Consider the following 288,358-nt stretch of genomic DNA (forward strand, 5'->3'; position numbering starts at 1 on the left):
ATGCTGCACTAAAAGCTTCCAGCCCTTGCAGGACTGTGTTCACCAACCTCTGAAAAGTGGCAGGTGCATTTTTCAATCCAAAAGGCATTACTGTGAATTGGTAATGTCCTCCAATGGTTGAAAATGCAGTTTTGGGTTTAGCATTTTCTGATAATTTGATCTGCCAATACCCTGCAGTCAAATCAAAAGTGCTTAGATACTTGGCAGATGCCAGTGTATCTATGAGCTCATCTGCCCTGGGTATAGGGTGAGCATCAGTTTTGGTTACCAGGTTGAGACCTCTGTAGTCTACACAAAACCGCATTTCCTTCTTTCCATCTTTGTAATGGGGTTTTGGTACAAGTACCACAGGAGAAGCCCATGGACTTTCAGAGTGCTCAACCACTCCCAGCTCTAACATTTTCTGCACCTCTTGCTTTATGCAGTCCCTGACATGGTCAGGCTGCCTATAGATCTTACTTTTGAAAGGTAAACTGTCTCCAGTATCTATAGTGTGCTCACACCAAGAAGTGGTACCTGGCACAGTAGAGAAGAGTTCAGAGAATTGATCTAGGAGGTTTATGCAATGGTCTTTCTGCTCAGCAGTAAGACAATCAGCCAAAACTACACCTTCCACAAGAGCATCTTGTTCTGTGGAAGAGAAGAGATCAGGTAGAGGATCACTGTCTTCTTCCTGTCCCTCATCAGTTGCCATGAGCAGGGTGAGATCCGCCCTGTCATAGGAGGGTTTTAGGCGGTTTACATGGAGTACCCTAAGGGGACTTCTTGCAGTGCCTAAGTCAACTAAATAGGTGATTTCACCCTTTTTCTCAACAATTGTGTGGGGTCCACTCCATTTATCTTGGAGTGCTCTTGGGGCCACAGGCTCCAAGACCCACACTTTCTGCCCTGGTTTGTACTGAACCAAAACAGCCTTCTGATCATGCCATTGCTTCTGGAGCTCTTGGCTGGCCTGAAGGTTTTTACTGGCCTTTTTCATATACTCAGCCATCCTTGATCTGAGGCCAAGTACATAATCCACAATATCTTGCTTAGGAGCTTTTAAAGGTTGTTCCCAACCCTTCTTTACAAGTGTGAGTGGACCCCTAACAGGGTGTCCAAAAAGAAGTTCAAAGGGGCTGAAGCCCACTCCTTTCTGGGGTACCTCCCTGTAGGCAAAAAGGAGGCATGGTAACAGGATATCCCATCTCCTGTGGAGTTTTTCAGGGAGACCCATAATCATGCCTTTGAGAGTTTTATTAAATCTCTCCACCAGTCCATTTGTTTGTGGATGATAGGGTGCAGTGAACTTGTAAGTCACACCACACTCCTTCCACATGGCCTTTAAGTATGCAGACATGAAATTGCTTCCCCTGTCTGATACTACTTCCTTTGGGAAGCCCACCCTAGAAAATATTCCCAGGAGGGCCTTTGCCACTGCAGGTGCTGTAGTGGTCCTTAAAGGAATTGCTTCAGGATATCTTGTGGCATGGTCCACTACCACCAAGATAAACCTATTGCCTGAAGCAGTAGGAGGGTCAAGGGGGCCAACTATGTCAACCCCTACCCTTTCAAAGGGAACCCCAACCACAGGCAGTGGAATAAGGGGTGCCTTTGGAGTGCCACCTGTCTTGCCACTGACTTGACAGGTTTCACAGGACTTGCAAAATTCTTTTGTGTCCTCAGACATTCTAGGCCAATGAAACAAGGGAACAAGCCTGTCCCATGTTTTCATTTGTCCTAGATGCCCAGCTAGGGGAATGTCGTGGGCTAGAGTTAGGAGGAACTTTCTGTACTCCTGAGGAATCACTAACCTCCTGGACGTTCCAGGTTTAGGATCCCTTGCTTCAGTGTACAAGAGGTTGTCCTCCCAGTAAACTCTGTGAGAGTCACTGACATCCCCATTAGCCTGTTTGACAGCTTGCTGTCTCAGACCCTCTAATGTGGGACAGGTTTGCTGTGCCACACTCAGCTCCTCCCTGGCAGGCCCCCCTTCACCCAAAAGCTCAGCAGTGTCTGCTTGAAGCTCCTCTGGTGTAGGTTCTGCACAGGGAGGGAATTCTTCTTCCTCAGAAGTAGAATCCACTGTAGAGGGAGGGATAGTAGGAAGTGGTTTGCTTCTACTAGCCCTAGCTTTAGGGAGCACTTGGTCCATTGTTCCAGGATCCAAGCTTCCCTGTCCTTTTTGCTTTTTGGCCTGAGCCCTTGTTAAAGCAAAAATATGCCCTGGGATGCCCAGCATTGCTGCATGGGCCTCCAACTCCACATCTGACCAAGCTGATGTCTCCAAATCACTCCCTAATAGACAGTCTACAGGTAAATCTGAAGCTACCACAACTTTCTTTGGACCAGTAACCCCCCCCCCAGTTGAGATTTACAACAGCCATGGGGTGGCTAAGTGTGTTGTTGTGAGCATCGGTTACTTGGTACTGGTGACCAAGTAGGTGTTGTTCAGGGTGGACCAGTTTCTCTATGACCATAGTCACACAGGCTCCAGTGTCCCTGTAGGCCTGAACCTCAACACCATTTATTAGGGGTAGCTGCTTGTACTTATCCATATTAAGGGGACAAGCAACCAAGGTGGCTAAATCAATAGCCCCCTCAGAGACTAATATAGCCTCTGTGGTCTCCCTAACAAGACCAACCCCAACTAAGTTACCAATAGTGAGCCCAGCTATTCCCTTGGATTGGCTATTAGTAGGTTTGCTCCCACCACCACTGCTATTAGTAGGGACACTAGGTGTAGCAGTAGGGGTTGTAGTGGTAGGAGGCTTGGTGCTTTTCTTTGGACAACTGGGATCTGTTGTCCAATGGCCTTTTATTTTACATAAATAGCACCATGGTTTCTTTTCCTTGTTTTGATTAGAAGAGGATTTGGGCCCACCACCCCCACCAGAGTGTTTTTGTGGGCCTGATGAAGACTCATTTTTAGATTTGTCCCCACCCTTGTCAGAAGACTTACCATCCTTCTTCTTGTTGCCATCTTTGTCACCCCCTGTATGAACTTTTCTGTTCACCCTTGTTCTGACCCATTTGTCTGCCTTCTTTCCCAATTCTTGGGGAGAGGTCAGATCAGAGTCCACCAAGTACTGGTGCAACAAATCAGACACACAATTATTAGGAATATGCTCTCTCAGGATCAAGTTATACAGGCTGTCATAATCAGTAACTTTACTGCCATGTAACCACCCCTCCAAGGCCTTCACTGAATGGTCAATGAAATCAACCCAGTCTTGTGAAGACTCCTTTTTGGTCTCTCTGAACTTTATCCTGTATTGTTCAGTGGTTAAGCCATAACCATCCAGGAGTGCATTCTTAAGAACTTTGTAATCATTAGCTTCATTTTCTTTTACAGTAAGGAGCCTATCCCTACCTTTTCCACTAAATGATAGCCATAGGATAGCAGCCCACTGCCTTTGAGGGACATCCTGTACAGCACAGGCCCTCTCAAGTGCAGCAAACCACTTGTTAATGTCATCCCCCTCCTTATAAGGGGGAACTATCTTATGCAGATTCCTGGAATCATGCTCTTTTGCAGGATGACTATGGGGAATACTGCTGCTGCCACCATGGGTTTCTAAACCCAGTTTCTGTCTCTCCTTCTCTACTTCTAAAGTCTGTCTATCCAAATCCAGCTGTTGCTTCTTGAGCTTCAGTCTGGTTTGTTCCACTCTCAATCTATTGAGTTCCCTTTCTAACAATCTGTCATCAGGGTGGGTGGGAGGGACATGCCTTGAAACAGAAGTATGGTGAGAATGGACAGAAGGAGACCTGTCCCTTACAGAGGGCACCCTAACAGCTTGGCTAACAGAAACATCCGTACCACTGTGGTGAGAATAAATGCTTTTGCTATGATGTGAGACAACACTATTTGTATGGTGTGGCTCTTCATCATTACCAACTATGCTAGACTGTCTAGTAATGGGCAGGCTAGGAAGTTTCTTTCCTGAATCTTTTCCTGGGGGAGTCCCTGGATCAGATTGGGAACCATTAGCTACTTTTTCTACAGATGGGGCACTTCTAGCCTTATCCTGTTCTCTAAGCATGTTAAGTAACAGTTCCAAGGAAGGATTCTTCCCTACACTCAAACCTCTCTCTATGCAGAGACTCCTTGCTCCTTTCCAGCTAAGGTGATCATATGCAAGTTTGGACAGATCAACATTTTGGCCTGTGCCAGACATTTTTAGAGAGAGTTAAAGTGATAGAAAAGAGAAAAAAGTTTGTCAGAGCTTTTAGAAAGACAGAGAAAAAAACTTTTAAAACTTTTTAGAACTTTTTAGAAAGTTTAGAAGTACTTTTCAGCACTTAGAAAAGAGTGAAAAGAGGAAATGCAAAACTTTTTGGCTATGTGTATATACACTGAACTTGTTTTGTATATTTTTCTCTCATGAAAAGTACAATGACAAGAGTGGTAAGTAGTCTCAAAGCACTTATCCCACCGCTGCACAACCAATGTAGGAGGCTGGACTGGCTTGTAGTGAGTACCTAGGGGTACTTGCACCTTGCACCAGGCACAGTTATCCCTTATTAGTGTATAGGGTGTCTAGCAGCATAGGCTGATAGATAATGGTAGCTTAGCAGAGCAGCTGAGGCTGAACTAGGAGACGAGTGAAGCTCCTACAGTACCACTTAGTGTCATATGCACAATATCATAAGAAAACACAATACACAGTTATACTAAAAATAAAGGTACTTTATTTTTATGACAATATGCCAAAGTATCTCAGAGAGTACCCTCAGTATGAGGATAGCAAATATACACAAGATATATATACACAATACCAGAAATATGCAGTATAGTCTTAGAAAACAGTGCAAACAATGTATAGTTACAATAGGATGCAATGGGGACACATAGGGATAGGGGCAACACAAACCATATACTCCAAAAGTGGAATGCGAACCACGGATGGACCCCAAACCTATGTGACCTTGTAGAGGGTCGCTGGGACTATTAGAAAATAGTGAGGGTTAGAAAAATAGCCCACCCCAAGACCCTGAAAAGTGAGTGCAAAGTGCACTAAAGTTCCCCAAAGGACAAAGGAGTCGTGATAGAGGAATAAGGCAGGAAAGACACACACCAACAATGCAACAATGCTGGATTTCCAATCTGGGGTACCTGTGGAACAAGGGGACCAAGTCCAAAAGTCACAAGCAAGTCGGAGATGGGCAGATGCCCAGGAAATGCCAGCTGCGGGTGCAAAGAAGCTTCTACTGGACAGAAGAAGCTGCGGTTTCTGCAGGAACGCAAAGGGCTAGAGACTTCCCCTTTGGAGAACGGATCCCTCTCGCCTTGTAGAGTCGTGCAGAAGTGTTTTCCCGCCGAAAGAACGCCAACAAGCCTTGCTAGCTGCAAATCGTGCGGTTAGCGTTTTTGGACGCTGCTGTGGCCCAGGAGGGACAAGGAGGTCGCAAATTGGACCAGGAGGTAGAGGGGACGTCGAGCAAGACAAGGAGTCCTCTTAGCAGCAGGTAGCATCCGGAGAAGTGCCAGAAACAGGCACTACGAGGATGCGTGAAACGGTGCTCACCCGAAGTTACACAAAGGAGTCCCACGTCGCCGGAGACCAACTTAGAAAGTCGTGCAATGCAGGTTAGAGTGCCGTGGCCCAGGCTTGGCTGTGCACAAAGGATATCCGCCGGAAGTGCACAGGGGCCGGAGTAGCTGCAAAAGTCGCGGTTCCCAGCAATGCAGTCTAGCGAGGTGAGGCAAGGACTTACCTCCACCAAACTTGGACTGAAGAGTCACTGGACTGTGGGAGTCACTTGGACAGTGTTGCTGGATTCGAGGGACCTCGCTCGTCATGCTGAGAGGAGACCCAAGGGACCGGTAATGCAGCTTTTTGGTGCCTGCGGTTGCAGGGGGACGATTCCGTCGACCCACGGGAGATTTCTTCGGAGCTTCTAGTGCAGAGAGGAGGCAGACTACCCCCACAGCATGCACCACCAGGAAAACAGTTGAGAAGGCGGCAGGATCAGCGTTACAGAGTTGCAGTTGTCGTCTTAGCTACTATGTTGCAGTTTTGCAGGCTTCCAGCGCGGTCAGCAGTCGATTCCTTGGCAGAAGGTGAAGAGAGAGATGCAGAGGAACTCGGATGAGCTCTTGCATTCGTTATCTAAGGAATCCCAAGAGACAGAGACCCTAAATAGCCAGAAAAGAGGGTTTGGCTACCTAGGAGAGAGGATAGGCTAGCAACACCTGAAGGAGCCTATCACAAGGAGTCTCTGACGTCACCTGGTGGCACTGGCCACTCAGAGCAGTCCAGTGTGCCAGCAGCACCTCTGTTTCCAAGATGGCAGAGGTCTGGAGCACACTGGAGGAGCTCTGGGCACCTCCCAGGGGAGGTACAGGTCAGGGGAGTGGTCACTCCCCTTTCCTTTGTCCAGTTTCGCGCCAGAGCAGGGCTAAGGGGTCCCTGAACCGGTGTAGACTGGCTTATGCAGAAATGGGCACCAAATGTGCCCATGAAAGCATTTCCAGAGGCTGGGGGAGGCTACTCCTCCCCTGCCTTCACACCATTTTCCAAAGGGAGAGGGTGTAACACCCTCTCTCAGAGGAAGTCCTTTGTTCTGCCATCCTGGGCCAGGCCTGGCTGGACCCCAGGAGGGCAGATGCCTGTCTGAGGGGTTGGCAGCAGCAGCAGCTGCAGTGAAACCCCGGGAAAGGCAGTTTGGCAGTACCAGGGTCTGTGCTACAGACCACTGGGATCATGGGATTGTGCCAACTATGCCAGGATGGCATAGAGGGGGCAATTCCATGATCATAGACATATTACATGGCCATATTCGGAGTTACCATTGTGAAGCTACATATAGGTAGTGACCTATATGTAGTGCACGCGTGTAATGGTGTCCCCACACTCACAAAGTCCGGGGAATTGGCCCTGAACAATGTGGGGGCACCTTGGCTACTGCCAGGGTGCCCTCACACTAAGTAACTTTGCACCTTACCTTTACCAGGTAAAGGTTAGACATATAGGTGACTTATAAGTTACTTAAGTGCAGTGTAAAATGGCTGTGAAATAACGTGGACGTTATTTCACTCAGGCTGCAGTGGCAGGCCTGTGTAAGAATTGTCAGAGCTCCCTATGGGTGGCAAAAGAAATGCTGCAGCCCATAGGGATCTCCTGGAACCCCAATACCCTGGGTACCTCAGTACCATATACTAGGGAATTATAAGGGTGTTCCAGTAAGCCAATGTAAATTGGTAAAATTGGTCACTAGCCTGTTAGTGACAATTTGAAAGAAATGAGAGAGCATAACCACTGAGGTTCTGATTAGCAGAGCCTCAGTGAGACAGTTAGTCACTACACAGGTAACACATTCAGGCACACTTATGAGCACTGGGGCCCTGGGTGACAGGGTCCCAGTGACACATACAACTAAAACAACATATATACAGTGAAAAATGGGGGTAACATGCCAGGCAAGATGGTACTTTCCTACACCTCTTCTACAGACATAGTTGAAAGAAAGAGTTTAGGGGAGAGAGAAAAAGTTTGGAAAACTTTTAAAGAAAAGAGAAAAACATTTTCAAACTTTTCTGAAACTTTTTAGAAAGTAAGTAAGACTGTTAAGGTTAACTGTGTATATTTCTAAGTATTTAGAATATGGTTTTCTTATTAAAAGCACCAATGACAAAGTGGTAAAGCAGTTACAAGTACTTAACCCACTGCTGCACCACCAGTGTAGGAGGCTGGCCTGGCTTATAGTGGGTACCAATGGTACTTACACCTTGTGCCAGGTCCACCTATCCCTTATTAGTAGATTAGTAGTGTTCTAGCAGCTTACACTGATAGAGGTAGCTATAGCAGAGCAGCTTAGGCTGAACTAGGAGACATGCAAAGCTCCTACTATACCACTTATATCATATAGGTCCTATATCATAAGAAAGACAATACTTAGAATTACTAAACTTAAAGGTACTTTATTTTAGTGACAATGTGCCAAAAATATCTCAGAGGATATACTCCCTTAGGAGGTAGGTAAAATACACAAAATATACACACAAACCAAAAGCAGGTAAGTAACACCGTCAGAAAGTAGTGCAAACACTGTACAATACAATAGGATGCAATAGGCCTAGGGGCAACACAAACCATATACTAAGAAAGTGGAATGCGAACCACAAATAGACCCCTAGGCTAGTGTAGTGTGTAGAGGGTTGCTGGGAGTGTATGAAAACACTAAGGGTGTCCAAGATACCCCACCCCAAGACCCTGGAAAGAAGGAGTAAAGTACTACTATTTCCCCAGAAACACACTAAAGTCGTGATAGAGGATTTTGCAAAGACCACAACAGACTGCTAAGCACTGAAGATGGATTCCTGGACCTGAGGACCTGCAAAGGAAGGGGACCAAGTCCAAGAGTCGCAAAAGTGTCCGGGGGGACAGGAGCCCTCTAAACCCTGGATGAAGGTGCAAAATGGCTGCCTCAGGATGGAAGAAGATGAAGATTCTGCAACAACAAAAGGTGCTAGGAACTTTTCCTTCATGTAGAAGATGTCCCACAGAGTGCTGGAGGATGCAGAGTTGTTTCCTTGGCAAAATACTGCAAACAAGCCTTGCTAGCTGCAAGAATTGCTGTACAAGAAAAAGGGTGCTGCCCAGGCCCAGGAAGGACCAGGATGTTGCCACTTGGGAAAGGAGACAGAGGGGGGCCCTCAGCAACTTAGAGAGCTCATGCACAAGAAGGTAGCACTGGCAGAAGACCTTGAACATTGGTTTAAGAAGTCTGAACATGGCAGTTGTCTCGACACTGCAAAAGAGGGTCCCACGACACCGGAGATTAACTCAGGGAGCTGAGCATCGCAGGACAGAGTGCTGGGGACCTAGGCTTGGCTGTGCATGCAGGATTTTGTGGAAATGTGCACAGAAGCCCTTGTAGCTGCAGTTCACGCAGTGCACAGTATTAATGTCTAGAAAGGGGAGGCAAGGACTTACCTCCTCCAAATTTGGACAGCTGGACCACTGGACAGTCGGGGTCACTTGGGTCCGCCACCTGTGTTCCAGGGGCCATGCTCGTCAGGATGAGAGGTGATGCTGAAGTTTGGTGCCTGCTGAAGCAGGGGGAAGATTCCGTCGACCCACAGGAGATTTCTTTGTGGCTTCCAGTGCAGGATGACGGCAGGCAGCCCCCAAAGCATGCACCACCAGGAAACAGTCGAGAAAGCCGGCAGGATTAGGTGCTACAATGTCGCTGGTAGTCTTCTTGCTACTTTGTTGCAGTTTTGCAGGTGTCCTGGAGCAGTCAGCGGTCGATCCTTGGCAGAAGTGGAAGAGAGAGGTGCAGAGAAACTCTGGTGAATTCTTGCAAGTCGTTATCTGAGGAAAAGCCCACAGGTGAGACCCTAAATAGCCCTCATAGGAGGATTGGCCACCTAGTCAGGTAAGCACCTATCAGGAGGGGTCTCTGACATCACCTGCTGGCATTGGCCACTCAGAGGCCTCCAGAGTGCCCTCACACCTCTGGATCCAAGATGGCAAAGGTCTGGGACACACTGGAGGAGCTCTGGGCACCACCCGTGGGGTAGTGATGGACAGGGGAGTGGTGACTCCCCTTTCCTTTGTCCAGTTTCGCGCCAGAGCAGGGACTGGGGGTATTCTAAACCGGTGTAGACTGGCTTAGGCAAGGAGGGCACCATCTGTGCCCTTCAAAGAATTTCCAGAGGCTGGGAGAGGCTACCCCTCCCCAGCCTTTAACAACTATTTCCAAAGGGAGAGGGTGTAACACCCTCTCTCTGAGGAAATTCTTTGTTCTGCCTTCCTTGGACTGGGCTGCCCAGACCCCAGGAGGGCAGAACCCAGTCTGTGGGGTGGCAGCAGTGGTAGCTCCAGAGAAAACCCCAGAGAGCTGGTTTGGCAGTACCCGGGGTCCATAGTGGAGCCCTGGGGATGCTTAGAATTGGCACCCCAATACCAGATTGGGGGGACAATTCGATGATCTTAGACATGTTACATGGCCATATTCGGAGTTACCATTGTGAAACTACATATAGGTATAACCTATATGTAGTGCACACCTGTAATGGTGTCCCCGCACTCACAAAGTCTGGGGAAATGGCCCTGAACTATGTGGGGGCACCTTTGCTAGTGCAAGGGTGCCCTCACACTTATTAACTTTGAACCTAACCTTCAGCAACTGAAGGTTGGACATATAGGTGACTTATAAGTTATTTAAGTGCAGTGAAAATGGCTGTGAAATAATGTGTGCGTTATTTCACTCAGGCCTCATGGCAGTCCTGTGTAAAGGTTTGTCTGAGCTCCCTATTGGTGGCAAAAGAAAAGCTGCAGCCCATAGGGATCCCTATACCCTGGGTACCTAGGTACCATATACTGGGGAATTATAAAGGTGTTCCAGTGTGCCAAATGAAATTGGTAAAAGTGCTCACTAGCCTATAGGGACAAATTTAAAGACAGAGAGACCAAAAGAATTGAGGTTCTGATTAGCAGAGCCTCAGTGACACAGTTAGTCACTACACAGGTATACACATTCAGGCCACAAACTATGAGCACTGGGGTCCGCGAGCAGGATCCCAGTGAGACAGGCAAAAACAAACTGACATACATGTAAAACTGGAGGTAACATGCCAGGCAAGATGGTACTTTCCTACACCTATACTTAGTGAGCATACACTCCACAGGTGAACAATGTAAATATCAGTATTTTAACTATCTGCGGCTGGGTCCACTGCTAGTGCCTACTTTATTCATTTAGAGCCTGCAGCTGTCATTTAATAGTACATTTGAGCCACAGATGGTCTTCTAGACTGACAACATGAGTTAATTCAATAAAACCAAATTACTCAGACGCTTTGAGTGCTGCATAAATTATGAAAAACAGAAAGCAACTCTGGGTAATAAGCATTTGAGGTCAAGTGCTTAGAAAGTAAAAAGACCAAGAAAACACCTTTTTTAGCCCACTAAAATGTCCATAATTTGAAGATGCCATTGACTCTTGATTAGGGGTACATCAACCTTCCCGGAACTGTGAAAGAGAAGCGAAATACACAATTAGCAAATAACACTGTTGGTTTGATATGTCTCAGTGGGTCTGATTTGCTTCTTAAAATGTGTTATTTTTGTTTCTTCTTGCTGTTTTCCAGTTTACCACTCTCAATAATCTCAGCAAGCAGAATAACTTGGTCACTCACTCGTCAACCTAAAGGCTGAAAGGGCAATGGAGCAGGTCTCAGAAGCCTTATGTTAGGGTGTAAGAGACACACTCATGCATCCCACTGGCTTCTCCAATGCAGTCTGCAAGGAGTGGGGGTGGGGAAGCTCATTGCTGCATAAGCAAGGTTACTAAAGGACTCCATGACAGCCAGGGCATCGAGTTCCAGTCCTGGCCTATCCTTTTCAGACCACTGGTTTCAGGTGTGTTAGTTCAATTGTTTTAGTTGTTGTGAAGCAAGACTACATCTCCCAGAAAATATTTTGAAAATTCTGCCTATTTTATCAAAATATAAATTTGAGAGTAGTGAAAATAAACACATTTTGTCTCTACTATACAGTCTCAATTCTGGTATAGATATATTAATTCAACCAAGCAAAAACTTCTAATTTAGTTCACTGGGCTGCACACAGGAGAGCTACTTACATGAAGTTGGAGAGCTACCAGTAGCTCACGAGCTACTACTTGGAGAAGCTTGACATAACATCAATTACTGCCTTTATTTAAAACTGTTTCTGGACTGTTTGTCTGGCATTTTGGAATAGGCTGTGGAATCAGGGTGGGCGCACTACCTATTGACAATAATGCAAACTAGGAATGGGAATTTTGTCCCATTGAACTGAACTGGACCCCAGCTCAATTTGTAAATGTCCCTGGCCGACAAACTTTGAAGTCGCTTCAGGAACCTGCGCTCATTCAAAATGCGCCTTCGTTTCCATCCAGGTGCCCACGGTGAGCTGAGCTAAGGGCTTGTCCTGTATTGTAGTGTATTGCGTTATTTACGAAGCGCTCCATGGCCCATTGTGGAAAGAGAAAGTGCATCATGGAACATCTTTAGCTGCCTTTATTTGTTTGAATTTTGTGTTATCGTATTAGCATGTGCACAACGCATGCCTGTTTTCGGAATTTTCGCCTGGAGTACAGGAAGGAGGCCCCGATTTGAATGAGCCCTATCTAGCTTCATTGTCCTTGATAAAAAGCGCTGATATGAGAATCAGTGCTCCTTCACACAAGTTTCTCGAACATGGATTATATGGGTAATAACAACAACTGCAATTCTCACGAAAAGCCACTGAGAGGCGACAGAGTACGCTACGTTCTCTACTCAACAGCTGCGCTGCACTCTTTACGGGTGCTTACTCTGTGTACCCACCGTAGCGGGCGCACACTGGCGTCGCGTCGCACTTGGGGGGCCCCAGTTCCCAGAGGCACAATCCATGCGACCCATGTAACCCGAATGTATCTGGTGCTTCCACTGCAAACCAACAGCGAAGTTGCACCCAGTGTGACAAAAAAGCTCCCACTGCACCGAGTGGCGTAAAGAACCCCCCCCCAACCCCCAAGTACATGGAGGGCCCCAAGTACATGGAGAACCCCCTCCCCGCCCAGTCAGGAGCTCTCCGTTCAGTTGCACGCAGCCCGTGCACAGGGTACTGTGCTGAGGGGGTGCCCTGGAGCGCGGGGGCTTCCCCGCACGGCGGGGACCTTTGTTACACCAGTGACTACACCAAGGATGACGCAGGACATGGCGTTCCTTGTGTCTCTAACTCAGAACCCCTGCTGCATTCACTGTAACCCAGAGATCATTCAGGCCTATGCTGCAAGCAGTGTGACAAAGAATCCTTGTTTAACCCACTGTAATTCAGAGGCGTAGCTTGGAGGTGGTGTTTGGAGATGTTACACCCCACCAATAAATATATTTCCAACAAGTGGTTGGGTACAAGTGCTTTCAGTCGGGTATGGTGAGGTGTCTGTCGGATTTCACCAGGAATATATACACACAGAGACAAAAAGCACACACACTCTCTCCCTCTGTCTGTTTTGAAGGTCTTCAAAACTTGGTTATTTTTCAAACCATTGTGTTTTCTCTCCCTTAATGCCCCTTCAGTCCACATTCCTTTCCCTTGCCACTGCCCCTCAAGTCCCTCTTGCGCGCTCTGCTTGTGTTATAATGTTTTTACGGGCGAGCGCAAAGCGCTCCGTCCGGTGTTGTAATCTCTCTTTGGGCTTCAAAACACGCCCATGTCACGTCAATGTCTTTCATTGGTTTGTGAGCTTGCCTTTTAAAATCTGCTTGCTTTTATTAGTGAAAGGCATGCATAAGTCTTGCCTTTTCTGGTGTTTAGCCCTCCTTGAGCGCAGCGACCAAGCACTGAAAACATATGAAGCTCCACTTTTTCCATCTAATTTCTGGACTACTTTTTCTCTTTTTTCGCAGCGCGATCTCGCTGGGCAGAAGTCAAGCGCTTTGCATGACATCAACCCTGTTACATAGTTAATTGCACTTTTGCCGGTTCCGTATACAATTTCCCTTTTCCGGTTACATGGATAATTGCACTTTTGCCGATAGGTTTCACTACGAGTAAACTTTTATTTCCCTTTGTGTGTGTGCTTTGCACTGATGGCGGCCATCAGCTCGCTTATGTGAAACTTTTACTTTTCAGTTTATATGACAAGAAAAGTCCAGTTAGTTATGTGACACTGTTTTATTTTCATTTTCAATTTATGTGGCAAGAAAAGTCCGGTTAGGAGTTTACAATGCTAATTGCTCTAGCTCAAGCAAATGCGAGACTGGTTGCATTGCAAATGCTTGTTTATATAGGCCAGCGTGATTGTTGGAAAATCTGAAGTGCATAGGCACACGGGTCCAAATTCTACATGTGCTCATGTAATAATCAGGGTTTGTGATGTGTGTTGTGAATTTTGAACACAGCAGCAGCTCGCTAATATTACTGCAAATAATCTCTGTAATGCCCTCCCATTCCTCATTTGTGAGGTCTTATTTTGATTTTAAAAAATCTGTATGTTGCATGAAACATAAGCCCACATTTCTCTGCAAAATATCTGTAATAGACTTTCATACATCACCCACATTAAAAAAGAAATTAAAGGAAAACTGTGTTTGAAACAATCTATTTAAGAATTAGTCAAGGACATCAGGGCAAGACTGCAGAACAGAGCTGGCTAGATCAGCGCCCCCCCCCTGCAAGGCTGGGACCCTGGGCGTGAGCCCACTTTGTCCATTTCTTAAAATGTCTCTGTGTACACCACCCTCAGTATGTGGTGCCCGAGGCACAAGCTTTAACTCACAGCATCATGTGCACACTGTGTAACCCATACGCATCTCCTAGTGCACCCAGCGTACACCAAAGTCAGTGTTTGGTGCACTTATTGTACACCACACTGAGCATGTGGTACACTCAGTGTAATCCACAGGGCGTGAGGCACCAGATTTTACTCACAGTACCACGTGCATACTGCAACACATACACAGCTTCTACTGCACCCAGAGCACCCCCAAAGTCAGTGTCTGGTGAACTTACTGCACACCTCACTAAGCATGTGATGCACTCAGTGCAACCCAAGCCACTCAGTGTAACGCGCAGCACCCTGTACACTCTCCATCAGCACTGTAACCCATATCATCCAAGGCATAAAGTGCAACTCATAGCAGCCTGTGGCTGGAGAGAAACTTGCAATCCCTGGTACACCCTGGATAATCTAGTCAAGTGCTTCTAACATGCCCTCGGACTACCGAGACTGACCTTTCATTTTCTGGGATGTATTTATTTATTATATTTGTCATCAATACCGTTTCCACCAAAAAGAACAATGGCCATATGTACATAAAGTAGAGTGGTTAACATACCCTTGTCAGTGATAATGCCACTTTACAGATACACAGAACAGAACTTATTTTGCATATATAATTGTTTAAGTTTGCGTGATTGTGCCAAATAAACACAATTGCAGAATAGAGTCTTATTAGGTAAAGTATCAAACGGCTTGCACCTTAGACATTTGGGGTGACAAATGCAAAAAGAACAGTTCATGGACGGAATGTAGACCAAATCAAACATTCACCCCCAGTCATAGATCTGGGTTTAATCCATCATTTGTTTTGTTCACCGTGCCATTCCAGTTTGGACCCAGCCATAAGCAAATCAGCCTTGACCTTGTTCCCCATGGGTAATTCATAGAACTTGGTTCACTCATTGCTTCCTTCCCCCTCCTCAGACTTCTCAGGCATTTCCACTTTTTGCTGAATCGACCATATAGTGTGACCATCCTCACCGGAACTGCACCTCGGTGCCCCTGGAGACCTTCTACATAAACCCCAGGGGGCTCGGAACGCAGCTGCCTACATATCAGTCCACAGAACCACATCCCACCTGACTAGCGAGAGCACCACGGCTACTGCTGGCCCAACAAACCCACTCAGGCATCTCGGGCATCACACATCCAGCTGTCTGAGGAATCAGCCCAGTGCTCCTACAGTGGAAGCAGAGAGCTGCACCCTAGATGTAGCTTTCGCTCGAAGACTCAGCTCTTGGTTTAGTGCCCTCAAGTCTACAAACCACGTTTGTGCATTACTTTGTTTCTGGGAGAAACAACTATATATTGGAACTTCCTGTTAAGCAATCACAAAATTCACACGGGTCCAGTGTTTAGAAATGTATTTCATCTGTAAATAAAAGCAGACAGGTGCAGCATGTACAGCATCTTCGCCCTGCTTCTCCTCAATTGTCAGTCTCCGCTATGACCTCTCTCTCCTGCATTCTAACTCATGCACACACCTCTCACACTCTAATATCTACCTTAATATGTATAATAACTAAACAATAAGTGTTCTACATAACACATCCCCTTTCCTTATTATTATATTTTTTTAAACAATAAATGTCATAACAATCAATTAAAACATCAAAACTCTATTTTACATATTATAAAGGAATATTTTCCGATATACAATCTTTCAACCATACAGGAGGTTTTTTCCTTTTTCTGGATTCTTTTACTTCATTTATATCCTTAGATTTTGCTTATTTATATCTTTAGAAACATCACATTCTTGTAAATTCATGTTATTAACTTCTACAGTATCTCTCATCTCCTCACAAACTGTTTGAGAATTACTTAGTGCATTAACCATGATCTCTCTGCTGGATTTAGTATTATCCAGAATACCATCCATTGTAAATTCCTTGTTAAGCATTTGCTTTCTCACAACAGAAGGAGCATGACATTATCAATTCTTTTAAATTCCACGCCATTCCTTCACTCAACTTTACTGCATTATTCATTATCTCAACAACCTCCAAAGATTCATAAAATTTGCTTTCTTCTTTGGGTACCTTGCCAGGTTTTCTTACCCCCACCCACTGTCCAATAGTAATATCACATTCCCTAGTAGCATGTTTATTATAATACAATTTTTTTCCTTTATGTTGCACAGATTCAAGTTTCTCTTTTACAGAACTCTCTGACCGTTCGACAATGCTGGATATGAACAACCAACCTGGTGTGTATTTCGTTCTAGGATTTCTACCTCTCATTAAAACAAAAGAAGAAAACCCAGTTGCCTCACAGGTTGTAACTCTATATGCCCAAACCATTTTTTCTAATTGCATTTCCCAATTCTCTTGGATACGAACTGCCCATTGTACAGTATTCTTTATGACATGGTTAAAGCGTTCAACCATGCCATTGCTATTTGGATTAGTAGTTCTATGTGTAACTCCTAACCTTTCAAAATATTCTTTGGGTTTTTGAGACGTTAATTGTACTTCATTGTCACTCAACAAACATGCAAGTATATATTTACACTGACACATCTGGTCTAAGAATAACAAAATCTCATTGGTGTTCAGCTTATCCACAATCTTAATAATAGGCCATCTTAAGAACATATCCATGAGCACTAAAATGTACTTATTTTCTCTCCCAGATGGTCCCATGATATCAATTGCTACTTTTTCACCTGGTGCTTCAGGTAACCTATACATACCCCTGGGTGGCTTTAAAGTTACCAGTGTTTTGTCAGCTGTTTTGCATATCTCACAGTCACAAACATAATTCTCAATTACCATGTCCAGGCCCTGCCACCAAAATGATGCTTTAACAGCTTGCTTAGTTCTGACTATTCCAAAATGTGCCTCATGGCACAATTCATTACAGATGTTTTCATTCTTTTAGGAGGAATTACTCTGTCGCACCTCCACACAAAATCCTCATGCACACTCAATTCATTTCTGACCTCCCAAAAATGGTCTGGCTATATTTCCCACTTCCACCTTTTTTCCCATTCTTTATCAAAATTATGTTTCACTACAGTTAGTTGCTTATCCTTCGAATACTCTCATTTCCAGGAATCTTTTGTAATACAATTTTTTCCCTTGGTCATGTAAATATGCAACTTTTTCTTCTGAATTCCACAATTCATCCTCACACTTTTCAATTGTTTTGACATTCTCGACAGAAAATCCACAATCACATTTTTTTCCTGGAATATACTCCACACTGTAATTATAATCTTGAAGTCTAACTGCTAATCTGGCTACACTACCTGAAGTATTTTTTGTTCTTTCTGCTGTTAACACTTTCAGCGAAGGTTTGTAACCACACCTCAAAGTAAAGTTTTTTCCCCACACAAATGCTTTAAAATGATTTGTTGCCCAAACACAAGCTAAAGTTTCTTTTTCTATTACAGAATATTTTTGTTCCGTAGGTGATAGGGAACGTGAAGCATATGCAATAACATTGTATTTTCCATTATTCTGTACTTGTGTTAGAACTGCTCCCAAACCCTTATTGCTGGGATCTGTTGTACTAACGCTGGGTGCCTCTGGGTCAAAACATTTCAAAGAAGCTACCCTGTTAATACATTCTTTAACATCCCGAAAATTCATTTCACATTCAGCTGACCTTTCAAGTTTGTTTTTACTTTTGAGTAATTGTCTTATATTGATTGTTCTGGTTGCAAAATTTGGAATTTATTTGGAACAAAACTCCGCCAAACCAATAAATGACCTAACTTCATCTTTACACGTTGGTGCAGGTGACATCTTAATAGCATCAATAAGTGTTTTCTTAGGTGTGATCCCATCACTGTTGATTACATAACCCAAATATGTAACCGATCTCTTTGCAAATGTACTTTTAGTGTGTTCTGTAGTCAACCCATGAGTACCTAAAATTCTTAACACTTCCTCTAAAGTTTTATCATGATGTTCTCTATTATCTCCGAAAATAAGTATGTCATCTTGAAAGAATTTTGTGCCATTGACTTTCCCAAATAACTGATGCATTAGTTGCTGAAAAACTGCAGCTGCTGATGCCAAAGCAAAAGGCATCCTTCTGAATTGATCGCAGCCTAGTGGTGTAATAAATGCAGTCTACTTCTTACTGTCACTTGGCAAAGGTATTTGGCGATATGCTGCAGATAAGTCAATTGTAGAAAAATACTTACCTCCCTTTAACATAGACATAATTTCATTTACCTTAGGTAATAGAAATTGATCCACAATAATATTGTTATTCACATGGCGTAAATCAATGCACAATCTTATCTTTCCATTACTCTTTCGCACAACTACCATGGGAGAAACCCATTCAGAGGCCTCTACCTGCTCAATTATTCCTGTAGCTATCAGTCTTTCTGATTCTGCTGTGACTTCATTTTTCAATGAATAGGTACATTTCTAGCTTTATGTATTTTTGAAATAGCCCCTACCTTGAGACTAATTTTGTGTTCAAAACCTTTCAACTTTCCAATTCCATTCTAAAATACATAAGGACATTTCTGTAACATCTCATCACCTAACTTTACTTCTTCGTCCATAACTAATACTTGCTCCTTACTATTTGGATCAAGTATAATATGTAGTTCCTTTTGGTCATTCCACCCAAGCACCGATGGACCTCAGGATTGTACAACTTTCCATAAGCACTACGGTTTTTAAACTCAAACATAAACCAACTGCACCCTATAATATAAAAAATTTCACCTCCATATCCTTCAGGATCAATATCAGGCATAAGCAATTTGGACCCCACTTTATTCACAAAACATGTATTCCATATATCTTCGTTGATAATGGTGTATGGTGGTCCAGGATCTGCAAACATTTTAATACTAACACCTCCAACTTTCATCCAACATTCAGCCTTGTTCTGCACAACCAAACACTTATCCTTATCCGGCTCCTAGACTTGCGCCTCCATTCCCTCCTTCACCTGCATGTTTTGGCAGCTCGTTGCCTCCGCCACCTGTTGTGGGGCCAGGAATGGTTGGATACAAGTCAATAGATGTTTCTGGGGTGAAACAACTAGGGGTGTTGCCCTATCTTTAACGTCCTCCCAAGGCATGCACATTAAAGGTGTCATTCTTTTCCCTGCCGGGCAGAGGGCCTATACACCCGCACAGGTCACAGCACCTGCGCGAGGTAGGAAGAAGAAAGAGACTGCTGTCAGCACGCGCCAGACAGTCCCACCAAACCAGTGCTTCAGCCCATCGACTCTGCCTTAAACCCCAAACACAGTAAGCGGGAGTCAGGACTTAGGATCCACTCCTTTGTTGAGCCTCTCGTTTACAAGCATTTAACTGGGCAACAGTAGTTAGCCAACCTATGAACAGCTTCAATTGCTTATTTTATTTAACACTCATCTGTAGTTCAGGAAGCTTTGGAAGTGTTTGGTTTACTTGTGTTTTTTAATGTTTAATGTTAAGTTGTCTGTGTGACCAAGGTGCTTTTGTTTTTGAAAGTAAGAACACTGTCTGTGCGTTGCTTTATTAAGTGTTTTTGTGTGGAGATTTTACAGGCATATTTATGAGAAAGTAATGCAGTGCAGCAAGTCGCCTTACTGCTCTGTGTGACAGGGAAAGGGCAGGAAAGTGCCTTATTTAAAAGAATCTGGCGCATTACTGCCTTTTGCCTGCGCTGGTGCTGTTTTGGCTGCCGTTTTGGCTGCCTGGCGCCAACGCAAGCACCCTTGGTTCAAGGGTGACTGCGTTGTAAGGAGGGTTGTTTTTGTGCAGGAACCCTGAGGCAGGTCCTCTGCAGAATCCAGCACACAGAGAAAGAGAAAAAAACGAGGAAAAATAAATATATTTCTCCTTTTTACGCCTCACCTGGGGAGACTTAGCATTTTGGCGTATTCCCAGGTCTCCCACTTTTAGTAAATCTGGAAATGCCTCAAAATCCAGGGGTGTTGTGTGGGAATGCCTCACTGGGGCAGAGTAATGCACCACAGTGATTTGCAGTCTGTTGCATCACTGTGGATTTATCAAGCCACTCAGGGCCACAGAAGGTGGCCTTGCGTGGCTTGATAAATCAAATTTTGGAGTTGCATTGCACATGCACTACATTGCAAGGTGCAAGAGCGATGCAACTCCCTCATAAATATGGCCCCAAGAGTCTAACCCACCAACTCCCTTAGGAATCCTTGCACTGCCCGGCCTTGCTACTCTGAGGGTCCAGTGTTAAAATGTGTACATGGTGCAGAATTTTGATCTAATCGTGAGATGGCACCAGGACACCTGTTGTAGAAGACTCCAGCTGTCACAACTGGAGCCCAGTAACCCATGATTGCGCTGGGACCCCTCCTCCCAAAGCCAGTTCTCACATTTCCACATGCACTGCAATAGAGATGAATTGTTATTGCCCCAGAGGAAACCAACCCAGCAATGCTCCATCTCCCTCAGCCTCCTATCACGTGGCACAAGTTTCAGCAGCTCCAATGCTGGTCTCTACTGGAAAAAACAGCAATAACTCATCCTACCGCTCATCACAGTAGGAGCAGGCTTGATACAATGTAAGATGATGCTCAGAGGATACCCTACAGGTAAGATAACTGCCACATTCAAATGTAATGACTTGGCAGCTTATAAAGTGGGCTGGTAGGCAGTGCATGTTGTAGTAAACAAGAGGCCGAGCTACTGTGGTGGCTTCCTGCATCTTCCACAGAGGTTATTGTGTTGTGCATCATTAAGAGAGCTGCTGGGCTTTCCTCACAGCTGCCGCACCTCTATCCCAGTGGGTGATGATAGTAGTAAGTAGGGTCAATGCTGTGTTATGCTTGTTTACCTTGTGCACCAGTATAATGCTTTGTGATGCATACGTGAGTGCATGCTCCTCTGTACATGTTCAGTAGAGGAATCCTGCTTAGCAGGGAACCAGATGCTCCCATCAACTTTATTGTACTGCACATGCACCCTGCTCACGAAGGGCACTTTGCAGCACATGCATACTTTGTGAGGAGCCATGAAGAGGGGGTGAAATGGTTTTGGTGTACTTGTCACTTGGACCGGTGTCAGTCAGGGTGAGGTGCTGTTAAAAGCTGCTATGGAGTTGCTCCTATGAGATTGGAGATAGAGTCCAGGACCACAGGCTTACTATCAGGGAGTCACCGGGAGAGGTGCTTGGTGACACCAGTAAACACAACCAGTAGTGCACAAGATGTGGTGTAAGTGATCATTCTGGGCAGGAGGGTTGGTCCGTGAAGATTGCCTGTCAGTATTACCTTGGCAAGGATACTCAACAGCAGATAAATGGACTGCACCTTTCATACCCCCCCCCCCCCCCCCCCACCCCATCTTTGGAAACAGAGAAAGAGGACTCCACTAAGATGATTACTGCAGCAGGACTTCAAGAGGCAAGGCTCATCTGTCACTGTATAAGTACATAGCATATCCGCAGCCATGACCTTAACGAAAATACAAGGGGAACTGTTAAAACCTTTATGGTGGAAAGAAAAAAAATACTAAATACTAACCGCATTCTCGCACTCCTCACAGACAAGCAATCCTACATTATTGGAAACATTTTACACTCATCAAATATTAGAAGGCCCACTCTAGCAACAGCATTCACACAACTATCAGCATCAGACTTGTAGTCACGCACAACCAGAAACTCTTTCACACCAATCACACACTGCTGATAGCACTCGCACTTCTCAAAGTAACAATCTGACTCTTCTGACAACACTTACCCCTCACAGACATGCCATGATACAATACCAGCAGCTCTCTCAGACCCATCTCAGGGTAGCTGCCTCACGCTACCTACACACCTTGCACACCCTTCAGAGACTAGCAGTTGCACACACCAGAAGCACTCCAACACCCAGCACAGACCAGTCGCAAAGCCAATAGTTCTGGCTGATAATTGAAAGTGCCTCTGCATGGATGAGTGAGTTTCTGTTGGTTTGTGGATCTGTGGCAACTGAGTGAATTTAAGAATGAATCAATAAGTGAATGAATAGATGTATGAGAGCAAGGATGAGTGACTAAGTGCATGGATGATAAGTGAATGAGTGCATGGGTGAAATAATTCATAACTGCATACAGGCAAACATCTAGGCACTTTTATTTTGAGGCTAAGCTAATCGTATTTGTTAATGCATCTTTGCCTATTCACCACAAAACAGCACCTTTGTACAATACATCAATCATCCTTTTTAGGTCTTGCCTACAAGACAGTACAAGAGTTATGATGGTGAAAAGGCCTATTATCAGCTTACAGTGGTCTCAGAGCCCACCCACGGCTTGCCATTGGTTTGCTTTAAAGTCGCTCTCATTTACTTACTTTTTTTTGTTGCCTTACGTGGGCTTTCATTCATCTTCTTGTGTTTGCCCCTCCCCTGGAGCTTGGCCTCATTACTCATGTCCTTCTCCTGTTTACTTTTGAATCACTACTTTTTTTCTTTTCATTTAAGAACACCATAAGAGTACATGTGTTTTCGACCTGTCATCCTAATGTACTTCTCTTGCCTCCTCCGAGGCTATGTGTTGCTCTCTCTCTCTCACTCCCATGTACCTCACCTTACCCCTTCCTCGATGCACTCACCCAAGTGCCAACCGCACTGCTTTCTCACCAGTTTGCTTCTGCCCTCCCCTCCATGTTGCTTTCTTGCCTTTGTGCTTCTTTTCTCCCTGCACTCCACGTTGCTTTCTCTTATGTTGTGTTGCTGCCCTCCACCCACGACATCCGTATTGCTTCTGTCACCTGCGGACCCTCCATGTTGCTTCCCCTCACTAGCAGCCTCCAAATGACTTCCGCCCCCTGCCGCCATCCCTGATGCTCCCACTGTCCTCCATGTTGCTTCTCCCATTCCCACTCACTTTCAAAATATGCTTTTTGTGCTATTTTTTCATATTTACAGTTTCAACTTGGATTCGTAAAGAAAAATAACAAAAAATTGTGTCATAGCCTCTTTTCTTCTTCATCCACGCGAAACGGCAATAACGATGCTGTCCAGCATGGTTAAAAAACATTGGCAAAAAAAGAGTTCCCGAGGGGGACATATATTGGCTTTGTCAATGTTTGTTGATTTATATCACCCATGCTTCCTGTCTTGCTGTGTTCCATTATTTTTATTTTGCTAATGTAAAATAAAATTTACAAAAGTTTATAAAAGTTTTCATAAATTAAAACTTTTGCTAATGTAAAATAAAATAAAAAATAAAATAAAAAAAAAGTTAATGTTGAGCATGCCCGCCCTTGAAAAAACCTATTAGAATGATAACTTGGAAACAGTTAGCCAGACTTTTGCCTGTGTAATTCATTTGGACTGTTCAGTTTGTTTTTTCTTTCTCAAGGAAATAACACCGACGAGACATTCTTATTTATTGCATACAGCAATAGCTGTGTAATATTCTGCATGATACCAGTCTTCAGCCATACGAATTCTTCTTTGATTGATCGAACACACAACCAGAGGCGAGACAAGCAAGGTACAGAGACTTTGTCTCACAGTGCTGGTATTTTAGGTGCTCTCTATTTCAAAGCAAAATCTTGAGATCTGATAGGGAGAATCTGACTGAGACATGCGACTGCAGATAATGACTCTGAGTCACATCTGCTCCTGGAAGAAATTTTGAAGCACACCGGCTCCGGAGAGTGACCCTGAGAGTCATTATCATGCGGTGCAGGGAGTGGGAGGGATTCTGGGGCTCACTTTCTCCTTATTCTTTGGTAGCAGAAGAAGGCTTTGCCTCGCTTCGCTCTGTTGCCATTAAGCACATCCCATGGACGCCAATTAGAGCTATGGGGGGCTTGAGTCCCTTGATGACGCTCAGAACACTCTTGAGGAACTTGTTGGGGATCAGGAACTGGGAGAGCCTCGCTGGAGCCAAGAGTTGTGAGTCTCTTGATGTGGCCAGAACCAGCCACAAGTCCCTCTATGGGAGGTGTGACATCTTTGATGATGTCTGGGCCAAACGTGAGACCTGTCATGGTGCCGTAACCAGGCTGGGGGCTTCACTAGAGACTGGAAACCAAGAAACCTTCAGTAAGCCCAGGGACTAGAAATACTCTTCATGTGGGTCAGGACCAGCATGAGACCTTTAATGACAGCCTAGCCAATAAACCATTGATGTGGGCTGGACCAGCCGGGAGAATCTCAGTGATGGCCAGAACCAGTCACAGGACCCTCAGTATGGCTTAGAAAGTGAGAGTCTGTGAATAAGGGCGCTGCCATTTGTGAGATCTCACCCCTAATGTCTGTGACCACAATGACACCTTCAGCGAGGGCAAGGACCAAAAGGTACTCAATCAAGGCCAGAATCCTCGACACCACAGATGAGGGGTTGATCTGATGAGATATATAATGAGTGCTGGCCCAATCATGAGACCATCAAGGATAGACAGCTCCATATAAGAGACTCATAGAAGCTGGTTCAGTCATAGGGTCCTTGATAGGTACTATACTAGCCATGCAGCCTTCACTGAGGGGAATCTGCTAGCTGATATGCCAAAGGGCCTAGTGGAATCAAGAAAAATAACTTACCAAGGTCTAGTGCAGGACAGTAAAAGACAGTCACAATTGGGGTGAAGTGGGCTACTCCCACCCTTGGTCTACAGTGACACTTCACCTGCTACACTAATGGCAGCTAGAACCATCATTGAGGGCCAGACCAGCCAAGAAATCTCTCTGAGGGCTGTAAGACCCAAAAGAGATAGGACTCTCAATGGACACTGGGCCAGCTGTAAGACCTTCATTGGCAATCAGGAGTCAGGAGACTATTGATGAAGATCAGGTCCTTCCCTTGATGGTGGTCAGACCTGCTGTGTGACAAAATCCTCTGTGTGAGCCAGTATGGTCATGACACCTTCGACGGGGCAGTGGGTTCTTGACACAGGCCAGACCTGCTGGGAGATCATCCAAGCGTGCCAGCCATGAGACCCTCAGTGATGGCAGGGTACATTGGAGAGACCTGGCACTGGTAGAACTAAGAGGGAGGGGTTACAGCCAATCCCCTAGGTCATTTGTTGTATCTTGTTCAACCCTGGGCCTACTTGGGGGGCTATGAACTGGGGCAACTTGATTCTTTATGGACACAGGTTATGCCAAGACAGGTGAGAAAACTAATGGGAACAGTAAACTCAGATCTATCCCTGATATCACATGTCAATGAGATGAAGTACCAAGAAGTAACTTCCACACAATGAACTGAGTTGCATGTTCCCATGCCATGGATAGCAAGAAAAACAAGTTATACTCAGGTGTGTGATCTCCAAGCTTGATTATATCACTTGCTTACACCCTATGTTTTAGCATAGAATGAATCCAAAATGCTGTGGCAGGTCTACTACTCAGCCTTCATCACGGAGACCACATGACACCAGTCATGAAAACACTCCATTGGCTACCTGTAGCTAGATGATCCATTGTCAATGCGCTTTGCATCATCCATAGAGCTCCCCATGGAAAGGTATCAATATACCTACACACTAAATTGAATTAATACAAAGAAAATAGGCCGCTTCTTCCCTGGCTAGCACCATGGATTATCACACAGCCTTAAAAAAAGAAAACCATAGGGGGTTTTGCATTGTTGGTACAAGTCACCAAGCTCTGGAATTAATTGTCAGCCAAGAGTTGAAGCATTCAAGAACAAGTGTCAGCTCAGTTGTGTGATGGCATCACACAAATCTATATCAGAATCTCAGCCAATCCTTACCCCATAGAGATTTAGGAAAAATGTTAGATAGTATAAAGGAGGAACCGTCCTGACCTGGGAGGCATATAGAGTCGATACACAGATGAGAAGTCCCAAAACATCTCTAGGCATCCTGTGTCCACAGGGAGCCAAACGTAAGACAGGTGCAGCATACTCAGGATGGGCAGCACGTAAACAGGCATATCACCTTTTATTGACTTTGAAATCATTCACACAATGGTGGTACAACACAAGTATTCATAATATGGCATCCATCACATACACTTGCAAAATGGCCTCGGGTGTTTTTGACTCTCAACCTTCTCATCCGCCCAATTGACTTTCTCAGGCTGCCCTCGAGACATAGTCTTTGTGTAAAGTGACTTCCTTACCTTGAAAAACAGATACTACACTCACACCCCTCAATCCTGTCATCCACTAAATTGCAGTGATCAACAAGACAGATCCTCATATCCCTGTTAAGCAAAAGGCCTCATGTAATTTCTAAAGGTAGCCCAGTCACTCCTCCATACTTCAGTGTCTCCCTCAGGTCACAAAAATGCACGCAATGCACTTCTACTGTCTAAGAAGCTATCCTCACCTGCATCCTTTGACCATGCTAAACCAGGAGCATCCAATGGATCTCACTTTTCTTTGATAATTAATATTGTGAGGTTAGCTTAAAGGGCAAACATCAGAAGACAACCACTCCAGCATTGGCAGAATCTCGTTTGTCAATGTTTGTGTTATTTAAGCTGTACATTCTTTCATGTTGCAATGGGCATGAGGTTACTGCTTCATTCAAGCATAGTCTAAAGCTTCTGGTATTTCCCTAAGAATGCATCTAGCCAATACTTTATGCTTTCAAACCCTGAGATCGTCAGTTGTCCTTGTTGAGGCAGTGTTCTAGCAGTATCCTAGTAGTGGGCAGACTGTCCACCTGATTCTAGGGCTTCAAAAGTATCTAATATAGCACTATACTACAAGGAGATGGATGATGAATGAATGAAAATATATTTGTAAAGAGCAGCTGATGCTTCAATAGAAGTGTCCTGGCACTGATGTTTCATTCCACATTTGTGCATCCTTAGAGTGCATGCTATCTTAAAAGTCTAATCTATGTTCCTAAAATCATACATGAAAATGTTCTGACCTTGACCTAAAATATCTGATTGCTGCCTCTCCCTGTTCTCCTTGCATGGCTCTCCCCTTGCCTTCTATCCTCTACATGCCACTTCGCTCTGTGTACACCTGCTCTAAGTGATGTGCATGTTTGCCTTAATATCTACTATTGTCTTTCTGAAAAATGCCCACATCTCATCTCAAAGATCACAACTTCTCCTTGTTTGACAGTCATGCCCTGCATCCAAGCAATACCTAACCTCCTTTAGCTCACTGACTAATTTCACCAACCATCTGCATGAACTTGCATACTTCCCACCCCACTAATGGCAATGAGACCATTCCATGCTTCATTTATTTGTAGTGAATTAGGTGTGATCACACCCAATTCACTACAAATAAATGAAGCATGGAATGGTCTCATTACCAGCAGAAGACTAATCACAATAAACAATAATAGCCACTGGATTAAACACCAACCAGCTCCTGGACAGTTTTCTGCCTGAACTTGCATACTTCCCACCCCACTAATGATCACACCTAATTCACTACAAATAAATGAAGCATGGAATGGTCTCATTGCCAGCACAAGTCTAATCACAATAAACAATAATAGCCACTGGATTAACCACCAACCAGCTCCTGGACAGTTTTCTGCCTGGTCTGAAGCACTTCAACAAACTCAGAATGATAATCCATATTATTAGTATAAGTACTGTCCAGACATATGGGACAATCCTGACAAGCAGAACACACCAAGAAGACAGACACAGACACCCTACTCAAACTGAGGATCTCTGCCCAATTTAGCCTCACAATTACCTTGATATCTGGATGGGACATAATAATGATAATATCCCAACCAAAAGATATGCCAATCTACTCAATATTAGAAGTATGCACTGCCATTCAACACCTTACGGCCCGCTTCCCATTGAAACGGAGGTCTCTAACCATAGTTCCTCCTCCACCCTCACTCATCACATAGACAGTAAACAAAGTATGCCTTCGTTTGCATTCATTGCAAGGGTACCATGGATCCCATGTGAGGAAAATAGGGCCCCACCCCCTGATTTGGTAGTAAATTCTGGTATAATTGAGGTACAGTTGCCTCCTACGACTCATGTGCCCTGGTGAAACTGTGTCTGCTGCACTAGTGATAGTTATGCCCCTGTGCGCCGTACCTCCTGCATCTTACCACAAAATGAAGGATGGAAATTCTCGTCTTTCTAACTGTCCTCCCAATTCATATCCCAACATAATATACAGATATATATTTATTACCTGATCTCTTGTCAACAGGACAGGAATATAAAATATGAAAGGCTTGTGGAGCCTTGATGACAACTGGAAGGCAGAGATACAGGCTATACCATCCCACTTAACAAACTAGACAGGCCTGTGAAGACTGTCTGCCACTTATTGTTGGTCACTGGAGGACTCAAACATAGCACATCCTGCAGGCCATGAATAGTCACATACATAGTGTTCCAACATTATTCAATGATGAAATAACATAGTTCATAGTTCATCTTAGAAAATCTGATTCCTTGATGTCTCAGAACGGCGGACATATAAAGGAGGACTGTAATGCAGTCCATCTGTGCAATGTGTGATATCCATCACTTTTTCTCTGTAATTGTTACCTCCCCTGGATACGTAAGATCTCAGAGTGGGCAACTTTCTTCCTACCACAATCATCATGAGAAACCAGATTAATCGATTGGAAACATTAAAGAGAAAAAAAGCACAATAAAGGGACCTGCAAAGGTGCGAACTGCAGAGTTGATTAGTGCTGCCAGCATTACACAGGCTACATATATAGCCCTCTCTGGTTACATTGCCACAGGGAAAGAAGTTAATTGATTTGCAGATCTTTAAAAGACTCCTGTGTTGGTCCGTCTAAGTCATACAACAGGATAAACAAGCATTTGCAATGCAATAGGTGTCGAATTTCCTTGAGTCAGAACTATTGGCATTGTAAATTCATAACTGAACGTTTCTTGCTACATAAATTGGTCAACACTGCCTCATAATTTCGTCTTTTCCTGCCATATAATTCCAGTGGCCCGGCATAAAGCACTCCCATTTGCCTTCTTCCCCTATCCACAGCAAAAAATGAAAATGTTGGCATCTAGCATCCTAATTTAAATTTGCCATGCTAATTCCAATATAATACCACTTTCACCACCCCAACATCAGAGTTTCTGGAGGGCTAACGCAATTCTTAAAAAATGGCACAAGACAACCACACAGGAGAAATAAACTAGAAGGGTCACCCAGACATGTCAAGAGTGTTCAACCAGTCATTGTGTAATAAGGATGTAAAGTTGGGTTGAATCATGGTCATAGTTGTAACAAGGAGAGAATATTAAAACATATAAAATTATCATATAAACTTTTATCACAAATAAACTTTTGGTATTAGACTGTAATGCTCAAAACAGCCCCTAGAGGTCACCATAACAAAATTATCAGTGGTAAGAAACATGGTAATGTAACCATGCTGTTAGCCCCTTGAGGACATAACCTCATGAAAAAAAATCAGGACAAAGTAATGCAGTGTAACCATGTACTTAGCCCCTAGAATGTGTTTTTGGGTCTAGCAGGCCTACTACAATAATATTACAAACAAGGCCTTTAAAATAAAATGTCTCCCTGCTGTAAAACAACATTTCTCGCCATGGGAATGTCTAAAAGATATTATATGGTGGGAGGGGTTATTATTTTGGTGTCCCCACTACCCTCGTGTGGGGACCCAAAGATGATGTAGACAGAAAGAGCATTTTAAAGGTGGTCCCACTGTCTTAGGACCACCACAGGCTGTTACGAGCAAAAAATTAGTTATGAGCAAAAATGTTGCCCTGCAAAGCATTATAGAGCGAGTTTTTGTGCTGCAAATATAATAGTATGTTGATTGCAATGCTCAGAACAGCACTTAGAAGACACCACAATAAAAATAGCATTTGGAAGAAACATGGTCATGTAACCAGACAGTCAGCCCTTAGAGAGCATGACCACATGAAAAAAGAATGGGAGAAAATAATGCAGTGTAACCATATATGTAGCCCCTAGACAGCATAGTGCATTACATGTTCTCAAGGCTAGCAGGCCTATTACAATGATATTACAAACAAGGCCCATAAAATATAACTTCTCCCAACTATAAAACGAAAGATCCAGCCATGAAAAAACTTAAAAAGATAACAAAAGTTGGTAGGGGTTATTATTTTGGAGTCCCCACTAACATAGCGTGGAGACCCAGAGATGATATAGACAGAAAGGGCACATTGTGGTAAATTTTTTGAAGGTGATCCCATTGTCATAGGACCCCCACAGGCTGAGTTATGAGCAAAAATGTTTTGTAAAAGTAACACCCTACAAAGTATTATGATGCAAGTTTCCGTGCCACAAATATTTTAGTAGGTTCATGTGACCGCAATGCTTAGAACAGTCCATAGAGAACACCACAATGAAAATAGCATTTGTAAGAAACATGGTCATGTAACTATACAGTGAGCCCCTAGACAGCATACCCACCAAAAAAGAAAATAACAGAAAATAATGCACTGTAACTATATATTTAGACCGTACAGGGGGTAGTGCATTACACACTTTCAGGGCAGGCAGACCTACTGCAACAATATTACAAAGAAAGCCCTTAAAACATTAACCACTCTTACCTGTAAAACAAAAGTTCCAGCCATGACTGGTTGGGGAGGGGTTATTATTTTGGGGTCCCCACTAACCTAGTGTGGGGACCCAGGGATGACCTGAACAGAAAGAGTGTGTCATGTTGTATGTTTTGGTGGTGGCCCCATTGTCCTAGGACCTCCCGAGGGTTATGAGCAAAAATGTTTTGTAAAAGTAATGCCCTGCAAATCATTATGGGGCGATTTTTCCAGGTGCAGTGAACATTGTAGTATTGGCTCTCCCACTGTGCCATAAGAGCCTCTCTCGCTTTGAGGATTTCTGTTTTACATAAAACATTTACCAGTTTCAAGTGTTTTAAGGGGAGAGCCACAGGAAAGTACTCTGATTAGGTAACTGTGAACAATGTGACCAGCGCTCCAATACCACCGATCGAGTTCACGCCATTGTGCCTGTTCGTGCTGTGAGCGCCATGGCTGCCATTCAGCATGAAGGGGAGAGACACAAGAAAAAAAATAGTTTGCCCACGCTGAAGTATATCGGCAATCGTGCAACAATCCATGTAACAGGGCCAGTTTGCATGGCGTGAGAAAAACAGCCTCAAGGCGGGACAAATGTAAATAATTTACCAATGACATCAAGTGATTTTTGAAAGGCAAGCCCAGGAACAAATAAAAGTGATGGACGTGGTTGAAAGCCCACAATACTTACAGAAAGCCAAAGTGCTTCCATGCTCGACCTAAAAATTCCTGAGCACTGGTTCATGTTTCAGCATCAGTGCAATTTATGTGATCTGGACCAAGGTGTTTAATATTACATTTATGAGACTTGATGGGCAAATTAGGCGCTATCCCCATGGATGCACAATATGGCGTGGGCGCTTTCTGGGCAGAACAGTGGGGAATGTAGGAAAGGAACTACATACCCCAGTTACAGAGAGTTGCGGAGCCTTCGATATAGGGGCTGGGGCACCATTATGGTCTTTACTTATGTCATCATGACATGTGTCATAAGACACCACCATAAGTGATTACAGGAGGAAACCAGCATTGAATGACCTCCAAAATGGCCTTCATATTAAGGGAGGGAGCCCTCAAATCACAAAGAGTCATTTTGTCTAGGGTACTGAAAACCCATGTACTGGAGCAGGCAGCACACCACTGTGCCCTTGTATGCAGGGCCTACTCCCACCAGTCAATACCGGGCACTACAAGAGAAGAGGGAAAGATAGAATCACTTGAAAAATTTTGCCATCTAATCTAAGCGGGGTGGATTCCAAACAGCACTGACAAAGCCAGTAGTTTTCCCTTTTGTATGGTGAGCACATACATGTGCACAGAGCGAGACCATTTCATGTTTAGATATATGCACACTCAGACAACAGACATATAGGTGTGCGTGGACTCAAACAGTACACATAGAGCCACCCAGGTGTTCATATATCATGGAAGCACCCATGCACTCACACAACACGCATACGGGCACGCACCCATGCACTCAGACCACATAAGGTGCACATGCAATCAAGCATTATTCATAGAGACACCCTTGCATCCAGACAACACACAGCCAGGCATTCATACACTCAGACAATACGCACACATATATCTATCCATGCACTCATATAGCACAGAATCACCCAGGTCCTCAGAAAACAAACAAACAAGCACTCAAGCAACACACAGGCGGGAAACGAAGCACTAACCCAAGACACTTACAGGCATTCCAGCACTCAGAAAACACACATTCCGGCACCGATGCTCTCAGACAACAAAGGGTCACACGTGCAATGTGGAAACATACATACATGTATCCCTGCACTTAGACATCACACATGCAAGTATCAGTACGGCCAGACAAAACCCATGAAGACACAAAAGCAACTGAGCATACACCGATGCACACAAGTATAAACATCCAAGCATCTACCTACAAACAACACACAGTGGCATACCGTGCTTCGCTCTTCTTGGTTTTCGTAAGGCTGATCATATGAATCATGGTAGTTTCAGTGTTCTGTTCTAGGAAAGCTCACGTACCCAACTGCACATCTTTCAAGTGGCACCATGTCATGGGGCACACCCTCAGCCAGTCACCTCTGTTCTGGGCTGGTGCTATTCCGCATTGTAAGATTTTAAGTGCATTCTTAAAATGGTAAAATCAAACAAAAACTACAAGATCCAGAATGGAAAACAATTCTATGTAAAAATCCAGAACAGGTTGCACAGCTATTTCCATTGCCATCCGAAGATTTAAAGATTTTGCGCTGGCTTAGACGATTCTTCTATTTCTCAACTACCAGCCACCAATGATAATCGAGACACACACTCAGCATGATTGAATACACAACACGTTTTACTGCACAACAAACTACAATCAACACAGTAAGGGTGAACTGTACACTAAAAAATGCTGAAGCTCTTCCGTTTGTAAATGGCTGTTTTTAATTCTGTGTGCCGCTGTTTATCGCTCACCACTAAATAATCAATTCGCACCACCATTCACAGCCTAAGACTCCACCAAGGCACAAGCCTATCAATCACTACACCTAGCCCCTGAGCTAACCTTTACTCTAACACCATACATGTAACCTTAGCTCTAACCCTAGCCCTAACACAACCTCCAGAGCCACTCTGTTATATCGAACCCTAACCCTACAATTGACCTTTATACTGACCAGAGACTCAAACCAATAACTACCTTAACTCTAACCCTAAACAGAATAGTACACTCTTAACTATTACCAGATATGAGGGAAACGTGCGACCAAAATGTGAAACGTGCAAAACCCACCAGTGAAGACGTTTTGCATATTTAAAGGAATTGTTTAATTTTTTGCGAAGTTGTTCTGTCTAGCAAAATTCTACAGAATTTCATGGCTTAATTGTTTCGGGCTCTTTTGTGACTGTTTCAGAGTTTCATGATAGTTTGCACGATTCACAAACCACCAAACAACAATAACACCTTCAAGAAATAGCTCTTTTGTAGGGACCACCTCTTGTCCTAAATCTGTAGATCGCACACCTCGGGTTTCGATGCTGAGAAGCAAAAAAGTTGTGATCTGCAGATTTAGGGCAACAGGTGGTTCCTGCACAGGACTATCCCGATAGAACAACTGTTCACATATAAGGAGCGATCGAATTCCCTCTGTCAGCGCTGTGGCCACCATGCGTGAAAGGGCAAAAAAGAGACAAAAAGAGACAAAAAACAAAGTAGTTCGCTCACAGCAAAGATTATCAATAATCGTGCAATTATCCATGTAACAGGGTCAGTGTGCAAGGTGGTAACAAAACCGCCCCAAAGTGGGACAAACGTAAAGCATTTACGATGACATAATGTCAAGCTCACTAACGAATGAAAGTGATGGGTGTGAGGTAGGCATGGTTAAAAGACCACAATTCTTAAATTTCTTGCACGCTCAACCTAAAAAGGGGAAAATAGGAACCTTGGCTGATGTCAAAGTTCCTTCCCTTTAGCTCCATCACAGCATGTGTGAAAAGGAGAGGGGTTATTTACTGAAAACACTTGTTTGCACTCTTTTGTTTGAAATATAGAAGGGAAGTTCACATAACTTTAATGCTAGGTCATGTATCAAAAACAGGCGCTGTATGTTTTCTTTTTTGATCTACATGGTAGGCAAGGCAAACATTTTTATTATGCATCCCTGTGTATCTCTACACCATGTTCCCTTCTATCTTGAGCTGTCTATTTACCCTTATTGAGCCCTGTTTTTATAACTGGCTTTCTGGCACTTTCAGTTCTGTTTTACCTTTATAAATACACAACTACAAGTCTCAGGATGCAAAGAAAACTAGACAGCTACTCATGTGGCAATATGAGTTCTTCATAACGTCTTTTTTGGCTTTCTGAAATGGAGCAAAGGGAACAATTTCTGAATGGCTGGTCTTGCCTTTCTAACAAATAGTCTGTCTCATACAGGGGCGTAGGAGACACAAAATTTCTGGGGGGGACAGGGACAACCTTGAGGTGGGCCTCCTGCACAAAGCTTGCACCCAGAAGGGTTGCCGGGGGGGTGGGGGGACGGGAGGGGGGGGGGGCGGTCGCTTCCAGTCGAGTCCTGTGAGACCGGCAATTCCCTGTCTGCTGGGCCCTTGGCTGCCTATTAGGCAGCGACAAGCTCTGTGCTGCAGTTCGCCTGTGTAAAGTCCTAAGAGGCCTGTACTGCCTGCTGGGCGCAGTGCTTCCTGCCGATTCCTGTGCTGCCTGCCATGCACTGTGCTGCCTGTTGGGAGCTTTCTTTCTATTCAGGCTGTGTCAGTCTCTGCCCCCCACCCGCCTGCCTGTGAAGGCCAGTAAGGCCTATGATTGCTGCTAGGTCCTTGTCTGACTGTCAAGTGGCAGTCTCTGTGCTGCCCCCTTCCTGTGAACTGCTGTGGTGCCTGACAGGGCCGGCCTTAGTGCTGGTGGCGCCCCCTAGTGACCACCTCTGCCACAGATTCCCTCACTACTATCCATCACCACTCTCTCTCAGATGCATTTCATTAGTTTTATACCACCACTCATACTGGGAAATATCCCTTACAACGCAATCAATGCAATGCAATGCATTGACCATGCTGCCATTACCACAAATATGGGGCTAGCATGGATGCCTTTACCACACATGTCTTTACCACGCATATGCGTGGTTATAGCATAGAGAGCGGTCTAGCTGTCCGGGTGGAACAGGAAGAAGCAGAGGAGAGAGAGGTAAGTAGGGCTGTGGCCGGGTTTAGGGTGGGAGGTCGGGTTCATTTTTAGGACAGGGTAGGGTCGGGTAGTTTTTAGGACATGGTGGGGTAGGTTTTAGGGTTACTTGGGGCAGGGGCATCAAGGTAGTTTTTAGCGCAGTTCAGGGTAGGTTTTAGGGTTCAGAGTGGGGGCGGGTAGTTTTTAGGACAGGGCAGGGTTACTTTTAGGGCTCAGGGCGGGGGGGGTTAGGGTTCAGGGCAGGGGCAGTTTTAACTGATTGGGCAGGGTGGAGTATGGTATCAGGTGTAAGGGGGCAGGGCGGGGAGAATTTACCACACATGTTTCTTTACCATTCTTTTACAGCGAAATTCTTTGTAAAGGCATGAGTAGTAAAGACACGGTCGTTGTTGAGACCGCGATGTTAAGGCATGCATGATATACGCATGTGTTGTTCCATCATTCAGCCCTCACACCAGTCTAGGGTGTCAAAGCACTTTACATCACACAGATATTACGCAGAGACAATCATCATATATGTGTAAATCAGTGTATATGAAATGTTACATAAGACAGAGGACGACAAGGTGTAGGTGTCATAGGTCATCCATACTGGTAGCAGGTATAGTTTAAGAGTGGTTTATCTGGAGAAGCGCAAACTCAGAATTTAAAACATAACACCATGGTTGGGGGCTTTCTTTAATAATAAGAATTGATTTGCGCTCCAATTAACTTGTTTTGCAACATTAAGTTAATGAAAAAGTGGGGGGAAATCATAACGCTCTAATCTATACCTTGATGTTTGCATGCAGCTCTTTGATAAGTTCATTGCTCACTGTTCTATATTCAGTTTTAATTTATAAATTGCAGGGGACAAAAAAGGAGCTCTCTGATGTAGGAAGCTGGCCTGGTATGTGGTGAGTACCTATGGTATTCTCACCTTATACCAGGTCCAGGTATCCCCTTATTAGTGAGGTGTAGGCAGTGTCTAGAAGCCAGGGCTCTCTAGAGGTAGCTGCGGATGAGCAGCCAAGACTTACCTAGGAGACATGCAAACCTCATGCAATACCACTGTAGTCACACAGCACTTACACACACGAAAGAAACACGTGTTATGAAAATAAAGGTTCCTTATTACAGTAACACAAACATGAAAACACTAGATAGGCAATACTCCCAATAGGATGTAAGCAGCACACTATCATATGTACAGCAGCAACCAGAAGTTGGCATAAAAAGCAATAGAAAATAGTGAAAAGCAATAGGCAATACTGAAGGCCTAGGGGGGACCAGACCATATACTAAAAAAGTGGAATGCGAAAGCTGGGTCCCCACGCAAGGAAGTGGAATCTGTAGAGGGGAGCTGCAGGAACTAGGAAACCCCAAAGGTAAGTACCAGAGTGCCCTCCAGTGACCAGGAGAAAAGAGGTAAGTTACTGGTTTTTCCCCAACCCACCAAAAGGACTTCAGAGAAGGATATTGCAAAACGCAGGCAAGACTGCAAGAAGCTAGAGGTGGATCCTGGAAGAGGAAGACTTTGAAAAGAAGGGGACCAAGTCCAGTTTACGTAGGAGTGTCCGGTTGTGGCAGGAGCCACTACCCACCCATCTGTGGATGCAGGAGTTGCTCGGCCGGGAGATGAAGACGGTCAGCAGTGCAGCACTGGAGCAGATGAAGCGTTCCTAGGTGATGCAGTCGACGTCCCATGCGGGATGAAGAATTGCAGTCAGTCTGTGGTGTGGAAAACCAACCAGCAAGCCTTGGCAAAGGCAAATGTTGCAGTAGGACAAAAGTGGAGCTGCCGGGGACCAGCAAGGTCCAGGGGGACTTAACCCATGGAGGGGAGTCCCAGGTGACCCTCAGCAAGGCAGAGAGTCTGGAGAAGGAGAGGCAGCCCCCACAGAAGACCTACAGGCAAGGAGCCCAGGAGCTGCAGAGAGGCCCACGCAGCACACCTGAAGAGAGGTCCCATGTCGCAGGCGAAGCACGTTGAGGGCTGTGCTTCACAGAGAAGAGTGCTGGGGACTGGGGCTACATGGAGCCTGAAGATCCCTTGGAGGAGATAACAACAGGCCTTGGTAGCTGCAAGAGACACAGTGCATGGGGGTACTGTCCTGCATGGGAAGGCAAGGACCTACCTACTCCAAAGTTGGACAGCTGGTAGAGAGGACCAAGGAGACCACTCCAGACTATCACCCCCTGATGCAGGATCCACGCAGCTCAGGAGCAGAGGAGATCCACGCAGCCGGTCGTTGTTGCAGTTGGTGCCTGCAGATGCAGGTAAGTGACTCCTTCACTCCAAGGAATTTTCCTTCTTTCTTCTCATGCAGACTGAAGACTTGCTGCCCTCAGAGGAAGCACAGCCAGGCTAATGTTGCAGTTGCTGGAAGGAGCCAGAGAAACAATGCTGCAGGGTGAAGTCGCTGCTGGAGCTGCAGATTGTAGGTTCCTGTGAAGTCCAGCTGCGGTTCCAGTGGCCAGAAGTCAAAGTAAACGTTGCAGAGGAGTCCTGCTGGAATCTTGCACATTGAATCTGAGGACCTACCCAAGAGCCAAACCCTAAATAGCCAAGAAAGGGGGATTGATCACCTAGCAGGGTGACCACCTAGGAGGGGGCTGTGATGTCACCTGCCTGACCTGGCCACTCAGATGCTCACAGAGGCCTCTGCCCACCTTGGATTCAAGATGGCAGAATCAAGTGGCCACCTGGAGGAGCTCCAGGCACCACCCCTGGGATGGTGATGGACAGGGGAGTGGTTACACCCATTTCCATTGTCCAGTTTCGCACCAGAGTAGGGGCTGAGGTCCCTGAACTGGTACAGACTGGTTTATGCAAGGAGGGCCCTTCAGAGCATACCATTAGCTTGGCGAGGGTACCCCTCCCAACCCTTGTAACACCTATTTCCAAATGGAGAGGGCGTTGCCTCCCTCTTCCAAAGGAAATCCTTTGTTCTGCCTTCCTGGGCATGAGCTGCTCAAGCAGCAGAAGGAGGGCAGAAATCTGTCTGAGGGGTGGCAGCAGCATGGGCTGCCCGGAAAACCCTAGAAAGCTGATAGGAGCAATGCCGGGGATCCTCTAAGGAGCCCCCAAAGTGCATGGAATCATACAAACAATACTGACAATAGGATTGGGGTATGATTCTGACATGTTTGTTACCAAACATGCCCAGGTTCTGAGTTGCCATTATGTAGCTGGACAGAGGGAGTGACCTATGTCCAGTACACTCGTAAAATGGCGTCCCCGCACTCACGAGGCCCTGGAAAATGTAGCTGGAGTTCGTGGGGCACCTCTGCTTCTCCAGAGGTGCCCTCACACACAGGTACTTGCACCCTGCCCTCTGGCTAGGAGGGCCTGCCATAGAGGTGACTTAGAGTGACCTGGTGCAGTGACCTGAAGTGAAAGGGTGCATGCACCTTTTTACGCAGGCTGCAATGGCAGGCCTCCAGACATGGTTTACATGGGCTCCTATGGGTGGCATAATACATGCTGCAGCCCATGGGGAACCCCTGATCCCCCAATGCCCTGGGTACCATATACTAGGGACTTATAAGGGGCACCAGTACGCCAAATGTGGGGTGTGTGTGGTCCAAACAACCAAATTTAATGGGAAAGAGCACTGGGGTCCTGGTTAGCAGGATCCCAGTGAACACAGTCAAAAGTGGGGTAACCATGCCAAAAAGAGGGTACTTTCCTGCATCTGACAAAAGCAGTAACCCACTGACCTATTCACATTATATAGACTTTGTGATCTGCATGTAGATGTTCTTTGTAGCAGGCATAGTAACCCTGTACGTTATGATGAGTCAAAACTCCGACTAGACAAAACTTCAATCTCTCTTCAGGAAGACCATTAATCACCGGAATTATCTTGAGATTTTTATTGTTGCCTGAAAACTGTTGATGGCAAGGAACACCCAGCAGGTGCTTTTAAAGTCAGAATATACTTGCACTCACAGCAGCCCCATCCTAAGTCAGCACCCGGTGCAGCGGCACCGGTTGCATCGCCCTAGGGCCGCCCCTGCTGCCTTACCTGGCCCTGTCCATCTCTCAGGCCATCTGGTTCTTCCTGTGACCCGTGCTGTGTGCTGGTCTCTCCGCCGTCTATCCAGCAGTGTCAGGCTCTGTTCCACCGCGGCCTGTGAAGTCCTGTAAAGCCTGTGAGCTGCCCCAGTGCTGGCTTCGCATCCACAGGCCATTGGCAGGAAATGAGATCTACAGACAGCCCTTGTCCTTCAGAGCGGGCTGTCACAAATACCAGGAAGGCTGAGGGAGAGACAGGGGACCGAAATGTTGGGGAGGCAGGATGTCAACTTAGGGGACAATAATTAGCTCTGGGGCAGGCAAGCTGGAGACAGAGGAGAGAAGAGAGTGAGAGAGAGGTGACAGAAACGGGGGCCCTAACAACTATTGTCGCACAGGGTGCCACTAGCGCGCTAAAGCCTGCCCGGCTTATATCTCACAGTAACTCAACAACACTGTTTTTAGAAAGGGAGATGCTCTGCAACACAGCACTGGATTTAAAAAGAAAGGGAGTTACTTGGCAATACTTTATTTAATTACCCAAACCTCTTTACCTTCTCAAATCTTGCTGCTGTCTTCAGGGTTCGATTTTCAAGGGAAGGGTAGGGCTCAGGAGGGGCGGGATGCAAAGAGCAATCAACAAAGGGCCTCTCTTCTCCCTTTGTTCTCAGAAGTGCAGACTGCTGTGGCAGCAAGGTGAGAAGGAATCCCTTGTGTGCTGCAGCACAACAAAAGGGCAGAGGGCAAGTGTCCTGGAGGCAGGTCACAGGTCAAGTGCAGGGCCAGTATAGGTAGCGCTTCACAAGGCGCTAATGGCCCTGCGAATTACAGAACAGAAGGGAAAATTCGTCTGTCCCCTCGTCCCCCCCACCCTTGTCCCCCGTGTCCCCCCCACTCCAAAATCTGGGGGGGACATATCCCCCGCGTCCCCCACACTTCCTACGCCCATGGTCTCATACGTTTTGGGTTGCACCAGTTTAGTCCTTCTATTGATTTAAATGCAGACATTATAATTAGGGTAACCAGCCATCCCTGATTTACTGGGACGGTCCTGTTTTTCACCATCTATTAGCACATTTCAGTAAAGTTACAATGTTTCCTTGTTTTCACATAGAGTAAATTGAGGCATCTTTTTATAGCCACCCTTATCAGAAAGCAGTCTGTTAACACAAATAATGCTGAGAGTAAAAGTTGCATTCAATTCCCCTCTGTGCCTCATTGTCTGTCTTTCTCTCTTGGCCTGTACTATTAATTAAGTCATTCGGTGCTGCTTGGTAGATGGAACACTGTAGTCCTACTTTTATGTTTGTGGAATGGCATAGTCTTTGATTTTCAAAAGCCGGTCATCCTTCCTCGGTGGACATCAAACACAACATGGAAATAGCTCCCACATAGCAACAATAAAACACTTTATCACCACTGACCCACACATTGTGCCATGTTGTTGGTGTGGGTAAGTGTTTTAGTGCCCCATGTAAAGGTACTAAGAGTTATACAATGTAACAAGGGCACAGGTCCTAAAAAAAGAAGTAGAGGGACTAACCAAGTTAAGCAGTATGTAAGTGACATCACAGCGCGTGACATCGCACATGGCATTAGAGGAAGTGACATCACAGGAAGTGGCATCACAACTCATGACCTTACAGCAGTGTTCCCCAACCTCCGGGCCGCGGACCGGTGCCGGTCCGTGGATCAATCGGCACCGGGCCGCCCGAGGAACTTCAACTTCATTTCACTGTGGCGGGCGGCCGAGGTGCAGAGCATTGCGCCCTCCCAAGCGGGCCACGGAAAAATTATCCAACATTTACCGGTCCGCGGCGATAAAAAGGTTGGACAACACTGCCTTACAGGAACTGACATCATAAGAAGTGACATCAGATCTTAAAATCTCACACATATGTTTAGCATGTCTATAATGAGTAAATTTGAGCGCATTATGAGTATATGTACAAATGCTCGATTTAGACCGGAGACTCACGTTTTTGTAAGCAACACATAAATTAATGTTGCCTTTTGTCAGAGTATGGTTCCTTTACCCCAAGGACTGAACAAACTATCTCCATCAGGCATAACAGTCCATATGAGGCACATTTACGTGTAGATTACATTTCTTCAGCTGCCTGCGCATGTAACGCCTACCTGACGGAAGATAACGCAACGCATGGCAATGTGTTGTCTTGCGTTCGTGTTTTTTTCTTTAATAATCAAAGCAACTGAGATTTGTGTGGCACTATAAATCCCAAAATAGATAATGCATCAGAGTTGTGCCAGAAAAAGTGACACAACCTGTACACAAAACCAGTCCCTCAACTTATACATTTGTTTTTAAAAACTCTGTCACAAAGAAATTGGCAACAAGGTGAATCGGGACAGTAAATCTGTTCTGCTTAATTCGTTGCAGTCTGAATTTTAAAATATCTTATGAGGGTTAAGGCACCTTCTGCAGCAATCTTTGGGTTCCCAGTAAATATGAGAGAATAATAACAATAATAATGGGAAGATAACTTAGGTGGTTAACACATTTACTGGAAAGATCTATATTTTTTCTCAAAGTAGCACGGAGGGTTACTGTGTCTCCTGCAAGCACATCATGTAGCATGCAGAGAACAGATTTTTATTTTATGTAGAGAGGTAAGTGGGTTACTGCTTTTAACAGAGAGATACATTTGCTACTTGCAGTTCATAAATTGTAGTCCTAATGTAGGGCAGTGACCTACGAAGAATGATGTGTGACTTCTATATCTTGTTGCTCTCACTGTCTTATGTAACATATCCTGAACAATGATATACAAACGTGTATGATTTATTGTCAATGTAATGAGTATGTGTGATTTAAAGCACTGTGACACCCTGAGTTTCGATGAGCAGCACTATATCTGAAATGAAATAAAAACTAGTGGTATTTAAACTGTTATTTTGTGTAAACACTGGGGAAAACCAACACATCTGATATTTTTACCATGCATGCATATCTCATATAAAAGGACTGAACAAAGTCAAAAGTGTCCCTCTCTTAAGTACTTGTGAAGTGCCAACAAGCTGGCAGCCTCTGTTTCCCCTCCTCTGCATTTACATCTATCTAGAGGTTAGGCTCCCGATAGGTCCAAGGCAGGCTACACCAACAAAACGAGGTCTGAGGGCCCTTCCATTAGGCCTTTGTTATGCCCCCAGCTGGAGCTTGAATTATGAAAGTCCCATGCCTCCTGCACCTTGCTGCTCAGATAGAAAACAGGCAATGTGCGTCCGGTGTCTGAAAATTACACTAGGACACGTTCAGCTTTTTACAGTAGGGCCCAGCTTCTTCTTGGGAGAGTGGATGGCGTCCACCCTGTGCAAAAAGGGGGCGGACGCCGTCCATCTGCTTGTAACCCCGACTTGTGCCATGAATGCTACACTAAAATATGAGCACGTGCTAAGTAACTGTGTTCAAACAGAAGCTTCCCTCGAGGGCTACAATTGTTTATAGCTATCCGGGAGCAGGTTGTGAGTGGTCAGAAGGTTAATCATCTCAAGCTGCTGGAATCACTTTAAGTAAATAATACAGCTGACAGGTTTAAATGTGCTAAAGTGTGAAGAGAAAACCTATAGAATCAAAGGGAATCGTATAGAACGAAAGGAAATACACGAGAAGGTCCTCACCTGCTGCAGGAGTGTCACAACATCAGTGTGCAGAGAGACGTTACACTACGTACACTTTGCGAAGGGACAGCTCATAAAGAAGGGAGACGAATGTCGCCCGACTGGGAACCGACACCAGTTTCCTAAATAAAAGTCATACCTGTAACCTGAACAACAAGAAAATAAACACAATTTCACCGAGGGCGCAAAAAACGTTTGCAGAGGTGCACACTTGGAACTGGGTGGATGACGTGACAATTTCTACGTTGTGAGAAAAAAGAACATGTATATAATGCTATCTTACGTAGGACGCTCAAACTGTGGCTGACTAGCTCATCCAGGCCATGTATTTCTTTGCATTCTGGGATCTGTAGTCCAACGCGTACAATGGGACCAACAGGACTAGAAGCACCAGAGGAAGAACCTGGACTGGGCAAACAACTCGTGTACGGCAAGGGGACACTTGAGAGCTCTGCTAAAGCCCGCCGGCCATTGGTGTGTACTCTTGCACTGTGCCTCGTGGTGAAGGGGCTAATGAGGGGTAATGAGTCATGAAAGGGCTGCCGTGGCGTCTGCCTTAAGGAGCTCTCAGTCACCACACCGATGGCGCTGCGGGCAGTAACCACGTGCTGACTACATCTGATATGCTGTAAGGGTAGAGAACCCTGTTTCTCTAGTCACCACATCAATTTCATGTAATGGTACGCATGGAATTAATATGCTTGTTATTGCTTTATTTATACCGCTTGCTGTATGTTTTACTGCCTCGAGGCAATGTTGAGATGTATTAAACTAAGATAAATTAACCGAATCTGAATCAGTAGAAACTCAGCAGCAGAGCTTCATTTATCTTAGCGTTTTACCCACTATCCCACGGTTTTGAAAGTCTTTTCTGAAAGGGTATTCGACATGTGACTGACTGACTCCGACCCAGCCCTACCATCCGTTCAAAGATACAAGTCTGTTGTAAAAACATACTATACAGAGAACATCCACCACCATACTATGTATCTGCTAATTAAACGTCTGCCCTTCCTAGAACCGAAAGCAGCTTATACTAATGGGACAAAACCTTGAGACTCTCCATATGGACTGGGACCAGTCATAAGACCATCAGTAGACACAGGGGCCAAACATGTGGCCCTTAATAGCCTTCCAGGCCAACAAGACATTCATGGGTGTGGGAGTAAATGTTAGATCCTCAATGGAGACAGGAACTAACCGTGAGATCCTCAATTGGCTGCCAGGATCAGCCATGAGACCGTCACAAGGCGCCAGGACTAGCGATAAGACCTTCATGGGGCAGCCTGGAGACAGTCACGTGATCTTCAATGAGGGCCAGCACCAGGCTGAGACCATTAATCAGGTATGCTCTGTGTTGTGAGATTGCTGATGTGCATCATGCCTAGCCTTCAGTTTGGAATGGAACCATCCATGATACCCTCATGGGGATTAAGACAAGAGGACTTGGGACCAAACCACTATGAGACGTTCAATAGGTACTAGGACCCTCCATGAGTCCCTCAATAGGGGCTAGGACCAGCCATGAGTCCTCTAATGTGTGCTATAACCAGCCATGACTCTCTCAATAGGTACTAGGACCCTCCATGAGTCCCTCAATAGGGGCTAGGACCAGCCATGAGTCCCTCAACAGGGACTAGGAACAGTCATGAGTCCTCTAAAGGGAGCTAGGACCAGCCATGACTCCCTCAGTGGGGACTAGGGCCATCCGTGAGTCTCTCAATGGGGTCTAGGATCAGCCATGAGTCCTTCAATGGGGGCTAGGACCATCCATGAGACCCTCAGGGGTGGCTAGGATCAGCTCTAAGACAGTCAGTGGGAATCAGTATGAATCAAGGATCCGCCAGGAAACCCATGATGTTTGAGGGGGTAAAAACCATTGATGAGGAGGTAAAAAAACATGAGACCCCTAATGAGGGCTATGAGATGGGGGGCCTGTTTTGTTTCAACCGGCATTCAGTATTTCTATAACTCAAAAAGAAAGATCCTTGATGCCTCGAGCAGGCATGAGACCCCCCAGTTAAGCACAGATCAGCTATGAGACCCTTGTTGGCCAAACGTCATGAAGTTTTAAATGGGGCAAAAGCAGCCGTTAGCCCCTTGATGGAGGATGGGCAGCCACAAATCCCCCACAGATCAACTACGATGCCCTTAGGATCTCGCACAATAAAACCTACTGCCCTTGTGAAACGCTTTTTATTCTTCGCCATGAAATCTGCAGAGTCCTAAGGACGGAGCTGGGCTCAGCCAGCAGCCAGTCGCTGAGATTGGATGTCTCCACGGCAACAGAGGCAGGAGCGAGAGAAGATGCTTAGCCTGCAAGGGACGTTCAGGTGGACCAATCCGTTCTCAGCGATTGTTATGCAGTGTCAACCAGTCTCCGTCAGGCACCCCTGCAACACCTAAGACACAGAGCAGCATCACATCTGCTTTACTACAGCACAGGGAAAAGATCGCACCATCTCGGCTATATTACCACAGACACACAACTGTATCACATGCGCTATATTACAGCAGATACACAACTCTATCGCCTCATATGAAATATTACAAAATTCAGCCACGATTGCATCTCTTATGCTATATTACAGCACAAGGGAAAATAGTAGCATTACTTCTGTTATATTGTAGCACAGACTTACGACCGCACATTCCCTGCTGTAACACATCACAGACACTACTCGTCTGCTATATATTAAAGCAGAGAGACATGAAGGCACGACTTCTGCTACTTTGCAGGTCTGGGAAAAACTGCATTTCCGTTGCTGTACTCATGCACCGATATGACTCAACAACCGTTGCTATATATTACAGCTCAGAGACAAGATTACATTTCCCCTGATGTACTACACAAACAACATGATAGCACGGCCTCTGCTATATTACAGCACAGAGAAAAGAATGCAAAATTGCATCACCTTTGGTGTAGTACAGCGCAGACCTATGGCTGCATCGCCTCTGCAAGATTATAGAACATAGTCTGGCATATAGCTCACACACACACACATCTCTGCAGTACGACCACACAGACACCTCTGTTATACTACAACACAGATATTGTTGTATTATGGTTCAGTCATTCCTGCTGTATCAAAGCACGGCGGCAGAAGTGACTTGCCCATCTGGTAACATGGAAGGGTGAAGACAATTTGGGTCCAATGCAAAGAGATGACATGTGACCTATCACAACTTACTCAAGACTTTATAGGAGTAAATCACAACTACCCATAAAAACCAAGTATTTGCAAAGCCAATAGGTCTCAGGAGACTGACATGGAGTGTTGTAAGGTGGAGAAGAGTGGAGTAATATGGAGTGGCGTGGAGTAGTGTAGAGTTGAGTGGGGTGGAGTTGAGGGAAGTGGAGAGTCAAGGAGTGGCGTGGACTGCCCTGGAGGAAGTAGAGTGTCATATAGTGGAAGGGCATAGAGTGGAATAGAGTTGAGTGGCACAAAGTGTCAGAGTAGACTATTGTGTAGTGGCATAGAGGGTGGTGGAGTGGTGTAGAGCAGAGTGGAGTGGCTTAGAGAGTATTTTATAGAGTGCAATAGAGTGTTGTGGAGTACAGTGGTGAATAGCAGAGCACATTGTCGTAGTGTAGAAGAGTGGAATGGAACAGAGTGGAGTGGAGTGTTGTAGAGTCGAGTGTTGTAGACTTGAGTTGAGTGGCATAGAGTGGAGTAGAGTGGAGTAGAGTGGAGTAATGTGTCATAGAACAGTGTAGAGTAAAGTGGCATGGAGTGGCATAGAGGGAGTTGCATAGAACGCCATAGAGTGGAATATGGTTGTAGAGTGGCATAGAGTGAAGTACAGTGTTGTAGACATGAGTAAAGGGTCAGAGTGGAGAAGAGTTTAATGGATTAGAGCATCATAGAGTGGAGTGTCGTAGAGTGGCCTAGAGTGAAGTGGCGTAAAGTACAGTGGTGCAGAGTATATTGGCGTAGAGTGCAGAGGTGTAGGATGCATTGCTTTTGAGTAAAGTGGTATAGAGTAGAGTGGAATGGAGTGCAGTAGCATAGAGTACAGAGGTCAGAGTAGAGTGTAGTGCAAAGAGCAGTGGCTTAGAGTGCAGTGGCGTAAAGTAGATTGTTTCAGAGTAAAGTGAAGTTGCGTAGAGTGGAGTGGTTCAGGGTAGAGTGGAGTGGTGCAGGGTAGAGTGCAAAGATGTGGAGTAGAATGGTGTTGAGTTTAGTGGCATGGAGTACAGTGGTGCAGAATAGATTAGAGTGATGTAGTGATGCAAATGGTAGTGGAGTAGAGGGCAGTAGTGTGCCGTAGATTTGCGTGGTGAAGAGTAGTGTGCCCTTGGTGTAGAGTGCAGTGGCACAGAGTAGACCGGTACAGACTAGAGTGGTGCAGAGTAGAGTGGTGCAGAGAGCAGTGGCATAGAATACAGTGATGCAGTGTAGAATAGAGTGGCACAGTGTGCAGTGACGTAGAGTGTAATGGTGCAGAGTGGCATAGCATGCAGAGGCATGGAGTGCAGTCCTGCAGAATAGAGTGGTATTAAGTTCAGTGGTGGAGAGTGCAATCTTGCAGAGTAGAGTCAGGCAGAGAGCAACAGGGCAGAGAGCAGTGGCACAGAGTAGAACAGAGTGGAGTAGAGTGCAGTGGCATACAATGTTGCAGAGTATAGTTGCGTAGAGTGCAGTGAGGCAGAGTGGTTGGCGTAGAGGAAATTGGTTTTGAGTAAAGTGGTGTTGAGTGCACTGGCATACAATGGAATGCTTTAGAGTAGAATGGCATTGAGGATAGTAGTGCAGAGTAGAGTGGCGCAGAGTGGAGTGGAGTGGAGTGGTGTGAAATAGAGTGCAGTGGCATACAGACCAGTGGTGTAGAGTACATTGTTTCAGAGTAGAGTGAAGTGGCGTAGAGTGAAGTGGTGCAGGGTAGAGTGAAGTGGTGCAGGTAGAATGTAGTAGCATACAGTAGTGGCATGGAGTGCAGTGGTGTAAAGAGGAGTGGTATAGAGTGGAATACAGTGGCGTAGAATGCATTAGCATACAGTGCTTTGGCATAGAGTGCAGTGTTGCAGAGTAGAGTGGCATAGAGTGGAGTGGCATAGACTGGACTAGTGCATTGTGCAGTAGCGAAGAGTGCAGTGGTACATAGCAGAGTGGGGTAGAGTGCACTAGCATAGAGTAGAGTGGTGCAGAATAGAATAGAGAGACTTTTGAGAGAAGTGGCATAAAGTGTCATACCAGATGCCTTCAGAGCTAAAGCAGGCCCTGGTGATAGGCCATTGTTGTTTCAGTGGAACAAGCTCACCTATTTCATTGTTGACAAGACATGTATCCACCAAATATTATAAAAACTATGGCCCTCATTGCGTCCCTGGCGGTGAGTGATAAAGTGGCGGTAATGCCGCCTACAGGCTGACGGTAACGTCTGCCAAATTATGACCATGGCAGTGATAACTCCCATAGACAGCCAATGTACCACACCAACCGCCAAGGCGGAAACACTCACCACAGCGGTAGCCGCCAACAGCCAGGCGGGAGACAAAGTACCGCCCACCATATTATGACACTGCAAACCGCCACCATTTTCGGGGCGGTACCAATGCCATGAAAAGCCTGGCGGGAACACATCACGGAAGAGAACTGAGTCACCATCTGAGACACAGGGAAGAAGAACACCGCCATGGAACCCGAACTGCAAGTTTTCCTGATGATCTTCTACGTAATGCTCCACCTGGAACACTAACACCGACGAAGACAGTGAGTACAGCTGCCTAGCACACAAGCGAGAGAGGGAGGAAAACGAGAGTGACACACAGATGCACAACTCCCCCGACACACACACACCATGCACACGAAAAACAATTTCCACCCGATACACAGCAGAAAAATGCAAGGACAACAGGAATGCACAAAAGTGAATGTATTCATATCAACAGCTAATAAATTATTGAATAGTCAATGAAACAGATATATACAGATATACACGAAGGGAACTTCCCAGTCCAATGTTCAAAGGGCCCACTTGGCCACAGGGCACAGTCTAAGGCCCAACTCTCCTCCTGAATTCATCCGGATATAACTCTGCAGGGGCATCAGTTTGCAAGTGGGCAGGCACCTCGGGGGGAGAGGGTGGGGCACCTCACCCAGATTCAGGAACACGCCCACTGGTTCTGGAGGGGATTCCATGCCCATTGCTCTGTCCTGGGGATTGCAAGGCCACAGTTGCATAGGGGGGATGACTTTCCCACTGGATCTGGATGGGGCTCCATGCCCATTGCTTTGTCCTGGGGAGTGTAAGGCCACAGTCTCTCAGGTGGGTGACTTTCCCATTGGTTCTGGATGGGGCCCCTCGTACAGCAGCCCCTGGAGGGTGGCCTACATGGCGTCCAGTGGTGGTGATGGCTGCAGTGTGGTGGCGGATGGAGGGAACTCCTGGGCAGCCTCTGGAATTGGTGATGGCTGCAGTGTGGTGGCGGATGGAGGTGCCCCCTGGGCAGCCTCTGCGGGTGGTGATGGCTGCAGTGTGGTGGCATATGGAGGTGCCTCCTGGGCAGCCTCTGCAGGTGGTGATGCCTGCACTTCCTCAGCTGGTGGTGGGGGCCTGTGACCGCTTGTGGTGGTGGAGGTGTCACCCTGACAGCCTCCGCTGGACTAGAGGGCTTCTTCCCTCCATGACATGGGGGTGTGGATTCCTTACCCTTCAGGGCAGGGGTTGATGGCTTCTTCCCCTTCTTAGATGGAGGTGCAGGCTCCTCCCCCTTCCTGGGTGGAGGTGCAGGCTCCTTCCCCTTCGTGCCTGGAGGTGCACGCTCCTTCCCCTTCTTGCCTGGAGGTGTATCCTTACCACCATGAGTAGGTGGTGCCACCACTGTCCCAGTGGACTGTTTGGCTGAGGTGCTGGGCTGGGTCTTTGGTACCCTGCTCATATGGGCAGGACGGGGAGGAGGAGGAGGGAAGAGGTCAAGTTGGGCAAGGAAAAGCTTTTTAGGGAGGGTGGGCAGGAGGAGGGAGGAGTGATGGTAGTGGAGGTAGAGGGAATGGTTGTAGGAGGGGTATGTCTGCTGGATTTGGGTGCAGGTGCATGGGCTGTATGCTGTTGTGAGGTGATAGCTGTTGGGTGTGTGAGTGCTTGCGTTTGTGTCCTTTAGGGGGGGACAGACAGGGTGGGAGAGCACAGAGGGGACGCGTGCATGGATGTTGTGGAGGTGTCTGCTAGTGAGGTGTGTGTGCTGCTTGATGTGGTGATGCTGGTGGTGGATGTTGATGTAGTGCATGCAGGTGTGAGTGTGGATGTGAGTGGGAGGGAGGTGGAGGAGGAGGGGGGAGACAGTGGAGGCAGTGGATGTTGTCGTGTCTGCAACTGTATGGTGTTTGCGTGAGTGCTTGTGGGATGAAGTGTGGTGCTTGTGTTTGCCTGTGCCACTCTTGGGTGTTGTCTTGTGTGCAGGCTCATCTGTATGTGTGCCTGGGATGGGTTAGGGTTGAGGAGAATTTGACTGAGAAGTGGTAGTTGGAGGGGGAACCGGTACAAACAGGGACAATGGCTGCCATCAGAGAAAAGGCCAGAGCCTGAATCGATATCTGTGGGCCGCTAATCCACCGTGAATGCCCTCCAGGAATGCATTGCATTGCTGCATCTGGGATGCCAGCCCCTGGATGCATTCACAATGGTTGACTGCCCTACAGAGATGGATCTCAGGAGGTCAATAGCCTCCTCACTCGGGGCAGCAGGGCCCACTGGGGCAGGGCCTGAGGTGTCTGGGGCAAAGGAGATGCCCACCCTCTTGGGTGAGAAGGCACGGGCAACTCACTGAGGGGCTACTGGGAAGGCGGTGCTGGTACGGGGGTGGGCGCTGTACCTGCAGCTGGGGTGGTCACAGGGGTGTCCGCCACACCAGGGAGCTTCCAGTGGAGGAGGTATCTTAGTATGTCTTGTCACCTCCTGTCTCTGCCGTGGTGCTCCCCTCACCCTCCGTCCCACTGGTTCCCTCGGCGTCGGTGGAGTTTGCCTCCTGGGTCCTGTGGGATGCAGCTCCCTCTGTCACTGTTGTCCCCGCTCCTCCGCCAGATGGTGCTAATGCACACAAGGACAGGATGACAGAACAAAAAAAGGGGGGGGAGACAAAGGAAACACTGGGTCAGTGACTGCACCAACACCACAGTTGGCATACACTGCACCGTCACACACAGGGAATAGGCTTAAGCACTATGCATCGCACTACCAGTGACATGACTAGATGCTAAGGCAAGATGAGGGCCATACACCACCAACTGCAGCACTCCTGGGACCCATGATACCTGAAATGGACTGCTAACAAGCTAGGTTACCTGTATTTGCCATACACCCATTACCCTAGAGATGTCCCACGCTGCAATGTCTGGCCTGGCCATAAGGGCACCCACTAACACACATCCACCACCCGGATCCCACCCCAGCTGCCAAAATATGTAATGATACCCACTGTAATCACCCCTTGTGGCTGCTGTGATTCCCTCAAGCGCCTATCAAGCTCAGGGTAGGCCATCGCCAGTATGCAGGCCATCAGGGGGGTCAGGTTCCGACGGGCACCCCTTCCTTGTTGGGAGGCCATCCCCAGCTGGGCCTCCGCAGACTTCTGTGCCCAGCGTCTCAGGTCCTCCCACCGTTTCAGACAGTGGGTGCTCTGCCTGCCATAGACCCCCAGGGTCTGCACGTCCTTGGCGATGGCACACCATATTCCCTTCTTTTGATGGCCTCTGACCTGTAGAGGCAATAGAGACAGGAACACACCATTAAACAAACAGTCCAGCCTGTCACATAAATGGCCCACCATACCCGTTTCCATCACCATTGACAGACATGTCACCCAGCGCACACCATGTACACCGCCCCAAGACATTCCCCCAACCCCCTCTTACACGATGCTTGCAAACACATCTCCATGCATTCTTCCCACATGCATCATGCCCAACGTTTACTCACCTGTTGGTCTGGAGGCCCATACATCAGTCCGTACTGGGAAGGACCCCATCCACCAGTTGCTCCAACTCCTCCGAAGTGAAGGCAGGGACCCTTTCCCTATCACACGGGCCATGGTAGATTCCAGACACAGGTCACAGCAGTACACGCAGTGTAGGTGTTCTCCGTTTGAAGGTCATTAAACAAGTGAGGAATCAGATAGAAAATGGCGGTCACGTCCACGGCGGTGTACAACGTCACCGCAAATCCTCATTGGCCACTGTACTCCATAGAGCACCATATTATCCAATGAGAAATTGCACGGCGGTGCAAGACCGCCTTCCGCCACGACACAGAACGTCAGCAGAATGACTTCACTTCCACCTTCCCCTATATACAGGACAGGCAGTTGCCATTTTGGGGGGGGTGGGGACAGTCATATCGACATTAACTGAGTCACAGATTAGACTGGCACATACCTCGCCATTAACACTGTCCCATTACATAAGTGCACCATGTAGACTGCAGTTGTGGTTCCATTGTTCAAATTGTGACAGCCTGCTCACCCTTGTGTCCCTTAGATACCTACCGCTGCGGATGAATAGAAGGTGGAGACACCCCCGTGTACAGACCCCTGGCGGACTTAGCTACACTGGAGGACAGGCACATTATCCTCACCTATAGACTGGACAGGGCCACAATCACAGAGCTGTGTGCCCACTTGGAGCCAGACTTGATCTCATCTATCCGTCATCCAACTGGGATCCCCCTTCTTGTGCAAGGGCTATCAGTGCTCCATGTCTTGGCAACTGGTTCCATCCAAGTGACAGTGGGCTTGGCAGCAGGAATGTCAATGTTCTCAATAGTGCTGGCAAGAGTGTTGTCTGCCCTGTAAAACACATGTCCAGCTACATTTCTTTACCCCAGGTGGAAGAATTGGCCACTGTGAAGGCAGAATTCTATGGATTGGGACTTATCCCCAATAGTATTAGGACGACTGACAGTACACATATTGCATTTGTCATCCCCCCCAGAAAGAACAGGTGTTCAGGAATCGTAAGAGTTTCCATTCACTGAATGTGCAGATGGTGTGCCTGGCGTATCAGTACATCTCCCACGTCAATGGTAAGTATCCTGGGTCGGTGCATGATGCCTTTCTTCTGAGGAATAGCAGCATCTCAAATGTGATGGCCCAATTACAAAGGCACAGGGTGTGGCTAATAAGTGAGCTTGGCCCCCATCCATTGCATGTTAGTGTAGGCCTTCTGGTGTTAACCCCATAGGATTGTGTGAGGCTAAATGTGCTCCCTCAATACTTGCAGGTGACTCAGGCTACCCAAACCTATTGTGGCTTCTAACCCGTGAGGAGGGGCTGAGGAATGTTATAATGAGGCACATGGGCACACCAGACGGATCATCGAGAGGACATTCGGGCTCCTGAAGGCCAGGTTCAGGGGCCTCCATCTGACATGTGGATCCCTGTGCTACTCACCGAGAAGGTCTGCCAGACAGTAGTGGGCTGCTGCATGTTGCACAACCTGGCCCTCAGACGCCATGTACCTTTTCTGCAGGAGGAAGAGACTGGAGATGCCCCTGTGGCAGCAGTTGACCCTGAGGACGGTGAGGATGAAGAGGCTGAGGATAAGGACAATAGAACTTCAGTTATCCGTCAGTACTTCCAATGAGACACATTTCTGTGACTATTAGTGTATTCTGTGAGGCTGTAGCATGATGGCATTAACATCCTTTTTATCTCAACTTACTGTCACCTATGGTTTGTCATTTTACAGATGTTGGTGATATAACAACTGTGTACTGATGTGCTGACTACAGACAGCTACAGGTCAATATTTCTATGCTCTCACGGTGTACAGTTCATTTGCAATGGATGTGACTGTTTCCATAAATAAACATTTTCAATACATAAAATACTAGTAGTCAAGTTGTGTTCAAGGATGTTTATTGTAGTGCTAAGAAATTGAGGGGAAAGTGCAATGGAATGGGGTGATGATGGATGAAAGTCCAGGGTATTGTTCCAGTCTGTTTGTAGCACAGGTGCAGTTTCCAAGGGGACATAGGAAGGGGAGCAACAGCAGTTCAAAGTGGACAAGGTGACTGAGTGGGACACAAGGGGGACAATCAGGAGAGTCTCATTTCCTGGCGGGGGTCTTGGCAAGTGTCTCTGGCTTCTGTCTGGGTCGCAGGGAACGTTTGCGGGCTGGTTCACCTTCTGCAGGGGGAGAGGTGCTGGGGGCATGTGGGTCCAGTGGCAGGGCCTCCTGCCCACTGGCTGCAGCGGAAGTGGAGGGCTGGTCAATGGACTGGCTAGTGGAAGGGGCCCGCTGGTGTGCTGGTACCTCCCTCATGATGTTGGCCATGTCTTCCAGCACCCCTGCTATGGAGATCAGGGGAGTGTTAATGGCCTGCAAGTCCTCCCTGATCCCCTGATACTGTCCCTCCTGCAGCCGCCTGTTCTCCTGCACATTGTCAAGGATCTGGCCCATCATGTCCTGGGAATGTTGGGAGACTCCCAGGATCTCGGAAAGTGCCTCCTGGACATTCGGTTCCCTGATCCTGTCCTCCCCCTGGCGCACAGCAGTCCTCCCAGTGTCCCTTATGGCCTGTGCATCTGTCCCCTGAACGGTGTGCCCACTGCCACTGACCCCAGGTCCCTGATTGTCTTGGGTATGAGGTCAGGCCTGGGGTCCCTGTACAGGTGGGCACACTGCTGATTATGTGTCCTGGGGACAGAGGTGTGGATACGCAGACGTGGGCTGGTTCACCTTCTGCAGGGGGAGAGGTGCTGGTGGCCTGTGGGTCCTGTGGTAGGGCCTCCTGCCCACTGGCTGCAGCAGAAGTGGAGGGTTGGTCAATGGACTGGCTAGTGAAAGGGGCCCACTGGTGTGCTGTTGCCTCCCTCATGATGTTGGCCATGTCTTCCAGCACCCCTGCTATGGAGATCAGGGGAGTGTTAATGGCCTGCAAGTCCTCCCTGATACTGTCCCTCCTGCAGCCGCCTGTTCTCCTGCACATTGTCAAGGATCTGGCCCATCGTGTCCTGGGGGGAGGCTCCCAGGATCTCGGAAAGTGCCTCCTGGACATTCGGTTCCCTGGTCCTGTCCTCCCCCCTGGCGCACAGCAGTCCTCCCAGTGTCCCTTATGGCCTGTGCATCTGTCCCCTGAACGGTGTGCCCACTGCCACTGACCCCAGGTCCCTGATTGTCTTGGGTATGAGGTCAGGCCTGGGGTCCCTGTACAGGTGGGCACACTGTTGATTGACGTGTCCTGGGGACAGAGGTGTGGGTACGCAGGGTGGGTGCTGTGGTGTTGGATACTGATGGGGGAGACTCTGTGGTGGTCTGTGAGTGGGCTTGGGTGACCGGCTGTCCAGTGGTCCCTGATGGGCCAGGTAGGTCATTCAGATCCAGAAGTTCAGAGTTACTGTCATCACTGGGGGCATCTTCTGTTTGGGGACTGGATAGTCGCAACACCTCCTCTCCACTGACATTGGCTGGGGTACCTGTGAGGATGTAAGTGATGTAATATGCTTCATTTGTGTGACATAATGTACATCCCTGGTTTCCTCTCTATCGTTGGTGTTGCCCTGCCATCTTTTGCTTGTGTACGGTGATGTATTGTGGGATTGTTAGTTCCCCTATGCTGTGCATGCTTTGGTGATGGGTGTCCATGCAGGTCTGGGAGGGCTGTCCATGCATTGGTATAGCATGCAGGGCTTGGCATTGGGGTTAGTCATCTGCGTTGGTGCAGTATGTGGGATGGAGTGGAGTGATGGGAGTGAGGGTGAGGGTGTCAGATGACATGCAGGTATGGGAGGTGATAAGTGGTAAATTTTCACTTACCAGTGTCCAGTCCTCCGCCTACGCTAGTGAGTCCCTCAGGATGCAGTAATGCCAAGACTTGCTCCTCCCATGCTGTGAGCTGTGGGGGAGGAGGTGAGGGTCCACCGCCAGTCCTCTGTATGGCAAGCTGGGGTCTTGCTGCTATGGAACATACCTTCCCCCGTAGGTCATTCTACCTCTTCCTGATGTCGTCTTTTGTTCTTGGGTGCTGTCCCACGGCGTTCACCCTGTCCACGATTCTCCACCATAGCTCCATCTTCCTTGCAATGGATATCTGCTCTACCTGTGCTCCAAACAGCTGTGGCTCGACCCTGACAATTTCTTCCACCATGACCCTTAACTCCTCATCAGTGAACTGGGGTGCCCTTGTGGAGACATGGGTGTTGTGTGGTGTGTGTTGGGGAGAGTGTGTTGAGTAATGTGGTGGGGTGTGTGATGGGTGCGTGAGGGATGTATAGGTGTAAGTGGTGTGTGTCTAGTTGTCGCAGTGGTCTTGGTGTCAGTCTAGTGGCAATGATTTGTATTCGTAAAGGGTTGTGGGTATATTTTATAGTGGTGTGGTGTGGTGTGGTGTGTGTATGAATGTCAGGTGTTTTTCGTATTGGCCAATGTAGTGTTGTTTTGTATGTGGGTGTCCATTCTAGGCGCGGCGGTATGTACTGCCAATGGTTTACCACCGTTGAATGTCCACTGTGGTGACTCGTGGGTCATAATGTGATGGGCGTTGTTTTGTTGGTGTAACGGTATGGGTGTTGGGACTGCCACTTTTGCACTGACCTTTGGGCTTGAGGATTTGTGTATGTGGCTGTATTCTGTTGGATTGGTGTGTGTGTGTCATAATATGGCGAATGGATATTCGCCACCGCGGCGGTATGTTGGCGGCCGTCACCGTGGCGGTAAGCAGCATTTACTGCCAATGTCATAATGAGGGCCTATGTTTTGACATAGGCAGAATGTTTAAGGCTGTAGTGTAAATAATATGGGTTTCTTGGTTCCTGTTTGTAGTTTTCAGGAAAGGAGTAATCTGTGTTGTTGAGATTTTCACGGCACAGTGCTACTGCATGTGTTGAACGTACTGAGGCTACTGCTCATCAAGTGTAGTTTTTGAGGCTACACCTTTTGGCTTGCCAACATGTGCTATTAATAGAAGGTTTTGGTACTTAGACTTGCTGACTATAAACAGAAAGATTATTAGATAGACATTCACTAGGGGATCACATTAGGCAAAAGCCAACAGTGCTTTAATAGAAAAATCGACATGAATATTTGCTGCCACAGAGAGGGTGTGCACCTCGTCTCTGCAGGCCTGTTTTAGAGATTACGTTATAGCCTCATAAACTGGAGCATAGGAGGGGCATGAGCTGGCTTCATGGGGAGAGTAATCTGCATCCCTCTTGCTTTCCCATAAACTTTCTCACTTTGAAGTCACAGAAAGAAAAGTCATCACCAAGCTCTCTCAGCCTGACGTTTGACTTTTGTATTTAAATGCACAGGAAATGTGACAAGATAAGAACAATATTTAAAGGGCTGTTTACAGAAAGTGAGATCTTGAAGGACACAGTTAACAAGGTTTGCGCAAGGGAAGGGACAAACGCAGGCTGGGCAGCCTAAAACCAATGGAGCCAGCAAATAGAAAGCAAGGAAATGTGAGTTACAAAGCCAATGGTAAGCAATGGGCAGAATGCATTCTCAGGGAAGATTTCTGAATGGCCCCAAGATGTCATTTGCTTTTGACATAATGTTTCATAATAAACAGAACAGACCACTGGAATCAGACATACCTTTATTGAACCAACAGCCTTTATCATTGTCTCATCTTCATAATTTCCTGTATTTAGTTTATGGTTTCCCACAAGGAAGCATCAGCCATACAGTCATAAAATTATAAATGTATACATAATTACAGTTGGCAAAGCAGAATGCTATCTCTCCATAGTAAGGATTATCCCAATGCACATATTCTATCCCCACAGTTTATCAGAGGAGGGTAACCAACACCCGAAACTTTTGCCTGCAATGGTAATGTAGGAGATTCCATGTAACAAAATATCTCTTTGCGGGCTTTATTACAAAGTGACAATGATCGACCTTTGAGACCATGCCCTATTAAATTTTATTCAACACCTTGCTGTCAAAGGCATGACTTTCACTTGTCTTGCTTCTTCTCTAAAAGATCATGTTCAAGTGGTTTCCACAACGTCTTCTGTTTCACAGTTCAAGGGAGTAGTTTGTGGAGTACCCCAAAGTTTAGCTTTGAGCCCTGTCTGATTTAATATCGATATGGCTCTCCTGGCAGCGCTGATCCACTCTCTTGGTTTTTATTTCTTCTTGTATGCTGATTACATTCATCCCATAGCATGCCTGAACTGTTTATCTTTCAATCGATGTGACAGATTGAAAAGATGACTACTAATTTTCTGTGCCGGAGCTCAGATAAAACAGAATTTGTATTTGCCGCAGGTCATCTATATGGTTGAAGGGGCCAAGCCCCCTCACCTTTTTCCAGAGAAGACGAGTGTCTGTCAGGCTGAGCAAAGGTCAACCTGATCAGCACTCTTCTTGTTCATGTCAGGCAGCCAGGTGCTAGGCATGTGCTAAATGTGCAGGCTCCTGGCTGCCTGTGCTGAACTTTGCAAGACTGTGGATTTCACAGCCCTGTGGGCGTGACCTCCTCAGTCAGGCAAAAGTGCCTCAAGGCCCTCCTCCTCACGATGAGGGGAAGCCTCACTAAATGCCTCAGACCTGAGGGCTTCAGTTTTAAGCCCTGATGTGTCCAGGGACGAGAGTCAATCAGTAACACCTTGTCACAGAGTCGGTGGGGTCAATAAGTCTCAGTGAAACCATCCCACTCTGGGACTGCTGCCCAAAGGTCAGCAAATTAGGGAAGGCAGCAGTCCCACTCCTTCCTGGGACCTCGGAGACTTTCCTCTTCTGGTGCTGCTGGACAAGTACGTTTTACGTATTTGAAAGTTTGGTGCATGCTTGCATGTCTGTATAATCGTATGAAATTGTTGTGAGTGAGTGTTGTGAATGGGTGTGTGTGCACGTTTGTGAATGTATGAGTGTGAGTGAGTGTATATGTGTGCATGTGTGGCCCACCCATCCCTGTCTGTGCCAAAATTACCAGGCAGCACTGGTTTGTATTATTTCATTGGTCAAATGACTGGTGGCTGAATGCATTAGGCCTTGTCCCTTCTGACTCTGCCAAGAACCTGGGAATCATATTCTATTTCATGTTATCCTTCAAACCACAGAGTATGAAACTCTGAGCGAACTGCTTTTCAGGGTCAAGCGCGCAAGCGCTCTGGCCCCTGTTGTAATCTCTGCGTGGGCTTTTAACCACATCTGTGTCATGCCCATCACTTTCATTGGTTTGTGGGCTTGCCTTTTAAAATTTGCTTGATTTTATTAGTAAAAGGCATGCATACGTCATGCCTTTTCCAGTGTTTAGCCCTCCTCGAGAGCACCGGCCAACTACTGAAAACATACAAAGCTCCATGTTTTCCCTATGGTTTCTGGACTACTTTTTCTTTTTATTTCGTAGGCAGCGCGATTTCGCTGGGCAATAATAAAGTGCTTTTCATGACTACCAGTTAAATTCTATTGTTTATACCAGCGCTCCTTTGCAAATTCAAGGTTTTACACAGTGCAATTGTGCTCATTTTTTTTTTATTACTATACAAAGGAGAAACCGACTGGTCTTTTTGTTCTGATTAGTCTCCTTCACAATCATGCATGGCGCTTTAAATCGGTTCCGTTATGTGAAATTGTATTACTTTCCATTTTCAGTTTATGTAGCAAGAAAAGTCCAGTTAGGAGTTTACAATGCTAATAGCTCTAACTCGAGCAAATGCGAGACCCACTGCATTGCAAATGCTTATTTACTTTGCAGACACTGATCAAGATAATGTATCTATAACCTCTAAATCACATGAAAACAGCAATTCAAGCTTTAATAATCTCCCAAATGGACTACTTGCAACTTCCTAACGCTCTTCTGTTGAAACTGCAATGCATTCAGAATGTGGCTGCACGGTGCTTACTTGGACTGTCTAAAAAACACACAATTTAAACTTTGCAGGTCTTTGGAATGGCTGCCAATAAGGAAAAGATGACTTTTCGAGTCTAATGTTCTTTCATAAAGCCCTCTACCATTCACCTTCTCAAACACACTACATGAAATACTAAAGCTCTTGGATCCCAAACTGCCAACCATTGAAGAATCCCAGGCTTTCCTAAAGCATGCTGTGGCACTCGCGCTTTGTCTACCATTGCTGCAAAAAGCTGGGATCTGAAACCACAAGAGCTCAGATCAATTTTCTATCTTTTGCAGTTTAGAAAATGTATGAAAATCTGTATCCTTAGTAGCCCTCAATTCTATCTCATATCTGTTGGTTGACAAGATCAGTGCCGGGATGTCAGCTGGTTAATTGGTATGCTCTACAAAATCATAAACAAATAAACGTTGACTTTAACATATGCTTTACACTATAAATATGTCAGGCCTTCTGTCTTTATCATAACATTTCATGGCAAAAAGATCGGAAAAGACAGAGTAAAAGATAGAAAGATCCTTGGCATTACTGCACTGCCCACCCAACAGGGCATAATCCTGAAAATACCTTCAGAAATGTTTGCAAAGCCTATGAAATAGGACTCCCCCTGAAAGTGATGAGGAAACCCAAGCACAAGAAGATTACATCAGCCAGTAAAGAAACAGGAGAACACGGTAACTCAATATTTATAAAAAGAAAACAAGCAAAAACACAAAACCCACTGAGAAACGGACGGAAAGAATAATATAATAAGTGGTTTACACTACGAAGCAGAAATTCTTTATAAGAATTCTAAACACAGCTAAAGACCCTGACAAAGAGGGGTGGAGGCAAGTCTGGAAAGCAGAACAAGGCCGAATATGTAAACAATTCAACCTCAGCGAAACAAAATGCATATCACCGCAAGAAAACCAGGAACTACTAATGGTGATTTCTCCCACAAAATGATTAGCTCCCTGAAGCCTAAGCATGACCTGAAGAAACACTCCCGCCCCAGTGAAAAACATCAGCGAGCGCAGATAATTCAGCAAAACACTAGTTTAACAGAAACACCATCTGAGATCCAGAGGCTCAAAAGTAAAAACCGTAATGCAGGGCCCTGCGACGCCTTTGCAACACTATTACATCAATAGGTCAAACCAAGCCTTCAACTGTACCGAGAGTGACAGGGAGAGACAGAAAGAGAGGGCGATGGGAACACACAAAGAGAAAATTAGTGAGAGAGAGGGCGGGGGTGAAGAGAGAGAGAGAAGTGAAAGGTGGAGTGGGAGTGAGCGAGTGTGAATGGGGAGGGAGTAAGGAGAGAGAAGAACGGGCGGCAGAGATGCAGAGAGACTGCACACGTGAAAGACGGAGCGCGTGTGTGAGAGAGAGAAAGAGGAAAGGCGCGCGGACAGAGAGAGCGTGAGAGACCTCGTCAGAGAGATGGGAAGAGATAGAGGGAGGACGAAAAGGGGACAGGAGAAGCGTGGGAAAGATAGGCGCTAGAAAAGGGACAGCGGGAAATAGAGACTGTTACGCTAAAAGAGAGAAATGAAATCAGCAATCCCGTGCACGTGTATGAGAGGGAGAGAAAGGCACCAAGAGCAAGAGACAGGAATGTGAGTATGCATGAGAGATAGGAGAAGGGGAAATGGATGAGGGGGATATGGGAAAGAAAAATAGAGAGAGAGAGACAGGGCTAGCAAGAAAAAGACAGTCCTAGAGAGAGCAAGCGAGTCAGAGAGAAGAGGAGGAGGAAAGAAGCAGCAGTACACTGCCCCTGGGGGATTAATGGTGTGCATCTTACTCCGCAGGCTTCACGCCACCTGCGAAAGATGCCACACTGTGAGCAACCTGGCAAACCAACATTCCTTCATCGGGTAACACACTACACTACACTGTTGCTGAGCTGATGTGTGTGACGCCAGTGGTTCCCGACAGACAGCATCACTGGGGCACCTCACAAGCAACCTCTGGTGCTGAAGCTAAGAAATAGTCACTGGGCCTTTGCAAAGGGGGAAAAGAGCTGAAGAACAAGACCCACTCACAGGCATGTGAAACAATATTATAGAAAACACACCCAGGGCACAGGGAGTCTGCTCTACAAGGAGTTTAGAGATGCTGCGGAGAAGAACCAGAGGAAACAGCCAGAGGGTGACTCGGAAGGCATCCTACACGGGCGCGGCTTGGTCAGCAAGACTGCTTGGGCGGAGGATCTTCAGATTCACTACAAAGGCGCTGGCATATGATGTTAAAATACTTGTACGACAAGCAGGGCGCACGAGAGCGGCTCCAGTGGCAGGGGAAACGTAGAGGAATGTGGATTGGTGGGGGTACTATGCAGAGAAAACTCAATACTTTGTGAAATGACAAACATTTTTGAAGACATTCATAACAGAGAGAGAGAGAGAGGATGTGTTTTTTGTCTGTGCATATGTAAAACGCCCTGGTGAAATCCGACGGACATCCCGTTATACCCGACTGAAATCACTTGTACCCAACTATTTAACAGAACATACGTTTGTTAGGGGGGTGTAATACTCCAAACAGCCCCCTGAAGCTACGCTTCTGACATCCTAGAAAATCAAGGTATTTGAAACATCGGTCTGGGTAGAAAAATTAGAGAAGGCATTGGAATGGGGCACAGCCAACTTAGAGCTAAGAATTCTGATTATGTAATATTTTATTTCTAAAGCATTCATATGCTGTAGATTCATAACACTGAGGAGGCAACCCAACCCACAAAGTAGCACAATCCCATTACAGTTTATAAAGCCAGGTTTTCGCAGAATCCTTCGGAACTGAAGAGAATCGGATCCTTAGCATTGCAAGAGTGGCAGGGAGCTCCAACATTAGAAAGCATGAACGAAAAGACTTTGCATCTGCCGAGATACTCTCATCCATGGGACGATGAGCCGATTTTGCTGGATCGACCTGAATAAATGGGGCGGATGTAGCACTTGAATTTATCTACTAAGAGATAGGACCTGTTGTGATCGGACCCTTCCTATCTCCTAATCCATCCACGCTAGTACATTGGCTGCAAAGCAAGCCCACAACCCAGAACGTCCAAAACTGAAGAAACAGCAGGGGTAAGTCAGCAGGTGTGAGGACAAAGCATGCAGGCCACAGAGCGAGCAAGTCAACATGTTTTGGGAACTTGTGCCTCCTACGAATCACAGCAACAACGGCGCAGTGTCCAGTCTCTCAGGATCCGAGCCTTCTGGCTCCGCACCCCTTGGATTCTGCGAGCATCCCGAAGAAGACTCACAGTGCGCTTCTTAAGGTTGATCCAAAGATTATAAGATTCTGTTCTGTTCGTACAGCCTTGACAAAAGGAGTCTCTTTGCAAAATGGGTCTCTTTAGCAATTTTTAAAGCAAATGAGTAATACTGGACGTGAAACGAGGTTCCATTCCTGTAAGAGAAGCACCAAGGCTTGATGTCTCTAACAGGACTCACACTTAAAAATGCAAACTCACTGTCTATGTCAATGTAGTTCATCTCCTTACACACTTAGGTCACAACTACATTTTTACAAAGCAAAGAAAGGACTCTGGTATGTTCCTATTTTGGGTGGAGGACATTCAAAAGACAATGCATAAATGGCTAGGCCCTTAGGTAATTTCTATCACTAAACCATAATCGTGTGTACATCCCGATTACTGGGAGCCTAATTTCCTGTTTTCCTTATACCTAAGCAAACGGAATGGGCCTCTTTCGTTGGGGAGATGGTTTGAGCAGAAATGTTGCAAGGGAACTGTAAATTTGGATGTATGCTGTGTGCTCTCTACTAGCAACATTCACAGTTTGGCTTACAGGACTTGGATAGGCACGAGGGACTGGTGTGAAAGATTCTTATTACTCTAAACAGATTTCACCATGAAAAGCTACATGGCAGTTCATTATTCTTATGCAGGTGACCACCCTAGCGTAGCACGCGTAAACCTCCAAAGCTCTGGCACAACTTCATTCAACCAAATAAATAACCCACCAGCGTCCGTCTCAATGCCCTGCTCAGAAGTTAGGTTTTAAACAAAGCTTTGGAAATATTGATTAGTAATCGACTATCTGTACCAAACATCAAAGTGACTACTATTCCAGGTAAGCTCTTTTTTTAGCATATGGACTGTACCATACCACCCATGTCTACATGGAACACAGGAACTCCTGGAGCATGTTAGTGTAGCCATAGGCTGCCTGGCACAGCTCTGAACAGGTGAGAGGTTGATCCCTGGCACTTTGATTTAACCACAGTATTTTCAAACCTCTCCTGGGAGCTCCCTGCTCACCCGTGCCACCTCCCAGCAGGATGCAAAGACAGCTATCCTACAACAGATTGTACTGGATACCCTATATCAACCTCCACTACTGGTATCTTGTCAGCATCAGGGGTGCTTTGATGTGGAAGCTGGGGCTGCAGGGAAAACCCTAGCTAAAGGTAAAAGCAGAGGGAAATGGCTACTGGAGGCCTAGGGAGGTAGGGCCAAGTCAAAGATCAGGAGTAGGAGCTAGAGGAAGCAGAGGAAGGAGGTGGGGCTGGAGGCACAGGAGGCGGGAGGTGGCGTCATGAGTTGGGAGCTGGAGGGAAGAGTGCCATGGAGGTGGCAACCTGAGTGAGTAGTAGAGGGAGATTGGAGCTGGGTCACAGAGATGGGAGGTGGTGTCAGTAGGGTCAGGATGTGGGATAACGGAGAGTACTACTAAGAAGGTGGTAGCCAGAGTACATGGGATGGTACTGGAAGCTGGAAAGGCAGAGGGCTCGGGAGTAGTCAGAAGGGTCAGGTGAAAGAGGATAAGGGAAACAACGCCTTCGAAGCTTGGCCTACAAAAATAGCTATATCAGGCTTTGCATAAAAAAGCCTCCTTGAAGCAGGCGCTAACATGGAGAAATATTTTAATTTCTTCACGGTACAACGCATTTGCAATGTGTGGGATGGTTATGAATTTCTATAAACATAGGATTTTGTACTGGAAGAGTATGCTTCCAACACAAACCCTAAGTTAAACAGTATACACACACACACACCTCTGCACCATGGTGCAAATATTATGTGGTGCTCTAGGCAGTCTCTTTGTGCGCTATCATTGGGGTAGTGAGCTGCAGCGGACCATTTTTTTTAAATAAATATGGCTCTGCACTGCTTTCTTCATTTTGATTGCTGCACTGCGTTGAGCTAAAAAATAATAAATATATCCCTTAGTGTGCATTCATAGCCGGTCCAGAGTTGGCCCTCACATTCTCAGGTAGTTGGTGGCAATCAAATTGAAGAATAAACTTTATGTATCAGTTCTCTCTTCTTACTTCACATCACCTCTTCTACCTTAACATTTTCTCTTAAACTCTTTCCCTATCTCTGTTTCTTAGTGTACCATCATCCTGTAGCTCAGCCCTCACCATCTCACCTTTGTCTAGCTCACCTCTCTCTAAATACACCCAGTATACCTTTCTCTCAAGACTTTATCCCTGTCTATATTACTCGCTGTGCTTAAATCTACACATATCACTCTTGGTCCCCTCTCTGTATTTCAGCTTTCTAACACATCCCTTTCTCAGTTCCTTATTGCTCTTTTTCCATTTAACCTCCCAGTATTTCACCTATACCGAGAAGTGTCACAATGGGCAGTGGCGGAGGAAGTTTGGATGAAGCATATGAGGAGGGATGAGAAATTAGAGGACGGTTTGGCCGCATGGGTGCTGATATTGCCTGAGTTATGCGACTCGGTGGATACAGCCATGGGAGCCAAGGGAGTGAGGAAGGTTGCAATGCTTTAGAAGGTGGTGGTAGATCAGTGGGCGGTTGGAGAGGGAGAATGAATGTACTGGAACCCAACACACCCTTGAACAGACCAGAGACATGAAAGGGAATTGACACAGGAGATGTGCTCATCTTACATGATAGGTGGGTAGATTTTGAGATTTAGGCCCTCATTACAACGCTGGCGGTAAAGTCCGCTGACAGCCGTGCTGATGGCCGCCAACATACCGTGTCCACGGCAGAAATCCGCTATGGGTATTATGACCCACACTTAGAAATCCTCCACAATACAGACACCCACACAAGTCTGCCACACTTAAGGTCAGTGATAAATTGGCGGTACCAAAACCCACACCGTCACACCAACAGGAATACGCCCACACTATCACAACCCACGAATCAACGTGGCTGTCATTCAACCGCAGTAAACCATTGGCGGTACACACCGCCGCGCTCAAAATACACACACATTTGCAAAACACAACCACATTGGACAATTCAAACTACACACACCTGATACACATACACACACCACACCCACACACCCAATCCAATATAAAACACACGCCCACATGACCCACAACCCCTTACAACAAAATCTTTGGAAGAAGCAGAGAGACAGAAAAGCAAAGACAACACCAGCATCCAGAGGCACACAACACCATCACTCATACACCATCCACGCACAAAACACCACACCCCAACAAATCACATCAACCATCATCTCACACATCACTCACACCACATCATGGCACCTCAAAGACACCCCAGGCGTTTCTGAGGAGGAGCTCAGGGTCATGGTGGAGGATATCATCCGGGTAGAGCCACAGCTATTTGGATCACAGGTGCAGCAGACGTCGATTGCTAGGAAGATGGAGCTATGGCGGAGAATTGTCAACAGGGTCAACGCAGTGGGACAGCATCCAAGAACACGGGATGACATCAGAAAGAGGTGGAACGACCTACGGGGAAAGGTACATTCCGTGGTATCCAGACACCAGGTATTCGTACAGAGGACTGGCGGTGGACCCCCACCTCCTCCCCCACAACTAACATGGGAGGAGCAAGTCTTGGCAATCATGCATCCTGAGGGCCTCGCAGGAGTAGCAGGAGGACTGGACTCTGGTAAGTCAACTCTATACTATTATATCCCTCCCATGCCATCACAAACCCAAACCCCTACCCTCACACCCATCACTCCACCATTTCACATATACCCCACTATCACAACCCACACATCCCAATACCAAGCCCTGCATGTTACACTAATGCATGGACACGCATCACAGAACTGCATAAACACCCATCACCAAAGCATGTTCAAGAGAGAGACTCACCCAGGGCACACAATCACCACTCACACAAGGGCCAAGGCGATATTGCAAGCACAGTAGTAGAGGGAAACACACCCATTGCACAAGATGGCACACACAGATACAATAACAATGCATTTACACCCCAAGAGGACTCGTACACAACGTCACGGACAGGAGGTGCCAGCCATATCCAGTCCCCCTCCAGAAGAGGCCCAGAGTGATGACAGCAGCTTTGCAGGCCTGGATCAAGATCACCAGCCTGGCCCATCAGGGACCTCTGGACAGTCAGTTCCCCCTGCCACAGTCCCAAACCACCACAGAACCTCCCTCCTTAGGAAACACTACCACAGCACCCACCCACCAGGCCATTGCCACTGTCCCCAGGACACGTCAATCAGCAGTGTGTCCACCACTACAGAGACCCCAGGCAACCACACAAACCCAGGACAATCAGGGACCTGGGGTCAGTGGCAGCGGGCACACGGTTCAGGGGACAGAGGCACAGGATAACAGGGAAGCTGGGAGGACTGCTGTGCGACAGGGGGGAGGACAGGCCCAGGGAACCAACCCTCCACGAGGCACTATCAAACATCATGGGAGCATACCACCATTCCCAGGAGACCATGGGCACGGTACTGGCCAAGTTTCAGGAGACCCAGTGGCTGCAGGAGGGACAATACCTGGGGATCAGGGAGGACTTGAAGTCCATTAACACCCTGTTCACCTTGAACTACCATTGCTCCACTTCCTATGCCCCCTTCGACAATGCACCTGTGATACCAAGAGACTGGACTCTACCCTGGACATTCCTCCACCATCACCCCAGCCCCTTCCACATACCCCTATACACATTAGCCCATAAGTAAACACCCTTGAATCACAAAACAATCTGGAGTCAGTCTGTACTTTCACAAATGTATAATTACAACTTCTTCGACAAATATCAATGTTAATGTTCATTTGCACATACCAATGTATGACAGTTGTTGGGCAGCAGTAAACATAGCAGAAGGCAGAATGAGGTACCCAGATCTGTGAAATGGAAAGCCAAAGTGAACTGTCAGGGTCCATACACAGAGGTGAAGAGGCTGACTTATACAATGTCCTACAGAAGTCAGATATGAGATGAGCAGTGCCAGTCTCTTACCTGTGTCTCACTGGAAGTACTGCATGATGATATTGTTTCGGTTGTCAATATCTTCTTCCTCTGCCTCCTCTTCCTCACTGTTCACAGGCTCCACAGCTGCCACAATACCATCATCAGGCCCATCCTCATGCAGAAAAGACACCTGGCGTCGCAAAGCCAGGTTGTGCAACATGCAGCATGCCACAATTATCTGGCACACCTTCTTGGGTGAGTAATATAGGGAGCCACCTGTTAGATGGAGGGACCGGAATCTGGCCTTCAGGAGGCCAAAAGTCCACTCAATAATACGCCTAGTTCGCCCATGTGCCTCATTGTAGCGTTCCTCTGCCCTTGTCCTGGCATTCCTCCCTGGGGTGAGTAGCCATGAGAGGCTGGGGTAACCAGAGTCACCTGCAAATGTCGAGGGAAATCTGTTAGACACACACTAAACTTTAGGGACTACCCCATACCCAGACACCTATTCATACTGTATGGGGACCTTGGGCTCACCTATTAGCCACACACGGTGCCGCTGGAGTTGGACCATCACATAAGGGATGCTGCTATTCCTCAAAATGTAAGCGTCATGCACTGAGCCAGGATACCTGGCATTCACATGAGAGATGTACTGGTCTGCCAAACACACCATCTGCACATTCATAGAACGGTAGCTTTTTCGATTTCTGTACACCTGTTCATTTCTGCAGGAGGGACAAATGCCACATGTGTACTATCAATGGCACCAATTATGTTGGGGATATGTCCCAGGGCATAGAAGTCAGCTTTCACTGTGGGCAAATCCTCCACCTGGGGGAAAACAATGTAGCTGCGCATGTGTTTCAGCAGGGCTGACAACACTCTGGTCAACGCGTTAGAAAACATTGGCTGAGACATCCCTGATGCCATAGCCACTGTTGTTTGGAAGGGACCACTTGCCAGGAAATGGAGCACTGACAGGACCTGCACTAGAGGGGGGATACCTGTGTGATGGTGGATAGCTGACATCAGGTCAGGCTCCATCTGGGCACACAGTTCTTGGATTGTGGCAAGATCAAGTCTGTAGGTGATAATGATGTGTCAGGCTTCCATTGTCGACAGGTCCACCAGGGGTCTGTACACCGGAGGATGATGCCATCTCATCATCTGCCCCAGCAGATGTGCCCTATGGAGAATGGTGAGCAGAGGGTCATGTACCACATAAGTTGCACAAGTGTTTTTGCAGTAATGTGAGTAAATCCGTGTGTGGCGTTGTCTGTCCGTATTTCTGCCCAAATGTGCTGTGACGCAGTAAGGTGCCATGCCATGTGCCACCCTGAAATGGTGGCTGCCTGACCTGTAAGGAGGGACAAGGGGAAATGAGGTAACTGCGCTGGCATTGTGCAGCGTCGCGGTAGGCGGTCGAAGGCAGTTCAGCATTGGTTATCATTGGGCCCTATGGGTTCCAGGAGCTAATGATGATGTACGCTGGCAGTGACGGTACGCACCCCTGCAGACGTGACCGCCATTTTCTATCTGTTCACTCACTTGATACCTGACCTTCAACAGGAGAGGACCTACACTGCAAGCGCTGCTGTGACCTGTGTCTGGAAGCGACAATGGCTCAAGTGTCTGGGGAAAGGGCCCCTGCCTTCACTTCGGAGGAGTTGGAGAGACTAGTGGATGGGGTCCTCCCCCAGTACACGCTACTCTACAGTGCTCCAGACAAACAGGTGAGTCCACTGGGAGCATGATGCGTGGGCCATGAATGTATGGAGTGGTGTGGATGGAAGATACACGTGGGGTTGGGGGCTGAGGCCTGCATGTGAGGATGGTGAGTGTATGTGTGTCAGGGCATGGGTGGGAACTGGTGGGCAATGAGTATGACGAACCGGACGAGGGTGTAATTTCCTTTCATCCTATACCTTTCCTCTAGGTCACCCTAGAAGAAGGGTATTTGGCGTGCCATCGCCAAGGACGTGCGGACCCTGGAGGTCTATCATAGACAGAGCACCCACTGCCGCAAGAGATGGGAGGACCTGCGCCGCTGGAGCAAGAAGACGGCGGAGGCCCAGCTGGGGCTGGCCTCCCAGTGTGGAAGGGGTGCCCGTCGCACCATGACCCCCCTGATGTTCCGGATCCTGGAGCTGGCATATCCGGAGTTGGATGGGCGCTTGAGGGCATCACAGCAGCCACAAGGGGGTGAGTACAGTCTCATTCAGCTGACTCTGCGTTCTTTACGAGGTGACTGGGTGGGGGATGTGGGCTGTGGGTCTCCCTAGGCCAGGGTGAACTTGGTAGGGTAGGTCCCTTGTTAGGCAGGCTCTGTGGCACTCCAACACCAATAGTGTTAGTGGGTATCTACAACTAGTCAGCCTCCTGTGGGGTCCAGGTGTGCAGCAAATGGGGTTAGGCATAGTCCCCCATGGGCAGGTGATTTTCCTACTAAATGCTAGTGCATGGCCTAGTGCATAGGGCGTCCCTGTGTGTTGTGTCCGCCAACGGTAGTGGTGTTGCTGGCATTGACCATGTGTCTCCTCTGTCTTTCCCCCCCATCTTGTCTTGTCACCCTGTCCTTGTGTGCATTAGCATCATCTGGCGGAGGAGCAGAGGCACCGGAGACGGAGGGAGCTGCATCCCACAGAGCCCATGAGGGTGAATCTACGGAGTCTGAAAGCACCAGTGGGAAGGAGGGCGAGGGGAGCTCCACGACGGGGACAGGAGGGGACACCAACGACAGCGACTCCTCCTCTGATAGGAGCTCCCTTGCGGTGGCGGGCACCTCTGTGCCCACCGCAACAACAGGTACAGCTGCCACCCCCCCTACCAGCACCGCCCTCCCAGCAGCCTCTCAGCGTGTTTCCCGTGCCTGCTCACCCAGGAGGGTGGGCATCTCCTTCACCCCAGGCACCTCAGGCCCTGCCCCAGTCAGCCCTGCTGCCCTCAGTGAGGAGGCTATTGACCTCCTGAGATCCCTCACTGTGGGGCAGTCAACCATTCTGAATGCCATCCAGGGTGTCGAGAGGCATTTGCAGCAAACACATGCATACCTGGAGGGCATTAATTCTGGCGTGGCGGCCCAATAGAGAGCATTTCAGGCTCTGGCCTCAGCACTGATGGCGGCCATTGTCCCTGTGTCCAGCCTCCCCCCTCCAACTTCCTCTACCCAGACCCAATCCCCTCTACCTCAGCCTATCCCAAGCACACCATTAGACCAGGATGCACACACATCAAAACACAAAAGTGGCTCAGGCAAACATAAGCACCACACACCCCACAGGCACTCACACAAGCACCATACCCATGCAGACACACCAACATCCACTTCCTCCACTGTGTCCCCCTCCTCCACATCCTCCACCTCCCTCCCTGTCTTGTCTCCACTCACACCTGCATGCGCTACATCCTCAGCCACTACCTCCATCACCAGCACGCCCATCACTACACACCGCTCACATGCAATCACCACCCCCACTACCATTCACACGTCCCCTGTGTCCTCTCCCAGTGTGTCTGTGAGCCCTCCTCCCAAAGTACACAAAAGCCGGCACACACCCACTCAACAGCCATTCACCTCACAACAGCCTCCATCCCATGCACCTTCACCCAAACTCAGAAGACGTACACCTCCTACGACCACTACCTATTCCTCCACTCCCAAACACCCTCCATCTTCCCGTCCCAGTGTGTCAAAAAACTATTTACCTAGCTAACCTGGAGGTCTTCCCTACACCCCCCTTCCCGTCCTTCTCCTAGGGCCAGGATGTCTAGATCCCAGCCCAGCACCTCAGCCACCAAATCTGCATCCGCTATGGTCCCTGCTACTCCAGTACGGTCAAAGGGGGTACCCGTCAGAGCTCCCAGTGTGCCACCGACGGAAAAGAAGGACCACCCTATTCCTCCACCTGCAAAGCTCAAAAAGGGACCGGCTTTAAGCTGGGGACAGTTACACCACCCACCCAGCAAAGCCTCGCACAAACACAGAGTGGACAGTGCCACGGTCCCTGCAGCGACTGTCAAGATGGGGAAGGGCCACAAGCCAAAGGGCACATCACCTCTGGGCACGATGCCACCTGGTGAGGGGAAGGTGACCACCAACTCATCAGGGATGGCAGCCACATGCACCCCAGTCACCACCGCCGCTCCAACCGCCACCTGCACTGCCGCTGCCACAACATCAGTCTGCAGCATCCTCCCCAAGGATCAGCCATCCGAGGCTGCCAGAGACGGTATGGTGTCTCCATCCACTGAGACAGTCACTTGCACCACAGCCAGCACTGGCAGCATCACCGCCACAGCCACCGCCGCCTGCACCACTATCAGCACCGCCACGTGCACAGCTGATGCCACTCTGTCGGACATCATCCCCATCCCCAGTGTGCAGCCGTCAGATTCTGCAGGTGACGTCCTGGACCCTGCACACGCCACTTGAGACACCACCTCCAGCACTGACAAGAACCAGCAATTGGCAGCCTAAGTCGCCGCAGGATGGAGTGTGGGTCTGCCTCCATGGAGTATCATGCTACCTGTTCCGGGTACATCGCGTGGCTGTGACACACAGGTGAGACAAAGCCAACATGCCACACCCCAGGAGCAGCATCACTGGGCACAAAGCCCCCTCCAGAAACAGTGGAGAAAAGCATCCACTAACCCAGTCCATGGCAGGATGAAACACTCTGGGCACAAAGCCCCCTCCAGAACCAGTAGAGAAAAGCATCCACTAACCTAATCCTTGGCAGGATGAAGCACTCTCCAGAACCAGTGGAACATGTCACCGACTTGAGAGACTGTGGCTTTGCACTCCCCAGGACCAAGCAGTGGGTAGTGGACCCACTTGAGAGACTTGAGAGACTGTGGCTTTGCACTCCCCAGGACCAAGCAGTGGGCAGTGGACCCACTTGAGAGACTTGAGAGACTGTGGCTTTGCACTCCCCAGGACCAGGCAGTGGGCATGGAGCCCCCTCGAGGAGCAGTGTCGTCGTCCCATCAACCCGGCTGAGGTGCCCCCCCTCCCCTTCCCCCTGAGGTGCCTGTTTTTTTTTTCGACCTGATGCCCCTGCAGTGTTCTCTTCATTTTGAGGCAGGTGTCATGTGTGGGCTTCGCCCATGCTTTTTGGGACCACTGGTCCACGAACATTTCATGGGACAGTGTACGGACATGTGTACTTGCTGTAAATATTTGTGTATACTGATAATTTACTATTCTCTTGGGCTATCTGATTGTTCGAATATTACACTAGTTAAACTCATTTCATTTGGTCCTTGCGTTCTTCCAGGGGGTGACATGGTGTATCTGTGATGTGATTGGATATGTGTGTGTGTGTTGTTGTGGGTGGGGGGATTGCGTTTTGCGTGTGTGTGTCACTCTCTTTTCCCTCCTCCCCTCCCCTGTGTGCCGGGTGCAGTACTCACTGTGGTTGTCGCCGCCGCCGTTCGTACTCCTGGTAGATGAGAAGATACACCAACATTGGTAACACCTGTAGTTCGGGCTCCATGGCGTCCTGATTCTTCGTTGAGTGTCGAGAGGTGAGTGGTTTCCCTTCCAAATACTGTTTCCCCTGTGCTTTTGATGGCGTTGGTACTGCCCTGGAAAAGCTGGCGGATTGGTGCCTTGTAATAGTGTGGGCGGTACATTGTCTTCCGCCTGCCTGTTGGCGGTTACCGCTGCGGTGTTTGTTGCTACCGCCGTGGCGATCAGAGTGTTAAAGTGGCTGTCTGTGCTGGCGGTTTCCGACATGGTCGTAATTTAATTTTTTTGACCGGCGGCCTGTTAGTGGTATTACCGCTGCTTTATCACCGACCGCCAGGGTTGTAATGAGGGCCTTAGTATGGATGTAAGGGATGAGACAGGTGCCAGGACCAATTGCTCCTAGGTAGGAAGACAGTGCTCAATTGAGATGTATGTACACAAGAATATAAGCAGCACAGGCTGGGTGGAGTTGGGGATTTGTTACTAAGCAATGTATTACTGCAATGATGTATAAATATTGCATCACTGGAAGCATATGACAGTCTTTCACTTTTGCATAAATCAATAAAGTATTCTTTTAAAAAACTCGCAATTTCTCTTCTCCAACTACTCTCCATCTATGTTTACCTCATCTTTTTGTATTTCTCTGCAACCTTGTCCCTCTCTACCTCTCTCTCTCAGTCATTTTTCTACAACACTAATCCTCACCTTTCTCTCATTTCTCTCCCTCACTGCCTCACCTCTCTAATGACCACTGCTCTCATTCACTACCTAACGCCTCAATTTACCTTCCCATTTTGTCACCTCACCGCTCCACCTCCTGTTTATCTGTTTCAATCTCTGTTGCCTTTCCTTCATCTCGCTAAATATCTTACTTCTTGTAGGTTACCTCTGTTTCTCTAACATCAACTCCTCATTCTCTCACACACAACTGCATATTTCTTTCTGGACCCCCTTTTTAATTTCAACTCACCTCATCCACCTCAGTTAGTACTGTGAACCTCTTTCTCTATAGATTACATCACCATCTCTTGCTCTCACAACTCTCCATTTAAGGTTTAACTTTCATCTGCCACTTTTTGGTCTACCTCACATTTTTCTCTCTACCTCTCACGCTTTCTCTATTTTATCTCTCCCCCACTACTCACTTTACCTGACCCATTTTTCTATATATCTCATTTTGCTCTCCCTCTACCTAGCATCTCTTTGTTTTTCGTCAAGTCTCTTTATTTACCTCTACATCTTGATGCATTTACCTCAGTCTATTTCACCTGTTGTTCTACATTACCGCTGTCTACTCCATTCCTTAGACTACTGTACTCCTCTGCTTCTCTCTACATTACCCTCTCCCCATCCCCATCCCTCTCTACCACTCTTTAAACCTTTACTGATTTCTCTACCTCTCTTTCTCTACTTACACCTTCCTCTTTCTACTTATATTTAGCTTTCCTTTTCTGTACCACACCTTTTTCTATTTACTTTACAACTCTACCTCCCATATCTCTTCTACATCATCTCTATCTCTACCCCTTCGGCCTCTACTTCACATTTTTAACTATACTGTTCTCCTTACGTCTCTGCCCTCTAGTCCATTTCTTTAGGGATACTGTTCTTGCTATGTCTCTATCCATCTCCTATATGCTGCCCCATCACATTTCTCTTACTTGGCAGGGTCACAGGTTATTAGAGTTAATAACTAATGGAATGGTGAAAATCCTCAGCGCAGCACTTTGATTTTCACTATTGCAGCAAGAACGCTAGTAGTGATGGGAGATGTATTTGTGATTGTGAACATTGAAAACTAAAGCTACAATTCCAAGTACTATTTACATATGTCTTATCTTAATACTATGCATTTTTCCACTATATATCTAGCAAGCCACCGGTAGCATGTTTTTCTACAGTGGGAGAAACAGGCAGATTTTACACTGAATTCCAAATAAAATGTGTAAAAAATATAGATTGAACCAAAAAAAAACAGAATCTGCTTTAGCAATACTAGTCCAAGCTTTCTTTTTGTACTATTTGACTTGTGGACACCAGCCATCTTGAGTTCTGATCAACTGTCCCTATTTCTGAAAGTTTAACATATATTTTAATGTTACATGCCATCACAAGAGTTTGAATGAGTAGAACAGGGGTAATAAATTCAAAGTTGTTCCAAACTGGGGGGCCCAAAATATACTTTGCCCAGGCCCAATAAATCCTTATAATGCCACTGGGAATAGAAAGGAGCACTGCTAATGAAGTAGTAGCCAGAGAGCGAAGGGGAGGGAGCTGGTGGGTCACGAGGTGGTGGTCAGAAGGGTCAAGAGTTGAGAATTAGAGGGAGCTGTGTCAAGGAAGAGGGAACAAGAGCGAGCCTGGGAGGGAGGTGGGAGCTCGAGGGTAAGAGAGACTCAAGGTGGAGTCAGAAGGGTCTGGATGTGGGAGAAGAGGGGGCACTGCTAAGGAGGTGGCAGCCAGAGGAGATGGGATGGCAGTGGGAGGTGGAGGGGCGGAGGACTAGGAAGTAGTCAGTTGGGTCAGGAGAAAATAGTTGAAGAAGCAGTGAGGTGTTGGCAAGAGGGAGCAGTGGAGGGATGTCGGAGCTGGAGGTGAAGTCTGAGGGGGCAGGAGTTGGGAACTGGAGTAATCAAGGGAGGGAGGTGGTGCTTAAGGTAGCAGTGCTGGAAAGGTGATAGCCGGAGGGGGCAGGGAGGGAGGTGGAAGCTGGAGGGAGCAGGATAAAGATGTGGCAGTAGCTAAGAGGCATACCTCTCAACCCATCCTGTTTTAGAAGGGTTGCTCTCCTGGGACTCAACTTAGTCCAAGAGAAACAAGCAAAATGTACCTCTTAGACGTAAATGGGATCACCCATCATAAACATCTTCCTCATCCTCCATAAGTTTTTCATCCTCGTTGATTTAAACGGGATAAACCTGCAAAACCACTCAATTGTACCCTCCCTGAAGATTCAAAGGTTTGAGAGGTATAAAAGGATGGAGGTTGGGGGAGCTGGTAAAGCTGAGTTAGGGAGTCTAGATGTGAAAGGGCCAGTGTACAGAGCCGGATAGAGCAGAGTAAGAACACACAGGCCACTGGGGCGTGGAGGTTGGCAATGGAGCGAGCAGGACAGAGATGTTGGGCAATGTAGCAGGGATTTCTGAGTTGGGGTGAGAACCTCAGGGGGGACCGGGGCACAGATACAGGAGCTTTGTGGGGCTTGTTAAATATTTGAAGCCCCCAGGAGCGTGGAGATGAGGAATCAGGACACAGGCGTAGCAGGAATGCAGGCAGCTGAGTGGGTGGAACAGGAATGTGGAAGCAAGAGAGAGCAGAGTTCTGGAAGCCAGAAGGAGCAAGGACTGGAAAGTGGCAGAAAGAGTTAGTGGGGTGGAGGGTAGGGCACTTCAGAAGTTATTACAGGACTGTGGTACCCAGAGAGGTGGAGGCAGAGTTACAGGCCTTCTGAGGTACCCAATGCACCTCTTGGTTGTAACTTTAGCATTGTGACTGTAGACTACAGCAGATGAAGACAAGAATGTAAAGGATGCTGTGAGTAGGTGCAGCCGCTCCAAAGAACAAGTGTGATCCAGTTTTGCAGGGTCTCTGACTTTCACTGATTTGCAGCGAGGAGTGCAAAGTTCATCATCTCACAGTTGGTACAAAGTGACCCTCAGGCACCTCAGCCTTGGCTTACTGTCACCAGAGACAAAGCAGGGGGCCCTAGCTTCATCTGAGGCACTGGGAGCACAGAGAGAAACTAAACTCTACCAGAGCTGCAGTGTGGTAAAGTATCACAAGGAAAGCACTAATTAAACAGTTGCCCAGGCCGAGTTATTACGTTTAAAATAAATAAATGCCCCTAATTTACTTTATTAAGGTCAGACGTAGACTGGTAACAATGTCAGATAGGGGAACATGAAAAAGCAGAGCCCGCACATATCAAAAGTCTGTTTTCTACTTCAGAACTTTGCACTTTCGCTAAGGCGCCCAGACTTGTCCAAGGGGAAGAACAAAGCAAAATATGCTCAGGGCCCAAGGTTTTTTAGAAGCCTGCTGCCAACACTGCTGCGTTCCTGGGTCGAGGAATGACAAGTCTGCCTAGTTCTGATTCCACCCCATGGCTCTCTCTGCTACCACTCTACACTTCCCGCCTCTTTATCGTACACTTGTAGTTTCTTTTTCAGCGTGTTTTTTTCCCTGTGTCGTCGCTGTTTTCCTGTCTTTTATTTCCTCCTCCTTTCTCCCTTTTCTGCCTTTTTCTCTCTTTACCTTGGTCAAATTCTGATGATTAAAAATAAGTTCAGGTCCTCACAAGTGAGTGCTGGTGTCCCTGGAGATAAGGACTCACCTGGCGGCCTTAGTTGTACAGAAGATTGAACATGATTGCTAACACAAGGGGTCTTCTAGGTGCCTGGTATGAGAACAGCACTCAGTCAGGACAATCCAAGTTCAGAGGCGTGAAGGTGGCCTTCTCAGCGCTATTCCAAGTTGGCTGGTGCTTTCCAAGAGCCACAGTAGTTGCACTCACTCCCGCAAGGAGGATTAATCTGGTTCAGGATGCAGTGGGCCTCAGTGGTGTACATCCTTTGACACCCGTCACACATCAGTAATTGCCCTTGAGACTAGTCCAGAGAGGTGTTTGCACGTTCTGAGGGAGAACTCTATGGAGAATCAGCAGCTTAGTCTGCTATGTTGGGGAGTTGGCATTAGCTGTCCAACTCATGAAAGCACAAAAACTTCTGCCCAGAATACAGCTTCAGATGGGGCTTTTCATGATGGTCAGGTGCCGATTTGCAGTTCCCGCCCATCATGTTTTATAGGCAGCAGTGGTAATGTAATACATTGGGTTCACTGATTTCAACATTCAAACACAAGTTGCTGATTGGCTAGCTGGGAGCAGCGTCGTCTATGGCTCCGATCTAGCAGTCCAATTATGTTCCACATCCTGTGATACTGCCCACCGTGCAAGATTCTGGGATGCAACAGTCTACTGAGGGGTACCCAGCAAAGTGGACTGGTGAGCAGCACCTCTCGGGTAATTCTTAAGGGCATTATTGACAACTGCTTAAAGACTGGGTGGATGACACTTCTGGGATCAAATGTAGGTACACATAGGTGGAGCCATTCTCTCAATAGCAGTGATATTTACTTTACACCTCACTCGGCCTGGCCTGCACATCACCCAGCCAGCATTAGAAGCAATATCAGCTTACGTCTGGGAAATACAGCTGTAGCTAGAAAACACTTTTAGTTTTAGAGTAAAAAGGTGCCATTTTACTTATGCAATATTTTAGCCATTGTTGCGTGCTGTACTCAAAATGATCTATACTAGTAAACACGCAGCCACTGACTGAAGACATTCAGACCTAACTCAAGAAGCTTGTTTGTCAAAAGGAGATGCCATTTAATTTATAAACCACAGCCCAGACAGGTTAAAGTAGCTTACTGGGGCTTATACATCATTTTTTAGACCAGGGAAGAGTAAGCATCGCCTTACACAGCAATAAATTAGTAATTTCTCGATTACCAATTTAGGAGGGAACAAGAGGGATCCGGGGGGGAAAAAAATCTATGTAACTGCTTCATCTTGGTAACCCTAAATGCCGTGTTTGCCTGTTTGCCGGAGACAAGGATTTTTTAAAATCTGCTTGTTCAGAAGATACTTACTTGAGGTTCGCAGTATTTAAAAAAAAAAAAAATGAATACATTTTCAGACTCGTCTGAATCCTTAAGCCCAAGTTTTCTTCCACACGAAAATAGAAAGCTTTTTTGAAAAACAGGATCGTTTCATTATTTCCGTGTGGGGCACATGCAAATTTATTGCCTGACGCTTGACAACAAAACTGTAATAAAATAAACAACGTTATTAGGGTGAACTCTGATGATACTCTGATAAAGGAGCTAAATAACTGTTAAAAGTTTCTCTCGGTTAATCTGCACACCTGTATAGATTTTCAAGAAATAACCTGAATAGTTAGTTGCATGAATATGTCACAGCTAACATGGTCAATTACATCTGTTCCAGTCACATGTATTTCGTGAAAGATCTAGTAACCTGCAAACATTTTCATTTAATAATTGGATCACAATCATACATTTTCGGTGATTAATCTGGAACCACTGGCCCGAATCTTACCTGAAAGGCTAGCAGCAAAACTGTCTTATCTTCAATTGGGTCAAGTTCCATATAATGAGAGTTTGGGTGTCTCTGCCACTTTCCATCTGCAGAAAGAATGTGTGTATGCTACATGTGAACAGTGGGCACCTGTTACTGCATAAAGTTATTTTGCCCATTGTCTTAGAACATACAAATGCATTCCTTAAGATTTATGTGAAGTGGACACTATGCCCCCTGAATATAGTAGCTAGAATATGGAGGCATGCAAGTATAGAGGACAAAATATTAAAACCAAACTTTTGAAAGGCTCTGCTGGGGGAATTTTTCTGAAACATTTTGCTTTTTTCTCCCAGTCTTTGCTGATTCTCTGTCTGTGACCTTAGGACTCTGGGCACTTCCTCACTGTCTGGCAGTGGGAAAGTGGGAGTGCCCGACCTACTTACGATAGAAGGGGAGAATAAGGACATGGTTGAGGTACTGTACCCAGGAGGGCCCTGTGAGACAGGTATACCACATACCGGGGCTACAAGAGGGGATGTGCACTGGGTGTGCCATCCCCTAGGAGACACTGTTAACCATGTCCTATGCCTATGGAAGAGGCCTGCAGGGGTGCTAGCGTGCCTGCGCTCATGATGGCAGTCCCGATGCCGGGGCCAACTCTGGGCTGCTTTATGCCTTCACCGGACGGAAAGCAGGATAGGTATACAAAGAGGGTACCCCATATGGGTGTCCCCTACCTAAAGGTGGATTCGGCCGCGTCCAAAAGGGTGAGCTGGTCCTCTACTAGTGGCATGGACCATGGGCACTGTCCCACTGTATGGGTAGGGTGGAAGTGCGCGAGCATGCCCTCCCCTGGAGGGGAGGTAGCGCTGATCAATGCGTATGGGTCCTGCCAGGACAAGGCCCAGGGTGTGCTGCAGAACCATGGGGCAGTCCTGATGTGAGGGCCAACTCTGAGCTGCCTTATGCCTTCCCCAGAGGGCCCCAAGGGCTGGGCTGGTGGTAGACGGAGGGCAGAACGGGTTTTGAAAGGGGTGCCCCATATGGGTGTCCCCTAATAAAGGTGGGTTCTGCTGCATCCATAAGGGTGGGCCAGTCCTCTACTAGTGGCCATACCAGGCCAGGGGGTGCATACTTACACAATAGGGGGTTTCATGTATGTTGCGCCTGGCACAGCTTGCTGATAAGGGCACCAGATCATATAGTGAACCAGATCCCAGGGGTTGGGGGCTCTCCGTGCCCATGTGGGAGGTCAGATATATGGGGAGCTTGGCATAACTGGCCTCGAGGTGCCTACTTGCCAGAGGGCGTCATATGCGTAAATGAGACCGGCAGAACTTGCCTATGTGTGCATACTTGCACACAGGTTTTGCCATGTGTGAGGGGCAACAAGTATCACTCACCTGGGTGTGTAACTTGCATCCTGAGGATTTTCCTATACAGGTATGAGAGCTGGCATCACTCTCCAGGGTGTACACATTTGCGCACGAGTACCTTAATATCGGAACTGAGCCTGATAAGGCAGGCCAGTATTGGCGCACATGCACCTTTGTGGAGGCTTTAATGAAAGGGCCCCACATGCCCCAGCGGGCATGGGTGTGCACCAGGGCATATGTGCTCAGGGAGTGCCTACGGAGTGCCGAACACTCATGCATGTTTGCGCTACGTATGAGTGCTGCTCTACCCAAAAGGTAACATGGGAGAATGAGTCTTAGTAAGTCTAGCTTCAATAGTGGATTTTGTTTAGTATTGTTGGACTCAGGATGACAATCCTCTTCTAATGGTAAAGGTGGTTTTGTCATCAATGCCCTAGAAATGCTACTTGGGGGAAGTGGACACTTCTAGGTTCTGAAGTGGTTCTGGTATTTAAATTTGGCTTCATTCTATGGGTCATGGGTGTAGCGCACATCTGTGCATCCCCCAGGGGACCGTTAGGAAACCTGGGCATCCAGAACGATAGATCCCTGTCATTTGGGGCCTGGATAGGCAGTGCGTTGGGTGCGGGGGAGGTTTTTGACCCTTGGCCTCGGAGCCAGAGCATGGCCCCACTAAAGATAAAGGGGGTCATTCAGACCGGCGGTGCCCCGCAGGGCATTCTGACCGCGGCGGTTCGGCCGCGGTAAGATGCGGGAAACCGGCGGTCTCCCGCCGGTTTCCCGCTGCCCTGCAGAATCCTTCATGGCGGCGGAGCGCGCTCCGCCGCCATGGGGATTCTGACACCCCCTACCGCCATCCTGTTCCTGGCGGGTCTCCCGCCAGGAACAGGATGGCGGTAGGGGGTGCCGCGGGGCCCCCGTAAGAGGGCCCCACAAAGTATTTCAGTGTCTGCTTTGCAGACACTGAAATACGCGACGGGTGCCACTGCACCCGTCGCACCTTCCCACTACGCCGGCTCAATTCTGAGCCGGCGTCCTCGTGGGAAGGTTGATTTGCCCTGGGCTGGCGGGCGGCCTTTTGGCGGCCGCCCGCCAGCCCAGGGCAAATCCCAAAATACCCTCAGCGGTCTTTCGACCGCGGAGAGGTATTTTGGTGGGGGAAGTCTGGCGGGCGGCCTCCGCCGCCCGCCGGACTTAGAATCACCCCCAAAGCTCTGCAGTTCAGAGCCATAGGGCAAACTGAGGAAATTTAAGGGAGACATCTGTGGTTCAAAGGAGAAATCTTTGAACCACCCCCAACTTCTAAGGAACCATCTAGTATAACTAGGGGTACTTAACATCTGCAAGGAAGAGTAATGGCGATGCGAAAGTCAGTGTTGCTGGAGATGTGGGGCACACTGCCAGAGGAATTTGTTGCGCTCAAGAGGATAACTGTCCAAGGAGGGGATCCGGGCTCCCCTTCCTGCTTAGAGATTGGCCTGGGTCAGATTGCCTGCTGCTGTGTAGCATCCCGAAGGGTAACTTTCAAAGCACAGGTTGGCTTGCCCCCTGTTCTCTGGGGGTGTCTCAGGGACATCAAAGACCTCCTGAGTGGGACTTACATCAATGACCGGGGAAGAACTAACTTTGACCAGAGGGACTACATATCCCAGACTGCTTTGTGGCCCCAGGAGGCAGCCATTTTCTGCATCACGTGCTCCCACTTGCCATTCCAACCAGCACTATAAAGTGCAAGGAGCCACATAGCAGCGCAAGACGCGCTAACTTTGATCAGAGGGACTACATATCTCAGACTGCTTTGTGGCCCCAGGAGGCGGCCATTTTCTGCATCACCTGCTCCCACTTGCCATTCCAACGAGCGCTATAAACCGTGAGGGGGCACACCGCAGTGTGGGAAGCGCTAACTTTGACCAGAGGGACTACATATCCCAGACTGCTTTGTGGCCCCATGAGGCGGCCATTTTCTGCATCACCTGCTCCCACTTGCCATTCCAATGAGCGCTATAAAGCGCGAGGAGGCACACTGCAGCGTGAGACGTGCGTGGGTGCCCCCAGGATGCGCCAGGGGAAAGCCCAGGCCAAGGGCAAGCCGGTCCACGCCTGAAGGAGGCTTGGCTGGGCTACCTCACTAACATCTATTATCAAGTAGCCTTTGTTGGTGCGTCTGTATTATTGCAGCCTATGTAGGCAGCTCCATTGATTTATCTCACCTTTAAGGGACCATCTGTTTGTCAAACCATTTGTAATGGGCAACAGGAAAGCGACCGAGGGTGGGGCTGGGGTGGCACACAGGAAAAATACACAAAAGGCAGAAGCATGCAGGAAGCAACTGTGTAATGGATAGGATTGACAATCACCTGGTTGATTGTGAGGACATCCTAACTTCCTCCCCGGACAGAGCCTCTAAAGGTATCAGGAGCGAGCGCTCCCCAATTAGACAAAGGGAAGGCATAAGAAAATCCAAGACACGTTCAAAAAAAGGTGGGACACAGGTTCTAGTTCCTACAGGATAGGGAGAAGCGAGAAGCGCTATTATTCACATTTCATCAGCATCAGCGAATGACCTACCACCTGCTGATAGTGATGCTCTTCAATGCACCAATCGCTTCAGCCCTCTAAACGATTTATCAGACCTACACGATGATCCTGACCTAAGTGCACTGATGGGTGGGATAGTAGACACACTACCTAATGCTCAATACATCTCTTGCATACACGATCTAAAGAATGAGGTGTCTGAGCTTAAATCCATGGTAAATTCTTTAATTGCAATGGTTAAACAATTAACATCAGTAGAGGTGACGTCCATTACGGACCGCAACTGTAGTTCCACACCTAATCTCCCAGGTCCCCCAATACGATTGCCCAAACTGCCTTTGAACTCTGGTAATAGGAACTCTAATTGCGCCCTTTCCCCTGTTACTGCCAGTCTGGTGCCCTGTGCTGGCTACCTTCCAGTATGCGGTAGGACTGAGAACCCTTGTCAGGCTCCCACACATATTAGTCTAAACCTGGTGAAAAACCAAGACCTCATCACCAACTTTCTAGACCAACGAAAGACAATGCCCCAAATCGTGTTGGACACTTTGTTTTCAACCGGCCCTACTCGAAAAACACTGTCTTAATGGTCAACATCCCTCAAGTACATCTATCGATCCAAAGGGAAGGGAGAGACTCTGGGGGTGATTCTAACCTTGGCGGGCGGCTACCGCCGCCCACCAGGCGTGAACCGCCAAGCGGCCGCAATAACGCAGACCCTATTCCAACATTCCCGCTGGGCCGGCGGGCGCTACCCATGTTAGCGCCCGCCGGCCCAGCGGGAATGAGGCCGCAACACAGGAGCCGGCTCCTAATGGAGCCGGCGGTGTTGCGGCCGTGCGACGGGTGCTGTTGCACCCGTCGCGCTTTTCACTGTCTGCCATGCTGACAGTGAAAAGCAGGCCGGGGCCCTGTTAGGGGGCCCCTGCACTGCCCATGCCACTGGCATGGGCAGTGCAGGGGCCCCAGGACACCCCTTACCACCAGCCTCTTCCTGGCGGTGTAAACCGCCAGAAACAGGCTGGCGGTAAGGGGGTCATAATCCCCAGGGCAGCGCTGCTTGCAGCGCTGCCCTGGCGGATTATCACCGCTGGGGGAAAATCGGCGGGACACCGCCGGCCCCGGCGGTGCGACCGCGGCTTTACCGCCGCGGTCGGAATAGGGAATGAAGCACCGCCAGCCTGTTGGCGGTGCTTCCGTCATTCTTGCCCTGGCGGTCCAAGACCGCCAGGGTCACAATGACCCCCTCTGTTAGAAACAAGGCGATCCATTGGATCTGCCACATGAGGGGCTGTTATTCCATAATACGCAAGGACATAATCAGACACATGCTATGATACAATCGAGCTGACACTTAGAGCTAGGAGCTTGGTCGATAATCTGGTGGCCCTAGATGGAAGAACAAGCGCCCCAGGGTACACCCACATTCAGTTTAAGTATCCCAGGCTTTCCCTGTGTCATGGGGCCGGGTTTACCAACTATCCAGGAGCCAACCTCTCTGTCTTAAATGAGAATGACTGACTCGGAGTGCGACCTGAAACCCCTGTTGATCTACCACACCACCCAAACAATATAACTAACCTGGGTTTGGGTGTTTCTTTTACTTCTAACCCTAAAAATACCCTCTTGCCCCCTCTGGGGCAGACTCCACCAAACCACTCAGGACCAACTGGCCAATTGTGAAAATACTGTTCCTGAGGGAAGATAAGGATAGCATTTTGGAACGTGGAAGGCCTACTGTCTAAAGTGGTAATAGCATACTGGTGTAACTTTGTGAATAGCTCTACTATAGTCTGTATTCAAGAAACATGGGTAGTAAACCCAATCAACCTAAATGGCTTCAGAACCTATCATACTCCATTGGTACCATCTAACTCGGGGAGATCAAAGGGGGGAATCTGTACCTATGTATCTAATACCCTGAGGGCATCTAGAATAACTATGCTGGCTCCACAACCCTACATCAGATTGTCGTTTTTGAAATCTCAGCCACATTCGCGCTGGCACTAATCAACTTTTATAACAACATTCCCAATGCTGAGGTGAAAATAGCCTTGACCTTATTAAAAAGGGATGTCGAGGCTCTCAGGAATAGGAAATTCCAGGATTTGGTATTCCTATGGGGGGGAGACTTCAATACTGAACTATGTACCAGAGGTTCAGAGAAGATCTGTGGTCTAACTGAAAGGGGGAATGCTGGGCACTCACACTTTACACACTCCATCTCTTGAGAGCAATTGAATGAGCTTATACGTAGTACTAACCTTGCATTCTGCAGTGAGATCTGCTGTTCACCTATCTCATTTGCAACCACATACAATGGTCAAGGAAAAAACTCAGTGATAGACTACATACTGATCACAAACAGACATGCCGCAAGGGTTGGAAACTTTATCATCCACACAATTGCATGAAGTGACCACTACTCACTGATTATAGATTTTAACGTGGCATTAAGAGATTCCTTACCCCAAATGCCACTTCCCAAATACTGCACAGTGGGTGACATGGACATTAATAGGCTTAATGGGTCTACCTTGCGTTGGTCAAACATTGATCCCCAAAAGTTTCTAAAAAGGCTGATCTGTGGATGTAGGCAGACTTTTGAAAATTATCTAGTCTGGGGTACTAATCCTGAGGATATCATTGAGAGTTTTCAAAAGACTGCTGGGGACATTAAGGAGGGACTGGTGATGATGACAGGTAGGGGCACTGGCGATAACAGGATGATGGGATGATTTGATTAATCTTGTACAAAGGCCCATAGCTTGCTGAAACTAGCCCTACAGAAACGTCCACACTGTGTAAATGAAGTCAGGGTTGACAGGAAAAACTATAAGTTTCTGGTGGGTAATTAATTCGCCCTACCTCCAGTCAGACACCGGACCATGCCTTGAAATGGCCATTAGCGAGGGAGACTGGATCTCACACTTCTCAACCATTAATTCTAAACCAACTGATAGGTTAAGCTGGTCACAAGATGAGACACCTGACAGCGACTTTCTTTCTCCCATTAACTTCCCAATCAAGCTTGCATTTACTCTGGATGAGGTCATTAAAGCCCTAAACGCAAGTAAAGCCTGCAAGGCGCCGGATACAGATTTCATCCTTGTAGATCTGTTTAAAGCCAACACGACCCTCTGGGGGCCACTGCTTACTCAAGTCCTGAATGCATGTTGTCAAGTTGGCCTATTGAGCACTTGGAGGGAATCAATTATTGTGCCAATGTTTAAAAAGGGAGACAGCTATAGCCCTAACTGTTACGGTCATATCTCTCTCCTAGATTCAATGCTGAAAGTGTCAGGCCCTGTTATCTTGAACAGATTGCAAGAATGGGCTCAGGAGAAGAACGTGTTATCAGACTTACAGTATGGGTTCTGGGAGGGAGTAGGGACCATGGAGCAGGGCCTGAACATAAGCATGTTGATAGAGAAATATTCCACTGTTAAACAAGGGAGGCTGTACTTAGACTTTGTTGATTTACCTGCTGCATTTGATTGTATAATCCATAGTAAATTGTGTAATGTTATGGGGAGCATGGGGGTAGATCCACCATTGTACAATTTCTCAGGCAAACATATTTTGAGTGCAGGGCCAGAGTGTGACATGGTTTAATGGGCAAATTTACCCAATCGTTTAGCATAGAGAGGGGTATAAGGCAGGCTTGTGTTCTGGCACCCTTCCTTTTCTCCTTATACATTAATAGCTTGGGCAACGTACTATCTGCTGACTGTAACAACCTGCCCCAAATAGGGTCCCGGCCCATTCCTGCCCTACTGCATGCTGAAGACGCTGTTCTTATGGCATGAACTCCCCTCGCACTACAACAGTTACTAATACGCTTTGTGTCCTTTATGGAGGAACTGGGCTTATTAGTTAACAAAAGTAAGACATTTGCCATGAGATGTGGGAAAGTGATATCGAAAACACCTAGCCTCATGATAAAAGACACTAGAATTGACTACGTCACATCCTTCTCCTACCTGGGGATCATGTTCGATTCAAAAGGGACATGGTGGCTGGCTACTAGAACTAGAAGGCTACCCTTTCAGAAAACTGATACTGCCCTGCGCAATTTCACGTGCAAGGTTGGAAAGAAACCCCCTAGCGAGATACTAACAGTATATAAGGCCAAATGTATGTCAACAGCCCTGTATGGGGCAGGCCTTTGGGGGCACGTAAACCAAGCTGAACCAATAGATTATAAGGGACTGTCTTAGGTCCTCCCATGCAGGATGAATATAATGGTTAGGATATGTAAAAACGTTTATGAGTGATCTGGGGCATCAAGATTATTATTATTATAAACCAGGAACTCTACGAGTTGTTACAAGAAAAACCCTGAAAAAAGAGCGTCAGTCATACTTAGAAGAACTAAGCTGATCTGCTAAACTGCTTAAGCCAAGTGTTAAAAATCAGTTGATCCTAACATCACTCGGTATGCAACTATATCTAAAGGAGGTGAGCAAACAACAGCATAGATTTGTTTTAACCAGGTTTAGGCTAGACCTCTTTCCCCATTTGGTGAGCTTTCCAACTACAAATTATTGGCCGAGGCCTATGGCGAAATGCCAGTGTGACAAGGTTACTGAGCAAAGTACTTTTCATACGGTTTTATTCTGTAACATAACTTTCCAAGAAAGACATTTTTGCTGCCATTGTTGAGATCTATGGACTTGGTGCAATGTCGACCCGCTTATGTGTTTTTACAGTCTCTGCCAACCATATATATCTGTAACATTCACGTCTAAATTTATATGGGCTATTTTTATACAAAGGAAGTCAATACATTTTATCAATTACTAAGAGGTAGATTTTATACTTTAGCAGTATGAGACCTGTTGTTTTCTTTTTAAATACTTTGTTATTGTCTTTTATGTGTGCTTTTATGATTTCAAAAAAATCGAATAAAGCTAATTTGAATTTGACCGGTAATATCTGGAAAGCGGTGCCCTTTGCTGCATCTACATGATATGCTAGAGTTCACCAGGCAGCAGCAGCAGCAGCTTTAGTGTGGCCTAAGCATTGTGTCTGGAGACCGAAATTGCCTGGTGCAGAGCTTCGCAAGGGCTGCCCGCACTTCAGGTGAGTGGGCGTTCATCGTGGGGACCACTGCACACCAAAAGTCCTGTTGGTGTGAATAAGATCACCCGGTACAGGACCCTGCAGAGCCTGCTATTGTCGAGTCTGTCGCATTCCTCTTGTGTGAGCTTCAGCTGCATGCTCATTGTGTGCGGTGCCCTATTTGTTGGCTGCAACCCTTGAAGTGGGGGTGCATCCTGAGTTGTGCTGTACTTGGCCTCATATGGCATGACTAAACTTGCGTCAAGGTGTGTGACCGAGGAGTCTGGTGCAACTACAAGTCATTGTGTACTAGACAGTGTGCCTCATTCCAGAAAGGTATGCAAACCAAGTTCTGAGTGTGACGGATGGTCTAGTGCGACTCAAGTCATTGTGTGCTACACATTGTGCCTCCCAGAGGGTTGCAGTATTTAAATCATTTGTGGGAGAGTCCGGGAGGATATGGTGCAGTCCAAGTCATCACGCACCAGACGGGTGCCTCTGTCCGAGGAGTTACCATCTTCGGAACTGGCTTGTGAATGATCCTACGGTCAGGGCGACTCAGATCAGTGGACCCATGACATTGTACCTTGTTTTTGTGGAGGTACAGCACTCAGCACTTTTCACATGAAATCGTAACCGCCTCGGGTCACTCAAGTCTTCGTGCCACAGACGCCGCATCTTCTAGTACAGGAGGTGTGGGCCTAGTAACTTGTTGTATGCAACTGGGAGTGTCGACGGCGACTCACGTCAACAAACCCCGATGGCACCTCTCTGTTCCCGAGGTGTTGAAATTGGTAACTACTTGGAAACATTGAACTTTCTGGCTGGGTTGCATGCCTCAGTGTCTAATGGTGGCCCCAGTGACCCTCCACCTGTGTTTTGCAGACCTCTGTGTGAACCTCCTGTGAGGAGCCCAAACGTGTCCTCCGTAATTGTTTACCCGCCTTAGTCATTCCTTTCCCCTACCTTGACCCCGGAATCCTGAGACTTGTGACTTAGCCGCAAGTGGCCCAGTAACCAGGTAAAGGTTGATGCAATCTTTGGACTGCGGAGGGGCGGGATAGCTGAAGCTGGGAGGCGGGTGAGGGGCGGTTTGGGACCCAGGGTGCTTGCAAATATAGTGGTATTCGCTAACTGAATTTCAGGACACCGCATTTGAGTGCCGGGAGTGAGAGCGTACAAGAGTGTGCGTGCAAGCACTGGCTGATACCCATGGCGGTGCAGAGTGGATGTGCGGGAGTGAGTGTGGTTAATGCGAAGGCAGTACCTTGAGGCTGCTGGTCATGTTTATCCTGTCAGGAAGTTCTTGCAGTTAGCATTAGGTCTTACTAGTGCGGCATCAACCGCAGTGCTACGCAATAGTGTAGTAAACCTTGTATGTGCATTTTGCTGCTAACATTGGGAACCGAGGTGCACCCTGAATTTATGTGTTACAATGATTGTAGGGAATACTAGGGTGTGTCTTGTGCTGACAACGTTTGGCACCTTATGTGGGCGACGGGAGGAAATGTACCCTTTTCCTCATGTGTACATACAGTACTAGTATTTAACATAGCTGGGCCTCATATTGTGACTTCCATTGCAAATTATGGCATAGGCACAGAGTTGCATTCTACCCGAACTGTGTTGACAAGGTGTGTGCTGAATACAATAGTTTTATGCATACACTGGATGTGAAGTCTATTTTGTGCCATGCAGCATGGTTGTGGCGGGAAAGTGCTGCGTTTTTGCTTTACACATTACCTCTGTGATGAGCCTGATACTCTGTGCAAGTTACCAAAGGGTGAGCACAGGCTATACAGTATGTGTAATCACCCACCCTTGACAGGAGTGGCAGGTTCTGCCTGGCGAGGGTCTTGCCTCAGCCAACCAGAATGTGACGCCTCCAACGGTAACTATAGATTTTCTAGACCTAACTCCACATGAACAGTAAATCTACACTTTCTCTGTATGCACTTACCAGTCGATATATTGTTCTTTGATATTTTGTCCACAATGTACTTGTATCCCAATATTCTTAGCCTTGATATTTGTCAGTACTATCCTTGGATGCCTGGTAAAATTATATTTGTTCGCCAGTAGGTTACATAAAGAAAATAAGAGCTATTCTAGTGTAAACTAGTCAAATTTTTTGTACAGGGTTGTGTTTGATGATTGCCTGTTCTGTTGGCACAATAGAGGGTCATGGTTGCTGTTTTACACTTCAAGTGGTCGGTTTCACTTTGAACTACGTGCTTAAAGAAGCAAAGGTATGAGAAGCCATGAATAAAAGATGTGCATTTAAACTGCCAAATGTAATATAACTACTATGGTAATCACTTATCTAGTTTAAACCAAAGCATGTGTTCAGTATAAAATCCATAATGTAAAATAAATTTGGGTGCAAACCATCAAACCATCCTAAATAACACAGTGTAAGTATGCATTCTTGCCTTAAACAGCTACCTCTGTCTGAGGGCGTGGTCTGGCCGTCCTGCAAGATGTCCGCCACTCTGTGAGGCTCTACAAGGCAGGGACATAAATCCTTTTACAATCCTGGAGGATCGACTGGCCGAGGCGCTTAATTCAATGCACGCCGTGTGCTGAACTGCTGCAGAGACGAGGGCTGGCAGAGCGGGGCCAGCTTGGTGGCGGCCGACGCGAGCTGACCTGACTGCCTTGCTGACGGAGAGGCCTGGCAGCGGGGCCTCTCCTTCGTGGACCGCCAGGGAACGAGCTGGCTGGGCGGAGGCCCGTGGTGGACCGGCAGAGGAGAAGAACAGCGTTGGGGGGTTTTGGTTGCCCCTTTCCCCCCGGATGATGGGCGCTGGTGCTCAGGAGCCTCGGCGCCCCTGATATCCCCATGCAAGATGGGTGGAGAGCTCATGCGGGGCAGGAACGGCGGCTAGGGCTCGGCCCCGGCCTTGCAGGTGTGAGTGCTGGTACGGCGGGCCCCAGATTGGGCTGGTGATGGGCGCTACCTGACTCCGACACCCTGGTGGCTGTCGGGGGCCCTGTGGAGTAGTCCTGGCCGCGTGCTGGACCCTCTGGAGGCACCGGCACATCTTAGATGTGTGCCACGCTGCGTGCCCTTCCTGGCTGGCTCCCGTGGTGCGCTGCCCTGCCCGTGGCTGCTGAGGGGAAGTGCAATAAACGAGAAGCAGATGCTCACCCCCCTCTGCGGGCACGGGGTGAAGAGCTGCCCGCATGGGCGGACAAGGATTTGGGAACCTCAGACCCAGGTGAAGGATCGGGGGCTGCGACGTCGTGACTCGACTGAGTGCAGGAAGGAGGAGCGGGTGACTGGTCGGCACTCTGTTGGTGGCCTCTGGTGCTGGTGCAGCGTGCCTCTTGATTGCATCGCCTGGGGGCGCATAGGAGTGTCTGGTGCTGGTCTGGACACCTGCGGCGTCGACCTCAGACTGTGTGGCCCCCCGGGGGTAAAACTCTGTTGCAATAGGCAAGGCTGACCACAAACAAGCTAAGCTAACATTTGAGGGCAAAAAAAGTGCAGCCAAGCGGGCAAATCAACGGACGAACTGCCTCAGAAGGAAGACTCTCAGTCGACCTCAGTGAAAGGTATGTTTCTGGACCTTAAACACAGCCTGGCGGGTATAGATGCTAAGCTAGATCACCTGTCGGACCAAATGGCCTTAAAAGGTAGGATGGATGACCATGAAACTCATCTTGAACGGGTGAAATCTTGCACTTCAGACCTGGAGGACGGTCGGCGCGGGGAGCGCGAGCGGCTTCTCCAAATAGAGTTGGTACTTGAAGTAATCCGGAATAAAAATGAAGACCTTGAAGCCTGCTCGAGACATAACAATATCCGCATCTTAGGTCTCCCGGAATCGACAGCCATGGGACGCATGGAGGACTATGTGGAGGCTATGCTGTCTGCGCTTTTCCCAGGTGAGCTCTTCCCGGTGCTGGTAGTGGAGCAGGCGCACAGGTCGCTTGGTCCGTGGCCGCCACCAGGGGCGCCGGCACAACCTGTTGTTGCGCACCTGCTCCGCCTTGTACTCCGCCTTGCCCGTGAACGTCGCCCCATTGTCTACAACAATAATGAGCTTAGCATCTTCCAAGACTACACCCCTGGCGTGCAGGCGGCTCGCCGGGCATTCCTCCCAGTTAAGCGCACTCTGAGCCATATGGACGTTAAATACTCCCTTATTTACCCGGGTAAGTTACGTGTTCAGCACAAAGGTAAACTACATGTTTTCATTGACCCAAAACAGGCTGCAAAATTTGAGAAAACCATTCCCAAAAACGTGGTTCCCGACTGTCCGCAGTACAACAAAGGGGAAGGGCATAACCTTAGTGATAATGACTGAGAATGGCCGTCTTTGATGGACGTTTGTGGACCGGGACTATGCCCTATGGCCTGCTGGGGCCTGTGTATGACCTGCGCTTAGATGACAGCCGGCTCATTGGACCCCTGGTGATGCAGCGGTTCCTGCCCACCCATAGAGGGTGAAAAGTCTGATGGCCACACCAGCGCCACGTTGGATGAGTCCAATAAGATGTTCGCTGTTTTGGGGTGGGGTATGTCTTTGGGCAGGGTGGGATGAGTGGTCTGGCTCAATTGGGGGGCAGGAGTGCGTGGGGGGTGGCAGTTGTTTTGTTGGTTGCAATGTTGGATGTTTTCCCTCTGTTTCTCTTTACCTGTACCTATCTATCCTCGCAGCTGATTCGATGTGCGGAAGGGGTGGGGGTGGCTGAAGCGCGGTTGCGATATGTTACAGGATGCCACCCAAAGATGTGACGCCTGTGAGATACTTGACCTTGAATGTTCGGGGCTGAATGATGGTCACAAGATGAGACTAGTATCGGCTCATATGCAGCGCCATGCGATAAACATATGCATGCTTCAAGAAACCCACCTGACTAATGCTGTGAAACACAGGGTGAGGGCTGGATGGATTGGAGAAAGTCATGTGTCAGCGTACTTGAGCTATGTGAGGGGGGTGGCCATCCTGCTTAGAAAGGGGCTACAATGGCGAACTGAGAAAGTGCTTACAGACCCGCTTGAGTGCTATGTTATGCTGCAGGGTACATTACAAGGCAGGCCGTTTCGACTGGTCTCGATATATGGTCCCAACGTGGACGACCCAGAGTTCTTTGAAGAGGTGTGGCGCTTGGTGGGCTCCTTGGGCTCGGGGTCCCTGCTATGAGGAGGTGATTTCAATGTTGTGCTGGACTCAGAGGCAGATCGAGAGACCCGGGCGCGGCCTCAACATGTGGCAGCTGCTAAGGCATTATCCTTGATTATGGCCGAGGGTGCTGTAACAGATTTATGGAGGGTGAAGCATGGCGCTGAGAGAGAGGGAACATGCCTTAATGCAGTAAACAACAGCTGGTCACGCATTGAAAGATGGCTCGTAACCAGGGACGTTGAGCTATGAACGGAATCTGTTGAACATTTGCCTCACACTCTGTCAGACCACTCTCCAGTACTATTAAAGTTGAGGATTCCGGGTGGCCCGCACCGCGAATTAATGTGGCGGCTACCCCAAGGCGCGCTTAGAGATCAAGCCTTTAGGGAGGAGGTTTGAGCCTCTACAGTGAAATACTTTACTGTCAATCAGGGCTCGGTATCATCGGCGGGCACCTTATGGGACGCATTTAAGGTGGTGATCCAGGGGGTATGTCTGGCCAATCAGCACAGTGTGCTAAAAGTAATTTGTCATGAATTGGCAGACCTGGAGGCCCAGCTGGCCATACTGCAGACATGTCTAGTGCCCTCTTGGCTGAGGAAAGAGAGAAATTATCATAGTATGAGGAGATGGCACTCCGTAAGGTCCGTTTTCTGTGAAAGGAAGCCAAGGTGAGATGGTACAGGAAGGGCGAGAGGGCCGGTAAGACGCGGGCAGCAATGTTACGATGGCTGTGGGCCGGGAATTATATTGTGGATCTGCTGGACTTGGCAGGTGTACGCCATGCTGGCTCTGAGGGGGTCAAGCAGGTGCTAACTGGCTTCTATGCTTCTCTTTAATCTGAATCGGCGATGCCGTACCCGGAGACGTACACAGAATATTTTGATGACATTGGCCTGCTCTGGCTTGATAACATTCACAGGCAGTATTTAGACTCACTGTTCACGGTTGAGGACATCACACAAGTTATCCATGATTTGCAGGGAGATAAGGCCCCTGACTTGGATGGGCTCCCAGAGGCCTTCTATAAGGAATATGCTGGTCTATTAGCGCCGCACCTACTGGATGTATATGCAGAGGCACTTGAAAATGGGATTCTCCCGCTTTCACTGTGCAAAGCCCTCATTGTTAGTATATTGAAGTCAGGCAAGGACCTGTGCCTGTGCGACTCATATAGGCCATTATCGCTCATAAACATACACAATAAGATACTAGCAAAGCTAACTGCGACTCGACTACAGCCCCTGCTCCTGCCTCTGGTGCTACTGGACCAATCTGGTTTTGTGCCTGGCCGCTCAACCTTATATAACCTCCATACTTTCTTTGCGGTAACCTGAATGGTGAACCCTGATGATCGCGCTGCGGCTGTGTTCCTGCACGCCACAAAGGCGTTCGACTCCCTCGAGTGGCCATATATGTTCGGCCTATTGACAAGGGTGGGACTGAGCCCTAGCTTCATCCAATTAATTATTGTATTCAGCTCCAGTGGCAAGATTGAGAATCAACGGGATGATATCATAACCTTTCCCGGTGTCTAGAGGAACTCAACAAGGCTGCCCCCTCTCGCTACTGCTATTCGCTGTGGGGTTGGAGTCACTGGCCGCGCGCTTGAGACAACATCATAACCACAGGGGATTGGCATTCAGACAGCGCCCGATACTAGTCTCGATGTATGCCGACGATGTTGCACTATACATGAGGGATCCACAGCTTTATCTTGACATACTGGTAGACAAGATTGTACGCTTTGGTCGGCTCTCTGGGATTACAATAAACTGGTCCAAGTCAGTGGTTATGCCCCTGTAGGAGGCTGGACTGGCTTGTAGTGAGTACCAAGGGGTACTTACACCTTGCAACAGGCCCAGTTATCCCTTATTAGTGTATAGGGTGTCTAGCAGCTTAGGCTGATAGATAATGGTAGCTTAGCAGAGCAGCTTAGGCTGAACTAGGAGACGAGTGAAGCTCCTACAGTACCAATAGTGTCATATGCACAATATCATAAGAAAACACAATACACAGATATACTAAAAATAAAGGTACTTTATTTTTATGACAATATGCCAAAGTATCTCAGAGTGTATCCTCAGTATGAGGATAGCAAATATACACAAGATATATGTACACAATACCAAAATATGCAGTAATAGTATTAGAAAACAGTGCAAACAATGTATAGTTACAATAGGATGCAATGGGGACACATAGGGATAGGGGCAACACAAACCATATACTCCAAAAGTGGAATGCGAACCACGAATGGACCCCAAACCTATGTGACCTTGTAGAGGGTCGCTGGGACTATTAAAAACTAGTAAGGGTTAGAAAAATAGCCCACCCCAAGACCCTGAAAAGGGAGTGCAAAGTGCACTAAAGTTCCCCAAAGGACATAGAAGACGTGATAGGGGAATTCTGCAGGAAAGACACAAACCAGCAATGCGACAACGATGGATTTCCAGTCGAGGGTACCTGTGGAACAAGGGGACCAAGTCCAAAAGTCACAAGCAAGTCGGAGATGGGCAGATGCCCAGGAAATGCCAGCTGTGGGTGCAAAGAAGCTGCTACTGGACAGTAGAAGCTGAAGGTTCTGCAGGAACGACAAGGGCTAGAGACTTCCCCTTTGGAGGATGGATCCCCCACGCCGTGGAGAGTCGTGCAGAAGTGTTTTCCTGAAGAAAGACCGCCAACAAGCCTTGCTAGCTGCAAATCGTGCGGTTAGGGTTTTTGGATGCTGCTGTGGCCCAGGAGGGACCAGGATGTCGCCAATTTACGTCTGGGGACAGAGGGGGCGTCGAGCAAGACAAGGAGCCCTCTCAGCAGCAGGCAGCACCCGGAGAAGTGCCAGAAACAGGCACTACGAGGATGCGTGAAACGGTGCTCACCCGAAGTCGCACAAAGGAGTCCCACGTCGCCGGAGGACAACTTAGGAGGTCGTGCAATGCAGGTTAGAGTGCCGTGTACCCAGGCTGGACTGTGCACAAAGGATTTCCGCCGGAACTGCACGGAGGCCGGAGTAGCTGCAAAAGTCGCGGTTCCCAGCAATGCAGTCTGGCGTGGGGAGGCAAGGACTTACCTCCACCAAACTTGGACTGAAGAGTCACTGGACTGTGGGAGTCACTTGGACAGAGTTGCTGGATTCCAGGGACCTCGCTCGTCGTCCTGAGAGGAGACCCAGGGGACCGGTGATGCAGTTCTTTGGTGCCTGCGGTTGCAGGGGGACGATTCCGTCGACCTACTGGAGATTTCTTCAGAGCTTCTGGTGCAGAGAGGAGGCAGACTACCCCCACAGCATGCACCACCAGGAAAACAGTCGAGAAGGCGGCAGGATCAGCGTTACAAGGTCGCAGTAGTCATCTTTGCTACTTTGTTGCAGTTTTGCAGGCTTCCAGCGCGGTTAGCAGTTGATTCCTTGGCAGAAGGTGAAGAGAGGGATGGAGAGGAACTCGGATGAGCTCTTGCATTCGTTATCTAAGGAATCCCAAGAGACAGAGACCCTAAATAGCCAGAAAAGAGGGTTTGGCTACCTAGGAGAGAGGATAGGCTAGCAACACCTGAAGGAGCCTATCAGAAGGAGTCTCTGACGTCACCTGATGGCACTGGCCACTCAGAGCAGTCCAGTGTGCCAGCAGCACCTCTGTTTCCAAGATGGCAGAGGTCTGGAGCACACTGGAGGAGCTCTGGACACCTCCCAGGGGAGGTGCAGGGGAGTGGTCACTCCCCTTTCCTTTGTCCAGTTTCGCGCCAGAGCAGGGCTAAGGGGTCCCTGAACCGGTGTAGACTGGCTTATGCAGAAATGGGCACCATGTGTGCCCATGAAAGCATTTCCAGAGGCTGGGGGAGGCTACTCCTCCCCTGCCTTCACACCATTTTCCAAAGGGAGAGGGTGTAACACCCTCTCTCAGAGGAAGTCCTTTGTTCTGCCATCCTGGGGCAGGCCTGGCTGGACCCCAGGAGGGCAGAAGCCTGACTGAGGGGTTGGCAGCAGCAGCAGCTGCAGTGAAACCCCGGGAAAGGCAGTTTGGCAGTACCAGGGTCTGTGTTACAGACCACTAGGATCATGGGATTGTGCCAACTATGCCAGGATGGCATAGAGGGGGCAATTCCATGATCATAGGCATATTACATGGCCATATTCGGAGTTACCATTGTGAAGCTACATATAGGTAGTGACCTATATGTAGTGCACACGTGTAATGGTGTCCCCGCACTCACAAAGTCCGGGGAATTGGCCCTGAACAATGTGGGGGCACCTTGGCTAGTGCCAGGGTGCCCACACACTAAGTAACTTAGCACCCAACCTTTACCAGGTAAAGGTTAGACATATAGGTGACTTATAAGTTACTTAAGTGCAGTGTAAAATGGCTGTGAAATAACGTGGACGTTATTTCACCCAGGCTGCAGTGGCAGGCCTGTGTAAGAATTGTCAGAGCTCCCTATGGGTGGCAAAAGAAATGCTGCAGCCCATAGGGATCTCCTGGAACCCCAATACCCTGGGTACCTCAGTACCATATACTAGGGAATTATAAGGGTGTTCCAGTAAGCCAATATAAATTGGTAAAATTGGTCACTAGCCTGTTAGTGACAATTTGAAAGAAATGAGAGAGCATAACCACTGAGGTTCTGATTAGCAGAGCCTCAGTGAGACAGTTAGTCATAACACAGGTAACACATTCAGGCACACTTATGAGCACTGGGGCCCTAGCTGGCAGGGTCCCAGTGACACATACAACTAAAACAACATATATACAGTGAAAAATGAGGTAACATGCCAGGCAAGATGGTACTTTCCTACACAACCCCCCCCCCCCCAAACGAAGGACAATAAGACTAGCCATGACCTGATGAGTCTTCATTGTCTAAGTGGAAATATCTGGAGAGTCCATCTGCATTGGAGTGGCTACTCCCAGGTCTATGTTCCACTGTATAGTCCATTCCCTGTAGGGATATGGACCACCTCAACAATTTAGGATTTTCACCTTTCATTTGTTTTAGCCAAAGTAGAGGTTTGTGGTCTGTCTGAACAATGAAGTGAGTGCCAAACAGGTATGGCCTCAACTTCTTCAGTGCCCAGACCACAGCAAAGGCCTCCCTCTCAATGGCAGACCAACGCTTTTCTCTAGGGGTCAACCTTCTACTAATAAAAGCAACAGGTTGATCCTGGCCCTCAGAATTAAGTTGTGATAGGACTGCCCCTACTCCTAATTCAGATGCATCAGTTTGGACATAGAATTTTTTAGAGTAACAAGGGCTTTTCAGGACAGGTGCAGAGCACATGGCCTGCTTCAGCTCCTCAAAAGCTTTCTGACAGTTTGCTGTCCATAATACCTTTTTAGGCATCTTTTTGGATGTGAGGTCATTAAGAGGGGCTGCAATGGAGCCATAGTTCTTAATGAACCTCCTGTAATACCCAGTGAGGCCTAGGAAGGCTCTCACCTGAGTCTGAGTAGTAGGGGAAACCCAATCTATAATAGTTTGGATTTTCCGCTGAAGTGGTGCAATCTGTTCCCCACCAACAAGGTGTCCCAGATAAACCACCTTCCCCTGCCCTATCTGGCACTTTGAAGCCTTGATAGTGAGGCCTGCCTTTTGCAGGGCCTCCAAAACTTTCCATAGGTGGACCAGGTGATCATCCCAGCTGGAGCTAAAGACAGCTATATCGTCCAAATATGCTGCACTAAAAGCTTCCAGCCCTTGCAGGACTGTGTTCACCAACCTCTGAAAAGTGGCATGTGCATTTTTCAATCCAAAAGGCATTACTGTGAATTGGTAATGGCCTCCAATGGTTGAAAATGCAGTTTTAGGTTTAGCATCTTCTGATAATTTGATCTGCCAATACCCTGCAGTCAAATCAAAAGTGCTTAGATACTTGGCAAATGCCAGTGTATCTATGAGCTCATCTGCCCTGGGTATAGGGTGAGCATCAGTTTTGGTTACCTGGTTGAGACCTCTGTAGTCTACACAAAACCGCATTTCCTTCTTTCCATCCTTGGAATGGGGTTTTGGTACAAGTACCACAGGAGAAGCCCATGGACTTTCAGAGTGCTCAACCACTCCCAGTTCTAACATTTTCTGCACCTCTTGCTTTATGCAGTCCCTGACATGGTCAGACTGCCTATAGATTTTACTTTTGACAGGCAAGCTGTCTCCAGTATCTATAGTGTGCTCACACCAAGAAGTGGTACCTGGCACAGTAGAGAAGAGTTCAGAAAACTGACCCAGGAGATTTATGCAATGGTCTTTCTGCTCAGCAGTAAGACAATCAGCCAAAACTACACCTTCCACTAGAGCATCTTGTTCTGTGGAAGAGAAGAAATCAGGTAGAGGATCACTGTCTTCTTCCTGTCCCTCATCAGTTGCCATGAGCAGGGTGAGATCAGCCCTGTCATAGTAGGGTTTCAGGCGATTGACATGGAGCACCCTAAGGGGACTCCTGGCAGTGCCTAAGTCAACTAAGTAGGTGACTTCACCCTTTTTCTCAACAATTGTGTGGGGTCCACTCCATTTATCTTGGAGTGCTCTTGGGGCCACAGGCTCCAAGATTCACACTTTCTGCCCTGGTTTGTACTGAACCAAAACAGCCTTCTGGTCATGCCATTGCTTTTGGAGCTCTTGGCTGGCCTGAAGGTTTTTACTGGCCTTTTTCATGTACTCAGCCATCCTTGATCTGAGTCCAAGTACATAATCCACAATATCTTGCTTTGGAGCTTTTAAAGGTTGTTCCCAACCCTCCTTGACAAGTGTTAGTGGACCCCTAACAGGGTGTCCAAAGAGGAGTTCAAAGGGGCTGAAGCCCACTCCTTTCTGGGGTACTTCCCTCTAGGCAAAAAGGAGGCATGGTAAAAGGATATCCCATCTCCTGCGGAGTTTTTCAGGGAGTCCCATAATCATGCCTTTGAGAGTTTTGTTAAATCTCTCCACCAGTCCATTTGTTTGTGGATGATAGGGTGTAGTGAACTTGTAAGTCACACCACACTCCTTCCACATGGCCTTTAAGTAAGCAGACATGAAATTGCTTCCTCTGTCTGATACTACTTCCTTTGGGAAGCCCACCCTAGAAAATATTCCCAGGAGGGCCTTTGCCACTGCAGGTGCTGTAGTGGTCCTTAAAGGAATTGCTTCAGGATATCTTGTGGCATGGTCCACTACCACCAAGATAAACCTATTGCCTGAAGCAGTAGGAGGGTCAAGGGGGCCAACTATGTCAACCCCTACCCTTTCAAAGGGAACCCCAACCACAGGCAGTGGAATAAGGGGTGCTTTTGGAGTGCCACCTGTCTTGCCACTGGCTTGACAGGTTTCACAGGACTTACAAAATTATTTTGTGTCCTCAGACATTCTAGGCCAATGAAACAAGGGAACAAGCCTGTCCCACGTTTTCATTTGTCCCAGATGTCCAGCTAGGGGAATGTCGTGGGCTAGAGTTAGGAGGAACTTTCTGTACTCCTGAGGAATCACTAACCTCCTGGCAGTTCCAGGTTTAGGATCCCTTGCCTCAATGTACAAGAGGTTGTCCTCCCAGTAAACTCTGTGAGAGTCACTGACATCCCCATTAGCTTGTTTGACAGCTTGCTGTCTTAGACCCTCTAGTGTGGGACAGGTTTGCTGTGCCACACTCAGGTCCTCCCTGGCAGGCCCCCCTTCACCCAAAAGCTCAGCAGTGTCTGCTTCCAGCTCCTCTGGTGTAGGTTCTGCACAGGGTGGAAATTCTTCTTCCTCAGAAGTAGAATCCACTGTAGAGGGAGGGATAGTAGGAAGTGCTTTACTTCTACTAGCCCTAGCTTTAGGGAGCACTTGGTCCATTGTTCCAGGATCCAAGTTTCCCTGTCCTTTTTGCTTTTTGGCCTGAGCCCTGGTTAAAGCAAAAATATGCCCTGTGATGCCCAGCATTGCTGCATGGGCCTCCAACTCCACATCTGACCAAGCTGATGTCTCCAAATAATTTCCTAGTAGACAGTCTACAGGTAAATCTGTGGCTACCACAACTTTCTTTGGACCAGTAACCCCCCCCAGTTGAGATTTACAACAGCCATGGGGTGGGTAAGTGTGTTGTTGTGAGCATCGGTTACTTGGTACTGGTGACCAAGTAGGTGTTGTTCAGGGTGGACCAGTTTCTCTATCACCATTGTGACACTGGCACCTGTGTCCCTGTAGGCCTGAACCTCAACACCATTTATTAGGGGTAGTTGCTTGTACTTATCCATGTTAAGGGGACAAGCAACCAAGGTGGCTAAATCAATAGCCCCCTCAGAGACTAACACAGCCTCTGTGGTCTCCCTAATCAGACCAACCCCGACTAAGTTACCAAAAGTGAGCCCAGCTACTCCCTTGGATTGGCTATTAGTAGGTTTGCTCCCACCACCACTGCTATTAGTAGGGACACTAGATGTAGCAGTAGGGGTTGTAGTGGTAGGAGGCTTGGTGCTTTTCTTTGGACAACTGGGATCTGTTGTCCAATGGCCTTTTATTTTACATAAATAGCACCATGGTTTCTTTTCCTTGTTTTGATTAGAAGAGGATTTGGGCCCACCACCCCCACCAGAGTGTTTTTGTGGGCCTGATGAAGACTCATTTTTAGATTTGTCCCCACCCTTGTCAGAAGACTTACCATCCTTCTTCTTGTTGCCATCTTTGTCACCCCCTGTATGAACTTTTCTGTTCACCCTTGTTCTGACCCATTTGTCTGCCTTCTTTCCCAATTCTTGGGGAGAGGTCAGATCAGAGTCCACCAGGTACTGGTGCAACAAATCAGACACACAATTATTATGAATATGCTCTCTCAGGATTAAGTTATACAGGCTGTCATAATCAGTAACTTTACTGCCATGTAACCACCCCTCCAAGGCCTTCACTGAATGGTCAATTAAATCAACCCAGTCTTGTGAAGACTCCTTTTTGGTCTCTCTGAAATGTATCCTGTATTGTTCAGTGGTTAAGCCATAACCATCCAGGAGTGCATTCTTAAGAACTTTGTAATCATTGGCTTCACTTTCTTTCACAGTAAGGAGCCTATCCCTACCTTTTCCACTAAATGATAGCCATAGGATAGCAGCCCACTGCCTTTGAGGGACATCCTGTACAGCACAGGCCCTCTCAAGTGCAGCAAACCACTTGTTAATGTCATCCCCCTCCTTATAAGGGGGAACTATCTTGTGCAGATTCCTGGAATCATGCTCTTTTGCAGGATGACTATGGGGAATACTGCTGCTGCCACCATGGGGTTCTAAACCCAACTTCTGTCTTTCCTTCTCTACTTCTAAGGTCTGTCTATCCAAATCCAGCTGTTGCTTCTTGAGCTTCAGTCTGGTTTGTTCCACTCTCAATCTATTGAGCTCCCTTTCTAACAATCTGTCATCAGGGTGGGTGGGAGGGACATGCCTTGAAACAGAAGTATGATGAGAATGGACAGAAGGAGACCTGTCCCTTACAGAAGGCACCCTAACAGCTTGGTTAACAGAAACATCACTTCTACTGTGGTGGTCTTGCTATGATGTGAGACAACACTATCTGTATGGTGTGACTCAACCTCAGTACCAACTATGCTAGACTGTCTAGTAATGGGCAGGCTATGAAGTTTCTTTCCTGAATCTTTTCCTAGGGGGGTCCCTGGATCAGATTGGGAACCATTAGCTACTTTTTCAACAGATGGGGCCCTTTTGGCCTTATCTTGTTCTCTAAGCATGTTAAGCAATAATTCCAAGGAAGGATTCTTCCCTACACTCAAACCTCTCTCTATGCAGAGACTCCTTGCTCCTTTCCAGCTAAGGTTATCATATGCAAGTTTGGGCAGATCAACATTTTGGCCTGTGCCAGACATTTTTAGAGAGAGTTAAAGTGATAGAAAAAGAGAAAAAAGTTTTCAGAACTTTTAGAAAGTTTAGAGGTACTTTCAGCACTTTAGAAAAGAGGTGAGAAAAGAAATGCAAAACTTTTTGGTTAGGTGTACATACACTGAACTTGTTTTGTATATTTTTCTCCTATGAAAAGTACAATGACAAAAGTGGTAAGTAGTCTCAAAGCACTTATCCCACCGCTGCACAACCAATGTAGGAGGCTGGACTGGCTTGTAGTGAGTACCAAGGGGTACTTACACCTTGCACCAGGCCCAGTTATCCCTTATTAGTGTATAGGGTGTCTAGCAGCTTAGGCTGATAGATAATGGTAGCTTAGCAGAGCAGCTTAGGCTGAACTAGGAGACGAGTGAAGCTCCTACAGTACCACTAGTGTCATATGCACAATATCATAAGAAAACACAATACACAGATATACTAAAAATAAAGGTACTTTATTTTTATGACAATATGCCAAAGTATCTCAGAGTGTATCCTCAGTATGAGGATAGCAAATATACACAAGATATATGTACACAATACCAAAATATGCAGTAATAGTATTAGAAAACAGTGCAAACAATGTATAGTTACAATAGGATGCAATGGGGACACACAGGGATAGGGGCAACACAAACCATATACTCCAAAAGTGGAATGCGAACCACGAATGGACCCCAAACCTATGTGACCTTGTAGAGGGTCGCTGGGACTATTAGAAAATAGTAAGGGTTAGAAAAATAGCCCACCCCAAGACCCTGAAAAGTGAGTGCAAAGTGCACTAAAGTTCCCCAAAGGACATAGAAGTCGTGATAGGGGAATTCTGCAGGAAAGACACAAACCAGCAATGCAACAACAATGGATTTCCAGTCGAGGGTACCTCTGGAACAAGGGGACCAAGTCCAAAAGTCACAAGCAAGTCGGAGATGGGCAGATGCCCAGGAAATGCCAGCTGTGGGTGCAAAGAAGCTGCTACTGGACAGTAGAAGCTGAAGGTTCTGCAGGAACGACAAGGGCTAGAGACTTCCCCTTTGGAGGATGGATCCCACACGCCGTGGAGAGTTGTGCAGAAGTGTTTTCCTGAAGAAAGACCGCCAACAAGCCTTGCTAACTGCAAATCGTGCGGTTAGGGTTTTTGGATGCTGCTGTGGCCCAGGAGGGACCAGGATGTCGCCAATTGCGTCTGGGGACAGAGGGGGCATCGAGCAAGACAAGGAGCCCTCAGCAGCAGGCAGCACCCGGAGAAGTGCCAGAAACAGGCACTACGAGGATGCGTGAAACGGTGCTCACCCAAAGTCGCACAAAGGAGTCCCAGGTCGCCGGAGGACAACTTAGGAGGTCGTGCAATGCAGGTTAGAGTGCCGTGGACCCAGGCTGGACTGTGCACAAAGGATTTCCGCCGGAAGTGCACGGAGGCCGGAGTAGCTGCAAAAGTCACGGTTCCCAGCAATGCAGTCTGGCGTGGGGAGGCAAGGACTTACCTCCACCAAACTTGGACTGAAGAGTCACTGGACTGTGGGAGTCACTTGGACAGAGTTGCTGGATTCAAGGGACCTCGCTCGTCGTGCTGAGAGGAGACCCAGGGGACCGGTGATGCAGTTCTTTGGTGCCTGCGGTTGCAGGGGGACGATTCCGTCGACCCACGGGAGATTTCTTCGGAGCTTCTGGTGCAGAGAGGAGGCAGACTACCCCCACAGCATGCACCACCAGGAAAACAGTCGAGAAGGCAGCAGGATCAGCGTTACAAGGTCGCAGTAGTCGTCTTTGCTACTTTGTTGCAGTTTTGCAGGCTTCCAGCGCGGTCAGCAGTCGATTCCTTGGCAGAAGGTGAAGAGAGAGATGCAGAGGAACTCGGATGAGCTCTTGCATTCGTTATCTAAGGAATCCCAAGAGACAGAGACCCTAAATAGCCAGAAAAGAGGGTTTGGCTACCTAGGAGAGAGGATAGGCTAGCAACACCTGAAGGAGCCTATCAGAAGGAGTCCCTGACGTCACCTGATGGCACTGGCCACTCAGAGCAGTCCAGTGTGCCAGCAGCACCTCTGTTTCCAAGATGGCAGAGGTCTGGAGCACACTGGAGGAGCTCTGGACACCTCCCAGGGGAGGTGTAGGTCAGGGGAGTGGTCACTCCCCTTTCCTTTGTCCAGTTTCACGCCAGAGCAGGGCTAAGGGGTCCCTGAACCGGTGTAGACTGGCTTATGCAGAAATGGGCACCATGTGTGCCCATGAAAGCATTTCCAGAGGCTGGGGGAGGCTACTCCTCCCCTGCCTTCACACCATTTTCCAAAGGGAGAGGGTGTAACACCCTCTCTCAGAGGAAGTCCTTTGTTCTGCCATCCTGGGCCAGGCCTGGCTGGACCCCAGGAGGGCAGAAGCCTGTCTGAGGGGTTGGCAGCAGCAGCAGCTGCAGTGAAACCCCGGGAAAGGCAGTTTGGCAGTACCAGGGTCTGTGCTACAGACCACTGGGATCATGGGATTGTGCCAACTATGCCAGGATGGCATAGAGGGGGCAATTCCATGATCATAGGCATATTACATGGCCATATTCGGAGTTACCATTGTGAAGCTACATATAGGTAGTGACCTACATGTAGTGCACGCGTGTAATGGTGTCCCCGCACTCACAAAGTCCGGGGAATTGGCCCTGAACAATGTGGGGGCACCTTGGCTAGTGCCAGGGTGCCCACACACTAAGGGCCTGATTCTAACTTTGGAGGACGGTGTTAAACCGTCCCAAAAGTGGCGGATATACCACCTACCGTATTACGAGTCCATTATATCCTATGGAACTCGTAATACGGTAGGTGGTATATCCGCCACTTTTGGGACGGTTTAACACCGTCCTCCAAAGTTAGAATCAGGCCCTAAGTAACTTAGCACCCAACCTTTACCAGGTAAAGGTTAGACATATAGGTGACTTATAAGTTACTTAAGTGCAGTGTAAAATGGCTGTGAAATAACGTGGACGTTATTTCACTCAGGCTGCAGTGGCAGGCCTGTGTAAGAACTGTCAGAGCTCCCTATGGGTGACAAAAGAAATGCTGCAGCCCATAGGGATCTCCTGGAACCCCAATACCCTGGGTACCTCAGTACCATATACTAGGGAATTATAAGGGTGTTCCAGTAAGCCAATATAAATTGGTAAAATTGGTCACTAGCCTGTTAGTGACAATTTGAAAGAAATGAGAGAGCGTAACCACTGAGGTTCTGATTAGCAGAGCCTCAGTGAGACAGTTAGTCATAACACAGGTAACACATTCAGGCACACTTATGAGCACTGGGGCCCTGGCTGGCAGGGTCCCAGTGACACATACAACTAAAACAACATATATACAGTGAAAAATGGGGGTAACATGCCAGGCAAGATGGTACTTTCCTACAGCACCTGTCGGCCGCTACGACACGGTATAGCTCAAAATACCCCATGAGTTGGGCTGAGGGCCCGGTGCATACCGGGGCATTTGGCTCAGCAGGGAGGTGGATGAGTTGTGGTCGGCCAACTATGGCAAGGCCAATATGTGGCTGGAGGACAACTTGGCAGCCTGGCTCCCTCCCGCTCTCGCTGACTGGCCGTATGGCCATAGCGAAGATGGTAATCCTGCCTAAGTTTCTCTACTTGTTTACCAATATTCCCCTCTCTCTCACGTCCAGTTTCCTAAGGCAGCTTCGTTCTTCACTTATAACTCTGGTCTGGGTGGGTAAACAGCCCAGAACTGCATGGGAAAAACTAACGCAGCCGTTTGAATTGGGCAGTCTGTCTGCTCCGGATCTGGAACTTTGTTATAACTGCACACAGGCACATTTTCCGCATTCGTGGATACACCCTATAAAATATTTACCTCATCTGGCTCCGGTACACACTTCTGTTTGGCCCAACAGGCTCTCTGAAGTGATTTACGGGCCACCTGGACATAGGGTGCGGAGCGTTGATACGGTTGTCTGCATGGCGCAGGTTTGGCGGGTGCTCCTGAGGCGCACTGGTGCTGAAAAGCCATTTGCGCCCTCAACACCGGTGCAGGACATTGTAAACTCGCAGACATTGGAGGGCGGGTGGATTTGCAAGCGTTTGCACGACATGAGTATGGCTACCCTGGGGTCTTGGTATCCGGAGGGCTCGTTCATCTCTCTGGAGTCTGCGCTCTGCGAGCTGCATGATACTGCGCTATATCGCTTAACTTACCTACGAATCAGAGCACTTTTGCGGACTAGATATCCTGGCTTCCCTGGGGCGCCCTTGGTGTGCCATGCCCTGGAGCTGGTGTACAGGTCCCCGTCCCCTCGCAGACTTATCACAGGCCTGTATGTATGCATGCAGATGACTGCGCCCTCGACAACGCCCAAGGCCAAAGCGCAGTTGGAGGTGGACTTAGGCGAGACCCTCCCAGATGATGTGTGACGTTATTGTACGCATATGAGAGAACTTTCCCCCAATTACAGACTGCGCCTAATACATTTTAAATTCCTGCAACGCTTGTACTATACTCCGAGGCACCTTAAGAGGATGGGAATCTGGCTAGATGCTGGATGTGATAGATGTTCCGTGTCAGAGGCGGATTTCCTGCATCTGGCATGGAGCTGTGGGGCGTTGCAGGGATACTGGATGAATGTGCTGGAAGCGGATGGGAAGATGGTCGGGCTCGAGCTGTCGCGGTCTTCCAAGTTTGCTCTCCTGCGGTATGTAAGAGAGATTCCCCCCAAACACAGGAGATTAGTGGGGCTGTTGTTGGTGCTGGCGAAGCGCAGAGTGGTGATGTGTTAGGGTAAGGGACAGACACCCTGCTGTCTAGATTGGCTACGGGATGCTGCGTACTGTCAGGAACAACTAATGGCCTACGGTGAATTGATGCCGTCTAGCTGCCGGCCACGAGATATATGGAATCCTCTGTGGTCCTACCTTGAGTCCCAGCCGTAATGATGTGAGACTGCAGTAGTCACATAGGACTAGATGATACTGCGGTGGCCCCCGATGTTATGAACCAACGCTATACCCCTTTAAGTAGAACGATATAGCTGCGAGGAATCCTCCACTCCATTTCCCTTTCCCTCTTCCTTCCTTCCTCCCTCTGCTCCTTCTTCCCTTCTATTGTTTCCTGGTGCAGACGGTGACATGTATGGTTGAGCTATATGACTCTTTTCTGCTTATGTTTTGACTACACTACCTTATGCTACATGGTTAGTCATCGGTAATGGAACAAGGGTGGCTATAAGACCACAAGTTGATTGGACGATATGAACATGAGACGTGCTTACCATAATTTGCTCGCCATGCGTTTTGACCGATGTGCTGGGACTGTCTTTTTGTGTTCTACCTCACTTTATTAAAAGGAAAAAAAAAATGACCTGCTATCTCTGTCTGGCATCTCAGTGCATTGAGGACCTTGTAATTATGCTCTATATATTTTTATAGGAAATACTTTAGTTTGATGTTGAAATGTATCGGACAATATAAAGAATATTTTTGTAAATGTACATGACAGATCTAAATAAAGACATTCCACAAATTAAGTATACTTTCTATAATTGGCCAGGACAACTGCATATATTTGTACTTGTGAGAACTGTCCCTGGAACAATGATTAGGGATTCAGTATCATCTGTGCAGAGATGATACCCATTTCTACTTTATAGTCTCTGCCAGTTCTGATCACTCAATTTATCTTCCTGCCTAATCAACTAAGAGGCAAATAAGGATGTGGCTAAAATGGTGACACCTGAAAATAAATGAATTAAAAACAGAATTTATTTTCCTCTCACTAAAATGTGACTTCTATATGAATGGAAATTGGATACATTCAAATCCATCTCCAGGATTTCAGTCTCAAATTGTCAAATATGCCAATTGTTAGGTGTTATATTAAATACGCTAAATCTTTAGGTGTAATATTAAGGAGAAATAATAACCCATATGAAAAATGTGCACAAGTTAGTTTTCTTCCAATTCAACCCCTCTGAAACTATCAATCTTGTATTACCTTACACAGCACTATATCCTAATCACCCAAACATCTATAGCAGAAACTTTCCTCATAGAGTACTTCTACAGGATTAGAAGCAAAATATACTACTCATTACAGAGTAATGTCACGGTTTCGGGCGGGTCTGATCAGGACTCTGGTTGGGACACCCCTTGAGGTCACCGAATATCCTAAAGAGGTAGTATACTGGGGAAGAAGAGCTGCTAAAGGCATACACGGAAAGGACAGCTATGAACAGGCACAGGAAAGTAAAAGCAGAGCAACCCTTGTGTGAACAAACAGGAAACAGATTACTAATGGACAAACACGCTGGGGTTGTAAACAGAGTAAGGCGCAGAACCTCCCACAGTGACAGGGAATGTCAATGCCTCTGTGCAGTTTGCTCTTACAGATAGTCACCCTGCCAGCCCCATAGAAAGGAGGCAGCAGAAGTGATTCTGTCTCTGGCCCCTAGAGCACAGACAAGGAAAGTACTTACATACACAAGACACTCTCTTGTGGGTCCAGCTGGAAACACAGTGGCGATTCCTGAGAAAACAGCAATATTACACTGTCACTGTTAGGCACCAAAGACGACGTATAACACTGGACAAGGATGGAGGCTGGAATTGCCTCCTGGAAACCAGGAGCCAACCCCAGAACAAAGGAGGACACTTATACACTGGTGAAGACTGATAGAACACTTACCAGACACAAATAACCAAGAAGAAACAGAAACAGAAGGGAACAAACTAAGAGGCAAAGGCAAGAACTAGGAACAGGCTCAGGCTGAAGCAAATACGGGACTAGGACTTGAAAACAGGGCGCAAACTTCTGGCTGGGACAAACAGAGACAGGACTGGGAAACTGAGAGCAGGCTTTGGCTGGAACAGGCAAGGACAGGGCTGGAATACAGGGAGTAGGAAATGAGCAGTAAACAGGACTAGGAAACAGAGAGAAGGTTCAGGCTGAAACAAGGCAGGAGCAGGGCAGAGAAACAGGGAGCAGGCTCTGGAAGAAACAAACAGGTACAAGGCTAAGAGATAGGGCGCAGACTCTGGCTGGAACAATCAGGAGCAGGGCAGAGAAACAGGAAACAGGATCAAGCTGGAACAGAACAGGAACAAAACTGGAACACCATCCGACAAAGGGTCTGTAACACAAAGGAATCGAAGTCCAATGCACGACAAGGATCTTGAGGAAATGGCTGCTTATAAGCAGTTCCAAGCTGGGCTGCAAAGGAGAGGTCTCAGGTGTGTGTAGTTTCAGACACTTGCAAGTCCTGGAGGAGAGGATCCGGTGAAATGGAGCAACTGGACTTCTCCCATAGAAAACAATGGGAAACAGAATCCGGGCTTTCCTGACTACCAGGCTGTGCATTATGGGATTTGCAGTCCCAAGAAGCAAATGTAGTACTACACAAGTGTACCATGGTGAAAAGAGAAACAAACAGGAGTCAGCAAGGGACTCTAGATAAGTGTTTAAGGTGATTCCCAGGCTTCCGACAGTCCCCGTACAGCGCCACCTAGAGATGGGACGACCGAGTCGTAACCATAAAACATTTTAGGAAAGGATTCCCCACTGTACAGAAATTCTCAGGGGATGCGCCTGATATGTTGACAGCTCAACTCTTTCAACGCATTTCAGTGCTCCCGAAAAGGTGCCCACCCTCGCTAACAAAGATCCCGAGCACCTATGACTCTGGCATCTACTTAGGGACACAGCGCTGGTTAGGCTCAGGTGCAGTCACCCAATCAATCCCCAAGGCATATATGGTTCCGTTTGCTTTTTCCTTTGTGTGAAATTCGGATGGAAAAACAAGAAGTTTGTTATTCCTCACCAAATGCTCTGAAATGTGTGACTTAGGGCCTGATTTAGAGTTTGGAGGACAGGTTACTCCGTCACAATCGAGACGGCTATCCCTTCTGCCGTATTACGATCTCCACAGACTATGGGCCTAAATTAGAACTTGGCAGATGGGTTACTCCGTCACAAGGGTGACGTATTCCTGTCAGCCGAAATCTAAATCCTGTAGAATTTAATGGGATTTAGATTTCAGTGGATGGGACATCTATCACGTTTGTGACGGAGTAACATCCTCGGCCAAACTCTAAACCAGGCCTTTAGTGATACAGCAAGCTGACAGTGGATCGCACACATTAATTCGCTCAGTAACTATGTGTGGTACTGTTTTCATAGGTCTACACTGTATATTCTATATTTTATACTGTATAAATGTTAGACCCTTAAGGGCTTTGTTCACACTGATATTACACTTCCAAAATAAAATACCGACCTTTTAAGTGCATCCTAATTGTTTCAGCAAGTAAGGGCTTTGTCACGAACAACAAAGTGTATTCTGTGCCTTGTAGTTTCATATGTCCCTTTGGATCCCTGCAGGCCTTTACTAGTTGAACTGCAAGGACATGCTGAAGGGGTCATAACTGGCGTAGTGCCCCTTGATAGCAACCCCACTCTTAGCAAATAAACTGCCCGTCGGGCCTTGCTCATCAACTAGGATACAGGGAAGTTACCAGGGGATTAGCACCTGAATGTACCAAAAGGTTATACAAGGATTTCTGGTGCTTTAAATGTAATTAGGGTGAAAGCTTACTGGTGGGGGTGACAGATTATTGCCTGCTCAGGTCGCAGCTGACCTCAGTCATTATTTGCAGACTTCAGACAGGGGCTCTTTAAGTCTGCCTGCCCACTTCTTGCTATCTGCCCAAAAAGATCTGGGGAACGCAAAGACTGCAAGGGCACCGGTGGTACCATACGGATGAGCACAACTAGCATTTGTAGAGGCACACCTGACACACTGAGCAGCATCCTACTACAGAGAAAGCAGCTCCAACACACACACACCCCTGAGGAGCACTTTATCAAATGAAGCAGCATCCTGATCTTATTGGCAGTACCATGGCATGCCTGACTGTACATGGGCACACTGAGGAGCATCAGGCAAACTGAGTGGAGCTGTTGCACACGGAGCAACATCGAGCAACAAGCATTTGCAATGCAATATGTCTTGCATATTTCGAACAAGTTAATTGTCATCTCTTGACAACAGCACCCATGAGCAAAAACAAAAGGAAACATGAGAAGAAAATTAGAAAAATCGACTTGGCAAAACAGAATAAAGTTAGCTTTAAAAAATAAAACTTTGCAGTGTTGTTTGTCCTGCTGGGCATGTTTTGCCAGTCACAAGACTTCTGTTTGCGGGGCACTAGAAGTTAAAAGAGCAAACAGTACCTCTAGTGCTTGATCCCTGCTCCACACAGAGAAACGGAAGTGATGCCAGGCTTCCCTTCACGAATTACAAGGCTGTAAAGAAGAGCGCCACACAAACCAACAAATGGTGAGCGACAGACGGGCTCCAAGCCCTTTAATGAACACAACAGTGTCTCGCAAGCGAGACGCATGCGCTAGCACATGCACTTGCAGGCTCGACCCTAAAAATGGCAAAATGAGCATCAGCCTGGCTCATTGAGGAGTTCCTTAGTAAGTAGAGCAGGGTGGTGATTGCATTTGTCGCCCTAAGTGGGAAGGGTATGCCCAGACGTGGGTCCCGTGCTTCCCATGCCACTGGATTCAAGCTAGCCTGGCTGATGAGGGGTGAAACCCCGAAACCGGTCCCAGGATGCTTGTTTCCAGTCCAGGGAAGACCTGGCCTAGCAGTTCGGGCTGGACTGTTCCCATGGGGAACAGGGTCAAGACTGATTTACATATGGCTGGGTCTAAACTGGAATGGCATGGGCAGCAAAAAAACGATGGATTAAACCCAGATCTGTGACTGGGGGTGAATGTTTGACAATGTTCAGCATTCCGTCCATCACTTGTTGTTTTTGCATTTGTCGCCCTAAGTGGGAAGGGTATGCCCAGACGTGGGTCCCGTGCTTCCCATGCCACTGGATACAAGCTAGCCTGGCTGATGAGGGGTGAAACCCCGAAACCGGTCCCAGGATGCTTGTTTCCAGTCCAGGGAAGACCTGGCCTAGCAGTTCAGGCTGGACTGTTCCCATGGGGAACAGGGTCAAGACTGATTTGCATATGGCTGGGTCTAAACTGGAATGGCATGGGCAGCAAAAAAACGATGGATTAAACCCAGATCTGTGACTGGGGGTGAATGTTTGACAATGTTCAGCATTCCGTCCATCACTTGTTGTTTTTGCATTTGTCGCCCTAAGTGGGAAGGGTATGCCCAGACGTGGGTCCCATGCTTCCCATGCCACTGGATTCAAGCTAGCCTGGCTGATGAGGGGTGAAACCCCGAAACCGGTCCCAGGATGCTTGTTTCCAGTCCAGGGAAGACCTGGCCTAGCAGTTCGGGCTGGACTGTTCCCATGGGGAACAGGGTCAAGACTGATTTGCATATGGCTGGGTCTAAACTGGAATGGCATGGGCAGCAAAAAAACGATGGATTAAACCCAGATCTGTGACTGGGGGTGAATGTTTGACAATGTTCAGCATTCCGTCCATCACTTGTTGTTTTTGCATTTGTCGCCCTAAGTGGGAAGGGTATGCCCAGACGTGGGTCCCGTGCTTCCCATGCCACTGGATTCAAGCTAGCCTGGCTGATGAGGGGTGAAACCCCGAAACCGGTCCCAGGATGCTTGTTTCCAGTCCAGGGAAGACCTGGCCTAGCAGTTCGGGCTGGACTGTTCCCTTGGGGAACAGGGTCAAGACTGATTTGCATATGGCTGGGTCTAAACTGGAATGGCATGGGCAGCAAAAAAACGATGGATTAAACCCAGATCTGTGACTGGGGGTGAATGTTTGACAATGTTCAGCATTCCGTCCATCACTTGTTGTTTTTGCATTTGTCGCCCTAAGTGGGAAGGGTATGCCCAGACGTGGGTCCCGTGCTACCCATGCCACTGGATTCAAGCTAGCCTGGCTGATGAGGGGTGAAGTCCCAGGATGCTTGTTTCCAGTCCAGGGAAGACCTGGCCTAGCAGTTCGGGCTGGACTGTTCCCATGGGGAACAGGGTCAAGACTGATTTGCATATGGCTGGGTCTGAACTGGAATGGCATGGGCAGCAAAAAAACGATGGATTAAACCCAGATCTGTGACTGGGGGTGAATGTTTGACAATGTTCAGCATTCCGTCCATCACTTGTTGTTTTGATAAGCTGAGCACACCATGGGATGCCCCAGTGTTCTGCTGCACACTGAACAGGACCCTGACACACTGAGCGGGCACGCTGACACATTGAGAGGTGCCTTATTACACAGAACAGGGAGGTGCTAAGCTAAGCTGCACCATGGGATGTGTCAACATCAGGACATTGCGCGCTCTACGGGCGACAAAAATGCAAAATTCCAGCCCTTATGCAAAAGCATAATTCATGCATTGTGTTTATATGCAGTATGTTAACCTTTTGCATTGCAGACTTTAACCTTGAAAAGCACTATTAATGATGTTTGCAATAACTGTTCATTTGGCATTGCTGCAGACTGACTGAGTGAGTGTGTTAGGGTGTGGTTCCTTCTAGGACCTTCTAGAAGCTTTCTCTGCAGCATGACTGGGTGTGGTTTGTGGGCTGGGCCAGACTCTATATAAGGGAGCCAGCCCAGCTCCACTTGCTCACTATTCAGAGGTCCCGGTGCAGAGCAGCAGCAATTTCCTGAGCTCCTGTTCCGGAGGCCTACCTTGAGGTTCCAGGCCTACCCCGCATTATCTTGGTGATCCTTGAGCAGGGTGGTAAGGCGGATGTCGGGCTGGGCCCCGACCCCATTCTAAAAAAACTCTGGAGTTTTTGGCCTACTCGTGAAACTTTCAGAGTACGCGAATCATTGCTCTGATGTAAATCTTGATGTTCGAATCGGCAAAGGCTTGCACGATCATTTCATGGCATTTGCATATTCTTGTTAGAATCGGCAGTGTGCGTGATTCATTTACCCCATATAAGTCTTGGTGTTCAGATCGGCAAAGGCTTGCGTGAACATTCAATGGCATTTGCATATTCTTGTCAGAATCGGCAGTGTGCGCGATTCATTTACCGCATGTAAATCTTGGTGTTCAGATCGGCAAAGGCTTGTGCGATCATTTCATGGCATTTGCATATTCTTGTTAGAATCGGCAGTGTGCACGATTCATTTACCGCATATAAGTCTTGGTGTTCAGATCAGCAAAAGCTTGGGCAATCATTTCACGGCATTTGCATATTCTTATTCGAATCGGCAGTGTGCGCCATTCATTTCCTGCATGTAAAACTTGGTGTTCAGATCGGCAAAGGCTTGCGCAATCATTTCATGGCATTTAAATGTTCTTGTTAGAATCGATAGTGTGCGTGATTCTTTTCCAGCATGTAAACTTGGTGTTCAGATCGGCAAAGGTGTGTGCGATCATTTTGTGGCAACTAAAACTTTGATATGTAATGTTTGTTGAAGTGCACACATTTATCCTGAGTTTATGGTTTTCCTGTGAAGATGCTAAATTCAAAATGTGACGTTCTTTGTGCATATTAAGTCCCTGGTACAATTCCAATTGTTTTCCAGGAACTATTTCAGATTGACTTTTGGTCCCCATGTTAAAAAAAGCAGTGTTTATTCTGAAAACAGTATTTTAGAAGGTTCATGTATTTCTAAACATTATGTGACATTTTATGAAAGCTCATATGAAACACTGCATTAATCATTCTTGATTTGTTCCAGGTACCCAGAGTTCTTGAGGTCTAGTTTAAGTCACTTCTTAGATTATCCATGGTTACATTAAGACAATGCTTAGAACCATATTCTAGTGAAAGTCAATGTGATTACTTTCTGATATTGTGTTGTTTAACCTTTTGCTTCCTACAGGTCTCCTTCCCAGCTGTTCCCTACCTAATCCCCTTTTCCCCACTTGGACTCTCTTAGACTCTGTGATATTCCTATCGGAGTTTTGGAGCTGTCTTGTGGTGGACATGTTGGGAACGTGCGCAGACCCTGAGGATCTGGTCTCCCTGACAGGATGCCATGTCCTTCGCACTGAGCAGCGCCCTGACACACTGAGCAGCACCATGACACACTGAGCAGCACACTAACACACTGAGCAGCACCTTGGTACATGGGGCAGAGCAGTGGTAAACAGAGCACCACCCTGGGATGCTCCAGTGTTATGCTGCACACTGAGCAGCACTCGGCATATTGGGGCAGCATGTTGTTATCTGTACCACAGCGCAGCTGTCATATGCCAGTGGGTTACCAATAATTCCAGTGTAATTTTGACAACGTCCGGGTACTATTTAACATTTCCACGTGCTCCCAGAAATATCAGATTGCTTTTCCGAAAGTTCTGGAGCTGCTGATAATGCCTGGCCGTGCCACAATATCGAAAATATCAGACTGCTGCTCAGTATGCCATAGTTCTGCCAGTCAGATTAGGGTAAGGCTTGTTTCTCCTCCGTGGTCCATGCTGCTCAGTATGCCATAGTTCTGCCAGTCAGATTAGGGTAAGGCTTGTTTCTCCTCCGTGGTCCTCCTAACAGAAGTATATAAATATATATATATATATATATATATATATATATATATATATATAAGGCAGCGTTCCTCTGGATTCATTTGTAATAAACTGATGACAGAACAATGCTAAAGTGCTTACACGTGAATCCAATGAGTGCTAATGGGCTAAGTACAATTCTTAAACATAGCCTTGACTATTTACAAAAACGTAGGGCAGGAGCAAGGCCCTGTTTTAATGAAAGAATGGTCTTATCATCACTTGCAGTTCACTGTGGTACAGGCCAAACTAAATAAGTCGACGTTTCAATGTAAGTATGTAATAAACATCTTGGCCCTTCATCAGAACAGGGACTGAGAGTGGAAGTCCGTCGTGTAGCACACCCCTGTTACGCCACAGGCAGGATAGTTTTAGAGTTAGTCAGGAAAATACGTAGAAACCGTAGAAGGTAATCAAGCCTTCTTTGTGTAGGTCACTGAACGCCACTGTATTGATGCTCGCTCTCAAATATATCTGTTAACAGACATGAACTGAAAAACCTGTTTTTCCATCTGTTAATCCTTACCAAGCCTCTCAGACGAGTGTGTTGATTTGCAAGCTTCTGTGTGCGTAAATGTAAAAGGACCACTGTCCTATATATTGTAATTAACCGGGTTCCCACCAAGTACCAGGCAGTCCAGCTTCGAAGTGCCGGTAATAAGAGGGAATATCAATACGTAATGTGACGACGGGTTGCTGCCTGTAACACCAGGGCACAGGTCTGCGTTCCAAGGTGCTGCTGGTCTCACCAGGCCACACCTCGGTGTGCCAGGGCGCTATGCAATATCGACAGCTGTTTATCCGAGTGCTACCAATAACAGCAGGGTCCTGCTATGGGATCTAGAGCGGTGAGGATATCATCAGCCTGGTGCTTGATATGTCAGGGTGCTCTCAAGGGTGTTATAGTGCTGCTCGCTGGGGTAGCTACTGCACTGATGCCAGGGTCCAGATCAGTATGCCAGGTTGTTGCCTCTATTGTGCCAGGTTGATGCTTAGTATGCCAGAATGCTGCATATGATAGGACAAGGAGCTGTTCATAATATGTCGGGGTGCTCCGCACTGTGCCAGGATGTTGTCTATGATACATCGGGGTGCGGCGTATAATAATCGAGCGAGTTCTTTGAAATATGTCAGAGTAATGTCCATAATATGTCAGGGCGCTGTCTATAATTTACCAGGCTGCTACCAATAATATGCCAGGCTGCTGCCTATACTATTCAATAATATGCCACGCTGCTGCCTTTAATATGCCGAGTGGTGTCAATAATATGCCAGGAAACTGTCTAATTATGCCAAGGTGCTGTCTATAATATGCCAGGGAACTGTCTAATTATGCCAGGGTGCTGTCTATAATATGCCAGCCTGCTGTCTATAATATACCAAGAGGCTGTCTATAGTATGCAAGGGTGGTGTCTATAGTATACGAGTATTTTGTCCATATTACGCTAGGGTGTTCTCTATGATATGCCAGTGTAAAGTCTATATTATGGCAAAGTAGTGTCTATAGTATGACAGGGTGGCCTCTATAATATGGCAGGGTGAGGTCTACAATATTGGAGGTTGCTGCCCATAGTATGCCAGGGTGGTATCTATAATATACGAGGATCCTGCCTCTATTATGCTAGGGAGTTATCTATAATTTGCCAGTGTAGTGTCTATAATATACCAGGGTGTCTCTATAACATATCACAGTGATATTTATATTATGCCAGGGAGCTTTCTATAATATGCCTAGGTGCTGCTATATACGTGTGCTGTCAGATAAACCACAGTGCGCTCCCTTATGCCAAGTCTGCTGCCCCATGCCAGCTACTGATATGCTTTACAGAGTTGCCCACATCATAGAACTCTAGTTTACAGAGATGAGAGAGGTGGACCAGTCAGGTAATGGGCCCATTCCCCCCTCAAATTTAGGGAGATTATCAATGAGAAAAGATACAAATCAGAACATCTAGCATTTTGTAAAAAAAATATTAGTTACTCCGAAAACAACGGATGCATTTGTGGCACTTGGATTCTGCCCTCGGCCCCATGAATAAGCACAATGTATTTGTCAGGAAGAGACCCCCTTCCCCCCCCCCCCCTCTTAAGGACTGCACCTAGTGTTGGGTAAAATAAAGTTACTCTGACATAAACTAAGTACCCCACCCCACTCATCCCTCCTACACCCACCCACCATCACCATCCTGGGGCTGACGGCAGTCCAACAAACCCCACAAACCGGTGCGGAGAACCAGCATGCAGGGGGTTAATCGTCCCTGAGACGTCAGAGATGGTCGGGGGGTGGGGACGGGGGGTCTTTGTGGTGCATTTTATACGGATCGCAGCAGCTGCACTGGAACTGCCTACAAGAGAGTGATGGGGGAGAGGGAGGCAAGAGGAAGAGAGGCGTAGGGAGGGCGAGCGAAAGAGGGGATCGAGGAGGGGGAGACAGACAGAGGAAGGAGAGAGACGGGGTGTTAGGTGGAAAGGGCGGGAGTGAGAGGCGGAAGAAAGAGAAGCGCGTAACGAGCACCTCAATGGCTCAGTGATAAGAGGCAGAGAAGGAGGAGGACGGAGAGAACGAGCGAGGGAAAGGGAGGGAGAGGTAAAGAGAGGGCGGGGGGAGGAAAGAGGGCGACAGACAGAGAGAAAGGAGGCGAGAGTGCCGCTCAGTGGGGCATTGCAACGCCTCGTATCCTCAGACGCTCCCTATAGGTCTTGTCGAATGCTTCTATAGGAGCGGTGAAGCAAGGCTTCCCCTATAGAACCGGTCCAAGGGCGGTTCGAGAAGAAGGGATTTCTAGGGGACGTGCTGCAGAGACATTCTGCACAGGATCAGTCGCACAGCGTTTCCATAGGACCCTATATCACCTGCAGGAGAAGGGCTACAGGACATGCTGCAGGGCAGTTCTTCATAGGACCTGTCGAAAAGCTTTTCTTTAGGATCCTGCCAGAGGACCCTATAGCACCCGCAGAAGGGCTCTCTACGACCTGCAAAAGATAATCTCTCTGCGACGAGCTGAAGATATAACCTCTATACGACCCGCTGAAGAAAAGCTCCATAGGACCACAGCCTGCTCTATATGAGCTGCCAACGAGCTATTCTGTAAGAATTCATGAAGGACGACTCCATAGGAGATGCTGGTTCATAGCACTGGGTGGACACCCACTCTATAAGACCTGTCAATGAACGACACGAGCAGGTCTGTCGACTGACCGCTCTGTGAGATCCACTGATGAGCGATTCCCTATAGGGCCTGTCGAAGAACGAGTCTACAGTCCCCTCTGGAGGAAAAATCATTATAGGGCACATCAAAGAATGATTCTCTATAGGATCTGTGAAAGAGCAACTCCCTACTGGACGAGTCAAAGAGCTTCTCTATAGAAAACAGCGAAGAACACATTCCTATAGGACCTGCAGATGAGCGCCTCCATAGGAGCTGTCGTAGATCGACTCTCTATAGGACCTGCTCAAGTACAACTCCCTGTACACATTGACTGAGACCGACTCTACAGGACTTGCAAAAGAACGACTTCGAAGAACAGCTGTCCGTAGGACTGTTGAAAGGAGATTGCCTATAGGTCCTGCCAAAATACGACTCACTCTGCAGAGGCTCGCCACCTCCGAATGACATCCGTGAGTACTGGGGAACGGGAGGTACCAGTACTGGGCTGGGGAGGGTGATTATGAACAAGAGAGTGGGGCAATGCATACTGGACCACACCAAATATGGTCTGATTACTGGGCTAGACTGGGCAGTGAGAGTACTTTGAGTATGACCTTGGGGAGACCAGGAGCTCCGGGAAGAACTATGGGGGAGCCTGAGCATCAGATTGATCAGGGGGAGGGGGTGAGGCCATGAGAACTAGGTCACCCTGGGAAGACGGGGACTACTGGGCTTGGTCTGGGCTCTGGAATCATGTATTTGGTTATACAACAGGTTGGGCCGGGGTTAGAGGTGGAATTATCAGGATACGCCTGATGAGTGACAGCAATTACTGGGCTGGGAATAGTGTGAGACCATATTGACTGGCCTGGTCTTTGGTTGCAAATGGCATTACAATGCTGTGACCAGCTGGTGAAACATGGGGCGAGTCCATGATCACAGGGAGAGACCTGGTGTGTAGATCACCTAAACCAGTAGTTCAGGGTTACATCTCGGTAGGAGCAATGAGTACTATACTCATGTGGGGGGGGGGGGGGAGACTATGGGTATTCTACTGGGCCAGACATCACGAAAATCCAGGCATACTGGGCCAGAGTGAGGAGCGATCATAAGTAGTGGTACTGACCTAGGGTGAGACCTTGAGTCCTTGGCCAGGTCCAGCTCGAGAATGTGAGCAATGAACCCGATCTAGAGAGAACCTGAGTAATAGATCAGAGCTGAGGTGAAACCATAAGTACAGGATTAGACCTAGGGGACCTTTGTGTATTTGGACAGGTCTAAGGAAGATCTTTAATATTTGACCAGACATTTGGGAGGATTCTGTGAGTATAAAGCCAAGCCAAGAATTTTGAGCTGCCCTGGGAGGAGGCCACGTGTAGTGCTGCCAACCTAGGGGCATGGGCAGTAAGAAGTAGGTCATACATGCGTGAGATCACGCATACTTAGATGTGTATAATCCGCTCTGGGTCAAGTCTTGTGGCATCCAATGTAGTAGGGTAGGGGGGTTAGCTGGCAGAATGCTGCACGCCAGGGAAGACGCTCATACACAAGGGGCAGTATGAACAGTGCTTCAGTGAAATGTGGAAGTTGTAACTGCTCTCATCCGTTAATAATAGGATGCTCCCTGCATGGATCAGATGACGAGTTGTTCGTGCCCAGATCAGACAATGGTGGAATGTCCTGTAGACACGGAGATGACAACCCTCCACCCCCACCACTCCCACCACCCTGAAATCAGATGATGTTAGGCTGTTAAGTTTTTCCTTCTCAGATCAGATAATGCTGGGGTGCTCTTGCTTATACTATATAGTGCTGCACTGCTTCTTCTTAGACTGGAAGATGTTGGGGTGCTCCAGCCCAGACTGTACAAATATTCTGAGCTCATGGCTAGGTTGTATAATGGTGGGTGCTCTTTCACAGACCAGGCAATGGTGGGGTGTATCCTTCCAGGATGGAGCATATTGGGTGTCCTTTTGCAGATCATATAATGTTTGGTTGACCAGATCTGAAAATGTGCAGTGATTCTTCATAGATCACATGAGTTGGGAGGTTCCATACAGATCACTGGAAATTGGACAGATCCTTCCTAGAACAGACAAAGTTGTGGTGCTCTCTGCAGGCTATGTGACGTGTTGCTCATTTTACAGCTCAGACAATGCCGGCCCACTTTTTTCACGACTAAATAATGTTTGAGGTACTCATGCCAACTCTATCCATCTACTCCCTATTTCCTTCACATGTCATGGGCACCCACCAGTGTAGGCATTTACATCTCCCGGTAATATTCACTTTATTTTCCTCCCCTTAGCCACAACATAACATGTCTGAGCACTACTGCCCATCTGCACCACAGCCCTGGCAGCAAGTGTTTAGACTATTAGTGCCCAACTATGGTGCATTCCAATGCCTCTTCCCCAGAGCCTGGACCACGAATTGGACTCACCTACAGTTTAGCCCAATACCCTTCTTATAGGGCCTCCCTGAAGCTAATGAGTGAACGGCCCTGGTGGAGGGTGCGGGTGCTTTGCATGTCTGGGGAGTCTGTGCCCACCCAGAGGGGATCCCTGGAGTCGATGTGAAAAGGGGGCCCAACCACACTCAAATCTGAACCTACTGCCCAATCATATTGCACCCATCAAGCTGAAGTTCTTCTGTATTGTATCTACACAAAGCGTGAACATAGGGGAGGCGAGCAGTCTTTCAGTATATCCGTAAAGCAGGTAGGCGTTAATAACGTGACTCTAATTACAATGTCCATCTGAAGGCCATCCATGGTATGTCCAAGAAATTCCTTACATATCCATTGCTCTTTACTGGAGTAAGTTCCCATCTATAGCATGTTCCTATAAATGTTACCCACACATTGTGCTTTATCGAAGCTCGTGTGCTTCCACAGTGTGTCGTAGCTGATTCCCATCAGTTGTCCATCCATGAAACCGACTGCCACCCACAGAAGTCCCTTAGTGAATCTCGGTAATCAGTGCCAACCCCAGTGCATTCCTGGAGTGTATGCCTACACACAGTATGTGTCTAGAGTCACTGTCCCTCCAGAGTATGTCTGGGTCTTCTGCCCAGTCACAACACATCCATGCAGCCAGTGTCTATTAGCAGAGCATTTCTCAAGCTTGTGCCCACCCACATTGCGCTTCTGTGGTGTCGGCCCATAGTTCTTGGTGCTGTAACCATCCACCGTGGGTACATGGATCCGGAGTGTATCAAGAAATGCGCTGTTCCTGGAATGCGCCACCAATCATACTGTGTTCCTGGATACAGTACCAATTCAAAGCCCATATGTGGAACAGAAGCACCTCCCTGGATCTTGAACCCACTCAAAGCAAGTCTTTTAAAATTATGTACCCTTGTACGATCACAAAGCAGGTGCCCACACACGTTGTCTCAAGGATCCCACTTCACACCTCCTCTGTGAATCTGGTGCCCATCTGCAGACTTCCTAGAGTCTACTTACATCATACCCATGAATTTGTCACCTATCAACAGCATGGTAGTCACCGATGCTAACATACATTATGTCCCTAAAGACAAAGCCTGCTTATAGTGTTTTCTTGGAGCTGACACCTAATCCACAGGGCGTTCTTGTAGGTTCACAGTAGATTGTTGGAGCCTGTGTTCATATATACAGTGCATTCCCCAAGCCATATGCTGAGATGCTGAGCAAATACCTGGAGTCTGTACTCACTTTGTATTATGTCCATGAAGCTGGTGGGGTGGCCCTGGTGCCAGTTCTGTCCATAACGTGCTGGTGTCAATCTGTAGCAGATCCCTGTAGCTGGTGCGTGCTCATAATATACCTCTGAGTGTTTTACCATAGTACCGAAGGTTAAATATTGACAAATAATTATATAGACTCCTCATTGTCGACCACCAACTTATCACGAAGGTAAGTAGAAATGGAGTTATGACGCCTTTATGTTTATCTTAACAATATGCTGGTAGTCGATATCCTGAAGTCAATATGTGTGCAGATCGATTATCTTGACCTTGATTTTATGACATACAACCTTGAGTCATGTCTATCTTTAGGCCATGTCTGGAGCTGGTGCTCATCTTAAACTCATCGCAGATCTGGTACCCATCCTCTATACATCCCTGGAGCTAATCTCTGATCATAGGCATTTGCTCGAGCAGATTCTCAATAACAGAGCGCTTGCTTTTGTTGCTCACACATACTGTGTACCAACAGCTGATGCACATCCAGTGCATCTACATTCACAGAAGTGATTCCCACCCAGGGTCTTTTTCTTGGACATGTTACAAAGCCCGTCCACTAGCCACGTGTAGCATGTCCTGGAGGCCAATACCCAGTATGTTATGCATATCTGAGGCCATTGCTCTTCTGTTTTGCATCTCAAAGCTTCTGTACAATTCTTACTCACCCCTGGAACTGGTGAACATGCAGAGCACTTCCACGGGGCTCAAGCTTATGATTCAGGAATACACATGGCCCCGGTGCTGTTGTCTGTCCATAATGTGGAGTGGTTGCCTACCCATACCATATGCCTTCGCACAGCATGTGTATGGATCTGGTGGCCACGCTAACCACAGCCCAGTAGATGTTGCACATTCTTAGTACTTCCCTGGAGATGATGTCAATGCATGAGCACCCCTGTATCCCATCCACTACGCATCACTGGATCCAGTGCCTACCTTAAGCTCATCTCCCTGACCATTGCTCAGTAAAAGCAGTCACTGCCCACGATGTTCTTGGAGCTGATGCTCACCCATAGTGCATCCCTAGAGCTTGGTACGAAGCCCATTCCTGGAGACACTGATAATGTACAGCACATCACCAGTGCGAGGGCATCCCTGAAGTCAGCGCCCATCGCAGAGCATCCTTAGACCCACTGCTCACCAAAACTGCGTCCTAGAGTCTGTGCCTATTTTTTAGTGTAAAGCTTTAGCTGCCACCCAAATGCACACTGCATCCCTGGGTGCAAGCTGTGAACTGGTCCACGGTGCCAAATCCGCTGAACAGTGTACCGTTGAAACTGGTACTAGAACTGGTTTTTCATACACACGTACAGCACACCAGTGAAGTTATGTGCTGTGTGCATTACTGGAGCAGGTGCCCATTCACATCATGTCTCTGAATCTGTTGTTCCACTACAGCATGTCATTCAATATGATCCGTGACATAGGTGTATTGCCCATCAATCAAGTCATTATATCTGGGTGCTGAGCATTTCCCTCGAGGTGGTACTCTTTCACAGTATCCCCATTCGTTGTGATCAACTGCAGATGGTATAAGTACATAGCTCTTCAATGGAGTCTGCTGCCCAGGCACTGAATGGGTGCCCACTCATAGCTTTCATACTGCACACTCTTAGAGCACTATGCTAAGCATGTTCCTGTTGCCAGTGTGCAAACCTATTGTATAAATGGAGTTGATTTTCATCAACAGCACATTCACGGAGTGGTCCTGAATGTGCTCCTGAAGCAGGGTGCACAACTCTGCGGTGTCTTTTTGGTATTTTGGTATATAGCGATTGTTCATGATTTACAAGGGCAACTGGTGGTGATATCTTCTTAAAGTGAATTGTGTAGCAATGGTATCTACTTAATGAATTCAAATTTCAGGTGGTGGTAACCATTTCATAAAAAAGGAATGGTCATTGTGGTGCCTTTATGAAGAACAGTGATTAACAGTGGAAATAGCCTCCTCTTTATGAAAATAGGTTTGTGGTAGTGGTATCGATGTGAGGAAGATAAGTTGAAGGTAGTGGTATTCCCCAGATAAAGACTGCTTGATGTTGGAGATATCCTCTTGAGGAAGAAGAAATATTTGTAGTGATGTGTTTTTGATCTGAAAGAGTGAACTGTAGTGGAATCTTCCTGGTGTAGAGGTGTTGTTGCTGGCAGATCCTGCTTCCTGTGGACTGTTTGTTGTTTGCTTCCAGACAACAAGAGGCTGGAAATGGGTATTAATTCTTTGACGGGGATTAGACAACAATATATGTTTGGTTGGACAGGTGGTGGTATCTTTTTATATGGGAGGATTTTTTTAGTGACGTCTTGATGTGTATGGGTTCTTGGTAAAGGTATATGTTTCAGTGGTTTGCTGATGGTGGTATCTTCAAAATGTTGGGAGATTTTTGATTTGATTGGATGGGTTGCAGTGCCTTCAAGATGTGGAGATTTCCTCTTGGTTGTACCTTCCTGATTTGGGGGGTTCATGATGGCGGCATCGTAGAGTTGTAGGTAAGTCGTCATGGGTTGTTGCTGATGGAATCCTTTTGAAATGGATGAGTTGTATTTTCCACTATGTGGAACAGTTGCTGGTGGTTTCGTTTTGATACTGATGAGGTGTTGGCGATAGCACCTTCTTGAATTGCACAATTGATTTCTTTGTGGTGCTAATGTCTATATTCTGAGGAGCTGTTGGTGGTCTTATGGAGAGGGTTAGAATCTGTGCTATCTGTAGGATGCAAATGGGTTGCTCCTGGCAATATTTTCTTCATTGCCAGGGGCTAGTGTTGTCTTGGTTTAAACTGAATTCATGTCATTTGTTCTTAAAGTGGGCAGACTACTGTAGGTAATTTGAAGATATGGAGGTATTTGTAATTAGGTAACCTTTTTGTTCTGTTGCCACCTTAAAGAGAATGGTTGCTTTTGGAAGTATCTTCCTGATGGCAAGGGACTACTATTAGTGACATTTTCTCGATGTAGTGAAATAGAAGTGAGTAGAGGCATCTTTTTATTTGAAAGAGAGGATATTGGTGGTAGCTTCTTGATGTCTGGTGTAATGGTGGTGGTATTTTTACAATGTTTAAAAGTCAATTGTAACTTCCTAAATTGATATTGTAGTTAGTAGGGGCATCTTCCTGACTTAACGGCATGCTGTGTTTGGCAGCTTTACAATGCGTAGGGATAGGAGGAATTTTCCTGATTTTGAAGGGCAGGTATCTGTTTGAGGTGGGGCATGTTGGTCCTAGTATCCAATGGTTTTCAGTTGTAGGCAGGAAGATCCAACTCCATCTGTGGGCCTTACTGGATGCTCCCTTAGCCCAGCTCTTTGAATCTAGGGAAAAGCATTATCTAGCTGCATGGCTTCCATCATCTTGGTAGTGGGGATCTTCGGCATGATGTTCACTTTTACTTATCTGTGTTTGCTACGCCCTTCAACGTTACTTCAACGTTTTCCTGCTCTTAGTAGTTTGTCAAAATTGTGTTCATTTTAGTTTACAACATATAGGCTTACTTGCCAAACTGGATAAATTAGTAGCACTATTACTGTATGTAGGCTGTGTGGCCTTGACAATGATCGTTTTACCATAGTATATGCCTGCTTTAGTTGGCATAAAGTTTGCTTTACTAGTTTGAAGTACGAACAGTGAGTGATGCTCTGAAGATGTGTCTGGAAGGTGAAACAATCGAAATGGGCAAATGAAATACGTTTTTTGAACATGTCTTGTTTTCAATTAGCGTACTAATTATTACAATTGTAAATTATTTTAGTAATATAACATCATTCAAATATTGCAACGCTCTGCTATCAGGATGAATAACGTCATTTTAGATTTTGTATTTGGAAGCCCTATATCTGTTTTTGAGGTTTTAATATTTTATGCCAGACCTATTGTTTTGTAAAATTGTGTTTATACCATACCATACCATCCATACCATCCATACCATACCATGCCATACCATGCCAATCCATTTAATGTTTTCTGGTTGTGCCAGATGATACCGTGCAGATATTTCTTGGGGAGTCATCATATTGACTTTACAGCCTTGAACTGTTAAATGCAGTCGCTTTCTGCTGATACAGCTACACATTGACACAGCCAGAAGTAGCAGGAAGGAGACTGCAGCCCACCGCACAGGCCTCCATCACCTGCAGGAAGACACAAGCACAATGCACAATTATTTCCCGAGTGTTCTGAGTCCAAGTGGAGAACGGCCCACAACAACCCTTATAAATACAAATTGATCTCCACAACACCATTGCATTAATGCTGCTAGATTACAGCACAGACAAAATTGTATCACATCTGCTATGTTACAGCACAGAAACACAACTTCACACCACTGCTGCATTATAGCACCAGGGCATGATTGCACCCCCTTACAATAGTATACGGCATCTATTTAATAGTATCGCCTCTGTTAATAACTCTGACATATAACTGCACACATTTGCTCATTTATGGCACTGCTGTATGACAGCATGGGGAACAAGCATTTGCAATGCAATGGGTCTTGCGTTTGCTCAAGTTAGAGCTATTAACGTTGTAAATCCCTAACTTTACTTTTCTTGCCACATAAACTGAAAATTAAAAGTAAAAGAGTTGAAATGACTGAGCAGTTTAAAAGCGCCACGGTTGCCATTAGCATGAAGGAGAGACACAAAAGGAAAAAGAAGTTCACTCTCAGTCAAACGTATCGACAAATGTGCAATTATCCATGTATCAGGGTCGATGGCCAACGCGGTAACAAACCTGCCCCTAGGAGGGACAAACATAACGCATTTACCAATGATAACAAAGGATTTTTGAAAGGCAAGCCGGCTAATGAGTGATAGTGATGGGTTCGGTTAAAAGCACACATAGATACTACTACATCAGAAAAACAGCGTTTGCGTGCTGCTATGCTCGACCTAAAAACAACCACATAAGCTCTTTAATTGTAGACATGAGACTCACTTGCATCACTTTTGTCATGGTACAGCAGAGAAAAAACACAGTATCACCAGTGGAATGTTACAGCAGATAGATATCACACTATCACCTGTGGCATATTACATCACAGGTATACTACAGCATCACCTCTGCCAGGTTGCAGCACAGAGAACAGAGCATCACATGTACTATGTTACAGCAGAGAGATACCACAGCATCACCTCTGACATGTTACAGCACAGAGATACCATAGCATCACCTGTGCTATGTTACAGCAGAAATGTACCAGAGATCAGAACTGATAAGTTACAGCATAGAGATACTACAGCATCACATCTGCCATTTTGCACCACAGAGATACCACAGCATCACCTCTCCCATGTTATAGCACAGAGATACTACAGCATCATCTTTGCCATGTTACAGCACAGAGATACCACAGCATCACCTGTGCTATGTTACAGCAGAAATATACCAGAGATCAGAACTGATAAGTTACAGCATAGAGATACCACAGCATCACATCTGGCATTTTGCACCACAGAGATACCACAGCATCACCTCTCCCATGTTATAGCACAGAGATACTACAGCATCACCTTTGCCATGTTACAGCACAGAGATACCATAGGATCACCTCAACCGTGTTAAAACACAGAGATATCACAGCATCACATCTGCCATTTTGCACCACAGAGATACCACAGCATCCCTTCTGCCATGTTACATCACAGAGATACTACAGCATCACCTCTGCCATGTTACAGCACAGAGATACCATATCTTCATCTCTACCATGTTAAAACACAGAGATACCACAACATCACCTCTGCCATGTTGCAGCACAGAGATACCACAGCATCACCTCTGCCATGTTACAGCACAGAGATACCACAGCATCACATCTGCCATGTTACAGCACAGAGATACCATGGCATCACATCTACTATGTTACAACACAGAGATACCACAGCATCACATATGACATGTTACAGCACAGAGATACCACAGCATCACCTGTGCTGTGTTACAGCAGAGATATATCAAAGGTCCGAACTGATAAGTTACAGCATAGATACCACAGCATCACACCTGCCATTTTGCACCACAGAGATACCACAGCATCACCTCTGCTATGTTACAGCACAGAGATACTACAGCATCACCTCTGCCATGTTACAGAACAGAGATACCATAGCATCATCTCTACTGTGTAAAAACACAGAGATACCACAGCATCACATCTGCCATTTTGCACCAGAGATACCACAGCATCACCTCTGCCATGTTACAGCACAGACATACTACAGCATCACCTCTGCCATGTTACAGCACAGAGATACCATAGCATCACCTCTACTGTGTTAAAACACAGAGATACCACATCATCACATCTGCCATTTTGCACCAGAGATACCACAGCATCACCTCTGCCATGTTACAGCACAGACATACTACAGCATCACCTCTGCCATGTTACAGCACAGAGATACCATGGCATCACGTCTACTATGTTACAACACAGAGATACCACAGCATCACATCTGCCATGTTACAGCTTAGAGATACCACAGCATCACATCTGCATGTTACAGCACAGAGATACTACAGCATCACATCTGCCATGTTACAGCACAGAGATACCATAGTATCACAGCTGCCATGTTACAGCACAGAGATACCACAGCATCACATCTGCCATGTTACAGCACAGATATACCACAGCATCACATCTGCCATGTTACAGCATAGAGATCCTACAGCATCACGTGTGCTGCGTTACAGCAGAGATACACCGCAGACCGCCTCTGCTAAGTTACAGCAGTTTTCCTTACCCATGTCTCGTTACAGCACAAGAGCCACACTCTGGTTTTCCCTTCTTTACATATGGGGAACAGACCGAACGCGCATATTTTAGGAAGGCAGTTACCTTGACGTCCTGTCTTATGGGAAAAACCTTGGATCTTAGTTTTTTATCTGTGTAACATGATTGGTCTCCTGTGCGTCCTATGCAGAAAATTAATTCGTAACTGTTTAAATCTCGCTTAAACTGCACACTCTCTCCCACTTGCAGCCATCTACCACCATCCTCATATTCATGGTAGGACCCCACGCTTCTCAGGGATTCTGTTCACATGCTGACTTCTCTGACAGTATTGCTTGGCACAGGGCAGCGCAAGTTTACCTGTAGACCCAAGAAGATCTGAAACACTGAACCTGTCTGAGGTTGCGGTGCGGTCACTTCCCGCGTATACCCAATCATGGACACCAGTTAGACAGAAAGCTCCTTAGACTTCATGTTAAACTCTTGAAATATTACTAACTTGTTTGTTTTCATATAGATCCCCCACCCTGGTAACCCCTCCTCTAAACGTCCTATTATAAAATAAGTCACAGAGGGTCCCCCAGCCACACTGAGCTACTGGCACAAAGGGGTACCCCAGCTTTAGATTATTCTCCACCTTTATCTACAGTGAATGCTTTATGTTCACTACTATGATTGATGACTTATACCTTCCAAGTTCTGCCCAGAAAACATCTGATAGTTTCATGGCAGGAATCCCCCAACAGCAGCTGGTTGACCACCACAACACTGTTCGCACCACAAGTCACTGCATATCGCATCAACAGCAGCATGAAAATACTACTCTTAAACTAGGAGACCAGGCCCTCTTTTTTGCTCTGGAAGCCATTCTCAGGCCCACGCTGCCCCATGGAAGTTCTGTGCTTTGCCTGTCAAGTGCCTATTGAAGCGAGGATCTAATTACTAGGGGACTATTGGCACCATCATCTGAAAGTCTTGGGAGGACATCCATCTTGTACACACTGTTACAGAAAACAGAGCTGACTTTTTTGATTTGTCCTAAAGACAGATACAACCTTATGTTCCTTCATAGTATCTAGTAAACCGGGTATATGAGTCTGTAGGGCCACCAATTAAAGGGCATCGGGCTCTGCATACAGCAAAATCATATAGGATCTTCAAGCATACTCAAAACTAGTCCCTCCATACCTTTCCCTAACCATACTAGCTGGGGGCTCAGAGACTAGTGTAAAGTGCCCTGATGAGAGCGGGCAGCCCTGTTTGGTTCCCCTACGGATGTCAACTTTTGGGGATCAGACTCTGGTTTCAACCCCCTTTCATGGCATGTTCTACAACAATGTCATCCAATTCAATGTTTGTGTCCTGTCCCATCATACCAAATGCCTTGTCTGCACACGCCATAGATCAGTCTTTAATTTAATTGATGATGTGATGCTGTCTCTAAAACTGCGGGAAGTACTTCTACCAAACTTGAAGTCAGATTGGTTTAACTGTGTTATCCTCACGACCACTTTCTGTAACCTATAGCAATGAATTTGTTCAAAGTGTTACCATTTATATTTAGCATGGACAGTGAACCATAGGGGGAACAGAGCATATTAACTAGCTGTCAGGGAGACCAGATCCTCGGGGTCTGCTCACGTTCCCAACATGTCCACCACTAGACAGCTCCAAAACTCTGATAGAAAAATCACAGAGCCTGAGAGAGTCCAAGCGGGGGAAAAGGGGATTAGGATGGGAACAGCTGGGAAGGGGACCTGTAGGAAGCAAAAGGTTAAACCACACAATATCAAGATTTTATCACATTGATTTTCACTAGACTATGATTCTAGGCATTGTCATACTGTAACCATGGATAACTTAAGAAAGGACTATAACTAGGCCTCAAGACGTCTGGGTACCTGGGAAGGAATCAAGAATGGTTAATACAACTTTTCATATAAACTTTTCATGAAATGTCACATATTGTCTAGGAATATAAGAACCTTCTAAAATTATGTTTTCAGAATAAACATTGTCTTTTTACATGAGGACAAAAAGTAATCTGAACATTCCCAGGAAAACAATAGGAATTGTACTAAGGACTGAATATGCACATGTAATGTAACATCTTGAATTTTAACACCTTTGCAGAAAATTCAAAAGCCCTTGATAGTTGTGTGCACTTCAGGAAACACTGCACATCAAAGTTTTAATTGCCATGAAATGATCGCGCACACTGTAAGCAATCTGAACACCTAGGTTTAAATGCGGGAAATGAATTGCGCACACTGTCGATTCCAATAAGTATATGCAAATGCCATGAAATGATCGGGCACTCTGTAAGCGATCTGAACATCAAGATTTGAATGCGGGAATGAATCGCGCGTCTTGCCGATTCCAACAAGAATATGCAAATGCCATGAAATGATCGCGCACTCTGTAAGCGATCTGAACATCAAGGTTTAAATGCGGGAATGGATCGCGAACACTGCCGATTCCAACAGGTATATGCAAATGCCATGAAATGATCGCGCACTCTGTAAGCAATCTGAAACATCAAGATTTAAATGCGGGAATGAATCGTGCGTCTTGCCGATTCGAATGCCACTATGCAAATCCCAAGAAATGATCGCGCAGAATGATTATCAAGGGTTAAATGCAAGGAATGAATCACCCGTCTTGCCGATTCGAATGCCACCATGCAAATGCCAAGAAACGGTATCGCACAATGAGTATCAAGAGTTAAATGCAAGGAATGAATCGTGCGTCTTGCCGATTCGAATGCCACCATGCAAATGCCAAGAAATGGTCACGCACAATGATTATCGAGAGTTAAATGCAAGGAATGAATCGCGCGTCTTGCCGATTCGAAAGTCAATATGCAAATGTCAAGAAATGGTCGCGCACACTGTTGCCGACCCGAATCTCAAAAGTCAAATGCCAAGAATGAATTGCGCGTCTTGTCGATTCGAATATCAACATGTAAATGCCATAAACCACAAGCACATTCACACGCACAAGGAAAAATCTTTCAACATGAAAACTAGGCCCAAAAACCCGAATGCCTTTGAAAACGAAGCGGGGGCACAGCCCGACCTCCGTTTTACCGCCCTGTTCAAGGATCACCAATACAATGACGGGCAAGGCCTGGAAAGGTCAAAGTAGGCCTCCGGAACAGGAGCTCAGGAAGTTGCTGCTGCTCTGCACCGGGACCTCTGAATAGTGAGCACGTGGAGCTGGGCTGGCTCCCTTATATAGAGTCTGGCCCAGCCCACAAACCACACCCAGTCATGCTGCAGGGAAAGTTTCTAGAAGGTCCTGGAAAGGGACCACACCCTAACACACTCAGTAAGCCTGCAGCAATACATTGCAAATGAACAATTATTGCAAACATCATTAATAGTGTTTTTTCAAGGTTAAAGTCTGCAATGCAACAGGTTAACATACTGCATATAAATACAATGCATGAATTAGGTCCTTGCATAAAGGTTGGGTTTTTCCATTTTAGTCGCCCGTAGAGCGCGCACTGCCCTGATGTTGACACTAGCCTTTTAAATTATTAATTGTAGTCATGCTTCCTGATTCCTGTACTATTGTCTCATATTACGTCTGCAGCAGAATCAACCACGTCACAAACTATGGTTGTGAAAGCCAACACAATTCAAGAGCTCTAATCTTAGAGCTACTCTTCAGTGCAACCTTCTGTAAGGTGAAAACACATCACTGAAACACAAGAAACCCATAATATTTATGACACCAAAAACCAGTCTCCAGACTTCTCAGGGATGGATCATCCACCACATTTCCATCCTTCTTAAAGTAATTATCAGGCGCCTTTTGTTGCTGCCTACAAAAAAAGGGACCTCCTCCTCACTCCATGAGAGTATAGTTGGGATCGTGGCCCTATGCATCTTCCAGGAATATGCACAAATGAAAGGCGCACGATCTGAAATTGTTACCCAAGTATTAATGCTCCCCAAATCAAAGGCAATCCCAGTTCTAGTATGGATGCTGTGTCTGTGGAAAAATCATGAATATTTTAAGATATACCTTGTGCATGTGGAAGTAGCATCAATTATTCAAGTATGGATCTTGTTCATGCAGATGTAGTATGAATATTTTTATTATGGATCTTGTTTGTATGGAAGTAGTATGACTATTTTTTAGTATGGGCCATGGGTGCATGGAAGTAGCATGCCTATTGTAGTGTGGGTCTTGCACATGTAGAAGCAGTATCAATATTTTTAGTATGGACATCGTGCATACAGAAGCTACATGGATGTTTTAGTCTGGGTCTTGTGCATATTTCTAGTATGAATCTTCTGCATGTGGAAGTTGTATGAATATTTTTAGTATGAATCTTCTGCAGGTGTAAGTAGTATTAATGTTTTAGTATGGGTCTTCAGTATGTGGAAGTAGCATCAATTATTCAAGTATGGATCTTGTTCATGCAGATGTAGTATGAATATATTTATTATGGATCTTGTTTGTGTGGAAGTAGTATGACTATTTTTTAGTATGGGCCATGGGTGCATGGAAGTAGCATGCCTATTGTAGTGTGGGTCTTGCGCATGTAGAAGTAGTATCAATATTTTTAGTATGGACCTCGTGCATACAGAAGCTATATGGATACTTTAGTCTGGGTCTTGTGCATATTTCTAGTATGAATCTTCTGCATGTGGAAGTTGTATGGATATTTTTAGTATGAATCTTCTGCAGGTGTAAGTAGTATTAATGTTTTAGTATGGGTCTTCAGTATGTGGAAGTAGTACGAATAAGTTGGTATGAGTCCTCAGTATGTGGAAGTAGTATGAATGTAGTATGAATATTTTAGTATGGGTCATCAGTATGTGGAAATAATGTGAATGTTTTAGTATGGGCCATCAGTATTTGGAAGTAGAATGAATATTTTAGTATCTGTCTTCCATATGTGGAAGAAGAATGACTAAATCAGTATGTGTGTTCCCTATGTGGAAGTAGAATGAATATTTTAGTATCAATCTTCATTATATGGAAGTAATACGAATATTTTGGTATAAGTCTTCAGTATGTGGAAGTAATATGAATGCAGTATGAATATTTTAGTATGGGTCATCAGTATGTGGATGTAGTATGAATATTTTAGTATGGGTTGTCAGTATGTGGAATTAGTATGAATATTTTCATACGTGGATTAGTATGAATATTTTCAGCACGTGGAAGTTGTGTGAATGCTTTAGTATGAGTCATCATTATGTGGAAGTAATATGAATATTTTAGTACGAGTCTTCAGTACATGTAAGTAGAATACATATTTTACTAAGTGTCTTTTATATGTGGAAGAAGAATTAATATTTCAGTATGGGTCTTCAGTATGTGGAAGTAGTATGAATGTTTTAGTATCAGTCTTCAGTATGTTGAAGTATTATAAGTATTTTAGTATGGGTCTTCAGTATGTGGAAGTAGTACGAATATTTTAGTATGGGATGTGTACTGGTAAATGTAGTATGAATTAATTTAGTATGAGTCTTACTCACATGGAAGTAGTGTGAATTGTTTTAGTATGGGTCTTGTGCTGTGGAAGCAGCATAAGCCTGTGCTGTGAAATTAATATCAAGTATTTAAGAAGTAGTATGAATTGTTTAGTGTGAGCCTGGTGCACGTGGAAGTATTATTTGAAAATTGGAATGTTGGGAGCTCCATTGAAAACAATGGAGCGCTCTGGGCTTCTAATGGCTGGTAGAAGCCTGGAGCTCCAACATTCCAATGTTTTCATTCACTGCTGTTGCTGTGAACAACGGCCTCACGGAGTCCAAGGGGATTTCAATCCCCTCGGGCTCCATGAAGCCTTTGTTTTATTCATTAGAATATTCTGTCCTTTGGTGGCAGAATGTTCTAATAGCCTTACAGCCCTCGTACCTGGGCTATACCGACATTAACGTCCTGCTCCTTTGTTAAACGCTGGAGCGAGCCTTTAATGGTCGGTATAGCCCGCTACGGCGGGCTATAAGGCTATATCAATATTTTAGTATGGGTCTGGTGCTGTGGAAGTCATATGAATTATTTTAGAACTAGTATGGATATTTTTGTAAGAGTCTTGTGCACGCAAAAGTATTATGAATATTTCAGAATGGGTCTAGGGCACATAAAAGTAGTATGAATTATTTTAGTATTGGTATTCTGTACCTGGAAGTAGTATGAATTATTTAGTATGGGTCTTGTGCTGTGGAAGTGGTATGAATTATTTTAGGATTTGGACTTGTATACGTGGAAGTAGTATAAATATTTTTAATATGGATCTTATGCATGTGGTAGTAAGAATATTTTCAGTATGGGTCTTGTGCATGTGAAAGTAGTATGAATTTTGTGCACGTGGAAGTAATATGAATATTTCAGTGTGCATCTTGTGAACGTGGAAGCAGTATGAATATTTTCTCTGGGACAAGTGTTGTGCCCTTCAACAATCCATCAAAATTGCATCAGTGACTCAGATGAAGCCCTGTCAGGATGGAATTCTCTAGCTCAAAATGTATGGTAAAGAAGAAATCCTCTCCCAATTTCTCAGCATCCTGCCTATATTGACAGCACCAGTCATTTGGTAAATTGTCTGAGTGAGATATTCACCAGATGCCCTTTCCTACCACCCTGCTCCTCGGCTATCACTTCTCGTCCCCTGTGGCACCCTCTTTAGGCGCCTGGATCACTTCCCCCACCATGACATAGCTCTAATATACCAGGTCGCACAATGTACACCTCAATTTCCTAACCACGTTTGGGATTCATTTCTCCGTGTATTACTTAGAAGTCTGCATTTTTTTTTTGTAAGTCACATATGAACTTACCCCCTAACTCTTATGACAATTACCCAAATCTTTAACTTTTCCACAATACACTTTTAACCCAACTAATCTGATCAGAGCTTTCTCTTTACTTTCAATCTGTACCTGACGCTGCAACTTTCTAGTACCCACCTTCTAATAATTAACATGTTGATTTCAGTTTTCTCCTTCAACTCAACTTTATTCCTGCTAATGCGTGGTTCATAAATGCAACTTCAGGGTTGTTTAATTGCTTGTGCAGTCCCCGCTCCAGAAACAAAATCTCATTCCTATCAACTATTAGAATTTCTCTAACCATTGCCCTAAACAATGCACCAGTGTAGTCTGTGAGGGATCTCAATAGGTAACATCTCACTTTCAGGTTAGATACACTGCCTACGAGATCACTAGACTGAAAGTTTTAATTTTTAAACTTTCCAGTGTCCCGAACTAGTAAGTGTGAATGCACCATGTTCCCCTTACAGATCAACAAACCTGTAAAGATACTCCAATTAACGCCCAGCATGTAGATGTATGTCATTAGTTATTTATTTTGAGGTTTTACCTGGTTACCTTCAGAGAATGACAATGGAGAATAAATAACTGTGGACATTTAAAGACTAACCATTGACATGTCTAGTAGATTCTTACGGCAAATGCATGAGCATCTTTCCAAAATGCACTATTTAGGTTCATCAGATGCAAAGCTTGAACTGTAACACAACACAGAGATGCGGGGGACTTAGGTGTTGGAAAGCAGCAGCGTGAGGATTGGGGGAGATCATAAAGACTATCGATATGGTAGAATTGGCAAAGAATTCAATATTACTGCTTCACTTCTTTTGTTCAATACCATGGTCTAAGCAAATGCAAATTCTTTTGGTCAAGATGATGGTTTCAGTGCAGAAATCCAAGCCACAGCTGAAAGTGTAGTCTTTGCTTTGTTGAGATGTCCAAATTTACTAGCCTAAGAAGGGGCAATTAAAGAATATCTGGGATAGGTTTGTAGCTCACATACTTTCTGTGGTGTGGGTTGGACATAAATCCAGGATGCCTACGCTCTGAGCATGTGATTTTAGGCGAGGTTTCCACTCCTAAAGAGAACTGTGTATTGTGTGTCCTTCTACACTCTTACCCTAGAATTATATCCTTCAGCACAGTGATACTGTTCATTTCTGGAATTATTTTGTATCCTTTTTCTGTACATGATGACAATGGACACATAACCTTGATCCCTTCTTGGGATAAATATAAAAAAGTCTGATTGTAACATTGAAAAGCAAAGCTGGGAGAATTGCTCATCTCTTTGAATACCAACTAGTTTCAGGTTCTGCTAACAGTTATAATTGTCCCAGGCCCAATCTTCTCTTATTGCTCCGTGCTTCAGTGATGGGTCCTGTAGGGCCACCCTACCTTACTAAAACGCTGGGTTCTGACTTGCCAAGTGCACTGGTTACAGGAGGAACTTCACACTCAGCGAATATTTCCTTCTTCTCAGGCTGCTCCTATCCACTTTGCCTGTGTCCAGACATTCGGACCATTCTGCAGCTCCTTGAAAGCTGTCAAAGAATACAACGTTTGGAAACATGTATAACATTTAGGCCCTCGTTATAACATTGGCGGTATTGACCGCCTGCCTCCGCGGCGACAGCCGCCAAAACACCGTTGCCGCGGCTACCTACCGTCCGCTATATTATGACCGTAGCTGGAATTCCGCCAGAAGGATGACGGAATTCCGGCTGCGGTCATGGCGGCAGACAGCGGTAAGGTGGCACTGTTGCCAGTAGACCGCCGCAGCCGCAGACCGTATCATGACACATGATATGGCCTGGCAGTGTTCTGCAGGCGGACGCTGCTGCTGGCAGCAGCGCCCCATCCCGTCTCCTGCCGTAGGACCCCCTGCAATCAGGTAAGTCGGGTGCTGCGACAGGGGAGAGGGTGGGGTGTTGTGTGTGTGTGTGGGAGGGCGGGTGTATGTTTGTGTATGCGTGCATGCGGCTGTGTGGTGTGGAATGCATGTGTGCATGCATGGTTGTGAGTGTGCGTGTATGTTGTGCTGTGTGAATGCGTGGGTGTGTGTAAATGTAAGTGTGTGTGGATGTGTGCGTGAATGGATGTATGCATGTAAGGGTGAATGTGAGTATGAGTGTGTGTATGCATGTGTATGATGATGCGTGAATGTGCGTGTATGTCGTGTGGGGGTCTGGAGTGGGAGGGGAGGTGGGGGAAGACTCTGGTGAGGGGGCTAGGTAGACCCCTATCAGTGACAGGGAATGGATTCCATGGCGCTGAAAGTGCCTACGCCATGGTTTTCGTAATTAAGGAAGCCACGAAAACCATGGCGGTAGGTGGGGTCATAATCCCCCAGGTGAGACAGTGACGGCCGCCTGGCTGGAGACTGATGTCTCCATCCTGGCGGCTGTTACCGCCCTGGCGGACAGAGTGGTTCATTGGCGGTTTGGCTCAAGCCAAATGTCATATTTTGGCGAAGAGTACCGCCAGCCTGTTGGCAGTACTGTTCTCCAAAATACCGCCGTCCGCCAGGGTCATAATGAGGGCCTTAGTTTGACAGATAGCAAAACGTATCGCTGTTGTGGGATCCTTTAATTCTCTAACAAAATTGATGTTTCTTCTGTACTTATAACCTGTAATTTGGGAAAATTCAGTACCTTATGCTATTCCAGGAGTAGCAGCTAGTCAAACCTTGAAGGCTACTAGGACTTATCTAGGAATCATGGTGTCCCATTTCCCCTCAATCGCTCAGTCAGGCCCACATCTCTTAAATCGCAAAGACGCTCTCATCCCTCTGCATCCTCCAATTGTTTCTCCAGTACCTGGCTCTTCCCAGGGGTGATACACGACATTTTAGCGACATAACTGACTTTTCAACTTTGGAAATGTTGTCCTTCATCAATGGAACCTCTTCCATCTCACTGTGTTAATTGTGCTGTAAGAGAGAGACACCCATCCTCATCGCCTCAATCTTCGTTTCAAAGACTCCCTGGATTCCTGCACTGACTTATATTTTCAGCAGTATTACACTCATTCTCTCCTGGTGCTGGGGGAGCATTGGAGCCTGTATCCATTTCAGCAATGTGTATGGTTTCCCACACAACTTTAACCACTTTAATTTGCCTATTTCAAAATTGTGTCCTTGAGACTTTTGCTGACTGGGTTACAGTGTTTGAAACATGATTAAAGCACCCTCCATGCTCCATCAGGAGCTCCGGTGCTAAAACCAGCTGCTCTTTATGTTCCTACAATGTCTGCTGACCAGCTGATCCCAATGCAGCCCTTCTTAGTGATTACAGCGCGTAACACAAATTCCAGTATATCCGAGTGGTCTGTGACTTGCTAGGATGGAGATTGCACAGACTCAACCACTCATATTTTCCACAAATTCATGTTCCGATTGGCTCCCCAGATTTCAAATGATCCACAGTCCATGGGAGACTGCTATACCAGACACTTCTGAACGCCTCCACAGACAGCCCAAAAGCCACCCAGCAGACCTTGTCCTACAAGACCAGTGCAGTGATCTCCGTCATTCGACCTACTCTTTCTTTGCTGCAGAGCACTACGACATTGTGAGACCTCCAGGCCACAGCAGGAAAAGGCTGGAAGACACTATGAGAATTCGCCCCTATCTTGCTGGACATGTTGGGCTGTAACAGGATAACAGCTTCCGGTTGTGCACTATCTGTGTGCTCTTCCTGGCTCAGAAGCAAATCTTTGGCAGCGGTCTCCCAATAACACCAACGTGAGGATTCGCAGGAGGACCTTTTCAAATAAAGTTTTTACACCAGGATGCAAAGACAAGACACACTTCTGTGACATCCTAATAAGAACAAGCACTTGTTGTTAAGTTGTATGTCATTTTTGGGTTCCTCTCAACTATAATCTAGCTCGGCAGGATAAATACAGGATATTTTGTATATCTCGGCTCGAGCTGCCATAATATATATGTTCTTTTAAGTAAGCAGGTCGTAACCCCAGGAGAATTTGTTGATCAACAGCAATGAAGAACAAATCAAATAATAGCAAATCAAAAGTTTTCAGGCCCCAAAGACTGTCTACACCAGCCCCAAGGGTGAGGCGGACTAAGATCGAGAGTATGATCTGTTCTGTCCTTCGTACAGGGTGTACAGCATTTCTGCAAAGTGTTGAGGGCAGTGTTTCTGTTAACAATTTGTTGATGTTTCCAAGTTGTCACACACTTTAAAGAAGTAGTCTATAAGTAATTGAGAAATGAAGCAGAGCTCCACCCCGACAGGGGTCGAAAAGATTATATGAGAGTGGAATCAACACCTCCAGTGGTCAAGGTATTAGTCTAGGAGTTAGAATAGCAGCTGGAAGCCGAGAGGGAGTCAGAATGTTCTTCCATGACTTCGCCAAAGGAAGAAAGGCTAACTATATAGAACAATAGGTAAACAGCAAGAATGCAGTGGAAAAGTAGCTAGAAGCTGCAGAGTTTGGTGAAATACAACAGTGAATGCTCGAAGGCTTGGGAGAAAAAAGGTGCAAAGTATTTGCAAAGCTTAGCTTATGGCACAGTGTGAAAAGAGTGCAACTGGAGAATTTAACATGTAAATTGTGGGTGAAGACTGATTTAGTCATATTAGGTCTGAAATTTTTTTTTGTGCTATAACCTTTTTTCTCCTTTGACCATTTACACTTTATGCAGGTTTAGTCGAGAATGTTGGACTATGAAGTGGAAGAGCACAAAGGTTGATGCCATTTGCATTATAGCATTTGTTTAAAGCTCTGATTTCGGTAAATCTAAGGGTTAATCATTCTAGGCGTGGCTACAGACAGTTTTAAAAGTCTAAAAGACCTCATGTCATCAATTCCTCAAGAAAAGTACAATGAGGAGTATATAGAGAGGGTGGACTTTGGTTCAGGAATCTTCATTGGTTTGTATGTGATTTTGGTAGTTTGCTGTTGCTTAGATAGCATGTCAATCATGGCCTATGACCTTTCATGGAAGGTTACATTGTTATGTTTGTTTTCTCATTAGATTTTGGTGATGGGGCATCAAATAGTTCTGTTAGGTTGTCTTTAAGATGCAATTAAACTACTGGCACTTTTCCAATAGTATCTACTAAGCAACATTATTCTTTGTATTTCTTTTAGGTTTGCCACTTACAACACAAACTTCATTTTCAGTCTCTTTTCATAACGCTCTTTTTTTAGTGTCTACTAATACAATTTCTTCAGCAAATAGCTCTACTCCCAGCATCTATATTGTTGTAGCACAAGATGTTGCTTCTTAATGGTATTTTCTTTCAAGAGCTTGCCTCCCAAACTCTCCCAAATTAACAAGTCACTTACCGCCGGGAGCACTTCTTCTGGTAAAGACATTATCTAACCACAGATTCCAAACCTTAGAATATTTCACAGGCATCAGACGGGATCTGAAAATCTTCAGTGGTACCTCTGCACACCCGTCACCTACATTGCTCAGGTCTGCATCATCTGCATCAGAAGTGATGTCATGGTGCCTATATAGGCGCCACCAGAGCATGCTGACATCAGTTTCTTTTGTGACGAGTTCCAGGCCAAAAATGCCGACCCACGTTAAAAACAGTTACAGTGTGACTAGCACCTGCCTAAACTGATCCCTGTACTTGTCAGGAGTGAGACCATACCGAGTGAGAAGGGCCTCCTTCATGTCAGCGTAGGTGAGGTTGTACCCCTTACCCAAAGCTAGCAAAGTGTACCTCCCCTCCTCTGTGAAGTGGTTCCACAATCCTGCTCCCCAATTCTTCTCAGGGACCCCATTCATGTGGATGGACGCCTCATATCCCTGAAACTACCTCTGTATGTCATCTCCCTTCTTGTACTCTCTCCCTACCTTTTTAGGAATGTGCACAATTCTGTCTGACTGCACTGAGGAATTGCTGCCACCATCCTGGCTGGACCTGCTCCTCACATCCAGTTCTTTCACTTTAAGCTCATGGTCCAAAAGCATCTTTCTTTCCTCCATGGCTCGCTGCTCCCTCTGAACCTCCATTTTTAATCTCTCCAACTCAATCTGGTGCCTCCTGGCTTCTCTCCTGTCCTCCAGCTCCTCTGGAGTCAGTCCTTTTGATCCACCACTGCTGCTTGGCACAGGGGGTAACTCCCCCCCCGGCAGTTCCTGCACCCTCAGTGCATCTTCCCTATAATTTGTGTCAGTAGACTCTCCATTTGGATCCTCAGACTGCCCACTGGCAGTTCTGGCTGCTACCCAGGCCCTCAGCGCCTTCTGTAGCTCCTCCTTTTTGGTGAGGCCTCTGATCTGAACTTTTAGGTTTTTACAAACTGCCTTCAGTTCCTTCATGGAATAGGTTTCCAACCTATCCTCCTCAAAAACCAAATCCTGGGATGCAACTGAAGATGCTCTTGATTGAGACATGATGTTGGGGTTCACTTGAACTCAAGATCAAAAATAGGTCAAAGAGAAGGAACTCAAAACCAAAATAAATTGTATGTGGCGCGTAATGGTCTGCGATATGGTAGTAGTGTACACCAATCACTTAGGTCAGGTGCAAATGCAAGTCCTATCCCACCGCTGCCACCAATGTTAGAAATGGGGTCTCCAGTTGGCAGTCGGTTTGCACCCTGTCCAAGTAGGGACCCTCACTCTAGTCAGGAAAAGGGAGATAACCCCTGCTCACCCCCTTGGTAGCTTGGCACGAGCAGTCAGGCTTATCTCAGAAGCAATGTGTAAAGCATTTGCACATAACGCACAGTAATAAGTGAAAACACTACAAAAGGACACCACACCAGTTTTAGAAAAATAGCCAATATTTATCTATATAAAACAAGACCAAATACGATAAAAAATCCAACATACAGTAATAAAAATATGAATGCTGCAAGATGTACTTAACAATACAGTTCCTTGAAGTCGATAACTCCACCTGGGGCTATCACGGCGTCATGAACAACAAAACCAAAAGTTCAGGCTGGCCTCAGCGTCGCGGGCCAGCTGCGGTGTCGGGAAGACCCACAACCAGTACCTTGGATTCGCAGGGTGTCGTGACACTCGCGGTGAGCTCCGGAGGGCGGCGTCGCCGGCGTCGGTTCTGGAGTCGGTGCAGGAGTCGTCGGGCCCTTGAAGTCACGCACCTCGGGGATCGAACTCCAGGCTGATGAATCAGGTGCGCTGGCGGGGATGGCGTAGGGGCTGCGGTGCGAATCGGGACAATGCGACGTGCGGTGCCTACAGGTCACGGTGCAGGCAACGGCTCGGTGACGGCATCCAGCGGCATCGGTGAGACCAGGGCTGCGGTGTGAAGCGGGCGGTGCAATGTTCGGTGTCCACAGGTCACGGTGCAGGCAGCGGCGCCGTTGCGGAAGCGCTGTCGTCAGTAGGCCCAAGCCAGCGGTGCGGGATGGGACGGTGCTTCGTGACCCTCACGAGCGGTGTCCACAGGCCACGGTGCAGGCAAGGATGCCTGGTGACGACACTGGAGCCGATGGTGCTGGCGTCGGTGGACCGGGGCTGCGGTGCGGGACGGGACGGTGCTTCGTGCTCCTCATGAGCGGTGTCCACAGGCCACGGTGCAGGCAGCGGCGCCGGTGTCAGCAGGAGCGACGTCGTCGGGGATGCCCAGGCTGCGGTGTGAGCAGGTGACGCCGGAGTGCGGGGCCCTCAGGTCGCGGTGCGAGCAGCGGCTCGGTGAAGTCGTCCGATGACGACGTCGGTGAGACCAGGGTCGCGGTGCGAAGCAAGGCAATGCGACTCCGTGCGGCGTCGGCAGGTCACGGTGCAGGCCAGTGGCGTCGTTGGTAGCATTGCAGTGGTTTCTCCTCTTGAACAGCACAAAACACACAGTTCCCAGTGCTGCAGGTCGAGGAAACTGAAGTCTTTGGTGTCCCTGAGACTTCCAACAGGAGGCAAGCTCTACTCCAAGCCCTTGGAGAATTTTCTCAAGCAGGACACACAGCAAAGTTCACCCTTTGCACTCTTTTCAGGGCAGAAGCAGCAACTTCAGGCCAGTCCAGCAAAGCAGCACAGCAAAGGGACAGTACTCCTCCTTCAGCTCTTCTCCTGGGCAGAGGTTCCTTTTGATTCCAGAAAGATTCTAAAAGTCTGGGGTTTTGGGTCTGCTTCTTATACCCAGTTCTGCCTTTGAAGTTTGCAAACTTCAAAGCAAAGTCTCAAGTGTTTGCAAGATCCTTCCTTGTCCAGGCCAGGCCCCAGACACTCACCAGGGGGTCAGAGACGGCATTGTGTGAGGGCAGGCACAGTCCTTTCAGGTGTGAGTGACCACTCCTCCCCTCCCCTCCAGCACAGATGGCTAATCAAGATATGCAGGCTACACCCCATCCGCCTTTGTGTCACTGTCTAGAGGAGAGGTGTGAACAGCCCAACTGTCAAACTGACCCAGACAGGGAATCCACAAACAGGCAGAGTCACAGAATGGATTAAGCAAGAAAATGCCTACTTTCTAAAAGTGGCATTTTCAAACGCACAATCTTAAAATCAACTTTACTAAAAGATGTATTTTTAAATTGTGAGCTCAGAGACCCCAAACTCCAAATGTCCATCCGCTCCCAAAGGGAATCTACACTTTAATCAGATTTAAAGGTAACCCCCATGTTAACCTATGAGAGGGACAGGCCTTGCAACAGTGAAAAACGAATTTAGCAATATTTCACTGTCAGGACATATAAAACACATCACTATGGGCCTGATTACAACTTTGGAGGACGGTGTTAAACCGTCCCAAAAGTGACGGATATACCACCTACCGTATTACGAGTTCCATAGGAAATAATGGACTCGTAATACGGTAGGTGGTATATCCGCCACTTTTGGGACGGTTTAACACCGTCCTCCAAAGTTGTAATCAGGCCCTATATGTCCTACCTTAACCATACACTGCACCCTGCCCTGGGGGCTAACTAGGGCCTACCTTAGGGGTGTCTTACATGTAAGAAAAGGGAAGGTTTAGGCCTGGCAAGTGGGTACACTTGCCAAGTCGAAGTTACAGTCAAAACTGCACACACAGACACTGCAGTGGCAGGTCTGAGACATGATTATAGAGCTACTTATGTGGGTGGCACAACCAGTGCTGCAGGCCCACTAGTAGCATTTGATTTATTGGCCCTGGGCACCTCTAGTGCACTTTACTAGGGACTTACTAGTAAATCAAATATGCCAATTATGGATAAACTAGTCCACAGGACAATTTATATGGGGAGCACTTGCACTTTAGCACTGATTAGCAGTGGTGAAGTGCGCAGAGACAGTAAACCAGCAAAAAAAGAGTCCAAAACCAGAAGGTCAGAAGGCAAAAAGACAGGGGAGACACGCCAAAAAGCTGCCAGGTCTAACAGGATCTTTTTCAGTTAAAAAGCCTAGTACGCAGAGCAGGGAGGATAAAAGGGTTGGTGAGGAATCTGCAGTTAAATGGAGTCTCTACCAGAAAAAGTGTTACAGAAGGTAATGTGTTATTCTGATAGAGAATTTTAGAATAAATACCCAGGCAATACTTTGCCAAGAGGTGAGTTTGCAAACTGGCTTAGACCAAAAAGTCCTGGAGGACCGAATGGGCTAAATGTCAATCACAACTGAATTGACTGTCCAATCAGTAGTGCTTTGTGAATGTGTCGAAGGACATCCATGTGGCAGCTTGGCTGATGTCCACAACGTGTACACTGCACGCTAATGCAGTAGTGGTGGCTTTGGCTTGGGTGAGCCCGCAAGTCCTCATGGAGCTGCCTCTTTGCCAGTACATAATAGATTTTTATGAGTACTATCCATTTGGAGATGGCTCGGTTCATCAAGGCATTGCCCTTCACTTCGATGAACTCAATGATGAGCTGACTGTCCATCCAAAGATCTTTGATGTGATCAATATAGAATGACAGAGCTCTTTTAGGATCCAAACGATGGAGTCTCTTCTCCTCTTTTGACGGATGAGGTGGAGCATAGAATACAGGCAGAGTAATGCTCTGGCCAATTAAAAAAGGGATGGCCAGGAAAGAGGCACGCATTTGAAGCACCCGTTTATCAGGGAATAAGCTGTTGTATGTAAGCTGGTCTGACAAACCCTGAGGCTCAATGACCCTCCAGGAAGACGTAATGGCCACTATGAACACTAACTTCAGAGTCAAGAGCTACACAGGACAGCTATGCAGGGGCTCAAAAGGAGAACACATAAGAAAAGTAAGGACCAAATTAAGTTCCCATTAAGGCAGCACAAAAGTACACAGGAACAAATGTAAATGTTTAAAATACCAAGGCCCTGATTTATACTTTTTTTGCGCAGCATTACCATCATTTATTGACGCAAAAGCGGCGCAAACTTGCAAAATACAGATGTATTTTGTAAGTTTCCACCACTTTTGCGTCAAAGAATGACAGTAATACAGAGCAAAGAAAAGTATAAATCAGGGCCCAAGTCCCAAAGCACGACATAAATAGGGACGGTTCATTCAGCAGCAGCAAGGAAGCCAAAATGGCTGAAAAATAACCTTTAATGGTGCCCTGAGCAAAGCCTTACCAGGCTAAAGAAAGATAAAATAATGAAACTTTTGCAAGATGTGCAGAAAGGGGGTCCACATGGCATGAGAAACACCAAGCCACAAACTTATTTCAAGAGCAGGCATAGACAGTTTTAGTGAAAGGACACCTGGCTGTCAAGATGACATCACAAACTTTGGGAGATAGAATAGCGACAGTTGAGTGTTTTTGATCGATCTCCGTACATGAAACTGGAGCATAAGCAGGTTTTGAGAGAGGACCTTGCCCTGATTCTCTGACAGGAGATTCTCCTGAAGGGGCAGCTGACCAGAGGACAGATGCTCATGTTCAAGGGTTCTAGATACCATACTCTCTGAGCCACTAGGATGACTTGGATCCAACCAGTCCTAATCTTCTTGAAAACTCTGGGCAAAGCGGTATCAACGGAAAGGCATACAGGAGTCCTGAGTTCCTCTCTAGGTGGAATGTGTCTCAGAGTGAGAGCCGCTTTGAAAACTCCAGTGCACAGTAGTGAATAGATGAAGCCATGGTTCTTCCAAGTCTTGTTAAAGACACTGCACCACCTCTGGATGCAGATGCCATTACTGATTTGCAAGGCAGCGACATCCGAGTTTGTCTGCCCTGGCATTCAGAGATCCCACTAAGTGTTGTATGGCCAGGAATATGTTCTGACATTTCAGCCATGTGCATAGACACAGGGGCCCTCATTCTGACCTTGGCGGGCGGCGGAGGCCGCCCGCCAAAGTCCCGCCGTCAGGTTACCGTTCCGCGGTCGAAAGACCGCGGCGGTAATTCTGACTTTCCCGCTGGGCTGGCGGGCGGTCGCCTTCAGACCGCCAGCCAGCCCAGCGGGAAAGAGGCTTCCACGATGAAGCCGGCTCGGAATCGAGCCGGCGGAGTGGAAGCTGTGCGACGGGTGCAGTTGCACCCGTCGCGTATTTCACTGTCTGCGCAGCAGACAGTGAAATACATGTAGGGGCCCTCTTACGGGGGCCCCTGCAATGCCCATGCCAGTGGCATGGGCACTGCAGGGGCCCCCAGGGGCCCCGCGACCCCCCCTACCGCCATCCGGATCTCGGCGGTCCGACCGCCGGGATCTGGATGGCGGTAGGGGGGGTCGGAATCCCCGCGGCGGTGCAGCAAGCTGCGCCGCCGCGGAGGATTCAATGGGGCCGCGGTACACTGGCGGGACCCCGCCAGTGGTGCCGGTCCGACCGCGGCTTTACCGCCGCGGTCGGAATCCCCATTGGAGCACCGCCGGCCTGTCGGCGGTGCTCCCGCGGTCCTCCGCCCTGGCGGTCAAAGACCGCCAGGGTCAGAATGACCACCAGAGTGTTCTGACACAGGGTCCACAACCCCACCCTGTCCTGTTTGTTTCAGTACTACATGACGGTGGTATTATCTATGAACACCTGAACAGCCTTCCTTTTATGGATGGAAGGAAGGCTTTAAATGCCAAGCGAATAATGCTCAACTCAAAAAAGATGATATGGAGCTTAGATGTTGCCATAGACCAGACTCCTCTGGCCACAACCTCTCCAAGATGGGTGTCCCAAACCAGGAGTGACACATCTGTCGCCACTGTATACTCTGGGTGGGGAAGGGAGCGGGGTCTGCCACTGCAGCCACCGCTGCATATCTTTCGCAGTTCCCTCTGATACCTGGACCAGGTCAGAAAGATTCCCCTGGTGATGTGCCCATTGGGAATTCAGGTCCACTGCAGAGCCCACATATTCCATCAGGCATGTTGTACCAGCAGGATGCAGGAGGTCAGGAAGCCAAGCAACATCAGAGTCAGTGTCACCGATAGCAAGGATACAGGCCAAAGCATCAGAATCGTAGCTTGAATATCCTGGACTCACCACCCTGGAGGATAGGTGCATAACTGTGTCCAGCATGACTTCAATGAAAGGGAACATCTGAGAGGAAGTCAGGTGTGACTTCAGCATGTTGATAGTGAACCCCAGAGAATACAGGAGGTTCACCGTACTCTGGAGGTTGACGACGGCTGCCTCAAGCAAGTCAGCCTTCAGTGGCCAGTCATCAAGGTAGAGGAAGACTGGAACCCCTCCTGTCCATAGGTAAGCTGCAACCACCAGCAACACCGAGGGGCACTGGTGAGGCCAAAGGGGAGCACAGTGAACTGGAAATGCTTGTGGCCCACACTGAACCACAGGTAATACCTGTGGGTTGGTAGGACAGGGATGTGGAAATACGTGTCCTGCAGATCCAGCTGTACCATTCAGTCTCCAATCTCTTTTTTCAGGAAGGCGTTGAGAGGTCACAGTTCTAGCGTAGCGTGGAGGCCTCCATCCTTCTTCAGCACCAGAAAATAGAAGGAATAACAACCATGCCCTACGTCTGGTACCGGCTCTTTTGGCCAAAACAGCACACACTTCCTGATGAAGCAAGGAAGGATGGTCCGCCGTCAATGGTTTTTGGGATGGTGGGAAGAGAGGAGGTGTTTCCAAAAATGGTAGGGTGTACCCCTTGGGGCAGGTGGTGTCTGATTCTGCCGCCAACAGGATAGCTGTGCTGGATGGTGGGCAAGGTAAAGATGTTTGAAAGCTGTGGCAGCTGGAGCAGCAGGAGCTGGGTAGCATGTTGGGACTGGCTTCTGAGTCCTTTGGGCTCCATGGCCCCAACTTCAAAAGGACTGGGCAGGCTGCTGAACTGGATATGGCTGGTTCTGTGGGTCCTTCCAAGTCCAAGGGTGGGGCGAAAAGACTGCTGATGTGGCTGGGTGGAGAGGGAAAGGCCAAGGGATCTGGGAGTGACCCTGCTCTTGCAAAAGCCCTTGAGCGCCGCATCGGCCTGGTCACCAAATAGGCAGGAGCCATCGAAGGGCATGCTTATCAGTGAAGACTGGACATCCCCTGGGAGCCCAGTGGGACTGTAACCAGGTGTGGCAAAGCAGCACCATGAAAGAAGCCACATCTCTACCGAGGGAGTCTTTGGTATCCAGTCTGCATGGCATGGTGAGTTTCACTACATCCCTGCTGTCCACCAGAACTTGGTTGAGGATGGTGCGGCCTTCCTCAGCCAACTTGAAAAGCAGCTGCGCACCTGAATCCTACACTTCATGGGAATATCGGCCCAAGAGAAATGCCATATTCACTGACCACAGGGTAAGACTGATGGAAGAAAAAATGCACTTTCTAAAAGTGTCCAGCCTTTTAGATTCCCTATCCGGTGGTGTGGTAGGGAATGCGCTTGGTTGACCTTCGCTGTTGAGGCCTGCACCAACAGGTTCTCAGCGGAGGGGTGCTGGGAGAGGCAGGCTGGGTCTCCCAGGGTGGAATGGTGCCAGCAGGCAATCATTTGGTGCAGAGGAGCCCCAGTGCAATGTTTCACCAAGGTCCCCAGAACCTTGTCTGTGATGTCTTTGTTAAGCGGGAGCATGAGTTCAGGCGAGCCCGCCCCCGGTTGAGGCACGTCTGTCAACACACTGTGTTGACCTCAATGACCGGCTGCTCGGGATCAAGAACCTCTGCCACCCTATACATCACAGTAGCAAAAGATGCACCTTCTTCTGAAACCTGGCCTGGAGAACAAGTCACGCCGAAGAGGTATACAGGCCACTGGCATCATCCCACTTCTCATACCAGCTGTCATCATCTGGGCCCTCTAGGGACCATACACCTCTTCCTCATCTCCTCCTTCAGAAAGGTAGGTCCTGTTTGGGGTTGGAAAATCCAGGGGAGGGTAAGGCATGAACGGCGCAGGCATTGACAATGAATGGTGCCATGGCGGTCCGGAGTCAGCATCAGGGGTGATAATCTGCTTGTTCACGAGCAGTGCCAGCAGTGCAAGGGATGGCGCAGGAAAGGATGGAACTTGGGTGGATGGAGGCACCTGTGGCAGCATTGGTCCAGATCCAATGGTGGATCCAGAGGGCCCAGTTGGCATTAACTGTGAACCCACCAACTGTATCCCAGCAGGGGCACCTCTTGTCTTCGCGGGTCCTGAAGGAGTTCCAGAGGCAGTCGATGGCCCAAAGATGGAGTGCATGGCATCATAAAATTATTTGAGTTGGGTGGGTTTCACTCTAGCGCAGGGAAACTCCTGATAGCGCAAAGCAGGCCCTGATGCCGGTTCCACAAGTGGAATGTAGGAGTGGGGCCTGGAAGCACGATGTCAGATGGTGAAACTGAAGAGTGCTATGACTTTTTCTACTTATGTTTTTGGACTTACCCGACTTTGACGTGGAGGTCTTGGAGTGGGAAGACGATCATCTGTGGGAACAGCTCCAGGAAAGGCCTCGAGATCTTCCACAGGAACAAGAACAAGAGCAGTGTGGAGCCTTCAGAAGCGTCATTGTCCATTTGTCAATCGCCTTCATGTGCACTGACTTGCACTCAGACCAGGCCTTAGGGTTGTGTCCTGACCTCAGACACATGAGACAAACCAAGTGGGGGTTGGACACAGACATCTGCCTCTGGCAATTCCTGCAAGACTTGAACCCTGACGTTTTGCAGGTGACATGATGTCTAGGCACACTGGGAGCAAAGCTAAAAAATGTCAGTAAAAAGTGGAAAAAGGTGGGTCAACAAATAACCAAGGTAACTCAATAAATGGCCATAGTAGCTCTAGTGATCTGTGCTGTTGGCGCAGTACAAAAGGAACCTATGTCGGCGCACCGGGACAGCACCTTCATAGGCAACACTTTGTCGCCTCCGATGCAGATAGTGCCTGTGTGGAGCCGGTACAATGCCACCACTGCGCACGGAGGTACTGCCCAAGATTTCTAGGTCACATTTGCGGTTAGAAGTCTCTACCAGAAATGATCAAACACTTTACTTAACAAATTATCAGACATATTGGCTCTGTCCTTGTTTAATTAGAGGATTTTTGGGGTTTACTGGAAAATGGTCAAGGCAGTTCTACTCTGTCCCGACAGCTGACTATATGAATTAACATTGACAGGAAATTTTATGGATCTGGCATAACATGATAGGTCGACTAAGGGGATTTTAGGGACCCTTTCCAGTAAGCCCACCCTGGTTTATATCTACTTCCTACACAGCTTAACTAAATGCATGTTGTCATTATTATAAGGGGTAGAAATTATGACAGGAAGTCTTTCCAGAGGTCCTTGATGGTGTTGCCTAAATTCTAGACCCTAGCTTTATAAAATTCTTATTTTCTTTGTTAGTTATATTGACTAGAGATTAGTTATTGCTTTTTTATTGAATTCACGTTGTTGACTTGTTATTTGTGTACTTCGGCTCATCATCGCCTGAGAGAAGGTTTGTTTGTGAACTGCTGCTACAGACAGAGAGGAAGGAGGCAGGCTTCGGCAACAGCGCTTCCTCTCTCTGGCAGAAACTCACTCAGACCAATTTGATGGCTGATTCCGTATGGAGACTTAGGGCCTCATTACGAATTTGGCAGAGGGGATTACTCCGTCACACACGTGATGGAAATCCCGTCCGCCGTATTACAGGTTCCATAGGATATAATGGAACTTGTAGTACGACGGACGGGATATCCGTTACATCTGTGACGGGGTAATCCCTTCCGCCGAACTCATAATGAGGCCCTAAATCGCCCATCACGTTCCCCAAATGGCACACACAGACCCTCATTATGACTCTGGCGGTCTTTTTGAAAGACCGTCAAAGCTGCAGGTGCCAGAATTACGCCCACCATATTACAAGTACTGCAGGATTTCCACCACATTTTGGGTGGAAATCCTGCAGTAGTCATGCTGGCGGACGAAGGCGCATGGGCGGTTTCACCACCAGCCCGCCCCACCGGAAGGACTCCACCAGCCGTATTATGACATGTAATACGGCCTGGCGGTGTCCTGATGGCAGAGCGCTGCCAGTGGTGGAAGCACCCATTCCCTGCTGGATGACCTCCTTGCCAGATAAGGTAAGCCGGGCGTCCGACAAGGGAGGGGGGACGGTGGAGGGTCAAGGTTGTTGTGTGTGAGTGGGTGTATGTCTGCGTGTGTGAATGTAATTGTGTATGCGTGTGTATAGGCGTGCGTATATGTGTGTGAGTATGGGTGTGTGCATGCATGGTTGAATGCGTTTATGAATGTTGAAGGGAATACGTGTATGGATGCATGTGAGTGAAGGCGTGTAGGTCAGTGTTGGTGAATGGGTGTATGCTGGGTGCATGTGGGTGTCTGTGTGCGTGTGCATGTATGCGGGATGGGAGGGTCAGGGCGCTCTACCACAAGGCAGGATGGGGGGTTCTGGTGTGGAGGGGAGGCAGGTGTATTTTGCTTTCTGGGGTGGGGAGGAGTCGTCTGTCGGTGACAGGGAAGAAATTCCCTGTCACCTGTGGCCTCTCCACCAGGGTTTTCGTGGAGGTGCTAATGCTGCAGAAATCCTGGTGGAAAGCCAGCTCATAACACCGCCGGGGGTCTTCATTGAACCGCTGAGTCGGATATGCTCATCTCCGGCCCGGCGGGTCCAACCGCCCTGGCAGTCTGAGAGGGGGGGTGGCGGGTTGGCAGAGGCCAACCCGCCACACTCATAATGTGGCGGTCTTCACCGCCAGCCCGTCAGTAGACTGCCAGGGTCATAATGAGGGCCACAATCTTCACAGATGTTACTGAGGGAGGCTCTGTAAAAAACACACACATCTTAAGTGCACTATCTATATAACAGAGCAGCAGAGTGTGTCAAGACTCTCCAGGGACTTTCTACAGGGACAGCTTTGTGTGTACACTACCCAGGAGCTCTGCAAAAAACAATCATGTGTCTACATAACAATGAACTCTACATAATGAGGAAGCTGTGTCTACGCACGCTGGGAGCTCTAAAAAGAGGAAGCATTTTGTAGACACAACCGAGGAGCTCTGTTTAGAAGCCCCCATGTGTCTACACACTCTATGGCCTCTACATAGAAGCACCCTTGAATCTACACACCCGGGGAGCTCTACACTTGGCAGCGATGTGACCAAACACCGTTAAAGCTGTGGTACACTAGGCACTCTGCAATTGCCAGCTGTGCGTGTACACACCGTAGGAACTTTATAAAGAGGCAGCCATGTCTCTACACACTATGCAAGCATCACAGTAGGGCAGTCCTTTGCCTACACACCAAAGGACCCTATAATGGGCAGTCGTTTATTTATTCACCACAGGAGATCTATATTAGGGACTCCAGGGCACGGTAAAGCGGTAAGGGGTTTAAATGAACCCCAGGGGCGCTTTACAGTAGCAGTTTTATTTTTATATAGTCTAGTTCCTTTGTTTCCATACAAAGGCGAGTTTCTATAAAGAGGCATGCTTGTATATGCGCCCTCCCCACCCCCAAGGGGGCCCTATAAAGAGACAGGCTCGTTTGTATATAGTCCAATTGTTAAGTTTATGTACACCGCAGGAGCTCTATAAAAGGTTAGGTTAGGTTAGGTTATGTGCATCCCATGGACTCTAGAACGGGTAGGTATCTTTACATATTTAATGCGGGAACTCTAGAAAGTGGGAGGTGTATTTACGTACATCCTGGGGATTTGTGAAGGGAAGCCGTGTTTCCATAATTTCCAGAGGTAAAAGGAAATAGTAAATGTTTCTATGTGCATAAAACGGACATTATAAAGGGAGATTTTTTTAGATTTATCAGAGAACTCCATAAAAGGACCAGCCTTTTTCTATAAAGTCCACAGGTTCTATGAAGAGACGGGCTTGTTTGCATGCAGTCTACTGGTTCTGTAAAGTGACAGTACAGCACCTGGGCTCTATAACGGGACCGGGTTTTCACATACATCCAATGAACTCACCCTTCAATATATGCCAGAGGTTCTGTAAGGAGGTGGGCTTGTATTAGTACACCCCATGAGCGCTATAGAGAGGCCGATTTGCTCATGTACGTGATGTGTGCTCTAGCACATCCCAGTGTTGCGTTCATTTAATCCAGAAGCTCGACAAAGGCAGGGTTTGCTTAAGTACACTGCAGGGGTGCTATACAAGGGGCGGTGGGCTGTGTCAGACCTGAGAAGAATTGCAAAGGTGTGGAGTTTTATACACACACTTTTATATACACACCTTGTGGCTGGTACTATACATGACCTCCTGGTTTACGCATTCAGTGGAGGTACCCAATCTGCGTCACGGAAGCGGAAGGTGATCCGTTCTCTGTGCTCCTTGCCAGCCCAGCCCTAGCGCGTCTCTCACTGCAGGCAGGGCGAGGGATTCAGCCTCGCCTCGGTCAGCGAGTTTAAGGTGAACGGCGTGGCTCGACACCCACTCCACTCTTTCCTCTTCCCGCAGCTTCGTTGAGCTGATGAAGTGATTTCAGAGCACTGGTGGTGCCTGCTCCTGCTGCAGAGGTCATAGAAACTTCAGAGAACAAGGTAACTATATCCGCATCTGGTTCTTAAAGCTGGTGTCAGGTGTGAGTCTGGAGCCTGAAGAGTGAGGCTTTGAGAGCGCCTTCTGCTGACCCCGGGCACACCACTCAAAATGGCATCGTGTGTGTGTGTGTATGTTGGGGGGGGGGGGGGGGGGGGGGGTGCGGGGGCTGATGGACAGACAACAGGGAACGATGTGGGGGTGATGGGTTTGCGAGGACCTAGTACTTACCGAGGTGCAGAAATGTGGAAGGTGGTAGTTTTGAGAGAGTGCAAGTGTTTACACTGGGGCAGGCGAAAGGGGAAGATCGGAGGATGTGAGCAGCAGTGCGCGAGCACGTGCAATTATCCTGGGAGAGACCAACGCGAATGATGGGGGTTGTTGACTGAGACACAGCACAGTGCAAACACTGGCACCGCCCATTATGACTACAGCACGGGTGCTTGCCTTTAAAGCGCCTGCACCTCGTGCCTAGCCCGGGAAAGGCCACACGCAACGGTGCAAGGATCGTAGTTGTGCGACAGTCCCCATTATAACTGGTGGAAAGGACGTGGTCCATGAAAGGGGGTGTCTGCTGTTGGCAGCTCCTACTGCTAACCTCGAGACAGAGAATAACATACACCCTGCTGGGAGCTAACCCTGGGACAAAACCCAGGGGTTCCTGAGGGTGCTAGCTGAGAGGTTGCTACCGGTAAGTGCGCTTAGAACTGACTCTAGGGTAGACGGAAGGGAATGCCTTGGGGCCAGATGTAGCAAAGGGTTTTACCCATTCTGTGTCTAATGGGAAAAAGTTGTTTGTACATATGGCCCTTGGTGCCTAATCAGCCCTGCGAGTGGCGCAAATGTATGTCTGTGCCCTGGATGATCTGAAGTAAATATGATTCTCCGTGTCATGAACCCAGAGCTACCTATGACAGGAGCATTGGGAGTGGACATCAATTGCTGGGTACCTCGGAATGAAGGCGGGATTAGCAGCCTTGTTCTCGTGGCACTGATGACAGTGGGTTGACATTACTCCTTCAATACCCAGCAAATGATTGCATGTTTTGGATTTATCTCTCTGCGCCGGGGAGCCAGAACTCGCATGAATCATTCGACACCCAGTGGAAGATGATTTTGGATTTTGGCATGGATTGCTCTCAGTGCCAGGAGGAAGGTGGGCTAGCATGGATCATTTAACCCTTGCAGGATAATGGTATGGATTACTTTAATTGCCAGAGAAAGCTGAGATCGCCGTGCCTTGCTTTTGAGCCCCAGCTGAGCGTGGAGTTAGCACATCTTACTCATGGTGCCCAGGTGAGGGTGCATATTCCTTCTGTGGTGGCACCGGGCAAGGTGGAGTTGACATATTTTACTCTTGGTGTTCTGAGACCCTGGGTTTCCCACACCTTAGCGCCCAGATGAAGGTGGGGTTGGCATCACTTGCTCTTAGTGTCTGGGGGAGGATTACCCTAGCAGGCTATGCTGTTCGTGCCTAGGAGAAGATTGAGTTGCACACCTTGCAGTTAGTTCTTGCTGGGACGTGGAGTTAGCATAAAATGCTCTGGGTGCCAAAGTTAGTGTGCTGTGCTCTTGGTGCCATGAGGAAGTTGGAGTTCCGAGGTTTGTAATCTCTGATACACAGTACGTCAGTTGCAGAGGAAACACCACAGAGATGCAGTGGAGAAGCTCAGAACGAGGCAGAGCAGAACAGAGAGAACCTTTTGGGAAATCGTTGAGGAAGTTGTGAGAGAGCGGCAAAGTCGGGGGTAGGAACACAGCTCGCCTCGCAGAGGAAGTCCACAGCAGAGCCTCACACTTCCCTTTGGGCCTAAAATAAGAAAAAAAAGAAAAAACAGAAGTGGTGAAGAGCAAAAGCAGCATTTTCGTACCACGACGGGCTTAGCTAGGTTCAAGTTGAGAATTAAGTGTTCAAAGACTCAATGCGCTCTGACCGACTTGAGAGACAGCAAGAGGCGGCCAAGCAAGAAACACGGCCTGGAGACAGGCTTGCAGGAGGCAAGCAGTCCGGGGACAGGCCACAAATATACTTGTACTGGAGACAAGCGGGCAAGCCTGAAACTAGAGACAGATAATGGCTGACAAGTGACAGCTGGAGACGCACGGAAGCCACTGAAAGACCCAACGCAGGGGACACAGAGGACGACAAGAATCAGACACAGCAGAGAGAGGATCTACCTTAGTAAAGATACCCGGGGGTCGGTTTTAGCAAAGAAAACAAAGCCCGAAAACAGAGAGGCTACAACTGACAGCTAGCAACGGACAGAGACCAACAGGACTGCCCAGAAACTGACTCAAAGCAAAGGAGAGGCCTAAGCAATCAGACAAAAACATAACCACGGTGCAAATCCAGAGCCCAGGTAAACTGGTCCGGACCCCTTCACTCTGAGTTTTTGGAGGCTGAAAGGGTGAGGGGCATCTGTTTGAATTTACTGCTGGGAGAGTGGGGTGGCCTTGATAAGCCCTATGTAGTAGTGTGGCTTTGATATGACTGTACTCAAGTGAGTCAGATTGATTAGAGTTTTTGTGGTGGAAAGGAAGCCATTAGCTGCTTTGTGAGACTGCAAGAGGGTGGGCATGTTGCAACTAAACACAAGGTGTGGCAATGTTGGTCAGCAGTAGTTCAGGCAGATTGGGCATTGTATGAGGCTTATGATTGTGCATGTGCTCTGTTCAGGGGGTATCATCAGACTGTACAGGAGTTGATTGGAGAATTCTCACCATTGAAGATATCATGACTAAGGTTTGTGATGCTGCCATGGACACGTTCCACTCTCTTCTGTTTTTCCCGCTCAGGTCTGCTGGCCATGGGCAACCTGATAAAGGTATTGGGCAAAGATTTAGAAAACTGTCCGCATTTTTTCCTGGATTTTGAAAGTAAGTCAAATGTTTCATAGTACCAAAGGGTTAGGAGGGTGAGCCGGAGATCTCTGTTTGGGAGGAGCAGGATGTTGGCCATGCAAAGAGCTTTGTGGGTGGGTGAAATGAAAGTCTGCCTTTTAAAGAGCACTTTAGCAAGCGAGAGCAGTATATCAGCCACGCATATAAGGTCAACCACGTGCAACACTCTTTGGGTGGGATAAGAAGGATCTCTGCAGACCTCTTTGGGGTGAAGGAGCAGAAACCCAACCATATGCAGAGGTCCTTGGGTTGGAGGAGCAGGTTAGCTGCATTTGAGCTCTCTGGGTGGGAAGAGTGGGACCCCATTCATGAAGTGACTATTCTCGGTGGCAAGGGCAAGACGCTGGCCATGTGCCACACAAACGTTTGGTAGGTGTCTAGCCATGTGCCACACACTGAACCTCGGGCAGGAGTTTAGCCATGTGCCCTGTAATGAATCTTGGGTGGAAGGTCATGCTTTTGCTGAAGACCAGCCACATGCTTAGCATCGGTGAAACTAATTTAAGTTAACAGGTTGCTTACTCTGTATCAGCACTACCGAACTTTCAAAGTTGTCCACTTGCTGGGAGTTCTATACATTTTCTTCAGTTCTCTTCTGAACTTAAACTCCTAGCTTTTTGTTAATTCTGTGGTAAGGCCACCCATGGACAGTGAAGGTGTGCTGCAAATGCCTTTTCACCCTGGGCATTAAAAACCCACCCATGCATTGAGTGTGTGTGAGCACCAAGATTGGAAATACTTTTTTGTTAGTCGCTCCCCTTGTTCCCAGCACCCCCAATCAGAGAACAATGGCTCAGACTCTCTTCTCACCCAATGTTTGCCACTCATTGCTCGTTTCCAACCAACGCTTATTGTTGTTAGGGGAGGTGTGGCCTGAAGATGTCAGATAGCACAGGGCAAAAGAGCTCAGAGGTCTTCTCATCCCCAGTAGACAAAGCACAAGGTCATGGACTACTCAAAATACCCTGGAAGCAACTGGTGGGTAATGGCCTTTACTCACATGGGAACTCCAAATCTGATAATATTGAAACTATAAAACAGTGAAAATAATTATTTATTTTTTAAACTATACAAAATAATAAAAATAAACACTCAGAATACCTTGGCCAAAACTTTCTATAATCGAACTTACTTGCATGGTTACTTGGAAAGTGTAGATCAGATCTGTTAAATGGGGCCAAAGTTACAACCAACCCCAAAAAATGATATTTTAGGAGAAAGTTCACCAAAGCTACAGAATCGCTATCTTTAATGTTTAAATACATTTGTCCTAAACTTCCTGCTGTCAATGCTGCTGCTGCTGATAATCATGTTTTATGGTCAAATTCTACAGAATTGTGATTTGTACAGAGAATTCTTGGACCAGCTGAGCGGGCATCCTTCCTCTCAGGGTCTTAGGGCTTCTGTGGAAGGCACATTTGTATTTCTTGTTCAAATGTGTCATATGCCAGTGATTTAATCAGTGGGAAGAAAAAAGAATCCTCACATTTTACAAAGTAGCATCTTAATCCGCGTTTGCTCAGATAAAGTGCAACATCTTACATTTTCCCTGAGAAATATTAGAACTTCAATCTACTGCATCATTTAAAATCAAAATCATGTGTGCAGTTACATTTCACAATGCACAGAGTTTTAATAGAGAATTAAGTGGGAAAAGTTATTTTTAAAAATGCAAACCATTTGGTTAAAAAAACCTTAACAGTTGAGTTTCAAATAGTTTTTTTCCCCAGTGCAACAAATTACTTGTGAAAACGCACCTAAATACTTTTAAAGGGCACAACTTCTAATAAAAGGTGAAAACAAATATTTAATATTAGCGCACAGATATTTTTTTTAATCAACAAAACTCTTGGAATTTACAACCTCTCCCTACAGAATAAATGGGTCATTATTTGTTCAAGAAATGCTCACAAGTGATGTATGAGTTGTGCAGACGACCTTAAAAAGGAGACAACTTCTTTAAAAAAAAAAGCGCACAATCCTCTGCTGACGTGCCTAGTTCGTCTCAGGTCTAGGCCATGTGTAAATATGCTAATCGTTCCATGTAACTGTACAAAAAGTGAAGCCATTTCTTCAAAAAGGTGAAATACAGGTGATTCAAAATATACTTTGAATTATTAAGGAGCATAGAAACATTCAAGCTTTCTACAAAATAATTTTAACAAAGTATGCGTCATTTTAAGAACCAGTGTAAAAATGCATAGAATGTTTTTTAAAACTTATCAGGAATTATTTTTTTTCTTCATAAATGTTTATGACATTATCAAGAAGCATGTAAGTTATTGTTAAAAGCATTCAAAGAATGGTTTTTAAACCTAGGTACAATTCTTTTAAAATAATAAGCAGATTTCTGTCTTTAAAAGTGTGGGCAGAAGTACCTAAAAAAGAACATAGACTATATGTTAAATAAATAGATTTAAAAAGTATTTAATCATAGAAGCATGGAACTATCCAAAAAAGCGGGAAAATATGTTTCATTACAGATAGGTATTTTTAAATACATTTTCAAAAATATACAGAATTATATCTTTACAAAAATGCATAAATTATCTACAAGGTGTGCGTAATTCTTCTGGAAGATTATACAGATTTAACCCCCTCTGACATTAAGGCACACAAGGTGCTGGTTATTCATAAGAAGTGACAGGTAGATACCCATCCAGTTTGAAAGTGCAGGGGAATTTACTGTGCACTCCAGGTGGTCCCAGAGACCTTGGTATTGAAAGTTTACCCTGCACATGTTGCAGATGCTGTTTAGCATGGGACCTGAATTTGGCGCCAGAAGCCACTCTTGCCTTGATGTACCTCTGTATCTCGAAGCTCAGTGTGAACTGGTCTCCTCAACCCGCACCCTGCCTCCCTACCCCACCACATCACTACCCATCATGCATTTGCCCTTTTTTCTTTTCTCTTGCAGGAGTCACATGGGGAACCTTCTTAAAGTGTTGAATTATACCGACCTAGAACAAGGCCCCAATTTTTTCCTTGACTTTGAACGTGAGATCACAAGTTTTATTTTCATTTATTTGCATTTGCTCATTCAGTTTATGTTGGCTGTTATTGTTTTGTTGCATCATATCGTCTCCTCGGGGAGGAGGGTGGTGTGGTTTGTGCATTGACTGTGCTACCAGCTTCTTGGTAGGAAGTTGTGAAAGAGGCTGCAGCTTTTAATTCATGCTAATTCTCACATTATTTCTACTACACTGTCTTTTCGTGGTATTCCCAGCTAAAAGAGCCCAAAACACGATTGAAAAAGCACGTCACCCCCCCCAATCCCTCTGCCCCAGTGCAGAAAATGGTAGCAGTGGCTCGAAAAAGCATTCTTAATATAGGGATTTTGGATTCCTAAATGTGAGGGTCATTTGGGGTTTGGGAAGTTCTCCCCGCCTCTAAATCATGAAGAATATTGGTCATTGTGTCAATTCAAGGTAGGACTCATTATTTTTTTAGGGAGCAGTCACATTGTATATGGAACTAAAAATGCTAGATGCCAAAGGTCAGGTATCAGCAATCCACTGTAGCTATGTCTATTGAGATTCGTTTGCTTTAGCAACACAGTTTTATCCACAAAGCTTGGTCTTCATTCCCTGTATGTCGTTCCCTACTCTCTGCTCTCTTAGAGCCTCTCTTCTAACCCTCCCAACACCAACAGCATTTGGAGGCTGCCAAAGAGTGGTGTAAATGCTATACAAATCATTAACCTATCTTAACTTAGCTTCTCTAACATAACTTTATCTAACCTAATGTAACATATTCTAACCTAACCAAAGGATGAAATCCAATGATACTTGGACACTGCAGGAGCTTCAACGCCTGCACAGGTCCTTTCTTTGTTGGCAAACTTTTTGTATTTGAGGAAGCGGTATCTAGGCATTTCAAAATTGATTAATTAACAGTTCTACTCAACAACGACAGGAAATGTCTTGCATCAGCAAGTGTTCAATAATTCTGAAGGTGGGACACACAGTGGCCTGAGTCCCATGCTTTGCTTAAGAAGGCACAAGCTGCCTTATTTGGCCATTCCATCTGCTCGCTTGAGTGAGACCTTGAAATAGTTGCCATAGGCCCTGAAAACCTAAGAAAGGTTTCTGGGTCATTGCCTGAAACTCCTCTGCTACAGGTCTTGTATCTGTAAATTTAACAATAGTGGAAAACAGAAAGAGAACAAATCTAAATGGAAGTAAGGAGATTTCCAGAAGGACTTGCCCCTATAATTTGATATGATAGGAGCAGGGCCTATGACCATATGAAGCAAACTCTCTACCACTCCAGAAGCACTATCCCTTTTGATCCTTATTGACCAGTGACCGAAAAGGGAATTTTGGATTACATCCCCCAAAGTCACTACAGGTAGGCCTCCTGCTATGCACACATCACATCCTTTATTGTGCAATGAGGCACACCCATAATGGTGACTCTGTCTGGATCCACGCAGATGCTCAGCCCACAGAAGCCGAGACGGCCGTGTGGAACCAGGTCAACGCGGTTCTGGAAGAAGCACAGACCATTCTAGCTGAACTTCAGTCCTACACAGGAGCCGGACAAGAGATTAGAGAGGTAAGGGTACCAAACCTAGAACCAACACAGTGAAAGTCTGGTAAGAATGAATCCGAATCCACTAATGTATGTGTATGTATGGCCAGAGTTGCTGACTTTGAAATTGGGGAACCAGGTTTGAGCCTCGGCGTCGGCTCAACATCTTATGATTTTAGGCAAATCACTTACTCTCCCCGTGCCTAACAAAAAAAAATCTGACATTTTGTAATGTAAGTGGTGCTCATTCAAAGCCCTTCAGTATCTTGGGGATGAGTTCCCTCTATATAAAACTACAAAAAAATGATATAAAATACTGTGAATTAATGACATTATCCTCCAGTCTGACACCCCTGACTTGTGCTGATCCCTTCCAGGCAATTCAGAATCCAGGAGACCTCCAGCTGCAAGAGAAGGCCTGGAATGCGGTTTGCCCTCTAGTGGCAAAGCTGAAGCGCTTCTATGAATTCTCTCTTCGATTAGGTAAGCAGAAAACACATCCGGGTCACAAGTTAAAGGAAAAAAGTAGGGGCACAGCTCAGATATTGCATTGAGGCCCAGGGGTGAGAGTGTAAATCAGATTTCCCGATTAACAAAGTGGTGGGTGGCAGGGGTGAAATGACCGAAGGTACAGCACCTGTTATGAGAGGTTGGAAACCTCTGAAAGACCTCACATATTTAGATGAGCGCACACACACACACACACACGCTCGTATATATATGTATATATGTTTCTTCAATCCTTAAAAACCCTTACCTTCCTTCACTTCTACAGATCCCTAAAACCGAAAAAAAAACTTACCTCCCTTTACCTCTACCCACCCATGAGCCCCAAAAACCCTCACCCCCCTCTTACCTCTACCCAATCGAAAACCCTTCAAAACTCCTTCCTGCCCTTTACCTGCCCCCACACCCGAACAGATAAACCCTTACCTCCGTTTACCACTACCCACCCAGGAACCCTAAAAAGCTTTACCTCTACCCGTGTTTGACCCCTAATACCTCATCCCTCAACACCTTCTTTTTTAAGTGACATAAAAATTGTGTCATACAAAAAAAAATACATGCGCTGTAAAGGTCTGCATAGTAAAACACTTAAAAAAGGCCCTTGGTTTACTTATCTGCGTTATAAAGGTTTGCCTTCCAATGTCCATCGTCATAAACACCATGTTGTAAGTGTTACATATCAATTTTCACTTACACAAGCACTACTTCTATGGGTGCAGATTTACTACCTTTTTCGGCAAAGCACTCCCTATGGCCCTCATTACTAGTGACTCTGTAATTCGAGTGACATTTATTGCACCTGATAAAATGCAACTCTGCCAAGTCGGAATTTATCATGTGCAGTACATACCACCCAATCAGAAGTTTTTGGGAAATAACATGCATATTCTGGTGCTTACGGCGCCAAAATCTGCATGTTCAGGAAAATTAATGGGCATTTCCCCTGTCAAATGTCTGCAAATTTGACCTGCTCGCAATTACGATAAGTGCGGTAACAGCAGTCAATGCGAGTGTGCGTAAGTGAAAAGCAAGTTATCTGAGGGAGGAAACGGAAAGCTAGAGAAGCGCGAGATCAGGTCACAGTGTATAAGGGAGTGCTGAGATTGGCAAAGGCTGGGGTCAAGAGTTAGATGAGAGCAAAGAGGATGGAATTTAGCAGTGACCCAGTGGTGAGACTAGAGACAAGTTGAGCAGGAAAGAAGTACGACAATTAAGGGATGACGACAGAAAAGAACATGAATCAGAATATGGCGGTGGGTGGCTGTGTGTTTACACGACTTTCAAATTAAATTACATTATTAATGGGAGTTACTTGATACCGATTACAGTAGACAATTATAATGGAAAAGCTAGATAAAAGGGTACCATCGGTTACATATATTTTTTTTTTTATTGTGACACAGCATTTGTCTTAAGTTAACGTCATATGTTTCACGTCGCAATCCAAATAATTCTCTTTTTGTCTACAAAAGACATTTCTTAGTAATCAGTATTTGCGATCTATAATTTCTGAAATCAGTGGCCAGGTGCAGCACCACCTTCCTAAAAGTGATCACTAGATCTACAGCAACACCAGACTGCAAAACAAGGAATGTACGTGTTTGTAACAAAAAGGGACTAATGCCTTTCTCTTGGACACTGGGCTTGGGGGTGAGCGTAAAGGGAATAAGTTACTTACCTTCAGTACCACTCTTTCTGGTAGATACTCTATTTAACTTCAGATTCCTCACCTTTAGAATATCCACAGGTGGCAGATAGTCCTGGGTGAAATTTTAGTTATGCCAGAATAATCAGTATAATTTCTGTATTTTTGCGTTACACTTGCGCTGCAAAATTACACGTTTGTGTCTGCTGGTGTAAATCAGAGAGTAATTTGGGGTTAAAATGCCTACTGGAAGAGGACAGTAACAGTGCGCCAATGGGTGCCTCTGTTCGTGTTCTGTTACATTTAGCGTTATTTTCATATTGCAAAAATGCATCCTCTAGTCCATTTTGGACTTGAAAGTACATTTTTACTAAGGAAATAGCGTTAAACGCTAGGTTGCACTCCTTGCATAATTCTGTGTAATATAGTGTGATTTATCTGTCATTTCATGTAATTACGCGGCAGCAAACTATGGATTACACTCAACCCTAGTGCCAGACTTGGTCCAGAGAACTTCAACAGTTGTGCTCCTGCACACCAGCAGGGGGCATTGTGTGGCTCCGCATTAGCTCCGTATTGCCCCAGAAGTGACGGAATAGAACTACATATATAAGTCAACGCTGTGCTGACAGTTTCTTGTCTGTTTTCACACCCTCAGACACAGACGCTAAAACAATTATTTTTGACAGTGTGCTGATGTCTAAAGTGGGATCTTTTTAGGGGTTAAAGAGACCACTCCTCAGAATAGTGAGATGGGAGTGATGAACCTGCAGTTAAATAGAATATCCACCAGAAACAGCATTAGTAAAGGTAAGCAACTTGTTCTTATGATGGATAGTTATAACTGGAGATTCCTCACTTTTTGAATAGATACCAAAGCGGTACCCTCCACCCCCCAAAAGATGGAGGGCCCAGCAAGTGGACTCAGACCAAAAAGTCCAGCGGGACTGTGCGATCGAAGTGACCTTGTTGACAGATGGACTGTCAAGGCAGTAGTGCTTTGTGAACGTATGTACTGGCACCCATGTAGCAGCGTGACAGATATCATGAACAGACACTCCTCGTGCCAATGCCAGTGTAGCAGCGTTGGCCAATGTGGAATGGGCTCTCAGGTCATTGGTGGAATGTTTTTTGGCAAGTGTGTAGCACATCTCAGTACAGAGGACTACCTACATTGACAGGGTCCTCTTTTAAACTGGCCTTCCCTTCTTTGCACCTTTGAAGCTGACACAGAGTTGATCGGCTGATGATCTTTTGCAGGGTCCATGTAAAAGCTCAATGCCATATTTGGATCAAGATGACAAAGCCTCCTGTCTTTCGCAGGATGAGGTGAAGCGAAGATTGTAAGCAAGGTCATCGATTCATCAACGTGGTAGGGTTTCACAACCCTAGGGAGGAAAGTCAGCCTGGTCTTGCACACCAACTTGTCTGGAGAGATGGTGGTGTAGGACGTTTGTACCAACAGCATCAACAGCTCACTCACATGGTGTGCTGAAGTCAAGGTGATAACTGTTTTCAGCATCAAGAGTCTTAAGGAACAGCGATGCTTAGGCTTGAAGAGCATGTGCATAATGAATGTCAAGATCAGGTTAAGCTCTCAACGGGCATCGCAAATGATTTAGGGGGAAACGTGTCAAACCTTTAATGAAACACATCAGAACCGGGGACTTAAACAAGGACGTCTGGTCCCATTAAACACAGAGAGGCCAAAAGGGCTGGCAATAAACCTTTTATTGTGCTCAGTGTAAGTCCCTGCATGGCTAAGGATAGACTAAACAAAGAACATCAGAAAATTTAGCTTGTAAGGGTTTGGTGACTCAGGCATCACATCAAGTAATGAATTTTTCCCGAACCCAGCATAGATGGACTTTGCAGAAGAGTGTCTCGCAGCAAGGATAACATCCACCACCTCAGTCGGCAAGTCAAATACATTTACCTGCTGATGTTCAATATCCATGCATGGCGGTGTAAGTTGTGGACATTCGGATGCAGGACCCTGCCCTGCTGATAAAACAGGAGGTCCACCTGAAACAGATGCCTGATTGGAGGGCAAATGTTCATGCTCAAAAACTCTGGGTGCCACATGCTCCTGGGCACAGTCCAGGGTAATCAAGTTGGCTAAGACCTGGACGGTTCTGATCTTCTATAGAACCTGAGGCAGGAGAGATATTAATAGGAAGCCATACAGGAGTTCCTCATTCCAGCTAGAATGCTTCTCCTAACAAGTGCCTTGATGAAACCTTCAACTTGCAAAATTGCATTCCCAATAGCGACAAATAGATCTAGGCAGGCATCCCCCCAGGTGTTCAAGTACACCCTGCGCTAGCGTGGAATGAAGATTCCACTTGTTATCTGCCAGATGATTCCTGTGTAATTGGTCTCTTTCTGGCATGCAGGGACCCTGCCAGGTGGTTGGTGACCAGAAAGATGTTCTGTCCTTCCAGCTTCCTCTAGAGCCTCAGAGTCTCTTGCCACAGGGATGAGAATCCCACTCCACCCTTCTTGTTGCAGTACCACATGATGGTAGAGCTGTCCATGAGTACCTGCACCGGCATCCCTTTTATGGACAGCAAGAAGTCTCCGAGGGCCAAATGGATTGTCCAAAGCTCTGGCAGGTTGGAGCAGGCGCTCTGCTAGAGGCCAGAGGCTTGCCCTCCTCCCCTAAGCCCACTAAGCCAGCAGTGACACGACTGTCACAACTGTGCGCTATGGGTGGGCAAGGAAGAGTGTTCTGTTTTGGGATGGATTAGCATATGAAAGCCACCACTGCAGATCCTGAGCATTTTCCATAAGCCCTGAAAAGAGTCAGAGAGGCAGCCCAGATGCTGAGCCCGAAGAGACCGAGTTTCCATTACAGGGCTTGCATGTGCATTGCAGATGAGAATGCATAGGGCCTAGAGGCCAAGAAGCCTGAGAGATATCCTCACCAAGATCCAGGGCTGATCCCAAAACATAGGGATCTAACCCTGAATGTCCCAGACTTGATGTAGAAGAGGAAAGGCCTTGAACACCACTGTGTCCAGAACTGCTCTGATGAATAAAAAGCTCTTTCTGAAACTCAGGTAGGACTTCAGCCAATAGAAGGTGAAACCTAACTGTCAAGAGTTTGACTGTTATCAGAGGTGGTCAATGACTGAAAGTGTCGAGCTTGCCTTTAGAAGCCAGTCATGTAGTCAGGTATGGGAATTCATATACTCCCACCCTCCAAAGATGGACTGCAGCCTTCTCCCTCACCCGAGGCATGAATAGCATTCTTCGCTGTTGCCCAAGTCCAGTACCCATTCGTTGGCCCTCTTAGGGAGTAAAAGATTTACTTTATGCATCAGGATTTTTCAGTGCTCCTCCAAAGGTCATTCTGGTGTAGAAGCAAGGTGGGGCAGTGAGGAAAAGACGGGTAGGTTTTAGCCCCATTGAGTGATCTGTAAGACGTATCTGTCTGGCGTGATAGATTCCCAGCTGGGTAGGAAATGTTGAATAATGCCTCCCACTGGCTTGCATGAGCCGCTGATAGTAGTTTGGTAGCCATTGCCGGGGGGCCGCTGGTGCTACTTATAGGCTAGCCCCCTGGAAAAGCACCTGAATTTTCTGAACAGAAGAGGAAATTGCCTTGCTGGTGCCAATAAACCCAAACAACATGCAGTGGTTTCACTGTCTTTAGATCTTAATATCACTGAGTCCGCTTTCTCCCTGAAGAGTCTGGACCCATCGAAGGGCATATCAATTAAGGATGCTTGCTCATAGCCAGAAAACCCTGTCAACCCCATCCATTCATGCTTTCATAGCAGGGTACTGGTGCCAATAGTCCTGCCAGTTTAACCAGTAGTATCCAGGCCTGCAAGTATTACAAACTTCATTGCAACCCACCTATCATATATCGCCAGAGAAGCTGTCAGGTCCTATGCAACTGCCAGCAACAGCTTGCTGGCTATTACATGCAGATCATCAATGTACCTGCCCAAAAAGATATCACATGTATGGGGCCAAGCTTCCAAAAGAAAACATTGTTTAACTGTTAGAAATGGGGTCTCTAGTTGGCAGTCGGTTTGCACCCTGTCCAAGTAGGGACCCTCACTCTAGTCAGGATAAGGGAGATACCCGCTCAGATAACCCCTGCTCACTCCCTTGGTAGCTTGGCACGAGCAGTCAGGCTTATCTCAGAAGCAATGTGTAAAGCGTCTGCACATAACACACAGTATCACAGTGAAAACACTACAAAAGGACACCACACCAGTTTTAGAAAAATAGCCAATATTTATCTATTTAAAACAAGACCAAATACGATAAAAAACCAACATACAGTAACAAAAATATGAATTCTACAAGATTTACTCAAAAATACAGTTCCTTGAAGTCAACAGCTCCACCTGGGGCTATCACGGCGTCATGAGCAACAAAACCAACAGTTCACGCCGGCCGCAGCGTCGCGAGCCAGCTACGGTGTCGGGAAGACCCGCAAACAGTACCTTGGATTTACAGGGCGTCATGATCTTCGCGGTGAGGTTCGGAGAGCGGCGTCGCAGTGTCTGTTCCGGAGTCGGTGCGGGAGTCGTCGGGCCCTTGAAGTTCACACACGTTGTGGATCGAACTCCAGGCTGATGAAGTCAGGTGCGCCGGCGTGGATGGCGTCGGGGCTGCGGTGCGAAGCGGGATGATGCGACGTGCGGTGCCCACAGGTCACGGTGCAGGCAGCGGCTCGGTGACGGCGTCCAGCGGCGTCTGTGAGACCAGGGCTGCAATGTGAAGCGGGGCAGTGCGACGTGCAGTGTCCACAGGTCACGGTGCAGGCAGCAGCGGCGTCGTTGCTGAAGCGCTGTCGTCGGTAGGCCCAGGCCAGCGGTGCGGGACAGGACGGTGCTTCGTGACCCCCACGAGCAGTGTCCACAGGCCACGGTGCAGGCAGGATGCCTGGTGACGACCCAGGAGTCGATGATGCTGGTGCCGGTGGACCGGGGTTGTGGTGTGGGATGGGACGGTGCTTCGTGTACCTTATGAGCGGTGTCCACAGGCCACCGTGCAGGCAGCGGCGACGGTGTCAGCAGGAGCGTTGTCATCGGGGATGCCCAGGCTGCGGTGTGAGCAGGCGATGCCGGAGTGTGGGGCCTACAGGTCACGGTGCGAGCAACAGCTCGGTGAAGTTGTCCGATGACGAGACCAGGGTTGCGGTGCGAAGCGGGGCAATGCGACTCCATGCGGCGTTGGCAGGTCACGGTGCAGTCCAGCGGTATCATTGGTGGCGTCGCTGTGGTTTCTCCTCTTCAGCAGCACAGGCCCTGGGCACCTCTAGTGCACTTTACTAGGGACTTACCAGTAAATCAAATATGCCAATCATAGATAAACCAATCAACAGTACACTTTACACAGAAAGCATATGCACTTTAGCACTGCTTAGCAGTGGTAAAGTGCCCAGAGTCCTAAAGCCAACAAAAACAGGTCAGAAAAAATAGGAGGAAGGAGGCAAAAAGACTGGGGATGACACTGCAAAAAAGGCCATTTCCAACATTAACCAAATATGTCATTCATTTTTGATTCCATATCCTGAGAATTGTTTGGGAACGAATTGGGATTGATCTTGCTAGTGGAAGCCTAAACAATAATGCTCTTAGATGTAGGGTGATTGGTTAGGAATTCCAGATCATTGGCAACTCCAGCTCTAGCACCTCAGCAGCCCTCTGGACCATCACTGCAAACAAGGTAATCTTCTCCATAAGTGGCCCATGTGGGTAGTTAAGCTCCGTTTCAGGGGAGGTGTTAAGCCCACTGGCATTTTCTAAGTCTCAGTATAGTGCATCATCATCATCAGTATAGCGAGTTGCCTATTCTCTTCCTCCTCAACATTGGTGTCCTGAGGGGCCCTTTATATTTCTTGTATATGGTTAGAATTTGAGCCAAAAAGAGAGTGGAGCCTCCTCTGGAGTGGCAGAGATGTGGGTTAGAGTTTAGGCATTAAAAACACAGTTGCACTTTAATGATCTCGTAGCACAACTCTGGTTGACCTCGGGTGAACTTAGATTTGGGGTCCAACATGGGTGTCAACACTGGGTCTTTATCAGCGCCAGTGGGGCTAGAATCTGCAAGGATCTTGAAGCCAGTGTAGAAGATTGTACAGGAGTCAATAGGGGTCAGGTAATGGTTCTCATGGGGACAGATGACATTGGGGGAGAACCTCTGTGGGTCCATGTGGCCCAGAGACACACCAGCTGGAGGTAGAATTGTATCAAAAAGCTCCATATGACCTTCATGAAGGCCTTTATCTCCTACCGGGAGTCAACAATAGCCCAGGAAATTTGGGGTACGCTGGGACCAGTGCAGAGCCAATTCTGGAACCGAGGACTTTGAAGGGGTGTGATGTTCATCTTGCAAATCTTGCACCTTATCCTTCTAGCTGGCGTGACAGGAGGGGTTGATTCCCGCTTTGTCTTTTTGTAATTGGACTTTGACTTGGACTTACCCAAACAGAAAGTGGATTATTCGCAGGAGCAGCCATGGGACAGAGGCTGGGCCCATGACATGGAGCCAGAGCGAGACTTGTGCTTCGACCAGGACTTCTTATTGTGTTTGCCAATGGCTTACCCTTCCGGTTGTGGATCACCTTCAGGTGCATGGATTATTCACTGGAGCAGCCACAGGACAGAGACCGGGTCCGTGACTTGGAGGAGGAGCGGAACCTGGACTTCGACTATGACTTTTTCTAGTGTTTTTCAATGGCTTGGCCTCACCCCTGTGGATCATCTTCTCGTGCATGAGAAACACTTGTCGCTCAACTTCGAGTCATGGCTTGAGCAAAGGCAGCAAAGACAAAAATCATGCAGGTCAATGAACATCATCAACTACCTGCAGCCTCAGCACGGCTGAAGCCTGTCTTTTTTTAGAGGGGATATCATTCCAAGACACACTGCCCATTATTTCTGGAAATCAACAAAAACTGGCAGCAAAACTCGACATTCACATTGGAAAACATGGAAAGAAAGGAACTGACCTCAGCGCATACATACAGCTTGGCTCTGTCATTTCTGCAGTGGTCATGCAAGAGGGCTACTGTTGAAGTTCTTAGGATCCAGTCTGCTACCTGCAGATAAACTAAAGGTGAGAAGCATGCGGTTGAAAGTATCCATCAGAATGGCTATGTTTAAAGCAGCAAGAAAGAGGTGCTGAGAAAGGAGGAGCAATATTATTTTCATAAGCAAAGTAAGCAACAAAATATGTACAACAGCTAATTGTGCATATAAAAATAATTCAGCGATGTGTACCTTGGAGTTTAACTAGCACACAGACATTCCTAAGGATATCAGAATTCTGGCCTTACATGTGTGAAATGACGGGCTCTGTGAGAATCAGTTCATGTGGACTATAGACCTACGTGGAGTATATAAGCTGGGTAGACACCCCTCCACACCATTCCACCTTTCTGATCCTATTTAGTTCTCCGAGTTAACCATAAGACAAGGAGAGGTCTTTAACTCCTCAATAAATAAACAATCTAATCCATGCTGGTGTCACAGAATGTTGTCATCTGGTGGCCAAGATATGAACTGATGTGAGTGAGATCAAGTCCTGGCTCCTCCAACACATCAACGTCGTTCAGGTGTCTACATCAACCTTACAATTGTTTCCTCTCATTCCACTGCCTAATTTGAGATGATGGTTCCAGGAGATGCCAACCGGCACCGATTTTCAGAGATATGCACTTATTTTGTCATCAGACTTTGACCCAGAACAAGAGAGAAAAAGGTTTAAAAAAAGAGAGACGGAAGGAGGAAGTGAGAGGTAGGGAAACGGTGATTAAGGGAGCAAGTAGGGATGAAAAAGAACCCACAGGAGTGAGATAAAGGGTCAGACGGTATATGATGGTGGCTGAAAGAGGCATGAGTTGGAATTATGACTAGACAGCATTGGTGTTCTTCAACCTCAGTATTTAGCAGCACGGGGGGGCTTTTAAGAGAATCTTTGGGCCCCTTCTCTTACTTTTTTCACACATTAAGCTTTGTCCCTTTCTGTTCTCACAGTGCACTTGTAGTTACAGTTCAACTGCTATATGACAACTGTTTCAGAGGTTCACATTTTTAAGTCCTAATATACTCCTGTCATTGCAGTTATTAATGTGGTAAACATGTCCTTCATAGTACACACCTTAGAGACTTTGATGCGGTTTGCTGGACTGTGGTTTGCTGTTTGTGGAGTTCGGTAAAGCGCACCATACATTATGCAACAGATGTAGCCTGGACAGTCTCTTTGGTTCAGAGAAGATGGCCTACTGGGGGCCAACTGGGATGTTTTGAGATTACCTGCATACATACAAAAATCCTCAACTATGCCCACAACAACCACAATAAATAGATTCCTTGGGATTAAAAACACTTAACCATTTATAAAACCTTTTAAGGGTTGGGAGAAAGATAGCTTACAAAGAGTCTTTACAAAGGCTGTCAACTAGGGTGTCTCCTAAGTGAGCCAGGATTTTCACACAGGTGAATAGCCAGGAGATACTTTGCCATACAAAAGACTGGAACAAGCGGTGAGGTGAGTAAGAGATGCTTTCTGGTCCCCAGAAAGACATTCTTTCTCCTTAAGAGCTGACAGATTTGAATGCCCACAAGTGGACATGTGTTTGTATAAACCCTGGAGATCATGGGAATGATACTGGTCAGCTTTCTTATACACACTCTGTTGCTAAAACTTGCGTTAAGGATGGAGGAAGCGTGTGAGGCTGAAAGGTCTCTGGAACATCTGTGCCAAGGAAGAAGGCAAAACTATGTAATGCAAGACAACATTACTGCCTTATTGTGGCAGTGTTGTATTCTTCATACACAGGTGCTGGACATCATGCAATACTAGACCCAAGGCATTTGAGACCTTTTGGCTGGCATGTGGCATTGAAGCTGGCACCTACTTTGGCATGGATTCAGGACACTATCTCGACAAGTCACAGTTGGCTGTCTGTTTAAGCAAAAGATAGAGTCTTTGAGCTTTGACTTAGTTTCTCAGTTAGTTTGGCATCAGCACCTAGGCTGGCACACAGCATTTGACCCTTCTCTGGACTGGCACAACAATCTGGTCCAGGTTCAGCGTGCCAATGTACAGTCTGGTCCACGTTCAGCGTGCCAAGAGCTCAAGGGTCCGTAAGCAATTTAGTTACTAGTTGAGGGGAGTAAGCATCCAGCACAAGTAATAACCACAGTCCTTGTCAGGGTGAACCACTAAAGTCACCAAATAAGTATGAGCTCAACCTCCTAGAAGCTATAGCACAGGGCAGACAAGTTTAACTTAAAGGCAATGTGTAAAGTATTTTATGTAGTACTAAAACAATAATAAAGTTGAAATGCAAAACAATAAATAAATCTGAAAACAAATTGAAAAATAGAGTCAACTTTAATAATTATAATGACAAAAATCTAATAAGTGGAACCATCAGTTTAAATGTTTAGAGTTTTAAGTACAAATAGCACCTAGAATCACAAGGTGCCAATAACAGTCAAAGTTTGAGGTAGAACAGGACCTAGGTGCAATTTAACACTGACCGCTAAGGAGTGTGGGTCGGATACACTTGCCAGGTTCTTCCTGGTCACAGATTTACCTTCTGCCTTTAGTCTTTTAAGTCCAATGAATCACAGGAGAAAACTTCTAAACCCCCAGGACCTCAGGGGAGGTACTTAGAGACTCACAGGGTGGCAGACAGAATCCAGTCGAGGTCTAGTTGCCACTTATCAGCCTAGCTGGTGCCTGAAAGACTTTTTGTACCTTGTTGTATCCCTGCAGCTTGAACAGGAGTACAGCCTTATGATCCTTGGAGTCCATTTCTTTGTGCAGGGTACTAGAGAAAGAGCAGATCCTGTCTTCTAGGGCTCTTCTCATGTTGCAGACAGCAGGCTCAGTCCCATTCTGATCTTTCTCACATCCAGGAGTGTTCAGAAGTTAGTGCCTGGAGGTGCCACATTTATGCCTGGCATGAGCTAGTGGGTGGGAATCACCCCTAGGGACACCCTAACCAATGAGGTAAAGGTTCAGAGTGCTAGCCCTACCCACCTTTGGCATTTTCAAGTTGGCAGTATTCTTTAGCTACACTAAACCTGAGCCCTGAGGGCTGGTTGGTTGTATATGTGTGGGCAGTGTTCTATGGTATTCCTGGTGCCCTCTCACATCTAACACTAAAATCCAGTTTAAGGCATTCCTTTTACCCACAATAAAATCATGGAGACAGAAATCTGATATAACAAAGCTGAGCTTGCAACAACCAGACAGTGGGTACATACAAATTATTCTGGCTTTATATTTCCCTCCTTTGGAGTGCACTCCAAACATTATACATAAACTCAGCAGACCAGTCAATCAGGCTGTGACACTGTAATGTCACAAGAGGCCCACTGTGATTGGGGCTTGACTGATTGAGGAGCCAACAGAAGGGTATTATATTATCTAATATTGATTTGTATGGCACACTAATCATCTGAGAGGATATCCAGGTGCTTGGGCAGGTGTGTAGGTTTGTGGTCCCCAAGGCTCTTACATGAAGTATCATGTATTCAGCTTCTTGCAGAACGCAAGCAGTGAAGATGAGGCTCTGATGTGTTTAGGGAGTTTGTTTCATGTCATGGGTGCGATGTTGCAAAATCAGTGACCTCCAGTTGTGCTTTAGAGGATGCATGGAATGTGTGTGAGTGAGAGCGAGGCAGAGTGTGGGTGTCTGATGAGTTGGTGAAAGTGTATGCAGCTGTTAAGAAATGCTATTCCTGATTTGTGTAGGTCTTTGTATGTGTGCGTGAGAAGTCTGAATTGGCTGAAGAGCCAGTGAAGCTTCCTGAGGTGTTGTGTAATGTGGCTGAGGCATGGGAGGTTGATTAAGAGTCTTGCAGCAGTGTTCTGGATGGTCTGGAGGCTCCCTTCAGGGTGAAGTTTTCTGAGATTTGCAGCTTGAACTGCAGGTGTTCCATGAATGGAGTGGCATTCTCTGTGGATGTTGTGCATTTGATAGCAAGTCTTTCTCCTGGCTTGTGAAGGCGGTCCTGTCGAGCGATCTTGTAGCCCACTGGGACTGCCATGGTGATGTCCGGAGTCGAGCCAGGTCTCTGTGATAAAGAGGATGTCAGGTGCGTTTCTACTCAGCAGGTCCTATATTTTGGTTGTGTGTTTGCTTAGTGATAGTGTATTGAAAAGCATGAATTCATGCAAATGCATGCAAGTGGGTGCTTATGTGCGTGTTTGCAGTGAAGTGATGTAGGGTGCAGGTGTAGGCACTGTTGGTGCTTATGTGGCATGTGTGTTGGGATGAGGCATTGAGGGCATTGTTAGTAATTGTGTGGTGGGTTTGAGTGTGTGGCTGCTGGAGAACCAGCAGTGGGTGCAGGTTAAGGCTCCTACTGTGGTGTGAGGTGCAGCACAGCAGCAGTTGGGAGAAATGGCATCTGGAGTCTAGCAACCTAGGGAGTGCTGCAGAGTATCACAGGTCGGTGGTTGGACCAATGTTCCTGGTGCTAGGCGTGGCCCAGGGGCAAATGGGCGCACACAGGCTTGCCTTTGGTGCACCAGCGGTGCACCCACTGTGCACCTGTGTTGCAGCTGCCATTAAGTAGGTCCTGGGATGGGGGGGAGGAGTGCAGGGTCCTGTGGTGATCGGAAATGAAGTCCTCTTGCTTGGCTTCTCCTTTGAACAACAGTTTTGGCAGGAAAACCAGTAATGTCACATCTTTGATGAGAAATTCAGTGATATCTCTTCCTTTTTAGGTGGATGATGGGGGATTCAGTGATGTCACTTCCTGTGCTGATAGGACATTAAGGCCCTCATGACCCTGGTGGTCGGCGGTAATACGGTGGAAAGTACTGCCAGATTCCTCCCTTCCTCTCCAGACGCTCCCTTCATTCACGCCCCTCCCTTCACACATGCATACACACACCCATTCCCAAATTCATTCACGCATGCATACATCCATTCACACACACATCCGCATACACTTTCATACATACACGCATTCACAGAACACAACTTACACGCACTCACACATCCATACATGCACACACATTTGACACGGAACACACACCTGCATACACGCACGCACAAACATTCACACACACCCCCACACACACAACACCCCGCACCCCTCTCCTGTTGGAGCACCCACTTACCTGTGTTCAGAGGGTCCTCTGGCAGGAGACGGGATGGGGCGCTGCGGGCAGCAGCAGAGTCCGCCAGCAGAACACCGCCAGGCCGTATAATTTCTCATAGCCACAGCTGGTTTTCCACCATCCTTCTAGCGGAAATCCAACTGTGGTCTGGCTGGTAGCCGCGGTGACTGTCTTTTGGCAGCCATCGCCACGGCGGTAGGAAGTTTTTACCCCCAATATCATAATGAGGGCCTAAGTCCTCTTGCTTGGCTTCATCTTTTAAAGATGGTTTTGAAGGGAAAATCAGTAATGTCACTTCCTGTCCAGTTGTAGGATGGGAGATTCAGTGGTGTCACTTCCTGTGTAGGTGGATGATGGGAGATCCAGTAATCTAACTTCCTGTGCAGGTAGGGGTGTTAGTTACATCTGCTTGTAACAGGGGAGGCCTCTTTGAAGTTATTCAGGTCCTTGGGCCCCGCAACAAGCCATCCTGTTGAGGGCACAAAAGCACCTCCCTGCACCCAAGGCCTTTTGCCTCTATGCAGGGAGAAAGTTCACACCTTTGTCATAGTCATGTCTATTGAAAAGACAATTACTGGCTAGCAGAAGCTGAGAAGCAAAACGCAGATTTAGCTTTCAGGGACTTCCGGCAGGGCAAACGTAACTTTCTACAAGTGCTTTTCGGTAATATATAGAAAACAATATGACATTCAAATTGAACTGGATTTTTAATAACTATAAAAAAGTTACTTTGTTAATTTTCTAGCTAGTCCCAATCCTGAGATACAGTATTGGGATTTAATATTGCATCCCAGTGCTTTACTATGGAACAGCCAACCCTGCTACAGTGAAAATAGCTTTGAGGGACAAGGCACTGTAAGGACACATCCAGCATTAAACTTTTACATGTCCTACTTTTAAATACCACACACTCTTCCTGTATGAGCACTAAGGCCTAACTTAGAGGTGACTTATTTCTATTTAAAAGAAAGGTTTTATGTCCGTCAGCAGGGTTTATTTTGTCAGGTCGAATTGGCAGATAAACTGCTCTGTTAGGTGACAGTGTTGAGCCTGGGGTTACGTTTGTTGTGTCACCGTAGCGGGAGCCACAATGTGTGCTGCATCCTACTTGTGAAATGTAACTTACAGGCTCTGGGTACACTTTGTACCATACATAAGGGACTTTTAGGTAACTTAAATGTGCCAATCAGGTGTATACCAATTTCATGATGTTTAACAGGGGAGTACAAGCACTTTACCACTAATTATCAGGGGTAAAGTGTACATGGTTCTCTGGCAAATAAAAACAGTCAAGGCAAAAATCTGGGGAATACCATACAAAATATGGTAATTTCCAACAGGCTTCAAGAACTACTTTGAATACTAGCATGGGACAAGACAAGCAGGGTATGGTACCAGGATATTCTAAACAAAATATCACCTTGAAGAAATATTATATTCTAAATATTGTTTAGAAAAGTATCATAGCACTGTAGGTATTATTAGAAAATCTACACCCAACAAGACAATATTCTTATAAACAATATTTACGACGTATTTTTTTCATGTGTTGTTTTTGTTCACAATAGTGACATACAACCCAAGCAGGTAAATGAAATTATTTTCCTATATTCTCTTTTGGACACTGTTAATTACCTCTGTTCCACTCTAAAAAGCAAGACATGTTTTCTGTCCCACTGATGCTGGCAGATTGGGCAAATCAAGATACCATCCTTTGGGAGAAAGACTCTTCCTGATATGCTTGGCAATACTGTGTCCGATTACATGCGGTCATCTGGTGACCACGTTTTAGCCCTATTGCTGTGTGATAGCTTGGCAGTCAGATTTTAAGGTTGTGTTCTTCTCACTTGGGTTTGGGGGAGTGGTGGAAAACCCCTATGTGTGGCTGTTTGTAAGGAGGATCTTCTGCAAAGACAAGCTTGAAAAGTGAGTTTGGGATGGGGTTAGCAAGTATTTGTTTGTCTTGAGCTCTGGGTAGAGCCTGCTTGAAATACTCATTTAAATGTATCACTCCTACTTTTAAGTGCAAGGACCAAGCTCTGACCTTTCCCAGACATGTTATTATTCACTAGTTCACAGGCATTCACATAACACCTTCCATCAGGCATATTTCATAACTAAGAATGGCTTCAACGGGAAATGCTAGTTTTCGATGGATTCTTACTTAGTAACTACATCAAGTGCTTCTTCAGAGTTCTAACTTTAGGATATATCAGCGAGTGATATAATCTACTTGGACTCCATAGTACTAAGAAAAAAATAAATTAGTGTGATAGTTATTCATACCTAAAAATAGCTGTAGCTGGTATAAGATGGCAGTTCTAGCTGCTTGGCCAAAAACGATGCCCGCCTCCTGGCCGTCACTAGATGTGCACACATATGCAAAGGGTAGTGCATTAGTTCTGAATGACCCTTTTGAACATGGGGATCTTCCTGACACACTGTTACAGCACTTAGCATGTCATTTCCCTTTAGAACATGGGCGCTGCAGCTCCTTGATTTTTCAAGATGGGTGTCCAGCCACTGGTTTCCCAATAGGAAATCCAGTAGCCAAGCCCCTTCAAGATATCACACCACAGGGGTGGTCAGCATGATTAAACGTTTTCATGCTCCCTCAGCGAGTAAAGAATTGTTTGATTGGACATCTCAAATGATGAAGTGGCTTAACCAATATGTAAAATATACAAATATTCTTCTTGCTGGAGCCTTTTACCAACATTGACATAATTTGCTACCCGCAAGGCAGTCGAGCTAAACCCCACTTTAAAGGTCCTTCAGCTAGATTATCTATAATTCTGAGTTGCAGTACTAGTAACTAAAGTAACTTTTGCTATTAAAAGATGTTGTCAATGTGCCAGGTTCCCATATCGGCACAGTGTGTTTTATGCCTGTTTTCTTCCTTCGGCAGAGAATGCTCTGCGGAGCTTGTTGGAAGCCTTGACAAGCCCCCCCTATGCCCCTACGCAACATCTGGAGAGGGAGCAGGCTTTAGCCAAGCAGTTTGCGGAAATCCTCCACTTCACCCTCAGTTTTGACGAGCTGAAGGTAGGTCATAGCAATTATTTCTACCTCCTGTGGCCAGTGAGCTGACGACACTCATGGATGTTGACTGTCATAAATGTTGTCCTTTACAAATGTCAGAGAGCCAGTCACACAAGTTGTGTCCTTCAAGGTCAGGGAGTATGTCACACGTGTTGTCCTTCCCAAGGGTTAGCAAGCCTACCACATGTGATCCTTCACATTAGTCAATGAGACTGTCACACACTGTCCTTGACAAGGGTCAGCGAGACTGTCACACAAGTGCTGCCCTTTACAAGGGTCAGAGAGACGTTCACACCAGTGCTGTCCTTCACAAGGTCAGTAAGCTTGTTGGAAAAGTGCTGTCCTTTACAAGGCCAATGAGCTTGTCACGCAAGTGCAGTGCTTTACAAGGTCAGTGAGTTTGTCATCAATGCACTGTTCTTCACAAGGGTCAATGAGCCTTCCACGTCGTCATTCACATGGGTGAACAAGACTGTGCCACAGCCGCCATCAGTCGTTCACAGGGATCAGTGAGTCTATCCCCCACGTGCGGTCTTTCTTTAAGGTCATTGAGCCTATCACGTAAGTGATGCCCTTCACAAAGGTCAATGAACCTCTCACAAATACATTGCCCTCCTTTGCAAGTTAAAGTGTACACACTCAGGATGATGCTTTTCACTAGGGTAAGCCAGCACATTACAAAATATGTGCCATTATTCACGAAGACCATAAATATATTAAATGCCTGTGATTCGGTGAGTTTTTCTCACAGATGAAGAGTGATGAAAGTATCACACACAAGGTTCAGTAAATCTGTCACATAGATGACAGCTGGTGAATCTATCTCACACATGAGAGTCAATGAATCTGTCACACCTCTAAGGTCTTTCTTCTCAATAGTTGATGAACCAGATCCTCCCATCTGTGGTTTCTTGACAAGGGTTGGTGAACGTGTTACTCCCATGTTGTCAGTCTTCACTGGGGTTGGTGAGCGAACCACCTTTGCTGTCCCCTTCATGAAGGTTGATCAACCAATCTCACATGCTGTCTTTCACATGAGTTTGTTAACATATCGCATGTGCTGTCTTACATCAGGGTTTACAAACAGCGCTTGTTCGCCATAGTCACCGAAACTATCAAAGCAAGGGCTTCTATTTTACACTAAGGTTACTGAACGATCACACATTTTGCCTTCTTTACCAGTGTTGTTGAAACTATTACGCAAGCAATTCTTCATCAGGGTCGAGGAACAAATGAGAATTGCAGTCCTTCCTTATCAGTGTCAGTGAACATGGCATACTTGAAGTCCTTCGACAGGGTCGTTGTCTCCACAAATTACAGTAGCCCATGGTATACAGGGAGTGCAGAATTATTAGGCAAGTTGTATTTTTGAGGATTAATTTTATTATTGAACAACAACCATGTTCTCAATGAACCCAAAAAACTCATTAATATCAAAGCTGAATATTTTTGGAAGTAGTTGTTAGTTTGTTTTTAGTTTTAGCTATGTTAGGGGGATATCTGTGTGTGCAGGTGACTATTACTGTGCATAATTATTAGGCAACTTAACAAAAAAAAATATATACCCATTTCAATTATTTATTATTACCAGTGAAACCAATATAACATCTCAACATTCACAAATATACATTTCTGACATTCAAAAACAAAACAAAAACAAATCAGTGACCAATATAGCCACCTTTCTTTGCAAGGACACTCAAAAGCCTGCCATCCATGGATTCTGTCAGTGTTTTGATCTGTTCACCATCAACATTGCGTGCAGCAGCAACCACAGCCTCCCAGACACTGTTCAGAGAGGTGTACTGTTTTCCCTCCTTGTAAATCTCACATTTGATGATGGACCACAGGTTCTCAATGGGGTTCAGATCAGGTGAACAAGGAGGCCATGTCATTAGATTTCCTTCTTTTATACCCTTTCTTGCCAGCCACGCTGTGGAGTACTTGGACGCGTGTGATGGAGCATTGTCCTGCATGAAAATCATGTTTTTCTTGAAGGATGCAGACTTCTTCCTGTACCACTGCTTGAAGAAGGTGTCTTCCAGGAACTGGCAGTAGGACTGGGAGTTGAGCTTGACTCCATCCTCAACCCGAAAAGGCCCCACAAGCTCATCTTTGATGATACCAGCCCAAACCAGTACTCCACCTCCACCTAGCTGGCGTCTGAGTCGGACTGGAGCTCTCTGCCCTTTACCAATCCAGCCACGGGCCCATCCATCTGGCCCATCAAGACTCACTCTCATTTCATCAGTCCATAAAACCTTATAAAATCAGTCTTGAGATATTTCTTGGCCCAGTCTTGACGTTTCAGCTTGTGTGTCTTGTTCAGTGGTGGTCGTCTTTCAGCCTTTCTTACCTTGGCCATGTCTCGGAGTATTGCACACCTTGTGCTTTTGGGCACTCCAGTGATGTTGCAGCTCTGAAATATGGCCAAACTGGTGGCAAGTGGCATCGTGGCAGCTGCACGCTTGACTTTTCTCAGTTCATGGGCAGTTATTTTGCGCCTTGGTTTTTCCACACGCTTCTTGCGACCCTGTTGACTATTTTGAATGAAACGCTTGATTGTTCGATGATCAAGCTTCAGAAGCTTTGCAATTTTAAGAGTGCTGCATCCCTCTGCAAGATATCTCACTATTTTTGACTTTTCTGAGCCTGTCAAGTCCTTCTTTTGACCCATTTTGCCAAAGGAAAGGAAGTTGCCTAATAATTATGCACACCTGATATAGGGTGTTGATGTCATTAGACCACACCCCTTCTCATTACAGAGATGCACATCACCTAATATGCTTAATTGGTAGTAGGCTTTCGAGCCTATCCAGCTTGGAGTAAGACAACATGCATAAAGAGGATGATGTGGTCAAAATACTCATTTGCCTAATAATTCTGCACTCCCTGTATGAACACACCCTGCCCAACACCATGTGAGATTACACCCTCTTGTCATGCGCGCAGACATCTAGTACGCCCCTCCCTCAGACCAGTGAGGAACAGTACCTGAGCTGTATGCACCTTTCTGGGAATAAAGGGCGGGGAGAAGACCTATGAGGTATTCTGATGCCCTCCCTTCTCTCTCGCACAGATGACGAATCCTGCTATACAGAATGACTTCAGTTATTACAGACGAACCATCAGCCGGAACCGGATCAACAATTCCCAGGTAATGAGGCATGCTGGGAGCCAATCGCACATGTTTGTGAGTAAAGAGGCAGAGAATGTGCAGGAGGAGTGTGGGCTCACGGGCTGCACAGCAAGCTGCTCACAAGGGCTGCTGGTCAGCAGGAGGACAGGGCAGTCATCTACACGCAGGTCAGTGTCTCCTTTCCGCCCTCCCTATCTTTATCTAAACACACAAAAGGAAAAGGGGGAATAATGCTACTCTTATCGATTCATGAGGCCCACGATGGAAAAACGCAAAGTTCTTAAAAAGTGCCCTCGTCAGCTGGTATGCTTCATCATCGGGCCTGCTTCAACATCCGTGCGCAAACCAACGTCGAGGATGGAGCATGCACATAACTGCCCATGCAAGCCAATAACCGTGAATCACTCCTGGCTGTTCATGAAGCCTTTATTCCACATGCCGGCAGAGTGTCGTTTTGCTGTCTCTTACTAAAACCTCCCATGTTTCTCTCTATTCCACGCTGCCTTGTGTAGTTAGATGCAGAGAGCGACGTTAACAACGAAATGGCCAACAGGATGTCTCTTTTCTATGCAGAGGCCACACCCATGCTGAAAACCTTGAGCAACGCAACCACCAAGTTTGTTTCAGAGGTAAGAGCGTGCACGGGGACAACAGTGTGAAAGTAAGAGAGTGCAGGAAACATAACAAGTAAGGGGAGTGAGTACAGTCCTCAAATTGTGTTGTGCCGGTGATTGGATGCGCTGGGAACAGGCATTCGTTTTTAGGGACAATGACTTGTTTTTTTCATAGTGCACTCACAACGTGCAAGTCGCCATGCACCAAACCTGAGCAGCATCATCCTACACCCCTTTTACCCCTTCTCTCCCCAAGGAAAGACGCCGACGCCATTATGTGGTACTATCAAGATGTAACTCTTTAATACACAAAAAGTCAAGCAGGAATGGAAAGCGCAGTTAGGTAGATGTTAGATGTGAGCATAAAGGAAGAATGTAAGGCAAAACAGCCTACCGGCTGCATAACAAATGCCTCTTGAATCACTGAATTATACAAGGCACATTTACCCCCAAGATACAATCATGTCAAACCAATTCATTCAAATATATACATCCCTCGCAGGGGCAGGCATGTGGTGACAACAATATATACCCCCTCCCACCCCACAGGGTACCTGATAAAACATGTCATAAACATACATTGAATGCAAGCTTCCCCTCTGTCTCACCGAGGAATTGAAATATACTCAGTTTGATCCTGAATACACAACACCAGGGCACAGCATAACGCTCCATCCCTGCCGGGGCACCTGTCACCAAGCAAAGTCCCCTTCAATCAGCAAATCCAGGCAACTCAGTGTAGGGCAGATAGATCCAGGACAAGCAACAGGTCAGTCCCCCCTCCTGCTAGCCCTGTACCAATAAAGATCAATACACCTCGACCAGAGAACACAAATCCACAATCCAGTCCATTTTTTTTGTGTAGCACATCTTCTCTTCTGCTCAACCATTCCGTCATTCTGCTATGGTTTAAGAGACGGTGGGTGAGTGTGCTTTTCGAAATGCAGCTCCTGCGCCAGATTACCGGTCCGTGAGAAGTTGTTCCATGCGTGGTTGAGGGATAAAAAGGCTAATCCCTGGTATACTGCCGCTTAAACGCCTCTGTGTGTGTGTTGCAATGCGATGACAGCACTCTAATTTCACGAGAGACACCCCCATTGGCCACCTCCAAGCTGCTCCTGCCTGTGGCGCGACTAATGGTGCACCTCTGCTACATACAGGGTGCGCCTGCCCATCACTGTGACTTTGTCTCAGAACAAGAGAGGGAATGGTAGAAGAAAGACAAAGGAAGCCACCGAAAGGGAAAGAGCAACAAAGGGAGAAGGCAGGGGAAAAATGAACCGTGAGTGTGAAATAGTGGCAGGTAGTGTAGCGTGGTGGAATAAAGGGCATGAAGGGGAATCAAGACTTAGCAGCCTTGGTATTCGGTCACAGACGGCTAAGAAATACTTGTGGTCTCAACTGATTTTTTACGAATTCAGCACTGAATGAGGTAGCATGTAAGGGATACTGGAGAGAGAATTATGGGAAACTGGGGCACATGTAGCTGCAAATGATGCATCTGTGACGGACAATGGAAAAGTAACAGTGATCACAACTAGTCCTTGCCCCTTGATATACCTCCTTAAAAAAATTGTTGTCCAGAGATTTTCATTTTTGATTTGTGTTTTATGTATTATTAGAGAAGTAAGTTAGCTTGGGCAGACATTGCTAATCTGGGCCGATTTTTTCCGGACAACACTTTTAAAAATGGCGGGTGTGTTGCAGTGATAATGTAATATTTCAGGAACCATGAGACCAACACACTTCGTTGTGGTGTCAAAACATAGGTTCTGGGGGTCAAGTAGTCTTATAGAGACAGAAAATAACTCCTCCGTGCAACCCTTCTGCCATTTTTCAAAATGGCGGCTCTATAATGATGTGTTTTAGCCATCATATTGGTACTTTTTTAAATATTGTTTTTGTTTCAGGTTTTCTGTTGATTCAAATTTGTAAACATGAGCGAAGCAGGTGGTAGCAGAGGATTGTTGGAAAATGGGTTATTGGTAAGGGCAGGTAAGTATCTACACTTAGCAATAGGCCACTAGCCTCCACTTAGGTCCAGTTAGGTCTCAATAAATTAAACCAAGCTCAACCCTTGGTCGGTTGGCAACGAGCGACGAGGCTTAACTTAGGAGACAAATGTGTAAAGCATTTAAAAATCACAAAATAGTAAATAAGTAAAACACAAAACACAATAAAAATCCAACACCAATGTATAACAATAGATTATATTTTTATCTTTAAAATTACATCAAAACAATTAAAATCAGATAAGGGGAACCAGACATATGCATTTTTAAAGAATGAATGCCTTCTAGCGCATAGAAGCAACTAGCACTTAAAAGGGTTAAAAAAAAGGTCACACTGGAAAGGAACAAAGTCCAGAGTTCAGGCCACCCATGAGGTAACAAAAGTGTTTCTTGATTCAGGAAAGTGGTCTACAGCACCAGCCAAGAGTTCAGAGGCTCTGGTTTGCCTCTTGGGGTGTGGGACTCCAACTCCAACAATGTACATCTTCAACTTATGGAGTTGCTCCAAATGTCTCCAAACTTCTGGATCTTGTTCCAGAGGGCCTTTTTGGGTCCTTGAGGTGTCCACAACTTGATTCTAGGTTCCAGACGCTCTGAGTTTCTCCTTTCGAGTTGGGACTACAATTCCCAGAATGCACCTGGTCAGACTCCTCAAATGGTCACTGGATGCTGGTCAACTGGGCTCTGCTTGCAGGACTTGATGCAGGGGACTCTGGGCAGCTCCTTTGTACCTGTAGCAAACAGGAAATCCCTTCTTGAAGCAGTAGAAGACAGGCAAAGCCCTTTTAATGGTGAAGTCCAAGTGTGCAGCTGGTGCAGTCCTTCAGAGTGCACTGTCCAGGTCAGTGGTCCAGCAGAGCAGTCCTTCTTCTTCTGACGTTCTTCCTTGTTGGGATCTTGTAGGGAACTGAGGTGTGGGTGCAGCTCTAACAAATTTATCCTTGCTCCTGAGTGAAAAACAGGGGGGGTCCTGGTTCTCCAATCAGGCGCATGTTCCTCCCCCCTGTAATGACCACTTCTTGGGAAGTGTGGCAAAAATCAATCCCAGGGAGCAACATTCTTCAAAAATCCATTATGGCTGAAGCTGATTTTTGGAGGTTACATCTGGCTGAGCCCACCCACTGGTGTGGCAAAAAATCTTAAACACACCCTTCTCCTGCCCTCTCCTAATCTAATCGGGGGGCACCTAATTGTCTGGGTTGCAAGTTGTGAGGGAGGTGCTGGGTTGCTCCAATTGCCCTTTCCTGCCTTTGAATACCAGTTTGGCAGCCCATCCCCCTTCCTGCTTCTCCATCTGCTGGGGGAAGTTCTTCTTCCCCAGGCACATATCTTTGTGTTCAGCCCAGGCTACTTCACAGCTCATCAAGGCAGTCTGGTTAGGCTGCCAGAGGATGGCCAATCAGAGCAGAGCACTACAGGGCTAAAGTTGGCAAATTTTTAGGTAGAGTTTAAAACTCTTTACCTGAACAAGTTATATTAAATGCAACAATTGTAAGTCGTGAGATTTATTATAACAATTAGTTTGATACCAAACTTGATGTATCTGACACTTAAGGGGACTTTACAAATTAAAATAAAGTCTCCCCATTCTAGCCTATTGGGGCCATTCACTACAATGAGGGAAAAACGAATTTAGCTGGTTTACCTCACCAGGGCTTATAAAATTATTTTTATAAGGTCCTTGCTTAAAGTTACATGGCACCCAGCCCTGGGGCACATAGGGCACAACTTAGGGGTGACTTATATTTAAAAATAAGGTAGTTTAAGACTTTGGAAGTATTTTTAACTCCAAAGTCGAATTTGCATGTAACTTTAATTTAAAAGCAGCCAGCAAGACAGGCCTGCCTTGAAAATGACACAGGGCACCTCAGCAGTGCACCTATGGGTGCACTACCTATGTTGGGGTCCCTAAACCTACATGCCCTACCATATACTAGGGACTTATGGGTAGGTTGACATAGCCAATTATAATTAGCCTAATTTGCATACTGATTTTACACAGAGCACAGGGCCTGCGACTGGTTAGCAGTCACCAGGGCACCATAAGAGTCAGGAAAACACCAGCAAAAAGTGAAAAATGGGGACAAACAGTCTTGGGGCCTCTGCAATCAGCCATGTTTTCTCACAAGGATCTTTACCTCTTGACAGAGTATTGCTAACTACAAAATCTGAGGACTCCTTCAACAAAGAAAAATGTGTCATATGCCAAACCAATCCGAAAGAAAAACTAATATCAACTGCAGCTGGACAGAAGATTTTTTTGAGATGCTGCAGAAACACAGCAAGACAACTTCACAAAAGATTGAAACTGATTGGCGAAGAGGATCATGTATTTTACAAGAAGTGCTACAAGTTGTATACAATGGAAAAATGTGTCAAAAAATAGCAGAAACCAATGAATCACAACAAGAATCCGAGTCTTCTGAGAAAGTGACAACAACCACACCCAATGCCCATCCACTTAGAAGATCGATGGCTACTTCGTCGCCCACCTCCAACAACTGATCAGAAAGCAGAGGATCTTCAATGTGTTATCTGTGGTTTACCCAGAACAACGGCGAAAGGGATTGACGAAAATACAAAGTACAGAGTATGTGAGTCTCAAAGGGCCAACATATTTTTATCTGCAGCTAGTTTCTTCCAGGGTGAGGTTTTCAGGTGAATAGCTGATCTAAACAGCAAGGGAAATGTATCTGCAGCGGATTTGTTTGCCCACCTGAACTGCATGTGTGCATAAATTCTAAAATATGAATGTACAACGAGCTCCTAGCAGTAACGTAATCACCAGCCTTCATATAAGTTTGCACTCTTTGAAAAAGCAAATTGTGCGGGTCATTCCGACCCTGGCGGTCGGTGGCCGCCAGGGCCACTGACCACGGGAGCACCGCCAACAGGCTGGCGGTGCTCCTACGAGCATTCTGACCGCGGCGGTTTAGCCGCGGTCAGACGCGGAAAGCCAGCGGTCTCCCGCTGACTTTCCGCCGCTCGTAGGAATCCTCCATGGCTGCGGAGCGCGCTCCGCAGCCATGGAGGATTCCGACTCCCCCTCCCGCCATCCAGTTCCTGGCGGTTCTCCCGCCAGGAACAGGATGGCGGGAGGGGGAGTCGCGGGGCCCCTGGGGGCCCCTGCCGTGCCCATGCCTATGGCATGGGCACGGCAGGGGCCCCCGTAAGAGGGCCCCTAAAAGTATTTCAGTGTCTGCAAAGCAGACACTGAAATACGCGACGGGTGCAACTGCACCCGTCGCACCTTCCCACTCCGCCGGCTCTATTACGAGCCGGCGTCATCGTGGGAAGGGAGTTTTCCCCTGGGCTGGCGGGCGGTCTTGCGAAGACCGCCCGCCAGCCCAGGGGAAAACTCGGAATACCCTCCGCGGTCTTTCGACCGCGGAGCGGTATTTCGGAGGGGGGAAGTCTGGCGGGCGGCCTCCGCCGCCCGTCAGACTCAGAATTAGGGCCTAAGTTTTAAAGCTACTCTTGAGTGCTGACTATAGGGACACACCCGGTGAGATCAGAGAAATAATGGTCAATGTTGTTGAAACTGTATTGCTCCATAATAATGAAATTAAGATTTTTCTGGTGAGAATGTACAATGACAATATTCATTTTTGTCAGTCGAACAAAAAGGATGAGCCACTTATGGTGTTCTAAGCTGATTTTGACTCCTGAAGTCTTTGCTAAACCTACATGCCAAAATAAGATCACAGGACGCAGTAAAATCAGCAGGGACGATTTTAAGAAACAATCCGAACGATTTAGATTTTGGACCTAATGACAAATTTTGTGATGCACCAGAGCTCCGCAAATCATGGGAGCCAACAATAATGCCTGATGTTGTCTTAACATTTTGTACATCATTGTTTGAGATCAGCATTACAAAACTGTTAAAAACTAAAGTTCTTGAGTTCGGAAGCCGACAACATTGATGATGACTTTGAAGATATAAGCGAAGAAGTGGAAGAAAATCCCATGAACCGACAGGCTTATGCTGTGCAAATGTACTGTCTTTTACAAATCATGTTTTATGAATTACATCACAGCAAAAAGTAAACTCTGCTATGCACGATGACTGCCCACACAATCTATGACAAGTGCAAAAGTAGAGGGCTAATCACCTCAATCAAGAGGACTGGTTATCAACAAGTTATAATGATATAGTATGGAGCAGGAACTTGTTAGCAGCTCATGCTGTAAAATCTTGTGAATCCAACAGCACACCACTTCCAAGTCACTTTACCAGGAAAGGATTTGCAATCGCTGCTCTTGATAATTTTGATTTTGACAACAGCTCTTCTTTGTCTGGAACATCCAGCACACATGATACTGCCATGGTGCTCTTTCAAGACTGTACCAATGAAGTAGCTGCTGGAAAAGAAGCTGTGCCAGATGCAGGTATTAACAAACAAAACTGCATACTTATAACCCAACTGCCTTGCCAATGTGTGCAAAATGACTAAGAGCCATCAACACGTCCCAGTCTACCACAAAGTTTCAAAGTGGCTGAGAACATGGAGCTTCTGCCTGATGTTGCGGTCCGAAAAGCTGATTTAACTGAATTAGTCATATCACTTATTTGGTGTGGACTGAAGGATGAAGAAAGGCCAGTTCCTCCATGGGATTTCACTCTGATTTCCCGGAACATCGTCCCACTGAAGAAGGTTGGGTTTTTACCAGTAATACCAAATACAGTCACAAACTACGCAACAGCATACATAGCTCTAAAAAATGTCCAGAATGTGCATGCTCAGCTGAAGATCAGCCTATCCTGCCACTTTTCTGCAATAAAGTTGTTTTCCATATAGTAGCTGATATTTTTATGAGCAATCCAGTAGAATTTGAAGATCTTTATCCAATGATGGGTGTTTTCCATGTGACAAAAGTTGTGTTGCGGTGTGCAGGAAGTTACCTCTGTGGATGTGGCACAGACGGTGCACTTTTTGAGGATGAAATCTTTGGAAGCAAAACTGTCCAGTCAGTACTGAGCGCAACTCATTATGTTCATTTGTTACAAGGTATGCTCATCATATCTGAGGCTATAGAAACATTGCTTTGGAATGCTTCCTCAAACAAGAATGATTAACTAGGTTTTGCATATCATATCTCAGAAGTGAACAAGGCACAGGGTGCTCTTCATTCAAAAGACATAATGAAAAGCCAGGCAATGTTCAATACACTTAGGGCCATATGTACAAACACATTTTCCCATTGACACAGATGGGAAAAACCCTTTGCTACATCTGGCCCTTAGTTCAAAATCTGAAAACCAAGTTTGTAGAGTGTGTCAAAGAATGTGAATGATCATAACTTTGCAAGTACTAGGGAAATGGTTTACACATGATAGCTCAAGAGAAAAACTTGGTACATGCTGGTCGGGAAGGTGATTGGGAGGTCCATGTGAAGACTGTGGAGTCACTGATTACTGTGTTTCACAAATTCTACTGCATAAACTACCTGAGATATGGGTCCTGGTATTTGGAAAGAGAGAAGAAGCTAGAGGTGGAAAAAACATACCGCTATAGAAAATTCATCTGAAGACATTTTGCGATGAATGATAGAGAGGCAAGGTTGAATGCAGTGGCTCCAGATATGAAACTGGAACAGAGATCACAGAAAAGCTCCAAGGGAATTGTTAGGCAGACATGTAAAAGTGAATATGCTGCTCAATGGCTGCTAGTTTACCATTAAGTTTTTTCTATTTGCAATATTTTCAGGGAGATGACAAATTCAAAATGAATGGCCCATCGTGAAACTGTGCCTCGCCACAAACTTGTGCAAAAGAGAGGGGGGCATTTTAATAAACATGTTGACAGTCTTCTTCATGTCATGCAGCAGGAAGGAAACCCCTTTGAAATGACTAAGCCTCTGCGACTACACAACTTCATGACCAAACAATATGTGGATAATGATATGAAGACATGTCTACTAGATGTCCTGGAACATGGATCAAAACTATATGCAGAATTGAAGCAGGAGCGATTTGTATTGAAAGCAAAAAGGCTGTTTGACATAATCACTAAAGCTAAACTTTTACACTGTATTTCCCATAGGAAGAGTTTCGACCAACCAGTCACTACACAACAGGTTACAAAAAAACAACTTTCGCAGCACACAGAGAGATGGATGTAGCAAAAGAAAAGGGTGAATTTATCAATGATATGCTGTTGCATGTTCTTCTTCTAACAAACCCATTAATTGATGGAGCTGCTGCAACTAAACCAGTGAAGCACAAACTCGTACAAAAGCTTGAAAAAAAACCTTTCACCTGAAGAATATCAATTCTAAAAGGTGTCCTCGTAGAAAACAGCTGTTTTTGTGGACTATATGTCACAATTGCGCATGGTCAAGATTTCATCCATGCAAAACTTAGAAGGTGTTGTTCAGACTGTTCTACAGATATCAAAGTCAGTGGGCAACTTGTTAGAACTGCACATTCTCTTTGACAGCTATCTTGAACTATCTGTCAAAGAAGGTGAGAGAATCAGACCAATGTATACAAGTAGAACAATTGACCTTGCCTCCATCAAAAATTTCGACACCCATACATGTGCAACTTGATACATTCTGGTCAACATCGAACAAGAAGAACTTGGAGATGTTAACTTGCCAAAACATTGCTGATACTTCAGTGAGCACTGAATTTCCAGTTATTGCAAGTGGAATGATTGTCAATAAGGAGATGGTGTCTGCAGAGATATAATCAAAAGGTATGGGCCATATTGCTTAAGAACTTAACAGCATTTGGAGGAAGCTGACCTTTTTATTGTACCACATGTTGGGTGGGCTGTTTGAAATGGTTCCAATCGGGTCATTGTACTGTCAAATGACCTAGATGGTATTTTGTGCTACTTAGATTTGTTGCAATGTTCATAAGTCAAGGATTGTCAGAGTTATGGATATGTTATGGAACAGGTGAGAAAAGACACTTAATCCCACTTCATATTCTCTACAAGAAACTTGACCCAGAGATGGCTAGTGTTCTTATCAAGGCATGTATTCTTACGGGTGATGACACTGAGCAAAAGTGGAACAATACTTGGAGCTTTAACTGCTGAACCTGAAGTTTCTAAAAGGATTTTCTGAGACAGAAGAAGAATGTGGCTTTAAAGACGTAGAAAAAAATGCCTTTTGTGTGTGGAAAACGATTCTGACTCACACATTTCATGATCTTTGGTACAGGGAGTTCAGCAGATCAGTCCCCTAAGTGACCTACCACCCACGTCATATTCTGTGCAAGGACACATTTAAAGAGTGTTCTACTTGATCAGAAGATATGTAAATGGTTTGGATCATATAAATGTAGAGAAAGATTCATGTGAATTTGGTTGTGAAGATATTGATGGGGTATTAAAGTCTACGAAATGTCTTAAACCTCCACCCACGGAACTTACATGTGGATGTACTTGCAAAACCTATGCTACAAAAAGATGTCCCTGTCGATATGCTCTTCTCAAATGTTCAACATTCTGCAAATGTACCAAGAACAACTGCCAAAACAAATGAAGTGAACTGTGAAAATGTGTCTAAACACAGGAGTGATAAACATTATTATTTTCATATTCAGATCATAAAGATTGTTTGGTGTATACCTAAAAGGATTAAAAACCTTTATTGTTTGTTTCATTTCTGTATTTGTCTCTTCTTCCTCTATTATAGCCACCACTTTGGATAATGGCAGAAGGGTTGCTTTAAGGAGTTATTTTCTGTCTCTATAAGACTTCTTGTTTGACCCCCAAACCCTATGTTTTGACACCAAAATGAAGCATATAGGTGTCAGGGTTCCTGAAATATTACATCATCACTGCAACAGATCCGTCGTGTTTAAAATTGTCATACAGAGAAATCTGGCCAGGATCAGCAATGTCTACCAAAGCTAAATTACTTCTCTGATGATCCAAAAACACAAATCAGAAATGAAAATCTCTGAACAACTATTTTTTTTACTGAGGTATATCAGGGGGCCGGGATTAAATCTTGTATGATGCACTACTTTACAGACTGTGCAAAAAGTATATACGTAAAATAGCCAGCAGAAATGTTTTATAACTGGAATCAACAACAGACAGTAGATAAATTAAGGGGCGAATTTACAGATATATTTATTTGGTGAGTGTGTGTGACCTACCTCAGGTGTATGGTAACTAAATCTAGAGTACATCCGTCACAACTACTCCGAGGAAAAAACGGTGCCATGCGTATGTGCAATGTATGTACAGGCAGCTGAGGCATGCTAAACTGCCTATGCATTTTGCCAAAACTACTGAACATATTTCAGGGTCCTATTATCAAAAAAGTGTACATGTGCAGACGTCCGTTTGTCTGTCCTCTGTACCCGGTTTATCTGGGGCTGCTTTGTTGCTGTGTACGTGTGCACCTTCTCCGTTTATGCAACGATCCACTATCACAACAAATCCTTGTGCCCCTGCTTCCTTGTACAACTTCTTTCACTTCTTGATCCACGTGAGCGCCTCATCCCTGTGTGCACGTATCTCTTGAGTGTGATCCCCGGGTACGCCTCCTCACCGGCTCACTCGGCCCATGTCTGCACCTGACCTTTGTGTGTGCCTGAGTTCCACCAGATCTGTGTGTGTGCCTGAACCCTTTAAACACGATCCATGCATGCTCTTGAGGCCCGATTCCTGATGTCAGTTCTCTGACACCCATATACAGCGTGCCATTGTTTGTACTTTGTTGTACCTTGAGCTCGGTGTCTGAACTCTGGGTGTCTGTCTTGTTGGTGTGTAGCCCTTGTCCCTGCTTGCACTTGATGATTCCTGTGTATGCCTGTCCCTGTGTGCGCCTGTTCCCTGTGCCTGCCGACTGAGAAGCTCTCACTTTTTTGTGTCTTGCCCCAAACTTTTGTACACTAACTGCCCATGTGAACCTGCTCTCTTTGCCTGCGATGTCTATGCCATGTCCCCGGGCTTGTGTCTTGTGCCTGTCTATGCCTCGGTTTTTGTACCACAAATCTCTGTGGATGATTCATGCATGTGTGTCTCATCCATATGTGTTTCATTCAGTGCTTAATTTGTAAATAAAAACATGCCGGTGACCAAAGCCCTCCGCTTAAACACGTGGCTGCTGCAATTAAATGTGCGCACATGGAATATTGAGGCAGCGTAATCCTGAAGCCACCTCGGGCCTCTTCAATCCATTTACAGCCACTCCCTGCCCCTTCAGCTCACTCTTGCAAATTTCTGCTTTCTCCTAATGTGACGCTCTTAACTTTTACTCTTCCTCCGTTTTTCCCATATGTGTCTTTTGCTCGCAGTAAATGTTCGAGGCAGAGAAATAAGTGCCGGCCCTCAAAAATAAGTGCCGGTGCTCCGCACCGGAACCAACTAGCGCAAATTAAGCACTGGTTTCATTCTTCTGTGTTGCTTTCTGCCTGTAACCACCATGTGCCTGATTTTTCTAGCCACCTGACGCCGGTGAGTGCTTGTTACCTACCTGAGGCTGCTCCCTCTGTGTACGTCTCCTGGGTACAACTGCCCCTTGTATGCGGATGTCCTCGTTGCCTGGTCCCTGGTGTACCGGACCCACGTTTTGTCCGAGTCTGATTGCTCTCTCTTCCTCGCTTCTTTGTGTGCACCTTACAGCTGCGTGTGCCTGCTGATCCCTTGGTGTGCACGATCTGTGTGTCGGTGTTCTGTGTGCCTGATATTTGATCCACCTGATCTGTGTGTGCCTGTTAAGTGTTCACACGTTCTTTGTCACTGACTTCTATGTACATGGTCCGCCTGATCCCTGTGTGTGCATGATCCGCGTGCACGTTTTCTGTGTCTCTGACCGTTGTGTTTGATTATTTGGTCCACCTGATCTGTGAATGCATTATCCGTGTGCACGGGTTCTATTTCCATGGATTTGTGTGCCTGATCATTTGATCCACCCGATCCCTGTGTGTGCCTGCCCTTCACAAGAGCGCTGCCAGTGCACCTGACCCTGGGTCCACGTGTCCGCGTGAGTGTCTGTGCCCCTCGTGTGCACCTGTTCTCTGTACAAGATCCATGAGTGCCATTGTCCCCTCTTCCTCCGCTTCAGGATTTCACTGGTCTGTAGCGAGAAGGGAGAGCTAGGAAGCCAGATTGTCCAGGCTATTTCCCACCAGAGCTCCAATAGACGGTGTCGACAAAAATACTCTCGAGCCTCCTGGGTTTACCTTTGGTAGGAAGCTCTAGTGCACCTCCGTACAGTGTTGGGAACTCGCTAGCACGCAAGGCTGCTGGAATTACGTGGCAGGGGAGAACCAAATTATGTGCCAGGGTTGACTTAATTAACATGATTAACATCATTCAGTGTATTTCCTAATAGCATTACTTAATTTGTCATGCCTACTCGTGTTAACACTGGGTATAGATTCACCTCATTAGTATCAGTTTTTGGTCTAAATATTGCAATAAAATGAGATGTGACCTGCCTCTACACATCAAAGGTCTCGCCACTCTGTGTTAACACGCAAGGGAGCAATTTTAGTAACTTTTGATCTGTTGCCGCAAGAAGCAGTTTTTGTTGTTGAAATCTGAAGTTTATGCAGTGCATGAAGGATTATGTGGCAAGTTCGTCAAATACATAATCATGTAGAAAAGGCCAAAGCCAGAGAATTTCTTAATTTTAGTGCTCCGGCCTATATGCAACTGTCCCCATTTGCATTTGTTCTGTGTACAAAATCCTTATGCTTGCCTGTTGTCTCTGCCTCTTCCTGAGCCAAGGGGTACTAATGCTAACCGTGATATGTTACTTTCCAGAGAGGAGAGATGCACAATACATTTCACAGCCATCAGAGGTGTAGGAACTTCCAAAGCGGAACTCAACTGCTCTGCCTTTACTTACCCCTAATTCATGGGAAACTGAAGTTCCAGACTTTCCACCTTCCCATGTGCCTGCACTCTGTTCCTCACCTTTGTGATATGTTTCTTTCAGAACAAGACCCTCCCCATCGAAGACACCACAGACTGCCTGAGCACTATGGCATGTGTGTGCAGAGTGATGCTGGAGACCCCGTGAGTAAAGCGACCAGCCTTTTCCAAGACTAAACATCTCCTTTCCCTTCACCTAGCCAAAGCCATGACAGTGAATATGTGTGGTGAGAGGCGAGACATCTGTGCTGGTTGTTCTGCTCTTTATGATGAATGTGTGCAAGCAGTGTTGTTGTATGTTGAGATTGACAGTGGCGTGCACTGCAGTTGCCTGGTGTAAGAACATGGTTAGCCCCCTCTTCTTGCCTGATGTTTGATGTAACCTAGAAATTGTAGTGCCCAGTGCCCCTGCAAACCAGGTTCCCTGGGCCAGAGCTCTTTCCCTAAAACTGTTGTGATGCATTGGCACAAATGGATACACCTTTAGCTACCACTATAAGTCCCTAGTAAAAGGTACCGTACTTAGGTACCCAGGGCACAGGATACTAGGGATAGGCCGCTGAGGGCAGCAGCACTGATTGTCCCACCGTCTAGGGCCATGCATCCAGATACAACCAGCACTGCCATTGCAGTCTGAGTGTCCTGTTGCAAAACTAAAACACAAACTTGAAATGGCACACTGCCTGTGTGCCCTGTCCACCATACACTGCATACACTATGGATAAGACACCCTTCTAGCAGGCCTTCTAGCCCCAAGGTAGGGTGCACCATATTATATGTGAGGGCATAGCTGCATGAGCAATATGCCCCCACTGTGTCCATGCCAAACCTGTGACATAGTGAGGGAACAGAGCAGCCATTTTAATACATATCCTGGATACTTGTCAACATGAATTTCCCAGCAACACGATGGCCACTCTGAACCCTGGGTTGTTTGGTATCAAACAACTCAGAATGATAAGTGTTGTATTTATCCTTAAATGTAATCAGGGGTCACCTTAGAGGTGCCCCCTGCAAAAGCTAACTATCCTGGCATGGTTGCTGATTGGTCCTATCCAGCCTGTCACCTCCAGACACCCAATCTACAAACTTTGGGACAGAGATCCGTCTCTGGGTTGTAGAACAATGCCCTTCCTGGGTGGAGGTGCTAACGCCCCCTTCCTCAGGAATGTGCACTGCCCTGGTGGCGAGCTTCAAAGGGCTTACCACCTTTGAAACACGACCCCCAGGCCTGCTGCTAGCAGCAGATGGTCAACCCCTTCGCAAACCCCCACTTTTGGAGGGAGAAAGGTGGGAAACTACACAAAGGGTAGAAGGAGTGGCCCCACCTGGCATGTACCACCCCTAAGGTGTTTCCTGCAAGGTGGACACTCCACTTCATTTTCGTCCATCCTAGATGGTAGGAAAATAGTCAATCAGGGATAGGGAACTGACCCTTCCCAGAGGAAGTGGTCACTGTAGTGGGTGTAGCCAACCAAAGGTAGGTATCCCACTAGACACAACCAGGTTCCCCCCTAAAATGCCGACTAAATTCAGTATTTAGAGGGCATCCCTAGACCAGATAATCAGATTCGACAGACAAATTGAAGACCAGCACCAAGAAGATCCAAGGCACGAGAACTGCGGATGTGCTGCACAAAGAAATAGCATTGAACCCTGCCTGCTGCACTCAAGACCCGAGAATCGCCGCTGAGGAGCTGCTGGACAACTGAAAAAACTCTAAAGAACCCCAGAGGATATCCAAGCTTCGAAAATCACACAAGAACTCCCTCCAGAGTGGAGGTACCACTCTGCAACTGTAAGAAACCAGCAAACCAGTAAGGATCACTTCAATGACCATCCGCTAACTCCCGAACCAGAAGCTGCAGCTGGACCTGACACACACCGAGGACCGCGAGGACAAACCCTGCAAATGTGCCAAGTTTGGTGGCACTGCGCCCTCCAGTGGTCAAACCATACCAGTACCCTGGGTCTGGTCAGCTAAGGTCAGACACCACGAAAACCAGCCCGCGTGGGGTTGAAAAAGGACCAGGAGGAAGCCCCAGTCGAGGGACTTCAGAAACACCCCAGTCCTCCCGCTGTCCTGTAAACGACCCTTGAACCGACTTACCTCCAGCTTCAAAGGGCATCTTTGCGCACAGCTCCTGGCTCACCGATTCGCTCTGTACCCAGCCGCCCTGTGCCCTGCAATGAAGACCCTGCTGGGCCCTCAGGTCCCTAAATCCTTGCCACCTCGACACTCCAAGGGGACCCCAAGGAACCGCATCCAAACTTACCTGTGCAATCCTTTTCCAAATGGTCCCTCACAGTGGCCCTGCATCAGCCCCGGAGACCTTTCTCTACTGCTCCTGCCGGACCTGGGAGCCACTCAAACTTCTCCAGCTGGCCCAGTGTGCCCACCGATGACCTCCACCAACCTGCAAAAGAAGAACTTGGTAAACCAACTGTACACTTTTATATGTATTTTTAAAGGTGACTTTCCATTGATTCCTATGGTGCCTAATTACGCACAAAATACTTTTTATTAAACTTCAAAAATCCACATTTTAAAAAGTATTTAACCAATTATGCTAATCTTGATCTTAAAAATTACATAAAAATATGAAATATTTTTTATAAATTGGTCTAGAGTTATTCCTTTGAGTGTGTGAGTTGCAAAATTGATACTGTGAGTACAATAAATGCTTTGCACTTCTCCAAGATTGGCCTAACTGCTGGACCAAGCTACCTTAAAAATTAGAGCATTAGGTGATCTAGTTTTTACCTCTGTAAACCGTGTGGTTGCCTGGACCCCATGCACAGTGTACTTAGCTTTGCACACTAAATAGAGGGCGAGCCTCCAACATTTGGTGGGTCAGCTGTAGGATAAAAACTTTGGATTTGCTGATACTTCTTTGTCAATTTTGTGAGAAAACAGATAACTTTCCAAATTGCCTTTAGTTAATTATTTTTGATTTTTAATTGAGTAAACATTTTGTGCAAATTTTTTAAAATTATTGTTAGGGCCCTGGTTAGGACTCTAAAACTTTAGCAAAAAGTTTTTAAAAAAATCCTTACTTTAGTTGGCCTATCCAAAAAGTGGATTCTAAATTTCTAAAAAGGTGTCAACTTTAGTAAAGTAAAAATGACAGATGCAGAGACCAAGACCCAGGAGGTCGGCTTGGAACCTTATGAGGCATATAGCTATGACCAATTAAAGAGTCTCTGCAGGTTGGACCAAATTTGTACTGGAAAAAGCCCAGTACAGTGAAACTTAAGTTTATGGTGGCCCGGTATAAAAAAGATAATCCCCCACATGATGGAGAAGATGATGCATCCGTACTGGGTGAAGATGTTCCTGTGGATAATGGGGATGAGGGTAGCTCCTCTTCTACCAGAAGCTCTAGTTCACCCACAGAAACAGACCTGGGCACTGCCAGATGGAGCAAGAGAGAGTCAACACATGGAAACAGAGAAATAGAGAAAATAATTGGGCTTAGGACCCATCTTTGGTGGCAGCATACAAGCGTTGAGGGAGAGATCTTTCAACATTAAACTCCCAAAAGGAGTTGTCCCTCCCTTCACTGAAATGGATGATATAGTCAAATGGTTTTCTGCCTTTGAAAGAGCCTGCACTGGGTGGGAAATTGAGAAAAAGCATTGGGGCACACTGTTGTAGGATTTATTCTCAGGAAAGTGCAGGGATAGGCTCATGGCACTAAATGAGGCAGATTCTAAATTCTATGACCTCATGAAGGGTACCCTGATTGAGGGCTTTGGATTTATAACTGAAGAGTACAGAATAAAGTTCAGGGAGGCTTGAAAAACTCAGAGCCAAACTTGGGTAGACTTTGTAGACTATTCAGTAAAAATGCTGGGTGGTTGGTTAGCTGGATTATGATGGGATGTATAACCTGTTCAAGAAAGATCATCTGCTTAGTAATTCTTTCAATGATAGGCTACCTCAACATCTGGTAGACCTGGGTCCACTTTCCCCTCAAGAAATGGGGAGGAAGGCAGACCATTGGGTCAAGACAAGGGCGACCAAAACTACCTATGGTGGGGGAGATCAAAAGAAAGAGGCCAAAAAGCCCCCCAAGGGAAAGATGGGAGCCAAAGCAAAAATAACAAAGAGTCTTCTTAAGGCCCCCAAAAACCTGCACAGGACGATGGACCCAGAGACTCCCCACAGTCGGGGTGGGTACAAAGGTAGACACTTTGATCCAAGAAAGGCTTGGTGCTATGACTGGAAAACGAAAGGGCACCAGACTGGAGACTCTAGCTGTAAAAACAAAAAGAATGGCTCTAGTCAATCTGCAGTAAATGTAGTTGCCAATCTCCAGATGGGATCAGAGGTGTGGCCTGACCATGTCAGTGACCCCACAGAGGCAACATTAGTCGCTGAGGGTGGGGTAGAATTATCCTGTGCTGTCTGGCCAAGTAATATGCAAAAAATACAGACAGCACCCTTTGATTAATGGGGAGAAAGTGGAAGTACTGAGGGACACAGGAACTAGTGTTACAATGGTAACTCAGCACTTGGTCCACTCAAATCAGTTCCTGGTAGGTAAGTCTTATCCTGTCACCAATGCTGACAATGAGACAAAGTTCCAGCCCATAGTTATGGAATCCTTTGACTGGGGGGAGTAATAGGGCAAAAAGAAGTGGTTGTGTCCTCATCCATCCCAGTAGATTGCCTGCTTGGAAATGATCTGGAGCATTCCCCCTGGGCCGATGTAGAACTGAAGACCCATGCAGCAATGCTAGGGATCCCTGAGTGGGCATGTGTCAAGACAAGGACACAGAGTAAACTTCAGAGAGAAAAAGGAGAGCTGGATCCTGAAATAGAGGACCAGCTTCCCAAGAGAAAAGGCAAGACTGGGGGACCAGCTTCAAAACCGATCCCAAATCAGGATCCCTCTTCCCAGGAAGAGGATCCAACCTTCTTGGAGGGAACTGAGCCTGAAGAGCTTGGGCCTTACAACCCAGAGCTCTTGGGCCCAGAGGGACCCTCCAGGAAAGATCTGTGCCAGGGGCAGAGGACCCACCCCACTCTTGAAGGCCTGAGGCAGCAAGCTGCACAAGTAGAGTTAGGGAATGTCAGTGGTACCCACAGGCTTTATTGGGAAGGGGGGCTCCTGTACAGTGAGGCCAGAGACCTCAAACCTGGTGCAGCCAGGAGGGTGGTAGTGCCCCAGCAGTTCAGATAATTTCTCCTCACTATAGCCCATGCCATTCCCCTAGCTAGGCATCTGGGCCACAGTAAAACTTGGAGTAGGTTAACCACTTTTATTGGCCAGGAATGTCCCAAAAAGTGAGGGACTTTTGTCAGTCCTGCCCCACCTGCCAGGCCAGTGGCTAATCAGGTGAGCACTTAAAGGCTCCCTTGATGCCACTACCTGTGGCTGGGGTACCCTTTGAAAGGGTGGGGGTCAACGTTGTTGCCCCCCTTGACCCTCAAACAGCATCAGGACACAAATATATACTAGTGGTAGTGGATCATGCCACTAAATAGCCTGAGGCTATACCCCCTTAGGACCATTATTGCACCTGCAGTTGCCAAAGCCCTCCTGGGTATCTTTACCAGGGTGGGGTTTCCTAAGGAGGTACTATCAGACAGAGGTTCAAACTTCATGTCTGCATACTTAAAACACATGTGGAACAAATGTGGGGTGACCTATAAGTTCACAACTCCATACCATCCTCAAACCAATGGGCTGGTTGAGAGATTTAACCAGACCCTAAAAGGCATGATTGGAGGACTTCCTGAAAAGCTCAGAAGGAGATGGGATGTCCTGCTTCCTTGCCTGCTGTTTGCCTACAAGGAAGTGCCACAAAAGGAAGTAGGTTTCTCTCCATTTTAACTTTTGCTTGGGCCCCCTATTAGTGGACCACTAAGTCTTGTTAGGGAATGAAGTCTCTCAGAGAGCCCAAGCAAGATATTGTGGACCATGTGCTTGGCCTACATTCAAGAATGGCTGAGTACATGCAGAAAGCCAGCAAATATCTTTAGGCCAGCCAGGAGGTGCAAAAGCTCTGGTATGACCAGAAAGCTGCTATGGTAGAGTTCCAACCAGGGCAGAAAATTTGGGTGTTGGAGCCTGTTGCTCCAAGGGCCCTCCAGGACAAATGGTCTGGGGCCTGTCCCATACTTGAGAGAAAAGGAGAGGTCACTTTTCTAGCTGACTTGGGTAGTTGCAGAAATCCAAAAAGAATAATACATGTCAACCACCTAAAACCCTACTAAGATGGAGCTTATGTGACCATGTTCATGGTTACAGATGAGGGACCGGAGGATGAGAATGACCCTTTCCCTGATCCCCTCTCCAACAACCCACAAGATGGTTCTGTGGATGGAGTGGTCTTATCAGACACCCTCACGGAACAACAGCAAACTGATTGCAGGCAAGTCCTCAATCAGTATGCTGAGTTATTCTTTCTGACCCCTGGAGAAACAAACTGGTGTACCCATGATGTAGACACTGGTGACAGCTTGCCTGTCAAGAACAAGATTTACAGACAATCACACCATGTCAGAAAGAGTAACCAGGCAGGGGTTAAAAAGGTGCTGGAGCTGGATGTCATTGAACCCTGAGAATCCCTGGGCTAGCCAAGTAGTTTTAGTCCCCAAACCTCACTCCAAATTGAGAGAAAATGAAATGACGTTTTGTGTGGACTATAGGGACCTCCATTCTATTACAAAAACAGATGCACACCCAATTCCAAGAGCTGATGAGCTCATAGACAGACTAGGGGCAGCCATATATGTGAGTACTTTTGATTTAACATCTGGGTACAGGCAGATTTGCCGGACCCCAGGGGCAAAAGAGAGGTCAGCATTTTCTACTCATAGTGGGCATTACCAGTTCACTGTTGTTTCCTTTGGACTAAAGAATGCACCTATCACCTTACAGAGGTTGGTGAACCAAGTCCTTGCTGGACTGGAAACTTTAGAGCAACGTACCTGGATGACATAGCTGTCTGTAGTTCCACCTGGCAGGATCACCTGATCCACCCAGGGAAGGTCCTTGAGGCTCTACAGAAGGCAGGCCTCATTATCAAGGTCAGTAAGTGCCAGATAGGGCAGGGAAATGTTATTTACATGGGTCACCTGGTTGATGGAGGCCAAGTGCAACCCCTCCAACCCAATACTGAGACTATTCTGGCTTGGGAAGCTCCCACAACCCAGACACAAGTCAGGCATTTCTTGACTTGACTGGGTAATATAGGAGATTTGTGAAGGATTATGGCACTATAATTGCCCTCTCACAGAAGTAACCTCCAAGAAAATGCCCAAAAAGGTTAACTGGACAGCAAGTTGTCAAAATGCCTTTGACACTCTGAAGGAAGCTATGTGCTCTGCTCGAGTCCTACAGGCACCAGACTACTCCAGGGATATCATAGTCCAAATAGATGGTTCTAAAATGGGGATAGAAGCGGTCCTTTCCCAGAAAAATGATCATGGACTTGACCAGCCAGTTGCTTTTATACGCAATAAACTTCTCCCTAGGGTACAAAATTGGAGTGCCATAAAGAGGGAAGCATTTGCTTTGGTTTGGGCCCTGAGGAAGCTGAGGCCCTACCCGTTTGGCTCTCAATTCATAGTTCAGACTGACCACAGGCCCCGTAGCTGGCTACAATGGCTGAAGGCTGAATACCCCAAGCTGCTTCAGTGGTCCATTTCCCTACAGGGAATGTCTTTCAAGTGGAACACAGACCTGGGACTGCCCATGCCAATGCAGATGGCCTTCTCAGGTTCTTCCACTTAGATGATGATGACTCACTAGGGATAGGGTAGTTTCACCCTCTTTCATTTGGGGGCAGGGAGAAGGTGTAGTGTGAGAAAAGGCCTCTTTTTGACATGATTAGCCCCCACTTCTTGCCTGATGTATGATGTAGCCTAGAAATTGTAGTCCCCAGGCCCCCTGCTAACACGGTTCCCTGGGCCAGAACTCTTTCCCTAAAACTGTTGTGATGCATTGGCACAAATGGGTGCACCTTTAGCTACCTCTATAAGTCCCTAATAAACGGTATTTAGGATTCCAGGGCATGCTTATTAAGGGTAGGCCCCTGAAGGCAACAGCACTGATTGTGCTACCCTCTAGGGCCATGCATCCAGACTCAACCAGCACTGCCATTGCAGGCTGAGTGTCCTGGTGAAAACTTAAAACACAAACTCGACATGGCACACTGCCCGTGTGCCCTGTCCACCATACACTGCATACACTATGGATAAGACACCCCTCTGGCAGGCCTACCAGCCCTAAGGCAGGGTGCACCATATTATATATGAGGGCATAACTGTATGAGCAATATGTCCCCACTGTGTCATTGCCAACCCTGGGACACAGGGAGCAAACAGTGCAGCCATTTTAATACATGTGCTGGACACTTGTCCACACAAGTTTCCTAGCTACATGATGGCCACTCTGAACCCTGGGTTGTTTGGTATCAAACAACTCCAGAATGATAAATCCAAACTGGTACCAGCATTGGATTTATCCCTAAATGTATCCAGGGGTCATCTTAGAGGTGCCCCCTGCAAAAGCGAGCTACCCTGGCATGGTTGCTGATTGGTCCTATCTAGCCTGCCACCTCCAGACACCCAATCTACAATCCTTGGGCGAGAGATCCATCTCTCTTTGTTGTAGAACAATGCCCTTCCTGGGTGGAGGTGCTAACACCCCCTCCCTCAGGAATGTGCACTGCCATGGCACAAAGCTTCAAAGGGCTTACCGCCTTTGAAACTCGACCCCCAGGCCTGCTGCTAGCAGCAGATGGTCAACCCCTTTGCAAATGCCACTTTTGGCGGGAGCAAAGGTGGGAAACTACACAAAGGGTAGAAGGAGTGGCCACACCTAGCATTCACCACCCCTAAGGTATTGCCTGTGAGGTGGACACTCCATTTTATTTTCCTCTATCTTAGATGGACTGAAAATAGGCAATCAGGGATAGGGAAGTGACCTTTCCCACAGGAAGTGGTCACTGTAGTGGCTGTAGGCACCCAAAGGTAGGTGTCTCATTGGACACTACCAGATCCCCCCTAAAACGCCCCTTAAATTCTGAATTTAGTGGGCATCCCTAGACCAGATAATCAGATTCGACTGACAAAAAGAAGACTGGCACCAAGAAGATCCAAGGCATGAGAAATGTAGACCTGCTGCACAAAGAAAAGGCACCAAAACATGCCTGCTGCACCCAGGGCCTGACAATTGCTGCTGAGGAGCTGCTGGACAACTGGAAAACCCCAGAAGACCTCCAGGCTTTGAAAATTGCCTAAGAGCTCCTCCAGAGTAGACCACTCTACAACAAGAAGAAACCCTCAAACCAGCAAGGGTCACTTCACTGACCAGGCACTAGCTCAGGAACCAGAAGTCGCAGCTGGACCCGCCGACACACCGACGACCAGGAGGACAAACCCTGGAAGTGTGCCAAGTTTGGTGGAACCGCGCCCTCCAGAGGTCAAACCATACCAATACCCTGGGTATTGGTCAGCTAATGTCGAACACCAGGAAAACCAGCCCGCCTGCGGCTGAAAAAGGACCAGGAGGAAGCCCCAGTCGAGACTTCAGGAACACCCCGGACCTCCCGCCAGAGTGCACCTGTTGTCTTGCAAACAACCCTTGAACCGACTCACCTTCAGCTCCGAAGGGCATCTTTGCACACATCTCCTGGCTCACTGGTTCATTCTGCACCTGGCCGCCATGTGCCCTGCAACGGAGAACCTGCTGTGTCACCCCTTGTGACCTAGACACTCCAAGGGGTCCCCCAAGGAACCATCTCTAAACTTAAAGGTGCAGTCCTTTTCCAAGTGGTCCCTCGCAGTGGCCCTGCAGCAGCTCCAGAGACCTTTCACCGCTGCTCCCGCCAGAACCAGGAGTTGCCCGAACGTCTCCAGCTGGCACAATGTGCCCACCAACAACCTCAACCAACCTGCAAAAGAAGAACTTGGTAAACCAACTGTACGATTTTAAATGTATTTCTAAAGGTGACTTTCAATTGATTTCTATGGTGCACAGTTATGCACAAAAAAGACTATTTTTCTTAAACTTCAAAAATCCATATCTCAAAAAGTACTTAAGCAATGTTGATAATCTTAGTCTTAAAAATGACATACAAATCTGAAGTATTTTTTTATAAATTGGCCTTGAGTTATTTCTTTGAGTGTGTGAGTTGCAAGATTGATACTGTGAGTACAACACAGGCTTTGCACTTCTCCACGATTGGCCCAACTGCTTGACCAAGCTACCTTAAAAATTAGAGCATTAGGTGATCAAGTTTTTACCCCTGTAAACCAATGTGTTGTTGCCTGGACCCCCTGCACAGTGTGCTTAGCTTTGCACACTACATAGACAGACAGCCTCCTGCACTTGTACACAAGTGCCTTCTCTGTTTTTGTTTGCTATAAGGTCTGCTGGCACTTGTGTGCTAGCAGTAGTGCTGCATCTTGGAACTGAGCTGTACTGACAGTGCTCTTATTTAGGATTACGACATGCTGGCAGTGCTGTGGTTTAGGACTGATTGTGTGAAATTAATGTTTGCTGACAGTAGCATAAACAAATAATTTTTCAAACACTTGCCAGTATTTATAAATATGGGTGGTTGTTTAGTGACTGAATTGGAACTTGGAACCCAGTGACCTGGGCTCTTATCATGGATTTGGTGTATTTTTCTGGACAATTCACTTTTACTCCCTGTGCTTGAAACTCTAAATGTCAAAGCAAATCTATTTAGGATCCTCACTATGAGGCCATACATAGGTTTTGGAGATTTCGGCTGGGTCCAGCACAATTTTCCGCTGGCCGTCTATTATGGGGGGAACTGATGTTTGACTTTTTAAATCCTTCAAGAAGTTTTGATCTTATTGGTTGTCTGAGGTTTGGGGGACTTTCCGCAAGACTCTGAACAATGACATTGTGATTTAAAATGTATTTGAATGATGCCATTTACATAAAACTTGAACAGAGACTTTCTTTAATGTAAAAAAGAAGTCTCCTTATCAGGTAATTTTGAGTGAAAGCCCCTCCCCGGATAATGCAATAATGCATTGAGAAAAATGGCTTAGAGTGGGTAGTCACGGCAGAAGATAAACATACTTAGTGAGATTTTCTTCTGTTTTTAGACAGGAGTAAATTATTTTAAAAGATGGCTAGTGAATTGGTGAAAAAATAACTATTGTAAGAGTTATGGTAGTTTATACTAGTGAGGGGGATGTTGATGCATTGCTGCTACTGGAGTTCCCCACGCCTGGCCAGAAACATAATTACTAATCAGGCAGAATATTGTGGGGGCACTTAAAGGTACCCATTGAGAGGCAAGATGCCGAATAACACCAGATGCATCAGGGTGTGAAAAATGAAAATATAGGGTTTTCTAAGGACAAAAAGGGCTTGTACAGAGCTGTCTTTTAAGACACAGCTAATATAGTGTATGAAGCTCAGAAGTGGCAAAACCTCACACTATTTTATAATGGTCCCTCTTACTAACAATCGTTACCACCATCAAGTCCATTCTGGTGTAAATTATGGGAAAACTGTAAAAACATTACAAAATGTTGTTGCACAACAATTACAAAACAGTGGCGCTAGTAAATGACTATTAAATCTTTTTTATATATACATGTTCTAGTATCATTTAAATAACTGAAGCTCTGAACTAAAGCTTGAGACAGCCCAGTCAGCACCTGGACCTGCTACATGCAGTTTGCTCGCAGACCCCAGAGAAAGCGATTCACTCACTGAGCCTGGTATCTTACCAGCTGAAGGACACTGACTGCCCCAGGGGTCGCTAATGAAATACAGCTACTGTTGCATTTACATGCATAAGAGTCAGAGGATGAGCTGTGCAAAGAATTCTATTTGTTTTCTTTTAATCCTATTATTGTCAATTTTCCTTTCAATTAAAAGACATAAGCACTGCATTAACACGTTTGTGACATAGAATTAAACATCGAACTGATAGTTTTATTGTAAACCGTATCGTTAAGTACACTATCATTATGAACTTGACACTTTAGGAGGACTCTTTTTACAATCATTTTTCAAGTTTCTATTGTGCAATATTGAGAAATTATTGTTTGGCCTATGTGTGTTTTTTAATCCATTATATATGCCAAAAATAAGAGCAAATAGGAAATAAAGAGCAGGATTAACCATGTAAACAGGAAATTAAATTGACTATGATCACTTTGCATCGATTTGAAACACTGTACAACCTACATAAAGGCCCAATACATGGTTCCCGTATGACAATTGCAAATCATACGAGCTATAAATTCTAAAGAATAAAATAAGCTGAATAAAGTCATATATTAGGCCCTTCAGTTCGAGCAAACATTACTTTCCAGTTTTACACTATTTTGGACACAGCCATATGATGCTTTAAACCCCAGTTTCAATTCACTGTGACCACTTTACACTATTTAAAATGAACAATATATAACCTTCATAAAGTCACAATACATTATTTCCACAAACAGCCATGAATTCCAAAGAATAAAAGAAGCTGGATGAAGTAATATAATCAGCACTTCAAGTGGAACAAACAATAAGTTTCACTTTTTTACTGTAGAAGACACAGACATATAATACTATGAATTTCCCAACCATCCTTTCATCCCTCTGAATACCCCTTTTACTCACGAAGTTTTTTGCTGTACACACCATTACCAGCTAGAGAAAGTGCATATACAATTCACTTAAGCTTTAGTGGTGAAAGGATATAGTTAGGTTTAAATAATTTGTATCTGTTTTTTTTTAAAAAGAGGAAGATCAGTATATGAACAAAATATATAAAAATCAGAGAAGTACAGGAACACATATCTCGTCCATAAACATTAGCTATATTACAATCACAGCAAGGCTTAGATAAAGCAAAGTTAGGGCCTGATTTAGATCTCGGCGGAGGGTAATACCCTGTCACGAACATGACGGAAATCCTGTCCACTGTATTACAATCCCATTATAGCCTATGGAGATCGTAGAACGGCGGACAGGATATCCGTCATGTCTGTGACAGAGTATTCCATTTGCCCAGACCTGTCAGGCCTTAAGTCTGCTGAAGTAGCCTCAAACAAGTTTGTGGGTTGGAAAGGAGAGACAAATTGCAGATCAACAGCATGATTCATTATGCAATACTCAAAGCATTATGCATTTTAGGCCTAGGTGCAAGGGATAAACATCAAAATGACAAGTCTCGAAGCAGTATTCGCATTTACAACACCCATTACCAAAGCTGTTGCCCAGTGTCTCATTTAAAACAGCATAATATTCTTTAACAGAAGCAAGGTTGGACTTGGCAGCATTAGGATTCAAAAACCAAGACTGTACCCTTCACAGGCCCTCAATCTTGTGGACTGCAAAACAAGGTGTCTATTATAAGGGTCACGAGTTCCTTTTTCATGGCCTGCCGGGAGTGATGAAACTGATCTCTAAGCGCCATGTCCTTCTTCTCAGCCAATGCACTAGTGATCATCTCTTGCTGCTATATGTTCTCCAGCTTGATCTACACCATTCCAGTACTGGTTTGTGGCCTTCCAAGCTGCTGGTGGACAGCTGTTAGACTTTCACTACAGAGATACAGTAACCAGCCGCATCTCTCAAGACATCGACCTGCAGGTTGCTCCATTCATCAGTGGCAGGCAAACTCAGACGCCAAGGTTTGTCTGCCATGACCTCATCCTCAAGTACCTCTACCTTCTTATCATGCAGCCCTGGAACCCCTGGACCTTATAGGAGACCCATGTTTGTCTTCATTGTGGCCATATGCTCTTTAATACTCTCAAACACCTGGACTAGGGATGAAAGCCTTCTCTCTCATCACCTTGAAGATCCAATTGAATTTTGCAGTGTTTCCCTCATCATGGCTTCCCACTGATAAAGGCAGCTCCTCCTACCTCTGCCTTAAGTTGGCCCTCATCGCTGGTATTCTGAGCAGCAAGCAAAGTTTCCATGGTCCTTCTTTGGCTTTCACTTGCTGTCTTTAGGTGGAATGGGTGATCTTGATCAATGCTGTGGAAGCCACTTCTCTACCCTTGTAACCAGAAAACAGATTTTCATCCATTGGCAAAGGGTGTAATCCTAATGCAAAGCCTTAGAGTATTCCCCTCTTTTTCATGGTACTATCGCTCCCTCTCCGGTACCTCTTTGCCACATCGCAACAACCATTACAGGCACCTTCCAATGGTCGTTCCTGCTAGGTAATCTGAATCGTTCCTCAGCGCTGCCGGTATCCACTTTTCTTTCTCAGCCTCAATTTAGAAGCCGTCTAACACCACCCTATACTTGCACTTGGAGACCCACCTCTCACAGGGGCATAGTTACCATTGGTGCAGCCAGTGCCCAGGGTTGGAAGGAGAGGACAACCTGCCCTGCACCATCTGATGTTATTTCAGAGGCGGTCCCGAGTTTTTTTTAATGCAAAGGGCGTGCAAGGGGCTTGGCTGTGTTTACTTTACAGGCTGCAGGATAGAGAGGAAGCAGAGGATAAGGGAATAATAAAAAAGAGAAAGAAAAGGGATGAACAGAAACGAGAGGGTAAAAGAACGGGGAGAAGGATAGGAAAAGGTGATAGAATAGAAGGAAATAAAGTTGAGCGAGAAACAAAAAGGAGATAAGAATGAGCAAAGTGGCAAGGGAAAAGGAAGAGAAAAGAACCAGAAATAAGGTGAGAAGGGAGTAAGGAGATGAGGATGAGCGAGAGACAGACAAGGGTGAACAGAGAGTGTGGAGGGAAAGGAATAGAGAGTATTGCATTAAGTTGATGAAGAAGATGCGAGGAGAGCGGGTGGGGATAGGGAGGCCAGAAGGAAAAATGAATAGAATGAGGAACTTGGAGATCAATAAATTACATAAGTGTAGCAGGTGCAGTGATACCTGGGTCCAGGGGTGTGATTTGTGCACGGCACATCATTTATAGCAGTATTTTAATACCAGCTGTGGGGCCTAGCTTTATTGCTTGCACTAGGGCCCATGACCTCACCAGGCTACGCCACTGATGCCTCAATTTCTCTGCAGTGTGGCTGGAGGTTCAGGGCCTGCAAAAGGGCCCTTTTAGGATGCTGCAGCCTCAGTGGGACTCCCCACCCTTCTGTGGCCATCTCTCCTCCAGTCGGCAGCGGCTGGATGTGGTAGGGGGGCTGCAGCCGCACCAGAGCTTAAAAGTTCGACCTGCTTTGCCTGTGACGAGCTCCACTCACAAAAGAATTGACTTAAATCAGTTTCTAATTCCCCTTTACAGATTGCAAATTATTTCCGATTTAGCACGCCAAACACCAAATACATCCAGGATGGTGAGAGCGTCAACTGAAAGAAAAGGGACCTCCTCAAACAGAGATAAGTGGAGGGTACAGATAGGAGCAAGATTCATAACAGATGCAGAGTACGAAAGATACCGAATTAATCCTTTTTTCAGCTAGCATACTCGTGCCAGTGTTCTCACCCTTGTAAAAGGCAAGCCGAAAGAAACTTCTGCAGAGAAGAAATGTAGCTGGAGTAAACTCTCTATGGGGTAGGAGTATAAAAACATCTCTTTTGTAGCACACGTTCGATAAAAGCCCAATAACTCACCCATACGTTGTAGCAGCTAGGCAGACACGAGGTTTCTACGCATTTCATTGTCGAGTACACTATTGTGACAGTCCATATTAAAAACTACAGTAAGAAGCCTCTTAAAAAAACAAGACTGCATGCTACATCAATGTAAGCTGCACACCCCATCCCCAGAAATATTTTCTTTGATTTGCTTCTGTTTAATGGAGCAGTTGAAATCCTTTGCAGATTTTTACAGACTTTTATGCCGTCTTCGTTTTGTATTTACTTAATATTTGTGATCAACTTATAAAACGTATAAACCAGCAAAGTTACACTCGAACTTAATATATTTTTTTCCTGTAACACAAATACCAGTTGGGCCTCCCTCGTTCCTGACATATTCTTCCCAATCATAGAAGTATAGGTAAATGAGGGGAAGTAACAGATCTTGTTATGCAATGTAGACAACACTGGAGCCAAATATATTCGGTGCAAACACCTTTTCAAAACCATTTTGTGAATATCTGTATGGCACAGAACGTGGAATGATACATAATAAATATTCGAGTGACTTTTGTCCTCAGATTCCACACACGCATATTAATCCGAATATTCGCGTGACCTGAGTGTCCTTGCAAAGTCCTCACATATATGATACAGCTCTGTGGACATGAAGGTAACACTTGCTGTGGCGCGACAGAATTCTAATGATGTTGTAGTGCTGTCACTGCCCCACGCCCTGCCTTTGAGAAACGAGTCAAACTTTGAGAGAAAAGTTGGCAGTGCTGTGTCCTGAACTGAGGCGTGCAGGGATAGATGGTAGTCAGGATTGATGTGAACTAGCTGCATTGGTATCTATGGTTGATGTGTTTCAGCAGTGCCAGCAGTGATGTTGGCTCGGCTTGAGGTGAGTGGGTACTGTTGCTCGTCGTATCATAGAGTGCTAGCAGTGTTGATGGTTAAAAGGCTGAGATGCGTCGGTGGTGTTCTGTTTGATGTCTCCTCACCTCTCCCTGCCCTCTAGTTTTAGGCGCTCCAATAACTCCTAGGTTATGCTTTCATGTCTCACTTCTCTCTGTTCCCCGTTTTCCAATTGTAGCCCCCTGGTTTCATTCTCCTCTTTCCCCGTCCACTGTCTTTCTCCTCTCCACTCCACGTTCCGTCTCTCTTGCCTGGTTCATGCCCCCCCACACACACTCCTGTCCGCCCCAAAATGCAGCTCCCACCTCTCACTGCTAGGAGAAGGTCATCTATCCCGGACTTCATCACCTTCCTATCATTGAATTTCTCCCCTTGTCTTCAGTATGACCTTTCCTCTCCTCTTATCAGTTTCTCAGACTTCATAATCTGCCCTTCCTACCTACAGGGAGTACAGAAGCCGCTTCACGAACACCGAAACGCTGCTATTCTGTATGCGGGTGATGGTAGGAGTCATTATCCTCTACGACCATGTACACCCTGTTGGAGCCTTCGCAAGGACATCTAAAATTGACGTAAGTTGGTCTTGAGGTTTTTCAACTTGATCTGATAGTCTCGTGGTCGCTTGTGATAGAAACAAGTTTCAACAGGCTTATATAGAATATTTATTTTTGCATAAAGCAATTAAAAAGTCATTGTTCACTCAGCTTGACCTTGAAAATGCAGTGGTTGACAGTAAAATAGTCTAAAATCTTTTAACACATGATAAATAAACAAGAAATAGGTGAGCCAATTGCATTATTGCATTTGGTGTCATAATCAATCTTCATATCCAGGCACCCTTTTGCAGCTCACACATGTTAACATCGAACTTTACAAATGATAAAACAAAATATAGGAACCTCTGGTATATAGTGACTGCAGACAATGTTGCATTTTCATTGGACTGGTTATTTACCTTGCCAGATTTTATATCCACAGCAATTTTAATAATCTACTCGGATAATAATCTCTAGTTTAAAATGCCAGATTTAACCACAATCTTTATGTACAGATTTTTTTTGTTAGTATTGGGTGGATGGTCCAGGTTCAAGTCCAAGTGAAATGCTGATGTACGAGCTCTTTCCAGAAAACGTGCATTATAATTCATAATACTGACCACATTGCTGTACTGTATTCCGGGTATGAGCCAGTTTTAGCAGATCAGAGTGCATACCACATTTACATTATCTAACCACATGCTTTGTAGGTTAAGTTATCTACCTCCATCCAATCTCAAAGCCTGAATTTATGCACTATGGTTGATATGCAAACATTGTTTTCATAAAGTATTATTGACTGTCTCAGGGTTTGTGATTCTCAGTACAGAGTTGCTTTCTAGATGCTATCTTAACTTTTATTCACAATAGTATATTTCACAATCCTAAATTCTTAAAACGCCAAGTCTTGTGTCAATACTTAGAGCATGCCCGCTACCATTTATTTCATGTGTTAAATTTAATGGTGAAAAAGACACTCAAATGTTTATATTGTTTTATCATTCTACGTTCTGTGCCATACAGATACTGGTGATTCTTTATGACTGTGCTCCTGTTTTAATAAACATGTCTATCTTTAGCTACAATGATTGTATCCTGAGACTGAGTGACTTGATAAATTCTTGAAAACTCTATAAAATAAGATGTAGATCTGTCAGCAATGGCATCTGGTCAGCACTCACTATATCTGCATGCTTCATAATTTTAAACTCAGCAGCATATAACTTCAAATTAAATAGTGTATCTTCTTTCAGACTTTAGGAAAGGGGTACAATAAAGGAAATGGGTGTTAAATTATAGTCTTTCTGAGATTGGATTGTTTTAGTGGGTTTTTAGCAGATGATATGTTCCTGATTATATCATTTAAAATGTCCTACTTAGGCTTATTACAACAGATGGTATATCCCCTATACGCAATTTGTTTGCAGTCTATACTATTTTATTATGCTTCTGACACAGACATCAAATTCTGTACCACACCAAATGCCACTAAGAATCTCATAGTTCTAATCCAGAGTTTATAAATTATGCAGGTTAGTTAAGATCAAATCAAATCATTAACATTTATAAAGCGCGCTACTCACCCGTGCGGGTCTCAAGGCGCTAGGGGAAAAAGGGGGGTTATCGCTGCTCGAACAGCCAGGTCTTTAGGAGTCTCCGGAAAGCGGAGTGGTCCTGGGTGGTCCTGAGGCTGGTGGGGAGGGAGTTCCAGGTCTTGGCCGCCAGGAAGGAGAAAGATCTCCCACCTGCCGTGGAGCGGCGGATGCGAGGGACAGCAGCAAGTGCGAGGCCAGAGGAGCGGAGGAGGCGGGTGGGGACGTAGAAGCTGAGGCGTCTGTTGAGGTATTCCGGTCCCTTGTCGTGGAGGGCTTTGTGTGCGTGGGTGAGAAGTCGGAAGGTGATCCTTTTGCTGACTGGGAGCCAATGCAGGTGTCTCAGGTGTGCAGAGATGTGGCTGCTGCGGGGTACGTCGAGGATAAGGCGGGCCGAGGCGTTTTGAATGCGTTGCAGGCGATTTTGGAGTTTGGCTGTGGTCCCGGCGTAGAGGGTGTTGCCGTAGTCCAGGCGGCTCGTGATGAGGGCGTGGGTCACGGTTTTTCTGGTGTCGGCGGGGATCCAGCGGAAGATCTTGCGGAGCATGCGGAGGGTGAGGAAGCAGGCGGAGGACACGGCGTTGACTTGCTTGGTCATGGTGAGGAGAGGGTCCAAGATGAAGCCGAGGTTGCGGGCGTGGTCTGTGTGGGTCGGTGCGGTGCCGAGGGCCGTGGGCCACCAGGAGTCGTCCCAGGCGGACGGGGTGTTGCCGAGGATGAGGACTTCCGTTTTTTCAGAGTTCAGCTTTAGGCGGCTGAGCCTCATCCAATCTGCGACGTCCTTCATAGTTTCCTAAAACAAATTCGGAACTGCATTGTAATTGCCAGTTTCAATAGTATCTGCTAATGTATTGAGTACACTTCACATTCTTACATACGATTTTGGTGTCAATTTTACCTTCTGTTTTTGAGCAACTAATGTCTGCCCAGAATATGCAATAGCATTTCCTTATTTAACTTAAAGTCAAATGTGCATTGTCGATTTCAATGATCACTGTTAAAGCTTAAGTGTAATTATAAGAATATACAAGTTGAAGAATCGTTTTGACACCTCTAAGCATTTTATCAATACTGTCAATGCAGCTTTAGATGTTCCAAGTATATTATACCTTGTAAGACAATGATGCTGTGCTGGACAAATCATTGTTCGTTTACTAAGTTTTTATGTCTATTGTTGGTGTTCCTTAAATCACCCAAGTCACAGTATTCTTCAGTGACACCATTTGATATTATACCATTATTGAATGTATATATACCTACACTAACTTTCTTCCAGGATATTCTTAAATTGTTTTTATGTTTTCTCAGATGTTGGGTATGGAGAGGGTCCTGTTTACCATCTGTTACAACATTATTTCTATCTTTGTTGCTTATAAATGGAGTTATTCTAATGCATATGATAACAAAACCAAGAGCTCTTCCATTATGAGCTGGGATACCGGTCCACTTAACACAGTGGCATTTTAGTTTATGCTTTGTAATTATAGGCCAGGTGTTGTGAATGTAAACACTCCATGGACTAATGTTTGGATTGGCTGTATTATCCCTGGCCATTTCTTTGGATCATCTTCAGATGTGGCCTAAGAAATTACATTTGAATCTTTTAATTTAGCACCCATCTACATTCCTTCTGATTGGATAACTAATGTGTGGCTGCCATTGGTTGAATTTTCCAATGTCCCACATACTCTTCTTGTGTTTTTAACTGTCCTAAACTAGCCATCTACATATTTTGTTCTATGGTAACTATTTCGACCTTTAGCATTTGCAGACTTGCTTATATGTATAATAATACAACATCACATCTAGCCCACTGTCACACATTAGACTAATATGGTTATACATTAAAAAACCCAAACCAATGAAAGTGAAAGTAACAATGTTTTTGAAGCAGCTATATGCCATTCTAATTTCCACAAATCGTGTCAAATATATATTTTGACGTTTCAATCCTTATAGGTAAGAGGTTCTCAGTAAAATATGTAACGTGTGTTAGTAATTCACTGGGATACTTTTAGAACTTTCTGAGAATATATTTCTAAAAAAAAAAGAGAGCACAGATCACCATTATGATTCTGCATGGATTTGTTAACTTCGTATGTAAATTATAAAGAATTATGTTACTGGTGTTGGAGTTACCCACTTAGCTTCCTTTATTTGGAACACTTTAAGAGTTAGGAGACCAATACATGAACGTCATTTCGGGTTGTCAGGGGTGCAGCAGCAACCCCTGGCCTAAGCTGGGGCAAAGGCAGCACCAGGAACAGAGGAACAGTAGCATTTATGTGCAAAATGCCATAAGAGATCTGTGGCAATGTTCCTCGAAATTGTCAGATTTGCAACTTTTTCAGTGTGGGGTGATCAGCCGAAGTGTAGCAGAGCAACAACCCTTTCAGGGCTCGCAGGCCTAGGCAGCCCCAAGCAGACCTAAAGGCTTTTTGTACTGCTATGCTGTTCCAGATTGTACTGCACAGTAGAAGGAGTTGTATGTAAACGCAGACTACCTCCTGTTCCGATATACAACCTGCAGAGATGCCACATATTTTGCCCGAGTGCTTTCATTTAGCACTTAATACTGATACCAGTGCATGTTTATTTTACTGTAGCAGTACGCCATAAAGCAACCTATCTCATGCATTTTCTTGAGCTTTTCATTCAAGTTTGAATGAGAGAGAAATTGAGTTACACAGACCAGCACGACCTGAGTGGAGTATGCAAATGAAGTCTGATGTGTAAGTGTTGAATAGTAAGTATACAATACTAAAGCATCTCTGCCAAATCGAACATCAGGGTGTTAGCCTTCGGTATTTTGGTACAATCTCTTCATCACAACTTTGATGAAGGTTGTCACATAATTACCTGAGAAAAATAGGAGAGTGGAGTTGTTTCTCTGCTTCATCGCCAGAGTTGTGCTGATTCATTTCTCTTCAGCCGAGCTACATCCAAAGTCAGTCACACTGGGGGCAGGTTCGCTGCATCCAGTCACAGGCGTGGACTCCTCTTTCACCCTTTTTTAGCTCTTTTGGTGTTGCCCAGGTAGATGGTCTGGCCTCCACTGGCTAACTTACTGCCTCACTTGTGCTACACTGATAAGCAAAACATGCCCACCTGAGCCTCAGGCTTGTCCAGCTGCCACAGGCACACTTAATTCAAAATTGGTTACACAGACATTTGGAGCGAGGAAGCCGAAGGTGACAAGAGGAGGTATGGGACCAGTAATGACAGTCCCACTTTCATCTCACTCTCACAGGCCACGTGTGTTCATCGTATTTACTTTTCCTTAGACCCCTGCCTACAGCTTTTCGCGATCTGTTGTCAAAGACATGTGCTGTGCAATAGTAATACGTAGGGCTTTGGGACAGCCCACGGCTTATAATTTCTTGTCAATTTCATTTTCTTGCTTCTTGCTTCCTTTCTCCTCTTCTGTTTGTTTTTGCCCTGGAACATAGCGACTTTACAATCCTTTTGAATGGATGTCTTTTATCTTTCCAGGGAACTACTTTTTTCTTTGAGATCTCTATAGGAGTGCATGTGCTTTTTTGCTCTGCCCGCCCCTAGGGCGTGCTTCCCCGCTCACATCCCTGCCCCCTGCACTCCCCACACTGTTCCGCACACCTCCCAGCTCATCTATAAAAGCACAGCAACAGCTATGTTTTTGACAGTTTGAATAATGATCAGCCATTTCTGAATTGGCTTTCTTTATCTCCTGACTTTCACATGCTGCTTTAATGCCCAGGCCTTGGCACACAAAGGCGGTATTAACTGCGGTGGGGAAGGCACAGGCTGCTGTATTTAGCCTGCGTTTCAGGCAGAAGAGTGAGCTTCCCCAGCTTGTGCAAAACACCAAACAGCTGCAGCATTTGTTCCTGTTGCCAGAAGTGTGGAAACTAAAGACGAGCATTTTCTTTTAAATTCTGACTTTTCGTCAGATGGCTGTTATTGTCTTAAGTACCTGCAAGCAGTTTTCTTTGTTATTTTTTTTTAACTGATCACATGCAATACGATTTTGAACTGTTTTGTGTTTCTTACTTGTAATAAACCATGCCATTTATAAAGCTTGAAAATACTGAATTTAATGTTCACTTTTGAGATACCTTAAAATATGTCTGGTTTCCCTCCAGTATATTATTGTTTTTTAATTTCACTCATTTAACATGAGTACACAAACAAATATTGGCAAAGACAATAACTTAGTACTCGCATTATAAAGGTAAGGCATATTGGTTTTGCTACTCTTTGCTTAACCTTAGAGATTTGTATTTTTTCAGCCTTAGGTAATGTACAGGTGTGCCTCTGGGCCTAGTCTGCTTACTTTTGCGAATTATTATTTAACTTTTCCAATTTTATATATGACAGCTATTATAATGGCATGGGATATATGCCTGGTCTCTTCCATTTTGAATCACTTACTGGTATGTTTATTATGCCCCTTTTTGTAGGGGTAACTTGATAGCACAGTTACTGCCAGACTTTTTGTGACCAACAGAAAAAAGAGCTTTAAGAAACACTATAACGAGAGGGGTTTTAGCTCTGGCCACATATTTATTACCTTGAGTACATAATTTGATCGGGCAGGCGTCTGCTCCCACTGAAAAACAGTGTTTGCAGTGCACGTTTTGCCTTATAGGAAAGCATATTCCCAGTAAAGCAGGACTGCGTTCGTTATGGCAACAAACCAATGATCAATATAGGCTGCAAGAAATTGGTTGATTATATGGGGTGGATGATTACCTACCTCAACTAGTAATCACAACCCTTGCCAGAGTGAACTCTCAAGGTCACTAAATTAGCTTGAGCTCATACTCCTTGTAGCTTTGGCACAGAGCAGGCAGGCTTTAAGTAAGGCAATGTATAAAGTATGTATGTGGTACCACAACAGTATTGAAGTAAAAATACAAAACAATAAACATCACAGGACACCAAACCAGAAAATAGAGTAAATGTAATAAAAAAAATTACACCAAAATGACAAAAAATCCCATAAGGGGAAGTGGAAATATGAGTTTTTAAAGATTTAAGAGAAAATAAACCACAACACTCCAATTATAGTCTATGGTCGAGGTAGACTAAGACCTAGGTGCAATTTCAGGCTGACTGTGATGGAACCCCAATTAGATTCCTCTCAATCAAAGATTGTATCTTCTGACGTAGCCCTTTAGGTCCCAATCAACCACCAGAGCACAATTCTAAAGCCCAGGACCACAGGGGAGGCACTAAAAGACACCAGAGTTGTCCGACAAAGGCCAACACAAGGGTCTAGTCAAGGTCCAGTTATCACTGGTCAACTGGGTGCTTCCAGGAAAAGGTGTCTTGCACTGTCTACCTGTAGTCACACAGGTGGTCAGCCAACTAAATCTTAAAGAGTCCACTTCTTTGTCCTGGGTATAAGAGAATGGGTCCAGCCCTTTCATGTTACAGACAGCAGATCCAGTCCTCTTCTGATCTCCTACTGGTCCAGAAAGGGTTCTGATGTAGGTGCCTGGAGGTGCCATATTTATGCCTGGCATAAAAGGGGGTGGCTCCTGAACCCCACCTAAGCTATGGGGTAAAAGTTCCCACGCCTTAACCTACCTACTATTGTAGTAGTTTTTATTTGCCTTACTGCGCATGGGCCCAAAATGAAACATTTCAGGGCAAACCCAAGATGGCAATATTCTTTGACCTCACTGAACTTGGGCTTTGAGGGCTGGGGATGCGTGTGACTGACTGATATATTGACCCTGATCACAGGACTGGTGTGTGCCATGGCTTCAGACAGAAAAATGGCTGGGAACTCTGCTGAAGCTGAGGCTATCTGTTTGGGGCACCCTTGCCAGAGCTGCAGAAAGATCAAAAGGACTGATGTAATGAGCATTATAGAGCAGATAAAGCCAAGGAGCACTGTGGCCCTGCTTTCTTAGAAGCACAACAGAGTAGATTCTGCTCTATCCCCAAATACGAGAGACTCATCAAAGGGCATGTCCATAAGGAGTAACTGAACATCACCCGAAAAACCCATCGATCTCAACCAGACAGAGATGCTAGTGCCGGTGGCTCATCCAATAGAATCCGTCGTATCCAGGCCACAATGGATGGTAAACTTTTTTATTGAAATCTCTTTATTTTATTTTTATACAGCCGAGTGGAAAGGGGCCAACATACCACAAAAAGTGTAGAAAAAACTTGAAGCTTCTTTTTTGTGGTTGTACATTCTGAATCACTCATGTGAGGCACCAAAAGTAATACATTAAACTCAGTCTAGTGGATAGACACCCCATGACCATTGCAGATAAAATCCTATATTGCTGACTACTGAGTTCAGATGCTATCTGGACTCACCCTGTGTCTCTGTCCTCCTCTCTCCCTCAGGACATATCAAGTATGGCCTGTCTCCAGGGTCCCCACACCTTGTTGAATTTCTTAATACATCCACAAGCTTTGTTTACCATTTTTTTCAAAGTGCATACACCAGTAAATGTTAGCCTCCCACCTCTTCTGCCTCAGGACGTCGCTAATCTCCCACATTCTGATGGCACCCTGTTTAGCCACGATTAGAGTGGTGTTGCAAAAGAGCAGGGTGTACCTGTCTAGGGACTGGTCGCTCCATACACCCTGAAGTATCAGCGGGGGGTGTATAGTTTGATCATAGTCTAGAACCTCCAAGAGCCACCTACCAACTCCCTGCCAATACTTTCAAAGGAGGGGACTTTCCCAAATTGTGTGGAGGAGGATTCCACTCGGTCTACAGCTTCTCAGACACCTGTCTCATTATGTCTTGCCCATTTGGAGCAGTCTCAAACAGGTATAACAGGCCCGAAGGGACAGCTTCAGTTGTATTAGTTGGAACCCAGCACAGATAGCTAATGGGTGGTAAACTTAGCGGCTTCACAGCCATTCTGTACGGCCTGGGTACAACAGGATGAAGGTCTTCCGGGGCACCTTGGAGGATTTGAGCAACAGAATCCCAGAAAGCATGGGAATAGCAGCCAGAAAAACAACTGCCATTGACTAACTGATGAGCCAAATTACTCTCTTCCCAAATGTCTTCACTTTCTTAGGCTCCCTATCCAGTGGAGTAGTTAGAAAGGCATTCTGGTTTGTTCAACTGGTGGAACATGCACCATAAAATTTTAAGGGGAAAGGTGTGGAGTAAAAAAAAAGCGGGTCGCATTGCTCTGGTCCCCCTGTGAATTGCCAGATTCACAGGGGAACCAGAGCAATGTTTGTCCCTGGCTCTGAAGAGGGTGTAGGTAAGGCCCCATTAAAGAGCAAACATGGTTCAGTATTGGTTTGCGTAACTGCAGGACTTTGGTTAAAAGATTGGTCTTGACCTCCAAGGTGGGGAGCTGGAGGTTGAGAGCTTAGGCTGCCCTCCACCTGTCCATCACAAAGGAGGCACTTTCCTCATTTTCAGGGCTTGGGGTGAATCTAGGCCAGTGTCAGGAGGGGTGTCAAGGCCACTGGCATCCATTGACGCTGAGCGGAATAGGATGTGCCTCATCCTTCGGTGTTGATGGAGCCGTCATCAGTGTTGACATTCTCGGAATCGACGTGCAGCCAGAGGTTGAGTTGATAAAGGTACCTGTATAGATGCGGCAGCAGTATCAGAGGTTCCAACTGGTGCTGAAGCCGAACCCACCTGCAGTATCCTACACTGAAGGCCTCTCAGCTCCGTAGGGCCTACAGGGGCACCACGGGGAATCAGAAGGGATCCAAAGAGTCAGAACATGATCTCATGGAAGTGTTGGATCAGTCTGGGAGTCACAGATGGCCCCAGAAACTTGGGTTGTGCCAGACAAGCAGGGGGGTTGGCTCCAATGTCGACAGACCTTAGGCGCAAGAATGAGAGGCATGGTAAAGCCCTTACGCCCTTTCAGGTGTATGAGACTAGCAGGATGGGGCCCGGTCCTGCTTGGATTTCTGATGTTTTTTCGTCTTATCAGGGGATTTGTAGAGCAGACCATCGACCTCAGACCGACTTCTGGACCGGGAACCGGATCAAGACTGACCTTTGGACTTGGAGCATTCCCAACGTGAGGTCTTTCGATACTTGGCAATGTATAGTTTCGCCTTGAGGTGATGAATGGCCTTCAGAATTATCGATGCACAATTCTTGCAGGCTTTAGAGCTGTGGCTTGACCCAAGAAAAACCTGAAGTGGATCTGTCACAGACATTTGCTTATGACAGTCCTTACAAGGTTTAACCCCCGTCATCTTGGGAGGTAATATTCCCTTTACATACTGTGTAAGTCTGAGGTAAAATGGGCCATGGAGATGAGAGGTAGCTCCGGATCTACGTCTAGTGGTGTGGAGAGAAAGGTACTGACATCAATGTGTGGAAGGGACTATATTTGCTTCATATGACATTTCCACTGCGGAATGGTGTCAGTTTTGAGCCACATGGCACTACCTGGTGGCGTGCACAGGTACTGCTCAAAAGTTCCCTGATCTAGTCTGCTGCCTGAGGGAGCATTCAAAAGGTGAGGAATCTGGGGTTAGAACCCTTTATCAGAAGCAATGTTTACAATGACACCATACTCAATGTCATAAAAGGTACTGCAGTCCACAAGTGGCATTCAACATCCAGGCCCTGGGTGCACTTTTAATACAATAAACTAAGGTCATACAGGCAAGTTAAATTTATCGATCAGCAGTATGCCAATATAGCCATGTTTAAAGGGGGGAACACAGGCGCTTTACTACTTGTTAGGAGGGTATTGCTTAATCCTTCTGTGGGTAGAAGATTTTCCCTGTGATAATCCTTTTAAGATACTCGAAAGAGGGCTTGATTTTATATTAACAGTGGCAGTTTTGGACATATTTACAATTGTATGACTGTATGCCTGATAACTGCCTTGTGGGAAAGCTTATCCTCAACACTGTGGGTGTAAGCTGGTGGTGATGACAATTTAATGATAAAGGCCATACGCTTGGCTTGATTCACTCCTTGTGAAATATGTCAGATGCCTAGGTATAATCTGCAGATTATGAAAATTAGTGACAAAGGCAGTAGCCCTAACATATTTATTGTGAAAAGCATACATTAAAACCAGGAGGTCTTAAAGGGTGGATTGGTATTACCCTGGCTTAAAGTTTGTAGAGAGGTATTTTGCTGTATGGAAACACAAAGATTACAGAAATACACAGGGATTTTTGGTGCTGATTCCTCTGACAATCCCTGGTGATAGAAAACATTCCCTGTCCTAATTTCTGATAGGACCACATAGAAGGGCTTATATATTGTTTTCCAAACTGTAATTTTGTACATTTTCATTTTTTTTGCCAAATGATGATAACCTTGTGGAGATGCATATGTTTAAACACACTAGGTCTGAGTTTGTTATGGTGACAAGCTAACAGTAAATGCTTTAGGTCTGATTCATTTATTGGCAAATGTTCTGCCAGCTGCAATAGGTCTCATTTGTTGATTATGAAAAGTTATAACAAAGGTAGTAGACTGGGCTTTGTATTGAGAAAAGCCTATGATAAAGCCAATAGCCTTTGAAAGTGGACTTTTATAGCGCGGTGTTAAAGCCTGTAGGCAGGTATTTTGTTAGAAGAATTATCATTGATTATTGTAGTATGCAAGGGGTTTAGTGTCTGTTATCCCTCTGAAAACTACGGGAGTATATCTGCACAGTTAGCATCCTTGTTAGACCCCCCCATAAGAGTGGCTGTATATCGTTTTGCATACTGTAAATGTGTATATTTTTTATTTTATGACTGTTTGCCAGATGGGTGGCTTTAAAAAAAGTTTATGCTCAGTAGAGCAAGTCTGAATTAGTTATGGAGTGAAGCTAATTTTAAATGCTTTAGGCTTCATTGGTTCACCAGGAAACGCTAGATCAGATGCCATTGGTCTGATCTGCTTATAGTGAAAAGTTAAAACAAAGTAATTAGACCTGACCTATTTATTACTAAAAGCATATGTTAAAGCCAAAAGGCCTTCAAGGGTGGATTGTTATTGACAGTGTTACAGCCCGCAGAGAGGTATTTTAATGCATAGATTACATTTGTACTCAATAGTTTTGAAGTTGGTTGCCCTCTGATGCACCCTGGACACTTGCACATTTAATAACAATATTAGACGCTTTTAGGAGGTCTAGTTTTCTGCCAGGCTCTTACAAAAAAATAATGTCCTTAAAAAACATACACCTGTGCCTTTTTAATAAGCCCTATTCTTGAGTTTCACGTGCACAAATCTCAGTCTTTCCGTTACATGCTGCTGAGGTTTGCTCTCTCCTCATATTGGGATATCCTTGGGGATGTTCCAGAGTATAGCCCGCTCGAGACCCCGGTGCTGTTGAGTCCACTGAGGAAAGGAGGGATCTCACAAATTTAAAGGCCATGGTCACACACACCGGTCCAATTGGAGGTCCTGAGGGGGCGCTGGGAGGGGATGGTGGGTGCACTGGATGATGCCGACTGCCGGGATTGCCTGCATGGCCCCTACACCTCATCCAGTTTAATTATTTACATTACGCATATCTCAAACTCTATAGCCTCTGGAGGGCCTGGCTGAGCCCTTCACCAGCATGCTAATGCTACCCGGGGCCAGTGGGGACTTCTACCATTTACTATGGGATGCTCAGTTATACAGCAATACTGGATAAGGGTCCTCTCCACACTGTCTGAAGTGGTGGACCAGCATTTTGAGCCAAACCCTAGGCTGGCAATACTTGGCATCCTTGAGGATGGGGGGGGGGGGAGCTAAGGGGATAGGATACTGGTGAGGATAGGGACGATGTTAGCTAAAAGAGACAATGCTTAACCCTGGAGGTCCTCCACCGCACCCCCTCTGGAGGTCCGGAGAAAGAGTATGGACTGGTGCACAAAGTTGGAGGAGACAAAAATGACAGCATTTGAGGCAAATGGTGGGCCTACTATGGTCTGGAAAGTCATGGCTGAATAGCGTTATAATAACCATGCCAGGTGTGGCATCTGGGGATCTAAGTTGTAAAGTGGGCCTACAGGGAAACCTTTGTATTGGATGTGATGGTTTGGTGAGAGCAATGCCTGCTATGATGAAGATCAATAAAAATGTTCTTACAATCAACGCTATTCTACCAATAGTCTGTAATTCCGTCATTCGCATTGTTTCTGTCTATGACAGCAAGCACCACAGGGCAAGGGACAGGGCAATGTCACCCTTTGGATTTATTGCCCTGTGAATGTGGTGTTTTGCCTGATCACATGTGCACATCCATCTGAAAATGAGTGAACTTCGGCACCAGATTTGGAGAGCCAGTACTTTAGTTTTCCATTTTCTCCTTTTTAGGTCCCCTTTTATTTATTTCTAACTCCTTTGTGTTTTTAGTGTCCTGCATCTCCCCAGACACTGCTACTAGTATGCTTGCAGCTTTTTAACCTGAAAAGGCACTGCATCCCAACCGAGTGGCCAACTTGGAAAAAACATTGTCCAAGGTGAATCATTGTTTTACTGTTTCAAGTTGTTCATCAGTTTTATGTTGGCCATCTGGGACGAGCACAACAGTGGTATACTATGCACAATACCAAAGGCAGCTGCCCAGTGCAATGTTCAGAGTGATACTGTACATTTCGTGTCATTGTATTACTGATCAAAGATGTCTAACATGTTGCTTCTAAGTGTTGTAACCATACTGAAATTTGTAAACAGTGCACCATGTACAACACTGCTGCAAGATCAATGTCCACTGCTATGCGTAATTTTATTTCTTTATTGTAAGCTTTTGCCCGTCATGTTCAGACAGAATATGTTTTCTTTTTCCTACTCTTAGGGCCATATGTACGAACACTTTTTCCCATAGACACAGAATTTGGAAAAACCTTTGCTACATCTGGCCCTAAATCTTTTAATTTATTCTGCATGTGCTTGTTGGGTTTGTGTGTGTTTTATTGTGGTTTGGTAAGTGGGCCAATGAAATAATTAATCAGTAGCTAAATGAGTGGATGCATGAGTACAAGGATGAGTGACAGAATGCACTTTGGGTGCCTTATCAAGTGCCTAAACACACCAGTGACTGAAGAAGTTATTTTATTTGTAACCCAGACCTACTTGTCTGGCTTATAGAAAATCTAAGACTTTGGCCCTCATTACAGCTTTGGTGGTCTTTTTGCAAGACCACAGTTGTCGCAGGCGCCAGAAGACTGCCTTATTATGACTCACCATGAGATTTGCGCCCATTTAAGGGCAGAAATCTGACACCGTCGGCCTGACCAATGGTGGGTGATAGGCGGTTCCACTGCCAGCACCGCCATGCCAAAAGGACTCCGTCTGCCATATTACAAGACGTAATACGGCACGGCGGTCCTAGCACAGTGGTGCGGCGCTGGAAATGCGGACATCCATCCCCTCCCAGACAACCACTTCACCCAGATGGGTAGGTGGACCGTCCAAAGGGGGGGGGGGGGGGGGGCAGGGGGTGTGTGTGCGTGTATGGGTTTGCGTGAGTGCATGTGTGCATGTATGTGTGCATGGAGGGGGTGTGTCTGAAAGGAAGCAGAGGGGTGGAGGGTTGAGGGGTCCGAGTAAGTAGGTGTGTGTGTGTGTGTGTGTTGTGATGCTTGCGAGCAGGGGTGTTTGTGTGGGTGTGTGCGAGTAGGGGTGTATGTCAGGGAGTGTGTTGGTGAGTGGTGGTGTATATTAGGGAGTGTGTTGGTGAGTTAGGGTGCGTGCAGGAGTGTTGATGAGCAGGGCTGCATGTATGAAGGTGTGTGGACGTGTGGGATGCATGTCTGTGTGCGAGTGGGGGTGTATGGGTGCAGTTGGGGGGGGTGTGTCTGCAAGTGTGGGAGTGTGTGAATGAGTGGGGGTGTTTGCAGGTGTGTGGATGTGTGGGGTGCATGTGTTTGTGTGCAAGTGAGTGGGGGTGTCTGGAAGTATGCATGCGGTTGAGGGGTGTCTGTAAGTGTGGGGGTGTGTGTCTGCAAGTGTGTGGATGGGTGGAGGGGTGTTTGCAGGTGTGTGGGGGGGTGCCGGTGACAGAAATGGGGATCCCTGTGGCTGGGTGCATTACTGCCATGGTTTTCGTGGTGGGGTGACCTGTAATATCGCCGACAGTCTTATGGCTGCCACCGAGCCGGAGGTGCTCACCTCTGGCCCAGTGGTCCGACCACCCTGGTGCTTCTGGCAGCGCTGTGGCGGTTTGGCTTCAGGCAAACCGCCAGACTCGTAATGCGCCGGACTTTACCACTGGTTCTGCGGCAGTAAGACTGCCACCGCGAGTGTGGCAGTCTTAATACCGCCACACTTGTAATGAGGGCCTTAGTGTCCTCTTTGTCACCCGCAGTCACACCAAAGAATAAAGCTAAGTTACTACATAATATATCAGCCACTTTTTCCAATATTGTTCCACTACAAGCCAAAATTACATAAAACGTTACTGACTAAAGAATACGCAGCTGTCATACAAAAAAATGAATGTGCTGATGGATGATTGTGCTCAGGCAGGACAATAAACTGGAAAAGTATTGAAGTGATTTTGGTAAGACTGTTAACGGTGACAGAGGGGTTGTAAAGGCTAGTGAAGCCTTTTACAATATATAAACCTGGAGTGGGCTCGTGATTGTTTGAGAGGGCTTTTGTAAAGAATTTCATCTGCAATACTTTAGTTTTGAAGTTATTCAGAAGAGAAGCCTTTCGTTTCCCCCCGAAGTACACATTTTACTGGGGCTTTCCTACTATTTTAAAGACTAAGGGACTAAGACTAGATTAACTAAGCTCCATTTAGAGACCCTAATATGTAATTTCGGTGCACGTTGACCTTTTAGCTCAGCCTACTTTCCTATATGCCATAGTCATAAAATGCTTTCGCCACCCTCCATTTTATCCCTTCTTGGCACTACCATGGGAAAAGATGCATTGACAGCACTTCAATCCTACTGTAAGGCGCCTTTCTTAAGTAAGCTAAGTAAGCTATGTCATCTATATGAAGCCACCAGGGTGGATTCGTAAATTCACCGCTTGCCGCTGAGATATGTCGTGAACTCAAGGTCAGGAGTTGGAATCCCAGCAAGGTAGATTCAGCATTTCATACTTCTAAGGTCGGTAATTTGACTACCATAAACTGGGTAATAGTCACATCGATTATTTTCAGTGCTTAGAAAGGTAATGAGTGTGGTGTGAAGCAGCATGTAAAAGCTATTATTATACGACTACCTTCACTAAACTGTAAAATGATCATCTTTGTAATACAAAGTTTCAAGAAAGCGGCCTTAGTAGCAGGGATATTTTTCAGTCACTGAATCAAATACGACATACAGTCCTTTTTTCGGCGAGCAGCAAAGTTAAGGATGTTGGTCCATCTGAGGACGGTACAAACAGGCTTTCACAATGTCGAACAGCTATTCCTAGCTATTTTGTTTGCAGCTGGCCCGCGTTTGTAGTAGCCCTCTGCCCAGGATCTTCCTTACTTGATTTACTTCTATTTTTACTCTCTGGTCCACTTCATGTGCAGGTCACTTCGTGAAGATATCGCTCTCATTTCTCTCTTTGTAAAAAAAAAGCTGTCTTTCTTCAAACTGGGCAGCCAAATGTCTATCCTTCAATGTGACATTCAACGAGTGGACGTTTCTGTCTTCCTGTTGACACTGAACAAAGCTGCGTCGGTGCAGCACAGGCTGTAGCTGAAAATAGTGCAGACCCTTAAAAGAATCCAGCTGTAGACGTGAGACCAGAGGACCTACCTTCTCCCACCTCGTCAATGCTGTTGGAGATATTATCATTCGTGGTGTCCCACTAAAGTAACTCTGCCCACCCTGGGGACGGTGTCAATGTAAAGCAGGGAATAAACTATCTCCTGGGCAGAAGACAATGGCTTCTCTTCATAGGTGAGCTCTAATTTGTGGGTGGGAGCATCTGAGGGTATACTCTCCTCACCTGACTGGATCTGGGGCTCTTGTGACCTCTTAGCTCTAGGGGTCCGTTCTCTGAGCCTGTCTTAGCCTTAGCATAGGCTCAGAACCCAATCCTCAGCTCCAGGCCAGAAAAGACCAACACCGATCATTAATTCCCACATTATAAGAGGATGCCCGGCTGCTTCTGGTGCCCGCCAGCTTTTCCAGCTATTTGCAGTGGTTCTCTATGTTGATGACCACTCCCTCTCAAGTGTCTAGCAGTGAGCCTCTGAGAGGTTTCCTTCCTATCACTTGCTGGATACAAAGTGTGCAGTGTCCACATCTTGGACTTTCTCCTCTCGCCCTTCCACACCATTAGATTTCCAGTCTTTGACCTAGAATATACTGGCAGATATTCATATGTATCCGTAGTCTAGTGGCTTCTCCATTACAGAATTCAGATGCTGCCTGTTTCCTCAATGCAACAACTACTTATCCCAAAAAGCCCTCTCTTAGCCATAAATTAGAGCAGCCTCTCGAAGACAACAACCCTACTGACCAATACCCTCATTAAAATAGAGACTATCTGGCTTTGTACTGTCCTTGCTTCACTTACAAAGAATAAAGGTTGCAGCCATTATAACCACGTTAGTGTTAGATTCATTTGCACACATCTTTAGAGTAAATCAAATATTGTAACTAAACACAAATAGAAGAGAAGGTGGCACGGAAGTCATCAGCAAGAGAGCGACATGGCCCAGGTGCACGTCCTAAAGGCATCATTCTGGGCACAGAAAAGAGCACTTTAATCTGGTACTTCCCCTTCTCCATTGTCACACCCTGGTGCCTCCCCGGCTGGCCGGTGCACATGCATGCATACCATGGGTACTGTAAGACTTCTAGGTGTGCCAATGACCATCTTGGCTGAAGTTACATATCCTCAGCTACTCTGCACACCCCGGGATTCACTTATCCAGACCTGGTGGGAAGAGGGCCACGGAGAGAGAAAAAAAGACACTGCATAAAAAAAAAAAGGAATGAGGACATTCACTGCACTCTAAAGTAAACCAGTCAACGACTTCAAACCTAACTTGTCTATTTCTCTTTTAGATGAAAGGCTGTATCAAAGTTTTGAAAGATCAACCTTCAAACAGCACAGACGGGCTTCTTAATGCTCTAAGGTAAGATCACTGTCCTTCAGCGGGCTTTTCTTTTAATACCCTACAGTGAGACCCTTACTATGTGACACCCCGCACCCCGACTGCCCATCCCAGGGATACGGCTTAGCACACTCATCACTGCCGCTCTGTGAACTCCTGCCCCCAGCTCCAACATTAACCTATTTCAAAACGTGATTCGCCACTCTACCATGTCATAAGCATTACAATCCTACACCTATTGACCTTACCTGCATTCAACAACTTTCCTCTACTGCAAGTCTACTTGATGACCCCCACCCCAACCCACTACTGCATGACTCCCCCAGTGCTTCCCCCATGCCATGGCCATGCCATGTGAATCCCACTTAATGCCTTAAATCCTGACAGCCACTGTTCATCCCCATGATCCCCAGAATATTCCTGGATTTATGCCAAATATGTAATGAAAGACTATTTTAGACAGAACATAAATAATTATCATATCCATCATACTGTCAAATACATATTATATTCTTATAAAAATGCAAATACTACTCAGTAATGCTACACATTTGTAACCATTCACTCATGTTTGTTATCACGCGTGTCACCCACAGATATTTGCAATGAGACTAACAAGTTACTTCACTTCGGTAATGCTCTATTTTCCTGTGGATACTCTCACCACAGAGTCCTCATCTTAGTATATTCCACAGGCGCCAGATTGGATTTGGAGATTTTTTTGAGGCAGTACTCCCTCCTGCCACTAGGCAGTGTCATGCAGCGCCATGTTGGCTGCATACTGCCCCAGAAGTGACAGAAAGAAGTAGTATATAAGCACACTACTAGGCTCTGTCCTGATTTTCTTATCTTTTTTGCACCCTCAGACACTGAGCGTGAATAATTGTTGGTAACAGTTTGCTAAATAATAAGTTGGTACCTTTCCAGATATGAAAAAGAGGCAACTCCATAGAATGGGGAGGTGGGAGGGCAGAGAGAAATCTGCAGTTAGAGTATCCACCAGAAAGAGTACATCCATAGGCAAGAAATTTGTTCTCCTGATGGGTACTTCTAACTGCAGATTCCTCACCTTCAAAGGCATAACAAAGCGGTACTCCCATGAGGTGTGGCATGGACTCAGACAAAACCATCTTGCAGAACGGGGTAGGTTATTATCCTTCCCACTGGACCTGGCTGCGAAGGCAGTAGTGCTTCACACCAAAGCAGGAGTAGGAGCCATAGCCCTGGTGGACTAGGTTCCAGGCAGATGCTTTTTGGACTGTCTGTAGCAGACCTTGATGCACCTCAGAAATGTTCTCTTTAGCAAAGACTCCCATTTCTTTGCTCCAGATAACCTCCCAAAAAATAATCATCCACTTGATAATCCCTTATACGATCTCTATAAAAGCCTACAATCCTTTTGGGGACCAACCAATAGAGCCTCTCCTCTTTCATGAGATGAATGGGAGCAAAAGAATGCTTGTAGAAATTGACTGCCCAACATGGAAGGGAGTCACAACTTTTAGTAAGAAGGCCGCCAAATACTTAGCACCAATCTATCTGGCATAGAGACTGGAGAAAAAGTGCCTGTAGTTCACTAGTGCAACAAGCTGAAGTAACTGAAATGAGAGAGTCTTCAAGGTGAGTAACTATGATTGTCTCAAAGAGCGTACACGTGAGGAATGTCAAGATCAAGATAAGGTCCTACTGTTGCATCATAAACAGCTTGGGATTAACTTTTTGTCAAACCTTTGAGAAATCTTCTCACAACAGGTGAACAAGGCCAGCTGGTCTGACAAAAATGGAAAAGCCAAATGGGTTGGTACCCTTTTACAGTGCCCACTGCAAGGCCCTGCTGGATTAAGGACAAAACAAATAAAAGGACATCTGACAGCTTTGCCTTTAAGGGATCTGTATTCTGGGCATGGCATCATGTTACAAACTAGTCCCAGCACCCAGAATAAATGGATTTTGTGGAGCGGCACCTAGCTACAAGCAGAGTATCCAACACTTTAGATGGTAAATTAAAAGCAGTCATTTGTGGCAACTCAATCTTCAAACCCAGACAAATGGTCCTCAATGACAGATAATTGATGTGAAACCAGCTCCACACTGGAGACCAGATTACTCTTTGCCATCTTCCCCAGGTGACCCGCCCTCCCAAAACCTGGCCCACTGTCAGCTCCAGGTGGGGAAGGGAGAGTGGCCTGCTGCAGAACAAAGTGCAGTTGGTCAGCCACCACTGCAGATCTTGAGCTTTTACTTCCAAGATCTGGATTTTGTCGGGAAGGTGAACCTACTGGGTCTTCCAAGATCCACTGTAGAGCCCACGTGCCACCTGGCATGGTTGACAAGGCTAAGAGACTGGGAAGCCCCAGAACCACCCTAACCAGGACCAAGGAGCAAACCTGAAACATCGAGAACACAGCTCCAGCTCGCTGCTGTGGAGGGAAAGCCTTCAACCCCTAAATGGAAGTCTCTGAGAGGGAATTAGGTGGGACTTCGACACATTTATGCTGAAACCCAACAATGTTAACAGACCTGCTGGAATCCTGAAGTGGTCCACGACCAACTATGGTGAGCCCGCATTCAGAAGCCAGTCGTCAAGGTAGAGTTATACAACCACGCCCAACGTTCAAAGATGGGAAGTGGCCACCACTTTTGTGAACATCTGAGGGGCACTGGTGAGGCCAAAGGGGAGCACAGTAAACTGAACACATGCCTGGCCCACAGTGAATAACCATTTTGAATGACTTGCAAAACCCATTTCCAGATGTGACGGATTACCAACCAAAAAGTAAGCGCTGAATCCTTCCTTCCACTGGGTGGGCATTAGTGGCTGAAGACAAACTAATGCGATGCGTTGGTTGCTGTAGCATGGGAAGAAGAGTTGAAACACTGGTGAGCCTCCTCACTTGCATTTTTCCTGCAGGATCAGCATCCGCAGCCCCAAAAGGACTGGGCTGTCTGTTGGAACCTGCGTTAGAATGGCTGGCTCGGTTTACACACCAGACCACTGGCATTTCCCTAAATTTCTAAAACTGGTAGACTTTTTTTTTTGTCATGAGCCAATAGCCCCAAGGAATTTGCTGTCACTCTACTATCTTTAAAGTGTTACAAAGCAGTAAGCCCTTTAAATGAAGATGCAGGACCCATCCAAATGGCATGTCCACCAGCGAAGACTGCTCATTGCTGGAGAACCCAGTGGACCTCGTCCAGGCATGGTGATGAAGGACCACACTGGTACCAACTACCCTGCAAAGGCAATCGGTTGTACACAAACTGCTCAGAGAACATATTTAGCTGTGTCTTGCTCATCATGGATCATTTGGACCAAAGAGGTTCTTAGATCATTTGGGACTGCCAGCAAGATGTTTCTGGCAATGTCCCAAGACGCATGAGTGCATCAGCCCAACATACAGACCGTTTTTACAAACTGCAGTGCCATACTTGCTGAAGAAAACACATGTTTGCCAAAGGCTTCAATCCTTTTGTATTTTCTATCCGGAGAGGTGGTGGAAAATGAATTAGGACTCACTTCACTGGCTGAGGCCTCTATGATAATTATGTCCGAAATAGGGTGCTTAGTGAGAAATCCCGATCATCAGCTGCCAGTCTAACGTCCACCCTCCTGTCTAGTCAAAAGTGGACAAGTTCAAGGCTTCAATCGAGAAAACAGAGTAGCAATGAGGGCATCACTGAACTCAAGTAAGGGCTCAGAAGTTGCTGGAACAGGCTGCAGAATTGCTGGTAAAACATATTTTAGTCTCAATGGAGGGCAGCTGCAACTAGCACTTTGGCTGCCAGTCGAGCCACCACCATTGTGAATGGGGTATTGTCCTTCACTGGTGGCCAATGGGGCAAGTCAAGCTTTATCTCAGGGGAAGAGTCAAGGCCTCTGGCATAGTTCAAACCTAGGTATATGGCATCATCAGTGTAACGAGGAGGAAGTAAGACATCCACCCTCACCATGGAGCATCAACATCCTGCAGTGCACCCTGTCCTGGCACAGGGTCAGAATCAGAACATAAAAGATAATGGAGCCTCTGCTGATAACTGTGACAAAGTAGGTGCACAGGGCTAGAGTCATGCTGCATGACAAGTGGCTTTCCTTTTGTAATTTCGTAGCATGACAGTGGTCGAATCAGACAAACATCTGTTCAGGCTATGACCAGGGCACTGGCATAGGATCATCTTTTGGTACCAGTGGCAGGAACCTGTGAGGATCTTGAGGCCACAGTAGCAGTCAGTACATGCCCAGTAATGGGTGTGAAGTAGACAGACAGAACCAGCCAAGGGACCTGCCGGCAGTAACTGGAGGACCTTGTAGTTCCATGGGCCCCAAAGGCCCGCCAGAGGGACCTAAAGCACACTTAATATTTGCAACTTGACCTCTTAAAAGGCCTCAATCTGTTGTCAGGATCAAGGATGGCCAGGGGGACTTTGGGTGCATCAGGAATAATTTAAGGAATTGGCTCAGTGGCCAGCGACCTCAACCGACTGCAACTCACATCTTGACACCCTCATGTTGTCTTCCTTGTGGTCGAAGTGGTGGTATGGGATTGAGTCCTACTTTGCTTTTTTATACTTGTGTTTGGACTTGGGCTTGCCAGAGGACTTTGAGTGGAACACAGGAATAAGGCTCAAGGACTGTATGTTGAAGACTGGCTGACACAAAAGCCGTGACTTATTTTTGTGTTTGGTGATATACAGTTTCACCTACCGGTCTCAAATCGCCTTCATTTTTAAGAGGGCGGCATATCACATGTATTTGATCTGTGTACAAGGCCCAGGCACCAAATTCAAAACTTGTGTGGATCTGTGCCAGACATCTTTATGCAATTGCAGGACTGCTTGAATTCTGTCATTTTCAGTGGGAACATCGTTCCCAGGGCACATTGTGACAATTCAGGATCAGAGCTTCGGATCGAATCGAAAGGCGCAAAAAGAAAGGAACAGACATCAGCGCACACAGGTGGCGCTTAAATAAGGCTCTGCTCCAACACATCTGGGGTGGTACTGAGCCAACATGGAACCACACAATACCACCTCGTGGCATACAGGAGCACTGCAACAAAAAAACTGCCAAATCCAGTCTGGCGCCTGGGGAATATTCTAAGGTAAGGAGTCTGCAGTTAGAAGAGTAAAACAGTGGCCATTAGCAATAAGAATTATCCCGATTGGTGATTATCTCAAAGACACCTCTGTAAAAACACTACATAATTCCGAACAAGGGTTACGTCTCATTGTGGGTTCTGCTAAGTGGTAGGCTGAGTAAACAATGGTAATTTTACTTTGAGTGTGAAGTCTGTAGCACAATCATTATAAGAATATTATTAATTAAATTAATATGTTGTGCTTTTATTTTGATCGGAGATGGGAACTGAATACCTGAGAGTCAAGTGCATAGATCAACTTCAGCACGAGTTTAGACTTAGGCTGACACTATCTGTCCTAAGTAAGAAGTCAAACTTCCTTGACACTATCTGACCTCTATGTGAGGTCAGGCTGCCATCTGACACCACCGCCCCTCAGGGTGAGGTCAGATTGTTTGTTGACCCTATCTGCCCTCAATATGAGGTCAGAGCGATGCCCCGCTTCAACTCTCCTCAGTATGACTTCATACACTATCTGCCCTCTGTGTGAAGGCAGACTCCACCACCCCCACCACTGCTACTGGTCCTCGGTATGAGACTAGCCTTCTCCTTTCTCCTCAATAAGAGGTCAGATTTCCCCGGGTCATGCTCCATTCTCAGTGCGAACTCAGGCTGCCCCTGACACGCTTGACAGTACTTGTCCTCGATATGACATCAGACTCTCCCATACACTATCTGCCCCGTGTAAGAGGTCACGCCTACCCCCTTGAAATTATGTGTCCACTCTCAGGTTAACCAGACCAACACCGATGCTCAGTATGAGGTCAAACTGCCTCTAACATTATGTACTATTAGTATGAGTACGCAACAGATTAGGTATGATATCCTGGACACCAGCTGTCCTATGTTTAGTCACAGTGCCTTTCCTGGCACGGTTTTCAGTTAGAAGTCACCCCACCCCTGAGGCCATGTGTCCACACTAGGTCACCTGCTATGATGCTCCAAGCCCCACTGTTTGCTCATGCTTACTTTCCTAAACTGACTGCGCCTGTTCCGCTTCCAGGTACACCACCAGACACCTCAATGATGACAGCACCTCCAAGCAGATCCGCGCCCTCCTGCAGTGAGCCCCACACCCCGAGGGCGGACTTCAGCAAGACCATGTGAAGAATCGCGAGACTATTGTCATTTTGTACAGAAAACAAACATTTAGAGAAATATATTGTTCAACTTCAGCACAAACAGGCTTTTTATGCCCTTCAGTTAAAGTTATTGCTTTCTTTCCATTACCGGGGGCAGATGGGATTATTCCCAGCAATACCATGTTTACCTTTGACATGCCAGGGGATTCCCAAGCTCTGAAAGGTCAGAGGTCATTTCATCAGAAGTTGGATCCTTTAATGGATCGAATTTGTTGATGGTAAGCGGCCCTCTAAATTCCTAATTTGTGAATGGCTTAGTGGTCCAAAAGATAGTGGGCCAAATGCACAACAGAATTTAGGGTAAACACATAGCAAATGAAAGGCATGGGGGAAAGCTGCAGGCCATACGGTGAATGACAAATGAGGCATAAAATACAAGGAGAAAAAACACGACGGTCTGCTGCGTGGTACAAAAATGGCATAGCAGTGTGCCACAGAGTAGAAGTGGGTGAAAGTAATGAAGGACTGGGAAGACAGTGTTGTTCTTGGCATGGCTGTGATGCTCTTTGGGCAGAAAAAAATGATGTTGTAACTTTCGTACTAAAAGGCAATTGTAGATACATTTTTCACATGGCACAAAAGGGCTGGCCTGGGATTTTGGTGGACATCGTCACTGGAAAATACTAGGATGCAATTCTGCCTATGGTGTGCCAAGAACCATGCTCATCCTACACACAAATGGGAGGGAGGGGCATCCTGCTTTTCACTTAAGGGAGGGACAATGTACTTACTATAATGGAGGCATAGCACTTTTTGTGTAGAGCAGAGGCACTAATCCTGCTCATCACAGAAGGAAAGACGGCCCATCTTGCACATTACGGAAGGTTATCTGGTTGATCTGCAAGGAATGGTCACTTCTGCGAGTCGTGGGTTGAGGTCCATCCTACTTATCATTGGAGAGAATCTTGTCATGCTTGTCAAAGAGGAGGAATATTGATCATTAAGGGCGCATCCCAGTAACCTGGGAGTCTGGGCAGCCCATGCTGCTGACCACAGAGAATACAGAGCCAAGAACCACCTCGTTTGTGAAAGTGCAAGAGCCATCTATATCATAGTTCAGAAAGGCGAATGTCCTCCTTACACAGTTCCAGAAGGCGCAGAATCCTTATCAGTGTTCCGAAGGAGGAAGAGCCATCATCCTTATCACAGTTCAAGTGGGAGCACCCTGGTTACAGTCCGGAAACACATGAAGCCATGCCCTGTTTATGGTCAGATGGTACTCCTATCATAGTGCATGGAGTGTGCAGCCTTGTTCATATTTTATGGCACAGTGGGGCCATTACTATCAGTCAAGGGAAAGAGCGGAGCCATGCATGTAACTCAGGCAAGGTGTGGAGACAGCACACAGTTTTTGTTAGGATGCAGCTATGCTCAACGTTCAGGAACCGGTGGGGCTTCACCGAGTCTGCGGGACGGGAAGAGGCATGCTCACAGTTGATGGAACAGTGATTCTACACTCAACATGCATAATGGGCAGAACCATGGTCACAGTTTATGTGAAGGTTTGTGGAATGGACAGATCCATTCTCACAGTTGAGGGAGCAGTGGGGCACTATTTACAGATTGTGGAGGGGTGGCAAAGTGGTTATATTCTGGAATAGGTAGGGCTATGCTCACAATTTATAGAAAAGTGTAGCTGTACTTAGTTTACAAAATGGAAGAGCTACGATCACAGTTGGTATGGAGCCATGTTTGCAGTTTGTGTATCAGGTGGAGCCATGCTCGCAGGCTGTGGGAGGCACTGGCACACATTCTTACCATACATAGAGAGGTAGGAGCGCTCACACTTTGGAAAGGCATGCGGCTATCTTGATGGTCAACGATGCAGAGAGGGAATATTAACAATGTTGGGGCTGAGAGTTATTCTTTCCCCGGGGAGGAAGATCTTTGCTAGCCTGCTGGACATACATTGTGGGAGATGAGGCCACCCTGAGGCACAAGGAGCTCTGCCCAGGCATGCAGCTGGAAGTAGACAGAAACTGGACAACACGTGTAAACTTGGAGCGAGAACTTCTGGCCGGGCCGGCAGCAGGCACCATAAAGCTGTGCATTCACTCAGTAGGCCTCTATTGCAATATATGAAACAGCATTGGTGCAAGCATTTAAAGGCCGTGAACTCTCAATACACTTCCAACGCGTTTCGTGGCATGGCACCACTGAAGTCCTCTCAAACTGTAGACAACTGTACTTTTCCATTTCAAGCGCCAACAGCCCCATGTCTGAGGTATATATAGTTGAATTGCTGGTATTAGGATAGAAAAGGGACACAATTAAAAGAACAGCAATATTACTCTCTCTGCTATTTCCATCCCACAGTGCAGACTTGAAATCCTAGAATGAAATCTCACCTGTTACTTGTACATTTTGTGTGAAATAAAATAACATTTAAACTGTGCACCGAAAATGCTTTACTTGATCTCATTACATCAATCACATTGGGCCGCGCTGGGGAGGGTTAATGGGGATCCTACCTTGTCCATACCAACACTAGCTCTCAAGCACTTGTAACCTACGCCTTCTCCACCACCACACAACAGTAAGGTTATCATGCAGAACCCAAACTTTAATTACAGGGCAAGGATGACCGCTACTTTTCTACCACATCCCCCCCCCCAACACCATCAAGGAAAAACCTACCTCCTCCCAGGGCAAGTCCTATACATTGGACCTTCAGACAGTACTCCTGAGGGCCAGTTTCTAATGTAAGGATCGTGATCCACCGCACTCTCCCACCTACCACCTTCTTCTAGTGCAGTTATATTAAGGCCAGAACTAAGATGCCCAATGTCACAGAGCTCTCTTCTACAGCTCACTGCTCTTCTTTACAGAACATTGGTTTCGGTGTGATAATCCAGTTGGTTCAATTAACACCCCACCTGTCTTCGCTGTCCTATGGAAGCCAGCCTTCTTTTGTGGGATGCTTTAGCACTGCCGAAGGTTCCCTTTCCCGAGTAAAGCTTGAGGCATACAACACCCATACATATCCTATGTGAGCCCGGAGTTTCATCCCATGGAGAATGGGTTACCCAGTACTTAGTGAACAGAAGAGTAACAGGTGAAACTAGGGACTTCGACAGCCTTTAGTGGTGTGCGCATAAACAATCATTTTCATAACGCAGTACTTGACTGCTCATCTAAAGGTTTATACAGATTTTTTCAGCTTTTATTATAAAATGAGAATAACACAGTTCAGAATATTGAGGCCCAAGTATCTCGGTGGCACTAGAGATAAAATCCAGTCTTGCAAAACTCTACCTCGGAGACTGCAGATTGCTCAAGAACGCAGAAGCGAGTTTCTCCCTTGATGAACCACGCACACCAGAACTTGGAAGCGAGTTCCTCCCTCGATGAACCACCATGCACCAGAATTCAGACGCAAGGTTATCCATCGATGAACCACTGTTCCGGCTCTTACCTGGTGCAGCCCTCAAAATTGTACTTTGTTTTCACATACTGCTGCTGTGCTGCCAAAGGACACATGTCGGTGCTAGTAGGAGGTGCATACATGCATCCACATCAGAGGCAAGAACACAACACACCTTTTCCAACAGTAGGGAAAATAAGCAGCAAAACAAAATAAATCTTGAATGTGGTTGTTCTTTAAAGTAGGGGTGGGCGTAACTGGCATAATTCTCTCTAGCATAATTACTTGTACTCACTGCAAAAGTACTCATAATTATGCATGACTGAGTGAGAACCGTCAATTCAGCATTTACTGCAATTTTCTTAGAGCTAAATGCACCCTTGCATCCAAAGTGGGCCTGGGGATGAATTTTGCGCTAAGAATATAGCATTAAATGCTACAGGCCATGAACATCCAGCAGCCGCTTGCTCTCTTATTTCGTTGTTCCTGAGCTTTCTTCTGTAGGATTTTTGCCCCAAATTACATTTAATTAGTCAAGCTGGCATAATCGCATAATTTCGAGCCACAGGAGTAACGTATAATTACTGAAAATACTCTGATTACTATGGCGTAATTAACATTTTGCCTAGGCCTAATTTAAAGCTGAACTTGCAGCAGAAGAATTGCCAAGAAGACACAGTATTCCCTAATGGACGCACATAAGCATCTACTTGTGTAAGGAAAAGGCCTTTCAGATTGTATTAAAGCTGTTCCCACAAGTAAAACAAACACAATAACACATAGACACACTCACTGTTGACTTTAAACAGAGAGAAAGATCTCGATTAAAACACACAGAAGAGCACAGACCTACACCACGGAGAGCATAACCAAAAAAAGCAGGACGAGCAGAGAGAACTAGAGAACCAATGGCATACTGTGCAAACACTTGAGCATCCGGCAGGAAGGGCACAGGAGCACCTGTAATGGAGATGCCTCAAGACAGATCAGGTTCCTGTTCCACGCACCAGCATTTCTGCCACAGTGTCCTACCAGTGATACCAGCCCCTGGATCTTTAGTTCATCGGCAGCTGTGTAAAGTTACTTGCATGGGGCACTGGAGCTATTCTCTACAATTGTCTGATGACATCCAGTTCTGCTCTGCTTTCCAGGTCTAGAGGAGACCGTTCTTTATCGATATGGGCGCCAATGAATTTGAACATTACCACTTAGCAGCTCTTCAGTCTCACTTTTAAGTTCAACAAAAAGAGGAAGCCCTACTTGTTGGGTTAACCAGTTTTAAGAACAGTGCCGAGAGGGCTGTGGTAGTGGTGGCAGCGCTTTAAACATGCCTAGTGGGAAAATACCAGAAAGAGATGGAGGTGAGTCCTTATCATTGAGGCAGAACCGCCAATCATAAGAATGAGCCAGAAAAAGTACCTCACGGAATTGTATTCAAAACTTAATGACAGTACCAGATGAAACAATTGTCTCCCTTTGATCCTCTGTAAAACACCATTTTTAGGTCAGCACTCTGGCCTGTTGTAATCTATCTGCGGGCTTTTAACCACACCCACCGCACGCCAATCACTATCACTTATTCATGGGCTTGCCTTTCAAATTAATTTGTTATAATTGATAAATGCTTTACGTTTGTCCCTCTTTGGGGCATTTTTGTTACCGTTTTGGCCACTGACCCTGTTACATGGCTAACTGCACGTTTTACGATAAGTTTGACTGCGAGCAAACTTCTTTTTCCTTTTGTGTCTGTCCTTAACGCTCATGCTCATGTCAGCCATGGCACTTTGAATCAGCTTGTCAACTGTTTTACTTTTCATTTTTGATTTATGTGGCAAGAAAAGTCCAGTAAAGAATTTACAACGCTTATAGCTCTAACTCAAGCTAACACAAAACTCTATTGCATTGCAAATGCTTGTTAATACCTTTCCGTCAGGTACCTTTTCTGGTTGATGCTTTATAAGTGCAGTCATTTGCGCCGTTTATCCATGCTTGACCATTCTCTAATAAGTAGCCAACGGGCCTTGTTGTTCCCTGTGTTTGGATCCTAAAGTCTCTCTCTCTGCTGCATTCTATTGTCAGCCAGTGGTCGCACCCAGTGGTGACTGCCTTGTAGTTACAGCAGAGGGGAGGGGTACAAAGATAATTTTTTAAAAAAAATCTCTTTTCTGCAGGCGCCTTCCTCCCCTCACAGCATCCTCTTCTCCTCTCATCATGGCAGCTCCAATGCGGCCGCTGGGACAAGGAAACAGCACAAAAAAATCCTGACACTGCTTTCATGCTGATAACCAGCATGAAAGCGGCATCAGGATTGGCATCAGTATTGGCGGGAACGGGCTCTTTCAGGACTCACAACAGCATTGGAGGCCTGGGCTTTCTTTAACTCAGCTGTCTTAAGAGAGCTAGGTTAGAGATATTTAAAGTGGCCGGCCAAAGAGACATGCACACTTTAAACAAGTACACAGCTCCCTGCTGCTACTCGGCAACAATTGTTCCACCCCGTCCCGACACTGGGTTCAGGACGGGGTAATGAAAAATAAAACAGTAAAGAAAGTTTGTTATCATTTTATTTTTCATTTCTGGGGTATTTTGGGGAGCATTTTTGTAGCGGGCATCACTCCTCCGCTCACGTGGAGAGGCTGCCCCTGGGCACCCTGTACATTGCATAATTTGCCTGTGCTCAAGATACCCACAAAGTGATTATTGTTTGCCTTACTATCTCCACCAGTATCTTGTGCTCGTCTAACTTAAGGCATATTTATTTTATGCCGTAGTTTGTGGTTCCCATGGTCTAATATGCCTGTTACCACTGAGGGCATTCACACTGTATTTTTATGTGCTTTGGAATATAGCAGGTCAGAACCCTCGGCAGCAGAGCGCTTTACAGAAGGACGAACAAACAAATGCAGGTCATAAGACACGAAATCACTATAAACAAACAAGGTGAAAATCAGAAAGCTGGGGTCACCAGGGAGAATGTGATATATTTGCCTGATGGGGCACACCAGGTCTCTCAGAACCGATTACATTGGGCGGCTGCTTTCTGTGCCCTGGGCACACATTTGTATTAGAGAAGTGGGGGCGCAGGCGCCTCCCTGGCCCCTCCTGTGACACGGACTACACCATCACGATCTGAAGGTGTGGCCCCACGCAAATGGGAACATTTTGCCTCTGCCCCCACACCATTAGTCAGACATGGGCAAACAGATAAAGGAGCTGTCAGATGGTGCACAGTCAGTTATCACCCCGAGGGCGAACCACAAAAGAAGTTCAATGGACCCATGCACAACATTCCCCTGCATGCTAGTGTAGTCACTCATTGCACCCGCCTGGGAGGGCGGTCTCTGCTCCTCCCTCCCCCCCCCCCCCACCTTTTGAAGTGTAGGTGGCTTCAAACAGCTAGTCTGGTTTTCACTAATGCCCTCACTCCAGGCATTGAGATAGGGTGCACTGACCCGGTCTATGCCTTTGGCACTCAGTTTAAGGTGCACCACTGTGCAGACCAGGTCACTGTGTCCTACCAGTGATACCAGCCCCATTATGTTAGGTGGGAACAGATTATAAAGCATTTCATTTTTCTGAGTTTGTGGTACTTTGAAAAGAAATTCGGAACCCTTTTATTCCACACAGTAATGCACATTAGCTAAAATGTCCTGCATACGCTACTGACGACATATCCGTGGACCTTCGAGGATTGTTTACCAGAGAGCAGTTTGATGGCTTTTGATTTAGGCAAAAACCTGCTAACGTATTAGACTGTTCACCATAAAAAAAAACACACAACTACCATTATTATTACAGGCACTCTTTCTGGACGTGCTTCCATGTGTGACCAGATGGTGGCAGTCTGTCACTGGCGAATAAGGACCCTGGTCCGACAAGGGTCGACTTCTTGAAGCAGCCTTCTATAGACGTACTTCGGAGAACACAGCCCCAGCATTTTTCCGTTTTATATAGCGCGAACTCGACCTGGAGGCATTGGAGAGCTTTACATGAGCACCAATTACATTACACGAGGGCACGTTTATGTTTGTAGGCACGGGGAAATTAAATGATTTGCAAGCAGGATGTTGCCCTGCTGCCAAGACTCGAGCCTAGTTCCCCATTTCTAAAGTCGGCAACTCTGGCCGTGGAGCCGATCTTCTAGTCGTGCCACCACCCACCAATGGCAACCACTCCAACAATCATTAGAAGGCACACCCTTATTAGTGGAAACAAATTGGCCGCAGTGTATTGTCCATTTTGGTAAATTTACCATTCCAGTGTTGACCTAGAAGGGAACTCCTCTTACAATCTCCCCGCTCTCCACTAACCACTCAGCTGCTTGCGAAGGCTATCAACTCTTGGGCTAGGCATCTCTCCCCATCAAGACCCTTCCATCAGAACATGGGGCAACCCGCTCTAGGGTCTCCGCCGCTGTCTGCAGGGAGTGCTCTGTGAGCAGACCTGGCGCGATGTTCCTTTCCACATCTGCTGTCCCTGCCATTTCACCCCTCCGCGTTCTGCTAGTTCCGGCTGTCCCACTGATGGCTAATGTTCGCCATGCAGCCCTAGGAATCACAGCCCCTGTGAAGCCACATATATGGCCTATTTACTTTGGAAATAAATCACCGTGGATTGGCTGGTGGGCCAGGCTCTTCTGTTTTGAAGCTGTCCAATCGCCTGGCTGCTTTTCCCTGGGCTTGTCTGTGAACCCTACGTTAGTCTACACTCCCCTGCTCTCCTCTACCTCCCACTCAACTGACCTCAGGTCTTCAGTGGAGTTTAAACCCTCGCCCCTAACAGAGGTACCTGAAACGTTTCATGAGCTCAAGTAGAAGCAATAAAAAAAATAACCCTCACCTGATACTAAAATATAGTCATAATGGCGAGGAGGGGCGGAGACATGAACCCCGGTGCCACTGCACTTGCTGCACCTCTGATAGCTATTTTCTTTGCCCTCACACAGATCGGCACAGTTCGGAGTATGGGATCAACAGGCATAGCTCAGGGGACGCAGCAGCACCCACGCTTGCCCGAGGGCATGGGCTGGGCTGAAGTCACACAAAGTTCAAAGCAGAATCTGCACCCACAAATATTACATAGAGCGTAACGCCACTGTGCACAGCTTGGAACCCTGACAGAACCCCCCCAGAGAAGGGACTGCACCACAGAGCGCATCACTCGGTCAGTGCAAGGGGAGGGCCTCCAAACACGCAGTGCAGCACGCAGCCTACGGAGGGGCCGCACTCACAGCTCCGACAGTGCCTCGGTGAGCTGAACGATCGCCACTGCCCACAAGCGGGCGAATCTGCCCAAGGACAGCCTTTACATTGGAAAAGAATAAGAGCCAGGGCCCAAAGAGATGTGTCGAACACCAAGGCTGCGTAGTGCAGATTCTACCTCATGCCTTGTTAATCCACCAACAGACGATCCCTGCTCCTTTATTTCACCCCTGCAGATTACTTTCCGTCCCTGCTTTCTCGTATTATCACTGTTTCCCGTATTTTTCCTTTTTAATTTTTCCTGACCCCTTTTGTGCGTCCCTCTGGCTTGCTCTGGGTCAAAGTCCGATCTGGAAAAATAACTGCGGCCCCACAAAAATTAGTGCAGCGGCACCACCTGCTCAAATTCCCTTCCCATCCTTCCGAAGTTGGTCCACAGAGTGCCGTTAACAGATGTATTTACGGGGCAGAGATGTAGGTAGCTTACACAAAACATGGCGCTACCGCACCCACTCTGTAAGGGAAAGCAAAGTCCGCACCCGACTAACGTCTGTCAGACCTTTGCCCACGCAGTTCAGAGTGGATTGCAAGCCATGGGCTGCCTGCCATGGGTTAGAGTCCTGCTCGCACCCTGGGTGCAACCCAACGGGCGACTGGAGTGACTCCCCCTCCCCCACGGCCTTCTGTCACGCTTGCAAGCTTGCTGTGCTCCTCACGCGCCCCACCGCTAGACACTTCGCTTCCTCGTTACTTCCTTCCCGCCTCAGCTCCGCTGCTTTTCCCGCTCAACGAACAAAACAAACACCTCGGTGCAACGAGCAGAATAACGGTGTAAGCACAGCATGCCGAGCACGAGACTGGAAAGCACATCATTTATAAGGATTTCAGTTTTCCATTTTTACAGATCAATACAGACAGAAAACAATGTGTTTCCCGTCAGCATTTATTTTTTAAAACGGATAAAACAGAATATTGGGCTTCTTCCAAGTGACTGCATGCTGTCTTTCATGTATTATAGTCCAACAGCTGAGCTGGACAGCTTGGGAAAGTAAAAAAAAAAACAAAAAAAAACAGGATGAAATGTCTTTAAATAATGGCATATGTCAACATGCATTTGTGGTATAATGCAAATATTTACCAGTAGGTATACTGTTATGTAATATGACTTCTTAAGTAGCTAACACACTACAGACAACAAACTATGAATACACATCAGTTAAATAAATATGGCAATGTACGCGTTTATAACCTAATTTATCAGCAAAACACTAAATAAATATGGATAAATACAGATTAAAATGGTCAAAACATAAATATGGGTAAATACAGAAGGAAATGTGAAAAATTAAATATCATAAAATCAGGAGTCCGAATCATATAGAACACGCGCAATCATAGGAAGACAAAAAATATCACAGTATAATACCTCATGGTAGAGCAGAGGGATAAATCATAGCAGACATCACAGTCGTGGTACTGGGAGCACCGCATAAAAGGGCAGGAGAAAGCCTCTGAACACCACAGACATAAGAGAGCACAGGAATGTGATGACCACACTGAGCATAACAAAAAGGGGGGGGGTTGCAGAAGTGAGCTCAAGTGGACCAAACGCACCAGGTGAATATTCTCCAGTCCTGGTGCCCGCTTGGCATGTTGGTACTTGCACCTCTGGATTTATGAGATAAACAACAGTGGGGGTTAGTGGAGGCGTGATCTAAAATTAAAAAAAATTCAAAATAAAAAGCATTGGGCTGCAGGGTGAAGGAGTAAAATGGCCAAGATTCGGGATGGACTGTTTCCATAAGGCAAATGGTCACTATTGATTTGAATTAGATGGGTTTCTGTCTAGAGTGGCACAGTGGGTGAAAAATGATGAGTTGGAATGCTACCCCAATCAACTGCCACAGTCAAAACTATTTTCAAGCATTCCCCGTCACATTTTGGGTGTTTGCCTGTAGAATGCCTGGAAACTGGAGATTGGTGCAGCCTACTACTGCCAATGCTTGTGAGTTCCAAAAAGTAGTACATTTCAACCCATTCACGAAATATTTCTATAGGTGCAGATTTACTACTTTTTTGTTAAACCAGTCACTATACATATTTAAGATCCCAATACAAATAATGAACCGATTAAGACCTCCTAATGAAATGAGAATGATAAAAATAAAATAAAAAAAAGAACAGACACAGGACCCCCACACTGAACTACCAAACCAATAATGCATTACTGGAATTTCACACCCAAAACACTCCTGATGAACCCTCACCCCTGCTCCTCCCACCTGGGACTGGTAATTCTCCAAGAGAATTTATGATATAGTCATGTAAAACACAAAAGCCTAGAGTCCCCACCCTGGGGTCACTTATTTTAAAGGTATTTTCACTGCACACACACACACACACTTCATCGTCTCTACGGTACAGGAATCCTAGATGGTAGATTTGTCAAACCGGTGCATCTGGCAGAGATCCATGTTTATAGTCCTCACCTTTTCCAAATCATTTTATCAAGTGACAGATGGCCGCCGTGTACTGAGACGGAGTTTCAAATAGAAGAGAGCACACAGGCAAATTAATAAGGCAGACAGAGCCAGGGAAGAGCCGTGGGTCTTGGCTCTAGGAGTGCGTGCATGAGCCGAACCATGAAAACATTAGGCATGTATATCGAGCAATAAACAATGTTAAAAAAAAAAAAAAAAATCACAATCTCTTCAAAATAGTGGATTTCTTCACCATGCAGAAGCATTTCACCTTAGTACATCAGGTTAGAACACTGCATAGAAAGACATTTATTAAAAGTAATAGTTTTTAGAAATATTCATTCTGCCACCAACAACCATGCCATTAGTGAACTAGGAGGCAAGCCAGTTGTCATGTAAACGCTAAACGTGGCCTAGATTTTTATTATCGATGGAGCAACATTACGGTCTATTAAGTCAAATATAAGAGGTACTTGTACAGAACACACTTTGCATTCCAGTATTTAAAAGTGCACTCATATGTGTTCATAAAGATAAAGCATGGGCAATGCCAATAGCTCTATGCAAGAGCTATTGGCTTTGCCAATGTGTTTTAGCCATGTTGTACACCAGCGTGGCTACTATTCAGCATGTCTAAAAGTTAGTGGCGTGAAGGAGAGTGGTGTGTCAGAGAAGAATGACAAAGAGTAGAGTGTTGTGGAGTGGCAGAGAGTGTCGTGTACTGGAGTGGCATAGTGTGGAGTCACGTAGAGTGGCATACATTTGAGTGGGGTAGAGTGGACTGGTGTAGAGTGCACGGACGTAGTTTTGCAGAGCATAGTGGCACTGAGTGCAGTGGGATTGAATTCAGTGGGGTACAGTGCAGCGTCGCAGAATGCAGTGGCATACATTAGAGTGGTGCACAGTAGAGTGGAGTTGTACAGTGATGTGGAGTGGCGGAGAGTTGAATGATGCAGAGGGCAGTGGTGTAGAGCAGGGTAGCAGAGTGCAGTGTTGTAGACTGCAGAGTAGAGTTGAGTGGCACAGAGTAGTAGTGGTGCGTAGTAGAATATAGTGCTATAGAGTGCTGTGGCATAGAGTGGAGTAGTGCAGAGTAGAGTGACAGAGTGCAGTAATGCAGAGTGAAGTGTCAGTGTAGTGATGAAGAGCAGAGAGGCACAGAGAGCAGCAGGGTACAGTGATATAGAGTGCAGGGGAGTAGAGTGCAGGGGAGTAGAGTGCAGGGGAGTAGAGTGCAGGGGAGTAGAAAGCAGTGACAGTGCAGTTCTGTAAAGTGCACTGGGGAAGAATGCAGTGGTTAAGTGTAGAGTGGTAGAGTGCAGTGGTTTAGAGTGAAATGGCGCAGAGTAGAGTGGCACTGAGTTGAGGGGCGTGGAGTAGATTATTTCAAAGCGGAGTGAAGTGACGTACAGTGCAGTTGCGTAGAGTGATACAAAGTGTAATGGCATAAAATAGGATAGGGTGCAGCATTGCAGAGTAAATTAGAGTGGCATAGAGTGCAGGGGCACAGAGCGGAGTGTTACAGAGTAAAGTGCATTGGTGTAGAGTGCAATGGCATAGAGTGCAATGTTGCAGAGTCCCGTAGAGTGGTATTGCACAGTGTAGACTGGTGTGGCCTAAACTGGAGTGGTGTAGAGTAGGGTGGCAAAGAGTGTATTGGCGTAGAGTGGTACAAGGTAGAGAGGCATAGCATGAAGTGGCGCAGAGTGGAGCAGAGCGGAGTGCAGTAGCGTGGAGTGGTGTAAAGTGGAGTTTTGCAGAGTATTATGGTGTGGTGTGGTGGGGAGTGGTGCAAAGTAGAGTGGCGCCGAGTGGAGTATTCATGGTTTGGCAGCACACTGCCATTACAGACAACACATTTCCAATTGAAATAACCAATACATTTACACAGACATACAGTGTTACTAACAAAACTATACAGTGCACAGACGAAAATGAGTGGAAATTGCATCACCTAGTGTAATTTGTTTTGATCATATTGATATATTTGTTTCCAACACACTTCATAAGTAACAAAAATATGCTTCATTTGTGATCCTAATTCTATGTCAGGACCGGAGGCGAGGATTATGCCTTATTTTCTCCACTTTATTTAATGAGCAGCCAAGAAACCAATACACAACTACAAGTCCCATGAACAGTTGGGAAAAATGAGTACAGTGTTAACCAATGAACAGTAGGAATTTTGTCCAATGAACAGAAGGCAGTCCATAACATAGTCCTTCCTTTGTGTCCCATCTTCCTCTTTCTTCGCTGCTCGCAGCCGAGTTAAATCGTCTTTTTTATTCCTCTTAAACTTCGCTGATTATATTCATTGTATTTACCGTTTCTGCTATTGTATTTTTATAATAATTGTTTTTCATTACTCACGGGAGTATTTTCGCCCATTCGCGAGCGTTTTTCGTTGTGTGCACATATCTTCCCGACAACCGTCAGAGGGCACTTGTCGGGAAGGTAACCTTGGTAACGAACACTCTGAGGAAACGTGCTGAGCGGTATGTGCGTATTCCCTTGTCTCCTCAGAACGGAGCAAGTGTTTTTCAAAACCTCAGCGCGTTCGTTCGCATTTCTTTTCAAACAACTGAGTTTTTCCCTGCCTGGAGAGCGACGCCCTGCTGGGTCTGTACTTGAAGCAGAATTTACCATTTAAAAAAAAAAAAAAGGCGCTGACACCCCTTGCACAGGGGTCAGTATTTGTAGCTATATATTTCTCTTTATAATTAGTCCTTTGGGTTACTGTATTGCCTTTTGGGACATACTTCCAGGCAAGCAACTAAGGTTGCTATCAACCCCTTTAAAGTTATTTTTGTGCACTGGGGTGTTGTTGTTCCTGGCTTTAGCCTCTCGCATTTGAGTGCATAACACTCTTCACTCTATCAGCTGACACCCAGCTGTGTGTGTGTGTGTGTATATATATATATATATATATATATATTTATATCTATATTATTTATATCTATATTATTTACCTATATAGTAAAAAAAAAAAGAAAGAACTTCTTTAAGTATTTTTACTATTTAAAATTATTTATTCTTTTCCATATTTTCTTATATGGATCCAAATGAGGAGGAGGAATTTTTTGATGCGGTGGACCCATCCATTTATAGGGCTGTCTCTGAGGCAATTGGCCCTCTTGAGGACAGACTATCTCAACAGATAGCGCGCGAATGCGTGACATTTTCAACCCCTCCTGTTATCCCTTCCGCTCCTCCTGCCTCCAACTACACCTTTGCAGACGCGCCTCCAGCTAAGCGTCCTCGTGAATTGGGTATTCATGTAGATCATTTTGATAAAGTTAGAAATTCTCTAGTTTCTCCTTAGGATCCTTCATTTCCTCTAGTTTCCTCAAGGCCCCTGTCACCAACTATCCCTAACAGTGATTTCGTCTGGGGATCAAGAAGCGGACGCCAGTCCATCCACATCTTGGCTTCCCTCTGGTTTGCAATCTGCTCCTCAAGTCTCAGACATGTTGGATCCAGACGACATTAATCATCCTAGGTGGTCTGAATGGGTGCCATCTGATAAGGTGGCATCTTACGTAGCAGGACGTATAAGGAAGCCACCGGAGAAAGACTCTCATAATTGTCTTCGGGCAGAGTGTCCACAACCATCTTTAGCAGACAAGGTAGCCATCACCCCAGAATTAGACCCCAGGATGTCTATCTTTGTTCAAAAATTTATAAAGGACCCTAAGAAATGAATTGATAGGTCTTGGAGAGAATTTCAAGACAAACTTCTTGATGTCTTGGGACCTTTGACAAAAATCTTGGACATGGCAGAAGATGCTAAATCTTCTGGTACTATAATTTCTCCCGAGGTTCTCTCAGGCTGGGCACAACGCGCAATCATTTTTTTGGGGAATGCTAATTGTGCCCTTTCCACCGAACGCCGATGATCCTTATTAATTAAAGTGGATCCCAAACTGGGGGATCTGGCTGATTCTGAAGCAGGTCCGGTAGCGCAAGGGGGTCTGTTTGGTGAACCCTTCATAAAGAAGTTGGGGAAGTTTGTCAGTACTTTCACATCCCTGGACAAGCCACATTCCTCAATAAAAAAGTTTTTTCCTACTCAAATTTTCCATGGGGCCGGTCAAGGCAGGGGCCGCTCGACCGGCCGTCCACAATCAACCAACTCCTTCAGAGGGCAAGGCTCCAGACAGACACAGTTCCAAGATCACAACCGCTTTGCCAACTTCTACCCGACAAGGGCCAGATGCTTCAAACATCATGGTGGGAGAGGATCTTCATCAACATCCTCTTACGGTAAGTGTTCTCCCTTCTTCCCTTCTAAAAGTAGGGGGTCGTTTGGCGAATTTTATCCACAAATGGAATCAAATTACACAGGATGCATGGGTCTTGCAAACAATTCGAGGTTTCCATATAGAATTTGTGGGAACTCCCACACAGTTTTCGCTTCCAAAGCCCCTAGTGTTCTCTTCGCAGGACGCCCTTTTGGTAGACACCGAAATTTCAGACTTATTGCACAATCAATCCCACATCCAAGGGGTTTCATAAGCAATATCTTCCTAGTGGACAAAATGGATGGCGGTCGTCGACCGGTCATCAATCTAAAAGAGTTCAACAAGTGGCTTGTGTATCGCCACTTCAAAATGGAAGGAATACACCTTCTTCTAGATGTATTGCGCCCTCTAGATTGGATGGCTCGTCTCGATTTAAAAGACGCCTACCTCACCATTCCTGTCTTTCCACACCACAGACGTTTTCTTCAGTTTTTCTGGGGCAATCAAACTTTCGAGTTCACTACCCTTCCGTTCGGACTTTCCTCAGCTCCGTGGTGCTTCACCAAGGTTCTCAAACCAGTTGTGGAACATCAGAGCTCAGGGAATTCGGCTAATTGTTTACCTCAACTATATTTTACTACTGGCCCAGTGTCCCAAACAACTTTCAGCTCATCTACAGACAACTGTCAATTTGCTACAAGACCTAGGGTTCATCATAAACGAGGCCAAGTCCCTCTTAATCCCTTCTCAAAAACTGGTATTTCTAGGTTTCACTATCAATTTGGTATCCGCGACTCTAAGTCTTCCTTCCCGCAAGATGACGAAAATACGTCACAAATTACGTCGTACCTTGGTCAAACAAAAAGTCTCTCTGCATCAGATTGCCCGCCTCATAGGACTTCTTTCCTCCTCTATTCAGGCAATTTTCCAGAGTCCGCTGCATTACCGAGCTCTTCAGCGTCTCAAAGCAGCCCACCTGCGCAAACGCCTAATGTACTCTCAAAAAGTGATCCTTTCACAAGACGCGGTAGAGGAACTTCGTTGGTGGCTTTCACATATGGAGGCCTGGAACGGCAGAGCTATTTTCGGCTCGACTCCAGATTTGGTTATAGAGTCAGACGCCAGGAGAATAGGCTGGGGTGCTCGATGTGGGGATTTCTCTACCGGAGGGACGTGGTCACTACAAGAACAGAGCTTACATATAAATTGTCTCAAAGGACAATATTTCTGCGGTCCACTATATCAATCACCTAGGTGGCACTCGGTTCAAAGTACTTTCCAATCTGGCATCCAGTTTTTGGCAGTATTGCCTGGATCATCGGGTTTCTGTAACAGCACAGCACCTCCCGGGAAGCCAGAATCAGATTGCTGCCTTTCATTCTCGGCATCTCAAAGACTCCAGTCTATGGAAACTTCACCCGGAAGTGTATTCCTCTCTGTCCCACTTTGGGGACCGTTTTCGGTCGATCTCTTTGCTTCCAGGTTGGATCATCAGATTCCCAGATTCTTCAGTTGGAGGCCAGATCCGTTGTCAACAGCTATGGATGCATTTCTACAGGACTGGAGTCAGGAGAAAGCTTACGCCTTCCCTCCTTTTGCGATGATTACTCAAACATCCACACAAGTGCGTTGCCAGCTGGCATCCATTGTGCTCATAACCCCAATCTGGAGGTCTCAAGTGTGGTTTCCAGTTCTTCTGGAACTTTCTTGGGATTCTTCAATCTGACTCCCCCTGTTTCTCTCGCTTCTTCTCAGTCCGAATGGTACACCTCATCAGATGGTCCTGGAGGGTTCTTTATCCTTGATGGCGTGGTAGATTTCCGGGGATGCTGGTCGGTCCCGGGTCTTTCGCAACAGGCTGAGTAATTACTATCCAAGGCATGGGCCCCCAGCACTTGTAAGCGTTACAGATCTGCATGGGGACGATGGTCCCGTTGGTGTTTGCGAAGGGGTTTTAATCCAGTGGAAACAGATATAGTTCATGTCCTTAACTTCCTTGCTTCCAAAGGTCCTGCATATCGTTCTATTAATACTTATCGATCCGCTATTTCAGCTGGACACGTAGTGGTAGATGGTTTCCCTGTGGGTGAACATAAACTGGTGTGTACCCTTCTTCGGGGTATAAGACTCTCTTTACCCCCGGAACTCCAGTACTCTTCCCTTTGGGATGTTAATCAAGTTTTGAACCTCTTCCTATCTTGGCAACATAACCACTATCTTTCCAGAAAAGAACTTTGAGCTAAGTTAGCCATGCTACTTTGTTTGGTATCTTGTAGAAGGGTCTCTGATGTCCGTGCACTTGACATGTCCCATAGGTCCTTTTCTCCTTCAGGAGTCTAGTTTACAGTAGGTAGACGTACAAAGACTAATACCAGAGTTATTTCTTATCGGTCTTTTCCTGATGCTCCGAAACTATGCGTGGTACAATGCCTTAAAGCATACGAGGACATGTCCTCTGAATTCCGTCCTCCTGGTGAAGATCAACTCCTTATTTCATTACGTAAACCTCATAGAGCTGTTTCTTCTCCTACCATTGCTCGCTGGGTTCGTTGGGTCATGCAGGAAGCAGGCATTAATCTTTCCCTTTTTGCTGCACATTCTACTTGTGGCGCTATGGCCTCTAAGGCATTCCACTTAGGTGCTCGTCTGGAGGACATCATGAATGCAGCAGACTGCTCGTCAGATTCTACCTTTAAGAGGTTCTATTTCAAACCAGTCCTGAACATAGCACAGTTGGTTGTCAATGATCTTTAAGCTAGCATAATCCTCACCTCCGGTCCTGACAGAATGAAAAATTTCCTAGCTATTGTGACGGAAAGTTTCAATTCTATTAAGGACTCGGAGGCGAGGATTATCCCACCCTGCTCACCTTTATAATGCTACAATTTTTAAGTGAGCCCACCCCGTATTTAGTAAGTCAATTTTATCTTGTATTTTACGTTTCTCATGTTTATTAATATACTGCATTTAAAAATAAAAATAAAGAAGTAATTAAAGCAACAACCTGATGTGTTTTCAGAATGAGTGCTTTCTTTAATCTGTTTCATTCTTACTAGGATCTGATACAACAAAACTAGATGTTTCTTGATCGTTCTTGACTGGCTCGCGCTTCGAAAGAGGAAGATGGGACACAAAGGAAGGACTATCTTATGGACTGCGTTCTGTTCATTCGACAACACTGTACTCATTTTTCCCAACTGTTCATGGGACTTGTAGTTGTGTATTGGTTTCTTGGCTGCTCATTAAATAAAGTGGAGAAAGTAAGGCATAATCCTCGTCTCCGAGTCCTTAATAGAATTGAAACTTTCCGTTACGATAGCTAGGAAATTTTTCATTCTGATATATTCTGAAATATTTACAAAGTTCATTTAAATGTTGTCTTGTGCTAGAAAAAAACTCCCTGCATCCAGCAAGATTATCACATAAATCATCTCAACTTTGAAGTCAGAGAAAGAAAAGTAAACAAGCTCCCTCGGAAGACAGCACCTAACACTTGACCTCGGTCTTTGAATGCACAGCAAATGTGACCACAGAAGAACAAGATCTACAGGCCTGTTTACAGAAAGAGAGCACTTAGAAGGATACTGCAAATAAGCTTTATGCAAGGGAAGGCACAAACTCCAGCTGGACAGCCTAAAACGAATAATGTTAGCAAACTGAAAGCACGAAAACCTGAGTTACAAATCATAAAGCCAATGGCAAGCAACGGGCAGAAAGCATTCCTAGGTCAGCTTTCTGAATGGCCAAGATGTCTTTAGCAAACCAGACAACTGTGCTGCTGGGTAGGCTGTGACCAAACAAAAATGAGGCTCAGTGAAATCAAATATTTGCCAATGATCACTCAATTTGGACAAGCAGGGAAGCTGGCATTGATTCAAGGCTACCTGGTTTCAAAATTTGAAATTAGACCACCAAGTGGGTATCTCTAGATTTTTCGCTCTTCCTTTTACAACAAGGGACACTGGTTTATTTATTCTTGGCTCACACAACAAAAAACAAACTGAGATAGCAGACCTGACTTGGGCACCCCAGACTACTAAATCAGGGCACCTTAACTACTAAGCCAAGAATGCAATTATTTGGGTTTGTCACAAATAACCCCAAAAAGCTAAGCCCCTGCATATCCTGGATCACGAGGAAGGGAACAAGTAGAGACAAGAGTCAGTAAGACAGCACATTGGGTTAAGCTGCTGAGACCTACATGAAATTAGGTCACATTTTGAAATCAACCCGCTGACTCATTCTTTCGTCCCACAAAGGTCGCCAAATTCAGACGTGTAACGTTGAAAGATACCAGCATCTGTTATCCACATAGCCAAAAAATTACAAAACGTGTTGCAGAATGCACAACTGGGAACTAGTTCTATACAAATAATTGGGGAACGAATTAGCATATGCAATGAGCCCTACACAATGTGATATCACAGCAGGTGATGTCATAGTCCTCTAATATCCCTCACTTTAAAGGGAATGAACTATTAATCCCCACCCTGCTGGCAGATATATCACATGATAATTACATGCTTAATGACAAAGAAGTTTGCAGCTTCAATAGTGCCTCTCAACAGTTTGAACTGGTGCAACAGCAAGGCTAGGTTGGTGAGGTGCAACACCAATCAGAACTCTTTTGTTTAAAAAACAAAACAAAAAACATGCAGTTTTGTTTCTGCGCCGACACGCCCATAGTTACTCTAAATGTGGCTTCTCTGCTATAAATAACATTAGCTGTGACATTGCCCCATATCACATGTGGTGCCTTCTGTCAGTCCAGGTATTTCAGCCAACCTCACTTTACATGTTGAAATACTGAGCAACTAATAGCAGGGTTAAAGCAAAACTACAAGTCGCAGAACGCTACATGATGATGGCAAAGAAGTCCAACCGTAACAGTTTTTGGGATAAAAAATATATTTTTCTTAATTTTGATATGAAATGTGGGAAAAAAAATTTTTTAGAACAGACCCCATTTACTAGCGCTCCCACTCCCAAAACTGGCCCTGCCTTTTTCCTCAGTGCAGGAAATAAGGACGGGGATCCAGCTGGACCCGTGATCTGACTGCTATTTCTGAGCCATATGCGGGCCAGTCCCAGTAAAATATGCTAAATTTGTCCTGCTGTAATTAAAGGATACAAGAGAAAATTCAGCAGTGTTCATTCATGATTGACTTTCCATACAGAGCAGCAACCTGCATCGGGAGAAGGCGATTCCTTATTTTCATTAATAGCTTTGCAGCTACGCCAAACGCAAAGGACTCACTTTAACAGCAATCCTCCCTCCTTTTGTTGGAGTGTCATCCTGGCTGGAAGCTATCTGGAACCTAACACCTAGCTGCCAATGCACTAATAGGAAATAAAGGCATTTAGCTTGCAATCACTTCACAAGTGCTTAAAAGAGCCTATGATTTGGACGCAGGTTTTTGACTTTCCTCAACCATTGTATGCAAGAGATTTGCTTGTACTGGAAGAACAACATATGTATCTGAGTCTATGAGTAATTACTTTAATAACGATTCCAATAGGAATTACTAATTTATTTTCTATTTCTTTTATAGAGCTAGTCATCCCACTGTATGTAGTCACAGCACTAGGGTGACCACATTTTCAGAACGAAAAACAGGATTAGCCACTGAAAAATAAATAGGATTAAACTTTGGCAATGGTCAGTGCAGTGTCAACATTTAGTCCTATTTTATGCCAATAGATGTCCCAGTTCAATGTATCACAAACCTACCCTTGGAACAAGTCTTTAACTTTCACCCAAATAAATTTATATATAAAGCTCTGTTGCCTGAAAAATAGAAGACTCCCTCCGCCATGCTAGGGTGTGTTCCAAAGGCATGTTTGCTTTATTAATAAAGCGCTGTTGAATGAAAATTAAAGACTTCTTCCGCCACGCTCGGGTGTGTTCCAAGGGCAGGTTTGTGATCAGGGCCCTGATTGATGCTTCTGCAGAGGTTGAATCACTTCTTATTAAATCCTGCTGTGTTGCATGAATGAGGTCAGGCAGCACAGTAGAAGACTGTTTAAACAAAGAAACTCTGTCCCTAGTGTGATGAGGGACAGAGTGAACGCGAGCCTTCACAGCATGGTGATAAACATGCATGCTCACCATACACTCTCTCAAAACTGGGCTATGTATTTATTTTTGCAAAAAGTGTCAGGCCACTGGGACAGTCACAGAAAACCCAAGTCTGTCCGTGCTAATCTGGGACGTCTGGTCACCTTACGCAGTGCTTTCCCATCACACACAGTGACAATGAATCATACAAATGGGTAAATCAGTGTACAGTAAATGTTACCCAAGACACAGAGGATTACAAGGTGGAGGAATTGCATCTCATCCATAATGGTATGCATTACATGTTACTAGTGCAAGTTCTGTAAAAAACACACGTAACGCAGTGGGTGCAGGTTGTCTTTACCAGTGCTTAATTTGTAAATAAGGTGGTGCCGGTGCTCAAAGCCCTCCTCTTAAACATGCGGCAGCTGCAATTAAATGTGCGAACATGGAATACTGAGGCAGCGTAATCCTGAAGCCATATCGGACCTCTTCAATCCATTTAAAGCCACTCCCTGCCCTTTCAGCTCACACCTGCAGCTTTCTGCTTTCTCTCATTGTGACGCTTTTTCAGTTTTCTCTTCCTCCGTCTTTCCCAAACGTGTCTTTTGCTCGCAGCAAATGCTTGAGGCAGAAGACTAAGTGCAGGCCCTCAAAAATAAGTGCCGGTGCTCAGCACCGGGAACAACAAGCACAAATTAAGCACTGGTCTTTACTAATAGGACTTTATGACTACATGAAGGAACCCTTTTTAGCGGCCTTAAAATTAACGAAAGATGAGAAAAAATACAATAAGTTTCTATGCCTATGCATTAGAAATTTGCACTCGGATCACGGAGCAATATTAGAAGCATTGCAATTTATGATCTACTGGTACCTCAGTAATGTCATTCGTGATCTGCAAGGATCTCGGTGCCAATAATCAGTAAATCCTGTGTGCTGTCTACTAAAAATACAAATCGGTGGTCTGCAGGTTACATGCTGTGCTTCGGAAAAGGCTCATTAGCCCATTATAATACTTGATATGGAGTCAAAACGGTGACTAAACAAAAATATTTCCCCAGCAAGTGCATTAACCACCACAGGTATCTTACTGTTATAACCTCCTGAATATTGCTGGGCACACAAAGATCTCTGCAGCACATGCCTTAACCCTATAAGGTTTTTTTGTTTTTTACTGCAGCCTGGTTTTGGCCAGTTTATTAAGACAGTACAGATCGAGTGTCACAGTGATCCATGTTGACAATTTCTTTGCAGCAGTTTTTGCTGCCAAAGCGTGACCTCCAATTTACAGGTAGGTGGAATACATTCTCTCCTCTCCCTCCCTTCCCCCCTCAACCCCGCCCCCCATTTCCAGCACTGATGCTTGCACAAAAGCGGATCTTCTTGGTGTCAAAGGAATGTACTATTTCCGACAAGAGGGCACGGTGTATCAGGCAAGCGGCGCAGAGGACCGAGGAGGCAGCTGAAGTGCAGATGCTGGCATTCAGCGCTAAGAGGCACATTCTGACTCCTCTGAAAACAATGAGATGTGCTAAGTACGACCTTAATGCCTGGAACGGTGAGAGCTGAAGTAGGGCTCACAGAGGTAGGGCATAGCACCACGCATTGGATTTTACCGTGTAACAGGTGGGCAACGTGTCTGAAGAGGCATGAGAAAACACCACCCCCGTTTGTTCGCACTGGCAGAGCTGCCACTGTGAAGACTCGCAGTGAAACGGTCACCTCAGGCTCCCGTGGCCTAAGACTGAAGGGGACAGAGCCCGCTCTCCAGAATTAGTGGGAGGGACTCAGTCTTCCATTGACCCCCCCCCGACTTGTGCCGGGAGCACGCCCAATCATTCACTGGTCTACTTGGAACCCACAGATGACAAATGTCCCAGTAGCCTCTAAAACAGCATATCTATGCCTCAGGTTACAGAGCTCTCAGTAGCACCTGACATAATGAAACTATGCCTCAGGATACACAGCTCTCAGTAACACCTCAGACAGCGCAAATGCTCAGGCAGAGCAGGAGGATTAAGGGTTTTCCCGCCTCTTGCCCTCCTGACTGGGCAAAGAGCCAAACTCCAGTCAGTTTTTTGAACCTTTGGCCTAGAGGAACACAGACAAAGCCGCCAGAGCTGCCGCTCTTACCTGGACTCTAAATTTGCCCGCCAAAAATATTTGCACTCCCGCCATCCGGGTAAGTGAAATATTGACACACTTGCCAAGTCAGGCAGAAACCGTTGATGCTCCCGCCAGAACGTGTGTGAAATAGTTGCTTTCCTGCTAGGGCTATGTTGGCAAAACGTATTGCTGTTTTGCAGGTAAACGATTCATAAAAGACAAAATAATGCAATCTAGGCAGTATATGTCAATCAAGAAATCCATTAACAGAACAAGCATGGGCATTGCCAATAGGTCTCGTCTATGCAAGAGCTATTGACTTTCTCAATTTCTTTCAGACATTAACAGCAGCAACTGCACCCCAACAACATTTAGGTACACGAGGGTGAAAACAGGACCGTGTTTAAGGAGAGGGCGGGGAGATGCTCTACACCCAAGGGTAAACAGCCTTTACCACGTAGCAAAGTACTATCAAGGGTAGTATTTTTTTTAATGTTACTTATTTTTTTAAAAGTGACTTCAGGGTTTAGGGACAGCTAGAGGTAAAATGAGGGAAAGGTGTTTTTAGGAATTTGGACCTGCAGATTCCTCACCTTTGAGGTGGGATGTAAAACTTCTTTCAAAATGTTTGAGTCAACTTCCTTTGCTGGCAGCTGCAACTCTAGCGTTTCAGCTGCTTTTCTTATTACTGAGAGGTATGAGATCAGTTCTGGATGGGGAAGACCTAGATAGAACGTTCAAGTTGTTTTGCAAGTAAAAGCAAAACACAAAAAAAAAAAAAGGTACCACAATCCGTGTGCAAGCATTGCGCAAGAACACTATTCAAGAAATCAATCAGTACTTGGTCCATGCTCCAGGGAAGAAAACACATGGAGAACAAGTGAAGCTCAAATGGGACAACACAAGCTCACCAATGAAAAGGAAGAAAATAAGAGTGAAAATTAAGCCAACTATTGGTAAGTAATGTACTGGCTAGGAGCACCTTTTCAGAGGTTCTTTTTAAAAAATCTTTTTTTTTTTTTTAAAGAAACATTGTCACGAGCAACAGCGCCTGTGCTGTCATGTGCAAAACCTAAAAAAAGGAAAAGGGAGCAAATAAGAACTATTAATGAGCTGAGAAATAGGAGTAAAGAAGTGAGAAACAAATGAAAACGTGTGAGAAGGCACAGAACATGAATAACAAGGTGTGGAAGGGCACAGTGAGAATAGAAACAGAGCAAAAAAAAGGCACAAAAGAGCAGCGAGACGGCCGCAAAACAGGCAGACAGAGCAAAAGCAAGGCACAGAACCAACAGCAATAACTGTCAACCTGAAGAGAGTGGAGCAAGGGTGTGAGGCAGAGAGTAACAGTGGAGAAGCAGCCAGAGAGCATGGCATGAAGCCACACATACACAGGAACGGGCTCCACAAGGTCCTTCCCTGATCAAAGAACAATGCAGAGGCAAGTCACAAGCAGGGGCCAGGAATCCTTTGCTTAATGGCTGGTCCACGCTGCACCCGCCATTAAGTAGGCCCAGTAAGGGGGATGAGAGCAGGGTGCAGTGGGTGGGGATGGGAAGTGGCAGAAGAGGCAGGAAGAGGGAGACCCCCAGCAAGGTGGAAGATGGGAAATGGTACGGAGCATGCAGGGAGGTCAAAAGGGCAAAAATAAAGTAGAAAAAGCATAAACAAGCATTTGCAATGCAGTAGGTGTCATTTGTGAGAGAGCTATTGGTAACGAAAATTACAATGTCTTTTAAACGTGTTTTGGGGTGGAGTGGAATTATGTGGGGTGGAGTGGAATTATGTGGGTTGGATCTGAATTGTTAGTTGTGGAATTGTGTGAAGCTGATTTGTGAAGTGGAATTATGTGGCATGGTGTGCAGCGAAATGATGTGAATGGTAATTATGTGGTATTGAGTGTACTCAAATTATGTGGAATGGGACTGTGTGTCATGGAGTGTAATTATGTGGAATGGTATTTTGCGTTGGGGGTGCTATGTAGTGGAATTTAATTATGTGGTGTGCGTTTGAATTTTGTGGTGTGGATTGGATGTATGTGGTGTGTAATTGTGTTGTTGATTTGAATTATGTGGTGAGGAATCAAAATATGTAGAGTTGAATTGTGTGGCGTGGGCATGTGTGGCGATAAATGAAACTATGCTGAGTGGAATTATGTGGCATTGTGTGGAGTGTATTTGTATGGATTGTGTTACCAAGTATAAAAACATGGCCATTGTTCTGCACTCAATTCTGTGGTGGTCCAGCTGTGGTCAGTGAGTATGTACTCGCTCTGTATGCTACTACATAGTAAGATTTAGAGAAACAAAACACCACTGCTTTTCAATGAAATTCAGTTGTAAAAATGAACATGTGCAATGTACGTTGGTTGTTGTATCGCCTCCTAAAACATTCAGCAGTTGTGAGGGCACAAGGGCTAGGAGAGGTACTGGACAAATAAAGCTACGGATACGGCCCTCTTCCTCTCTCCACCCGCTAGACACGCCACTGTGCGGAAAGTCAACATTTCATGCAGTTCTGGAAGTACTGAAAAAGGATCAGTTCTACAGCTTCGAGGAGGGGAAGGAGCAGGCAATGGGAATTACTTGTAGGAGTAAAGAAAACAGAGGAAACAACAACCCGTAATTTTATATAAAAGAAATATGTACAGGGACATCCAGTGTCAAGACACTTGCTACATCCTGGCTAAAGCGCCTCCAGAGTAATCATGACTCCGTAGAGATCCTGCACATCCGAAATACTCTCCTGTCGGCCTCACCTTCTACACTCACCTTCTACACTCTCCCCACAAGTAGGACTGGCTGGGCGATGTATTAGGCCAATACGACAGCGTTGATGCTCGTTCTTGGTATATCGTGGATGTCACCCATTGTCAGAGTCACTCCTCCATTCTCCAGCTCAGAAGAACGCCAGTCCAGACTCTTCAATGTCCAGTGGTGGAAAATGGTCGAATCCGCCCTGTGCCTTCCCTATTGGTGGAGACTATGTGATAATCCTAGACAGAGACGGACAACTTTTATTGCGTTGTTGCCCATTACACTACTCCTACTTTTATCTCAAAACCAACTTGTGATAACTACACCTAGACTGCGTAATTTGTGGACCGGTCATTAGACGGCCATGTTTGGCATAGGTAAGCCTGCCTTGTTTCTTGCAACTAAGGGCGGTACTTCACATCATTGAATGGTTTACCTAAAACTATGACAGCACTGGATAGATTAGGCCATGATCGCAATGAGGAGGAAACAAAGACTACCCCCCTGGTGTAGTTCGAGCAGGAATTTAAATTCAAAATTAATCACACCATGATCAATTGCAGTAATAAAATCAAAGACAATTGAAGGTTATAGAAATTCTAATGTTAATATCCGCGACACGATGAAATACCCATGCGCAAGGCATAAACACTACTTCCGAATAAGAAGTGACACAAACGTGGCGCTACGTCCCTGTGGCTATAACCAACAGTCACATGAAGCAGCATTGACGTAACTACCCACCTAGTTGTATGAAGTGACTTTCACATAACTCACAAACACGGTGCAGCATTGAAATCATGAAACACCGCGGCATTCTTAACCACATTAAAAATGAAGCGGCAGCCATTCTACAGTGAAGGAGATAGGAAAAAAAAATGTGCAGGCAAAAATGAACAATGTGCGATTGCAAACACAAACAAGCATTTGCAACGCAATAGGTCTCGCATTTACTTGAGTTGGAGCTATTGGCATTGTAAATGCATAACTGGACTTTTTTGCCACATTAATTGGTCAACCCTGCTGCATATTTTGGTCCTTTCTGCCACATAATTCCAGTGGCCCTGCCTATAACTAAAGGGCTAGTTGGCCTACTGGAATATTATTTTTAAGAAAGCCATTAAAACACAAACTTCTCCCAGGTGCAAAACATTTACTTGGCAGTTGGTACAGGCGACACTGCCGCAGGGCAATGAATAAATAATTGTACTCCAAGAATGCGTGCTAACTGGATCACTGTTTTTTTTACTGTGGTCTGAGGAGTCTAACAAAATGCCCATGATTTTTCACATGCGTGAGGAGAGCCACCTGACATGACATTAATGATCCTCAGTTAGTCTTGAACTGAAATATTAGTTATCAAATATTGAGCACTGTACAGCATAATCAAGTGTAAGCTCTCCTCAAGGTTAGCTTTACAAATACTTAGAGCTAACGTTTCACAGACTCAAATGTGTGTAGTTCATAGAGTCAGGTTTCTGCTTTGTATTCACAACTTGTGTCAAATTATAAAAATAAAACTATAAGTCTCAGAATGCAAAGCTGAAACAAACTAAATGAGCGAATCACGCATCGAACTAGTGAGCTGGACAACTCTACGAATACTACTCCAAGGGGTGGTTTCCAGCTATATAATGTTATAAAAATAAAACTACAAGTCCCAGAATTAATGTCTGTGCTGCAAAGAACGTGTAATAAGTAGATCAGAGTGTATAAAATGTAAAAATGTCAAAATAACTCTGGCGATTAATGTTTGTTGGAGAGAGAAAGTACTTTTACAAATGGAAGCTTGAACACATAAGGTAGTACACAAGGTTAATGTGACAGCTGCAAAGAACGCATGCTAGGCAAATCACAATGTGCACATAATGTAAAAATATCAAAATAACTCTGGCAACTTATGTTCTTTCTGGAGACAGAACAAACTTTTGTCTAGTGGAGGCTTGAAGTCATCATAAACCAGCGCACAGGGTTTATATGCCAGCTGCAAAGAACATGTACTAAGCAGATCAGAGTGAATATAATGTAAAAACTGTACAGCTGATCGAGTTTGCGCTCTGAGGGCTGTGAGCATTATGGCAGCCAAGAAAATGTACTTTTGTCTAGTGGAAGCTTGGAGTCATCATAAGGTAGCACACAAGGTTAATGTGACTGCTGCAAAGAACGCATGCTAGGCAAATCACAAAGTGCACACAACGTAAAAATATCAAAATAATTCTGGTGATTGATGTTCTTTCTGGAGCGAGAACATACTTTTGTCTAGTGGAAGCTTGGAGTCATCATAAGGTGGCGCACAGGGTTAATATGCCTGCTGCAAAGAACGTGTACTAAGCAGATCAGAGTGCATATAATGTAAAAACGATACCGCCCAGAGAGTTCACGCTCTGAGTGACATGGCAGCCAAGATTATGTACTTTTGTCTAGAGGAAGCTCAGGTTTATCATAAAGTAGCACACAGGGTTAATGTGCCTGCTGCAAAGAACGTGTACTAGAAAAATCACAAACTGCATGTAATGTAAAAATGTAAAAATAACAGATTTATTTTCTTTCTGGAGAGAGAACGTACATTTTTTTTTTTTATCTCTATTATTTTAGATACATAAAGGCACATATATAAACCACAGCAAAACATGAACATAAGGGTAAGGGGGTAGGTAATCTGTTGAGGGGAATCACTGTTGGGGGGTGAGAAAGTGAGGTGGGAGAGCAGGAGACTGATGTGAGTTGGAGAGCAGAAGGGTAGCATTTGTTACCCACTTATCTCGGGGTGTGCTTAGTTTAGATGGGAGTTTATGTCCAGCTAAGCACATTGTGTGTGCTAGTAGTGCACTTGTATATATACTCAGGCGCGTTGTATAGGGCTGTGGTGAGTGTTCATCGCTCTTTGTTTCTTTTGCATATTGATAGCCCAACTCAGACGGTAGCGGGGGTTGCGGAGTTTTTATGTTCCTGTTGTGTTCGCTATGATGTTCAGGGTGGCTCTGTGGGCATTTGGCATGTGTGGAGTAGTATCTTGTATTGGGGGCCCTTCCACCTGTGCATGTCCTTTATTATATTCTCCGCGTAGTGTATCTAACACATTAGTTGCGTTTGTCTAACATTGTTTGTGTTATCCTGGAGGTCGAATGTTGTTTTAGCCTCAATTGAGGAGACGAGTGTGTCTCACACATCCAGCCCCTTAACCATCAGTCCCTTATCTCGGAGAGAGTGTAGTACCTGTGTCTCCACTCTCGCCCATTTCAATAAATCTTGCAGCCAACTCTGTGTGTTTGGGGTGGACGGCACTTTCCACTGCATCGCCAATAGGCGCTTGAACAGCACGAATGCTAAGTCAATACATTTATGTACCTGTTTATTCTTCTTAGTCTTTTGGCGGATCCCTAGCAGGCAAGATTCTGGCGTGGGAGAGATTGGGAAGTCCAGTAATTCCGCAGTTAACGTAGTTATTTCATGCCAGGCCCGTAAAACCGGAGGACATTCCCACGTCATATGATAGAATGTGGCGTCAGAATCGTCGCATCTAGGGCATTCCCGGCTATTTTGGGGAAACATACGCTGGAGCCGGTGAGGGGTTAGATATGTTTGATGAAGGTAATTGAATTGCATGTAACGGAATCTAGCGTTGCGTGACACAGTGCGAATCATATTAAGTGCGGGGCCCCAAGCCTGCTGAGTCATCGGTGTAGGGAAACGCTTGTCTCACCTTGCCTTGGCCCTCGTTTGGGCTACTGCTCGATTGCCAAGTAGGAGGACATATATACGGGATGTAACGGAGTGGTCGCCTAATTCTGACAGTAAGTCATACAAGAGGGGGGAAGTCGGTGGTTCTTCGTCTCCGCATTGCCATGTGCGGCGCACCAGTTGCTGTGTGCTCCATATGCAACAAACCCTCCCCGGTCCACCTCGTGTGTAGTCATGATTTCATGGTAAGTCATGATGCGGCCTTCCGTATACATGTCTCCTATTGTTTGTATGCCCTTAGCTGGCCATAGAGATAGCCTGTGTTGCGCAGCTACTTTCCCGATCCCCAGGGTGGCCAGAAACGGGAGCTTTGGCGAGAAAGGAGGGTTCTGAGTTTTACCAAGTATGTATCGACCCCAGCACCAATGAGCCACATCCATCAAGATGTTTCTTTGATGTGTTGGGCCGCCGAGGTCCATCAGCCATTGCAATACATTGGTGTGACCTAAATTAGAGTATATCACCTTAGTTTCAGCATTCGGGGGATCTCAGAGCCAACACCATGTCCAATGTATTTGTGCTGCTGCGTAGTATAACTCGTAGGTTGGCGTGCCAAGGCCGCCTTGTGCTAGCGGAAGGTATGTTTCAGTAAGTGCTACTCGCCTGCGTCCATGTCCCCAAATCAAATCAGTTAGTAGGCTGTTTAGTGATGTAAAGAAGTTTCGGGGGATTATCAGTGGCAGAGCAGAGAAATAATATAACAATCTTGGGAGTATAAGCATCTTAGCGATTGCCACTCTTCCCATTGGTGACAACGGAAGTGAGCGCCAGATTGGTAAGGAGCCTCTGGTGGCTCTCAGCACCCTTCCTAATTTTCCTTCCCTGAGATCGGCTGCGGTGTGATAAATTTGTACGCCCAGGTATTTAAAGGTACTGTACGACCACGACAACCCATGCGTTGAAGTGTCAGTTTGGCGATCCATCGGGATCGATGTCAGTGAAAATAGGCAGGATTTTGACCAGTTGACATGTAAGCCTGATAAATCTCCAAACCCATTCAATAATCGTAATAGTCCCGGTAGTGAGGATGCGTAATTATTGAGGTATACTACGGTGTCATCTGCGTATAAAGAGACGATCTGGTGTCTATTGCCGTCGGGTATCCCCCATTCCTGAGCCCTACCCCTCAGATGTGCCGCCAATGGTTCTAATGCCAGGGCAAATAGCAGCGCTGATAGTGGACAATCTTGCCTTGTGCCTCTACCTATGGGAAACCGCTCCAATATTATTCCTCCTGTCTTAACCCAGGCAGTGGGGTCAGAGTACAGTATTCTAATCCACTGCATGAATACCTTCCCAAATTTCATGCAGCTCACGGTTCCCAGTAGGAAAGGCCAGCCCAAGGTGTCAAACACCTTTTCTATGTCAAGGGATACCACTACTCGTCCACGTTCTGTGTCTGGGGTATCTGTTAGGAGTCGTGTGAGGCCTCTAATGTTGACAAAGGTACTACGTCCAGGAATAAAACCGGATTGGTCTTCATGGACCAGCATTGACATCAACAGGAGTAACTGGTTCGCAAGTATCTTCCCTAGGAGTTTACAATCCAGGTTTAGCAAGGATAAGGGAGGGTACGATCGGACATATAGTGGGTCCCGCCCAGGTTTAGGGAGGACCTCTATCACCACCTCTCATTGAGAATCCGGCAGTCGTCCCGTCGCTAGTGCCTCTTGTAGCATTTCCATGTATGGCTTAATTAACTGTGATGTGAATGTATGGTAGTATTCAACGGGTAGCCCATCGCTGCCAGATGTCTTGTTACGTGCTAGTTGACTTAGAGCCAGGAGGATCTCCTCCGACTCTATGGGTGCATCTAAAGCTTCCCCGTTGGGCGCAGTTAGGCTAGGAAGAGAGAGTGTGTGGAAGAAATCTGCTAGTTGCGCTGTGTATAAGGTGCAGTAGTATTGCCTGATCGCATCATTTATTCTTGTCTGAGTGTTAATCACTACCCCGGAGTCCAGTCGTAGGGCTCCAATTGGGGTATGCCGTTGTTCACCTCGCATCAGCCAGGCTAACAGCCTGCCGGAGCGATCCCCCTCTGAGTGTGCCCTAGCAATATAGTGCCGAAAGTCAAATTTGCGTAACCAACAGTCTACCTCAGTTCTGGGTATGCATAATGTATGTAAGGTCTCCGGGGTGATTGTACCCAATGCCACTGCTCGCTCAACTTCATGAAGTTCAGTTTCTACCTGCAGCAGTTCACGGGACAATGTGCGCCGGGTTCCCCCAGTCGCTGTTAAACACAGGCCCCTGACCACCACTTTATGAGCATCCCATTCTACTGCTCGCGATGACGTAGTCTCACCATTCAGTTCAAAATAGGTGAGGATATGTTTTGTCATTTCTTGACAGAATGGAGGGTCTAGGAGCAATTCCGGTTGAAGGCGGCAGGTAGGAATGCATGTGCATGTTCTGCCTCATTGCATATTGGCGGTCGGCTGGCAGTGGTCCAATGTGGTTTTGGCTAGATATGACGCACCTGTGAAGTTATTGGTTAGGTCCACTGAACAGAGCAATAAGCCTATTCGGGTGTGCAAGCAGTGAACCGGGGAGTAGAAAGAGCATTCCCTATCCTGTGGATGTTGGGTGCGCCAAATATTCCTCAGCTTCCGGTCCGCCATCCAGGTCTGCAGCACCTGAGTGGTTTTCCTCCCATCGGACCATGTAAACCAAGATAAAATAAGAAAACAACTGGGAAAATAACAAAAACCTTTTGGGCGAAGCCCACAATGACACACATAAGCACAACCGGTGCTATAAAGAATAATGGACCATGAACAGTCCCTTCGGTGTCCCTTTGGGGTGTGGGGAGGCGTGAACATTGAAATCAAAGGGTCCGCGTGTCGCGGCCCATTCCGTATTAGTTTCATGCCCATCGCACCCTGGATGCCCCACAGTCCGCACCCTCAATGAATGTGCATGCGGCCCCCCGGGAGCATACAGGCGAGTTAACGTGCAAGGGTCAGTGCGACCGGGCACATACACTCGCTGAGTGTTGCGCCTGACTTCAGGCCCGTCCCTCTCCTTTCCGCCTGTGACAAGTTGTCGAATTGGACAAAGAAAGATATCCAGTAGGGATAAATTCACACCTAAGTATTATAGTGAAAACCTAAATTCTTCACTGAAAAATTATTTCTTTAATCAGATTAAATAGAATTAGTTGGTGCTTAGGGTCTACAAGTCACGCTCATACATCTATATAACACTAACAAACAATAAAGACATCAAAAATTTTCAAAAGACAAAAAACAAAAATCACAAAGTCTCATATAAAGATACTATACAAAACATCACAATATTAAAAATGAACCAACAGTTCCTTTGAGCACCGTCTTAAATTAACCATAATCTTCTTAGCCATACAATGGCGAGCAGTATTCAAAGGAGGTAATGAGAATGGTGTCAAGAGCGTATCGTTCATCAGTTAAATGTCTATCATCGGAAAAAATATATCCGATACGATCCAAAGTCATTAAATCAAATTTTTCAGAAATTCCAACTGACATTCCTCCATAGTTGTAGTCGACGCATTTCAGCCTTTATAAATCTGGCCTCCTCAGGACTAATGCGGCTTTATCGTACATGTCCGGATGAGCTTTGAACTTTGGCATCTCTGGTGATACCTTTACTTTTAAAGCAAGGTTTGCAGCTACTACATCCTTAAAAGGCACTGTTCCTGTTGTCCTGAAGAGGCCAGATTTATAAAGGCTGAAACGGGTCGCCTACAACTATGGAGGAATTTAGGTTTTCACTTTGATACTCAGGTGTGAATTAATCCCTACTGGATATCTTTATCTTTGTTCAGTTGCTGTTCCTGATCCAGTGGGGATAAAGGGATTCCCCTCTTAGTATATTTTCTCTTTAAGTTGTCGAATTGGGTCATGGCCGCGTTGATCCTTCGGGTCTGGCAGTATGTGGCGAGGGTTAAATGTCATCTGCCGAGCGTGGAGTAAGTTCCGGGCCGATTAGAATCGGGGAGGTGGAGTCACTGGAGCAGTCTTGTGAGGAATTTGAGTCTCCAGCTTCTCTTTCCCGATATGTGATGCCCTTCGTCGACACGAACAGGTTGGTATCTTTTAAGGCCTTTGCTTGAATCTCGGCCACTTGCGCTCTGGAAGGTCGGGTCCCAGTGTTCGATTTATTCCGCCGCCTGGCCCGGGGGGGTAATCCATGTATCGAGTTTGGGGTCATCTGTTTTAGTTTTCGCCAATCCCTTGGCGTGCAGCCAGGTCCAGGTGTCCTCTGAGGATGGGAGGATGACACCTGGATGTTCACCTTCCGTATACTTCAGCGCTCACCGAGCATTTTCTCTCTGAAGCGCCTCTTGCAACTTGCATTTAGTGTGGCCAATAAGCGTCAGAAGTCATTAACAATCCGACTCAGGCTGCGCAAAAAGGCCCCACCTTGGCACGCTATGAATTACTTGGTCGCGCAGAAGGTGATTTCATCCGTCTTGCGAGGTTTCGCAATTCAATCGTAAGCGATCCCCCCGGTTAACCCCACTAGTGTTGTCCGATTATCATGGGGGGGGGGAGGGTGTTCACAAGCGACCAGAGGTCGCACCCTCAGCCACTGACCTTTATGGGCTCCGAGCCTTCGTGATGCTAGTCTTATATGTGACCGTTCCCTCCTTGGATGTGCTGATGGCGATGCTCCATGGGCCCGGTCAGCTCCTCGGTGGTGCCGTCAACGTCCTCCAGCCTTCCTCGGTAGGCAGACGTATGTGCGGGCCTGTTCGAGCTGGTGCTTATTCGCAACCGCATCCACTGATTTGTGGCTCCCCACGCCATGTGCTTCACCAGTGCATGGTCGGCAAGGCAGTGTGTGTCCCCTCAGCCCGATACCTTTTGCCCACCTGTTGTCTTGGTGTCGGTCCATGCACCTAGTAACTGGGTCCCGTCTTGCCCAGTTCCGCTATACAGGTGTTCGCTCGTCTAGCTTCGCCATCTCTCCAAGGGAGTGCGGGGGCTCGCCCGCAGTAGTGGGATGGCCGCATCTTGGTCCACGCGGCCACCTAGCTCTCAGGTCCACAAACCGCTATGGTGTAGGGTCTACGGGATGTGGCCTACCTCCGAGGTGGATGCCGCAGGCGCTCTCTGGTCCAGCCGGTCTTAAGGCAGTTCCGGCTGTCGACCCTCAGGCCCACGGGTCCGGTGTGAGTGTGTTGTGGGCTCGATCGGGCCTACTCCGGAGTGCCGCCGCGTTCTGTAGTGTGCGCCTCAATACCCAGCGCTCCTCCTCTCCGCCTCTCGTGTCCTGTATCCTCCGGTGTGGCTGTTATTGTCGCGGCTTGGTTCCTCCACCATGCACACCCCTGTACCTGTTGGTCAGAGTGAGCTGGACGGCGGGCACCAGGGCAAGGATTTTTGGAGTATTAAATTGGGCCGCGAGCGGAGCTCCTTAGGAAGCATCCGCTCCGGTCGCCATCTTGGACACGCCCTCGAGAGAGAACGTACTTTTGTCTAGTGGAAGCTTGGACTCATCATTAGGAAGCGCACAGGGTTAATGTGCCTGCTGCAAAGAATGTGTACTAAGCAAATCACAAAGTGCATGTGATGTAAAAATATCAAAACAACTGTAGCAATTTATGTTCTTTCCGAAGAGAGAACGTACTTTTATCTAGTGGAAGACTGGAGTAATCATAAGGTAGCGCCATGGCAGTCACGAAGCACAGACAAAAGAAAATAAATTGTTCACTCGCGCTGACATATACCAGCAATCGCGGTCCAAGGCGATAACCAAACCGCTCCAAAGCGGGACAAATGTAAAGCATTTACCAATGACATCAAGTGATTTTTGAAAGGCAAGCCCACGAACGAATGAAAGTGATGGGCCTGAGGTGGGGACGGTTAAAAACCCAAAATACTTACAACAGGTCAAAGCGCTTGAGCTCTCGACCTAAGAAGCAAGTCATCGGTCATCGCTGCAGGAAGTTAGTCATTGGTGGTCGCTGCAGTGTGAGAGTAAAACAAAAAAACAACAAAAAAAAAGGCAGAAACAAATGCCGGACAAGGGAGTGGGAGGGAGGAGAAGAAATAGGACCTCAATCATACTGCGAGCAGTGGACAGTCACTATTTAAGTTTAATTGATCTGTACTTGGTCCCTGCTCCACTGACAGAACCTCAAGTGACGTTTGGCCAGATTGGGACGCTGCAGCCAACAAATGGTAATCCATGGGCGGGTTCCAAGCCCTTTTCTAACTACAACAGCGTCTCGCTAGCAATACACATGCGCTATTGTAGACGCTACCCTAAAAATGCAGTGCACTGGTAAAATAAAATGTTTTTTTCAACAACTTTGCTTGTTCCTGAAAGCTGGGGGCTCTCCAAGTGTTGGCACATTTGGAGTGGATATATTTCGTTGAGAAGCAGTTATGAAGTTTTAAACACAAGCTACCCCTAACATCCAAAAAAGGGCTTAGCAGTGGGTTGGAGGACGATGTAGGGGGAAGCACTAGTAATCAAAGTGTTAAACTCACTGATTGAGGTGGAGTGCGATGTGGTCCTAATGACCTTGAAAAGATGTAGTTAAAAGTGTTACTTTCAACAACCAAATCAGATGCACCACCTGGGACATAGTCAATCAAGTTTTCATAGCAGTACGTGTACAGGTTCCAGAAATAACCGTCAACATAGACATGAGCTCCTTTATTTAACTGTTAACTAATAAATTCACGCCCAAAAGTGTTTTTCTCCTTCACTGAAATTAATTACCGCAAATAACTTCATGCATGGTGGAAAAACTGTACTTACCAATACACAGAGAAATTAAAGCATTTTTTGAACAGCCAGGCTGGAATGTTGATGGTATCCACTACGTTTCAAAAGTAATGTGGAGTTAGTGGCTATTTTGTGATCCTCAAAGCGTGTGCCACCATGCAGCGTGCTATGCTGCTGACTGCACGTGCAGACTCACGCGCCATGGTGAGGTGCACAAATGTGTTAATAATCAAGCGTAAGGACCCGGGCTCAACGCTTGGCACCCATACTGACAGCGCTGGGTCACCCGGTGGATGTCATCAAAAGTACTATCACGTCTGACCTTACTGTCACAGGTCACCTAGTGCAACAGGCGTGATCGAAAATTAACCATGGGTTGTTTACTTAAAGCACAGCTTCAAAAAGCTATAACTTTGTCCTGAAGGCTTTAGCGCTATAAATGAGCCACACACGGAATACTGCAGCTCTGGCACTTATCCATCCTTACAAGAGAATAACTCATACATAAGATTTCACTTACAAACAGGGGTAAGTATGTTTTCCGGTGCCTGTGCAGACACCGCAAAGCCCCCAGCAACTCTCTTTTTAATTATGGGTTCTCATCCCAAGGTCAAGGTAGGGGCTGGATTTGTATGTGATCAAAATCTCACAGAAAATTAACTACTTTGCTAGCCTCCTGCAGTGACCATCGGTGGTCGCTGCAGTGCAACTGCAAATACAAAACAAAATGAAAAGGAAACCATAACCAGACGGGGGAGTGGGAGGGAGGAGAAGAAATAGTACCTCAATTGCAGTGTGAGCAGTAGACGGGCACTAAATAAGTTTAATTAATCTGTGCTTGGTCCCTGCTCCACTGACAGAATCAGAAGTGACGTTTGGCCAGCACTGACCAATAATAAGGCTGTAGAGAAGAGGGTTGTTGCAACCAACAAAAGGTAAGCCACGGCAGGCTCAGAGCCCTTTTCTAATTACAACAGCGTCCCGCTAGTGATATGCATGCACTAAGAGCCCTTTTCTAATTACAACAGCGTCTCGCTAGTGATATGCATGCGCTAGCGCATGCTATCGCAGACTCGATCCTAAAAGGGGTTAGAAGAGCAAAATAGGCATCAAGTAATGAGCCAGATACAAAAAAATAAATAAATGAGCAAGGTGTGAAAAAGTGAAATAGATGAGCAAATAAGAGCAATGAAAGAGCTGCGTAATACGAGTGAAAAAGTGTGAAATTGGTTAAAAAGTGAGAATAAAGAGTGAAAAAGCATGATAGGGTAGAGAGAATGAGTAACCATGTGCAAAATGACACAGTAAGAGTGGAAACCAAGCAGAAAACGGGGGGAGGGGAGAGTGGGGCGACGATTAAAAAAAAAAAAAAAAAAAAGCAGACATATAAACAGAGCAAAAACACACAAGAAAAAATGGAAATAGAAAACTAATGGCAAATATAGACAATTAGACGAGAGCGTTAAGTAAGTGTGAGAGGGGTGAGAGAGGGAGCGAGTGTCAGAGGAGAAGCAGGTGGAAAGTGAGACTCTCACATGCACAGGAGCAGGGTCTGCAAGGGCGATGCCTGAGCGCAGGCGCATGTACATACTAAGTAGGGAACAGGAGGCTCATGCTACACTGATATCAGGGAGGACACAGGTCTAGGGCCTGTCTATAGGCTTCCAATTCTACAAAAAAGGGCAAACATTGCAGAACAATTTCCAGCATTCAATCATCAGTGCTTCAGGACATGCGCCTCAAGAACAATGAACTCTAGAACAGAAACTGACAGTAGGATGTGTTTACCGAGGTCAAAAAAGCCCACTGTGCTCCACACACATTTTCGGAATATGCATCAAGGCACAAAGGTAATGTCAGGAGCAGACAGACGCCGCTGCTTTCTGGGTGAACCAGCAGTGCTGCAGAACAAACGCACTAGAGAAATTACATGGCCTAAAATAATCTGGGAAAACATAGTTGGTTCAAATATTTCACAGTCGCATCCCTTTAGACAAAGGGCTGAAGGAGGACCGAGGAACTAACAAAGACCCCAACAAAGAGTGTAATCGGCCTTTATGTAGTGGGACATTTCAGTCTTTTGCGCACAGTGCATTGCTGGACGAGGATTCAGTGAACACTCCTTGGTTAAGCCTGCACCCATCAAACACCAAGCCTTCTCCATTCGAAAGACACCGTGTGTTTTTTGATAGATTTCTACATTGAAGATTATTTTATTTGTTTTTTTTTCCAGAGGTATACTTATGTTGCCTGACCCTGGTGCTGCAGGCGACTACAATGACCATACTGTAGGACCACAGGAGCCATTTTCTGCATGGGTGGCTCCTGGTAGAGAATACAGCTGCAACCACCACCTCTATAAAGAGATGACTGGCTTCCGACCACGGAAAAGCTCAGGCTTGAACGCTCAAACATCGTCTATGCTGATGTCACCTCATCACAGAAGTAGTAAGATGCCCTTCCTTCCAGTGCAGAGACTTGGGCCGGTACTGAATGAACACTCCCGAGTCAGCTGCGGCTGCAAAGGACTCTAGACTAGAAGCGTTGGCTGCTGAAACAACAGCGGGGCCTGCCAGTAATCGCCGAGCGTCGCAATGTGGAATGACGGGTCAGACGGGTTGTTGGAGCGGAGAACATTTCTCTCCTGGAGAGCAGTGCGTTGTACCAAAAGAGTTCGAAAAGCAAACATATTTCCTGATGAACTGGTTTAGTTGGCAAAGATCAGAAATATGCAACAGGCCTTTTCTTTGTTACAACCCAGGACGTATACAGATCAAACTCCTTCAAAACGATATGCTGCTGCTGGAACAGGCTCAAGTGCCTCATTTCAAGCCAGACTTTTATACTGACGCTGTGCAGGTTGTTCTTGGTGAACACTTTGTCTTTAGTAGTAGAAGACAGCTGTCACCATACACATGAGACTGTGACCCACAATACGCTGCCCAGATCTATTCGCATGGGGAGCTATAGGTAGTAGTGGTGCACTGAACGCCTCGGATAGTCATGCCCAAGAGATCAGTCCTGGGGCTACACCAGTGGCCCGACGTATGAGTAAGTGTTCTAGGTTATAAGGAAGGGTAGACGCATTAGTTTGTAGGTGGTGATGAAAGTACTACATTATCGGCCCCTACGGATACCAAAGGTAAGGTATGGGTATGGGTAGGGGTGGTGGACCTGGTTATGAGTAGAGGTACTAGAGTATAGGCACTGAGGTATAGGCAGTGGCAGGAATACTACAGTATAGGCACGGTGTACAGAGCTAGAAGTCCTAGGATACAGGGGTATAGATGGAGAAACTAGGGTGTAGCATAGGTAGGGTCAGAGGTGCTAGGGTATAGGCAGGGATAGACTACTGGAAAAGCTATAGCCAGTAGTATACAGGCAGAACAGAAATAATAGATTATGCAGAGAAGAACTATCACACTACTTACTACCCGGCTATGTGTAGGAGAATAGGGTAAGGAAAAATAACATAATTGGGGATGTGAGTAAGACCACCTTAGATGTTAAAAAAAAAAAAAGGGATGAAGAAAGGAGAAAATGAGTGAGTGGTGTTGGTGGTCCCATTCTTGTCCTCAAAGAGAACATATTGGAGTCCCTATTCCCACAGTAACTCATAAGTGAAAGAAGCAGCGGCAAAGCCAATACGTCTCACCTATGAGAGGTGCTGGCTACACTGGCCACTGGCTACTGACCATGAAGATTAGCAGAGCAGATGCTTTGCAGTGTGGCTTAAACTAATTAGAAAAAGTGCTATGACGCAGTCAGAGCCAATTCACTTTTTTTCTTTCAAAGTACACTAGCGCCAGATGCATTAAAGATTTTTTTTTTTTTTAATATTAATATAACCATGCCGCACAGCTGCAAACCTGCTATGTAGTTAGGCCACAAATCATTCCCAAAGTTGGCAATGCCCACGCTACACAATAGGAACAAAAAGCAGTAGCAGAGCCAGTAGTCTCAATGACCAGGCCTATTGGCTTTTTCAATGCTTGCTGATTTCGTCAAAACACACTTGTGATTCTGAGCAAATTAGTTAATCCCCTAATCCATTAAAAAGAAAAACAAGCATTTGCAATGCAATCGGTTTCACATTTGCTTGATTTAGAGCTATTAGTGTTGTAAATTCCTAACTGGATCTGCAAGCAGAAACTCAACCGATTAAAGTTGAATCAGTGTGAAAGAAAATGTCAAGTTTGAGAGTCGATCTTTCGCCAACCACACAAGCCAGTGCAGATGGGGCACTTTCCTTTTTTAAAGTGACCTGAATACATTGTAGCATAGAATGAACCTAAAAATATTTGTATTTTTGACCAACATGCACCAAGTGCTTACTGTTGGCATGCGACTAATGATTGCCAACACCAGATGTGGCATACATCAGAAATGGGTTTGTTTGTTGTCCTTGCTACAACGTAACAAAGTGCGGTCCATAACCGGCATTTAAGTTTTGGGCACCTTGGGGGTCTGCAGAGTGTCCTAAATGTACACAGTGCAATTAAATCACAGAAGCTGTGGTTTAAGAGAAGCACAGCCGCAAACCACATTCAGAACCCGAAAGCTACTCTGGTAGCTGCATGCACCAGTGGTTATAAACAGACTTGGTCTGACACACGAGGGCATTTGCTCCGGTCGGTGGTGTCAGTTCTGCCTGTGCAGGGAGTTCCCTGTGCTCAGTAAGAGACATAATCCATGTCGAGCGATAACAGGTATAGCACTCTACCTTCTTAACAGGTGACCTTTTGAACTCAACGGCCACCAGCATGCGTGATAACAGGTACCAAGCATTACCTCCTCCTGAAAGGCTGTCGGGGATCTGCAGATCGGCAGGAATGAAGCTTCGTACACCTCCCTGCACCTCAGACTCAAACCCCAGCAAAATGGCACTTTGGTGATCTCACCATGCAGACGCAGTCCGGCATGTCTGGAATCCTGATTTAAACTCCCTTGCCCATAACGTGACAGCACTGCGCAGGCATGGTGCGTTTTACTTGCCTGACGCATGACAGGCACGGCAGAACAAGTCTGAAACTTGCAAACGTTTAGATTAAAACTGTGTGCAATCAAAGTTCCTTCATGTGATTGGACTTCCATTTTGGGACTGAAAAAGCAGACAACATAAATAGGAAACACAAAATTATCTATACCGCCGATGGAGTTCACACTGTTCTGCGCTGTGAGCGCCACGGCCGCCATGCAGCACAAAGGGGCGAGACAAAAGAAAAGATTAAAACCGTGTGCAATTAAAGTCCTTGCATGTGATCGTGCTTCCATGTAGGGACTGAACAAAGCAGACAATATAATTAGTAATGAAAATGTCACTTACCCAGTGTACATCTGTTCGTGGCATCAGTCGCTGAGATTCACATGGTATGCATGAGCTCGCCATCTGGTGTTGGGTCGGAGTGTTACAAGTTGTTTTTCTTCGAAGAAGTGTTTTCGAGTCACGGGACCGAGTGACTCCACCTTCTGTGCTCATTGCGCATGGGCGTCGACTCCATCTTCGATTGTTTTCCCCGCAGAGGGTGAGGTAGGAGTTGTACTATAGTAATAGTGCCCGCGCAATGAAAAATGTAAGTATGTACCTATTAAAGGATTAAGTAATATATATACAAATGTACAAAATTGAAGGTAACTTCTGAACTGCTACAGGCTTCCGGGGAGGTGGGTGGGTCCATGTGAATCTCAGCGACTGATGCCACGAACAGATGTACACTGGGTAAGTGACATTTTCAGTTCGATGGCATCTGTCGCTGTAGATACACATGGTATGCATAGACTAGTAAGCAGTTAGTTCCCCATAAGCGGTGGTTTAGCCTGTAGGAGTAGAAGTTGTCTGAAATAGAGTTCTTAATACAGCTTGACCTACTGTAGCTTGTTGTGCGGATAGCACATCTATACAGTAGTGTTTGGTGAATGTGTGAGGCGTAGACCAAGTGGCTGCCTTACAAATTTCTTGCATTGGGATGTTTCCTAAAAAGGCCATTGAAGCACCTTTTTTCCTTGTTGAATGTGCCCTGGGAGTAATGGGCAGTTGTCTTTTTGCTTTAAGGTAGCAGATTTGGATGCATTTAACTATCCATCTGGCTATACCTTGTTTTGATATTGGGTTACCTGCATGAGGTTTTTGGAATGCAATAAATAGCTGTTTAGTTTTTCTGATGTTCTTCGTTCTGTCAATGTAGTACATTAATGCTCTTTTGACATCTAATGTATGTAGTGCTCTTTCAGCCACAGAATCTGGCTGTGGGAAGAATACTGGTAGTTCTACCGTTTGATTTAGATGGAATGGAGAAATAACTTTTGGTAAAAATTTTGGATTAGGTCGTAGGACGACCTTATTTTTATGTATTTGTATAAAAGGTTCTTGTGTTGTGAACGCTTGAATTTCACTTACTCTTCTTAGAGATGTAATGGCGATGAGAAAGGCAACTTTCCAGGTGAGGAATTGTATTCCGCAAGAGTGCATGGGTTCGAAAGGTGGGCCCATGAGTCTTGTTAGAACCACGTTTAGGTTCCATGAAGGAACAGGTGGTGTTCTTGGTGGTATAATTCTTTTAAGCCCTTCTATGAATGCTTTGATAACTGGTATCCTATACAAGGAAGTTGAATATGTAGTTTGCAGGTATGCAGATATTGCTGCAAGGTGTATTTTAATAGAAGAGAAGGCTAGCTTTGCTTTTTGTAAATGGAGCAAGTAATTTACTATATGTTTTGGAGTTGCCTCTAGTGGTTGTATCTGATTATGATGGCAGTACCAAACAAATCTTTTCCACTTACTTGCGTAGCAGTGTCTAGTGGATGGCCTTCTGGCCTGCTTTATGACTTCCATACACTCTTGACTAAGTTGTAAGTGTCCGAATTCTAGGATTTCAGGAGCCAGATTGCTAGATTCAGCGATGCTGGGTCCGGGTGTCTGATCTGTTGGTTGTGTTGCGTTAACAGATCTGGTTTGTTGGGCAGTTTGATGTGTGGTACTACAGACAGATCTAGCAGTGTTGTGTACCAGGGTTGTCTTGCCCACGTTGGTGCTATTAAAATGAGTTTGAGTTTGTTTTGACTCAATTTGTTTACTAGGTAAGGAAGGAGAGGGAGAGGAGGAAAAGCGTAAGCAAATATTCCTGACCAGTTCATCCATAGGGCATTGCCTTGGGATTGCTTGTGTGGGTATCTGGACGCGAAGTTTTGGCATTTTGCGTTCTCTTTTGTTGCAAATAAGTCTATTTGTGGTGTTCCCCAGAGTGTGAAGTAGGTGTTCAGAATTTGTGGGTGGATTTCCCATTCGTGGACTTGCTGGTGATCTCGAGAGAGATTGTCTGCCAGCTGATTCTGGATCCCCGGAATAAACTGTGCTATTAGACCAATTTGATGGTGGATTGCCCACTTCCATATTTTTTGAGCTAACAAGCTTAACTGCGTTGAATGTGTTCCTCCTTGTTTGTTTAGATAATACATCGTTGTCATGTTGTCTGTTTTGACAAGGATGTATTTGTGGGTTATGATTGGTTGGAAAGCTTTTAGTGCTTGAAAAACTGCTAATAATTCTAGATGATTTATATGCAGTTTTGTTTGATGTATGTTCCATTGTCCTCTTATGTTGTGTTGATTGAGATGTGCTCCCCACCCTGTCATGGAAGCATCTGTTGTTATTACGTACTGTGGCACTGGGTCTTGGAAAGGCCGCCCTCTGTTTAAATTTATACTGTTCCACCATAGAAGCGATAGGTAAGTTTGGCGGTCTAGCAACACCAGATCTAGAAGGTGACCCTGTGCTTGAGACCACTGTGAGGCTAGGCACTGTTGTAAGGGCCTCATGTGCAGTCTTGCGTTTGGGACAATGGCTATGCATGAGGACATCATGCCTAGGAGCTGTAGTATTGTTCTTGCTTGTATTGTTTGGTTTGGAGACATGTGTTGAATGACCCTGTTGAAATTGTGGATCCTTTGTGGAGTTGGCGTTGCTACTCCTTTTGTCGTGTCTATTATGGCTCCTAGATATTGCTGTACTTTGCTTGGCAGAATGTTTGATTTTGCAAAGTTGACGGTGAACCCTAGATTGTAGAGGGTTTGTATGACTTGATTTGTGTGGTTTGAGCATTGTGTGAGCGAACTGGTTTTGATTAGCCAGTCGTCTAGATACGGGAACACATGTATTTGCTGCCTTCTGATGTGTGCAGCGACTACTGCTAGGCATTTTGTGAATACTCTTGGAGCGGTTGTTAAACCAAAAGGCAATACTTTGAATTGGTAATGTATTCCTTTGAATACAAACCTTAGATATTTCCTGTGTGATTGATGTATTGGTATATGGAAATATGCGTCCTTGAGGTCTAGGGTTGTCATGTAGTCGTGTTTTCTGAGCAATGGTAACACTTCTTGTAGTGTGACCATGTGAAAGTGGTCTGATTTGATGAATGTGTTTACTACCCTGAGGTCTAGAATTGGTCTCAGTGTTTCGTCCTTTTTTGGTATCAAGAAGTACAGTGAATAAACTCCTGTGTTTATTTGTGTGCTTGGTACTAATTCTATTGCATTTTTTTGCAGTAGTGCTTGAACTTCTATCTCTAGAAGCTGTGAATGGTATTTTGATAAATTTTGTGATTTTGGTGGTATGTCTGGAGGGAATTGCATGAATTCTATGCAATAACCATGTTGGATAATTGCTAGGACCCATGTGTCTGTAGTTATTTTGTCCCATGCTTCGTAATATTGATGTATCCTCCCCCCCACTGGTGTTGTGTGGGAGGGGTGAGTGACGTGTGAGTCACTGCTTGTTGGTAGTGGTTTTGGGGCTTTGAAATCTTCCTCTATTTCTAGGAAATTGCCCCCCTCTATACTGGCCCCGAAAACCTCCCCTGTACTGTCCCTGGTAGGTGGGCGGTGCGGACTGTGAGGTGCTAGCTTGTGTGGCCTGACCCCGAAACCCTCCTCTAAAAGGTGTTTTGCGGAAGGTGTTATAAGATCCTCTGCTCTGCGGGGAGTAGAGTGCGCCCATGGCCTTGGCAGTGTCAGTGTCCTTCTTGAGCTTTTCTATGGCTGTGTCGACCTCCGGACCGAACAGAAGTTTCTCGTTTACTGGCATGTTAAGCACTGCCTGCTGAATTTCTGGCTTGAATCCAGACGTTCTGAGCCATGCGTGCCTACGGATGGTAACCGACGTATTAATGGTTCTTGCGGCCGTGTCTGCTGCATCCATGGAGGAGCGTATTTGATTGTTGGAAATGTTTTGACCCTCCTCAACAACCTGTTTTGCTCTTTTTTGCAGATCTTTTGGGAGATGTTCAATGAGATGCTGCATCTCATCCCAGTGGGCTCTGTCGTATCGCGCTAGCAGCGCTTGTGAATTTGCGATGCGCCACTGGTTTGCTGCTTGGACAGCAACCCTCTTCCCGGCTGCATCGAACTTCCTACTTTCTTTATCTGGGGGAGGTGCATCCCCAGAAGTGTGTGAGTTTGCCCGTTTTCTGGCAGCCCCTACCACCACAGAGTCTGGTGGCAGCTGAGAGGTGATGAATACAGGGTCCGTAGGAGGCGCCTTATACTTTTTGTCCACCCTAGGCGTCACTGCCCTACTTTTAACTGGCTCCTTGAAAATGTCCTTTGCATGGCGTAGCATGCCTGGGAGCATCGGCAGGCTTTGGTAGGAGCTGTGGGTTGAGGAGAGGGTGTTAAATAAAAAATCATCCTCTACTTGTTCCGAGTGTAGTTCCACATTATGGAATAATGCTGCTCTAGCCACCACTTGTGAGTAGGCTGTGCTGTCTTCCGGTGGTGATGGCCTAGTTGGGTATGTGTCTGGGCTGTTATCAGACACTGGTGCGTCATACAAGTCCCACGCATCCTGATCTTGGTCATCGTGGCTCATGGCGGTGTGAGCTGGCGAATGTGACGGGGTGTAAGTTGGCGAAGCCGGAGTTACAGGTGGAGGCGAGGGAGGAGGTGTTACCTTTTGTGCTGTTTGTTGCTGAGGAGTAAACTGAAGCGTTCTCTTTCGTTTGACAGGTGGAAGGGTACTGATCTTCCCAGTCCCCTGCTGAATAAAGATACGCTTTTGCGTGTGATCCACGTCAGTGGATTGCAGTTCTTGTTCAAATCTATGTTTCTTCATTTGAGAAGACATAGAATGCTCTTCAGTGTAGGAGCCAGAAACAGGGTCTGATGTCGCTTTTTTCGGCTCCGAAAACCCAGTCGATTGTTTTTTCGGCTCCGAGGTAACCTTCCTCTTTTTCTGTGCCGAAAATTCCTGGCCTCTATGGTCTTCGGCGCCACTGTCTCGGCGTCGATCCGTGTCGACACCGAACTCTCGGTGTCGATGCTTCTGTTTAGCACTCTCTCGGTCCCGAGGAGGCTGCGTGCCGGTGTCTCGACCGAAGTCGGACGATCTCGACACTGAATGGGCCTTTTTCGGTGCCGATTGTTGGTCACCGAGAATTTGGGTGGAGCCATGGCCGGTTGGCAGTGGCGTCCCCTGGGCCTTCTTTCCTTTTTTAAGGTTTGATCTCGACGTCTTACTCACAGTTCTTGTAGAGTGTAGCTCGTCGGAGTCTGAGTCCTGGATGGAAAAGGATTCCTCCTGTTCCTCTTCTGTCTCGAACTGTGGACGCTCTTTTGGCGTGGACGCCATCTGGAGTCTTCTCGCTCGACGGTCGCGCAGAGTTTTTCGGGACCGGAACGCCCGACAGGCCTCACAGGATTCTTCACTGTGCTCGGGTGACAGGCACAGATTACAGACCGAGTGTAGGTCCGTATAAGGATATTTGTTGTGGCATTCGGGGCAGAATCGAAACGGGGTCCGATCCATCGGCGTTGTCCTCCACGCGGTCGGGCCGACTAGGCCCCGACGGGGTGCCGAAATCTACCCCGAAGGGCACCGAGGCGCTTCGATGTTCAACGCGTCGTCGTATGTGTCTATCTCTAACCGGATCGCAACGATACCGTCGAAAATCTTCCGTCTTCAGCTATCTTTCCGTTCCGAAACTCGGAGCGACAGGAACACGTCCGAACCCGATGGCGGAAAGAAAACAATCGAAGATGGAGTCGACGCCCATGCGCAATGAGCACAGAAGGTGGAGTCACTCGGTCCCGTGACTCGAAAACACTTCTTCGAAGAAAAACAACTTGTAACACTCCGACCCAACACCAGATGGCGAGCTCATGCATACCATGTGTATCTACAGCGACAGATGCCATCGAACACAAAATTATCTATACCGCTGATGAAGTTCACGCTGTTCTGAGCTATTGCCCTGTGAGCGCCATGGCCACCATGCAGCACGAAGGGGAGAGAGAAAAGAAAAAAAAGTAGTTCCCCAAGCTGAAGTATATCAGCAATTGTGCAATTATCCATGCAACAGAGCTCCAAGGCGGGACAAATGTAAAGCATTTACCAATGACATCAAGGGACTTTTGAAAGGCAAGCCCATGAACAACTGAAAGTGATGGGTGTGACATATGCGTGGTTAACAGCTCACAATACTTACAACAGGTCAGAGCCCTTTGCAAGCTTGACCTAAAAAAAAATGGTATTTGTCAAAAAATCCTATAAGATAAAGAAAGCGTCTGTGCTCATGTCTGTCTCTTAGTGAAATACTTTTGGAAATACATTGTGGGGGTCATTCCAACCCTGGCGGTCGGTGTTAAACCTGCGGCCAAACCGCAAACAGGCTGGCGGGGTAAAAAATGGAATTCCGACCCTGGCGGAAACCGCCAATAGAGACCGCCACATTACCACACCGCCCACCACGGCGGCACAAACAAACAGCGCGGCGGTCACCGCCAACAGACACACGGGAGACAATGTACCGCCCACTGTATCACAACCTACCAATCTGCCACCTTTTCTGGGGCGGTAGCCCCGCCGATAAAAACACGGCGGAAACAGCCATTTCGAAGGGAAAACGCCCACCTCCATATACCCCACGAGGAATCAGGACAGCATGGAACCCGAACTCCACATACTCCCAGCGATAGTGTTCCTACTCCTCTACCAGGAGCACGAACGCCGGCGCAGAAGACAACAGTGAGTAGATGCACCTACGACACAGGGGAGGGGGGAGAAGAACATATTACGGGTACACACATACGCGACACACCCACCCTCACCCTCTACAACACACACATCAATGCATAGCAACACATCAGAGTGACACCCCCCAAACCCCCCGGAAGAATGCAAATACAAAAGGAAAGGATTCTAAACATTGGAATATATTGTATAACTGGCTTAAAAATATATCTACACATCAAAAAATCTTATATACATAAATGTACAAGTCCGAGCATTGTAGCATGCATTGTCCGTGGACCACTTGGCCCAAATCACATGGGCAAAGCCCACACAAGATACCTGACTCCAACGGAGAGAACACTGCAGGGGCATCAGATAGCAAAACTACAGGCACCTCAGGGGGAAGGGAAGAGGGGGGCACCTCAGCCAGATGAGTGAACGACGCCAGATCCACGAGGGGCCTCCATGGCCACTGTTCAATCCTGGGGAGTGCAAAGCCACAGTCTCACAAGTCTCTGCAGTGGGTGGTTTGCCCACTGGACCATCCTGGGGGGTACAAAGCCACAGTCTCACAAGTCTCTGCAGTGGGTGGTTTGCCCACTGGACCATCCTGGGGAGTGCAAAGCCACAGTCTCACAAGTGGATAACAGTCTCCACTGGTTCTGGAGGGGGCTTTGTGCCCAGAGTGCTTCGTGCAGCCCTGCCCAACACAGATGCGGGCCAGCCCCTGCCGCTCATGGGGCAGCGGTGCTTGAGATGAAGGGCCCAGTTCAGCGGTGCTTGAGACGGCGGTGCCCAGTTCAGCGGTGCTTGAGACGGCGGTGCCCAGTTCAGCGGTGCTTGAGACGGCGGTGCCCAGTTCAGCGGTGCTTGAGACGGCGGTGCCCAGTTCAGCGGTGCTTGAGACGGCGGTGCCCTGTTCAGCGGTGCTTGAGACGGCGGTGCCCTGTTCAGCGGTGCCCTGTTCAGCGGTGCTTGAGACGGCGGCGCCCTGTTCAGCGGTGCTTGAGACGGCGGCGCCCTGTTCAGCGGTGCTTGAGACGGCGGCGCCCAGTTCAGCGGTGCTTGAGACGGCGGCGCCCAGTTCAGCGGTGCTTGAGACGGCGGCGCCCAGTTCAGCGGTGCTTGAGACGGCGGCGCCCAGTTCAGCGGTGCTTGAGACGGCGGTGCCCGGTTCAGCGATGCTTGAGACGGCGGTGCCCGGTTCAGCGATGCTTGAGACGGCGGTGGCCTGTTCAGCGGTGCTTGAGACGGCAGTGCCCTGTTCAGCGGTGCTTGAGACGGCGGTGCCCTGTTCAGCGGTGCTTGAGACGGCGGTGCCCTGTTCAGCGGTGCTTGAGACGGCGGTGCCCTGTTCAGCGGTGCTTGAGACGGCGGTGCCCTGTTCAGCGGTGCTTGAGACGGCGGTGCCCTGTTCAGCGGTGCTTGAGACG

At 46.3% G+C, this 288,358-nt stretch overlaps 1 protein-coding gene across 7 annotated transcripts; it reads left to right on the top strand.

Annotated features, from left to right (window-relative positions):
* Positions 1-119,226: 119,226 nt before the first annotated feature.
* Positions 119,227-240,643, top strand: LOC138284541 (CYFIP-related Rac1 interactor A-like). Of its 7 annotated transcripts, XM_069223422.1 has the most exons (13): positions 119,227-120,538; positions 156,017-156,099; positions 158,894-158,974; positions 161,916-161,995; positions 163,434-163,555; positions 163,909-164,014; positions 180,706-180,842; positions 183,919-183,996; positions 184,491-184,607; positions 197,522-197,601; positions 214,333-214,459; positions 231,922-231,992; positions 238,110-240,643. In XM_069223422.1, the coding sequence occupies exons 4-13, from the start codon at positions 161,923-161,925 to the stop codon at positions 238,171-238,173; spliced, it is 975 nt and encodes a 324-aa protein (XP_069079523.1). In that variant the 5' UTR covers positions 119,227-120,538; positions 156,017-156,099; positions 158,894-158,974; positions 161,916-161,922; the 3' UTR covers positions 238,174-240,643. The 7 variants fall into 7 exon arrangements, with proteins under 7 accessions (XP_069079523.1, XP_069079529.1, XP_069079524.1 ...); XM_069223428.1 differs by lacking the exon at positions 161,916-161,995 and having other exon boundaries at positions 119,233-120,538; XM_069223423.1 differs by lacking the exon at positions 158,894-158,974 and having other exon boundaries at positions 119,479-120,538.
* The last annotated feature ends 47,715 nt before the right edge of the window (positions 240,644-288,358 follow it).

This window comes from Pleurodeles waltl, chromosome 3_1 (genome assembly GCF_031143425.1).
Source record: "Pleurodeles waltl isolate 20211129_DDA chromosome 3_1, aPleWal1.hap1.20221129, whole genome shotgun sequence".
Classification (NCBI taxonomy): Eukaryota; Metazoa; Chordata; class Amphibia; order Caudata; family Salamandridae; genus Pleurodeles; species Pleurodeles waltl.

What these genes read in the sequence shown, in the direction of transcription:
- LOC138284541 (XM_069223422.1), top strand. Translation starts at nt 161,923, where the DNA reads ATGGGGAACCTTCTTAAAGTGTTGAATTATACCGACCTAGAACAAGGC. An exon ending in ACCGGATCAACAATTCCCAG is followed by an intron (nt 183,997 to 184,490) that starts GTAATGAGGCAT and finishes TGCCTTGTGTAG; the next exon opens with TTAGATGCAGAGAGCGACGT. An exon ending in CCACCAAGTTTGTTTCAGAG is followed by an intron (nt 184,608 to 197,521) that starts GTAAGAGCGTGC and finishes TGTTTCTTTCAG; the next exon opens with AACAAGACCCTCCCCATCGA.